Genomic DNA, 288,358 nt, shown 5'->3' on the forward strand with positions numbered 1-288,358 from the left:
CTTCCCCTCCTCTCTCCATTTCTCTCAGTCCTATCTAAAAAAAAATTAAAAAAAAAATTCCCAAACTCAAGAGTTATGGGAAACAGCATATAAAAGGGTTGAAGATCTGGGGAGTTGTCACTCATTCATTAATTTACCATGTAATGAAAGAAATAAATAATTGACAACAGGTAAAGAGAAGGAGCAGAAAGTGCTACAAGACAGAAGAATGAAGAATGAAGAAAGGAATGACAAAAAAAAAAAAAAAAAGCTGTATTGGGTAGGGAAGGCTTTTAGGGAAAGTCAATATTTAAACTCAAACTTGATGAATAAGGAACAGAGCAGCCAGCATGGTGAGAAGACAGATCCAAGCCATAGGACAGGACCACATATACACAGACTCTGAGAAGAGCACCACGCTGTAGATTGCAGGGCATGTGACAGGAATGCTCAACTAATAGGGAAGGAGTGATTGAAGTTACATAAATGGGTCTGTCACTGTTGTCTGATAATATTTTGTCTCATTGTTTATTCTGTCGCAGTCCAGTTATCACTAAGATTGCAATAAAGCTACTGCATTGTGCATCCAGAGTATGGAACAGTGAAGACAATAGATCCAGGAATCACCTGTTAAGACCAATAAAAGGTAGGGAGTGAGTCAGACCGCTCAGAGAAAAGCAAATTATATCCTTGTCACAAAGCAAAAATCTAACGCATGTGCTTTGGTGTATATATGTTGCAAGGAAGCATAGAGGGTAAACAGATAACTCAGGATGGAAAACTAGAGGCCCTTGTAATGGTTTGGCTAACCACTAGACAAAAATACCACAACAGCAACATGGAAGATAGAGCTCTGGAGAAAGTGACTAGAATAAAGCAGATGACGTGCATGAGTTGCTCTCTGCCATTTCCCAGTAAGGTGCTAGGATATAGTTGAAATGAGATAAGCACTAGCTAACAGTTTTGCCACAGGAGCTGTGTCTATGTCATACAGCCCAACTGCTTCTGTACTGCAAACAGCAGATTACTATGGAGTCTTTTCCAAGTGTCTCCATTTTCCAAGTGTCTGGCTAGACCATGGGTCAACTAAGATGGAGGAATCAGACAAGAGTGTTGGATTCTCATTTAAAATCACTGGTGCAGAAGCTTTAGACGGCTTCCACTTAATGGAAGGATGATGGTATGAACCAAGTGTAGAGACTTGTAAATTAGATGCTACTGGCTTATGAGATTTGAGTGCTCTGTGACTGGTGGTGGTGGTGGTGGTGGTAAAAGAAGTGGAGGAGGAGGAGGAAGAGGAAGGGGAGGAGATTATGGTGGAGGGTCAGCTGTTGAGATATTCCAGGCCACTGGCTCCCCACCTGCGGGGGCGGGGGAGAGCTTCACAGTCAGTGAAGCAGGTCCTCAGGTGTCTATCTATCTCCTACCCCCCCCCCCAATTTCTCTCTCTTATCCAAAAATTTGGAAAAAATGGCCACCAGGAGCAGTGCCGGCACCAAGCCCTAGTGACAACCCTGGAGGGGAAAAAAGAAAAGCTATCTTGGGGATATGTGGAACTATACCCCTATGACAACTAACTGAAAGCATCTGAAATCTAAGTTTTTGATGAAATTTTGTTACCATTATCACAGGCATCCTTTAGAGGGATTCCTTAAGCCAAAAATTTGTCTGAATGTACTGGTAAAAACACACAAGAGGGTATGACAAAATTTATTATTCAAAGAATGAGACTTCAACGAAAGCAGAGCTATTCCCAACAGATCCAAAGATGACTTGAGTGGTTTGGTTTTTATCGTTCTTAGGTTTGGGGGCTGGGAGAGGGTTCCTAATTAGGTCAGGGTTTATGTGGTTTGAACTTCCCACTGGGACAAATGATTAGGATTCCTAATCAAACTTGTCCAGACAAGGAACTTACAGGTTGTGGAGAGGCTGAAAGCTTACTAACAAATATAATAATGGAGTAGGACATTTTATAGCAGCCCAGTAAACGCTAATGTTTGATAAAAGCCTTGGTCCAGTTCCTCAGGCAATCAGGTCTGCAAATCTGCAGCAGCAGCCAGGGGCCTACAAAAGCTCTACAGGACCTCCAAAGTTTCAAATGTGGCTATGCCATCTGAAGAGCAAAAATTTCCTACAAGTCAAACTAGGGATCAACCATATGAGGTAATGAGGGAGTTTCTCCAGAGATAGGATTGAGGTTAAACAAGGGCCTTAAATGCTCCCAGAGAAAGGTGTCATCACCACGCCTGCCGCTGATTTTCACGATGCACATGCCTCAGATAGTTCTCCATCATTCTTGCTACTGTGGTTTCCATTCTCCCATTTTTTCCTTTAGTAATAGAATGCTAACTCTGACGCTTTGGCAGGACCTTTGCCCATCTAACTGAGGATATTATGTTCAAGTCTCTCTTGAAGCTAGGTGTAGCTATGGAGTCTGTCCTCACGAATGGACTTAGTAAGCAGCAGTGATGGGGGTAAGACTTGAGGAGAAACAGCTTGTTCCCAACTTCCTCTTTTCTTCCTTGCCCCTCCCCCCAGGATCCTGACACACACACACATTGCAAATGGTTGGGTTTCCTTGAAGTCACTTTGACCATAAAATAACAGCTTTGGTGATGAGAGAACTACAAGGCAAGTTCTAAATCATTTTACTAGTTGGTGAGCCAGAGCTGCTCTGTCTGTCCAAAAAATAATGTTTCTCTTACAGTACTCAACATACTTGAGGTCTCTGTTACAATAGCTTAGATCATTTCCCCAATTCTACAAAAATGAGAATTAAAATATTAAGAACTTGAGCTTATCTTCTATGATCTCAAAAAAATACCCTCCCATTCACTGAATGAGAGGATATTTTAATACCAAGTATGAATACAGAGCCTCAAATTTAACTAACTGTCAAAATCCTATAACTATATGAACTCAAGAATTCACTGTACTTCTTGTAAAAAAAAAAAAAAATCAGCCTATGGGGGGGGGGGAGAGGGCCAGACAGCATAATGGCTATGCAAAAGACTCTTTTTAAAATCTTTTAAATATTTATTTAATTTCCCTTTTGTTGCCCTTTTTTATTGTTGTAGTTATTATTGTTGTTACTGATGTCATCATTGTTAGGACAGAGAGAAATGAAGAGAGAAGGGGAAGACAGAGAGGGGGAGAGAAAGACACCTGCAGACCTGCTCCACCACCTATGAAGTGACTCCCCTGCAGGTGGGGAGCTGGTGACTCAAACCAGGATCCTTACGCTGGTCCTTGTGCTTTGTGCCATCTCTGCTTAACCCGCTGCACTACTGCCCGACTCTTATGCCTGAGGATTTGAAGCCCCAGGTTCAGTTCCCCTGTCACCCAACATCAGCCATCTGCTATATTCAAGGTAGTAAAATTTGTGAAATGAAGTGAGATATATATATTATATATATTTATACATATATAATATATGTATTTATCAACCTACAAAATATAGTCACATATACTATAAGGGAAGGTTATACTTAATATAAAGTCTGAGTATCAAATTGATTGATGGAAATTCAGATTAATAAATCAACTTCCCTTTTATTTCAACACACAGGTCCATACAGCATTTTTTAAACCTCCTTTCTGTAATCAGTCATAGATCTCTGGATTAAGATAAAGTGGAGTTCATGTTTCACAATGTGGTACAAAGATGATACTTTTTTCTGATTCCAAGTCACATAACTCTGTACTTCAGGATTGCTCACTGTTGCTAGGACAACCAGGATGCTATGAAAAACTGGCATTGAAGTCAAGGCACTGTAGCTGCCTCAAAAGGATGTCATGAACAGTGTTCAAGGCCCTTTTCACAGTGGAACCTGTAACACTTGAAACAGAAAAAGAATGACTGTCCTCATCTACCCTTTTACAGAAGACTACAACTCTCCCAATGATTTACATTCTAAAATAGAGAAAACAGTGGTTCATGGATTAAAAATTAGGAAATTGTTATTTTACTGGTGATGGACCTTTCTGGAGTCCTGAGGAAATAACTGAGGGAAGCTTGACCTTAAATCTCACTTTGCCTTTATTTTAACAGAGCATGTCTGAAAAATATTAGAAAAAAAAAACAAAAATAAATTGTTTTAGGGGCCAGGTGGTGGCATACCTTGTTAAATGCACACATGCTTTTCTCTGTGCACACATAGTGCACAAGGACCTGGGTTCATGCCCCTGGTGCTACCTACAGGAGAAAGCTTCAAGAGTGGTGAGGCAGGGCTGTGGGTGTCTCTCTGTCTCCTTCCCTATCTTTCCTCCCCTCCCAATTTCCCTCTGTCTCTATCCAATAATAATAAACCAATAAAAATATCTTAAAAATTAAAATAATCCTATATATTAAAATTATATTTTCACCTGTCCCTCCACTAAAGGTGTACATTTCATCTAAACAAAGGTCTGATTCTATATGAGAAGCAGAGGAAGTGTGATATTCACTAAGATCTATGAATGATATTTAAGTCTAGGAACAGGTGCAAAGGAGTATGGTTTCCTCAGTGAGCTTTGGATAAAGGCACAGAGAACTCAGCAGCAACAGCAGTATAACCTGAATTGCATTGCTAAGTCTGTCTGAACAAACTGAACAATGGCAGCAACACCCTTGTTTCAATGCTTCAGACATTAAGATCAAGACAAGGAAACCAAAAACAAAAATGATTGAACTGGTTTTGAATCTTTCTTGGGCCTAGAAAAATGAAAACATCATTTAACTCAGACAAAAACTGTCCTATACATCATGGATGTTCTACAGTTCAGAGATAAAGTCTATCAAAAGAAAAAAAGCTTCACATAGGTAAATGAGCAAAAAATGGAGCGCTCTTCACAACAAAGAGGAGCCTTATTCAGAGTCACTTCCCTCTCTGAAGATGTAATCTGGTGAAAAGTTATGGTTAGGCATAACAAGTGTTGGAGAATATGTTTTCTTTCCCCAATCTTCAAGGGTTCCTTGTTGAAGAATCATAGGAGATACCGGAGATGAGACAGTGAAGTCAAGCCTAGTGTAGGAATCCTTGTGACCAAAAAAAAAAAAAAAAAAATTGAATCTAGCAGGATCAAATGGAACCCAGAAGAGCCCCCCCCTTTTTTTGAAAACCCTGGTAGTTCTAAGTATAAAAAAGGAAATAGAAAAGAACACAGACCACTCTATTTAATATTTTAAGTAGCATAAATCATACTGGTTTGTATACTACACTGTACAATTATATATAATAACATTTTCAAGATAATGAACGTCATATAGAGTTCTCTGAAATGGTTACTCCACACAGCTAAGAACATGACCCTTCTGCCACTGCTATGACACACGGACTATAGTCCGAGGTTCCAAGTCTTCCAGTTGTGCCTGTTTCTGCTGCCATTGAGAGTGAGCCTCTTGGAGACCTCTCAAGAGCTCCTTCTAGCTCCTGAAGCAGGAAATGCATCCTGCAGGGAGGGGAGTACCCAAGATGGCAGCATCTGTGCTTTGCTTTCCACCAGTCCACTCCCCTTTATGAGAACTTGCGCTTCTTCATGGCTTCTGCCTTGACTGCCAGGCTCTTGGCACAGATGGTCAGGACCACAATGAGAACACCCACCACAAATGTCACCAGGGGCCAGAGGAAGCAGTGCAGGAGGACGATCTCATCATGCGTGCGTTGCAGGAGCACATCGTCTGGTCTGCAAGGTAGAGGAAAACAGGACAGAAAGAGTGGTCAACTGCCTTGACTATGGCACTGAAAACTCTGGACAACTTGGAGCCCAACTGGCTTTCTAACCCATGGGAAATGTTCACCACTGGAAGTGAAGATTTCACCTTGACTATGTACATTGGACTCTGGATTACAAATCCAACAAAGAATTTTGGGCCAACTTGCAGGGAAGACTCTTCACAAGTGGTGAAGCAGTGTTGCAGGTGTCTCTCTATCGATCTTTCTCTCCTGCCCCTCTCAGTTTCTCTCTGTCCTATCAAATAAAAGAAAAGGAAGAAAAAAAAACCCTGGGATTGAATTGAGAAACTTATGCACATTGTTTAAAATGTTATTTGCATAGTCAAAATATTTGCAAAATGTCAAAAGTATAATCATCTCTTGAGCTATTATTTCCCTCCATTCTAAACTGCTTGACATATTTCATTTTCTTTCTCATCTTTAGTACCTGCTGGCTAAGATAACTCAAATCAGTCTAAGAAATCATTTATGGACTAACATCATCAAATAAATCCAAATTAGACCATAGCAGTTAAATGAGGGTCCAAGTGGTATTTGCGCGCGCGTGCGCGCGCACACACACACACACACACACACACACTAGTTAAAGTCTCCATTTGACTTTAATCAGTAAGACCAATGGTGGGTATAATCTTCAGGTCAATTCAGCTTTTCTATTTTAAGGTTTTTATTAATGACATATGAATATTGAATTTAATGCATTTTCCTTGTGTCTGGGTGAGATTAGCTATCATTTTTAAAACTACTGACCATTTTCAGACAAAATTGGGAGTGTTTAGGGTGGTACAGCTATCGCTGACAACTCTTGATAATTTTTCTCTCAGCGTTATATTTCAGTCTTATCAGTGTGGGATTTTACTTTCAGTTTCAGCACTGGTCTTACATTCTAATAAGTTCCATTCCACAAACTAGGATCTCTCAGTGTTGGTCATTACAGAGAGATCCTAGAAACTGATCTTTTATATGAACAGTTTACATATTGCAAGGTATTGCCATTTCACATGCAGGACGGTGTCTTCTGTTACGATTAGTAGTGCTTCCTCCAAAAACGGGAAGAAAAGTAGGCAGCATAATTAGCCCAGTTGCCCTTAGGTGAAGGTGAGAGTGTTCCTGGTGCAACCTTATTATCCTTGCAAGATTTTCATTATCCTTTCAAGAAAGTTGAGGGTACAGATGGAGTCTTAAAATCATCAGGGTACAATACAGTTATGATGATATTTTACAGTCTTTGAATCCTGATCCTTAGAGCTGCCATGATTTTTTTCCTGGCTACGACCTGACTGCTCTCAGACATCTCAACCAAAGTGAGCAAAGCAATGCTATGTAAGAGGATGCTTCATGTTTGTTTTCCCTCCCTTTTTCTGTTCCTTTCCTTCTTTCTTGGATCATTCTAGTCCTGCAGAATATATTGGTGCAAAGATGAGTTTGATTTTTCCTCAAACAGGCACAACAATGTCTACTGTATTTAATACTATGGAACTGAACATTAATAAATGGCTATAGTAGTATTTTTCTAAAGGGGGAGGGAGTTTCAGGTAGGTGGGGGAATGACCTTGTAGTTTAAACACTATTTTAATGAATTTGCATGCAATTTCCATAAGTGCTGCTTTGGGTAGTTAATTTTCTAGTAAAATGTTTTAGTGAGTATCCTCTTTTATATTTATTTCGTTGTTTGCCATTACTGTTGCTGCTGAATCCTTTAGAAATAATACTGCACAACTGAGACAGGGAGACAGCCTCAGATGAAGGCAGTTAGAACCACTATGCATAATTTCTGAAACAGTTTGAAGAACACTTACTTTAAAAGGATGTTACTTAAAAGGAAAGGAACTGGGAGCCGGGGGGTAGTGCAGCGGGCAGGTGGCACAAAGCGCAAGGACAGGCGGAAAGGTCCGGTTCGAGCCCCCGGCTCCCCACCTGCAGGGGAGTCGCTTCACAAGCAGTGAAGCAGGTCTGCAGGTGTCTCTATCTTTCTCTCCTTCTCCCTGTCATCCTCTCCTCTCTCCATTTATCTCTGTTCTATCCAACAACGATGACATCAATAACAACAACAATAAGTACAACAATGAAAAAAACAACAAGGCAACAAAAAGTTTTTAAAATTTTTTTCAAATATTTATTTTTTAAAAATAAATATTTTTTTAAAAAAGGAAAGGAACTGGGGGTATGGATCAACCTGCCAATGTCCATGCTCAGCAGAGAAGCAATTACAGAAGCCAGACCTTCCACCTTTTGCACCCCATAAAGAATTTTGGTCCATAATCCCAGAGGGATAAAAAATAGGGAAACTTCCAATGAAGGGGATGGGATATGGAACTCTGGTGGTGGGAATTGTATGGAATTGTAACCCTCTTACCCTACAACCTCATCAATCATTATTAAATCAATACTAAAAAATGTAAAGAAAGAAAGAAAATAACTATGAAAGACCAACAAGACAGCCCACCCAAGAGGGTGTCTGCTTTGTCATATTTACAGTAAGGGTTCCAGCTCAACCCCCACCTACCATGCTGGGGGAAACATGGGTACTCCAGTGTTTTCCCCCTTCACCCGTCTCTCTACCTAGAAATGCTGACTTCGGGGTAGTGGGGCTTCATTTGCAACAACAAAATAATAGTAACTATAAACTGCTGGTGCCAAACTGAAGTAAAGAAAATTTAGTTTGCCCAAGGTTACATAATTTAAGATAAGGAAAAAATGATCTGAGGCCATCCCTGCACAATTTGTGAGCTTTTACTATGTTCCTTCTAGATTTTCACAAATTTGAGTAAACTCTGGTTTCTGTTAAAATGCATTTTCCTGGGCTTTAGCGCTTGATTTACTATCAATACATCAGAACATGAGGTGGGGGGGGGGTAGACATGTGCATTTTGGAATAGCCTTAGTTACTTCTAATATGTAATAAAATTCAAGAGGTCTGTATGATGCTAGAAACAAATATTACTTCAATGAAATCTTTAAGCAGTACTGTGTAAAGATCTCATAACAGAAAAGACTTTACTGTCAAATTTTACCCATATTTCTGACAAACAGTATGTGACATCATTACAGGATTTTGTACTTATGTAGTTTGATGAAGTCTGGCTGTCTATAAATACTTCCTAACATCACAATCATAAAATGATTCTGCCAGCCAACATGCCAGGCTGCTGAGATAGAAGTAACACCAGTGATAGAAAAGATGTGACTATTTCATTCTTTAATTCTTTGGATAATTGCTATCTATTCCTGTCTTAAATATTGTTTGTTGTTTATAACATGACCTTATTTGGGGTAACTAATTCTTTGTTCACTTGTGATTTAATAATGGTTTACAAGATTGTAAGATTACCGAAGTTCTGTGTCTAGTGCCCCATGTCCAGTCCCTGTGCCTCCTTCCCCCTCACCCCCCCCAATAACCTCTATAGTTCTTACAAAGTCTTAAAGACAGTTTCACTACTCCTTTTTTCCTTGAGCAAAAGTTCATGTATTTATATATTTTAATTATCTATATTCCATAAATGAGTCAATCCATCCAGTAGCTATCTTTTACTTCTAAGCTCCATTTTTCCCATTTCTCTTCCTTTTTTCTTTCCTTCCCTCATTTCTCTCTCTCTCTCTTTTTGAGTTCTAGGCCTGTTGTTGATAATCTATTTTTTTCCCACCACTTCTATCACCAAATGTTTGTGTCCCCATCCCCACCCTTGTAGATAACCAATATAGTTCTCCCACAGTCTTGGAACTAGGTTGAAATTTTCTTATTTTCACATTCACATACTCAATTGTCTATATTCCACATATGAGTAAAACCATTCTGTAGTCCTTCACTTCCTAACTTGCTTCACTAAGCATAATGGTATTTTTTTTTTTTTTTAGGTAGAGGGAGATAAAGACACACACACACACACACACACACACACACACACACACACACACACACACACACAGAAATCACAGTACTGATACTTCCTCCAATGCAGTGGATGCCGGGCTTTAACCTGGGTCACATCTCAGCAGTGATTGCACTAACCGGGTAGGCTACTTTGTTGGCCTTAAAGGAACTAACCCTTTTTTTAATTATTATTATCTTTACTTATTGAATATGGACAGTCAGAAATTGAGAAGGACAGGGGTGATAGAGAGGGAGATAGACAGAGTGACAACTGCAACACTGCTTCACCACTCGCAAAGCTTTCCCCCTACAGGTGGGGACCAGGGGCTCGAACCTAGATCCTTGCACACTGTAACGTGCACTCAGTCCGCCACCACCCAGCCTCAAGGAACTAATTCTTAACCATCAAAAGATATCTTCTGGGGGTTCCCGGAAGATGGCGGACTGAGAAGCTGCTAGTGGCTTGAGCTCTGACCACATGTTCTGGAAACGGTAGGATTTTCTGCCTTTAGTAGGCCAGTCAATAAGGGGTCCTAGTGGTGACACCAAGGAGGTGACTAATTTGGGTTAAGAAATAGAGTAGAAAAAAAGGGGGAAAAATATTTTTTTCCGTTTAATTATAAAGCACACCTCCTCCCCTTCCCCACCCCCCCATAACCAATCCCTGGGGACCAGCTCCTAGCAGGCTCCCCTGCTGAGCCTCTTTCTTTCTTTACCAAATTCCTGTCCCACCAGGGAGTATCATTCATTCTAAGTCTATACCCTTCTGAAACCTCTGGCCTTTTTTTTCTTTCTAAGTAGCCAACCCCCCCCCCAACCTCACCCCGCATAGCTAATTAAATAATTAAAAATAAGTTTAAAAAAATCTTTCCTTTCACTGCTCTTTTATGACTGTTCTTTTTCTTATCTTTTTCTTTTTTCTCTTTCTTTTTTTTTTTCTTTTTCTCATTCTTGTCATCCTTTCTTCCTTAATCCTACAGCTTCCAAAGCCACAGGCCCAGCCCCCACACCACCAAACAGTGTGCTTTTTTGAATTCATGATACACATTTGGGAATTATTTTGAGGAAGAATTCTGACTCAGTGTGGACTCTCACTGCAAGTGTCTCTGTTCAACTTCCCTTCCTCCTTTAGCCACCCCTAGGATATACAGTGGGTAGTAGATTTCCATAACTGTCTATTTCAGCCATCCTTGTCTAGTCCTGAGGGTTTTTTTGTTGTTGTTGTTTCACTGCTCTTTAATTACAGCTCTTTTTCTTATATTTCCCTTTTCTCTCACTTGTCTCTTTTTTCTTTTTCTTTCTTTTTTTTTTTTATCTTGTCATTCACTCCTTCCTTCCTTCTTCTTTGCCTTTCTGAATTTGTGAATTATTTTGGGGAAGAAATCTGACTCAGAGTGGACTCTCTATGTGTGTATCTCTGCTCTAGTCCCCTTTCCCCTCTTGTTACGCCTAGAATATACAGTGGATAGTAGATTTGCATAACTGTCTATTCTTGCTATCCCTTCTTTCTTTTCTCTTTCTTCTTCACTGGGATTTGGTTACTATTTTTTCACGGACTGTAGATATTGTTTGGCTAACTGATAGTGATTAAACTGCTTCAATACTTGCTTCAGTTTCTACTGTGATTCCTGAGGTTGGTGAGTGCAATCGTCATAAAGATATTTAGTACAGTGTTGCTTGTGTTCAAGACACAACAACTGAGGAACAACAGAGCATAAAAAAAGAAACACATAAATCAAAAAAATGGGTAGATCAAAAACAAATAAAACTGCTACCCCAATGAATGAAGACAAGAGCCCAGAAGAAACTACAAATCAGCCAGAAGTAACCATAGATAAGAAAAGTATGCAAGCAATAATAAACTTATTAATCACAGAAATGAAAACAACATTGGAGGAAAGGAATGGCAATATTAGGGAAACAACAGTTGAGACCCCCAAGGAAAATACTGATTATCTTGAGGCAATTAGAGAACTGAAAGCTGAAATAGCTGTAATGAAGAAAGAAGCTGAGGCAAGGGAAAGGAGACTAACAGAAGCAGAAAACAGAATTAGTCAGACAGAGGATGAGTTAGAGAAAACTAAGAAAGAGGTGAAAGAGCTCAAAAAGAGATTGAGAAACACTGAAAACAACAACAGAGACATATGGGATAATCTCAAAAGAAGTAACATTCGTATAATTGGCCTGCCAGAGGAAGAAAGAGAGGAAGGGAAAGCAAACATTCTAGAGGAAATAATAGAAGAAAACTTCCCAGACCTGAATAACAGAAAGGATATCAAGATTCAAGAGGCCCAGAGAGTACCAAACAGAATCAACCCAGACCTGAAGACACCAAGACACATCATAGTCACAATGAGAAGAAGTAAGAATAAAGAAAGGATCCTAAAGGCTGCAAGAGAGAAACAAAAAGTCACATACAAGGGAAAACCCATAAGATTATCTGCATATTTCTCCACTCAAACTCTAAAAGCTAGAAGAGAATGGCAAGATATCTATCGAGCCCTGAATGAAAATGGGTTTCAACCAAGGATAATATATCCTGCTAGACTTTCATTCAAACTAGATGGAGGGATCAAAACCTTCTTAGACAAACAACAGTTAAAGGAGGCAACCATCACCAAACTGGCCCTGAAAGAGGTTCTAAAAGACGTCTTATAAACAAGAACATCACTATAATACTGGAAATATATCAGAGCAAACAAAAAAAAATTTTTTTTTGAACAATGGCACTATAATACATGAAATCCATAATATTAATAAATGTCAATGGCTTAAACTCACCCATCAAAAGGCACAGAGTTGGGGGATGGATCAGAAAACATAATCCAACCATATGCTGCTTGCAAGAATCCCATCTGTCACAACAAGATAAACACAGACTTAAAGTGAAAGGATGGAAAACTATCATACAGGCTAACGGACCACAAAAAAGGGCAGGAACAGCCATTCTCATCTAAGACACGATAGATTTTAAATTAAATAAAGTAATAAAAGATAGGCAAGGACATTACATAATGATTAGAGGATCAATCAGCCAAGAAGACTTAACAATCATTAACATCTATGCACCCAATGAAGGACCATCCAAATACGTCAAGCACTTACTGAAAGAACTTCAAAAATACATCAATGGTAATACAATAATAGTGGGAGACTTCAATACCCCACTCTCACACTTAGACAGATTAACAAAGCAGAGAACCAACAAAGATACAAGAGAATTGAATGAAGAGACTGACAGACTAGACCTCTTGGACATTTTCAGAGTCCTTCACCCCAAAAAACTGGAATACACCTTCTTTTCAAATCCACATAACACATACTCAAGGATAGACCACATGTTAGGTCACAAAGACAACATCAATAAATTCAAGAACACTGAAATCATCCCAAGTATCTTCTCAGACCACAGTGGAGTAAAACTAACATTTAACAACAAACAGAAAATTATTAAAAGTCACAGAATTTGGAAACTAAACAACATACTCCTTAAGAACCACTGGGTCAGAGACTCACTCAAGCAGGAAATTCAAATGTTCCTGGAAACAAATGAAAATGAAGACACAACCTATCAAAATATTTGGGACACAGCTAAAGCAGTACTGAGAGGGAAACTTATAGCCATACAACCACATATTAAACACCAAGAAGAAGCTCAAATGAACGACCTTACTGCACACCTCAAGGACTTAGAGGAAGAGGAACAAAGGAACCCTAAAGCATCGAGAAGGACAGAAATCACTAAAGTTAGAGCAGAAATAAACAACATCGAAAATAAAAGAACCATACAAAAGATCAATGAAGCCAAATGTTGGTTCTTTGAAAGATTAAACAAAATTGACAAACCCCTAGCCAGACTTACCAAACAAAAAAGAGAGAAGACTCAAATTAATAGAATTGTAAACAATGGAGGAGATATCACAACTGACACCACAGAAATCCAGAGAATCCTGCAAAACTTCTATAAAGAACTATACGCCACCAAGCTAGAGAATCTGCAAGAAATGGAACAATTCCTAGAAGCATATGCCCTTCCAAAACTGAACCAAGAAGAACTACAAAATCTAAATTCACCAATCACAGACAACGAAATTGAAACCATTATTAAGAACTCCCCAACAACAAAAGTCCTGGACCAGATGGCTTCACAAATGAATTCTACAAAACTTTCAGGAAACAGTTAGTACCCATACTTATTAAGCTTTTCCATAAGATTGAAGAAACATGAATACTCCCTCCCACCTTCTATGAAGCCAACATCACCCTGATACCAAAAGCTGATAGGGACAGAACAAAAAAGGAAAACTACAGACCAATATCTCTGATGAACATAGATGCCAAAATATTAAACAAGATCTTGGACAACCGGATACAGCAACATATCAAAAAGATTGTTCATCACAACCAAGTGGGATTCATCCCAGGAATGCAAGGCTGGTTCAACATCCGTAAGTCAATCAATGTCATTCACCACATCAATAAAAGCAAAGCCAAAAACCACATGATTATCTCAATAGATGCAGAGAAAGCCTTTGACAAAATCCAACACCCATTCATGCTCAAAACTCTACAAAAAATGGGAATAGATGGGAAATTCCTCAAGATAGTGGAGTCTATATATAGCAAACCTACAGTCAACATCATACTCAATGGACAGAAGCTAAAGCATTCCCCCTCAGATCGGGGACTAGACAGGGCTGTCCACTGTCATCGTTACTCTTCAACATAGTATTGGAAGTTCTTGCCATAGAAATCAGGCAAGAGAAAGAAATCAAAGGAATACAGATTGGAAGGGAAGAAGTCAAGCTCTCACTATTTGCAGATGATATGATAGTATACATAGAAAAACCTAAAGAATCCAGCAGAAAACTACTGGAAGTTATTAGGCAATATAGCAAGGTATCAGGCTACAAAATCAATGTACAAAAGTCAGTGGCATTTCTTTATGCAAACACTAAATCTGAAGAAGAAGACATCCAGAAATCACTCCCATTTACTGTTTCAGCAAAATCAATCAAATACCTAGGAATAAAGTTGACCAAAGAAGTGAAAGACTTATATACTGAAAACTATGAGTCACTACTCAAGGAAATAGAAACTGATACCAAGAAATGGAAAGATATCCCATGCTCATGGATTGGAAGAATAAATATCATCAAAATGAATATTCTCCCCAGAGCCCAAATTTAATTATTCTCCCCAAATTTAATGCAACACCCAACAAAGTTCCACCAAGCTTCTTTAAGAGAATAGAACAAACACTACAATCATTTATCTAGAATATGAAAACACCAAGAATTGCCAAGACCATCTTAAGGAAAAGAAATAGAAATGAAGGCATCACACTCCCAGACCTTAAACTATATTATAAAGCCATCATCATCAAAACAGCATGGTACTGGAACAAAAATAGGCACACAGACCAGTGGAATAGAACTGAAAGCCCAGAAATAAATCCCCACACCTATGGACATCTAATCTTTGATAAGGGGGCCCAAAGTATTAAATGGAAAAAGGAGGCTCTCTTTAATAAATGGTGCTGGGAAAACTGGGTTGCAACATGCAGAAGAATGAAATTGAACCATTTTATCTCACCAGAAACAAAAATCAACTCCAAATGGATCAAAGACCTAGATGTCAGACCAGAAACAATCAAATACTTAGAGGAAAACATTGGTAAAACACTTTCCCACCTATACCTCAAGGACATCTTTGATGAATCAAACCCAATTGCAAAGAAGACTAAAGCAGAAACAAACCAATGGGACTACATCAAATTGAAAAGCTTCTGCACATCCAAAGAAACTATTAAACAAACAAAGAGACCCCTCACAGAATGGGAGAAGATCTTCACATGCCATACATCAGACAAGAAACTAATCACCAAAATATATAAAGATCTCAGCAAACTTAGCACCAAAAAAAGCAAATGACCCCATCGAAAAATGGGCAGAGGATATGAACAAAACATTCACCTTAGAGGAGATCCAAAAGGCTAACAAACATATGAAAAACTTCTCTAGGTCACTGATTGTCAGAGAAATGCAAATTAAGGCAATGTTGAGATACCACCTCACTCCTGTAAGAATGGCATACATCAAAAAGGACAGCAGCAACAAATGCTGGAGAGGTTGTGGTGTGTACTCCTATGTTCATAGCTGCACAATTCATAATAGCTAAAACCTGGAAGCAACCCAGGTGCCCAACAACAGATGAGTGGCTGAGAAACCTGTGGTATATATACACAATGGAATACTATGCAGCTATCAAGAACAATGAACCCACCTTCTCTGACCCATCTTGGACAGAGATAGAAGGAATTATGTTAAGTGAGCTAAGTCAGAAAGATAAAGATGAGTATGGGATGATCCCACTCATCAACAGAAGTTGAGTAAGAAGATCTGAAAGGGAAACTAAAAGCAGGACCTGACCAAATTGTAAGTAGGGCACCAAAGTAAAAACCCCGTGGTGAGGGGTAGACATGCAGCTTCCTGGGACAGTCGGGGGTGGGAGTGGGTGGGAGGGATGGGTCACAGTCTTTTGGTGGTGGGAATGGTGTTTATGTACACTCCTAGTAAAATATAAATCACTAGTTATATAAATCACTAGTTAATTAATACGAGAGGGGGAAAATTAATTGTATGTCTGGAAGTTTTTCAAAACACAAACAATCTTTTCAATATATAGGCTGTGTAATTGATATGCAGACTCTCTCAAAAGCCTAGACCAAGTAGATCAGAAGCAACCAATAGCACAGCTATATACAAGATACTGGGTACTGTACAGCAAACCCTAACAAAAGGACTTTTCAAAGTTAACCCAATTACCAAATAATGTGATGATAACACTAACTATTGATTGTCTTTTTGAACCCTAAGACAGCAGGAACCTCATATCTCCACTATGGAGCCTCAGTTCCCTCAGTTTGGAACCATTGGATAGGGCCCACTTTCCCGTATGCCTCTCCCAATCCATATCAAATAATATTGCATCTGCCGATCACAACCTAATCAACACAACGATTGCCACCTCAACATGCTTCACTTCAAACTGTGTCCAGAGACTTCACGTGTGGAATGACAACCCTTCAACTTCATTACTCGGGTGAGACCTTTCCTTTCATAGTATACTCTAATTTCATCTCAGGTGGTTCACTTTCTAACAAAGTCCCAAAACCTAGATATACACCAGTTTCTGTGAGAGAGAGCATATGTTCACACGTATCTGTAAACAACTGCAAAATATATGCCTGAAAGCAGAAGTGCACTAGAGTATGCATCACCAGGTTCCAGATATCATCAGGATGCCGGCCAGGCTTCCCTAGACTGAAGACCCCACCAATGTGTCCTGGAGCTCAGCTTCCCCAGAGACCCACCCTACTAGGGAAAGAGAGAGGCAGACTGGGAGTATGGACCGACCAGTCAACGCCCATGTTCAGCGGGGAAGCAATTACAGAAGCCAGACCTTCCACGTTCTGCAACCCACATCAACCCTGGGTCCATGCTCCCAGAGGGATAGAGAATGGGAAAGCTATCAGGGGAGGGGGTGGGAAATGGAGATTGGGTGGTGGGAATTGTGTGGAATTGTACCCCTCCTACCCTATGGTTTTGTTAATTAATCCTTTCTTAAATAAAAAAAAATGCAAAAAAAAGATATTTCAATGACTGTAATATGTAGGTATGAAACAATACTCCTAAAATCTTAATATAATAATATTGAAAATCAGTATTAAACCAATAAAAATATAATGATTGCAAAAAAAAAAGATATCTGCTGTTATCCTACATGTCTGAGAAGACAATCATGCAAAAAGGACTTCCTTAACAAGCCAGGAACTGGAAAGGACAACACTAATTATACCCAAGCTTTCTAGATGCTCTCCTCACTGATGAAGACAAAACAACGGGGCCCCTTATTTGCTTGGAAAAGTCAAAGACCAGTGTGGAAAGATGTCATCCTTATAGAAAAGACTGCAGGGGCCAGGTGGTGGTGCACCTATTTGAGCACACGTATTACAATGCGCAAAGACCCGAGTTTGAGTCCCCAGTCCCCACATGCAGGGGGAACGCTTTGCGAGTGGTGAAGCAGTGCTGCAGGTGTTTCTTTGTCTCTCTCTTCCTCTCTATCCCCCCCTTCCCTCTCAATTTCTGGATGTCTCTATCAAATAAATAAAGGTAATAAAAGAAAGAATTAAAAAAAAGAAAGAAAAGGCTGCAAATGCTGAGAAGATAGCCACAGAACAAAGTTGCTGTGTCTTTTCCTCAAGAACGTTAAGAAAAAAAAAAAAAGGCAGAGGCTGCCCTTTGAAATTCAGTAAGATGATTAGCAGGGGATTAAAATTTTCTTTATCTTTAGGTAAAAAACAGACAACCTCACCAATGTACCCTGGAACCCCACCTCCCCAGAGCCCTACCCCACTAAGGAAAGATAGAGACAGGCTGGGGGTATGGATCAACCTGCCAACGCCCATGTTCAGCAGGCAAGCAATTACAGAAGCCAGACCTCCCACCTTCTGCAGCCCATAATGATCCTAGGTCCAGACTCCCAGAGGGATAAAAAGGAGATGGGAAATGGAACTCTGGTGGTGGGAACTGTATAGAACTGTACCCTCTTATCCTAAAATCTTATTAATCATGTTTAAATTACTAGTAAAAAAAAATAATAAAATTAAGCTGATGGTGGTTTGGGAGGTGGCGCAATGGATAAAGAGCTGGACTCTCAAGCGTGAGACCCTGAGTTCGATCCCTGGCAGCACATGTGCCAGAGTGATGTCTGGTTCTCTCTCTCCTCCTATCTTTCTCATAAATAAATAAATAAATAAAAATAAGCTGGTGTCTTGACATCCTTCTATATGCACCTTAATCCTGAGATCCTACCGCTTCAGGTGAATGAATGAAGTTGCAGGTGGCCTTCAGCACAGTAATTGTACACATTAAAAAAAAAAAAGATTCCTGAAAGATGACTTTAACAACACTGTATATCAATTCCCTCAAGCTGAATCATGTTCTCAGGCTCCATTCCAGGCAAAGAGGACACTGAAAGCTAGCAGGAGAGGTAATCACAGATCACATACTTGCAATGTGGGTGTGAGAAACCGTTTCCAGGGAGATGACAAACATACCGAGGCACCTGAAATATGCATATGAGCAGGGATTCCATTGGGTGTTTGTAAAGCTGGCAAACACTTCAGAATCTGGTTCTCAAGGAAATGGGGCGGGTAAGGAATCCCCCCAAATGTCAACGTATCTTCATACCATCTGAACAAGACTGGGCATATTGAGTGTGCTTGAAATGTGGCATTTTATGAGGACTGAGGTCGAGACACATTTTCCCCATGATCCCCCCCACCCAGGGTATAATGTCTAGCCAGTAGAGTTGAAATGAGTGTAGGACTATGTGGACTCACTCACAACCCCCATGGGCTCAATCACAAAGGCTCCCACAGAGAACAGTGCTTTGTCTAGCTCCACAAAGGCCAGAATGGTTTTTTTAGTGGCTTCTACACCTAGAGGACCATCACACTGAACTAAGCTGGAAATGAAAGCTCAGTAAATGTCAGTGCAACCATGGACTGTCCATTTAAACAAACTGGGGGTGGGGGGCGGGGAGTGGGGAGCAGACTTAGCACTCATGGGAATTCTTTCAAAGGTGACATATATTTGCTTCAAATCATAAATACCAAGGCTGTATTTGTATAAACAGTCAAGTGTATTTGCTTGTGTTCTTGGAGACTGTGCCAACTACTTGCAGATAATTTCCAACAGAGACTGACTGATAATGTTTCCCATTCTGTCATCGTGACAAAATTTCTTTTCTTCCTGCTTGGCTATTTTAAAATCTCTCTCCAGTCTGTCTAACCAGCCTACATGCATGGACCTGTGATCAGTAGTGGCTTCAAATCCTTCAACTCACCTGCCTCACCTTGGCTTAGGTGTCTTACTCTCTTCAGGAAACCCTACTCCTGCTGCTCTATCCCACCCAGTACATGTAGCTGCTGCTGACCTGAGCCACCGAGGATTGCTGCCAAACGCCAGATGACCCCAAGCTGGTGAACAGACAATTTGTGCTTTCCATGTCTCTGAAAACGATCCTGAAGCTCACTCCTCACTAATCCACTCCTCTCGGTTTACTCTCAAGAAATCACTAGTCATGTCTGTGTAAGTTCAGTCCAAGTCCCCATACTTAGGTCCTCAATGAAGTGAAAGCAGCAGCCACCACAATTTATTGGTTTTTGGTTTTGGTTATCACTGGGGCTTGGTGGCAGCCCTACCTCTCCTGGTGGCCATTTACCCCCTCCCATTTTATTGGATAAGACAAGAGAGAAATTGAGAGAGGAGGGGGAGATAGGGAGAGAGACACCTGCAGACCTGTTTCGCCAATTATGAAACAACCCCCCTGCGGGTGTGGAGCTGGGGACTCCAACCTGGGTCCTTGTGCGTGTGCACTTAACTGGGTGCGCCATTGCCCTGCTCTGTTTTTGTATATTTCTCGCATCAATATGCCTCCATTATACTGGCAGCTCTGAAGGAAGGATTTGAAAAATATATCCGGGGGGGGGGGGGGGGCTCAGGAGGATGACTAGGTTTTTTAAAAAATATTATTATTAATGTTTAAAGCAAACTAGGGTCCTATTATAATTCTATCATTCTAGAAGTTTTCCAATTGTCAAAAAATTGCATTAAAAAGTATTATGCACCAGTTATTTTTAAAAGTTACTTTGACAGTTTTCTTTTTTTTTAAATCTTTTTATTTATTTATTTATTGTTGGATAGAGACAGTGAAAAATTCAAAGGGCAGAGGGAAATAGTGAGGAGAAAGAGGCAAAGAGAAATCTACAGCCCTGCTTCATCACTTGTGAAACTTTCTCCCTACAGTGGGGACCAGGGGCTTGACCCTGGGCCTTTACACACTGTAATGTGAGCACTTAACCAGGCACGTCACTGCTTGGCTCCACCAGTTATTTCTTAACGAAATAAATGAGAGTAGATCTATTTTGCTGCTGCATATAGGAAGATAGAAATAGGCTAGAATTTCTATCAAGGCTAGTAAATGAGTCATTCATCCTCACCCCTAAATTATATAGTAGAGAGTACATAAATAATTGCTTTATATCGTGTTGTTGTAATCTGCTAAGCACTGTTTCTCTTGGTGAGATGCACTGAGCAGACATTGAGGTACTTGTGCACAGTAAAATTAGCTAAATTAATGCACAAGTCCTTTTTCCTGACTGATTAAAATGCTAGTAAAAACATGGTAGGACAAACATTTTGTAGAGAAATATTAATAACAAAGTGATGACTTAGGGCAAAATAATATATAATTTTTCAACCTGAGTAATGAAAAAGACCCCAAAATTACTCAATCCTAAATCTCCTTAGATATGCCAGTAACATGTGATAGTAAAAAATCCGTTAAAATTCAAGAAAATCCATCGAATTATCCCTCAGATTGTTGGATCAAGCATGAAAAAGGGTTTGAAAACCACTAAAGGTCACAGGTCTGAGTATTCAATGAGATAGTTGGTTTTGTTTCTTTTGCCATGCGTCTAGTATTAATGCTCCAGGTAGAGCTGCCTCTTTCAGTTGAGATCCTGCAGTGACAATAATGGCATTGAACAAAGCTACACAGGATCCAAGATAGATATGAACTGTAAGCAGAAAGTGAGCTTTTAGAGTTTTCTGCTAGTGAGCACAATTTAGATGAAACGGACTGAAATACACAGTAAGCTAGGGCTCCAACAATTTCACTAAGTAAATTCCGGCATAACAGTCAAAATCAGTCATCTCTTATTCTAAAGGACAAATCAACTCACAGATATATGTTGGAGCTATTTTACAGGCCTTTCTTGGACCTCAGTTCTCTTTCATTCAATCATACAACAGCACCTAAAGAACATCTACCTGCACAGGGGCAGGAACTAATTCTGACCCCATTTTATCCGAGACAAAACTGAGGTAAATGTTCCTTAGACAGAAGGAAAAAAAGAACTCTTCACTATGTAGCCCAAGGTCATGCACCGAATCACAGGGAGAGCTATGCATAGAACCCGAGTCTCCTGACGCACAGCCTGCCCTGCATTCCACCCTCTGACGAGGCTGCTCTTTCTGACCTACTTGTTTTACGGTGCTTGGAGTTTTTCCTTCCAAATTCCCTGAGGGATTTTGTTTGATGGCTGCATAAACTACCTTAAATGAAGAGACTAAATAACATAAAAATCTTAACCTTATTGCAATAATAGTGATTTTTAAAAAAGCAATTAGAAGATGAATTTGCAAGCCTTAAAACACTGAATAACCATGAGAGGATAGACCCTCCTCCAGTTTATCTCATAAATAATGTATAGATGTTTGGAAGTCAGATTCTGAAAAACAAAAAAACAAAAAACAAAAAACAATGGGATGAAATATATATATTCCATAGCATCCTGGAGAAATCACAGCAAGTACTGCTTTTCTTTTAGAAAGTAGAGATTTTGAGACCCAACACTGCCTCAGCTCATCTCTCTTAATATGACATAATAGTAAATGTAAAAGACTTAATTTCAGTAAAATTCCAGATTTCCTGGTTTTTCTTTTTAATTAAAAACATCTCATTGGATCATTGTTGAAAGTAAAAGTCAATATATTTCTTTTAAAAAATAACAAGATCAGCCTCTTATTTAATAATAATTATAAATCTCAAGACAAATATGAAACAAAATCAACAAATGTTATTAAAAAAGAAAATATCAAATATCAAACCAGACATTTAGTAATTCATTCAAAACTTGATAAGGTCTCCTAGGGAATTTACTCAAAATTCTCAGTTTCATCTTAAATTCATGTCTTTCCCATTTTTATCCTAAAAGGTTTGCCATCAAAGATAAAAACTTTTTTCCTTTATTAATTTGTCTATTAAGAAACAAAATGAAAACATAGAAGCAAGTGAACCAATTAAATTCATTATATACACATATTAAAAGAAATGTGTGGGGCCAGGTGGTGGTGCACCTGGTTAAGTGCACATATTACAGTGCGCAAGGATCTGGGTTCAAGCCCCTGGTCCCCACCTGCAGGGGGAAAGCTTCACGAGCGGTGAAGCAGGTCTGCAGGTGTCTCTCTGTCTCTCCTTCGCACTATTTCCACCTCCCCATATAATTTCTCCCTGTCTCTATTCAAAATAAATAAATAAATAAAAGAAATGTGCTTTGGTAAAGTTAATTGTATTTATATGTTTTCTTCAAGTTTGGGAGCTACTCTCTGGCATAATCCAGCTTTCTAGCCATATTCTCAACTCTGACACTATCTTCCCAGGCCATATATATATATATATATATATATATATATATATATATTTAAATTATTTATTTATTCCCTTTTGTTGCCCTTGTTTTATTGTAATTATTGTTGTTGTTAATGATGTCGTCGTTGTTGGATAGGACAGAGAGAAATGGAGAGAGGAGGGGAAGACAGATAGGGGGAGAGAAAGATAGACACCTGCAGACCTGCCTCACTGCCTGTGATGTGACTCCCCTGTAGGTGGGGATTGGGGGGCTCTAACCAGGATCTTTATGTTAGTCCTTGTGCTTTGTGCCAGTTGTACTTAACCCACTGCGCTACTGCCCGACTCCCCCCAGGCCATATTTTTAATGCACCTGCATGTTAATTATCAAGCTCAAGCAAAAATTACCAAAGTCATGGACCAATAGAAACATGCTTAAAATAGACTTCCTGGCTTCTTTCCACTCTAAGATGCCTATTCTCATCTGCCCTATGCCTACCTTTTGGTTCCTGTTTAAGCATTTTGTCCTGTTTTATCTTTTACTGCCTTTTAGCCACCAAGATACTACTATGATTTCCAATCCTGACTTCCTTGGGCAGACGAATTCACCAATGTATCCTGGAATCTTGCCTCTCCAGAGACCTACCTCAGAGTAGGGAAAGATAGAAATAGGTTACAGGTATGGTTTAGTTTGCAATTACAGAAGCAAGAACTCCTACTTTCTGTACCTCAAAAAATTCTGGTCCATACTCCCAGAGGGAGAGAAGTGTTAGGAGAAGATGACTCTCTGAACTCTAATTTCATCAGGACTGAAAGAGAGAAAAGGAAAAAAAGAAGGACATTCAGAGGTAGCAATCGGTGTAGGTGTGACTTATAAAGGAAGAGAAGACAGAACCATAGGAAATATGGGCAAATATATAAAAATATAGATAGTTATAGAAATAATAGTCAACCCATATCTGTGATCTTGGGAGAACTACTGCGTTTTCCAATGGAGGGAATGGGGACACAAAATCTGGTGGTAGAAACAGTTTGGAATTATACCTCTGTTATCTCATAATTTTGTAAATCAATATTAAATCACTAATAAAATTAAAAAGAGATTGTATCCATATGTCAACAAGTGTCCTGTAATCACCATTAACCCCACAATAAAATAAAAGAGAAAGAAAAAATATATATCTGCTTTTTGAGTTTCATAAGTCAAAAATGAATGCAAAGACACTGTAAAAATCAGTTATAACTAATCAACCATTTCTCATCGTGTTGGTTATAATGGGTTCAAATACATAGTTGAGCATGTGAGTACTTTCTGTTTCACATAACAAGAAACCTAGAGGTGGTCATATCAGCTCCTCAACCATGGTGCCAGGGAGCTAGCTCTTTTTTGTTCTTTATCTTTACTTATAAAGTGGAAATATTGACAAGATCATAGGATGAGAGAGGTACAATTCCACACAATTCCCACTCCCAGAATTCCGTATCCAATCCCCTCCCTTGAAATCTTTTCTATTCTTTATCCCTCTGGGAGTATGGACCCAGGATCATTATGGAGTGCAGAAGGTGGAAGGTCTGGCTTCTTAATTGCTTCCCTGCTGAACTCGGGTGTTGGTAGGTCGATCCATACTCCCAAGATAGCTCTTCTTGTTCTACTTTACTTAATACACCAAAGTTGGAAAAGAAAAAAAAGAAAAACAAAGGATTCTGAACTCTTAGCAACAAGCCACATCTATCAACTTTTCTAGCAAAACAAAAATAGGAGATGACACTTAGATCAGGAAAGCAAATATTTTCCCAGAAACCTCCAGTTAATCAATCCTCCAAGGCCATTGCCTAGAACAGAATACTGTTCACTCAGCTCCATTCTCCTCTTAGCCAACCCACCCTGTGCATCTTCTCCACCCTGTGTATCTGTGGGTCCCACTCCCGTAAAGTCTCATGCCTATCCCCGCCTTTCCTCCCTCCACTAATTCTGTCTTTGCTCAATTTCTTTTCAGACTGATACAATAACCTCCGATTTGTGCAACCTTCCTCCAACTTTACTGTCTCCCCAGTCTATACTCCATGCAGACAGGTCTTTCAAAAATACAAATGTAAGTGTTACTCCTCCACTGCACAGAAAATAAAATCTAAAATCACAGCATGGAATGAAAATGCCGTGTTATCTTTATTTCCCATATTTTCCCCTAAGTGCACTCAAATAAATGAAGCTATTTATAGTTCTCTCAGTTGCTCCTGATATTTCAAATCTTAATGCCTTCAAAACATGCTATTATTTTTCCCCCTGAAATTCCTTTCCCTAACCTTCAATTATCTGAGAATTTTCTTCTTTAAAAAAATTCCACTCAGAGATTTTCTTCACAAAGACTTTCCTCTACTCCCTCATCTCCATCCAAGCTAGGCCAGCTAATAAATGATGATACACTTACTACTGTGCATGCCAATTACTTATTCATATATTTGTCTTCCCTCCTAGGTGGTGAGTTTCTTAAACAAAGTCTTACTCTCTGACTACTGCTGCCTAGTACATAGCAGGTGACTAATAAATAGACATAATGAAATTGTGATTATTTTTAGAGGTGAAATCTCAGGTTTTGAAAAGGCTAACATTATGATAGAAATGTGATTAGCACCCCCACACCTATGGACATCTAATCTTTGACAAAGGGGCCCAGATTATTAAATGGGGAAAGCAGAGTCTCTTCAACAAATGGTGTTGGAAACAACGGGTTGAAACATGCAGAAGAATGAAACTGAACCACTGTATTTCACCAAATACAAAAGTAAATTCCAAGTGGATCAAGGACTTGGATGTTAGACCACAAACTATCAGATACTTAGAAGAAAATATTGGCAGAACTCTTTTCTGCATACATTTTAAAGACATTTTCAACGAAACGAATCCAATTACAAGGAAGACCAAGGCAAGTATAAACCTATGGGACTACATCAGATTAAAAAGCTTCTTCACAGCAAAAGAAACCACTACCCAAACCAAGAGACCCCTCACAGAATGGGAGAAGATCTTTACATGCCATACATCAGACAAGAGTTTAATAACCAACATATATAAAGAGCTTGCCAAACTCAACAACAAGACAACAAATAACCCAATCCAAAAATGGGGGGGAGGACATGGACAGAATATTCACCACAGAAGAGATCCAAAAGGCTGAGAAACACACGAAAAAATGCTCCAAGTCTCTGATTGTAAGAGAAATGCAAATAAAGACAACAACGAGATACCACTTCACTCCTATGAGAATGTCATACATCAGAAAAGGTAACAGCAGCAAATGCTGGAGAGGGTGTGGGGTCAAAGGAACCCTCCTGCACTGCTGGTGGGAATGTCAATGGGTCCAACCTCTGTGGAGAGCAGTCTGTAGAACTCTCAGAAGGCTAGAAATGGACCTACCCTATGATCCTGCAATTCCTCTCCTGGGGATATATCCTAAAGAACCCAATACACCCATCCAAAAAGATCTGTGTGCACATATGTCTTAGCAGCACAATTTATAATCCCCAAAACCTGGAAGCAACCCAGGTGTCCAACAACAGATGAGTGGCTGAGCAAGTTGTGGTATATATACACAATGGAATATTACTCAGCTGTAAAAAAATAGTGACTTCACCGTTTTCAGCTGATCTTGGATGGACCTTGAAAAATTCATGTTATGTGAAATAAGTCATAAACAGAAGGATGAATATGGGATGATCTCACTCTCAGGCAGAAGCTGAAAAACAAGATCAGAAAAAAAACAAAAAAAACACAAGTGGAACCTGAAATGGAATTGGCGTATCGCACCAAAGTAAAAGACCCTGGGGTGGGTGGGTGGGGACAATACAGGTCCAAGAAGGATGACAGAGGACCTAGTGGGGGTTGTATTGTTATATGGGAAACTGGGGTGTGTTATGCATGTACAAACTATTGTATTTACTGTTGAATGTAAAACATTAATTCCCCAGTAAAGAAATCAATAAAAAAAAAAACCACTAGTATAGCTACAGGCCCGTTGAAATATAACTAACATATGCCTACTAGCAATTGAAAAAATGGAGGAGACCCCAACACTTCATCTGCACTATTCCAGCCTTTAGGTCCATGATTGTTCAACAATTTGTTTGGCTTTGTATATTAACTGTCTTTTCAGCCACCAGGCTCCAGATGCTAGCAGGATGTGACCAGACTTCCCTGGACAGACAACCACACCAATGTGCCTTTTTTTTTTTTTTGCCTCTAGGGTTATTGCTGAGGCTTGGTCCCTGCACCACAAATCCACTAATCCTGGAGGCCATTTCTCCCCCCCCCCTTTGTTGTCCTTTCTTTTTTTAATCATTGTTGTGGTTATTATTGTTGTTGCTGTTATTGTTGTTGGATAGGACAGAGAGAAAATGAGAGAGGAGGGGAGATGGAGAAGGAGAGAGAGAGAGCTACAGCAACTCCCCTACAGGTAGGGAGCCGGGGGCTCAAACTGGGATCCTTATGCCAGTCCTTATGCTTCATACCACATACACTTAACCCACTGCGCTACCACAGTGGCATAAACTTTTAATCTGAATAAAAGTGTAAACATAGTATTGGTTTAAAAAAAAGAAGAAGAAAAGAAAAAGAAAACCCAAACATGCACTACATATACCCCTGCCTTTTAAGGAGAGTATGTGGGACCAAATCTGACCTTTTTTGACAACGCAAGTGTCACTGTTATAAAACTCAATTACTATTAAGATAGTACTGTCTGTTTCTTCATTAAAGGGCTCCAGGTTGTTAACCATTTAGATATTTGTGAACTGTCTTTCTTTGTCTACAACTAGGATTCTAAAGCATTTTAAACTGCCATAATTCCATACACCTTCAGATTCAAGAATGACAAGACAGTAACATTTGAATGTTTAAAGGAATCGTAGAAATCATGTAATCTCTTAATTTATCAAATCCCAGATAGATAAAACTAAGCTCTAAGTAAATAAGCAGTCCTTTACTAATTGCTTTTAATCTTCTATCTTAATGGCTTTCAAACTGTGTTCTGCAGAGCAATTGACTCAACTGTAGCTCGGGACATTATGTTCATCTTTGAGAGGCCAGGGGTAAATTTAACTTAGAAGCATATACTACAGGACAAACACACTTTAAATAAACTGAAATATTAAGACCAATCTGTACAGTATCAGAGGTACAAAATATTAGTGGTATTTAACAATAGCATCTCTTTTTTAAATATTTATTTATTATTGCATAAAGACAGAGAAACTGAGAGAGGAAGAGGAGATAGAGAAAGAAAGTGGCAGAGAGACACCTATAGCCCTGCTTCACCACTTGTGAAGCTTTTCCTCTGTAGTGGAGGACCAGAGGCTTGAACCCAGGTCCTTGTGCACTGTAATGTGTGTGTTTAAACAGGTACACCACCGCCTAGCTCCTTGAATCTCTTCTTTTTAGTTATTTTTGTTTTCTATTGCTTTATTCATTGATAAAATCTCTATTGTAAACCAATGAGACACATTACTCAGTTGGACTTCATTCATTAAACACTCAGACTTTTCTCTACTAGTTGTTTATAAATTTACGGAACAAGAGAATGAGACCACACATGTTAACTAAGCACTCACTATTGTGCAGCTGTGAGTCTCACTTCAGAAACCTTAAGCTGGACAATATAAGTGGAAGCCAAGAGGAAGAAATTTCACAATTTACCCAGGGCCATAGAGTTAACGAGCGGTAGAGGAGAAATGGAACGCAGATGCCTGTTATCACATGGCTGCTGCTCTTAAGAAATTCATACTTCAGAGGATTCGACTTCCGGAGGCGGAGCTACTAGCAGCAGATCGCTTTCTCTCCTCTCCTCTCCTCTCCTCTCCTCTCCTCTCCTCTCCTCTCCTCTCCTCTCCTCTCCTCTCCTCTCCCGGATCAACTAGGAATACCAAAGGAGACCACCCGGACCGAAACAAGACAGGACTACAATGACCACAGGAACCCAGTAAATCACCCGTGAGTACAAACACGCGTGGCTGGTGACAGAGAGGAGAGAGGGGCCTAAGGAGAGATTAAGTGACTGCTAACAGTTCGACAGTTTGTCAGTGGAGACACCACCTCCAGTCTGCTCCACCAACAAGGGGACAGCTGAAGGGAGGAAAGGACTCCCCAGAGACTCACCAAGTACAACTCTGAGTCTCCATTGCTACTACCCTCAGAATCTGGAGCAGCAACAGGGAGGGACACCAGGGCACAGAGATCTAACCGGGAAACTCAGGAGAAGACCTATACCTCGGTGGCATAGCTGAAGGGCTGTGAAAGTCTCTTTGCATAACCACTGGATTATCTCTGCCACACCCTGCTTTATCTCTTGGTCAGGAGTCATTGATTAAGCCAAGAAGCCTATTGATAGTTTAAAAGCCCTCAGGCTACCATAGCCTACAGGGGAAAAAAAAAAAAGGCTTTTACACCACTGAACTCCAACTCAGGGATTGAAAAAACTGTTAACTTATATAAAATGGTTAAAACAACAAGAAAAAATAATGGAGACTCGAACCAGGACAAGAGTCCAGCTAAAAGTCCTCCAGAGGGCGAAGCACAAAACAACGAGTTCAACATCCAAACATTAGCTAAGGAAATAATAACAGGAGTGAGTAAAGAATTTGAAAAAATTGTAATCAGAACTGCAGGAACAACAAATGAGAATATGGAAGAAAATTCTAATAATCTCATGGTTATTAGAGAGCTGAAAGCTGAAATCTCTGAACTAAGAAGGCAACTAGCTGAACAAGCTAAAACAGTATCAGAGCAGGGCAACAAAATAGATGAACTCCAGAAAGCAGTAGAGGGCAGAGAGAATAGAATCTATGAGGCTGAAGACAGAATTAGCAAGATTGAGGATGAATTAGAGACAACTAAAAAAGAAGTAAGAGATCTCAAAAAGAGATTAAGAGATGCTGAAAACAACAACAGAGTCCTATGGGAAGACTTCAAAAGAAACAATATACGCATTATTGGCTTACCAGAGGAAGAAAGAGAAGGAGAGGAAGAAAGCATTCTCCAGGCCATAATAGCTGAAAATTTCTCTAGTCTAGACAACACCAAAGACATAAAGATTCAAGAAGCCCAGAGGGTCCCAAACAGAATTAACCCAGACCTAAAGACACCAAGACATGTCATACTTAGAATGGAAAGGAATAAGGATAAAGAAAGGATCCTCAAGGCTGCAAGAGAAAAACAAAGAGTCACCTACAAAGGAAAACCCATAAGATTAGCAGCAGACTTCTCCATACAAACACTACAGTTCAGAAGAGAATGGCAAGATATCTATCAAGTGCTCAATGAGAAAGGCTTTCAGCCAAGAATACTATATCCTGCTAGATTGTCATTCAGACTAGATGGAAGCATCAAAACCTTCTCAGACAAGCAACAGTTGAAGGAAGCAACCATCACCAAGCCTGTCCTGAAAGAAGTTCTGAAAGGTCTCCTATAAACAACCAGACCAACACAAATAGGACATATATCAAAACACTCTAAAACTCTACAAGAATGGCGTTAAAATATCTTCAATCGTTGATATCAATAAATGTCAATGGCCTGAATTCACCTATGAAGACACAGAGTAGGAAGATGGATCAGAAAACACAACCCAACAATATGTTGTCTACAGGAAACTCACCTAACGCAACAAGACAAACACAGACTTAAAGTGAAAGGATGGAAAACTATCATTCAAGCCAATGGCCCACAAAAAAGGGCAGGAACAGCTATTCTCATATCTGACATGATAGACTTTAAAATAGATAAGATTAAAAAAGATAGGAATGGACACTACTTAATGCTCAGAGGATCAGTCAATCAAGAGGACTTAACAATTATTAATATCTATGCACCCAATGAGAAGCCATCTAAATACATCAAACTTCTACTGAAAGAGCTACAGCAATATATTAACAGTAACACAATCATAGTAGGGGACTTCAACACTCCACTATCTCAACTTGACAGATCATCCAGGAAGAAAATCAGTAAAGACATAAGGGAGCTAAATGAAGAGATAGATAAACTAGAACTATTGGACATTTTCAGAGTCATTCATCCCAAAAAACTGGAATACACATTTTACTCAAATCCACATGGATCATTCTCAAGGATAGACCATATGTTAGGCCACAAAGACAGCATCCCAAGTATCTTCTCAGACCACAGTGGAATTAAACTAACACTTAACAATCAACAAAAGATTAGTAACAGTCCCAAAATGTGGAAGCTCAACAGTACACTTCTTAACAACTTCTGGGTCAAAGAAGAAATCAAGGAAGAAATCAAAATGTTTCGAGAGTTCAATGAAAATGAAGACACAAGCTATCAAAATATTTGGGACACAGCTAAAGCAGTCCTAAGAGGGAAGTTCATAGCTATACAAGCACACATTAGGAAACAAGAAAAGGCACAAATAAACAGCCTGATTGCACATCTCAAAGACCTAGAAGAAGAACAACAAAGGAATCCTAAAGCAACCAGAAGGACAGAAATTACTAAAGTTAGGGCAGAAATAAATAACATTGAGAATAAGAAAACCATACAAAAGATGAATGAAAGTAAATGTTGGTTCTTCAAAAGAGTAAACAAAATCGACAAACCTTTAGCCAGACTCACAAAACAAAAAAGGGAGAAGACCCAAATAAATCGGATAGTAAATGAAAGAGGAGAAATCACAACAGACACTGCAGAAATTCAACACATCATGCGAGGCTTCTATGAACAACTATATGCCACCAAGCTAGAGAACCTGGAAGAAATGAATGATTTCCTAGATACCTACCAACTTCCAAAACTAAGTAAAGAGGAAGTGGATAACATGAACAGGCCCATCACAGCTAATGAAACTGAAACAGTTATCAAAAATCTTCCCAAAAATAAAAGTCCTGGACCAGATGGTTTTACAAATGAATTCTACAAAACTCTCAAAGAAGAACTAATACCTCTACTTTTAAAAGTCTTCCAGAAGATTGAAGACACTGGAATACTCCCTGCCAGCTTCTATGAAGCCAACATCACCCTGATACCAAAAGCAGACAGGGACACAACCAAAAAAGAAAACTACAGACCAATATCTCTGATGAACATAGATGCGAAAATATTGAACAAAATTCTAGCCAACCAGATACAGCAGTATATCAAAAAGATTGTTCATCATGACCAAGTGGGGTTTATCCCAGGCATGCAAGGTTGGTTTAATATACGTAAATCAATCAATGTGATCCACCACATCAACAAAAGCAAGACCAAAAACCACATGGTCATATCAATAGATGCAGAGAAAGCCTTTGACAAAATACAACATCCCTTTATGATCAAAACACTACAAAAAAATGGGAATAGATGGAAAATTCCTGAAGATAGTGGAGTCTATATATAGCAAACCTACAGCCAACATCATACTCAATGGTGAAAAACTGGAAGTATTTCCCCTCAGATCAGGTACTAGACAGGGATGCCCACCATCACCATTACTATTCAACATAGTGTTGGAAGTTCTTGCCATAGCAATCAGGCAGGAGCAAGGAATTAAAGGCATACAGATTGGAAGAGAAGAAGTCAAACTCTCCTTATTTGCAGATGACATGATAGTATACATGGAAAAACCTAAGGAATCCAGCAAGAAGCTTTTGGAAATCATCAGGCAATACAGTAATGTGTCAGGCTATAAAATTAACATTCAAAAGTCAGTGGCATTCCTCTATGCAAACACTAAGTTAGAAGAAATTGAAATCCAGAAATCAGTTCCTTTTTCTATAGCAACAAAAACAATAAAATATCTAGGAGTAAACCTAACCAAAGAAGTGAAAGACTTGTGTACTGAAAATTATGAGTCACTACTCAAAGAAATTGAAAAAGACACAAAGAAGTGGAAAGATATTCCATGTTCATGGGTTGGAAGAATTAACATCATCAAAATGAATATATTACCCAGAGCCATCTACAAATTTAATGCTATACCCATCAAGATCCCAAGCACATTTTTTAGGAGAATAGAAAAAATGCTACAAATGTTTATCTGGAACCAGAAAAGACCTAGAATTGCCAAAACAATCTTGAGAAAAAAGAACAGAACCGGAGGCATCACACTGCCAGATCTCAAACTGTATTATAGGGCCATTGTCATCAAAACTGCTTGGTACTGGAACATGAACAGACACACTGACCAGTGGAATAGAATTGAGAGCCCAGAAATGAGGCCCCACACGTATGGACATCTAATCTTTGACAAAGGGGCCCAGACTATTACATGGGGAAAGCAGAGTCTCTTCAACAAATGGTGTTGGAAACAATGGGTTGAAACATGCAGAAGAATGAAACTGAATCACTGTATTTCACCAAATACAAAAGTAAATTCCAAGTGGATCAAGGACTTGGATGTTAGGCCAGAAACTATCAGATACTTAGAGGAAAATATTGGAAGAACTCTTTTCCGCATAAATTTTAAAGACATTTTCAATGAAACGAATCCAATTACAAGGAAGACTAAGGCAAGTATAAACCTATGGGACTACATCAAATTAAAAAGCTTCTTCACAGCAAAAGAAACCACTACCCAAATCAAGAGACCCCTCACAGAATGGGAGAAGATCTTTACATGCCATACATCAGACAAGAGTTTAATAACCAACATATATAAAGAGCTTGCCAGACTCAACAACAAGACAACAAATAACCCCATCCAAAAATGGGGGGAGGACTTGGACAGAATATTCACCACAGAAGAGATCCAAAAGGCTGAGAAACACATGAAAAAATGCTCCAAGTCTCTGATTGTAAGAGAAATGCAAATCAAGACAACAATGAGATATCACTTCACTCCTGTGAGAATGTCACACATCAGAAAAGGTAACAGCAGCAAATGCTGGAGAGGGTGTGGCGTCAAAGGAACCCTCCTGCACTGTTGGTGGGAATGTCAATTGGTCCAACCTCTGTGGAGAACAGTCTGGAGACCTCTCAGAAGGCTAGAAATGGACCTACCCTATGACCCTGCAATTCCCCTCCTGGGGATATATCCTAAGAAACCCAACACATCCATCCAAAAAGATCTGTGTACACATATGTTCTTGGCAGCACAATTTGTAATAGCCAAAACCTGGAAGCAACCCAGGTGTCCAACAACAGATGAGTGGCTGAGCAAGTTGTGGTATATATACACAATGGAATACTACTCAGCTGTTAAAAATGGTGACTTCACCGTTTTCAGCCGATCTTGGATGGACCTTGAAAAAAATCATGTTGAGTGAAATAAGTCAGAAACAGAAGGATGAATACGGGATGATCTCACTCTCAGGCCGAAGTTGAAAAACAAGATTAGAAAAGAAAACACAAGTCGAACCTGAAATGGAATTGGAGTATTACACCAAAGTAAAATACTCTGGGGTGGGTGGGTGGGGAGAATACAGGTCCATGAAAAATGATGAATGAAATAGTGGGGGTTGTATTGTTAAATGGGAATCTGGGGAATATAAGCATGTAAAAAAAAAAAAAGAAGTAGAAACGCAAAGCAGAAATTGACTGAGTTTGGAGTATGGCACCAAAGTAAGAAAGCAGAAGTACACTAGAGTTTGCAGTGAGTACCCTCCCTAACACTTCCTCTCCACTATTCCAAGCTTTGGGTCCATGATTGCTCAACAATTTGTTTGGCTTTGTATGTTAACTCTCTTTTCAGTCATCAGGTTCCAGATGCCACCAGGATGCCGGCCAGGCTTCCCTGGACTGAAGATCCCACCAATGTGTCCTGGAGCTCAGCTTCCCCAGAGACACACCCTACTAGGGAAAGAGAGAGGCAGACTGGGAGTATGGGCCGACCAGTCAACGCCCATGTTCAGCGGGGAAGCAATTACAGAAGCCAGACCTTCCACCTTCTGCAACCCACAATGACCCTGGGTCCATGCTCCCAGAGGGATAGAGAATGGGAAAGCTCCTGGGGAGGGGGGGGGTTATGGAGATTGGGCGGTGGGAATTGTGTGGAGTTGTACCCCTCCTACCCTATGGTTTTGTTAATTAATCCTTTCTTAAATAAAAAAAATAAAAATAAATAAATAAATAAAAAGAAAGAAATTCATACTTCATAAAAGAGAAAAGGTACCTAGTCAACTAGCTCTACAGCAGTGTGATAAAAGCATCCACAGTAGGGGCAGGAACATAGGAGAGGAGGTACTGAATTTTATTTGAAAAGATGAGAAAAGGCTGCCCTCTGACTTGAGAAGCAAATCTCACTGACAGCATAAAAATAACAGCAAACGGTTTTTACAGGAATTGCCATAGGTGACGTGCATGCCATTTCATTGACAGCGTGACAATAACCCACTTTATTAACATCCCCTTTGACAAAGGGAGTTGGGCACAGGCAGGTCAAAGTAACACACCTAAGACCCATGTACCAAAATGTAGCTACATTCTTCACAATACCCCCCAAAATGGAAGCAACTGAAATGTCCATCAATGGACAGAAGTTAGAGGCTATATGTATATAGTCTCTCTCTTCTATCTCTCTCTCTCTATGTGTGTGTGTATGTGTGTGTTTGTGTGTGTGTGTGTGTGTGTGTGTATCCTCTCTGTCTTTCCCTCCTCCCCCCCCCCCTCTCTCTATATATATAGTCAATAAATACTACTCTGTGATTAGGGAAGATGGTAGTTTATCCTTCAGGACACAATGAATGGAACCGGAGGTGATTACACTTAGTGAAGTAAGAGAGAAGATGAAAAGGGCCTGGGTGGTGGTGCACAGCCAGTTAAGTGCATCTATTAGCAGGCAGAAGGACTAGGGTTCAGGGTCCCACTCCCTACCTGCTAGGGTTCCACTTCATGAGCAGCGAAGCAGGTTTGCAGGTGTCTTTCTCTCCCTCCCTCAGTCTTCCGAACATCCTCTCTGAAATCTCTCTGTCCTATTTAATAATAATGATAATTTGAAAGGAAAAAAAAAAAAGAAAGAAGATGCAAGACAACTGCCAGATGGTTTCACTCCCTGGTGGTAGATTATAGAGATAAAACAAGGGGCTGGGTGGTGGCGCACCTGGTTGAGCGCACATGTTACAGTGTACAAGGACCAGGGTTCAAGCCCCAAATCCCCACCTGCAGGGGGAAAGTTTCACAAGTGGTGAAGCAGTGCTGCAGGTGTCTCTCTTTCTTTCTACCTTTCTATCTCCTCCTTCCTCTCAATTTTGGGCTGTCTCTAACCAATAAATAAATACAATAAAAAATTATTTAGAGAGAGAGATATGAAACTTGGAAAAAAATAGTATCCAAAGTGTTTTGAGGACATTGTGAGAACTTTGGTGGCTGTTGGGGTTTGGGGAGTGTATTGAGGAGGGAAGAGAACTTTGGTGGTGGATGAATTGTGGAGCTGTCCCGTAATTACATAATCTTGTATACCATTAGTAAATCACAAATAATCTGTTCTTTACAAAATCTTTTAAGTGCTTTATTTACATGTTTATTTATTGGATAGAGACACAGAGAAATCAAGAGAGAGGAGGGAGATAGAGGAGAGAGAAAGAGAGATACCTAAGGCGCTGCTTCACCACTTGTGAGGCTTTCTCCCCACAGGTGGGAACTGGGGAGGCTTGAACCCAGGTCTCCATGCATTGTAACATGTGTAGTCAACCAGGTGCACCACTTCTACTAATAATTTTTTTAAGTGTCTAGCTCTGGGGTTCTCTCACTTTTCTTTTACCTTTACATTAAGTAATGTTTTCCATTTTAATTTTATTTATTTTTATGACGAGGAGAAAGGGAGGGAGGGAGGGAAAGACAGAAACTAGAGTGTTGCTCAGCTCTGGTATATGGTGGAACTTAGAATTGTACCTGGGACCTCTGGGACCCTGATATGTAACTCCTATGAGCAACTGCTGAGCTATCATTCCAGCTCCCAGTTGTTTCTGTGATCCCTGTAGTTTATTGCAGTATTCTCAGGTAGGAGGGGAAAAGGCAGCTAGGGCAGAGGCATCAATGTGCTCAAGGAACAGTAAGTTGGGGTGCCTGCAAACTAGAGTAAAAGGTAAAGCACTTATATCAAAACATGTCACCAACTTGAACCTCACCAGGTGCCGTTCACTAAGTTTAGGAGAAATCTAAAACCTCTTTGCTTCTCTCTGCAGTGTCAACACTCACACACCCTTTCACTCACAGCCTTCCTGCTATTTAAGCCTTTCGTTGCCTTCAACTTACCAACCTCTTACTGTCATTAGAACCTTTCCATATGGTGGTGTCTGGTTCTGAAGTACTACTTCCCTCACTTTTACCTAGCTGACTCTTGAAAATCTGCACTGAATTATGATTTACTCAGGCCTTAAATATACCCCACCATGTTATAACTTATAGTTGCAGCTTCACCGTTTCCTTTGAATCTCTTACCTACCTCTCTTTGCCATTCTCTAACAGATGTGGCAAGAGACACATCTGTTCTATGAAGGTAAGGACTGTGTGGGTCTGCTTTGTTTTCCTGATGTTTTGTTTGTCCTGTTGGCATGTAATTGAACCACAGAAGCTGAAGTTATAATTGGAAGGGCATGGTTTTTATTCGGGAAGGCTGACTTTATTTTTAATATTTATTTATTTATTCCCTTTTGTTGCCCTTGTTGTATTGTAGTTATTATTGTTGTTGTTATTGATGTCATTGTTATTGGATAGGACAGAGAAAAATGTAGAGAGGAGGAGAAGGCAGAGAGGGGAAAGAAAGACAGACACCTGCAGACCTGCTTCACTGCTTGTGAGGTGACTCCCCTGCAGATGGGGAGCTGGGGGCTCAAACTGGGATCCTTATGCTGGTCCTTGTGCTTTGCACCACCTACACTTAACCCACTGCACTGCTGCCTGACTCCCAGGAAGGCTGACAAATTTAACTAAGGATTAGGTCAAAGTCAGAGTCTTAATAGGGCAAAGTAAAACCAAGTACAAAGTGGGGTGATGGGTAAATGAAAAGCCAGATGAATATCACTCCAGCCATCAAGATGAGCTATGTCCAGGGTCTGAACCCCCAAAATCCAAGACTTTACAGTCTGTGACTGGATTTGTTCTGTGTGTGTGTGTGTGTGTGTGTGTGTGTGTGTGTGTAAGCTTGCTCTGTTCACCTGTGCACACTGTGAACTACAATCCACTAAGGAGGACAAAAACATATTAAATTAAAATGGTAGCCTATAAAAACACCATGTGCCCTATAAGATGAAACATTTGAAAAATAAAGCCCACTCATTGCCTGGCCAGTAGAGTTACAGGGAAGTGAGGCGTGAGCAGCCATTTCCCAGCAACATGCCCTCTTCCAGGGCAAGCCAGTTAAGGCAACAATAAAGTTGGAGAAATGGATGCAAAGACTGAGCTAGCTGGGAGTGGGATGGGAATTTCGAAGCCTACACAGTAAGGGGGCATATCTTGTTTTTTTTTTTGTTTTTTTTCTGAGAGGGGTATGACACCACCTATGTAAAAGAGTATAAAACAAAAGTCTATATATTGCAAGAAGATAGTGAGTCCCAATACTGAGAGAGGTAAAAAGACAAGCTGAGTTGATATGAGAAGGTGGTAAAAGAGAGGGCCAGCCTCTGGTCCAGGATTTGAAGCTGCCACAGTGACACTCCCATACTGTCCACCCTCCATGGCAGATGTGGTTGCTGATGGTTGCTTTGAACACTGAAGACCCAATTCCTGGGTACAGCTCTCCTAAATTAGCTGTGTCTTATTTTTTTTAATGGAGGGCACATTGGGACTTCATCCCTAATGATTCCACTGTTCCTGGTAGATTCTTTGATTCTTTTTTCTCCTCCCAATCTAAGAGGAAGACACACACACACACACACACACACACACACACACACACACACACCATTGCACCTGCTGCATGTGGTCTTCCCATATGGTGCTGGGGTCTTGAACCCAGGTCTTTGTGCTGGGTACAATGTGTGCGTGAGCTTATTCCCAACCCCTCCCAAATTTAAAGTCACATATTTTTCTTGAAAATCGAAACTCCTTGGTAACAATTTTCTCTAATTTCCTGCATTTGAGTGAAATCTAAAGGTTACTTTGTAAGTAAAGTTCATCTCGTCAAGAGCATCTGGGAGTCTCTACAGTAAGTCTATTTTTATGTCCTATTTTTCAGTAGTAAAAGTCTCCTCAGAGTAGGTGACACCAGGGAGCTGCCATGTTTCACACCCCCAACCACTGCGCTGGTTTCCTTTCGCATATGTCATGGTAAAGAGCCAAACTGAAGCTGCCTCTTCCCCAGAGTTGCTTGCGATCGTGTCTGGCATGTTCCTGGGTTGTGAGAGACCACCCCCACTTGTATCTACACCCAAACAGATTGGGAGTGGGACAGCAAGATGATGGACAGGGAGTGCCCATATACATTCTGAGTAAAGTCTGATGGCCTAAGTTTACTGTTACAGTGCTTGTAACGCACTGCTATGTATAGTGAAACGCTAGCTCTTCAACCCTTTCTGGGTGTTGAAGATATTTAGTATTCATGTCTCCATAGGAGACAACCCTTCAGGATGGGGAAGCTAAACTTTGATGAACTTGGTGCCTAATGGGGTAGAGGAATGCAACGGGTCAAGTGTATATGTAATTTCACACTCCTGGACCTACTTGTTTTTCTTTTTTTTTAATATCTCTCTATATATCTACTTTGTTATGTACACGACCCAGGTTTGAACCCAGTCCATATTACATTGAAGAAGGAAGTTTTAGTTCATCTCTATCTGAAAAAAAAAAAAGTCAACCCAGAGTAGTGAAGTCCTGGAGATGACCAAAGCACAGGCAAAACAAAACAACATCAACAAAATCAAACTCCCTACTGTTGATGCAACTCAGACTTAATGTTCTGTCTGCCTGTAGTAAATGGCATCCTAACTGATAAGCAACTAAACCAAACTTGGTGCAGCCCAGAGAAGTTGATACCCAAGGACAGTCTGCAACCAAGCACTAAGGAAGAAGGAGAAGCAAAAAGGCATGGACAGGAAAACATAGATTAAAAAAAAAAAAAAAAAAAACAGGCATGGGTAGAAAGTACTGGAAAGGTGAAGGCAGGACCATTGGAAAAAAAAATGGGGAAAAATAGATATTTATAGAGGACCAGGAAGTCGTACACCTGGTTAAGCACACATATACAGTGTGCAAGGACCTGGGTTCAAGCTCCTGGTCCCCACCTGGAGAAGAAAAGCTTCATGAGTGGTGAAGCAGGGCTGCTCTTTCCCCTCTCTATCTCCCTTGCCTCTCTCCATTTCTCTCTGTCTCTATCCAATTACAAATAATAATATTTTTAAAGAGAGAAAGAAAAAAATATTTTTAAAAAGTTATAGAATTGTTGGGTAGGATGTCAGCTCCCCCGGCTTAAAGCTTCTGTCTCTAATCCTGCTTAACTAAGCACCGGCATGCCTGCAGGGCATTGGTTTGATCCCACTCAAAGCTGCGGTCTATTTACATAAACCACTGTTAACTAAGCACCACCCTCCCTCAGGGCATTGGTTTAATCCCCACTGGTTCACAAAGTCTTTTTTTCTCCGCCCCCTCTCCTAGTACACCCTGATCTCCACCAGTCTCTTTTTGCTCCACCCTCTTACGTCACACCCTGTTTCCACCCTACTTGGTGAGTATATATACAAGCTGCTTTTCTGAGTAAAAACACTTGGAATTGCTTTCCAGCTCAGGGAGTTTCAGAGTGTATCTCCTGCAAGGTTAGCTCGGCAGGAGTTCCTGATCCCTCTCCCACGCAGTAGCCTAGGTTGGCTCCAGTTGAGTTCTCTCCAACCAGAGAGCACTTGCTTGGGAAGAAGCACCCTCAGGCTATCCCGGCATAGAATCAGCCCATATTAGTGATCTTGGGAGCACTACTGCAGTCTCCAGTGGAGAAGATGGAGACACAGAACTCTGGTGGTGGGAACCGTATGGCCTTTATACCCCGATTATCTTACAATTTTATAAATCAATATTAAATCACCAAAAAATAATAAAACAATTAAAAAGAACAAAAGGAAAATACTGGAAAGTGCACAGAATTTAAGGTGGTTACTGTAAAGAATCTAAGACTAATGATGGGGCTGACAAAGAGGAAGCCTGGGACCAGAACTCAAGCAACCTTTGAGTGCTATGACAGACTGAACGTGGCCACAAAATATCTGAACCTTCTCCTGTTAAGAAGTGGAGTCAGGCACCCCTCCTATCCTCTGACAGCCAGTATAATTCTCACAAGTTTGAGACAGCTTAGTTACTTTTTCTGTGTGGGGGCTGGGGGATTGCAAGTCTGCATGCTTTATCTATATTCCACATGAGTTAAACCATCCAGTAGTTGTCTTTCATCTCTTATATATGTTGGGTGTTGTATGAAACTATACTCCTGGAATCTTAAAACTCTGCAAAAAGTCATTAAGTCACCAATAAACCTACGTTTAAAAAAAAGATGGAATTGGGAGTCAGGTGGCAGTGCAGCGGGTTTGCGCAAGGACTGGTTCAAGGATCCCAGTTTGAGCCCCGACTCCCCACCTGCAGAGGAGTTGCTTCACAGGTGGTGAAGCAGGTCTTCAGGTGTCTATCTTTCTCTCCCCCCTCTGTCTTCCCCTCCTCTCTCCATTTCTCTCTGTCCTATCCAACAATGATGATATCAATAACAACAACAATAATAACTACAACAATAAAACAACAAGGGCAACAAAAGGGAATAAATAAATAAATATTAAAAAAAAAAGGTGAAGTTGGGGAGGTGGTTCAGTGATAATACACATATGTGAGACCCTGGGTTCCATCTCTGCACTGAAGCAACAAAAGAGGGAGGGGGAGGAAACTAGCTTGCTCAAAGTTTGTGCTTTGCCATCATGAGGCTCTGGGTTTAGACGTTGGCACCACATGGTTATACCTCGGATGACATCCAGGGAGCTCCATGGATGGTGGAATAGTGCTGTGATGTCTTTCCTCATGTTCCCTCACTCTTGTTTCTCTTTCTAAGTATAAAAACGAAAGGAGACTGCTTGCAGTACTGCATGTGTGTGAGGTTCTGAGTTCACTCCTCAATACCACATTAACATAAAAAAAGTAGAGTCTACTTCAACACCCTGCCATTTTGAGACTTACTTTGATGAATAAAACACTCAGGATGTGATATTATTTAAGTTCCAGAGCCAAAGCCCGACTCTCATGAAATGATGTCTTGACACTGTTATACTGTAAGGAAGGTGATCTGAGTGGAGAATGAGAGACCGGGCAGAGGAGAAATGAGGAAACTCAGCTAGGGCAACATCATTGAGGATGGACGACATGCTATATCAGTAAGCTGTTCCAGCCACCATCTGCACAGGCACCCAGGAGAAAGCAGCCAACCCACAGAATCAATCATAAAGTATAACAAATCACGGATGCAGTCACTTGGGGTAATTGTTCCACAGCAATAAGTGTCCAATACAGAGACCATACCAAGATGTCTGAAATTTACTCTGAAAAATCTGAGGAGTTGCCTGATAAGACATGTGCTTTAGGGAGTCGGGCTGTAGCGCAGCAGGTTAAGCGCAGGTGGCGCAAAGCACAAGGACCGGCATAAGGATCCCAGTTCGAACCCCGGCTCCCCACTTGCAGGGGAGTCGCTTCACAGGCGGTGAAGCAGATCTGCAGGTGTCTATCTTTCTCTCCTCCTCTCTGTCTTCCCCTCCTCTCTCCATTTCTCTCTGTCCTATCCAACAATGACAACAACAATAATAACTACAACAATAAAACAACAAGGGCAACAAAAGGGAATAAATAAATAAAATAAATTAAAAAAAAAGACGTGCTTTAGAAAGATCACTTTGAGGGGTGGGGTGGTGGTGCACCTGGTTAGGTGCACGTTACAATGCGCAAGGACCTGGGTTTGAGCCCCAGTCTCCACCTGCTGGGGAAAAGCTTTGTGAGTGGTAAAGCAGTGCGGCAGGTTTCTCTTTTGTTGCCCCCTTTCTTTCTCCTCCTACCCTCTCGATTTCTGGCTGTCTCTATCCAATAAATAAAGATAATAAAAATGTGGTCCAGGAGATGGTGCAGTGATAAAGCTTTGGACTCTCAAGCATGAGGTCCCAAGTTCGATCCCTGGCAGCACATGTGCCAGAGTGATGTCTGGTTCTTTCTCTCTCATAAATAAATAAAATATTTTTTAAAAAAAAGTAATAAAAAATTAAAAAGAAAAGAAAAAGATCACTTTGACAGCAGCATGGAGGATGGCTTGGAGTGGAGACAGCAGGACTTATTAGAAGTCTATTGCACTAGTGAAGCTGAGAAATGCTGTGGATCTAAACTTAGGGATTATTGAAAAGAGTCATTACAGAGACAAGTCAAGAAGACAGTGAGATCAGTATAAAGGAGAAAAGTGAGTCAAGAATTACTTTAAGATTTTTGGTGTTACTTGGCTGAAAAAAAAAAAAAAGATTTTTGGTGGTCCAGGAGATGGTGTAGTGCCGTTTTCGCCGGGCTATGTTGTTTTCGCCGGGCTGGCTTCACGGGCAGGTAACAGATGACCAGGGACTCATGGTTGAGCTGTAGGCAGTATCTCTTTATTCATGCAGGACGCAGCACAATCTAAGACGAGCTAAATTAAACTCAAAGTACAGTACAGTACAACTCACAATGCTGTCTTTATATATACTTGCCAAGTAGGGTGGAAACAGGATGTGACATAGAGAGGGTGGAGAGAAAAGTGACTGGTGACAATCAGAGTGTGACAAGGAGAGGGGGTGGAACAAAAACATATCATGAAACAGTGGGGATTGAACCAATGCCCTGGAGGGAGGGTGGTGCTTGTTAACAGCGGTTATGTAAATAGAATGAAGTGGTTATGTAAATAGAATAGTGTTAAGCAGGGGGGATTTAAACCAAATGAAACAGAAGGGGTCTCATGCATACCAACAGTGTAGTGCATAAAGCTCTGGACTCTCAAGCATGAGGTCCTGAGTTCAATGCCCAGCAGCACATGCAGCAGAGTGATGACTGGTTCTCTCTCTCTCTCTCTCTCTCTCTACCTATCCTTCTCATTAATAAATAAAATCTTTTTTAAAAAAGTCTTTAAAAAAAGATTTTTGCATTAGGTAAATGAGTGAATGATGATACCATTCACTGATAAAAGGATGATAAAAGAAAAAAAAAAGGATAATGGAAGTTTCTCTTGCCGGAGAAGGGTTACAACATCTGTGGAACAATAGAGAGGTACAGTGAGGTGTTGTGAAATGTTGGATGAAAACACATCTGGGATTTTTCTAGCAGTTACTGAAGTGTTCTAGTCCAAGGAGTCCTTGATACATAGCAAGTCTGCGTGTCATTCATGCTTGGCTTATGTGTATTTGTCTATAATTCCTCAAGAGCAATACTAGTACACAATGTTTTGAGCATTTTTTGTTTGTTTGTTTAAAGCATACCTACAGGGTAAGCTCTATGATACAAGTTTTCTCCTTTTTTGCCATCAGGGTTATCACTGAGGCTCTCAGTGTCTACACAACTCCACTATTCCTGATGGCTATTTTATTTATAGGGGGTAAGAGACAGAGATAAAAAGGGAGAGAGAGGAGAGAGAGAAAGAGAAACCTGCAACACTGCTGCACCACTGACTAGCCAAGGTTCCGCCCTATAGTTGGGGAGCAGGAGCGTGGACCCTGGTCCCTGAGCACAGTACATGTGCACTCTATCAGGTGAGCCATGACTGAACACCTCTTTCTTTTCTTCTGCAGATTCCTTTCATTTCTCCCACCTTGCAGAGGAAGAGGGGGCTTCCCTAACTGAAAAGCTGAAACTCCTTCCATTTTGTTGTGCATTTTGTCAAGTGAGCACAATATATGATTTATTAGTGTAATAAAATTACGGTGGTTGCAAACAAGTTTAATATACATTGGCTTACCTTTGATGTTGATTAAAATAGCAAATAAACGGCTGGGAACCAATCTCATCTTTCCAGTACTGTTGCCAAGTCATGACATTTTCCAAGTTCTTCGAATTTTCTCTCTTGCAGGGAGGGATGTAGGAACACTAATAAAAATAAAACACAGAAAATAAGCCTATTTTCCTATTGTATACTGAAATACAGTCCATTTATTATAGAGATGACATTATGTAGACAGTAAATCTAATTTTGACCTACCTAATTTCAAATGCACTCAAATTGAAATTGATGAACTATATTTCAAGTTTCTCATTCAGAATGATGACACTAGCCAAAACCAAAATATTCCAATAACAAAAGTACAGAGGAAAATCACCTCTAGCCACTATGGTATAAAGAAAGATATATTATGAGCAGGTACAATCTGACAGTGAATTGACAGCATAGTATACTCTCTCTTTTGGGGCAATCAGCAGAGAAAGGTCAAAAGAAGCTAAAATTTTATCCCAAAGTTTCTATTCCTTTGTCTTGATATTGTTCTCTTTCACCCTTAACTAACAAATCAAGTACAGAAAAACTCCTGATGTTGCATTCAACTGTTGAAATTCCAGTTTTCTTTTATAGTGTGTCTTAAACAAACAAACAAAATCAGGAGAAAAGTTCCTAAAATCATAATCAATGGGTGGCCGGATCGTGGTGCACCCATCACCAAGCACAAGGACCTGGGTTTGAGCCTCCACTTCCCCAGCTGCAGGGGGGATGTTTCATGAGCAGTAAAGCAGGTCTGCAGGTATATATATTTCTCTCTATTTAAAGATTTATTTATTTATTTACTTTTGAAAAAGACAGGAGGAGAAAGAACCAGACATCACTCTGGCACATGTGCTGCCCGGGATTGAACTCGGGACCTCAGGCTTGTGAGTCTAATGCTTTATCCACTGCGACACCTCCTGGACCATGGTATCTATCTTTCTCTATCACTTTCTATATGCCCCTCCTCTCTCTCAATTTCTCTCTGTCCTAGCCAATAAAATAGAAGTAAAGAAAGAATTGTAAAGAGAGAGAGAGAGAGAGAGAGGAGAAATAGCCATCACTGGGAGCAGTGGATTCGTAATGCCAACACTGAGTCCCAGCAATAACTCTGGTGGCAATAAAAAAAGAACATAACCAATGCCATTTCCCTAACTGATGCCTTTTCCTGGCCATGCCTGTTACAGAGTAGTTCTCTCAAAGTGCCTATGCTACTCCTTACATTGATTCCATGGAATCACAAAAATCGTTCTTAAGTCTAGATGTTAGAAGGAACCCTTAGCATTTTAATTCATTTTCTCCATGGCAGTCTTCTACAATGATCATCACCAAGAAGTTGAGGTCAGCTTAGTTATTGCTTACAATATGCCAGATATTCCAATAAATACTGAACAAGCCTCAGCTCATGTTCTTCTTACAAAAACCCTGCTGAGCAGGAAACTGACTGATTAGCTCTACAACTGGAAATGGACTCCAGTGATTTTATCACATGTGACTCTTGGCTGTTTCACAAGGTGTCTGATAATAAAAAGCATAAAATAACCCATTAGTTTTGTAGTATGAGTCACAGGACTTTAGAACAGAATCTGTGACCACCTCCCCATTACTTTCTGGTAAAGCCCAAACTTCAGGAGTCAGGAGGGGACTCACTGGCAGAGTATATATGTGAGGCTCTCTCCTTTTGGAAAGTTTTGTTTATTATTATCTTTATTCATTGGATAAGACAGCCAGAAATTGATAGGGAAGGGGGAGATACAGAGGAAGAGAGACATCTGCAGCACTGCTTCACCACTCATAAAGCTTTCCCCCTGCAGGTGGAGACCAGGGGCTCGAACCTGGGTCCTTGTGCATTGTAACCTGTGCACTCAACCAAGTGTGCCAACACCTGGGCCCTTTTAGCAAATGGGTTGCCCTTTTACTTATAGAAATTTTCTTTTTAGCCCTTTCTTTCTTTCCCTCCCTCCCTTCTACTCTTTCTTTCTTTCATTCATTCTTTCCTTTTTTTCTGTTACCAGAGCACTGTTCAGCTTTGGACTTTGTAGCCCTAAGTATGAGAGTCTCTTTGCATAATCATTATTCTATTCACCTCCTCCTCCCACCCCCAGGCTCTCTCCTTCTAAAGTCCTCTTTACCTGAGCTCCCATCTTTGAAGATGCAGTTCTGGTGTTACCTGTTTTGTAAGAGCATTTCTTTCTTGCTTCACAGTTAAGTCCCCTTCTTTTGTGCTGCCCTAGACTTCACACCCTGCTCAGCAACAGCTGGAATCTCATCCTATCATTCTTCTATACTCATGTCAGCCTCCTGGCAAGATGGGATAAGGTTTACTCTTTTTTATTTTCTTCACACTTTAAGACTATGCTGGGTGTTGGTGAAACTTCAAAACTGTTGGTAGAACTAATTAATACAAATGCACTTAAATACACTTTTATTCAAGATGATGAAGCTATTTTCACAGTGGGTAAACACTGTGAAAACAAACAACAGGCACACATTTTAAAACTTCAATAAATTGGGTTATTTTCTGTTCCATCTAACAAACTTACAACATGCTATGCAAATATTATTTCAATGATTGAATCACCAGATGTTTATCTTCTACACGTTGTTATTAATAGCAATATACGGGTAAAGGTTCAGTGGCATGAAGAATTCTGTATTCTTTCAAAGCAGCAATTGGAGTTTGAAGCATTGGAGACCATTAGCCAGGATTCCAGGTCTATTATTTGTTGGAAGTTTGGGTTTGAGTTCATTGCTTCCATTTTGTGGTCTTTTCTTTTTTTCTTTCTATCTTTAAGGTTGCCACAATAATGTCTAGCTCTAGATGTCTACGATTCTTTTCTCGGAGGTATATGAAAAAGGGGCTCAGCAGAACACAACAAAGGGTTGCCATGCTGTTACAGTACTTTTCCCAGAGGAGAACCTGCCCACTGAGGAGCTGGCTGAGTGACTGATAGTCACTATTCCAACCAGCAGAAAAAAAAAAAAAAAAAAAAAAAAAGGGCAAGCCAGGTAGGTCCTTTCTGGGCAACTTGTATTTTGCATTACAAAATGTTCATAAAGGGACTCTAGGGCTGTGGTTGCTTATAATGTGTGAGCTATTTCTTCCCTTTTGTTAAAACAATTTTTTCATTTCACAGTTTGTAAAATGAGAGCAGATGCCAAATGAGGGTGCTTCTCTAGGAAGGAGAAATTTCTAGAACTTTGAGGCATGAAACTCTAAACATTAATCAGAGGTAGGTGTGTGTGTGTGTGTGTGTGTGTGTGTGTTTGCAATAGGTATGTTAACACCAGAGGTACACTAAACATTTTAGGAAGTAACAACTAAAAATCAAATGTATGTAAAACAGATTTTTAAGTTGTATAAAGTAACTATGTTTAAATCCTTTTCTATTCCATCTGGGGATGATAAGTCTAAATTACACATCTCTTCTGAATGACCACTCTGTGTTTGGACCAAGAGACTCATACCTACATGTTTCTGAAAATCAGACAAAAAATGTCACTGAATGTATGAAGCTTTGTATTAGGTAAATTGTGGCTTCCTGTAGGATTAAAGAAATGTTTCTTGCCTTTAGGAAACTTTGAATTCACGTAAATGGATTTTGAGAAGCAAAATCTGGTTTTACATTGGGGAGAATAAACAGATCAAAATTCAAGCACTTAGTTCATGTTTCACCTGAGTTTCATTAATCAAATAATGAGCTTATATTACTATGGGCAATATTGAAAGTTTACATTCCTTTGAAAGGAAAGTTTTTCAAAAAGCTGGACTTGGGGGGGGGGGGCGCTACTCCCCACAGCAGCAGTGCAGCCAAAGCTAGGGGACTGTGCATTCACATAGCAGGTGAGCTGCTGGCCCTGGACTCACCCAGCCAGTAGGAAAGTGCTGCATCCCTCAGCAGCTCCAGCAAATGGTCCCAACACATCTGGGGAGAGTGAGAGCTCCCAAAGCACATAGAGGAGTAAGATCATTTGAAATCTCAATGAAAGTAAATGAGCAAATACTACAGCCACTTCCATTTCAGGTGAGGAAACAGGAGCAGAGGCAAGAGAGAAAACTTTCTCTAGGTGATAATGGCAAATGGAGTAGCTCAGTGCTTCCTGGGACTGTTCTTTCCTGTTCCACGTCACTGCCTCCCTGGCCCTCACCTTCAGGTTATCCCCATTTACCTGATTTGGGGGTAAGTGAGGTGTCTTGACTTTTGCATCACTCTCAACTAGTTGTGATGTTTCTTTGAGTTAGAATTGGTCTAATCTTGAGACGTGACAGACTAAGGCAAGCTAGTGCAATTCTTTGCTTTCCTGGCATATATTATTTTTATTGTCTTTATTTGATAGAGACAGCCAGAAATTGAGAGGGGAGGGGGAGATAAAGAGGGAGAGAGACAGAGAGACACCTGCAGCTCTGCTTCACCATTCATGAAGCTTCCTCCCTACAGATGGGGACCAGGGCCTTGAACCTGGGTCCTTGCACACTGTAATGCATGTGCTCAACAGGTGTGCCACCACCCAGCCCCCTTTCCTGGCATATTCTCAGAGAAACTCATTGTATAAGTCTTTGCTTAACAGTAAGACTTGTTGAGAACTATGGTGGTGATCTTCGGGAGGTAGATGGGTGGGGATACAGAACTACTGTGGTGGGTGGGTGTGGAGCTATACATTGTAATCTCATAATCTTGTAATAAACTATTAGTAAATATATATATATATATATATCTTTGCTTGTTCCCTTCTGTCTCAATCTGACTCCAGGAGTGAATTTTGGCACCACGAATGTAATTTCACTTTAGTGAATTTATGGACACAATTATTTTAATCATGGAAGACAATGATCATTCTCTTGGAGTGACTGTTTCATATAGTTCTGACCTTTCCTTTCTTTCTTTCTTTTTTTATTTTTCCATTTGCAAAGGCACCATTTCCCAATTTCTAATATCATTATCACCCAAACAACTTTCACTAGAGTCTGTCTCACTTGCTGCCTGAACTTGCATGAATCCACTTGCTTTGCAAAAAGTCAGGGAAAAGAAAGTATGTGAAAAAATATATTTGCTTGATGTTTATTGTGTAGGGAAAAATTTGACTTTTGAACTCATGAACAAAGCTGCTAGGAAATAGACTGGGTTACACTAAGTAGATTCATGTAAAGACTCCCCATACATTTTATGGGAGAAAGCACTATCATTACTTGACATGGAACGCTTGATTACATACTTATTATCATTTATTTTACATGATCTTATTTTTAGGATTTATCAAGATTTACACTAGTATTCTCTGTCAGCCCACCCCACTGAAATCTCTATTTTAATAGAACCCATCTTGAGTGGGCTCTTTGTGATAAGTGTCTTGGGGATTGCATTTCAATCATATGGGCAGAGTAGGCAGAACTCATTGTCTTCCTATACTTAAGTCACTTAAAGAACAATTGTACAACAAAAAATTAAAAAATAAAAACATGGTCTATTCAGTTAAACACTGGGACTGGGTTCTATGTCAGGCATTATCTTAGGCACAGAAATGGAGCAACTTTTTCTCTACCCTCCAATTTCTTTCTCGACTTGGGGGAGGTAGTATAGAAAGACATTATATTAGAATGGTGTTTAGCTGATTAAATACTTTCTAAAGTGATTTTAGTTAGAAAATGAATTCTTAAAAATAATGAACTCTTTAAAAAATGAACTCTTAAATCATTATCTACAGGAATGCATGTTTCATTTTATATGACACCATAATTCCTTATTCTCTGAAGTTTTATGTCTGTGTCATATATGACTTACAGCTTTAATGATACCTTTGAGAACATAAATATATAGTTAGACAAGTACTGTGGGATAAAATATATAGTTGAGTCAGTTACAAGCTCCACAATGCTCCACAATGCTCCTAGACTTCATTCATTGTACACAAACACACTGCTTTAAAAAAAAAAAAAAGCAAAATGAACAAACACATCAAAAATTATATATCAACTTAAAAAAATCAAATTTTACGGGTAGGTTCCAAGACCTGTATACATATCTGAAAGCTAAATGGGGGGAAAATCTCATATGAGCATTTGAAGAATAAATCAGTAGCCAAGAAAATGAGAGCAAGGGTGGGAAAAGTTAAAATGAGCAGGGTGAGCAGGTATTCGGTAGTTCCAACCTAGAGAAGTGTACGTCAAAATATGGTTCAAACAACTCAGATTGCAGCTCAACAAGATCCACGTTTCTGAGACTCTGGTTCAGTTAAGACCAGGAATCAGCATTTAACAACTCTCCATCTGTCTTGGAAACACGGACTTTTACAACTGACAGTTGAGGTAACAAACCACCTGTTATGCTGAGTTCTGTACAGGATACAAAGAGGAGGTATTATTTAATATCTTCCCCCATCTCCTCCCTTCCTAGAAACATGCAGTAAAGTAATAAAGCCTGTTTACAAAATATTTGGTTCTTATAAGAAAGAAAGTGAAGATTTTGACTTCAGGGACATTTTCCTCTTATTTTTTTCTTTTTTATTAATGATTAGCAAGATTGTAAGACAACAAAATAGAATTCCATAGAGTTCCCACCACCAGAATTCAATGCCCATCCCCTCCACTGGAAGCTTCCCCATTCTTTTTCCCTCTGGGAGTATGGGCCAGAATTCATTATGGGGTACGAAAGGTGGAAGATCTGGCTTCTGTAACTGCTTCTCTGCTGGACATGGGCATTGGCAGGTTGATCTGTTTTTATCTTTCCCTGGTGGGGTAGGGCTCTGACATCATCTTCCCAGACAATACTTTTAATCCACCTGCATACTGACTATTGGGCTCAGGTAAAAATTACTACAGTCATGGGTCCCTTGGAACATACCTAAAATAGACTTCCTAGCTTCTTCCCACAAAAACCCCCCCTAATTTCATCAGCTCTCTTCCTACTTTTGGGTTCCTGTTTATTAAAAAATTTGTCCTGCTTTATATCCTATGACCTTTCAGCCACCAAACTGCTGATGCTACTATGATTCCATCCTAACTTCTCTGGGCAGATGACCTCACCAATGTGTCCCAGAACCTTACCTCTTCAGGGACATGTTTTAAAAAGAAGAATCCACAGTCTTTAATGTTGAACAGGAGTTTACTTCTCAGACAATGGGTTGAGAAGATGCCATTCCAAGGAGAAGAAAAGGGACATACAAGGACCTTTCCTAAAGATATTCCAGAAGGATTGAGTTATCTAATGTGCTTGGAGGATAGAGGGCATGTGATGCTGGAAAAGGACCAACTCATCTGAAATGCTCCTCTCAGAAGAATCACACCTTGCTTCTTAAATGCTCTTGGGGAAGTGCTGCTTATAATTCTTACAGACACCCTGCTCTCCCCCCCACTTGGTGCGCCTTGGTATTTATTTGCATGAGCTGATGTTGCACCTGCATTTCTGTAATTTAATAATATTCACTCAAATTCTGAACTTGAGCAGACTGTTAAGCTAGTGATGTTATCAAAACTGAGGGAGGGGGCTGGGTGGTAGCACAGTTGGTCAAGCGCACATGGCGCAAAGCGCAAGGATTCCAGTTCGAACCCCCTGCTCCCCACCTGCAGGGGGAGTCGCTTCACAAGCGGTGAAGCAGGTCTGCAGGTGTCTATCTTTCTCTCCCCCTCTCTGTCTTCCCCTCTCTCCATTTCTCTCTGTCCTATCCAACAACAATGACAACAGTTATAACAACAATAACAACAACCATAACCAGGGCAACAAAATGGGAAAAATAGCTTCCAGGACCAGTGGATTTGTAGTGCAGGCACTGAGCCCCAGTTATAACTCTGGAGGCAAAAAAAAAAAAAAACACTGAGGGAAGTTTGGAATGAGGTTTTAGTTTCAAGTGAAAAACAGTCCATGGGGAGGTGTTTGGGGGGGGTGGGCAGTGTCAGGTCCTGTAGAATGCACATAATGCCATGCCACCTGCAGAAAGAAAGCTTCACGAGTGGTGGAGCATTGCTGCAGACCTCTCTCTCTCTTTCTCTCCATATATATATATATATATATATATATATATATATATATATATATACTCCCTTCCCTCTCAAGTTTTCTCTGTATCTATAAAAAAAGAAGAAGGAGGAGGAGGAGGAGAAGAAGAAGAAATATGGAGAAAGAGGAAGAAGAGGAGGAAGAGAGGGACAAAAATAAAGAGAAACAAAAAAGAGAAATGGTTCATTCAACTTTAGAGTTAAGAAATAAATAAACACAGGGGCTGGGCAGTGGCTCACTGGATTAAGCGCACATGGTGCAAAGTGCAAGGACCAGTGTAAGGATCCTGGTTCAAGCCCCCCTCCCCCCTTCTCACCTTCAGGGGGTGGGGGTGTCACTTCACAAGAGGTAAAACAGGTCTACAGGTGTCTGTCTTTCCCCCTCTCTGTCATCCCCTTCTCTCTCCATTTCTCTCTGTCTTATCCAACAACAATGATGGCAATGACAAAAATAATAACAACAACGATAAACAGCAAGGACAATAAAAGGGAAAAAAAAGTCTCCAGGAGCAGTGGATGTGTAGTGCAGGAGCTCAGCTCCAGCTGAGCTCCAAAAACCCTGGAAGCAAGATACATACATACATACATACATACATACATACATACATACATACTAGTGGGGGTTGAATTGTTATGTGGAAAACTGGGCATTGTTATGCATGTATAAACTATTGTATTTTACTGTCAACTGTAAACCATTAAATCCCAATGAAGAAATTTAAATAAATAAATATGAAATGATAGCGACAACAAATGCTGGAGAGGTTGTGGGGGCAAAGGAACCCTCCTACACAGCTAGCTGGTGGGAGTGTCAATTGGTCCAATCCCTATGGAGAGGAATCTGAAGAACTCTCAAAAGGCTAGAAGTGGACCTTCCCTATGACCTTGCAATTCCTCTTCTGGGGCTTATGTCCTAGGGAAGCAAACACACCCATCCAAAAAGATTTGTGTACACCTATGTTCATAGCAGCACAATTTGTAATAGCCAAAACCTGGAAGCAACCCAGGTGTCCAACAGCAGATGAGTGGCTGAGTAAGTTATGACATATATATACACAATGGAGTACTACTCAGCTACTAAAAATAATGACTTCACCTTCTTCACATCATCTTGGATAGAGCTTGAAGGAATCATGTTAAGTGAGATACGCCAGAAAGAGAAGGATGAATGTGAGATGATCCCACTCATAGGCAAAAGTTCAGAAATAAGAGCAGAAAGAAAAACACTAAGCAGAACTTGGGCTGGATTTGGTTTATTGTACCAAAGTAAAGGACTCTGGAGTCAGAGGGGAGTATTCAGGTTGTGGAATATGATGGTGAAGGAGGACCTAGGTGAGGGGGTTAGAGGATTATGTGGAAAACTGAGAAATGTTACACATGTATCAACTACTGTATTTTACTGTCAGCTGTAAACTATCAATAGAGAAGAAAGGAAAAGAGATAGATAAATAAATAAAGACTTGGCCAAAATAGAGGTCAAATCTACATAGAGGAAACTGAACCAAAGCAAGAAGTCTTGGTCTACAAGAAACTCAATGGTTATTATTTTAAATGAAACATAAAACTGTGCTCGGTGGTTTTTGATGGTGAGTTACTGTTGGGTGGACACTATTGTGGCATTTACCCTAATTCCTTATACTTAGGGCAGGACCCTAAGTATAACTGTGCTTAGAAAGGGGGCTTGTGAAGCCAGGAGAAGATGGAGGTTTGGCCTGTTAGCGTCCCAATGAACCAGAGAGTTCACAAAATCTCTAGTGGTTGTTTCTACTGATCCTGAATGCATACATACTCAAACCCATGCTTACTGCCTGTCCTAACTCCCATCTTGGACCCACCCTCTCCATGAGGGCAAGGATAGCACAGTGGCTGACTCTGATATGGCCTATCCCTTTCCCTAGGAGTAGACCAATCAGCTAGTAATGCATCCCTGGGGAGGTCAGAGGCCACAGGTATAGGGATTCTTAGCACATTCTCACTGAACTTGGCTCCTGAAGAAGACAGACAAATCTTGTGGAATGATTGTATCACTGAATGAATCAGTGGTGACTCCACTCTCCGCTGCTATTTCAGATACAGCCTCTTAATTGGAGCAAATAAGCCACACTGCTGGAACTTCTTCTGAGGCAATTGATTTGGCAACGCTGTTTTTTCCATCTTTCTGGACTGAAAGCCCAGACCTGGCAGAGAAGATGTAGACTCAGGACCATCTCAGCACTCTCCTCTCTGGCTTCAGTGCTCTTGTCTGCAAGGACCTTGACCCACCTCGCTAATGCACAGAGGATGGCACCACCACTTTATTTTTGTATTCTCTTTATTTATTTATGGATAAAAAGTCAGAAATCAAGAGGGAAGGGGAGAGAGAGAGAGGAAGAGAGACAGAGAGACACCACAACATTGCTTCACCTCGCAAAGCTTTCCCCTGCAGGTGGGGACTGGGGTCTCAAACCTGGGTCCTTGCACATTATAACATGGGCGCTCAACCAGGTGCGTCATCACCCGGCCCTGGCACCACCCCTTTATTCAGGCTACCAACGATTGCACTGGGGAAGCAGAGAGTTCAGAGTGCCCTAGATCCCTTGGTAAAGCACAGGGGTGACGGGGGGAGGGGAGTTTGGGGTCCTGCCAGCTCAGTGATACTTTGAGAGGGTCTAGCATATTAAAACACTTTCCAGATGTCCCTGCAAAGTGAAAGACAGACTGTTGCACCTTTCACTCTTTAAAGTTAAGAGACACAGTGCATGTGGGCTTCTTCCTATTTTGGAGAAAGTATTTATCACGTTGGAAATGCAATTCTGGTGCCTTAACTGGACACTCCAAAACTCTTCCAGCTTGCTGTGGCAGCCAGATAAGGAGGACCTGCCCACACTGTTTCAGGAGACAGAAAGTTCTCTGGATTGACTTCCATCCCAGCATGGATCCATGGAAAGTCAGTAGCATAAGGCAAGCCAAGCTAGGTTATCTTTGGCAAATACTATTCTCCTTCTGAGACATTTACAACTTGTTACAGGGTGCCAGTAGGGTCCAGCCGTCAAGCTACTGTGCTGGCCATTGTATTCTGGGAAATCTGACCTACTAAGACAGAAAGGCAGGCTTGCAAGGCCTGAAACCAGTGTTGTAAGTAAGTGGCTCACACTCCAGGGCAACTTCTCTTGAGTACCACGCCCCTTCCCTAGCCTTCCCTAAAAGGCTGTTAGTCTAGTGCTGTTTTGCTCATACTAGAATCCAAACATCCTCGGAATACTCTGCAGGGCCTGCACAGAGGGTACTTACAGCTGATGATCAGTATGGGAAGATGGAAACCTGAGCTCGGTTGTCAGAACTTTTAACTTAGGACATTTTATTTATTTATTTTTAAATATTTATTTATTTATTCCTTTTTGTTGCCCTTGTTGTTTTACTGTTGTAGTTATTATTATTGTTATTGATGTCATTGTTGTTGGATAGGACAGAGAGAAATTGAGAGAGGAGGGGAAGACAGAGAGGAGGAGTGCAAGATAGACACCTGCAGACCTGCTTCACCGCCTGTGAAGCGACTCCCCTGCAGGTGGGGAGCCGGGGACTCAAACCGAGATCCTTATGCTGCTCCTTGTGCTTTGCACCATGTGCGCTTAAACTGCTGCGCTACCGCCCAACTCCCAACATTTTATTTATTATATGAGAAGGAGAGGGTGGAAGGGGAAAAGGGGGGGAAGAGAGAGAGAACCAGAGCACCTATCTAGTTTATGCTGTGCCAGGGATTGGACTGGGAACCTCAAGACACTCAAATCCAATGCTTTACCAGTTCAGCTATTTCCTACATCGCTATTTTTAAAGCCTTATTTATTCATGACAAAGCAGGGACAGGAACAAAAGAAAGAAATACTATCACTCTGGCACATGTGATGCAGGGGATTGAACTCAGGACCTCATGCTTGAGAAACCAATTTCTGATTCACTGTACCACTACCTGGGGTTCAAAAATAAGGTGCTTGCCTATCTCTTTCTTCCTGCCTGCCTTTTTTCTTTTTCTACCAGAGCACAGCCTTCTGACTTAAGGTGGTGTTAGGGATTGAACATGGCACGTTGGAGCCTCGGACATGAAAATCTTTTTGCGTAAGCTCTATGGTAATTTTCTGCCTGAGCATAGCTTTGGTGATTTATTTCTCTTGTAAAAAGTGGTGTTGAGGGGAGTTGAGCGGTAGTGCAGCGGGTTAAGCGCACGTGGCGCAAAGCACAAGGACTGGCTCAAGGATCCTGGTTCGAGCCCCCAGCTCCCCACCTTCAGGGGAGTCACTTCACAGGTGGTGAAGCAAATCTGCAGGTGTCTATCTTTCTCTCTCCCTCTCTGCTTTCCCCTCCTCTCTCCATTTCTCTCTGTCCTATCTAACAACGACGACAATAATAACAATAAAAACAACAACGGTAACAAAAAAAAGGGAAAATAAATAAATAAAATTTTAAAAAAAGAAAGAAAAAGTGGTGTTGAATTTGTTTGGCTTTCTATGTTAACTCTCTTTTCAACCACCAGGTTCCAGATGCATGATGCCAACCAGACTTCCCTGGACAGACAACCCCACCAATGTGTCCTGGAGCTCCACTTCCCTAGAACTCTTCCCCACTAGGGAAAGAGAGAGACTGGCTGGGAGTATGGATCGACCTGTCAATGCCCATGTTCAGCAGGGAAGCAATTACAGAAACCAGACCTTCAACCTTCTGCATCCCACAATGACCTTGGGTCCCTACTCCCAGAGGGTTAAAGAATAGGAAAGCTATCAGGGGAGGGGAGGGGATGCAGAGTTCTGGTGTCGGGAATTGTGTGGAGTTGTACCCCTCTTATCCTATGGTTTAGTCAGTTTCTTTTTTATAAATAAAAATATTTTTTAAAAATAGTGGTGTTGAAGGTGCAGACCTACTGTGCTTTGATTAAGTGGATTAAAATGTGTTAAACCCTCAGAAACAGAAATATAATCAATATATAAGATTTAAAAGTTGTATTTTCTAGTGACCCCTTCTCTGGGAAATACTTGAAGATATCGCCCACTAAAGCAAGGATATTGTCCAAGGAGGAAGATGATGTGGAGTCAAAGAAACAGAACTCAAAGCAAGAGAGGCACGGTGGGCCTAAAGTTCAACCAGTGCAGGGTAGAGCAGAAAAGGTATCCTGGGAAGTTTAAAGAAGAAAGTATAACCAGACCCTGACAGACAGTTCATTCAGTGAAGTATACATTTTGCCATGTGAGGGTACTCAGGCTTGAGGCCCAGGCTACCTCATAGGAAGACCATGCAGAAGGGAAGTTTCAAGCGTGGTAGAGGAGTGCTGTCTCTCCTTTTCTGTCTCTCCCCTTCTTAGTCACTCACCCTCTGTCTGAAACAAAGGAGAAAAAACACAACTTAATGCTGACCTATAGTGAACAGCCATTTAAGAACAGTAGCCAAAGAAAGTATATAATTCTGTGGGGGTCTTTTTTGAAAAGGTTTTTCAAAAAGAAATTTAGCAATATGCATCTTTTAAAAAAAAATTATCTTTGACAGGTCTGAGAAAAATTGAGAGGGGAGGGGAAGATAGACAGGGAGAGACAGAGAGACACCTGCAGCCCTGTTTCACCACTTGTGAAGCTTTCCCCCTACAGGTAGGGACCAGGGACTCAAACCTAGGTCCTTGTGTACTATAACATGGGTGCTTAGCCAGGCATGCTACCTTCTGGCCCCTCAAAAAATTCGAGAGGGAAATTATTGGTTCAAGAAAAATACAAAGCTATAAAAATGAACAATACTAATCATGAACTTAAAGGCTGGAATAGTGCAGATGGAGAGTTAGGGTGGTCTCCGTTTTGTAGATAGCAGGTAGGCATATTTTAGTTATATTCCAAAGGGTGCATGACTATACTAATTTTTTTTCCCTCTGAGCCTGAAATCTGATATGTAGGTGGATCCAAGTTATTATCTTAGGAGATGATGTCACAGCTGCAAAAGAACCAGAAAGCTGGATCAGGGAAGAGAGTAGTTCTCAAACATGGGAAAGGTGTATAAACATTGTTGACTGTAAACCCCATCGATTTGATCTGATCTGGGGCCTATATTCAGCTTAGGAGTCCATATGACCTCTGCATCCCTTTACATCTGAGCTCACATTCTGTGGTCATGAGTAGGAACATTCCAAGCTGCCCCAATTTCAGGACCCATCTTTCTCAGGTGGAGCATAGAGTATGTTGTCCATCCTCATTGTTTGGCTTTATATGTTAACTCTCTTTCCAGCCACCATGTTCCAGATGCTACCATGATGTTAACCAGACTTCCCTGGACAGACAACCCCACCAATGTGTTCTGGAGCCCTGCTTCCCCAAAGCCCCGAGCCACTAGGAAATGAGAGAGACAGGCTGGGAGTATGGATCGACCTGTCAATGGCCATGTTCAGCGGGAAAGCAATTACAGAAGCCAGACCTTCCACCTTCTGCATCCCACAATGACCTTGGGTCCATACTCCCAGAGGGATTAGGAATAGGAAAGCTATCAGGGGAGGGGGTGGGATATGGAGTTCTGATGACGGGAATTGTGTGGAGATGCACCCCTCTTATCTTATGGTTTTGTCAATGTTTCTTTTTTATAAACAAAAAAATTAAAAAAGGGAAAAAATGAGCAATACTTTCATATAGCTAAAAATGAGCTAAGAACTCATTATAAATATTATTCAATATTTATGTAGTTCAAAATTGTGACAGATGAAGGGATAGAGAGGAGGTGGAGTGGGAAGGGATAGTATTTAGCTATTATAAATCTCCATAGGACATCACAAGCCTTCAATGCTATCTACAATGTATACATAAGAGGGCCACCCCTTAGAAACATGGAGGCAAACACTTAGAGAGGGTGGGGCGGGGGACGACAACCTAGAGATAGGCAATTGCTTTTGTGTGGCACAAGAGGTTGGGGTAGACCAGAGGAAACCAAACAGGAGTTCTTCCTACATTACATTGTAAATACTATTTGATTTTTTTTAGAATTATGTTCCCAATAACAACAGAAAGCAGTCACCCTGGAGTTGGTGTATTGCAACTCTGGGGTGGAATTGGGGGGAAGGGTTCAGGTCCTGGAACACAATGGCAGAAGAGGACCCAGAGGGGGTTGAATTGTTATGTGGAAAACTGAGAAATATTACAGATGTATAAACTACTGTATTTTACTGTTGACTGTCAATCATTAATCCTCCTCAGAAATAAAAGAAAGAGGAGAGAAAAGAAAGCAGTCATCAATGTCTTTTTTTTTTTTTCTTTTTTACCAGAACACTGCTCAGCTCTGGCTTATGGTGGTGCAGGGGATTGAAACTGAGTCTTAGAAGTGTCAGGCATGAGAGTAGCTACCCCTGCCCCAGTCATTTTCCAGGTGTTTCACACATAAGGTTAGAACCTTCATGTACAGAGGAGAAAACTGAGGACATAGAAGTTAAGTAAAACGAGATGTCACTGCTATTCTGATTAAAAGTTATAAAATAGCAAGCCCAGGAGGTAGCACTGGTGAATAAAGTATTAGACCCCAAGCATTCTAAGTTCAACTGCCAGCAATGTAAGTACCAGATTGATGCTCTGGTTCTCTTTCTCATTATGAAATAAATTTAAAAATTGATAACATAAAACATACACAAGGTAAAAATGCAAACAGGAACAAGTTATAAGCTGAGATGTCTTTTTCTGATGCTCTATGCTTTCCACACTATCATATATATAATAGTAAGTAATTACTTACTATTGGATAGAGACAGAAATTGAGAGGAGAGGGGGGACCTGGAGGGAGAGAGACAGACACTTGCAATACTGCTTCACCACATGTGAAGCTTTCCCCCTGCAAGTGGGAACCAGGAGCTTGAACCTGGGTCCCTGTGCACTGTACAGTGAGCGCTTAACCAGATGCACTACCACCTGGCCTGTTTTTGTTTGTTTGACTGTTTTTTGGGGGTGAGGGGAAGTTAATGGTTTACAGTACAGTTGTTAGCACATGGATAAGATTAGTGTCTACATGGGGAATCAGGTGGTAGCGCAGTGGGTTAAGGGCACGTGGCGCTAAAGTGCAAGGACCAGCAGAAGGATCCCGGTTCAAGCCCCCCCACTCCCTACCTGCAGTCACTTTACAAGCAATAAAGCAGGTCTGCAGGTGTCTGTCTTTCTCTCCCCTTCTCTGTCTTCCCCTCCTCTCTCCATTCCTCTCTGTCCTATCCAACAATAATGACAGCAATAACAACAATAACTATAACAACAATAAAAGGGGGGGCAAGAAAAGAAGAGAAAAAAGATTAGTGTCTACGAAACATTCTCACTCTCAAGTTAGGTCCATCATCGTGAACCAAGATCTGAATGCCCCCATCCCCACCCCAACCCCCTTACTGCCCTCCTTCCCTAGAATTCTTTGCTTTGGTGCAATATACCACCAGTCCACATTTTACTTTGTGTTTCCCCTTTCTACTCTTGTTTCTTAGTTTTGTCCATGAGTGAGATCACCCTTCTCTTTCTGGCTTATCTTACTTAACATGATTACTTCAAGCTCCAAGATAAAATGACTTGATCATTCTTAATAGTGGAGCAGTATTCCATTTACACTGTATTTTCACACAAATGGGAGCATGGTCATCTCTAACTCTATTCCTGCGTTTTACAATGTATCTTGATGCTCTGATATCTACATAGAGAGAATGCGTTCTTTTTTTGAATTATATGGCACGGGAGCGCCAAAATTCATTAGCTGATGTTTCTCCACTGAAAAGGGTTAAAGATATTCCCAGACTTTTGCAGTTATAAGTGCAGGAGCAACAAACCTCCTTCCCAACATGTGTAAGAAAAAGAAAAGTAAAAGGCATATGTTCTTGATGCATGGTTAAGATGTTCCAAAGAACTTGAGTCAACTCACTGCACACCTGCCGGAAGTCTCTGGAAGCAACCCAGGTGTCCAACAACAGATGAGTGGCTGAGCAAGTTGTGGTATATATACACAATGGAATACTACTCAGTTGTAAAAAATGGTGATTTCACCGTTTTCAGCTGATCTTGGATGGGACTTGAAAAAATCATGTTGAGTGAAATAAGTCAGAAACAGAAGGATGAATATGGCATGATCTCACTCTCAGGCAGAAGTTGAAAAACAAGATCAGAAAAGAAAACAGAAGTAGAACCTGAAATGGAATTGGCGTATTGAACCAAAGTGAAGGACTCAAGAATACAGGTCCATGAAGGATGATAAATGACATAGTGGGGGTTGTATTGTTAAATGGGAAACTGGGGAATGTTATGAATGTTATGCATGTACAAACTATTGTATTTACTGTTGAATGTAAAACATTAATTCCCCAATAAATAAATAAATTATTAAAAAAATAAAATAAAAAATAAATGGTAACATTTCCTCAATAAAAATCGCTACAAATATCATTTAAAAAAAAAAAGAAAGAAAGAAAGCCTCTAGCACAGCCTTCACAGAGATTACTATTATTTCATTTAGGGTCTCATGTAAAGAGCCTAAAGTGAAACTAATTTTCATGTATCTATGTGTATATGTTACCATATGTTGCAATGTAATCCCAAAGCTATTTCAAAAAGTCTAGATAGTTCTCCTTGTGTCTGTGTGCTCTGGCATAGTTTAAAACAGGACTAAAGTTCTCTGTTGTCATAGAATTGACCTAGAAACATTTACAGTTGCAGTGCTTGGAGAACTTTCTCTGATTCCTCTATGGTAATTGGTCTATTTAAAATCTTCTCCTATTCAATTGGTTCAGTTTGAAGGGTTTTTGTTTGTTTGTTTGTTTTAACCAGAGCACTACTCTCAGCTCTGGTTTATGGTGGAATTGAACCTGGGACTCCGGAGCTTCAGGCAGGGGAGTCTGTTTGCATAACTATTATGCTATCTACCCCCACCCTCAGTTTGAAGGTTTATATTATCTTAGGGAATACCCATACCATCCTATGCTTTCAAATTTATTTTTATGATATAAGCCAAAGTATTTACTTGAAACTATTCTAACTTTTCCTGTGAAAACCTGTGTCTTCTTCTTCTTCTTCGTTTGCTTGGTTGTTTTTTTGTTTTGTTTTTTATTTTTTAACCAGAGCACTGTTCAGTTCTGGCTTATGGTGGTGTGGGGGATTGAACGTGGGACTTTGGAGCTGCAGGTATGAGAATCTGTTTGTATAACCATTATGCTATCTACCCTCTGCTTGAGTCTTCATTTTTTACTTCTGTGTTTTTTGAAGAGTATTTTTTGCTAATTAAACTTGCTGAGAATCCATCTTTGAAGTCTTTATTTATTTGTTTTTTTAGGGAAAAGGAAGATAATTTTGCATTCTTTTGAAAATGTCCAGTACAGCTTAGATGAAAATTTTGGAGCCCTGCAAAATTTTAATGTCATATATTTGTGTTGTTAATTCTCTACCCAGCTGCTCCGCAAAATCAAATAAGCATTAGCTGGAAAACAGTGAAGGGCAAGGTGTTTGACATGAGCCAGATGAAAAGAGACACTGAGAACATCCTGCTTGGGGGTGGGGGGGGCAAAGCTGGGTGAGGGAAAGCTCTAAGGGTGAGGGTTGTAGATTAAGCACCCCAGAGCTGGGAAATGGCTCAGTCATAGAGCACACACTTTAGATGATACCACTTCTAGCCTCGTACCACCACAGTGGAGCACTTGCATGGGGAAGCTTCAGAAGTGGTGGTACAATGCTGTGGTGTTTTTGTTTGTTTTGTTTTGTTTCCTTTGCGCCCGAGGGTTATTGCTGGGGCGTGGTGCCTGCACTAAGAATCCACTGCTCCTGGTGGCCACTTCCTTTTTTTTCCTCCTTTCTATTTTTATTTGACAGGACCAAGAGAAATCGAGAGGGGAGGGGAAGATAGAGAGGGAGAGAAAAAGACACCTGCAGACCTGCTTCACCACTCATGAAGCGTCGCCCCTTGCAGCTGAGGAGCAGGGGCTCCAACCCGGGTCCTTGAGCATGGTATGTGTGCTTAGCCAGGTGCACCACTGCCTGGTCCCTGTGGTGTCTCTTTGTCTGTCTCTCCCTCTTTGTCTCTCTCTCCTCCCATCTCTATCCATCAAAACAAACACAGTGAGTGCACTCCTCCAGTGAAGGGTATAGGCACTCCAATGACAGCGAGTCTGGCAGGGAAGAGATGTCTTTCACCACAGCATACCAGCACCTCGAACAGAACCTGTCACTGCACGGCATTTTAACTGTCAGCTTCACCACTCTGGGATGACATTTCAAACAGAAAGAGAGAGCAAGAGAGGCAGAGAGGAAAAGATAAAACACAGCACCAAAGCTCACCCCAGTACCGTGGGGGCCAGGTTTGAACCTGGGTCATATGCATGGCACAGCAGGCACCCTCCCCGGTAACCTAAAATTTCAAAAACAATGTAGGGCCAGGGAGATAGCTCAGCTTGTTAGGACATAGAACATGCACAGCTGAGGCTCACAGGTTCAATCCTTGGCATTGCCTTATATCAGCGTTCAATGGTGTTCTGAGCTGTCTCTTTCTCCCCCTAACCAAACAAATAAGCAAACAAGTACAGTAGCACGCAATGGCTTGTATAAGGAGATATCTTTCCACCAGCTATGAATAAGAGACAGAGACCAGAAACTAAGCTGCTGGCTCAATGAGCCACAAATTAGGTTTGTGACAGAATGCCTAGAATTTCAGAATTCATCTGAAATTTTATCTGCTTGACTCCAGGGGATACTCTTTCCTCAAGTATTTATCAATGCCATCTTCTGGGACCATGACATACTTTAGCTATAATCCTAAGGCTGACAAAAACTGTGGCTCAAGAATGACTAATCTTCAGATATGCAGCTAGATTCAAGTATAGGCACCAGGGTCCCGAAACTATAGACTTTTCTGTCTATACATTTGCTTCTCAAATACCTGCTATGTGCATAGCTGTGCCCTGGTTATGTACTAAACTAAGATGGCCACTGGCAATGTTCACTGTGCATAGTGATGGTTTGGGCGGAGTGAAAATACAAGAGTGACCCACCATGGTCTCCTCAAGAGGCTTCATCTTTCAACAGACTAAACCTCTGAGTAGCATCATTTATCTTTCCCCATGTATTGCACAGAGCATTTACTATGAAATAATGTGTTTGGCTTTTCTTTCACTACAAATGTCATCTTTACTGGAGAAATTTTAGAACTTGAGGTCAAAAATAAAACTTATTGGAGTGTGTGTGAGACAGCATGTATGTATGTGTGTGTGTGTACACAGTATATAAAAAACATAACACAGATCTCATTTTTTTACATAGGGAATCATGCTGTTTTCTAAACTTTCTTTTGTCAATAACATATCACAAACATCCTTTATATAAAATATATTTACAGGACCAGGCGGTGGTGCACCTGGGTAAGAGCACAAGGACACAGGTTCAAGCCCTTGGTCGCCACCTGTAGGAGGAAAGCTTTACAAGTGGTGAAGCAGGACTGCAGGTGTCTCTCTGTCTCTCTCTCTCCCCTCCTCTCAATTTCTGTCTCTATCCAGTAATAAATAAATAAATTTTTAAAAATAGGGGGCCGGGTGGTATGGTAGCGGGTTAAGTGCAGGTGGCGCAAAGCAAAAGGACTGGCGTAAGAATCCCAGTTCAAGCCCCTGGCTCCCCCACCTGCAGGGGGAGGTCGCTTCACAGGGGGTGAAGCAGGTCTGCAGATGTCTATCTTTCTCTCCCCCTCCTCTCCATTTCTCCCTATCCTATCCTATCCTATCCTATCCTATCCTATCCTATCCTATCCTATCCAATAACAAAATAATAATAACAACAACAACAATAAACAGCAAAGGCAACAAAAGGGAAAAAATAGCCTCCAGGAGCAGTGGATTCATAGTGCAGGCACAGAGCCCCAGCGATAACCCTGGAGGCAAAATATATCTATTATAAAATATATAATATAAAAATTATAAAAAATATATCTATTATAAAAATAAAATATATCTATAATTTTATGTATAATGTTTCATCTTATAAACATGTCTATTTTAATTCCCCCAGCCAGTGCTGAGACCTAGGTTTCTCATGTTTTACAATTTTATTTATTTTGTTTTGCTACTGAGGTTTCACACCTGCATGACTCCACCACTCCTAGTCGACTCTTTGTTTCTTTTCAATCTGAGATAGCAGAGGAGAGAGACAAAGAGAGAAGAAAAGACACCACAGCACCACTCCACCATACACGGTGTTCCACCTGTGCGCAGTGCTCCTAGGAAGTTTTGGGGACTTAAATCTTGGTCCTCCTGCGTGATGATAGAGCATGGCCAGGTGAGCTACTTCCCAGTCCCTATTTCCCATTTTAAATGATGCTGCAAGTAACATATTTATAGCCACATCCTGCAGCAGTTCCACAATTTTTTTTTTCCTTAGGATGTGTTACCAGAAATACCACTGAGAACGAGAATACACATATTGAACCAGGATGAATAGTATCTTCCTCCAATTTGTGTCCACCCAGGGCCTCAAAAATGACCTTATTTAAAAACAGGGTTACTTTTCTCCTCCTCCTCCTCCCCCTCCCCCCTCCTCCTTCTCTGCCAGGGCCTTGTGCATGTTTGTTCTACCATTCTCGGGCTGACTTTTTCATAAGAGAGAGAGACAGACAGACAGACAGACAAACAGACAGGCAGACAGACAGGGAGAACTGTCACAGCACTACTCCACCATCCATGGTGCTTCCCCTGAGGCTCACCTATGGTACCACAGCTTGAACCCAGGACCTTGAGCATAGTAAAGTGTGCATCCTACCAAGTGAGCTTATGTCCTGGCCCTGGGAAAACAGGGTCTTTGCTGTTAGAATCAGTAAATATGAAGTCCAATTTAGGTGGAACTTACATTCAATGACTGTGTGTAAGAGAAAAAGAGAGAGTGATGCAAAGACACACATAAAAGGAAGATAGTCGTAGGGAGTTGGAGGCAGAAATTCTAGAGGAGCAGCTGTAAGCCCAGAAGGCCAAGGATTGGAGGCAACTTCCATCAGCTAGAAGGATGTTTTTCTGGAATCTTCATAGCATGTATATATGGCCCTGCTGACACCTAGATTTCTGACTTGCTTACAGCATCTCCAGGAAATTAATACACACTTTTTTAATTTATAATTATTTTTTAGTATTTATTTACTATTTATTCCCTTTTATTGCACTTGTTTTATTGTTGTAGTTATGATTGATGTCGTTGTTGTTGGATAGGACAGAGAGAAATGGAGAGAGGAGGGGAAGGCAGAGAGAGGGAGAGAAAGATAGACACCTGCAGACCTGCTTCACCGCTTGTGAAGCGACTCCTGCAGATGGGGAGCCGGGGGCTCGAAGCGGGATCCTTATGCTGGTCCTTGCGCTTGGCGCCACCTGCGCTTAACCTGCTGCACTACCACCTGATTCCCTAATACACACTTCTTAAAGATTTATTTATTTATTGCATAGAGATAGAAATTGAGAGAAATGCAAGAGAGCAGGAGAGAGAGAGAGAGAGAGAGAGAGAGAGAGACCTGTAGCACAACTTCACCACCTGTGAAGTTTCCCCACTGCAGGACGGGAGTGGGGGCTTGAATTTGGGTCCTTGAGCACTGTAATGCATGCTGCTCAATCAAGTGCACCACCACCCACCCTCAATACACACTTTTTAAAACAAAGAAACATGATCTATGTTTACAGTTGCTCCTAGGTTATATGTTGCCCTAAGCAGTACACCAGACTGCTCAGCACAAACACCCCATTTTTCCTTCTTTCTCCAGGATTATCACTGGGGTTCAGTGCTTGCACTGCGAATCCACTGCTCCTGGAGGCCATTTTTCCCATTTTGTTGCCCTGTTGTACTTGTTATTGTTGTTATAGCTGTTGCTGTTGGTGGATAGGACAGAGAGAAATCGAGAGAGGAAGAGAAGACAGGGGGAGAGAAAGATAGACAACTACAGACCTGCTTCACTGCTTGTGAAGCAACCCCCCCCTTGCAGGTGAGGAGCTGGGGGCTCCAAAGGGGATCCTTGGGCTGGTCCTAGCGCTTTGCACCATGTGCGCTTAACCCGCTGCACTACTGCCCAGCCCTCCCCTCCCCTTTTCTGCACCCCAACAATACCTACCAACTTGAAAGGCAGGAGCAGTATCCCAACATTGCACTAGTTGGTGATTCCCTGAATAGTAGTGACATTGCACATACTGCATTTACTAGTTAGTTTCAAACATTGAACTGTCTGTTCATGTCTTGTCCAGCACATCAGCCAGGGGTCTCCAGTGGAACCGAACCAATTCCATCTGGAAAGTGATTTACTATGACTCACTCAGCAAGTCCTACCACTAGCCATCTACAAGATGGAAACTCACAAAAACTGAAAGTGCAATCAGTCCAAGTGTAAGAACCAGAGGAAATAATGAAAGTCCCAACTCAAGTCCATAGGTCCTAAAACCAGGACACTTAGAGAAGGATTTTATTTTCTTCCTTCCTTCTCTTTTCCTTCCTTCTCTTTCTTCCTCTTCTCCTTCCTTCTTTCCTCCCCCTCCCTCCCTCATTTCCTTCCTTTCCTCCCCACCTCTCCTTTCCCTCCCCCCCTTGCTTGTCATCACCAGGACTTCACCACTCCAGGGTGACTTTTTCAGACAGAGGCAGAGAGAGAGCGAAAAAGGAGCTGGGTGGTGACATACCTGATTGCGTGCATGTTATAATGTGCAAGGACCTGGGTTACGCCCCTGGTCCCTACCTGTACGGGGAAAGCTTTGCGAGTGGTGAAGCAGTCTTGCAGGTCTGTCTGTCTGTCTGTCTGTCTCTCTCTCCCCCCCTCTCTATCCCCCACCCCTCCCAACTTCTGGCTATCTCTGTCCAATAAATACAGATAACAAAGAAAAAAAAAACTTTAAAGTAATCTTCTAAAAAAGAAGAAAGTAGTCTTTAAAAAAAGAGAAAGAGAGAGAAGAGAGCAAAAGAGTGGTCAAAAGAGAAAGACAGCAAGCAAAAAAGACCACTGAAGTTTCCTACAATGTGGCAGTTCCAAGCTTACGCACATGGCAAAGCAGTGCACTATCCAAGTGAGCTATTTTGAAAAGCTACAATTTGACTTTCTTCCATCTTTCAGTTCTATTCAGGCCCTGGACGGGTTGGATGGCTTGGATGGTGTCCATCTTGGTGGGTGCACTGGTGAGGGCAGATCTGTTTTAGGCGTCTACTGACTCCAACGCCAGATGCTCCAAAAACAACTCCATGGGACCTCCCAGAAATAATGTTTTACCAGTAATCCAGGCATCCCTTAATGCAGACAAGTTGGCATGGAAAATTATCCACCAAACTTACTGTTCTGCTGAAGAGACGGTTCACTTATAGCTACAAGTTCTTCACATGCTGGGTTTGGGATAATTTCCCTGCTATGGTACACATATCTTCCTGAATTTGTCACCTTTCTTTCAATGTTTACATTTTAAAAATATGATGTAAGCCTTTTCTTGTTATGCCATTAAATAGATCAGTGTATTCCTGATTTCCACCTCTGGTGTCATGTTTGGATTAGGTTCACCTACCTCCTCCCACATGAATTATGTAAATATTGACCAATATCTTCTTTAGTACATTCATAGTGTATTTTATCCTTAAAATTTGTATTCTAGAATGGAGTTGAGCGGTAGCGCAGCGGGTTAAGCACACGTGGCATGAAGCTCAAGGACCGGCATAAGGATCCTGGTTCCAGCCCCCCAACTCCCCACCTGCAGGGGAGTCGCTTCACAGGCAGTGAAGCAGGTCTGCAGGTGTCTATCTTTCTCTCCCCCTCTCTGTCTTCCCCACCTCTCTCCATTTCTCTCTGTCTTATCCAACAATGAAGGAAGGCATCAATGACAACAATAATAATGATAACAATAAAACAAGGGCAACAAAAGGGAATAAATAAATAAATAAATAAATATTTTAAAAAACTGGTGATGGGAGATTTAAAGATTTAGGCATTTTGTCATTTGGTAAATGATGTTAAAACTCCCCTATTTTAAAAATACATATGGTATAAAATTATTTTTCAAAATAAAAATTACTTAGAAAATACACAATTATTTAGAAAGATATTTAGCATATTATAGACTTGATAGAATACAAATTTTTAAAAAATATTTATTTATTCCATTTTGTTGACCTTGTTGTTTTTTATTATTGTTGTAGTTATTGTTGTCATTGATGTCGTCATTGTTGGATAGGACAGAGAGAAATGGAGAGAGGAGGGGAAAACAGAGGGGGGAGAGAAAGACAGACACCTGCAGACCTGCTTCACCACTTGTGAAGCGACTCCCCTGCAGGTGGGGAGCTGGGGGCTCGAACCGGGATCGTTACGCTGGTCCTTTCGCTTTGCATCACCTGCGCTTAACCCGCTGCACTACCACCTGACTCCTCCATCACCAGTTTTTTTTATCACAGCTTTCTTGAAATATGGTTCGTAATCCATTTAATTCACCCATATAAAGTATAAACATCAATGGTTTTTAGTGGAGGTCTGCAAACACTAAGTCAAATTGAAAAAAAAAATTTTGCAGGGGTCAGCAGTGGCATACTTGGTTAAGCGCACATAGTACAAAGTGCAAGGGCCTGCCACACAAGGATCTGGGTTTGAACCCCTGATTCCCCACCTGCTAGTAGGACACTTCTCAAGTGGTGAAGTAGGTCTGGAGGTGTTTATCTTTCTCTCTCCCTATCTCCCACTGCCCTCTCAATTTCTCTCTGTTCTATGCAATAAAATGGGAAAAAATGGCCACCAGTAGTGGTGAATTTGTAGTGCTGGCACTGAGTCTCAGCGATAACCCTAGAGGCAAAAATAAATAAATAAATAAATAATAAAAAATAATTATTGCCCCGAGAAGACACTAGATAGTGTGTTATCCCTTTAGGTGTCATTCCCAATTCTTATTCTAGTCCCAGTAGTCCTTATTCTAGATTTTTCACTTAAATGAAATCCATATAATAGTTGGTCTTTTGGGCCTTACTTCAGACACAAACTTCTCCTTTTCTTTTTATGTTGTTGTTACTGGAGGTGGTCATTGGGTAGGGTTCCCGAGTCTGTGTAATCTCTGGCATCAACTTAGTGGATTCTATAGAAGAATCAGGTGCATGGACATTCCTTCAGGTATGTGTCTGTACACAGAGACCTAGTGATGAAACCCGGTGGTTTAAAGCAAGACATGAAATAAACTTACTTGAATAGACTTACAAGAAGGGGTCACCAAATTAGATTATTTTAATATATGCCTAGTTCCAGTTTATGACTGATAATCTTAAAATAAGAGGATATTATGGGAGTCAGGCGATAGCATAGCAGGTTAAGTGCAGGTGACGCAAAGTGCAAGGACCGGCGTAAGGATCCGGGTTCGAGCCCCCGGCTCCCCACCTGTAGGGGAGTCATTTCACAGGTGGTGAAGCAGGTCTGCAGGTGTCTGTCTTTCTCTCCTCCTCTCTGTCGTCCCCTCCCCTTTCTATTTCTCTCTGTCCTATCCAACAATGACATCAATAACGACAACAATAATAACTACAACAATAAAACAACAAGGGCAACAAAAGGGAATAAATAAATTTTTTTTAAAAAAATAAGAGGATATTACAACTCCAAAAGGCAAGTTTTAGCAAACTGATTCTTGTGTCCTAAAGAATATCTAAAGCATAGCATGAGGGATAGTTAGAAATATATGCAATATTAAAAGCCATTCTGTTCAGTAATTTACTGTGTGCAACTATAGTAATGGTAATAAAAACGTGCTGTTTCTCTAGAAACTCAATTGAATATGAACGATTAAAACATGAAAAGAGGGCTGGCAAAATAGCTGTCCTGGATGGTGTTTTTTAAATAGTTTATTATTATTTGGATAGGACAGACAAAAACTGAGAGCAGAGTAGGAGATAGGGAGAAAGAGAGAAACACGCAGTACTGATTCACTGCTTGTGAATCACCCCTTTAGGTGGGGACTGGGGGCTTGAACCCAGATCCTTGTACATGATAACATATATCCTCAACTGAAGGAGTCACTACCTGGGCTTTCTGAATAGTGTTTTTGCATGTGTGTGATCCAAGTTTGAGCCTGTCCCTCACCACACTGAAGGGTGCTTCAGTGCTGTGGTCCAGGAGAAAAACAAATGAGGAAAACCTGACTTCTTGGCTCATAAATGAATGTCCAGAGCATTTTGAATTAAAAAAAAAAAATGTGTCAACTCATAATAAGCATTCTAACTCCGAGGCAATTTTGTGATTAAAGGGGGGAGAGGCTGGGAGTGGGGTGGTAGTGCAGCGGGTTAAGCACAGGTAACGCAAAGTGCAAGGACAGGCATAAGGATCCCGGTTCAAGCCCCTAGCTCCCCACCTGCAGGGGGGTCACTTCACAGATGGTGAAGCAAGTCTAAAGGTGTCTTTCTCTCCCCCTCCCTGTCTTTCCCTCCTCTCTCCATTTCTCTCTATCCTATCCAACAACGACGACATCAATAACAACAATAATCATAACAATAAAAAAACAATGGCAATAGAAGGAAATAAATATTAAAAATATATTTTAAAAGGGGGGGCTAGGTGGTTAAGCACACATATTACTAGGTGCAGGTACCCCTTCAAGGATACAGGTTTGAGCCTGGCTCCCCACCTGTAGGGGGTATGCTTCACAAGCTGTGAAGCAGGTCTGCAGGTGTCTCTCTCTGTCCCTTTCTGTCTTCTCCTCCTCTCTCAATTTATCTTTGTCCTGTCCAATAAAATGGAAAAAATGGCCACTGCGAATGGTGGATCTGTAGTACCAGCACTGAGTGATAACCCTGGAGAAAAAAATAATAATAATAAATTTAATCCAGAAGCCTTATTCATAATCAAACTGCAGTTCTGGAGGTCAGAATTTAGAAATGGTCATTAATGAACTAAGATGAAAACACCAGATGGCTTCTCCACCTTTCCTTCTAAGAGAATAGTAATTTTCTCACTTTTGCCTATATCAAAACAAGGTGGCTGCCTGCATTCCTTGGCTTCTGGCCCCTCCCTTTGTCTATCCAAATCACAATATTCTTAAGTCTTTCTCAGACCACATCACTCTAGTCTTCTTCCCACATTTAAGTACCTCCCTATTTGAATGTTGACTGAGCAACAACTCGAAATTTACCTGCAACCTTATCTCATATATAATATAATATAATATAATATAATATAATATAATATAATATAATATAATATAATATATTTACATGTTCTAAAATTAGTGTGCATGGGTATGGAAGGACATTATCCTTCCTACTATGGTTTTCCATGGAATCCATCCTGGCTGTCAGAGAATTCTATGTGATTGGCCCCAACTTATTGTATCTTATCCCCAAACTTCTGCTCCTCTGTTCCAGCTGTATAATCTATCTGCTGAGTATGGGGAAAACACACCCCATATTCTCAGTTTCAGAGCTTTGCTCTGAGTCTCTGAGGGTTAGATCTGGACATAAGAATTTATTTACTTCTCCAAGTGGTTCAACTTATTCTATTTTCCTCCATGTTCTCTTCGTTTCTTATCACCAAGATGAAGATTCTGCTTATTTTCAAAATATCATGGCAAATGTTTCATTCTCATTCTCTCCCTCCTCTCTCTCCCTCTCCCTCCCTCTCCCTCCCAACTCCAGGGCTATTGTTAGGGCTCAGTAAGCCAGCACTACAAATCCACTGCTCCTGGTGGCCATCTTTTTTTCTGTTTTATTGGATAGGACAGAGAGAGATAGACACCTGCAGACCTGCTTTACCAATTGTGAGGCAACCCTCCTGCAGGTAGGCAGCTGGGGGCTCAACTCCTCTATCCTTCTCATCTAGTTGTGCTTTCCACAAACCTTGCCTTCATTCTCAACTCCCATTCCCTCAACTCCAATCTATCAGTGAACTTTCCCAAAGCTAGGGACCTTCTGACTGAGATGCCGTCCATACTGAATCCTGTTTCCTGTCTGTCTTCTGCATCTCTCCCCTTGCACAGATAATTAAGTGTGCACAGATAAATTCTACTCTCAACTTAGTGACTATAGGCATCATCACATTTTTAAGAAGTCTAAGTCTGATTATACATCAAACCTGTTGAAATGACAGTTTCTACTTCAGAGCAGAATCCAGTCATCATATTTGAGGAGACCCTAAACTCAATCTTCTTCACCTTGCTCACTGTGGTCCAAACTCATGTCATCCTCATATAGGCTGGCAACCTGGCATGGGGTCTCTGCACTTGCTGTTCCCTCAGCCTGTAGAACAGTTATCTTCAGAGCCCCATGACTCTTTCCTTTACGTTTTCCAGGTCTCTTCCCCTCTTAGCATGTCCTTTGAGTCTGTGCAAAAGTCACTACACCAGTACTGCTTCCCGATTTCTTCTATAGCCCAGCACTACTTGAATTCACTCAGCATCCCTATTGTTACGTGACATCACACTGAAAATACATGCCTAACCTGTCACCCTCTGTAAAAACTGGGACTTCATAATGGCAACTGTATTTCTGACCTCCAGTCAAGACTCAGAATCACAGAGCAGGTATTCGCATGTATTACCTGAATAAACTCTTTTGTGTAGCCTCCTATTTCTTGCTTAATTCTTTGGTCATAATAGATACTGAAGAAGTCTTTCTGGAACTGAATTTTATGTGTATACCAGAGGCCTTTAATATGAGCAACAGAAGAAAACCAAGTGAAATCAATCACTATTTCATGGAGAAATCAAGAGCACAGCAAAGCAATCACAATTCAGCTTAGGTTTTTTTTTTTTCTTTTTTAGCTTTGCTATGACATCTCTCCCTAGGGCACAAAGCACAATATACTCAACACTTATCCAGAATGAAGTTGAGAAATTAACCCCAGTGGACTGGACTACCTATACAGGGGCAGGTGTACATGTGGAGGGGAAGGGCAGGGAGGATGCCACTATTGATGAGAATTCATCAAGGCCATTCTATTCTACAATGTCCTATCATTAGTGTCAAGGGATATATATAAAGCCGCTTCCAGTTTCACCTGTTTTCCTTTTTTCAGTGCATTTTTCTCATTTTTACAGTTCTGACTTTATAGAAACAGATGTTCTTCCTTTAGTTTTTAGGTTTTTCCTATGAGAGATTTAAAAAGAAATAGCCTCAAAACCAAAAGAAACATATAGTCCCTAACCACCCACACTCTCATTCCACATACAAGAGGCCGGTTTAAAAAAAAAAAATGAAACAAAATCTCTTTTTTTGGCTAGCCAATGTTTTTATTGGTGCAAAATTAAATGTCTAGGACTGCGTAAGGCCATTTCATTTAAGCTAACCAATTTTATAGGATCATTCCACACTGATCTGAAATGAGTTCTTTTGCTTCAGCATCTTGAGTTCCTCCTATTACACAGGCTCTCTATAATCAGCACGGTTCGTAACACCTTTCAACCTAAAAATACAAACAACAAACCCAACGAATCCGTTTGCTTTTGATTTTGCTTTTCTTGCATAACAGATGAAAGCATATTTTTCCTTCCTTCCTTTTTATTTATTTATTTTTTATTGAGGGGGTTAATGCATTACAGTGCAGTCATTCACATATGCATTCAATTTATGTACCAGGTCCCTAAAGGATCTCCTATCTTTCTTTCTTTCTTTCTTTCTTTCTTTCTTTCTTTCTTTTCTTTTCTTTTCTTTTCTTTTCTTTCTTTCTTTCTTTCTTTCTTTCTTTCTTTCTTTCTTTCTTTCTTTCTTTCTTTCTTTCTCTTTACCAGAGCACTCACTGCTCAGCTCTGGCTTATGGTGGGGTGTGGTGGGGTGGGGAATTGAACCTGGGACTTAGGAGCCTTTCCGGTATGAAAGACTTTGCATAACCATTATGCTATCTACGCTCGCCCAGGAAAAAGCTTCTAAGCCAGTGATCTTTTGATTATTTGTATGCTAGAAGTACTTCGAGAACCTTAGAAAAAAATGTTCAAGGTCCACCCAAGTCCAAGTCTGAATCTTTGAAGATTGGGCCTCTAGCATCAGAACTTCTTTCCCTTTCTTTCTTTCTTTCTTTCTTTCCTTTCCTTTCTTTCTTTCCTTTCTTTCTTTCTTTCTTTCTTTCCCCAGGTGATTTATGTCTGCAGTCACACATAAAGAGCCAGAGCTCTTTAGTACATACAACTGTGACTGACAGTGACATAAAGCACCAATGGAAACAGAAGGGAGAGGAAGCGTGCCCCACATTTAGATTTTGTCATAGTTCATTCACAAAGCAGCACACTGCCCTGTGGATATAAAGTTGACTTGGACACTGTATTACATAACTGGAAACAGTGATTACTTCAGACAATAAGGACAAGACTTCAAAGCATAAGTAAGCTGAATAGGTCTTAGAGATGTCTGATTTGCTTATTCATTTGTATGCAGCAATGGGACCTCACACATGCATGACAATCACTACCAAGTGGCCTCCTCCAGTTAATTTTTTCATTCATTATTTTAGAGAGGGGAAGAAGAGAGAGGGAGAAACAGAAAGAGGGGGAACATCATGGCACCACTCCATCATCCATGAAGCTCTTTTTTTTTTTATTTATTTAATTATGATCGACAAGTCCATTGGATAAGAGGGATACAATTCCACACAATTCCCACCACCAGAGGTCCACATCCCATCCCCTCCATTGGAGGTTTTCTTATTCTTTGTCCCTCGGGAGTATGGACCCAGGATCACTACATCCATAGAGCTCTTTGTTATCTAAGATGCTCACGTGTAGCACTGGGACTCCATACCCAGGTCTTCTGCATGGTATGGCCTTACTCTCCTGAGTGAGATACCTGTTTGGCACTGAAGATATTTTAAAGTAATCATTAGTCCAAGGCAAAACTTATTCACACTAGTTTCTTTCCTAGTCCATGATTTAAGAAGTTACATAGTTGCAGTATTCCTTCTCCTTCTCTACCTTTTACTGTAGTTTATGCAACAAACTCAAGATAGGAGGGGGAAGTCCTGGCTCTCTTTTCCCAAGAGATGATTTCCTGGCTGTTTTTTACTTGTCTTTAACTTTAGAGAAAGTTAAAGGTGATTCCGAATGATGACAATATGAAGAATGTAACATCTGCAGGGAAACTCAACCTCAATTTGGCAGCCTCTGCAGAGTCCCAGGCAGGGCACTGTGGACACCTTCTGCTCTGAGCTGGACTCTGGCACAACATTTTGGTTATGACGAATTTTCCCACCACTGTTTACAAGAACTCCTGAATTGAGCATTCCCCCACCCCTGACCAAGTGACCGTGAAAGATCAAATTTATTTTCTAGAAATGCTACAATGCATATTTGGAAATATATTTGGAAAAAGATATAGTTTGGAAAGAGATATAGATTGATTGGTGAGAAAACTTTTATTAATTTGATTGGAATGCTGAGCATCATTTATTTTAAAGATTTATTTATTTCTGAGAAACAGAGATAGAGACTATGAAGCCAGAGTACCTCTCTAGCACATGTGGCACAGGGTTATTGAGCCTGAAAGCAGAGGCACAGAAGTTCTGTGTCACCTCCCTGAGTGCAATGTTCATTACATGTTTTATTTCTTAAATATTTTTAAGCCAGAGCACTGATCAGCTCTGGTTTATGGTGGTGCGGGGGATTGAACCTGGGACTTCAGAGCCTCAGGCATGACAGTCTGTTTGCAGAACCATTATGCTATCTACCCCCACCTAACAATGTTCATTACTTTCTATAACATAAATCTATCTTTACTCAGTCTTCTTCTGAATACTTCATTCTATAAGATTTTATTTCATTTGGGTACTTTTTCAAAACCAGTTTCCAGGATCAGATCTGACACTGGGAAAAGTTTATTTGAGTGAGGCAAAGAAAATAAACCTTAATATTATACAAAACATTGTGACTTCCTCCAAGTGATTTTTGAAAATCTACTTGTTTCTAGGGAAAAAGACTACTGCACAGGACTTGCACGCATGCCCTGGGTTTTAAGTCCTGCACACAACCAATAGTCAGAACTGAGCAGTGCTTTTTTCTTTTTAAAAGAAAAAAGGTCATGTCCTAATGATGCTGATTTAATTCTTCTGCCAGGCTCCAAAATTTTCAGGATATTGATAAGTAGCCTTTCTGCAATAAAGTCTAATTTCTTGATTGTGTATTTGTGATTTGTGGCTATATCTGCATGTAATTCATGAGTGCCTGGACTACTTTTTAAAACTAGTTAGCAATGTTTCATCAACATCTCCTAGTTGAGAAATTGAAAGTTTTTTTTTTACTGCATGTCCCCTTTCTTAAAAATTAGTGATTTCATCAAGAAAAAAAAGTGATTTTTTCTGAAATTTCGGGATTTCTTTTGACATTCCTGAACACTAAGCAAGTTAACTGACATTTGTGTTTGAGACATTATTGCTTCTTCAGAACTTCGGACATCATACCTATGTAAATTCTGTAGAACTAAGCTCTTTTTGTACATTAACTACATACAAATCTTCATTTTATAATAAATTAACTGAACGATATGTATATAAGGAAATTAATATTAATTTGTCAACAGAAGTATCTTGTTGAGAGAGGAGTCATGTTTATAAAGAGGAGCTTCATTTCCTTTTTTAAAATATATTTTTTAATTTCCCAAATACAACACTTAACTGTTGAGGAGACAAGATCACAAGGTTTACTGGGAATGGTTTGCTTGTTTTTAATGTTTTTAAAATATTAATACAGAAATGCTATTCTTTTGGCTTAATCGAATAATATTTCTTGTCACATTTAATAAAAAGTTTTTTAGGTACTCAAGAATTATTCCCTTTCAAACTGTTGTCTTCTTGATCTTCAAATGAACAAAAACAGTGACTTCAAGGAGGATACACACCTTTACTTTGATAGCTAAGCAATAAGGACAGTAAAAAAGATAAACACAAGACAGAAAAAAATGATCTTGCTAAACCAGGTGCACTACAAAGCTCAACTAGTTCACAGACTAAGGACACTGCTTTTTATAAGTTTCTCTCTTCTATTGGGACCAGTTTTCTGAGTCTTCCTCTCTCACACTATGTCCCCTGAGCCCTAACCAGGTTTTCCTTTCCTTTCCTTTCCTTTCCTTTCCTTTCCTTTCCTTTCCTTTCCTTTCCTTTCCTTTCCTTTCCTTTCCTTTGTCTTCCTTTTCTTTTCTTTCTTTTTTTTCTTTTCTCTTTTCCCTTACTGGCTTGTGAGAAGAAGGAAAAAAAAGTTGTTAGGGAAGGAATATTCGGTACATCTCTGAGGGGTTTTTCTATTTCCAGTGTTTTACCCTTCTCCAGATGGCTCCTGATTGTCCCCCGATGCACAGAGGGAGTCACTTAGCTCTCTGCAGACCCTTTTGAGAATCTGTGTCAGGAACACAGAGCTCTGGGCCTTACACAGATTTACGCATTTGATTCCGGGTCAGGGGTCGACCCCTCTGAAAGCTCATCTCTGGACCCTAGATATAAGAAAAAACTACCTAGAGTTAAAAGCAAAAGGGCTACCTGACCCTCGCTAAGGGACTAACAGACCGCCACCACCAACCCATCCTAAAATAAGTTACTGAAAGGGCAAGTGGGTGTTCGCGTCTACACCGTGGGAGGAAGCAGGGAATCCACGCTCTCCCCCCACCCCATTTGCTTTAATATGAAAAAAAAAAAGTTAACTTTTGGCTCCTCGCGCTTCTCCGACGCCCATCCTGCAGGCGCTGGACCAAGTCCTCGAGAGCTCAACCCAGAAACCAGCGAGTAAAGGAAAGCTCCGATCATCACAGGGCACCGCGCACAAGCCACTAGAAAGAAGGTCCCGAGCCGGGGGCTCCCCGAGGTCCTAACTCTGGATTGGACAACAGCTGCGGTGGCTTCTTTCCTCCTCGAAACTGAACCCTCCCCTAACCGGGATCCAGCAGACGCCCCGCAAACCTCAGGATCTCCACCCGGGCGCGGCGTCCCCAGCCGGGCGTGCTTACCTTGGGGTTGGTGAGCAGCTGGTGCTCGTCGCTGTGCAGCAGCGCCCTAGAGTTGGACTCGGAGTTGTTCACGTAGACCTGGACGCAGGGGTACTGCGAGGTGCCCCTGCAGTCGGCGCCACAGGTGAAGGTGCACTCGAACACCTCCCCGATCTGCTGCACCGACAGCACCGTGCAGTTGGCCTCCGTGGCTTGCAGATCCTGCATGGCGGGACTGAGCCAGCAGAAGCCGAAGATGAAGAGCGACACTACGCCGGAGATGATGAGAAACAAGCCGAGCCGGATGCTCTTGTCCTCGGCTTCCGTGTACTCGTAACTCACCCGAAGCTTCGCCATCGCCCCCCGCGCGCGGCGGCTGGCGCGTTCCCCCCGCCCCCTCCCGCCCCCGGCGCCGAGCCCGACAGCCCCGGGCGGGAGGAGCCGCCGCCGCCGCCGCCGCCGCGCGACAGCAGGGGAGTGGGCGGCGAGGGGGAGCGCGAGAACAAAGGCCCGAGGCCGGCGACGCCCCCCGGCGGCGGCAGCGCCCCCCCCCCGCCTCCCACCTCGTCCGCACCGCCGCCGCCCGGCCCGCGAGGCTCGCGGTGCGGCCGGGGCTTCAGAGCCGCCTGCACCCTCGGGCGCTCTGGGCGCGCGCGCGGCTCGGGCCTCGGGCGCCACCTGCCAGCCGCCGCCCCCGCGATCGCCTCGCCGCCCCCGCCCCGCCTCCTCTCGCCGGGTGTCTCCCGGTCTCCATCGCCCGCCAGCTTCCCGGAGCACCAGCGCGGTGGGGCTGCCGGAGCCCCGGGCTCCCCCTAGTGGGAGGGGGAGGTGGCGCCGCCTCGCCTCGCCCCGCCCCGGCCGGGGGCGCTCTCGTGGGCGACGGGGAAGGCGGCGTGCACTCGGTTCCCCGTCACGTCTGTGCGGAGAGGCCTCTCCGAGACGGAAGCGTCTAGGGTCAGTATAGCTTAACCAGAGCAAAAGTTAAAAAATAAATAACAATAAAGGAAAAAAAAAAAAAGAGGAGAGAGTGGGTGGGGTGCAAAGCGGCGGGAATCTTGAACTCCGAGACGGTGATTGGTCAGCGGGCGGGAGACGGAGCGCGCAGAGCGGAGCAGCAGGTGCTCCCGGGGCAGCGGCAGCGGTGCCAGCGCAGCCTCGCGAGGCGGACGGGGGAGGGAGGCGGCCCGGCAAGCGGCGAGCGCGCGGGGCCGGGATCGGAGGACGCGGAGGGGGGGATCCGCCGCAAGTTCCCACGCTCGGCCGCGCGGCCGGCCTAATCACAACCCCGCCCTCCCCGCCCCGGCGAGCGCTGTAACGGTCTGGCCGCAGGTCCTGGATGCTCCAACCGCCCGGGCTCCAGCAGGTGCAGGAGGGCAGCAAGAGGGGAGTGAAACGGGCGGAGTCCGGCGACGCGACTTTGCAGTGGAGACTTTGCAGTGCAAGGGTGCAGGAAGCTGCGACCTGCCAGACCCCGGGAATGGCTGCCTAGGTGAACCTCAGCTCCATGTGCCCCAAGCCAGAGACTGGCGGAGTAGAATCACAGGAAACCGCAGGAAATCAGGATGTTTGCAGCCTCGGAGCAGAGACTACTTGCCCCATCTGGACGGTCCCTTAGCTCCGGGCCTTGTTTGCCTCCAGTTGGCCGCTCTGGGATGAGCTTCCTGGAGCGCAGTGTGGGCGGCAGCGGCGCGCAGGCGGACCCATATGAGGGGCAGGTACTGTTTCTAAGAGCTTGGTCTGCTGTCTTCTTTGCTCTCTACACCTGTCTCGCCCTTGCATAATTTCAGACTCTATTCTTTTTCCTGACTTTTTATTTTTTTAGGTAAGGCTATCTTTCCCCCACACACAACCACATCAAACTTGCAGACCACTTACGACCTACATTTGGAAGAATCACAATGTTCACTCCTTTGCAAAATATATAAACATATATTTATTTTTCTTGTTTGCAAGTCCCAGGTAAATATGCGTTTAATTAAAAATTCAGTTATATTCCGAATTCAGTCATGGAATCTTGACGTCTTTGTTTTTTACTGCAAGTATTATTTAACTGCTTTTCAACAGCAGTAACTTGACTTACTACATTCCTTTATGTGATAGCTAGAGGTGTTTTCAAATAAGGAGCAAATCAAGTTTAATTGCAGGAAGATCCTAAGTGTTTTGTTTTTAATAACTTATGAGATGCAGGGTTTGGAATACTTCCAAATCTGGAAGACACTCATGCTTTCCATGTTTTGAGAGAGACTTCCTTCTTTATCTAGATAAACATTTTCTTTTGTTCCTCACCTGAAACAAAGGCAGTTATCAGTGATTGCCTGAAAGGGGGAAACATGAGTTTAATAGTTATTCACGCTAACTCTTTTTCCTATTGCAGGTTATAATACTCTTCCCAGTCAAGAAATGGTAACTGAGATCGGAGGCAGTGGTGAGGAAATAAGATCGAAATGATTCCACTAGTTATGCTGAGCAAATTAGCCATGAGCAAGAATTCTCTCCTATTAGAGTTCATAAAACACAGGGATGGAGCTGTGTAAATATAATTTAATGCATAGCTTTCTTTTGCTAACACCTCCAGAGCTCAGAGAGTTCTGTGAATGAATCTTCTGTCTCAAAACTGAAGTAAAGGGGCCGGAAGGTGGTGCATGCCATAGAGCACTTGTCAGCATGTGCAAGGAGTCTGGTTCAAGCCCCCACGGACCCATCTGCAGGGAGGGGGAGAAGACTCGTGTGAAGCAGTGCTGCAGATATCCTTTCTTTCCCTTTCTATTTCCCCTCCCCTCTCAATTTGTCTCCACAACAATATATAAAAACTTAAAAAAAAAAAAGTTAAAATGCCAAGTCCAGAGAATGTCAAAATATTCTACCTTAATTTAAGCTAAATATGTAAAGGCTTTTAATTTTTTCAATGTTTGCATGTAGTCACTTTTTTTGTTCTTAAAGTACTATCGTTTTTTAAATTTACCTTTATTTTTATACTAGCTGTCTGTCTTCTGAATCTTAATTTTCATGTCTATTTAAAATTAAACATTTGAAGACTAAGCAAGTTAGAGTTTTGCTTTCTCCTTAATGATACACTGTACTGGTCCCTAGTCCTATTTCCTTCAGGTGGGTTGCCTAGGCAATGCCAGCTAAGACTTCTATATGTCAAACCTTTGCTTTCTGAAAACAGACCACCTTTGTATTTAGAATAGTAGCAACAACGCTGGGATCTGAGTTGCCAGGCTTTGAGATCACTAAGCATCTTCTGTTTCCTATGAAGGACAGAGGCAGCACAAAGAAATAATCTTAGCCTTTCTTTGCAAAGTCTCCATCAAGATTAAAATGTACTATTACTGAGCCAGATTGATTTATCATGTACATTGTCTGCAGCAATATATTCAAGAATAATTGATGACTCTTGATGAAGTTCTATCTAAAAGGAAAATAAAACCCACCTAAACAAGAATATTAAAGTCATTGTTACTTATAGTTACTATCAATATTATTCAAGAAACCCTATGTCTGCTGATGTTAAAGCTGCAATCTACAGGGGGGAAAGCTTCACGAGTAGTGAAACAGTACTTTAGGTATCTCTCTGTCCCTCTCTTTCTCTACTTCCCCCTTCCCCTGTTTCTGACTGTCTCTATCCAATAAATAAATAGATAAAAAAATGAAAAAAAGCTGCAATATACTATGTCATGTGTATTCATACTTTATTAGAAGCTTCTAAAAAGAATTACCATAAGACTAAAAAAAAAAAATCCTCAGAATGGAAGGGGGGATTAGAGCATGTTTGGAATGTATTTATAAATGTCTAAAAAAAAATTCACATTGTTAAGTCTTTCAACAATAAACTGTGACTATAAACCCTGACTAACTATAATATGTGTTTCCCCATGGAAATGCATATTCTGATTAAGTATTTCAATTTAGAACTAGAAGAATAAGATAAGCATGAAAAGTATGTGATCCAACAAAAAGATAATCTTGCCTTTTTTTGGATACAGCTCACATAATCATAGATGTTTGTGATAGAAAATTGTTTTTTTTTTTATTTCTTTATTGGGGCATTAATGGTTTACAGTCAACAGTTAAATACAGTTACAGTCAACAGTTAGTACAATGTTATACATGTACTAGTTTGTACATGTATAACATTTCCACATAACAATACAACCCTACTAGGTCCTCCTCTGCCATCATGTTCTAGGACCTGAACCTTCTCCCTCCCCCCCCCCACCCCCTGACCCCAGTCTTTTACTTTGGTGCAATGCAATACACTAAAGAAAATTGTTTTCATTTGGTCGTAAATTACCATGTTTACAATTGTACTCTATCACCTCCAGCTTGCTGATAGGAAATTAGCTTTCTAACCTTGCTTCCTTATGAATACGTTAGTGTGAGATTTTGATATTTAAAGTAATTTTTTGTGGAGTCCAATTACTCTTATTTTCCCTTGTCTATTAACTTTATTATACTGAGCACACAGTTCTATTGAAAGTATTTCTTAAACTTCTAGGTATTCATAATTATTAGAATAGGAAGGATCTTAATATCACTTAGTTCAACATTAGCTTGAGAAACAATCTTTTGCATTTTGATAGCAAGGTCTGATTGTAAAAAAAAAATTCTGGTTTGTTTTCAAATTTTTATGTTTACAGTTGGAAGAGGAAAACACGAAGTATTTTATCACTACATATGTATTTAGTAAACTCACAAAACTGACTCTACTTTTCTGACTAGATGACCTAAATTCACATCACCTGACTTATATGTTAATATAATACATACACATTTGTAGTAAAAGGGAAAAATCACCTTTGGAATTAGAAAACAGGAAGCAAAGACGTGTTTGTCTCTGCAGTAAACAGTTTGACATAAGATAAACACGTATCAAAGGCTGGGACTGGAAGATAGTTTATAATTTTATGACTATTATTCTAGGTTGATTTTGTTCTAGCCATGTTCTCCTCTTCCCAGATCCTGATGGAATTAGAGATCAGAGTCCTCTGGTCATCTTCCCTTAACATTTACGCATCTGGAAGGATGGACTAGAATCCTTTTGGGGATGCAAGATATGGCTTCTCTAATTGCTTCTCTGCTACATAAGGGTGTTAACAGGTCGATCCATACCCCCAACTTGTTTTGTCTTTCCCTGGTGGAACTTTTATATTTTTTATAATTAATTTTTTTAAATTGAATTTATTTTGGATAGGGACATTGAAAAGGAGTGATAGAGAGGAAGAGACACCTGCAGCACGACTCACTGTTTAGAAAGCTTCCCCCAACCCTTACAGGTAGAGGAGACCTGGGACTTGGAGCTGGGCCCTAGAGTATGGACTTTATCAGGTGTAGCACTGTTTAGTCCAGTATGAACTTTTCTAAGGCTGCACACATACTAAAAATGACAGTACAAGATTATTTATCCCCCCCTTTTTTAATTGACAGAGAAGGCAGAGAGGCAGAGCAAGAGTGAAAGAGATGCCAGCACCAAAGTTTCCTTCAAAGTGGTGAGAGCTGGGCTCAAACCTAGGTCCTGCACATGGCAAAGCAGCACACTATCCAAGTGAGCTATTTCATCAGTCCTCTTTGCCCTATTCTTTTCCTACTATACTATGGCGCTTCAAATATTTTTAGTTTTAAAAAGAAACAGGTTACAAATGGACTGAAAATGTCTATGTACTTATGTTCAAGTATAGTTAGCTGGATCAAAGTCTGGATTGTGAAATGGAAGATTTAATCTGGTACTCCCATTTAACTCTACTCTGAAACACTTGTATTACAAGTAGCTCTTTTTCAGATGTACAGAGAGTATGTTTTAATTTTTGGAATTATAATTATTCATGAGAGGAGTAGGAGAGAGAACCGGAGCATCACTCAGACATACGTGAACTTGGGACCTCATGCTTCAGGACCCAACACTTAACCACTGCGCCACCTCCCAGAATGCAGTAATATTTTATGAAAGGGGCAAGGAGCTTAAGTATATAGTACTTAGGTTTCAGAGAGGCTTGTTAGAAAATCACTCTAAATTCATAGTAGAAGTAAATATAGGGAACAACTAGATGTTAATAAAACAAACCATTAAATAGAGCATGAAGAAAGCATTCCCTTCAAAACACAGGAACTTGCGCAATATTTTTACTGGTATTCCTGTTGTTCCTTGAATACTTCTAATGATAGAAAAAAAAAACCCATTAAGTCCTAATGCTATACTTACTTGATTTGAAAACCTTAAAAAAAAATGACTAATATGTTCTTAAAATTGCAGTCTGCTTTGTTTAACATCCTTGTTAAAGGTCTTTATTTAGCCATCTTGTGTTCTGGAGAATAAATTTAATCAGCCTTACAGTTGATTCCACCTCAGATGTAGAATCAAAGTGGGGGGGAGGAGTTGGTGCTGCACTTGGTTAAGTGCACACATTACAGTATGCAAGGACCCAGGTTCAAATCTCTGGTCCCCACTTGCAGGGGGAAAGCTTCACAAGTGAAACTAAGCTGCAGGTTATCTGTTTCTCTCCCTTTCTATCTTCCCCTCCCCTCTCAATTTGTCTTTATCCAGTAATAAACAACCACATCAGGATCCCAGTTCAAGCCCCCAGCTCCCCACCTGCAGGGGGATCATTTCATAAGCAGTGAAGCAAGTTTGCAGGTATCTATCTTTCTCTCCCCATCTCTCTTGATTTTTCTGTCTTAGCCAACAATAGCAGCAGCAATAATGATAAACAACAAGGGCAACAAAAGGGAAAAAAATAGCCTCTAGGAGCAGTGGATTTGTAGTGCAGGCACTGAGACCCAGCAATAGCCCTGGAGGCGCACACACACACACACACACACTAATAATAATAATATGTATTTTTGTAATCTCTCCAACCTACAAAACACTTCTGAGATGGAGTCTGTTGCTCATTAACTAGCAGTATCATTGCAGAGACAAAGTGAAGCTGGTGAAATTACTTTGGTACATGTTCTCAGAATTTGGTTTCCAACAGTGCCACACTAGTAAACTACTATCTGAATAGTGTACCAGTTAAACTTCATTAAAGCTTCAAGTCCCCCCAAAATATCTACTTTTCATCCAGGAAAAAGACATAACTTGTTTTACATTAGGAGACTAGAAGCCTTCAAACATTTTAAGAGAAATTACTTAAGACATGCAGATTGAAAACCAATCTGGCTGTAGTTCAGTGAGAAGAGCACAGGAACTACATGACAGAGGTGCCTGGTTTAATGCCTGGCACTGCATATGCTACAGTGGTGCATGCCTGGCCTGTCTCACAAACATCAGTAATATTCTAGCATGTCTGAGAGTTAATAGAAGCTTAAATTTTAAGACTTTTTCATGCAACTGTTACATATGGTAATTGAATCTACAGTCTTAAAATAAATGTTCAGTATGTAACAGACTTAAAGGTAGCTTCCAAGCATTACTGCTGCCTCAAATTCTTATTCTATACACAGAAGCAACTTGCCATTCCCACATGTAATTTCTTCTCATTGAGCCGTAAGTTTTATACCACCCTTGAAACTTGATGCACTTCTCTCAGAATGTTCAAGTTTCCTGTGCTAAAATTATCTTCACTATATATAGTCACCTGCGAATAAACTGCCCTGGAAGAAAAACATGACTTGCTATAAATTTTTAAGATTAGATTATGTGGTCAAAATGTCACCGAGGCTAATTAGATATTACTAGAACACTTTCACATTTACAAATATTAAGAGACCAGCTCCAATTCAGCTAGTTTTTCTCAACTAGTGTTTTCAATTACTGTTTATTCAATACTTAAAGGAATTACAATGTTTGACATAAAGAGGACCGTATCATTCCACCCTAATAATGCCAAACATGTTTATGGTGTGGTAGGTACCTATCAAGTCTTGGAAATGCAAACTAACACATTATCTCATGAAGTTTGAAATTAGTTCCCATTGATGGAAAAAATGTTACTAGTGAACACTGTTGGCACCTGTCAATTGGTAAGGATAAGCTATTAGATTCTGCAAAAATAAAGGCTTTCAACTAAGGTAAGAAATTATGAATTATCATTGCAAACATTTTTTTTTTAATTGCCACCAGGGTTCTCACTGGGTCTCAGTGACTACTACACTACAAGCCCATTGCTCCCAACAGTCACTTTTTCTCCCCTTCTATTTTATTTGACAAGACAGAAACTGAGAGGGGAGGGGAGGGGGAGAGAGAGGCCTGCTTCAACGCTTGTGAAGTATACCCTTTGCAGGTGAGAAGCAGGGCCTTGAACCAGGGTCCCTACGCATGGTATATGCACTTAACTAGGAGTGCTACTGCCTGGCCCCCATTGCAAATGCTTTAACACCTTCAAGAACTGATTAAAATGTCTGAGGGAAACTGTATGACAAAATATATGGAAAAGATTATTCTTTCAAACTGGATATTGGGTTATTATAAAAACATGCTATTAAAAATCTTACCCACTAATGTGTCTATCAGAGGGTGACTGAATTAGAAATTTTCAGTTGATATACACAGAATTGGTAATGCACTTAATTACTCTAACACATATATACAAACTGAAATGGAAATATAAGTCACTTGCTAAAAGTATTACAGCCGTTCCTTACGAATGTGAAAAATCAGAATCGTCTGTTAAGCCTAAGACTGGCATTTTAATCATACTCCCAACATGGTTCGTGTGCACATTAAGTATATCTAACTAAGGGATAACACTGTTCAGCTCCAGCAGCTACCTTAATAATTTAAATCCAACTTTTCATAGATAAAATTTTATCAGCTTTCTTTTAAAATAATCTAATTTCTGTCATCACTACTTAGCAGAAAACAAGATTACACAGAAGCACAATGTATAGATTCTGGTTTCTCTTACAACTATCAATCTTTCATCACTGAATTCAATGTACAGCTTTAGACTAAACGTCTACCTTGAGACTCACCTCAAAATTGTTTTGTGTCATCTCTGAATCTACGCCTAACACATACACAAGTATCTGGGACATAATATAGATATGCCTTAAGCTCTGTTGTGTCTTAAAATTTGCTACTCATTCCAATTCCTAAAGTAAACAAGGGCTGAATACAGTTGTCTACTGTAACTTTTAATTATTTAAAAATGTTTCTTTGCAAAGATGTAACAGTGACTTTAAGTAAACTGTAACTGACTCAAAAACAGCACATTTAAAGTTTACCTAAGTTTTTATCAACTTTTAAATTCTGATGACATCATGTTCTTTGGTGCCAGGTCAATGAAAAGGTAATATTTCATAGTAGCAGAAAAGCCATTTAAATGATCCAACTGTTTACTCGGAAAAGCAATCTTCTCAATAGAAAACAGGAAATTCTTGGAATATTCACTTCAATAGTATTATTGGACTATAGCATCTTGATAAAAACAAAATTTTTCTCGTTCAATTTCAACAGTTGGTTTGAGACTCGCCCTCTTCCCAAGTTCTTCTGCTCTCCTGTATCTTTTCATGAAGCCCTTCTTCCTTTGAAGACTGTTCTCACTTCAGTTGCTTCTTCTCCAAGATCTGATTTTCATCAGCCATCAATTCTAAAGTATACTCTTTCCATGCAGAACTTCTCTGAAATCGGGAAGCATTTTGTAAATGGTGCCCTGTCAGTTTAACCATTTCTCTCTTAGGCAGTACATAAACAGTGGTGTGCTTTACAAATACCTGTAGTAGGTTTGATGAAATAGCAGTGATTACCTCACTACCTTTCACTCACAGTCAAGGGAAACATTCAAGACAATTTTAACTCCTTACCTTATATGTACAACTCTGTCCATTCAGTCTCTTCAGTATTCTAAGGCTTAATCTAATGCCTCACAAAACACACTTCAAAGTCTAGTATTAACTGTTTATTATTACACTGAATCTTCTAAGAGTCCAAATGCTGCTGTTGAGTCACACAAATGTCATTTGCTTTGTTGGACAGGTAACTCTAAAAGGTAGTAATTTTGATAGATAACATTTCCAAGTTTTATTCTCTAGTGATAAATATTTCTGTTTCCTGGGGGATTTCCGCATGGTATTTAAAATGTAGTGTAGAATGTGTCATTAAAACTTACTTCATGATATTCTGCTAAAGACAGGATACAGTATTAGTACAGTTTAGCAGGCTAGAATTCTCCCACAGCCTATTCCTCTGCTTTCTCACATCATGGAAGCTCTTAAAATACACAGCTGTTCCTATCTTGTTCTGATGTTAATATACTTTGGGCCTTACAGCAGCCAAAGAGGAGAACTAATTTCCTTGATTCAATGTATTGTTTGAAGTCACGTAATAGATAAAATTAAGCAAACCTAAGTATAAAGTATTTCTTTGCAGTATGCTCAGATGCTGTGGACTGAACGGAATGGAAAAATCTGCATTTTGAAGGAAGGATGATTCTGAGGAAAATTCAGCTAGAATGGGTAAAAATGGGAAAAACTGAAAATATTTAAAGATTCCTTTGAATATGACATTACAGCAAAAGCATTAAATTATTTCAGAGTTCAATGCTGTAATTTGTATTTTTGGGCTGAAATGTCAACTTATATCATTAAATCAACATGTATCTATAAAGCAGTTGTGACCCAGTTAAGTGATTGGCTTTACATACTGGTAATAAACTTTCATTTCATAAGACTTGTTCCAAGTTGTAAACTGTGCAATGAAGTAATTGATGGGGGTTTATCCTTTATAGAAGCTAGCACAGTATTTATCTGAAATTAAATAACTTAAAGAGTCTCTGTTACATTAGACTGTTTCCAGATAGCCAATTTTAACAATTAAATAAAATAGTGTACACATACATGCCACTCATCTTATAGGGAGAAAATGAACAGAATTAAACTTAATATGTGAAATATGGGGTAGGTCAACTTCAGTACCTGTGTTAACTATGAAATAAAAAAAAAATCTGTTGTTATAAAAGCAACTGACTTTTATGATTTGACTTGTGCCTAATATAGTGTGTACTCTGAAGTTCTTTTTTGCACTAAAAGTACAATTTTTTTTCTCATTTATTCATTCCCTTTTGTTGCCCTTGTTGTAGTTATTATTGTTGTCGTCCTTGTTGGATAGGACAGAGAGGGGGAGAGAAAGACAAGACACCTGCAGACCTGTTTCACTGCTTGTGAAGCCGGGGGCTCAAACTGGGATCCTTATGCCGGTCCTTGAGCTTTGTGCCACGTGTGCTTAACCCCCTGCACTACCACCTGATTCCCAAAGTATAATTTTCTATAGCAACTATTTGATTTAAATCCAAAATATTTGTGAAATCCTGCCATTTCGTTGTTTTTCATATTTCAAAATATAAACAGACACATTTTAAGGCATCCTCCTGATGCACAAAACATAGTTTCATAAATGTTTCATAGAAAACTAAAGTAAAAGAAATAAAAAGAATCAAAACTCACTGCTTTTAAAAAAAAACTACCTGATTGTTTTTGTAGCCACAGTCTTCAGGCATTTTTAAATACCACTTTTTGTCTCTAGATGGAGAAGAATCCATCGACATCTAAATGTGAACCATTTAGGTGATGGTAAAGTATATCCCACCCCCAACTTATGGCTTACCTTAACTTACAATTATTAAGTCTCAAAGGTCTATCATAAAATTTCTGACAAAAGTACTTCAATTAGGTCCTAAAAATGTTCCACCGTTTATGTTCTAATGCTGCTATAATTCACTAGGAGTTTTCTGTTTTGAACTTGGTGAGGAATGTCTACATTTTAAATGGTTTATTCATAATATTCAGTTGATTATTTGTTAAACTCAAGTTTCTTTCTCTATTTTACACACTGTTGAAGAAATAACTCCACAAAGTCAAATCAAATCAAAGGCAACACTGCAGTGAGGAGAGCTTTTCTACTTTATTACAAAGAGAAGAAGCCTTTATGTGGTCAGAAAATACAAGATTGATCTTTTTTTTTTTTGTTTTTTTTTTCTCTTCCTATGAAACGCTGCTGTTCAAACAGCCAGAGTGAATTGTCTCAGTTCACTTCTTTTAAGTCCCATCACATTCACTTGGGTATGGATGTCCTTGGCTGCTGAAAATCTGGCCCTTTAATACACAGGGCGACAAAGTCCCCTGACCAGCAGTTCCAGAATGTCCCATTTTCATATATTGCATCCATGCACACCTCCTAAAAATGAGGTACAGCAGGGCAAACATTTTCCAAAATAGATGTCATATATATAATATATACACATTCGTACATACATACCTTTATTCATGTGATGTCCAAAAATTTTAAAAAAATGTACACATTTATTACAAAATCGTAACAAAGACTGGACAGTGTTTTGCTCATTCTGGAAAGATGAAGCTCAGTAATAACACAACCCTGGAAACCATCCAGAGATTGTGGCAATATCTTTCTTCTAAACAGTCAGATATTCTTGCGTTAAGCTTGGCGAAACTGCCTTTCAAAAACAGAAGGGGAAGTAAAATGAAGGAAGCAGACCTTGCTCATCTTTCCAAATGAAATACGAGAAGGATCTTCACATAAAAATGCACAAACATTTGTTATTTTATTACCAATAGTGCTACAATGAACAATGCAAATTTTGTGGTCTAATTTTGTTGAGTCTTGTGGGTTGTTTTTTTTACATTTTAGAAACTAAATGGAAAACTTCTGTCAGTGTACTTGTTTGTCTTTATAGACCCAAGTCTGTCTGCTGGCAAAAATGAAAATAAATGAAGATATTCAGACCCTGCTCAAACTAGAGAAAAACAAATTATAAATTTAGTTGTTGGGCAGCACATAATTAGTAAGGCAGGACCTCAAATGGTGACCCTTTGCATAAGCCAATTGCCAGATCCTCAAGGAATTAAAACCAGGGTGCCTGAGCCACATCAGTTCTGCAGTTATGTTGAGTATTGTGCTGAGACAGCCATACCCCAAGAAAAGGGAAGTCTTTTGTTTTAGAAGGCTTGCTGAGCAGGGTTGTAGTTGAAGGTGGATGGCAGGTGAGGCCGTTCTTCTAATTTGTCATATTCCAGATGGAACTCCTATAAAATCAAATTTAAGAATTTAGATGATTTCCTTTCCCTTTTGATCTATTTTTTTTTTGCCAAAATATTCGTACTATAAGAGCAACAACAACAACAAAATACAAAAGAATGAAGCTACAGACATAGCAAACTTTTCTTTCTTAAGAAAAATGCATCTTAAAGAAAATTGTGTAATTTCTATCTGTAAAGTATAAAAATATGCTTTCTGGTAAAAAACAAACAAAAAACCCCCAAGAACATCTAGTTTAGGAGTGGCACTACTTATTATTTGCTCAAAGAGAAATGTTTGAAGTGGGGAATCACTAAATAACTCCTTTAATAAAATCTAAAGATTTATATTTTTATGAAAAGGTTTGGAAATAAAAAAATGTCCCAGTTTGTCTTATCACATGTCTATTCTAACTTCCCTTAAACCTACATGTCATATTGCTGTCCTTTTCTTTACAAACCAGATCTCAGGCTTATGTCGGTGCAGTTGACTGAAATTGGGACTTTGGAGTCTCCGGCCCAAGAATCTCTTTTGCATAACCATTATTGCTATCTACCTTACCCTGGAGTTTCAATTAAAGTAATACTAATCTCATTTAAATCTAAGTAAAATCATGAATTGAAAACTTGCATTCTTTCCATTTCATAAACCCAATACTCTGAGACTTACATATGATGTAGCTGCCACCCAAAACTAAATACTTTTATTCCAAGAACATTTAAGATTGTTTACATAACTTATGTAACCAAACTTTCTAAATACTCTATTAATGCCATAACTTTTAAGAGAGATGCAGATAAATAACTTTATTAATAAATGAAAAAAATATCCCTTCATAAATTCAAAGAGAATTTAAAACCAGTTCTATAACCTGAATTCAGCTAGCACAAACTATTTCAGTAACTTCTATGTAAAGAACTATTAACCTCAATATTATGCATGAAAGAAAGTTAACACCTAACATCAGAACCATGTGTCAACATGTCTTACCATATCTGATACTCTTGTATGCTTCCATTACTAAATTAAGCAAAAACTGTTATCAAATTATAATAAAGTTAATTTATAGTGAATTAAAATTTGACATTAAGTCACGTATTGAAAATTTAAGGAACAACTACAGAAATAGGTCCATTTTGTTAAAATCCTAATATAAGTCAAAACTAGAAAAAAAAGGGAACTTCATGATAATCTGTCATGTGGAAAGTATCATACAGTAAGTGGAGGATCTAGGATGAAGATCTAGCCTGTGTCTTTTCTAAAACAGCATTTTATTTTTATTATTCTTGTTCAAGATGTAAAATATAAATACTTTATCATTCCCCTACCCAGAGATGTTTAAAAAACAAAACAACCAAAAACCAGTTCAGTCCACTTTCAAGTGTTTATAAAGAAGGCACACTGTGAGCTTAGTTGATCACTTTATAGGACTCACAGAGTAAGATACAGAGAATATTTGCTTATCAGAAATGTTAGTAAACACTATAATCACCATTCCAGTTACTATATTCCCTCTAGTGTACCCTGCAGACACCTTAGAAGAATTTTGCTTGGCTGAAGATTATTAAAGGAAAAAAAAATCTATACCACTCACTAGAAAACTAAAGTTGCTATTTTTGGTGCCAAAATGTTAAGAATAAAACATCTATTTGAAAACACAAGCCATATACCCTATCCCTTTAAATTATGAAACTTCAAATTTTATTCAATTATCCTTGTTACTTGTTTGAATTTAAACTACAGTAATGTTGTAATTTTCCCCTAAATCTTTTTTTTTTTTTAAAGATCAGTCTAAACATGTGGGCACATTTTAAAGTCTTAAATATTGGGTTGTCACAGACCATTATTTATGTAAGTAAAATTTGTCTTCTATTTTAAAAGTCGGTATTCTGGTCATATCTCTGTACACTTATACTTTTCCAAATGCATGGAACCTGATTGATTCCCCTAAACTCATCTGATTGTTAACATTCTTCTCTCTCCCTCTCCCTCTCTCCTGTTGACATACTTTGCAAATAACACCCATACTCTTCCCTTTCTGTATAATATATAGGGGTAATGAGTATGCAGTGTATCTGTTTTATATTCCAGTAGCCATTAATTAGAAAAGTGCCACAAGCCTAGCAGTGTATAAATAATGACTGATGAATTAATAAATACAAGTTTCTCCCTTTGTTTTAGGGAGAAAATACTTAACTTTTTTAAAAAGATGTTTTTACCTTATACCTGAATAAAAACAAGATAGTGCTTTTTTTTTATTTAAACAATTTTCTAATGCCTTAGTTTTGAATATGGGATGATCTAACTTACAGGCAGAAGTTGAAAAACAAGATCAGAAGAGAAAGCACTAAGCAGAACTTGGACTGGAGTTGGTGTATTGCACCAAAGTAAAAGACTCTAGGGTGGGTAGGAGGGAAAATTCAGGTCCTGGAGCAGGATGGCAGAGGACCTACTGGGGGTTGTATTGTTGTGCGGAAAACTGAGAAATCTTATGCATGTACAAACTAATTTATTTACTGTCAACTGTGAAACATTAAACCTTTATTAACATTAATAAAGAAAAATAACTAAAAGAAAACTAGGCTATGTAGTCTTCGAAGACTACTGTGAAGTAGAACTGCTATGTATATGCACTGGCTTCAGATAATCAAATTTAAGAAAAGCAATAATGTCACAACATCTAACTGTATACAAACATACAGTGAACATGTTCTAAATTTATCAAAATGACTGTTTCCTATCCTGAGTCCTCACTAAACTTTAGGACGAAAACAGCAAACTAAAATAATACCCCACCCCACCCCCCAAAATGCTGTTGTTGAGAAAAGCACTGCTAATTAAAGTACAAAGATGTACTAATGTGTACCACCAGAGTTCATGAAAATGGTCATATTTCTGTTAGGTTGTGATACATTTAAAAATTCTGTTCAGTGTTAGGTCACACAAGGTGAAGTAAAGTTGAAAAAAAAATCTTAAAATTTTAATTCTATAGCTGGATAAAAGCTATTAATAAACACAATTGTCTCTCATTACCTGAAATCATCTGGAGATGAAATTACTTTTACTGCAAATTTTTAATTAGGTGGAATACAAACATTTCTAACTAAATTTCATAAAATATTTACAAGATTATTTGAAAGGGGACACAGTGTGTGTATACATTATTGGTACATAGAAAATAAACAGTGGGTTGGATCCTAAAACTCAGAATTACATAATTTTTAGAAAGTAAACACTTCTGGGGGCAGAAATTCAGTAAGTCACAAAACTGGTGCTGAGGCCCTGGGTTTGAACGCTGGGACTACAGAAAAGTACTCGGGGAAGCACCATCTCCCCCTCATCACAATGCAAGGAGTGAAAAATCTGCCCCGTTGAAACTACTCAGCAGTGGATATATCACACTTATGGGAAGTCCTGGCTTTATTCTCTGGAACCATATAAAAATTATTAAAAGTGATTTTAATTATCTAATTTCTTAAGATAATTCACCACTTAAAACATTAACTGATTTTGCAAGAGAAAGATTCTCACAGATTTGAATGGAATCCTGATTATGGTCTAGATCAGTTCAATAATTTATTTATTTTTAATCTTTATTTACTTATTGGATAGAAAAAGTCAGAAATCGAGAGGAAGGGGGAGGAAGAGAGGGAAGGAGACAGAAAGACACCTGCAACTCTGACTCACACTCGTAAAGCTTTCCCCCTGCAGGTGGGGACCAGGGGCTCGAACCTGGCTGGGTTCTTGCACATTGCAATATGTGCGCTTAGCCAGGTGTACCACCACCTGGCCCCAGTTCAATAATTTCTAAATGCCATAATAAAAGCTATCATAATACTAATTCATACAGCAGGCTTTCTACTGTGAGTTGAAGATATTTAAGACATGATGTTTAGTAACAGCAAAGCACACCCACTTTACAGTTGGAGACTCAATTTGGGCCATGACATTTTAATGACTTTTCTTGTAGTGTGATGTTAATATCTATGAATAAAAAAATCTGGATTTCTAATCCATTTTCTGGGAAAATACTGATAACGCCCCTAAAAACAAAGGGAAAATAAGTTAAAATTTTATTCTGTGACTGGTACAACCTAAAAGTTTTAAGTTTATGAATTTGTATTTCAACATAGTCAAAAGAACTAACTTACACTGTTAATAACTGATAGAAACCAGAAATTTGCTTGTTGTCATCACTAAGAAATAACTGGGGGGGCCAGGTGGTGGCACATCGAGTTAAGCTTATACAATACCATGTGCAAGGACCCAGGTTTGAGCCCACACTTCATGAGCGCTGGAGCAGGTCTGCAGGTGTCTGTCTTTCTGTCTCCCTCTTTCTCTCTCCCATCCCTTCCTCTCAACGTCTCTCTATCCTATATAAAACAAAAAAGAAAGGAGGAAAAAAGGAAGGGGGGGTAGGGGAGTAGCTGCTGGGAGCAGTGAATTCGTAGTGCTGGCACTGGGCCCCAGAGATAACCCCAGTGGCAATAAAAATTAGTTGAATATCAATGTGAGAGGCTAGGAAATTATCTCAGAAGAGGTGTTTTTTTTTTAAGAACAGTTTAATGGTATTTTTCACATTTTAGTTTCAAACAGCACAGCTAAAAATTTAAAGGTCAAAGTTAAAGCACAAGTTCAGTTGTACAGGAAAGATAAAACTGGGTACAATATTTATTAAAACATACCACTATTTTCTTTAAAATACCATTTATCTTGCGGGCAAATAGTTTATGTAGGATATATATATATATATATATATATATATATAAAATTATATTATTTAAAAAAATTTATCTAAGTGATTTCTTCAGGTACATGAAACTTCTAAAATAAAAACAGAATTACACACATTGACCTGTTCCCTTTTGCACTTGTAAGTTTAGGATAACTTACAGAATGCTTTAAATGGAGAAAACCAGTTATTTCCTGCAAAAAAGTATTTCCACCTTCAAAAATGCTATATTGTGCCTGGGGAAGTGGCTTAGTAGTAGAACACAGGACCTGCACATGTGAGGTTCTGAATTCATACAAGCCAGAGTGATATTGTGATTCTAACCCCAACCCTAGACACATACACACATTTAATAAAATACACAGATCTTTAAAAAGAAAAGAAAAAAGAAAAGAAACTTTCCCCCACTCTCCTGCAGAATCAACTAACTTGAGAGGCTCTCAGAGGATGACTCCAAAGAGGAACATTATCACTTGCATCACTTGGGAGGATGTTAGCAATGCAAATCATTAAGTACCACGCAGAAAAACAAGACAGGGCTCATAATTTGGGTTTCAACAAGTTCTCTAGTAATTCTGGTGCAAGCTAAAGTTTGAAAAGTATCAGCCCAACCTAGTAACAATGAACTCTTTTGAATTTTTGGAAAAATATTAACAAATTATAATAATGATTAAAAATAACAGAGCAGTAAATTATCACAACTACTCCCAATTAGCAATACCCACACTATATTCAATGTGTATATGCAATTTAATTTAATCTTTTTGACAATCTAGAGGCAATATTTCAACCTAACAGAGAAGCAAGGATGAGAAGACTTGAACAACACCAAAGCATTAAATTCAAAACCATGACACAAACTATGACTTTCTATTACACTATTCTTAAAGATGGCTAATATACACATTCTCTCATTTATTATATATCATTCATGTATTTCTTTTTAAGTGGCTGTCACAGCTTTAGTCTTTGAAATCAAGACATACTCATCACAATGGTTAAAATAACTCAGATATAGTGTTTATAGCACGTGGACTTGGCCTAAGAAGTAGTGATATTTGCTATCGAGAAGCATCCGTCACCCCCCCATCAATAATAAAAGATTTTACCTCTTGAGCAGTAGTTCTTGTATTGTATTGGTGATTTCATTATTTTTGTATGAAATCTTTATTTAAGTCTTGTGATATGTAGGAACTAATTTACAGTCTTAAAACATTTGAACTGTTTATCAGTTTACTTAAACTGGTTCAAAAAGAAATCCAAACTAGCAAACTGTCCAATGAAATGTCAAATATATTTATGTTTATAAATTTATTTAAAGCAACTGAAAGTAAAATACCCTGGAGTTATGATATCATATAATGTGGGTTATGTTTTCCCTTACTAGATAAATTTAGTAAATACATACGCTACTAAGCACAAATGTGGATTATGCATTGACACTGATAAAAACTGGTGCCCATGGGACAATTAGAAAGGTTTTTTAAAAATATATATGTTTATTTATTTATTATTGGATAGAGACAGAGAGAAACTGACAGGAAAGAGGAGGAAGTAACAAGGAGAGAAACAGAGAGACATCTACAGTCCTGCTTCACCACTTGTGAAGCTTTCCCCATGCAGGTAAGAACCAGAGGCTTGAAACTGGGTCCTTGCGTACTGTAACATGTGCACTTAACCAGGTGTGCCACCACCTGGCCCCTAGAAAAGGGTTTTTAACCAGGAAATATAACATATGAAACCTAATTAACTGTACTGTTTCCAGAGCTCTTATCCCTTCCACCATATTCAACACACTAGTCATAAGAGCAATTATGCTTAATGCTTGCAATGCTCTTTCATTATATAACTTATAAATAAAACTTCAGGCAGCTTTCCTGTAATGACTGGTGTTTCAAAAAGTTTGTAAAAGGTCTGTATATGTTTACTAGTTTTGGGAATATCTCATACTAGCTTATTTTGAAGTAACAATAACGTAAGATACATGACTGGGATTGCAAGAGGGTATCTTTATTTTATAACTGAAGACACAAAAATAGTTCAAATGTTACCAAGGTTTTGTGAAAAATTACAAAATCTCTTATTACCAAGTTCAATTATTTTCCTAACTACTGGTAAAATAAACTTTCTGAATATTCTCCTGAAGGTTGAATTAAGACAAAAGTGGAGACAAAAGACTTAGCAAGTATATGGCACATTATTGAAATGGACGTATTGATACATATAAACAGATAAAAGAGGACACTTCTTTTGAAAAACTAGATTTATACATTGACACATGGAAAAAAATATACCTTAGCTACTTTCCTCCAGTTAAGACAGTCAAAGAAGTAATATGTTCCCCTCTCATAGGTATTGGTTTTCATTGTTGGCTCCATGCCTGGTGCCCTGGTAATCCATACTCGCTCTTCTTTGTGGTATCTCCAATCACGGTTAAAACTTCAATTTTTAAAAGAAAAAGTCAATTAATCTTTTTCCTGTGGCTAACATAAAACATTTTCTACATTTTGAAAAATATAATTACATATAAGATTCATAAAAAATGTAAATGCTTTTTTAACCTGACTTAGTAAGTATAGCCATGCTGATATAAAAATAGGAAAATAGTGTTTTAATTTTCCCAAAACATACACTTTTATCAATATGCATCTTTATTTAATGGAAGAAATTTTGGACACACGCAAAATAAGAATAGTAGAAGGTCTATGAGCATTGTGATGAAACATGTAGGCAAGAATTTTACTCTTGTTCTCAATATTCAATCAAAATTGAGATATCTATTAAAACAACCTCCCTATTAATATAATATTCTGTAAGAAACTAAAAACCTTCTTTTTTTAAAAATTTATTTTATTTATTTATTCCCTTTTGTTGGCCTTGTTGTTGTAGTTATTATTGTTGTCGTTGTTGGATAGGACAGAGAGAAATGGAGAGAGGAGGGGAAGACAGAGAGGAGGAGAGAAAGATAGACACCTGCAGACCTGCTTCACCACCTGTGAAGCGACTGCCCTGCAGGCGGGGAGCCAGGGTTCGAACCGGGATCCTTATGCCGGTCCTTGTGCTTTGCGCCACCTGCGCTTAACCCGCTGTGCTACAGCCCGACTCCCTAAAAACCTTCTTTTAAATTAATGATATTCACAAGATTTTGTAACCATTTTGAATAACAGAAAATCCAACTTGAAAATACTTAATGAACTACTTCCATTTTAAATTTAAATCTCAAATTCTCAGAAACTTGGGTAGCCATTAGTATCAATGCAAAAAATCTCTGAGGGCTTGGACAAACCATTACATAAAACAAATAACTTCTTATCAGTACAATGGGGGTAATTTTTTAGAAATGTGGTATCAGAACTTCCAGTGATGAGTGGATGGATGAATTTATTTCTTTTGAATTAAAATGAGTAAATAAAAACTGCTATCTTACATGAAAAAAAAAAAAACGCAAATTTTACCAAATCAAAAACAATTCATTAGAAATATAAGATTTCCATTTTAAATTACCTGACACCAGGTAGAAGTATTAGCATAAAATTCTTAAAAATGTAGAAAAGTCTCCAAGTCATAATTTCGTAAAACAATTCACATTATAGTAAACATCACTGGCAAAACAGTATACTGGTAACACAATTATATTATCCCTATGTAAAACTTTACTTTTTTTTTAGATTTTATTTATTCATGAAGATAGAAAGGGGAGGGAGGGAAAGAGAGAGAGAGAGAGATATGGAGAGAGAATCAGACATCACTCTGGTGCTGCCAGGCATTGAACTCAGGAGCTCATGCTTGAGAATCCAACGCTTTATCCACTGTGCCACCTCCTGGACTTAAGAGTATAAATAAAACTAAGCTAGAAAGATAACTAAGCAGTAACACATAAGGCTCTTATGCCTAATAGCTCAAGTTCTATTCCTGATACTACACAGTCTAGAACTGAGCAGTACTACATCCAATCTGTCTCTCTCTCTCTTCCCCCCTCATTTCACAAAAATGTCTTAAAAAAAAAAAGTGAAAAACTATAGCCATCATCACTTAAAAAAAGCTTTCAGAATAAAAAAATCTCCTATATTACCAAAGCATTTGAAAATATTTAGAACATAGGGGGCAGGGTGGTAGCACACCTGGTTAAGCGCACACATTAAATTGTGCAAGGGCTTGGGTTCAAACCCCTGGGCTCCAGCTGCAGAGGGAAAGCTTCACAAGTGGTGAAGCAGTGCTGCAGGTGTCTGTCTCTCTCCTCTTATCACCCCATTCCCTCTCAATTTCTGGTTGCTGTGTCTATCCAGTCAATAAATATAATAAAAGAAATATTTTGAACATACAGCTCTACTGCAGCTAATAGTTGTAATACGTCTCCTCCATTCATGTAGTAGAGATAGAAAAGTAGGTCTTCTCCATATCGGCCAAGTTTTATTGCAGCCAGCTGGAAAAGAGAAATAAATTATTCTGAAATATAAAACAAGTTGAAAAATCTTAACATTTAACTGCTACCACTAGAATAAAAATGCACAGATGAATAGAAACTCTTTGCAGCAGATAATTGTTATTACATGATTACACAGGTATAATTCCAAAGTGAGTTCATTTACTTGACCAAGGCTATTTTACATTTATGACACATCTATTTACTAACAGAAAAATAAGCTAAATAAAAACTTCTAAGCAAGAGTAATTTTTTAATGACTTGAGGAATTTACTAATATCCAGCATAAAACTGTATGCTCAGAGATGCTCAAGTCCTAGTTGTAGTATCATGAGCATGTTCAAGTTATTTAATTTTTGCATAATAAAAATGTGAGCAATGACACCTTTAAGGAGTTCAAATAATATAAACATATATTTGTGTGATATAATTATAAATAAGTGACTATATGAATGCACTTTGCAAAAAACGTCTGAAACATACAAAGCTTATAAACTAAGGTTAACTGGTGGAGAGAGGAGTAGTGTGGGCAGTGGTGCCCTTGGTTAGGTACACACATTACCATGCATAAAGATCTGGGTTCGAGCTCCCCACCTGCAGTGGTGAAGCAGGTCTGCAAGTGTTTCTCTCCATGTCTATCTCCCCCTCTTCTCTCAATTTCTATCTGTCCTATCAAATAAAAAAAAAAGGTAAAATAAAAATAAAAGAATTAAAAAGAAAAAGCAAAAATTATCCACTAGGAGTGGTGGATCTGTCATGCAGGTACCAAGCTCTAATGATAACTCTGGTAGCTATTAAAAAAAAAAAACTTAACCCCCAACCCCCACCTTCTGGGGGAAAGCTTTTCAAGTGTTGAAGCAAGTCTTCAGGTGTCTCTCTTTCTCCATCGCTATCTCCCCACCCACTTTCTCGGTTTCTGGCTGTCTCTATCCAATAATAATAAAAAATATTTAAAAATAAGAAAGTCATATATAGATAGCTCTTTATGGATGACTACAAGATGAACGATTTATATTCACCTCATGAAACAGAAACATTGTTGCCTATCAAACTAGAAAAACATGTCCAATAGTTGCAAATTCTCATTTTATGGTCTTTATTAAAAGCTCACCAAATGAAAATACTTACCTTTCTTTAATCAATGTATGGTTACTTAACTGCTATACATTCTGAATGTAGTTTTTCTCTACATACTATCCCTAATTCAGGCAATAGTTCTGACTGCAGCAAATTCTCCTTGATTAATATTTCTCAAATTGGCACAAGAAACAATTCTGACATATTTAGGTAACTGAAGCAAAAGAGCTCTACAGTGGAGGTGACAGGAAATCACATAATAAAGAAGAAAAACATGCCTTTCCTATCTCATAATTTTCATTTGTCATCTACTCAAAAATGTTTTTCTTCCCCACTGGGTTTCTTTTTTAAAAGCCAAGGCTTCCTAAGCCTGTGTAATTCCATCACACCTAGTAGGTGATTTCCCCCCCCCCCCTTTAAGACAGAGGTTAAGGGGAGAGAGAGAGAGAGAGAGAGAGAGAGAGAGGAGAGAGCAACTATCCCACTGCTCATGAAACCTCCCCTGTGCTCAAACCCAGGTCCTTATGTAAAGCAGTGTCTACTCTGCCAAGTTACCTCCAGGCCTTATTCTCAAAAACTGAGAGACATATAGAGAAATACTAGTGCATTTGCTTGCTTATAAGATCAATATTCATTTGACTATAGAATTGCATAGTATACAAGTAGAACAACTATTAGCATATACATATTTATGGCATGTATAACATAAATACATATTTTTATTAAATTATAATCTATGTCAAGCCTAAAATCTAGATACCATTTCTAATAAAAATTAACTCTGTTTTTCACCTAATGTAAACTTGTTTCTCTTAGCCTTAAAAAAATAAGGCAAGATATTAAGATTGCATTGTTAATTTATGCTAGATATTTAGGTAATTAAAAGTAGACACCCCCCCCCGACCAAAAGAAAAAAGCTATGAGTATTAAACAGTTCTCAACTGATCAATTAGAAACACAGAATCTGTAACATAAAGGAAAGTCAGTCCTTTCTTTCTTCTACAGAACAGATGCCTGCAGCATTTGCTGCACTGCTCCTGGTTACCTTCCTGCAGGAGTTCAAACCCTGGTCCCAGGAAAATCTTTTTTTTTCTTAATTTTTTAAAAAATATTTATTCATTTTCCCTTTTTGTTGCCCTTGTTGTTTTCATTGTTGTAGTTATTATTGATGTTGTTGTTGTTGGATAGGACAGAAAGAAATGGAGAGAGGAGGGGGAGACAGAGAGGGAGAGAAAGATAGACACCTGCAGACCTGCTTCACCGCCTGTGAAGTGACTCCCCTGCAGGTGGGGAGCCGGGGGCTTGAACCGGGATCCTTACGCTGGTCCTTGTGCTTTATGCCAGCTGCGCTTAACCACTACGCTACTGCCCGACACCCCCAGGATCTTTCTTATTGATAAGGGGACGAGAAAAACTAATCAAATTTTCCAAGTTAGTGAAGTGATACCAACTGTGGTTTTAACTGTACCGTTACTAATAACTGAGATGTACTTTACCAGCCTTAATATTGTAAAATAATTTTTAAAATTACAACTTAGAATATCATTAAAACATTAAAATTACAAGTAAACATAGAAATAAAGTTGTTGTATATATGTAAGCATACCCCTCAGACCACTGATAATATTTTCAAAAACTTACTAAGCTGAAAAATAGCACCTGAAAAATACACACTAAGTAAAATAACAAAGTATACTCACCTTATCCCTAATGTGAATGTTCGTTAAGTATTCAGATGGAACATGGAAGTCTGGATAATAAAATGGGGGGAAAGGCCTTATTAACTGATTCTTAGTTGCAAATATCTTTTTTAAAGGTCTGAACATAAACAGATTCTCCTACCTATGTCTTGTGGTCGACAAGGTGAAGATGCCCAGGGTGATGCAAATTTGGGGTAGAGATTTCTGAATAAGGGGAAAAAAACACTCTGAAGTCCATAATAGAAAAAAAAAATCTAATTTTATTTCAAGAAATCAGATTTAAAACAATGATTTCAAATGCAAAATGAGCATCTTCTAATTTCCTTCTTGTGCTTCTATGACTACACAGAAGGAAACTAAAACAAGTTATTATGTATTACTTCAACTGAAAATACATTGCCATAAATTCACTTTTCCATTCATTTGGCAAAAAAAAAAAAAACCAAAAAACAAAAACAGTATTCCTTATATGTAGAAGTTCAAATTCACCAAAGATTGCAAGTGCCCACTGTTCTATGTGTATGGAGTACATCAATGAACAAAACAAACAAACCACTGATAAGAAATTTATACCTGGTTGAGGTTAGTAGGTTGGAGGGAGACAGATAAAAACAATTTGAATAATAAATAATATTCTGTATGTTAGTGGAAAAGTAGGAGAGATTAGCTACATAATTAAGACAGTCAAAATTCATAACATTGAAAAGATGAGACCTGCACTGTGAAGATGACTCTGTGGGTAGGGCATACTGTTTATGCACGAGGCTCTAGGTTCAAACCCCAACAACTGCATATAATATAGTGATGCTCTCTTCTACTTCTGTCTGTCTGTCTCTCTCCCCTCCCGTGGAAGTGAGGGGACAGGAGGTAGGGAGAGAGGGAAGGAAAGAAAATTTGAAATATGAACAAAGATTTGAAGGATATAAAGGGGATAATTATTTTAATCATCTGATAGGAAAGTTTTCTAATGAGCAGGAACTGCTAGACTGACTAAGGCAGGGGGACAGGCTATGACTGGCATGTTTGAAGATTAATGAAGCTGGAACAGCGTGGACAGTGGCATCAACAGGTGAAGCAGAAGCAGCTGAAAGACACAAATCATTACAGATCATGTAAGCCTATAAAGATTTTTGGAGCTGTAATCATAACGAAACCTCACACACTACTGGCCTTTGAGCAGTGTCAAATACTTACAGAGTAACTTAGAAAAGTTTGATTAAAAGGAGATATTTGAAAGATGGAAGAAGTAGAAAATAGCTGTATGCTAATTCTTGGAAAAGACATACCCAAAGACTGCAAATAGAGCAACAGTGGGAAGTTTTCTTCCTTCCTTCCTTTCTTTCCCTTTTATTTATTTTATTTTTTTCCCTTTTTTAGAGAGATTTTTAAATACAAAGAATGGATCAATATGGTAAAGACAAGGTGGCTACAAATGATGTTAGGTTTAGGTCTACAGGACTATGTTGACACAGTTCTGAGCTCTTCAATCTTTCTTAGTGAAAGAGAATTTAAAAAGAGCAAGGTCATCACATAAAGGTATGGATTAGGTAAAAGGCATTAGGGATTTAAAGAGGCACATGTAAAATATCTGTAAAGGAGAACAAAAGAGCAAAAAGACCAGGTATGTCCCAGGTATGCTTATAATTGGAAGAATTATAAGGGCCCAATTTAGGCTCCTGGTTATGAATGTTAAGTGAGATCAGGTAGTTAACCTGTATATTTTTCCTCTAGTTAGATTCAGCTACTAATAGCACAGATCAAGAAGAGAAGATATAGACAGGATTGGGAATCATAGTAAAATTAGCAAATAATCAAGGAGAAAGAAAAAATATTTGCAGGCTATTAGGGAAAGAAAGAAACTAGCATACAAAGGTAGAGCTATCAGGCTTTCCTCAGATTTCTCATCTGATGAGGCAAGGAGGGAATGGAAAGATAATATTCAAAATACTGAAAGATCAGGGGCCAGGCAGTAGTGTGGTGGGTTAAGTGCACATGCAGCAAAGCGCAAGGACCCCGATTTGAGTCTTCAGCTCCCGACCTGTTGGGCGGGGGGGGGGGGGGGGGGGTCACTTCAAAAGCGGTGAAACAGGTCTGCAGGTGTCTTTCTCTCCCCATCTTCTCAATTTCTCTCTGTCCTATCTATCAATGACAGCAATAGCAACAGTAATAAACAACAAGGGCAACAAAAGGGAAAAAATAGCCCCCAGGAGTAGTGGATTCCTAGTGCAGGCACCAAGCCCCAGCAATAACCCTGGAGGCAAAAAACAAAACAAAACAAAACAAAACAAAAACCTGAAAGATCTGCTCTTCCAATTATCCTTCAACTATAAGAGAAAAATAAAGCTCTGCTCAAACATACAGAAGCTAAAGGAATTTGCCACCACCAATCCTGCCTTGCAAGAATACTGAAAGGAGTCTCACATAAAAAGCAGCAACAAAAGAATCCAAACTCTAAGTGAAGTGACCAGTGGTAGAATAGAATCAGAAACACAAATAACTGCAACAGTTATTAACAAAGAGATAGGAAAGATGAGGACAAAATGGAGTGGTAAAATCAAATATTGATGAATCAAAGTCAACTTAAAAAAGGATGGTTGCAGATACTATAAGTTAATATATAACACTCATGATAGCCACAAAACAAAATATAGAACAGAGACCCATAGGAAGCATAAGTGTAATAAAGGGGACAATTATAGAAGATCAATCACAGAAAATGACACATAGAAGCAAACAGGAGAGGTGGGGGGTAGATAGCACAATGGTTATGCAAAGAGACACTCTGGCCTGAGGCTCCAAAGTCCCAGGTTCAATTCCCTTCATTACACTAAGCTAGAGCTGAGCAGTGTTCTGGTTAAAAAAAGGAGGTGGAGGGGAGAGGGGGAGAGGGAGAGAGAGAGAAAAAACAGGAAGGAAAAGAACCAAGAACAAAAAACCTCAAAACAGAATCAGAATGACTACAACTATATATGTCAATCTTCACCCTATATGTAAATGGTTTAAATGAAAACGTTCATTATTCTATGTGTCCAGGAAACACACATCTAAAGGGAAGGCAAAAAAAAAAAAAGTTGAAAGTGACAAGTTGGAGCAAAGTGTTCCAAGTCAATGACAGAAAAAAGATGCAGAAGAGCTATTTTGCTATCAAACAAAATAGACTTTCAAGCAAAGAAGAGAGACAGAAGTGGATATTAGATATTGGTCAGATGATCAATCCAACAAGAAGACGTGACTATCTTATATACACATATTTCAGATACGGGTGCACCCAAATATTGGATTGTTGGGAAAATCATGACACATTTTGGCACAGAAAAACATGCCATGACTTTTCCAATAACCCAATATGTAAAACAAGCACTGACTGACTTCAATGGAGGTATCAACAGTAAAACAGTAATATAGAGCTGAACACATTGATAGATAGATCATCTGAACAAAAATATCAACAAGGAAACAGAGGTCTTTAAATGAAGTCATAGATGAGATAAACTTAACAGATACATACAGAACATTTCATTCCAAAAGTAATGAATACACATTCTTCTCAAGCACACATGGAACATTCACAAGGACTGACCATATGTTGGAACACAAAGATATCAATAATTAGTATGTAAATATTGAAATCATAAAAGTACCTTTTTTTGACTATGGGATATAAAGTTAGAAATCAATCATAAAAGAACCAGGGTAGGGGTAGATAGCATAATGGTTATGCAAACAGACTCTTATGCCTGAGGCTCCAAAGCCCCAGGTTCAATTCCCTGCACCACTATGGTGCTGAGCAGTGCTCTGGTAAAAAGAGAGAGAGACAGAGACAGAGAGAGACAGGCAGACTAAATACTATGCTTTTGAATAATACCTGGGTCACTCAATAGATAAAGAGAACTTAAAAATTACTTGGAGAACAGTAATGAAGACACCACCTACCAGGCACTATGAGACATAGCAAAAGCAGTTAGTTATAAGAGAGAAAAGTTCATACATAGCAATATAGGTCCACATTAACAAGGGGGAAAGGTCTCAAGTAAAGTAGCTAATGTCACAACTGAACCAACTATAAAAGAGCAACAAAGAGACCCAGAAGTTGGTAGGAGAAGGGAAACTGTTAAAATGAGGGTAGAAAATGATGGAATAGAAACCAGAAAGATGGGGCCAAGTGGTGGCACACCTGATTGAGCACATGTGCGCAAGGACCCGGGTTCAAGCCCCTGGTCCCTACCTGCAGGGGGAAAGCTTCACGAGTGGTGAAGTAGGGCTGCAGGTATCTCTCTTTTCTCTCTCCCTCTCTATCTCCCTTTCTCGATTTCTGGCTGTTTCTATCCAAAAAAACTAAATAAAGATTTTAAAAAATCAAAAAAAAAAAAAAAAAAAAAGATACCAGAGAGACCATTCAAAAGATTAAAGAAACCAAGAGCTGGTTCTTCAAAGGATAGCTAAAGTAGATAAACCACTATCTACATACACAGGGGAGTTAGGGTTGGAAGCAAAAGATAAAAAAAAGATCAGGAATGAGAGAGATGAAATTATAATTGATACAGGGGAGATACAAAGAATCATGCAAGAACATTATGAATATATCTATGAAAATAAATAGAACAACACAGATGAAATGGATATATTCTTAGAATCATACTTCCTGCCAAGTTTGACCCAAGAGGAAATAGACAGACTAAACAGGTTAATCACTACTGCAGAAACTGAAAAGAGTAACTGATAATTTCCCCAAGAATAAAAGCCAAGGTCCAATGACTTTTCTAATGAATTTTAAAAACTTTCAAAGGAGAACTAACACCAATATTCCCTAACTTCTTTCTGAAAACTGAAGAGGAGGAATCATTCCCAAACATATTCTAACATCACTCTGATCCCTAAAGCAGGAAAGGACTCTACCAAGACAGGACAATATAATTCTGTATCTCCCATCAACACTGATGCAAAGATCCTAAACAAAATCTTGACTAACTGAATACAACAAACTATTAAAAGAATCATTCACCAAGACCAAGTAGGATTCATCCCAGAGTAGTAGCAATGGTTCACAAATCAGTAAATGTAAGCCATAACACACTGATTAATGCTCAGATGGCATTTAACAAGATCCCATATGCAATTATGATAAAGACTTTATGAAACAGGTAATAGGAAAAAAATTCCACCCTGTAGTAAAGGTCATATATGACAAACTCAGAGCTAACACAATACTCAATGGGGGGAAACTGAAAGCTTTATTCTCGTCACCACTATTATGGAACATAGTCCTAGATGTCCCTCATTGGTGTAATCAAGAAAGAAGGAGACATCAAAGGAATACACGTAAGAAAGGGAGGAATTATCACTATTTCCTCATGACTTGATAATATACTTAGAGAACCCCAGACTCCACAAAAAACTGTTGGAAATAATAAATTCAGTAAAGAAGTAGGATACAAAAGCAACATACATAAATATGTGGCATTTCTATAAAAAATGATGACCCAGAAGGAACTGAAGAAATTAATCTCATTTATAATTGAATCCAAAAGCATAAAATGCCTTCAAGTGAATCTAACAAAGCATCCTACAATGAATACTATTTTTACTCCTATGTTATTCACTATTAAAAGAAACAGACATAAGGAAATTGAAGAACATTCCTTGTTCCTGGACAGGAAGAATAATCATTATTAAAATGGCCATCTTACCAAAAGCAATCTACAGATTTAAAGCCACCTCTATCAGAACACCCAAGTAAATTCATCAAAGAAATTTTGGATTTCCAAAAATTTCCATCCAGAAATTTCTGTGGAACCACTAAATATCATGAATAGCCAAGGTCTTCCTCAGGGGGGAAAAAAAAATGGAGGTATCACACTCCCCAACTTCAGCTTGTACAAGCAATAGTAATTAAAATAAAAACTAGAATCAAAATGAACACTTAGACCGATCAAATAATCAAGAGCCCAGAAATAAATGCACAGATATATACAGCTATCTATTATATGCCAAAGAGGGTAAAACCATTCAATGGAGAAAAGGAAGTCTCTTCAACAAGTAGTGCTGGGGAAACTGGACATGAAGTCATATGCAGAAAAGTGAAATGAGACCACTACAAGCATCAAAATTAGTTCAAAAGGGATCAAGGACCTGGGGATTAGACATGAAATTGTAAAATACATAGACAAAAATATGGGTAAAAACAATACAGGACTTTAATATCAGAGATGTATTTGGAGACTGAACACCATAGACATGTGAAATGAAAATAAGATTAAATAAATGGAACTACATCAAGCTAAAAAAGCTTCTACAAATTGAAATCACAAGGAACAATATGCAACCTAATAACTGGAAGATATTTGCCTATCACTCATCTGACAAGAGATTGAAATCAAACATCTGTAAAGAACTCATATAGCTCAACAAAAGAAAAATAACCCAACAAAAAAGGGGGCTAAAAACAGTTTTCTACAGAGATGCACATTGCCCACAGACATATGGAAAAATGTTCCACTTATGATTAGAGAAATGCAAATTAAAACTATATTGTGGTTTCTCCTCACATCTGTGAGAATGGCCCACATCAACAAAACAGGAAATGACAGATGTTGACAAGGTTGTGGAGAAAAGGGGACTCTGTTACTTCACTGGTGGAAATGTAAGCTGGAATGGTTGGTCCCTTTGGGAAACTGTAAGGATATTTTAAACAAATAAAATGTAAATACCTTAAGATCCAGCAATATCACTCTTAGGCCTATATTCAATGGACATGAAAATACTGGCTCAGTGGGACATAAGCATCCCTATGTTCATAGCTGCATTATTCACAATAGCCAAAGAGTGGAAACAGCCTAAATACCAACAGACAGATAACTGGATAAAGAAGTTGTGGGACATATACTCCATGGAATACTACTCTGCAATTATATTGTATCCTTTGTGACAAGACAAATGGAACTAGATGTTCAGTGAGATAAGAGCTAGGAGACAACTACCAGGATGGTTTCATTCATATGTAGAATCTAGAAAATTGACAAACATGAGCTTGCAAAAAACAAAAGAAAAAAAGAAGTCTCAAACTTTGTGAGAATTATGGTGATTATCATTGGGAGGATGGGGTCACAAAAGTTTGGTAGTAGGTGAAATGTGAAACTATACTCTGTAATCTTACAATTTTGTAAACCATTATTAGCCACAATTTTAAAAAATGGCTTGGGGGTGTGGGGGGGAGAGAAGAGCAAAGTAATCAAAGGCATATGTAAAAAAACTAGTTTGAGTGATCACATCATTTAAATGTCTGAGAAGAAACTGAATCTATTTCAGGGAAAAAAGAGGGATGTTAAGAACAGTGAAAAAGAAGAAGAATCAATAGACATAATAACTCCATGGAATAAAACAGTAAGAATCAGTAAAAAGAGAAGGAGAGAAAGCAGAAAGTGGCATGGAACAAAAACAAACAAACAAACAAAAAAACCTTTCAAATTATGGAGAAACTTAAATTACTAGTAATGACAAGATCAATGTGATGACTAAAGAAGTGAGTAGTTTGGGTATTGTGTAAGCAAAGAAAGTAAAAATGCTGAGATTCCAAGATTTTTAAATGTATATATTAAAACTTCCAAATTACAAGAGAAAAAATATTACAAAGAGCAGTGACCCAGACCTAATGAGAAAAAAATGATCAAAAGAATCAACTGGAATGGGAAAGCTATCAGGGGAGGGGGTGGGATATGGAGATTGGGTGGTGGGAATTGTGTGGCGTTGTACCCCTCCTACCCTATGGATTTGTTAATTTATCCTTTCTTAAATAAAAAATAAATTTTAAAAAAATCAACTAGTAGCAACAATGAGTGGCAGTAGGTGATACAATCTGACAACATGAAATTTTAAACTGTAAGTCTGCAGGGAGGTAGGAGAAATGTGGAAGAAAAGAAAAATACTTACTCAGGAGAGTTCAAGTTGAGGCCTAATGTTGTTAAGTCACTGCCTAATGCAAGATGTACCATTCCTGGGTCTGTCTCTGCTGCCCTGATAAATGTTAATAAGCCAATCATTCCAAATTGGTCCGTCACCATTCCTTGAGGAATGTTAGTAACCCGACCTGGGTAGAATAAGAGTCATTTTTACCTTTGAGGAAAAAGTAAAGAAAATGCATTCTGTAATATATTTGATATATATATATAGAGAGAGAGAGAGAGAGAGAAAGAGAGAGAGTCCCACCATCAGGTAACACCTGGATCCCTTTTTTCTGCTGGTTATTATTTTGTGTTGTTGAACTTTTATCCCCAGGAAATTTGGGACCATCTGTACTTGTAGTTGTCTTGCCGGATGTATTCAAATTCTAGCACGAAAGAGAAAAATTAAATGGGACATTAAAATTTAGTAACTGTAAAAAAAGCCAAGGTTATACAGTGGCGTCTTTCTACTCATTATTATATGCAAATTGGTAGTTTTATTACCTGTTTTCAAGTTATACAAAAAAATACTTTGCTTCCACAACTGTCCCAGGGAGTATAAATAGATTCTGTATTGCCCACACCAAGTATTTAAAAGACAATATATATGGAAGATAATTTTATTTATCTCAGATCTTCAGTCACAGAAAAACCACCAGTCTATCTCAGAAGTTTATGCTTTGGGATACACCTGAAATTGTACTTCTTTACGATTTTCACTTAAAAATATATAGCATTACCTAAAACAGCACCATTAAAAAAAACCCTCTAAGATATGTTAGAATATAAAGACTTAAAACTTTTTAATGTCATTTAATTCTTACTCCAATTATCTTCTTTGTCAATTACAAACTCACATCGCACATTAAAAAAAGCTATTTTCAATGAAATGTGGAAGAAATAAACACATTTGTTAAGTCAGAAAGAGGAAGCTGAGTTGGCTGAATCAACACAGGAATAAAAATGTGTATAAAGATTCTTCAAGGAGAAAACTTACTCAAGAAAAACACAGCTCCTTAGAAGGCTATAATATCAAACTTCATGGGATCCAGCTGACAGGGACTACAATAAAAGTCTAAATTAACTCTGAGAAGTTCAACAGAAATTTGCAAACCTATATGAAATAGGAAAAAAATAGGCTATCTTCTAAGTTATAAAGATTTTCCATATTCTTCAGAAGTTATATTATTATAGGTATTCAAGATAAACAAGCTTGTAATTTAGTAAGTCCTTAAAAAAAAAAATTCTACAAAACTGTTAATAAAGAGAAGGGAAAAACTACATCACTCACAATACAAAATTTTCAGTTACTTACAGATTTACTGTCATCATTACTTGATGTTGGGTCTTTATAGTTGGAGCCAGGTAATGCTGGAAAGTCTTCATTGTGGATTGAGAAGTCCTGGGATTGCTCATTTGCTGGTTTTGTTACCATTCCAACTAGGTAATGAAAATAATTAGGAGAATTGCAATTGATATTTGTGATATCTTGCTACAAATTATAAAAAGTTAACTCTCCTCAAAAGACATCAAAAGGTTTCTTGTATTACATTATGAAAGCACATTTCAAAAAATTGGTAATCAGTGTTAACACTGAAGAGCTAAATTTTCATATACTGATTAACAGTGCATGCAACATACAGAATAATACGAGGGAAGTGGTAACCCTGTACTTCTAGTCTAGTGTCATATACAGGTGCGTAAAGTATACTGTTGTATGGGTTAAAATTTACTTGTTTTGTTTAATAACTTGTATTTAAATATTTGACCATTATAAACACCAGTTAATTGCCAAATACAAATGAACAGAATAAATTTTAAAAGAATATGTCAGTATTCCACTTGAAAGTGACTTACAGAGTGAGCAAATTGCAATCAATTACAAAACAACTCCATATTATTTCAGATTTTCTTGGACTCCATGTAATAGATGTTTAACATGCAAGAACTGGGAAGTAATCCTCCCACTATACTTGGCATTAGTCGGGCCCTTATTGGAGAACAATATCCAGTTTGGGGCTCCACAATTCAAGAACGATATGGAGAAACTAGAGATGTTCCAAGGAGAGCAACGGGAATGATTAAAGGGATGAAAAAATGGACCTATGAGGAAAGGTTAAAAACATTAGAGTCTGAACTGAGAATCAAGTAGCTAGGCACTCAACTTCCAGGGCAGATCATTTTTCTGTTACTTTTGGAAGATTGATATGGAAACTTTGGAATATGAACAATAGGGTTTTTACCTTCTGCACATGCTGTCAATTAGATTCATATTTCTAAAGTCATAGAAATCTTTGAAAGAAAATGGAAAGTGGAGAGAAACCCTGTTCTCAGAAAAGTGATGAGCTGATTTTTGTATAAATTCGATGTTTTTATTATTGGTCTGTATCAGATTCTCCCCAAAAGAAAATAATTAAGTGCAAAGGATTAAATAAAGATGACTACACTGCTGTTACATAATTTTCATGTATAAGTTGTTAATCCATGTCTTACATTCCACCTTTCTTTGGTTTAAGCTCTTCAGTCAAATTTATCATTTATTACAAAGTAACCAAGGGCATTAATGGTGACCAAGAGTCTACATAAGCAGTACATGACCCAAGAGCAGTAGGAGAAGCTTTTTTTTTTTTTCTTTGTGGAAAATTTATCAATGTCTACACACATTTGTTTATTACAATGGAAGATGAGGGGCCAGATACTGCAAAACATTCTGTGACACACAGGACAGTCTCCTATTCACAAGGAACGATCTGGCCCAATGCTAGCAGTGTGGGAGCTGAAAACTGGCCTAGAAAAAAATTTCCAGTGCATGGTCAGTTATTAATTACTAGAAATGTGTATTTTAAAAAAAGACACTGTTACGAAGAGAAATGGTAGACCACAAAATAATGATTTAAGGTGTATTAAGGCAGAGATGCCAAAAAAAATTATGTATACATATCAATATGGGCTTCTTTTGGGGGATTCTGTACAAAATAAGTTTTTCGATTAAACACTGTTATGTGATATACTGAGAGGGGGAAAAAAACTAGCATAAGTTAAAGCTGAACCAAAAAAAAAAAATCACACTAATATGATTAGAGAGCACACAAAAATATGTTTATTCGTATACTAGACAATTTCCATTGGTCATAATTAAAAAGCTTAATTACCATAAGGAGCTCTTCCAGCCAAGGGATTTATTAATGGAGTTGGATTACCACTTCCTTCCCTTCTGTTCCGGTCTGCTAATGCTGGAAAGTCTGAAAGGTCCAATCCCGTCACATTTTCACTTCCATCTAAATCATAAGAAAGAATACCAGTTATTGATTCTACAAATATTTCAACATAATTATAAAGACTAGTGCTCGCTTCGGCAGCACATATGATATATACTATAAAGACTAGTCATAATATAATTTGAAAGGAATGTGCCTTCTTCCTAAATAATTCAAGGCACTGTACTAGGTATTTATAGATCTCAGTAAGTATCTGTGGACTGATTTCACATTAAAAAAAACAAACTGTTGTGCTCACTTTGGCAGCACATATACATAAAAAAAACAAACCTGTAATGAATAATTTAGCAACAATAATATGTAATAGCATAATAACATAGACAAAAGAGTAAGATGGTACATTTTCCCCATGAAACACAGTAATCTAAAGTTATAATTTGTTAATTAGCTGGTCTTTCATATCCAAGCAAAAGTTGTATCTGGAATGCTTGGAGAACTTCAATTATATATAGATTGGATAGACAGTGTCTGTGTCTACTGAACATGGTCATAAACACATGTGATGCATACACTGCACAAGCCCTCAGACTCTTGCACTGTGGTTCTTTGGCTCCCATACAAGTCTGTCAATGTATACATGTATGTTTTGAAAAAAGGAGTTTAAGTATGCTTCAGAATATGTAAGGTTCCCATATCTAGCAAGAGGTTATAAGTATAGAAATACGATGCCAACTGCAAATGTTTACATTACCTATTACACAGTAGGCGCTCAATAAATACCTGCTAATGACTAACATTTATTTGAGTTCATCTAAAAATTAAGGCATGTTTGCTCTATTTTAAAAATTAAAATTTAACCCAACTTTCTTCTCATCTGCTTATTTTAAATATCCTCGTGATTTTGTCTTCTTTTAATCTCATAACCTTTGTTAACTTTTGAGAAATTTAATTTTCTTCATTAATTTTAGCCTGCACTGCAGCATGTTTGTTTCATCCAGTGTTTAACAATTATTTTTTAATTTTATTTTGCCCTTTCCCCAGTTAATTTTTCTTTTTCTGATCATAGGAGAATCTCAGGGAGGAAAAACTATTATATCAAGATTACTTTGTTGATAGAAAAATGTATCATAGTAATTTTCCATTTCAGGTGACAATTTTAAGATAACAATCACATAACCAATCACATAAGTTCATAATGCAGTTTATGAATTTTTGTGGTATGCATCCTGGCTTCAGAAAATAATAAAACAAGGGGGAAAATAGTACCTTTAAAAACAATGGAGAATAGTATTACTTCATAACATGTTAACATCCAGAAAGTAAAGCTGTCATTTCACATGCTGAGATTGGGAATTATAAAGTTTTGTGTGTTCAATATCAAATATTCACACATACATAAGCATTTAAAAATGAAAAGCTCATAACCACAAATCACACCTGTAGACTGAATCTTCTCTGTGTGCCGTTTCACTGTGCTTTCTTTCACGCTCCACTTAATTTGCTATTATTTCTCAATCATAGTAATTTTTGTTCCTATACTTATAGGTATGTTGATTTCCTTTCTTAGAAAAGAACTGAACACAAAGGTGGAGAGGGTGACACTTAAAGCAGAACAGCAAAAAAAAGCCTGTTCTGTCTTGTCTGAAGCTGTTGATAAAGGAAACAAAGCGATAGTTTCCAGGAATTCTTTACTGATAAAAGGAGAATTGGCTTTCCATGTAACTGAATTTTGAATTTTACATGTAAACTGGATTAAAAAAGAATCAAAAGGTTAAACGTCAAAATTAGTATTATTAAAACTATTAATAAAAAATGCAAGTGCTTCGTAGAACAGTTTCTTCAATTTAGTCTTTATAGCCAGCATGCCACACCAAACAACCTAGTTTAGAATGTAGTTCTCATAGTGACAAGACTGAGGAAGCAAAGCTTTGAAGCAAAAAGATTCTGAGGCATAAATGCAGACTGAAGGTGATACGTTTAGGCATTCTCAAGGTGTTAAGGAAATAACCTTGATGTTATGTAAACACCATGTCATTATTATACCAAGGAAAAATAACATTTAAGTATCTCTTAACTGTTCCATGAATTAAGTTCTATTTCCGTCAATTTCTCACTGAATAAAATTCTAACATTTATCACAAAAATGTTCTTTCAGATCAGTATGTTGCAATTCAACAATCTGTAATTGTTTCAGTAGGGTGCTAGCTCCAGAATAAGCTTACCTGTTCCATTAAAAATGTTACTTGATAAGGAGTTATTCATTCCAAATGCCTGATTCCTGTTCATTCCAAATCCAGACATACTGGGTACATAAAAAATAATTTTAGATATATGGTAAGAACACTAACTTTCAGATGAAGAAAGACAAAAGTGTACACTTTTTTGAACTTCTCATATAAAACAACATGTTTAAAATAAATACTGACTTAACTTTTTTGAGGTTAATCTTTATTTATTTTTTAAAAAACATTTCTCCCTAAAGTATTCCTATGAGCAAATGAGAGCCAAACATGTTAAGCAGATTGATTTAAAAAAAAAAAAGTGTGTGTGTGTGTGTGTGTGTGTGTGTGTGTGTGTGTGTGTGTGTCTGTGTGTGTCTGTGTGTGTGTGTCTTGAAGAAAACAGAGATTATGGGAACTGTTGTAAACTAGGAGAACCATCTGATTGGATAAAGCAATTAACCTAAAAAAATGGAGTTTAAGAATAGTTGTCAAACAACATCAACAATGGAAATAATAATAACCACAACGAGGCTACAACAACAAGGGCAACAAAAGGGGAAAAAAATGGCCTCCAGGTGCGGTGGATTCATGGTACAGGCCCCGAGCCCAGCAATAATCCTGGAGGAAAAAATAAATAAATAAATAAATAAAAATAAAAAATAAAATAAAAAGAGAATACTTGTTTAAATTTCATTTTCTGGTAAAAGTGTGATAGTATTATATTTCAATAAAAATCTTTTATATCGCTCTCTTTTTCAACCAGAATATAAACTCCCTGAGCATGAAGTCCATGTGATAATCATTTATGCATACTCTAACTTTAGTGGTGAACAGGATATAATAGGTACTAGATAAATATCTAGTTGACCTGAATTAAATGACATTTTTCTTTAACTGAAGTCAGTGTTCTGAAACATCATTCTCATCTAAATATAGCTTGTATTTCAGTAACTTAAAAAGAAAAAATTCCTTTAGAGCCCTCAATTCCAAATTATGTATAACTGATACTTGATAAAGTTACAATGACTGCCTTTTAGCAGAAGCTTAACCATAGGGAAATAATTTTTAAAAAAAATTAAATTTAAAGCAAGGTCAGAAGTAATTAAGAATGTCAAAAAGAACTGTTAATACAAATTCTACAACCAAAGTACATCAATAATTTCGTAAGAGTGTATCAGTGTTATAAGTAGGGTTAAACTTTTTAAGATAACATTTTTTGTATAAATCTGTAAAACATGATCAAACAATAGTTTCACAAAATATGCAGCTTGTGAAACAATACCCAAAGAAGATTAGAAAGCCAACAGAGATGGTTAGTAGCATGTCAGAACTTTTGGTGATATAAGTATTCTCAAATATCGAATATCAAAAGATAAAAGCATTTTACAATAAATATGACTTATTAGAGTAATATGTAGGGTTTTAGACCCATGTTTCATTGATAATTTACAATCAAAATATTTTTCCAAGAACAATTACAATGAGAAAACACATGTAAAGGCAAAATTTTAAATATGCATTCAATGAGCAAGTCTATAAAAATGTAGAAAGATGTAATAAAGCCTAAGATATGCTACTGTATATATTTAGAAAATTCTCAAAGAAGTGAGTTTTAATAACTCTGAGTAAAGTAACAGGAGTTCATGGGATGAAGTTTTGACCATGTTTTACTAGTATTAGATAAAAGAAAATGACTTTAATGGATATGGTGGCTGTAATCAGGTCAAGGTTTCTCCCTGCCCCCATGTTTCTCATTTAAAAAAAAAAAAGCAATCAAACACATTTGGGGGGGGGCAAAAAATGAAAGCCTTATATTGTAGGCATAATTCACATGTAAGCTAAAATCTGAACAGATAAAATGATGATATTCACACTGTCATTTTGATTTGCATGTGCAATGGACAACAACATAAAAGGAATAAAAAAGCACAATTTATCTTTTAAATTCCAGGACACACTATTCTCCATGAGCTAGGTGTAGTATTTAAATGTCTCCCGTCAAGGAGCTGGAAAGCTCAGAGTATGGTGTGTGCCATGCTATGTGCATGGCTCAGGTTTGAGCCCCAGTGTCACCTAGAAGTGTCACAGTGCCAAGAGATGCTCCGGTACAGTATTCTATCTCATTTTGTCTCTGAATTTGAATTAAAAAAGTTGGTGTGGGAACAGTGAAATTGAGGCCCTGCTACTTACACACACACACACACACACACACACACACACAGTTGAGGTCAAATAAGCCTCTAAAGTACTTGAAAACTTAAGCAAAGTACTAGTGAAGCAAGGCAGGGCAGGAATAGTTAATAAACATGTCTCCAGTTATAATTAACAAGACTGGAACTTTTACTGTACGGGTACCCAATGTCACTGAATAGAGGAAAGGCATATTAACAAAAATATGCCTCCTGGAAAACTAAGAACAATCCTTTCTAACTACTGGAAAGCTTTAATGTACTTCTAAATCAAACTGATTTTCCAAAGAACTATTTTGGAATGTAAAGTTATGTGTTATAGAAAGAAAACCTCTGGTCAAAATTATATGATGAAGTACACTTATGAGACAGAGGAGTCAAGAACAGAGTGCTGAATATAAAGGGCAAATTTGAAAACACCCCCAACTAGAGTAAGACATAGTATCAATAAATATCTTACCTGTTCACAGTAAAAGGCTGTCGAGAAGGCTGCTGCTTTGGCATACAAATTATGCTTGGCGAGCTTCTGTTGGGGCTACCTAACCCTGAACTGCTCATGCTATTTGTCCTGCTAGGAATTCCAATGCCCTGACCAACCTGGGAGTGGTTCATCATATTCCTAGGATTCATAGGCAAAATACCCCTGAAAAAGAAGTCCGTTATACTAGATGAGCCCTTTACAATCAGTCATTAAAATTCTCTATAATTAATTGGTCTACCTTTACAACCTACTCAAGAATATTTTCAAATTGCACCACTACTTTTTATTGTTATTTGGTCTCATCATTTTAGCTCTTTGAAATGGGAAAGTAAGCAAAACAACCAGGGTAAATTATATGGAGATAATATAAAGTGATATCTAAGCTGAAAGCACTATTGATGTGACTGTCACATAAAATATATTTTCATACATATATTTAGAATAATTTCATTCTAAATATATGGCATTCTTCACACTAACATGCAGCATTTATGTCATCTGTTTTAGTCTCACTAGAGCAATGGATGTGTGGTTAAGTGAGCAGTAATTAACACTATTTTAAATTGCACACCTTCCTTTGAGGAAGTGAGCTGGCTTTTGAAAAAGCTACCTAGGTGGTAATTAACCCTTGCTACCCACTCAGTTGACTACAAGTGTGCTAGCTACAGGATAAACACATCTTACTCTATACTTATCAATTTGCAATGAAATAAGCTGAGCATAGGGTATCCACTTTTCTCTTCCTCATTGAAAAGCACTGAGGCAGAAAAAGCAACTAATTATCCTATTATAAGACTAAGACTTCTCCTGACTCTACAAAGACACATTCTGAGAAATAGTCTGGTTCATCAATAAATACCTGCTTGGAGATGGAGGCGTGTGAAGTGACATTGTTGGTACCCCTGTTGTTGGCGTGACGTGGCTCGGTAACTGAGTGCCTTGTGATAAGCTGCGATTTAACTGAGGGGTATTGTTGCTCATTCCCCTCATTGGAAGGCCTAGTGCACCTATTAAAAAAATTCAGAAGAAGGAAATTCATTGCCATCAGGAATGACACCGGGATCCATCTTCTGAAGTTGGCAACTTCAAACATTTGAAAATGAACTAATTTGTAATATAATCCACAAATTTTAAATAGAATAATCAATTCACTCCATAGGGACTTTGGCTTTAAGAAAAATATACTATAGTCTGATATTTAACATTATGAGTATTAAACTGCTTTTATTTCTAGCTTCTGCTCATACTTTTATTTTTTTAAAAAAGAAAAAAGCTAACTACCAGTGACTGTAACAAATCAGATGGTTTTTGACAAAAATATTTTGTACAAATATGAATATGCTTTTAAGAAATTTGCAATCTTATGTGTTATTTCAAACTATGAAGTTTACAGACATTTCATTCTGTTTTGCTGATCTAATTTCACTTATTTATTTTTGGTGCTGGACATTGAACCAAAGACTTCATACAGGTGACGGATGTATTCTACCAGTTAAGCAGTATTGCTGGTGCCTAATCTAGTTTATTATTAATTTTTTTTTTTTTTTGGATAGAGACAGAAAAATCAAGAGGGAAGGGACAGGTAGATGATAGGTAGATAGATAGACAGGGGAAAACCTGCAGCACTGCTTCAACACTTATGAAACATTCCCTCTGCAGGTGGGGGCTGGGGGCTTGAACCTGGGTCCTTGCGCATAAACGCCGTGTGCTTTACCAGGTACACCACTACCTAGCCCCAGTGTCTCTAATTCTTGTATGTCTTTTTATGTATTTGAAAGGTCTCTCTACTACTATTTGTACAAATAATCCTCAACATTACAATTTTTACAAACTTAACATTAAAGGTCAGCATCTATCAAACAACCTGACTATAGCTGTAAGAAACCATTTTTTAAAGTCAAATGTTACCCTATCTGCCTGCAAATGCCTGCCCCTCTCCTTTTAATCTGCTTTTTTAGTGCACTTGGTTTACAATCTGCCTTGAAATGGCACACCAGCCAACCAAGTGTATTCTAGATTGGAAATTTAGTAAAAGTGTTAAGACAAAGTGAGAGCCAATGAATAAATAGGTGACCTTAGTGTTAGGGATTTACAGTGATATCCCAGCCCACCATCCCAATTTTTGGGTCCAATAATTTCAAAGACCTAAAGACTTTGAAATTATAACCTTCAAAAATTAGAATATTATATAAGCCATAGTATAAATGCTGTCCTATATCCCTCCACATATATATCTGCAGCATTTATTTTGGCATAACAATGGTACACTTTCCAACCTAGAGATTGTCGGTGAATTACAAATATTTCATTAAAGTTAACTGAAATCTAACAGCCTCAGTATTATGTCTATATTCTCAACTGCATAAAGTCAACATAGATATTATGTCCTATGTACTACCTTCACGTACCATGGAAACCTGAGTCTGACCTTGCTTTCCTTTAAGTTACATAGTCATTTGGTCCAGATATATGTTGTTTGTCTAAGTCACTACTACAGTTTCTGTGACCATGAGAATGCTCTAGCTGCAGTTACTTTCCCTCAATCTGGGACAAAATAAGGAACAGCAAGAGATTAAAAATCAGCCTTATTATGTAAGATTTCTTAGGCAGAAATCATTTCCTACTCTCAAACACCTTAGTTTTCTTCTAGATTTTAGGTGCACCCACAATGAATATTTTTTCACATCATTCATTCAACAAACATTTATTGAGTGCCTACTATGTGTTTAGCACTGTACTAGCTGCAGTGGATACAGCTCTCTGGGGTCAGGGAGACAGAGCATCATTAGTAGTGCAGCAGACTTGTATACCTGAGGCACAAGAGGTCCCAGGTTCAATTTCTGGCACCACCATAAACCACAGCTGAGCAGTAGTCTGCTTAAAAAAGAAAGAAGAAAGGGCTTGGTGGGGGGAGTGGAGGTGGGGTCTGGAGGAGAAACTTGAGTGGTATGTTATTTTTCCTCCTGCAGTCTATTTGCCTCTGTCACTTTCCTACTTTCTAAAGAAGTCTGCCTGGAGCACTAATGAGCAACAATGAAAGAAGAATTCTACCCTCAGGGAGCTTATGTCCTTCTCTCAAATACGCTGTCCTAAATCTTCTACATACAGCTATAAATTCCTGCCAACAGGAATTGTTTCTCACTGTTGCTAGGCACCAAAAAAGGAAAAGAAAAAAAAAATCATACATTTTTTAGAGTCAGAAGGGACCTTTTTAAAGATCATCTTGTCCAATGTTCACATTTAACAGATGAGGAGTCTGAACCTCAGATAGTTAACTGACTTCGCCCAGGTGACACAAAGAACTGAAACTAGAATTTAGATCTCTTAACTCCTAGTGTTCCTAATAGCAACCCAGCCCAATACAGTACTAGATGAAGATCTCTATGAATGCCTATGAAACTGCAGCATCTCTTCTCTTCCCTCCATTTCCTTTCTCTATACCTGTCAAGTTTTCTTTCCTCTAGTTTTCCTTTTCATTCTTTCTATAGCTTCCCACCACTATACACATTTTACAAAACTTCAGTGCCCTCTGGCTGTTTTCTAATATTTGGTAAGTGCTGCCAAGACTCATTGAGATGTTTACTTTATATGCATTATATAAACAATAACACTGTTGTATTACAGGGTTTTACAGCTTCAATAATATTTTAGATATTAGAGATTCTCTGAATAGTAACAAAAGCTTTGGGAGAAGGATATAAGAATAAATATGAAGGGAGTTGGGCAGTAGTGCAGCAGGTTAAGCGCAGGTGGTGCAAAGCGCCAGGACCAGCGTAAGGATCCTGGTTCGAGCCACCGGCTCCCCACCTTCAGGGGAGTCACTTTACAAGTGGTGAAGCAGGTCTGCAGGTGTCTATCTTTCTCTCCTCCTCCGTCTCCCCATCTCTCTCAATTTCTCTCTATCCTATCCAATAACGATGACATCAATAACAACAACAACCACAACAACAAAAACAACAAGGGCAACAAAAGGGAATAAATAAATAAATGTTTAAAAAAGAATACGATTATAAGAGTTAATTGAAAGTACTGAGGGTGAAAGAAGAAAGTAACAAAGAATCATTTTTTCCCCTTCACTCTTGATTTTGTAAACAGCTAATAAATTCAAAAGATCTGAGTTGCATTTTGTTAGTAGGTGTGAATATATAAAGGTGGGGGAGAGGAATACAGCAAATTCAGATGTGATCTGAATGCTTAATAACTGAGTAGTTTTCAAATGAACTTCTTTTAGGACAAAAAGAATGAATACTACTAAATATGAACATAAAAATATTTTTATTAAAACACAGTGGTCATTAAATCTGAATTACTTGGGACAAACTACAACAACTGAACAGTGTCAGCTGAGGAGGAAACATACTCTTTTACTAGTACTGGAAACAACCACAGAAGGCACAGGCAGTGGTGCACCTGATAGTGTACATACTCTTCAAGACCCCAGCACCCACCTGCAGAGAAGCTTCACAAGGGTGAAACAGTGCTGCAGGTAGGTTGGTCCATCTCTTTCTCCTCCCCCCTTCCTCTCACTTCCCCTCTCTATTTCTATCTGTTTCTATCCAAAATAAATAGATAAAACTTTTAAAAAGAAACACAGAATCATGTCTCTAAAATAACAAATGCAAAAAAAAAAAAATAACATGTTAGCTAAAAGGAAGACGAAGACTCATAACAATGTTTTGGCATAGAAATTTCATATAAAAGATTAGTATTCCCCTTTGCAGAGCAATGCATGTCTTGAACCTTAGAAATAATCCTTGACAACTCTCTTTCACATTTCACATCACCAAAACTTATTAGCTTTATTTCTAAGCAATTCAAATCTGTTTCTCAGCGTGTATTAGACCAAGTCACTTTACCTTGTCTATTATAGCAGTAGTAGCTTTATTCCTCTTTCCCTATCATTCTTCCTTCCCTTCCCCATTCCATTCAACACAGTAAAGTCATCTTTTAAATATGAAATCATAAGATTCCATGATTTGATACCTGCTACTTCATTAACCTTCTACTCTTTGTTCATCACACATTTCTTTTAACGCATTAAGCACTTATAACATTCTTGTATGGACTTTTCTATTTGCTCGTCTGTATCTGAAAAGCTCTTCCCCAGGATTTCTCAACATTCAGGTTTCCATTCAAGTATCACCTCTTCAAAGATAATCTTTTTACACGTTCCATGCAAAAGAGTAAATCAGAACTATGTTACTTAGTAGAATGCATGCTCATTCTGTCATTTACCACTAAAATACAAGATCCCAAAGCAGAAACAATTATCTACTATTCTGTTAGATGTTAATAGTATTTCATTCATGATACGCACTCAATAACACGTTAAGTGAATAGATCCTACCACATGCTTTACTTGAAACCTGTAGATCTATCATCTATAGTTTATACCATGGTTTCTAGGGCTATGCCATTCAGGAGGTAGTATTTACTGAATTATTTAAAGAAGGTAGTTCTCTTGATTTGTGATCACACTGTTATGCTTACAAAGTAATATAATCCTATCTCTACTACTGATACTTAATATCTATATTAACTTAGGCAAATCTTTTAACCTCTCATAGGACTATTAAAATTAATTCAGGACTGAGGAGATAACATAATGGTTATGCAAAAGGCTTTCACACCTGATAAACTCTAAGGTGCCAGGTTCAATCCCCAGTACCACTGTAAGCCAGAGCTGAGCAGTGCCCTCGTCTCTTTCTTTGTATCTTTCTCTTTCATGAAAAGTAAATATGTATTTTTTTTAAAGAGCAAAGTCTCAAATTTAAAAAAATAATTCACAAGAAATACTTAAAACAACACTCGGTACACGACAGTCAATAAATATTTGGTATTGGAGGAGAGTGGTACTTGAGGGACAGCATGGAAGGAACAGGTGAAAATAAAGTGTGAACTCTAGTGAACTAATGATTTTTTTTAAAAAGTTGTTTTCTTGGGGGTGGGGGTGTCTGGTATGTTGCATACCATAGCTGTATCTTTGAACTTGAAAACAAACATCTTGTAGCCTCGAAGACAGTACAGTGGCTAAAGAACTGGACTGACTGAAAAGCATGATGTCTGAGTTCAATTTCTGGCATCACAGTTGTCAGAATGATGCTCTGGTTCTTTCTCTCCTTTCTTGCATTGAATAAATTTATAAGTCTTTTTTTTTTTTTTTTCTGATACGGGTGGATAAAGCACTGGATTTATAAGCATGGGGTCCCAAATGCAATTCTGGTTCTTTCTGCTATCATTAGTGAAAAAATCCTTTTCTTCTAAAACAAACAAACAAAAAGACCAAAAAACTTTCTTTAAAATTACAAAGAGTATTCTTAGCTGTACCAATGATAGCTCAGTATGTTTTTTGTTTTTTGTTTTTAATAAGGTGGTCCATGCTAAATCCACTCCATGCAGAAGATGTCCCCACTACTAAAAAGCTTATCTATAGTCTCTTCAATAATCTCATTTAAACTCTTTCTTGGTCATTTCCCAAGACATGCTTTTAATTTTTCTAAAACTTCAGTATTTTCCCCCATAACTTTATTATTTTTTTTAAAAAGCCTCTTTTTAGATTATATGTAAGCACCTTATCTTGCTTGTCATACACACAGTTAACATATACTCATCATGTTCACAAAATAATAGGAATACTAATGCAATGAAATATGTAATGAATTACCACAGTAGTCAAGCACCTTGTACAGAGATATCCTAAAGGAGAATAACTTCTACACATACCTGTGATACCTAGCATGCAATGTTCATGTGACTATATATGTATGTATTTGCCAAATTCAAGTTCTACCCCTTACAGCTTTTATGTACTACTGCAACTTACTATGTTCTCTACAAACTGTGTGTTTTCCAGAGCACCTGGTATTAATTTGAATAATTATAAAATGGCTCTACAAGTCCTTAACACTAACATGTTATTTACTTAAATATGTCAATAACATCACTCCTAAACCACCCCATTTATGCTCCAGTTCTCCACGAGCCAACTAGCCCTCACAAAGGTGTCTTAAAATGGGGGGGGGGGGGGAAAGAGGCCGCAAAGAGATGTTGTTGAAAGCATGTGACTCTCAGCCAGATTCAAGAAGTTTCTTTCCTATTTAGAGGCCCAAATTCTCAGAGACTTCAAATATAAACATGTAGATTTCTTCTACAGCTAATCCTTGTGCCTGGAAAATTCATAGGTGTATAGGAATCACTAAGAAAGCACTCAGTAAGCTGTAATTTCCATTTTCTCCAACCCTCCGAAGCTCTACTAAATTTTGCTGATTTATTAATAAGTTAATTTATTAATTCCTGACTTCTATTTGTAGGAAGCTTCAGGAGTTATGGGTCTTTGAATTTGTAAGCTTTACGTAAACTTTTCTACACACAAGGAAGACAAGTTGACTATTATCATCACTTGAACGCAGGATTCCATTCTCTGGCCTCTATAATTTTTGGCACACAGTATTCACATAAGCTCTTGGGTGAAAATTTGCCTATATATTTGAATAGAATTATTTACTCTGTACTAGATCTGTGATCACATAAAACCATCAACTAAGCATTTTCTGGTTACCTTCATCTATTATAAAATCACTTCCAACCAAATCTGGCAGAATGTGGGTTTAAGAAACTCTGTAAGTACTCTAAAAACAAGCCTCTCCATTATTTGACCTCACTGAATCTCCAGCTTTTGTTTTTCGGGGAGAAGTACTCTTCTTTCTCTACCTCCACCGCTAACCTTTCCAATTATTAAAAATGCAAAGCAGATAGCAGCGAGTCTAAACCTTAATAGTACAAACCTCTACTGAATTTCAGTAATTTTAATAGGGAATGGCACTCTACTTGGGAGGCAAAGTGGTTTTCAGTTTTTTAAAAAATATTTATTTTATTTATTTATTCCCTTTTGTTGCCCGTTTTTTGTTGTTGTCATCGTCATTGTTGGATAGAACAGAGAGAAATGGAGAGAGGAGAGGAAGACAGAGAGGGGGAGAGAAAGACAGACACCTGCAGACCTACTTCACCACCTGTGAAGTGACTCCCCTGCAGGTGGGGAGCCAGAGGCTCAAACCAGAATCCTTCCTTAGGTCCTTGCGCTTTGCGCCACCTGCGCTTAACCCGCTGCACTACAGCCCGACTCCCGGTTTTCAGTTTTATCAATTCCATTTCATAATTACAATTAGATCCCACAAGGATAATATTACTTAATTCCATCAGTCTACTTATTTCTTCTATCTCCCAACTGTTTATTAAGCTTAGTTTCTCAAGATTTACCATCTTGACTTACACCACTGAAACCTTGAACCTCACATTCAATGAGATAGCGTTCTCTCTGACAAGGTGTGTCTTCAGATTACTCACCAGCTAAATAACCTATCTGGCTCCCTCAGGTCTATTCTCCTACATAATTACTAGGATTCCAGGCTCTTGTTTTCTCACTAGTTGTAGCTTCTAGATCCGTGCCATTGAGAGGAATAACTGGAAATGCCTTGAGACATTTCAATTCTAGTTGGCTACGGTTCAAATCTTCCATAGGCTAGTATCTATAGTGTCAAATTAAAAAGTGAAAACAGTTGTTCACCAGTGCAACATGAAAATAGTCATTTAATATGTTAAACTGAAAGAGGAAGTATTTGTCATGTGACTTTTTGAAGTACCTTAAAACAACTTTCTAATAAAAGCAATGCTAACTTATAAATCTTTATAACTAGGTATAATATTTATATAAATTAAGGTCAATAAATGTCTATCATATAAATGAAATAGCACAAATCTAGCCTATTAGCCCATTACATTTCCATACTCTGAAATTTTAAAAAAACGGATCCTATTTTAAAAGTTCATGCAGCTACTTTATTATAAAATATCTGTCACTCTTTTTTCTAGTTATGCTATTTAAGTTGTGGGTTTCAAAAAAAATTAAGTTTTGGTACTCTATGTAAATAAAGGATAGCTTTAAAATGATACATGGTAAAGGGTAACAGAAAGGTAAAAACAATAGGTTTCAAACTAAAACTTAAGCAAAACAAATTAACTAGTAACATTTCTTTAATAAGTAAGATGAACATTTGGGAATGGGGAATTATGTACTTATCGAGTAAGTATTTTGATGTTTTTCACATTACTAGCAGAAAATTGCTAACATCTATGTAACTAATTTTATTTACTAATTCTGTACCAACAACTGTGTATTCTACAACAAAAGAGGAAGGCCACAAAAGACAGAGAGAAAAAGATAGATGGAAACTATATTTATATAAGTTGTTTCCACCAATTAAATTTCAAATGAGAAGACAAACTATTCTGATAACTTATAACAGCTGCCTTTTTAATATGTAAAGAGTTTCAAATCAAATAACTCATTTTTATATGAACTTGGTCACCTGATTATTTTGTAATCTTTGATGTGAAGTTATACTCCTTTTAACACCTCCCACTTATCAAGAGAGATGAGAGGCCAGCAGTGTCTTAAGTAACAACGGGGAACATTAATTAAAAAATTATAACAAGTTTTACAGTAATTTTATGTGATAATAGTTAACATTTATTGAGCGCTCACTATGCGCCAGGCACTGTGCTAAGTGTTATAAAGGAGTTACAATATTTAAAAAGAAATAAAATCTTGTGTATGAAAAAAAAAAAAAAACTGAGCAAAAACACAGGCTCTAGACCCAGACCGAACTAACCAAGGAAACATTTGCTAAACAAAGAGGTAAACAGAAAGGATATATAGCATTAATTTGTTTAGCAAATTGCTCTTCAAAAAATACAAGCACATGGATATAAAAGATGAAAAAAATAAATTTCTATCTACTCTATATACCCAAACAACATTCTGATTTTGAAAAGATGGATTATTTTGAAGTGAGGTGTTGCTATAAAAGACAGGGGAAACTAAAAGTATCTTTCCTTTTAAATCCTAGAATAAACCCACAAGGGCAGCACTAGTTGTTCTTTATTTGGTAGTTATGTTTTTACTTTATATAAAGTATCCCAGAATAAGTACAAAATTCTTACTTTGTTGCCCGTATAAACTTGCCCCAAATTGAGACAGCTGACCTGATGTAGATGGTGATGCCAGCATCTAGAAACAAATTAATTATATTAGGGCATAAAGAAAGTACACAGAGCATTACATTTACACAAGTCTGCACATTATGTCAGTCAAACCTACATATCTTACTTTTCAGAAAACAGAACAATAGACAATAAATTCCAAGTTTCTGAAGAAATAACAAAACTGGATGGAATCAGAATGTGCTAATAGGATACATTTTAACTGCTATACTTTTTTCTAGTTACTCTGAAACTAAAGCAGCACTACCTGACTCTAAAATTTTTTTTTTCTTAAAATTCGTAGATGAAATAACGGGATTGAAAATGAAAGTTTTGTATTTTGTGAAAACAATCTAACTTTCACATACAAATAACTGACTGGATAAAATGGATAGAGAAAACTCACAAACACAACCATATAACAGAGATGACACATTATCAAGGACATATTACAAGTATTTATAAAAAATATATATCTGTATATAATGTATACTGTAAATGAGTGACTGAACTTGTATGGCAAATAACTACAAAGTCTTTCAAAGTACTATATAAACATCTATTCCCCTCAATACTACTCAGCTGTTAAAAATGGTTACTTCACCGTTTTCAGCCGATCTTGGATGGACCTTGAAAAAATCATGTTGAGTGAAATAAGTCAGAAACAGAAGGATGAATATGGGATGATCTCACTCTCAGGCAGAAGTGGAAAAACAAGATCAGAAAAGAAAACAGAAGTAGAACCTGAAATGGAATTGGTGTATTGCACCAAAGTAAAAGACTATGGGGTGGGTGGGTGGGTGGGCAGAATACAGGTCCAAGAAGGATGACAGAGGACCTAGTGGGGGTTGTATTGTTATATGGGAATCTGAGGAATGTTATACATGTACAAACTATTGTACTTACCATTGAATGTAAAACATTAATTCATAAATTTTTATCAAACATAAATTTTTCAAACAAATTTTTTTTTGAAGGACATATTCACAGAATGTACTGTGCTCATTTTTCTATTTCTCCATGAAGTATAGAATGGAATGTAGCAGAATACACACAAAGTAGATGTGCTAGCTGAGCCAATGAAGATATGTAAGTGTATATTTGTTTATTTCCTGTCGTCAATTTAAGCAATCACCAAAATACCTTAATTAAGATGTGGGTCATACAATCAAAAAAGGTTGTAATCAAGAGAAGTGAGTGACTTGTACAACGGCACAACTTAGCAGTGTTCTAAAGGGATTATGAAACATCACCAGAGGAAGATACATCTAAGCAAGAGTGGAGTACCAGTAGTAGTTTGCAAAGTAGTAGTAATGTGGATACAGATGAAGTGTATGCCAGGTTGAGGATATGCAGTGGGTGCTAAGTATGCTCAAAGTTCGTTAGACATGATCAGAATGCAAATAAATAATATCGTATAGACAAGAAAGGAGATGGAGTTTACTTCTGTGCACATTGGGGTGTAGAACAGAATACTAGGGGTGGATTATAACATATTTCCATAAGTGTCATACAAAGCTGGTAACCAACTACGGCAGTAAAAAAGAAAGAGAAATATATATGAAGTGATGTGATCATACTCTCTTGGGAAAATAATTCCAGTAACAGGAAGAGAGAAATTTTGAGATACCAAACTAGAACTGCAGAAATGGGATTATAATAGTCTTACTGGTGACAGAAGCAACAATATTTGATACCCTGAAAAACAGCCAAGGTAGAGAAAAGAAGGTAGGTGAAGAATCATTGGTAAGGGAACTATTATCAGAAGTCACTTGGATTTCTAGTTAAGAACTATGTTGACACGACATTAAAATCTGAGAAGATATATTTAAACAATAGAGATTTTATAATATATATATTTATGCTATTTTCATGTAAAACCTCTAAATTGTTTTAATTCTAAAATTCAAAAAGCATTTATATAAGAGCAATATTAAACAAATGATAAACACTATCAGGCTCATTCACATGATTAGAACAAGTTACATCTTATCTAAGAAGAGTAGTTAAATACACTACCATTTCCTTAAAAAGCACTAACCTTTATAAATATTACTTCTCAAATCCAGAATATGTGACTTAAATGAATTAAAAGAATATGCATTTTTATGGCTGAACAATTTTTTATGAGGTCAGTTCATCATAGCTGCTACCACAAGACTGGAACTATTTAAGACCCATTTCCAAATTGAAGAACAAAAGGCAAAGGAAAACATATAATCAGCTCCAGTTGGTAACAGAAGGTAAAATGTTTCCATAAAATTCCTGAGAGTCATGTCTCTGTGTTGTCACATAAGCTATAAATAAAAGCAAGAGTATACATAGTAGCTTTCCAAATATAAGATAGTGGCCAACATCATTTCGAATGATCCATAATGTGAACATTTTGAAAAGGGTCAATTAAAACCTTACTTTTCCAAGAAATGTATATGTACTGACTATTTAACTGCCATATCAGACCTTTCAGTCTTTCTCATAAAGATTATTTCAGTGTGCCAAGCCAAGCTATAAACACTTTCAACATTTGGGAGGGTTAGTATGGAGGGGAGGCAGAGCATGAAAGTAGCATATACTTAGAGTATAACTCTGGGTCAAACAAATGAGGTCTAGGGCAGTTGGGTGCTCCATTTGCCAGTATGATATATCAACTACTATAACGTTCTTGATGTATGAATACCTGAGGAAAACTAGTAAACAGTTTTATAGAAATATGAGTTAATGGATAGTTGGTGGCGCACCTAGTTGAGTGCACACAACACAGTGTGCTAGGACCCGGGTTTCTTAATTGCTTTTGTAGACAAATGCAGATATGTAAAAATAAAAAATTTCAGGTAAAGTGGTTTTTTAAAAAAAATACACCTATTTATTTTTTTTTAATTAATTTTTACCAGAGTACCACTCAGTTCTGGCTTATAGTGCTGGGCTGGGGCTTCAGCACTGGATGGAACTAGACCTGAGACCTTGGAGACTCAGGCACATGAATCTCTTCACATAACTATTATGCAATATCCCATGCTCAAGTAATAAGCTTTGACTGATAAAATATTTATTCATTTATTTATTTATTTATTTATTTTTGCAGGGGGCCGGGCAGTAGAACAGCAGGTTAAGCACACATAGCATGAAGCCCGAGGATAGGCACAAGGATGTTGGTTCGAGTTGGGGGGTGGGGGGGGGGGTCCTGCTTCACAAACGGTGGAGCAGGCCTGCAGGTGTCTAGCTTTTCTCTCCCTCTCTATTTTCTCCTCCTTTCTATATTTCTCTCTGTCCAACAACAACAGCAGCAGCAGCAAAATGGAAAAAATGGGCTCTAGGAGCAGTGGATTTGTAGTGCAGGCAAGGAACCCCAGTGATTACTAGAGGATATATACACCTGCAGGGCTGCAGGTGTCTCTCTGTCTCTCTCCCTCTCTGTGCTCCCATTCCTCTCAATTTCTGGCTGCTTCTATCCAGCAAATAAATAAAGATAATATGTATATATATATGGCTCCAGGCTGCCATTTTCCCCCTATTTTACTGGCTAGGACAGAAAAATAGGGGGAGAGGAGGGGAAGATGGAGATGGAGAAAAACAGACACCTGCAGACCTGCTTCACCACCCAGGAAGCAGACCCCCTTAAAAGTAGAAAGGGGGGGTGGCAGGTGGTAGCGCAGCAGGTTAAACCACAAGGTGCAAAGCGCAAAGACCAGCATAGGGATCCTGGTTGGAGCCTGTGGCTCCCCACCTGCAGGGGAGTAGCTTCACAGGTGGTGAAGCAGGTTTGCAGGTGTCTTTCTCTCCCCCTCTGTCTTCTCCTCCCTCAATTTCTCTGTCCTATCTAACAACGACAACAGCAATAATAGTAAATACAACACTGATAAACAAGGGCAACAAAGGGGAAAAAATGGCCTCCTAGAGCAGTGGATTCCTGGTGCAGGCACCGAGCCCCAGCAATAACCCTGGGGGCAAAAAAAAAAAAAAAAAAAGTAGAGTGTGGGAACTTGAACCTGCATCCTTGTGCTTCACCAGGTACACTACCACCCGGCCCCTGGTTCAAAAAAAAATTTTAAGACTATCGTGCTAGTAGTATAGTAATATATTCAGGGCTATTTAGGTAGGCGAAGGCACTCAGGGAAGTCATTACTGTAGATACCTGGATGTACTGAAAGACCATGTAAAAATCTGACAACAAAAGTAGCTAGGTTCTGAGATATAAGAAAAAAAATACATCAGTGAGCTGGAGAGCTAGAATGATGTGAAATATTACTCAACATGATGATAACAGTGACAGAAGGCATCTTTATGTTATACTAGATTTTTGTGAAGTATCATTAATTTGCCCAAGAGAATTATTAATTGTAATAACTGCTACAGTTTAACAAAAATATGACAATGGTAAACTACAAAATATTACTATTAAAAATAATGAAAAAACAGCAGGAATGAGAGACATACCTGCTTTTAAAAGACAAACCAGTATAAATGTGTAGATAAAAAGGATGTGACTTACCTGGGTTAAAATTACTACCCACAAATTCAAATTCATCATACTGTTCCTATATGTAGAGTGTACAGACGAAGAGTGTTTTCTGTTTTAGTTATATAGAATTCTACATAATGTCCCTGACTTTACCTATTGGTTCACGTGGCCTAAAATACTTATTTATGTGGTCCTTTATAGAAGTTGTATAACTGTGGGGAGAAGGATGAGAGGACCTGGGGGGGGGGGGGGGCTGTATTGTTATATGGGAAACTGGGGAATGTTATGCATGTACAAACTATTGTATTTACTGTTGAATGTAAAACATTAATTCCCCAATAAAGAAATTTAAAAAAATTTTTTAAAAAGTTGTATGACTGTGATATAAAATTATAACTGCTATTGAGACAACTGGTTGATTTTTTTTTCCCCCTCCTTGGGCTTGAGGGATGCGGGCTGGGCCTATGGGAGTGTATGGTAAGGGTGAGTGAGGGACAAAATCATACCTTATACCCAAAATATATATCCAGTGGACATAAGTTATGTGTGAAGAATGAAGCATGAAAGTGCTAAAAGAAAACATTAGTAGGAGGTCTAAGTATGAGCTCAAATAGAAACATATTAAGTCAAATTAAATAAAAATGGTACTTTGGTCACCTGTGCAGTGGCTCAGTGAGAAGAGTGTCTGACCCATAAGCATTAGGTCCTGAGTTCAATCCTCAGTGTAAAGTGTGCCAATGTGATGCTCTGGTTTGTTCTTGTTCTCTCCCTTTTAGTCCTTTATAAATGTGGAGGGGAGGGGGGGAGAGGAAACTAACAGAGCTGAAGAAGGAAAGGAGGGAGCTGATGGAGGACAAGAAGCTGGGCTGAGGATAAAAGTGCTTTGCAGATAGATACCTCCTCATGGGGAAATGAGAAATTGTACCCATGCGCCAACAACTGTACTCCACAAAAAATCACATGGAGAAAAATTCATTTTAAATATACCTTTATATTAAAAATATTTAACTGCAGGATAAAAACCAAAATATTTGTAACAAATAACAAGTTGTTAATCATAACATGTAAAACTATAAGGTATTTATTTATCTTCTCAACAAAAGTCAAAACTATACAAACGTAGGTAACCCACAAAGAAACACTAATGGCCAATTATTTTTTTTGCATGAGTTAATTTAGCAAAGCTTTAATGTACATTGATAACAACAAGCTTGTTTATCAGCAAAATCTTTATAATCACTGATCTTCATGAAACTACAAACAGCACTGCGGAAAGCAAAAATTGGTTTAAAAAAAACCTTTCTAATAAAAATTTATTTTATTTTTTTGGATTAAAGCACTGCTCAACTCTGACTTATGGTGGTACTAGAGACTGAACCCAGGACCTCATAGCCTCAGGCATGAAAGGCTCTTTGCATTAACCATTATGCTATCTCCCTAGTCCTAGAAACACCTCTTTAAAATAAAAATGTAAACAATAAATCAATCATGTCTTTTTTCCTTCTCTTATGTATGTTTTCTAAAATCTCTATTATACCCCAAGAACAATTTTATAATAAAAATGTATTAAGGGGGTTGGGCGGTAGCGCAGCAGGTTAAACGCAGGTGGTTCAAAGCTCAAGGACCGGTGTAAGGAAATGGGTTGAAGCCTGGGCTCCCCAGCTGCAGGGGGATTGCTTTACAAGCAGTGAAGCAGGTCCGTAGGTATCTATCTTTTTCTCCCCCGCTCTGTCTTCCCCCTCCTCCCTCCATTTTTCTGTCCTATCCAACAACGACATCACGATAAAACAACCAGGGTAACAAAAGGGGGGAAAATAGCCTCCAGGAGCAGTGCATTTGACCGAGCCCCAGTAATAACCCTGGAGGGGAAAAAAAAAAAAAAAAAAGCATTAACAGCAAAATTACGAGTAAGCTATTGCATATTTTTTCCTATCCTAGTTCCCACCTATGGATGGGAATATTGAGGCTTAAAGAACTTTTTGTTAACATACAAAATCAAGGTCCAATTACATAGTAGTATTGCTTTAGAGTCCAATTCTTAATCCATGAGAATTATTGCTTAATTAAAAAAAAATTGTGAAGCAAACCATTTGTATTGTCTCTATGACAAACAACTAAACTGGGATGATGACCAATGTAAGTGAGCTTATTGGGCTTGTAATAATTTTGGCTAAAAACCAGGTACAACAGTATTTCTGCTAGACAGGCATCTGTCATTCCTTCTCTACATTATTCCAGATCTTAGTTTGAAAGCTTTGTATCTTTCTAATCAGAACAAGTCTTTTTCACCAATAAGGAATATTTGACTATCATCTTGTTTTAAATGTATTTTTATTTATTATTGGATAGAGACAGAGAGAAATTGAGGGGAAAGAGATAGAGAGAGAGAAAGAGCGACACCTGCAGCACTGCTTCACCACTCACGAAATTATCCCCCTGCAAGTAGGAACCAGGGGCTTGAACCTAGGTCCTTGTGCACTACAATGTATGCACTTAACCAGTGTGCCACCACCTGGTACCTTGATTATCATCTTCCACCAAACTTGCATTAGCTACACTTGTGATGCTGTCCAAATGTAGCTTAGTTTTATACTACTAGGAAGCCACCTCCAATACTTTAATTATGAAATCAACACTTAATTATTTTAGCCAGAGAATTGCTCCACTCTGGCTTATGCCAGAGACTGAATCAGGGACCTTGGAGCCTTAGGCATAAAAGTCTGTTTACATCACCATTATGCTATCTCCCCCCACCCCACTCTTAATACTTAAAATTAATGAAATGACATTATTCCATGATCGAATAAACTGGATGCTAATTATAAAAACAAACAAACAAACAAAAACAACCACACAGCTCATTTAAAGTGACTTCTAATAATAGAACTGATAGGACTAGAAGGTGGTGGATCCGGTAGAGCACACATGACAAAGGACCTGGGTTTAAGTCCTCAGACGCCACCTGCAGGAGAAAGCTTCACAAGTGGTTAGGCACTGTTGCAGATGTCACACTTTCTCTCTCCTTCCTCTCAATTTCTGTCTCTTTCCAAAAAAAAAAAGTAAGAAAAAGTAAGTGTGTGTGTGTGTGTGTGTGTGTGTGTGTGTGTGTGTGTGTGTGTGTATGTGTGTAAGTAATTGTCAAACAGGCACTGAGCCACAAGCGATAACCCAGATGGCAATAGAAACACTACTAATAATACTACCATTGATATTCTGTTCCAAAGTAAAAGGGTGAAAGAAGTGAGGTGGGGAGGGAAAAAAAGTAACCCAGAAACATTGACTTATGGGACTGAGCTCACCAAGTAGAACATACACCTTGGACACATTCCCCAGAGCCCCACCCTACTAGGGAAAGAGGGAGGGGCAGGCTGGGAGTATGGATCGACCAGTCAACACCCATGTTCAGCAGGGAAGCAATTACAGAAGCCAGACCTTCCACCTTCTGCATCCCACAATGACCTTGGGTAAATACTCCCAGAGGGATAAAGAATAGGAAAGCTATCAGGGGAGGGGATGGGATATGGAGTTCTGGTGGTGGGAATTGTGTGGAGTTGTATCCCTCTTATCCTACGGTTTTGTTAATGTCTCCTTTTTAAAATAAATTTAAAAATTAAAAAAAAATAGCAATACGCCTTAACCAGATACAAGGCCCTGGTTCTACATACGAGCAGCAATGATAGCAGAGGTGAACTCCACGGATGCTGGAACAGTGTCTATCTCTCTCTTTGTCTCTCTCAAAAATAAAAGAAAAAATATCTAGCCCAGGGTCAGAAAGATAGTGTGCCTTTAGATTCAAGTGTCAGTACTATGTTGGCACTGGGGGAAGGGAGGTGGTGTCTGGTGCTGTTCTATCTCTTATCCTCTCTCTCTGAATGGAAAAAAGTGAGATGGTGCCCATGTACATGGCCTCAACTTCACCCACCCCCCAAAATAAGGTCAGGTCAGTGAAATAGCTCACTTGGATAGTGCACTGCTTTGTCATGCACAGCTTAGGTTCAAACCTGGGCCCTACTGCACTGGAGGACGCTTTTGTGCTATGGCATCTCTCGAGAAAAAAAAAAAGGAGAAGGAGAAGGAGAAGAAGGACAAAGGGAGAAAGGGAGGAAAGGAAGGGGGAGGTTATTAAATAATAGCAATGACCCTAACTTAAGGCAATTGTAATATACTAAAGAGACCCTGGAAGTGATTTACTAATGATTGACTTTAAAGGCGCATTTGTTGCATACACTGGACTTTTAAAGTGTTTTGAAATATCAGTAAGAACCTCATTTGGTTAAGAGCTTGGCTGTTATATAGGTAGAGAAACTAGGAATGTAATTTTATAAAGATTTGAAAGGGGGAAACATCAGGTAAGTACCAAATATAAGGATGCAATAGTGCATTAACTGAATAACTGAAAGTAACTTAGTAGAATTGGGGGAGGTAGGAAATTCCAGAATTTATTTTAAATTATTTCATCTGTTAACTATGTAATTCACTGTGTCCTAAAACCTTTCATTCCAAATTATGTTATTGAACTACTAGATCTCCAAAGAACTAACTAATCACACCTCTATATCATCTTCCATATTGTGAATTGTTTTCAGAAAGTTTCCTATTGTATCCCTAGTTAACTAGAGAGGTGTTTGTTCTCTCTAGCAGAAGTCCAAGATTATAGTCAGAAGATCACAGGGTTTCATTTTGGCTTGACACTATATCTTTAAATCTTTACACACCTACACTCTATTCTACATGCGCATTTTATTTTAAAATAAAACCGAGTGACTTTTCCAGTTAAACAATGCCGTGTTTATCTATGCCTCCGAGTACTCTTCTACAGCAGGATTATATCTCAACTTGAGAAACACAAGTTTCTTTGTTTCTCACTAACTGGAAGTTCATCATCTTTGTATCCCTGGGGCCTAGCATTAATGCCTAACAAATAGACACTCAACTAAAGACAGCACTCCATAGTTCATACATTGCTTTTCAGGACCACCTCCACCAAGAGAGAAAGAGAGAAAGGGGGGCGCTGCTAAGTAAGCACAACACAAAAGAACAACTTACATCTTTTTCTGACCGATGTGGAAACATAGAAGACTGACTGTAGTACATGTTTTCATCATGGTAGTCACTGTCGACCCCCTCTACAAACTTCTTTCTTGAAGCACCAAACATGCTGTTTGTCACCTAAGCAAAAATATAATTTTTTATCAAGAGTAATAATTCAGAAAATGTCAAACTTTACTCACTCCCACGTGAAATACAGAAAATGAAGGGTGCATTGTCAAGATAAAGAAACAGATGAACTACAGGTTGATACGGCACCTGAGAAAACCATAAATCTGATTACAACAATATAGTACCCAACACTAATTTCCAGATAGAAAAAGTCAGAGAAACTTAAAACATGCCCTATGAAACAATTCTGCCAAAGAACAAAATATTACAAAGTCTAGATAAAGAACAATATCAAATGTAATTTCCCCCAAGATATTTTAAATTTTTTATTTATTAACTGGATAGCGATAAAAAGGAAATCAAGCGGAAAAGGAGAGATAGAGAAGGAAGTTTCCCCCCTGGAGGTGGGAACCTGGGGCTTGAACCTGAATCTTTGCATGTTGTGACATGTGCATCACAGATCCTTCCTTTTAAAAAAATATTTTCCCCAAAGATGTTTTTAAATATAGGTTTGGGTTTACATGCATCTCTAAAATTAATGCCTTTGTCACCACTATACCTACTTTAAAATTATGTTTTCCACAGCACAATGTTCTAAATCTACAGAAGTAAAGTTTTAGTAAGTGTACAATGCTGTATTGAAATTTTTTCTCAAGACACATGTACCCATTCACAGCAACAGGATATTTTCATTCACAGTTTAAGTATTTTTTCTTTTATGTCTCATTTCAAAATGCACCACCACTGTTTCTTAGTAGACAGGTAAATTGATAAGCTTGAGACTTTAAAGGTCTAATGTGATATGCAAAACTAATAATGCTATTGAGTAGCCGCTTTTTGCCCTAAGACGTGTAAGACACTCAAATATTTAGGTATTCTCTCTACTGAGGTCTGCTTATAAACTATTCAGGTAAAGATGAACAGTAGTTTGGGGAATTTTTAAAAAGAATGAAAAACAAAAAGGAAAAAAAAGGTCCAAGAGTTGTGGTGAAGTGGTACATATGTGAGAACCTGGAGTCACAAAAGGAAAAAAAAAGAAAAGAAAGAAGGTTTAGGAGTAATTTCAGAGAAACATTGTTTGGCATATATGTATTTTAAAATGTTCCTGTAAGGGAGTGGATAAAATGAAATAGATAAAAAGTTAACAGGTTGATGAAAGATGGTAATGACTATTAACATGGGAGAGGTAGAAGGGTATATTGTGAAGAAGAGTTGACATGAATGGAAAGAAGTGTAGATGGATGAGCAAAATATGAAACCTAGATTTAATTTTTTAAACCAGTGTCAAAGAGGATACAGACAGTATAGTATGTTAATACATTTTGACATTACTCATTATAGCAAAACAATTTGGCAAGTGAAAATCTAAAAAACTAATTTAAAAAGTCATACTTCATTATACGTCACATATAAAATTTGCTAGTTTTTTTTTTATCATGTATACACTGCCAGCAACTTTTTTCAAATAAACATATATAGGATTTGCATCTACTTTGTTAACTAAGCACTTTCTCTTTGAACTCATGCCAGATGTTATAATAGAATAAGTAAAAATTGAAATAATAAAAATTTGACATGTGTCAGAAGCATGTTTTAAACAGATGCAAAATATGTAATCGTTTTCTTTCCTTTGATGTCACAGCTAAGTAGCTAGTATGTGTACACAGAGACCCACAGCATGACCTCACTTTACTTACTCCATGATGCTGTTACCTGAGTGTTAGTCAACATTAACTAACAAATGTAGTGCTTATAGAACATGCAAAAACATCACAAGCATAACGATTATTTTAAAGACTACTAGAAACATTCAGTGATTAACATGTCATCATATGAGAAGTGCCTGAGAATAATCTGGACATGCCAAAGTATTTTTCTCAAAGGTAATTTAGAATTACTTTTCAAAGTTGTTTCTAGTACACTTTGAACCTATAGTTTAATGATGATACAACACTATGTCCCTTTTTTTAAAAATCATGAAATTCCACTATGAATTATACTCATCAGAGCCACTGGGTTGCAGTGCAGACCATAGGAATACAGACTCCTCAGTGTTAGCTGAACAGTGCAGCAAAAGAACCTGGTACAAACAAGCAGTAGTATGTGTTGAATGTTACCCAAATGATATGTACCACCTAGTCTTTTCTATTTATCACATCACTGAATTATAACAAAATTTGTCCCCAAAAGTATTACCTATATCTCACACTGGCACAGAAAACTAGTATGCCAAGAAGCTAAATCAAAGGTGATTCCTTTACACAGTCATCATGGAAACAATCCAGCCCCTGAAGCCTCAACTCAACCCCAACTCGAAACAGTGTGTGTGTGTATGTTGTGTGTGTGTGTGTGTGTGTGTGTGTGTGTGTGCCTGTGCGTGTTGGTGTGCCTAGTTGAGCACGTCTTGCAGGGGGAAAGCTTTGGAAGTGGTAAAGTAGTATTGCAGGTGTGTCTCTCTCTCTCTCTCCCTCTCTGTCTCCCCTACCCTCTCAATTTCTGGCTGTCTCTATCCAATAAATAAAGATAAAAACAACAACAAAAACAACGCACTCAAAATAAAGTCTACTCAACAGCAGCAGCAGCAAGGAAAAAAAACTAAATAAATAAACAAGCTAACAAATGTTAACAGGTTCTGTCTGCCAATAAAACATTATTAATAGTTTTCTGAACTCTTTTGAAAGTTCCAATTTACACGTTGCAACAATACTACAGAATTTTTACAAACCCTGCCTACCATTATATTTTTTATAAATGTAGTAAAAGTATCAAAACTAAGAAACTGGATTAAATAATTTTATATAGATTTCACCAGGTTTTTTTCCCCCCTTTTCTGTTTTGCTATCTATGTTACACTTAGTTTTGTTTTGCCTTTGTTTTCCTTGGTCTTCTCCAACTTTGAACTTAACCTCAGTCTTCTTTTGGTTTCTACAACACTGATGTCATGTCCTATAATTTGGGTATGTCTGAGGTTCTCTCATGACCAGGCTGAGATTAAAGATTTTTAAAGCCACATCAACACCAAGATGATCTGTCCTCCAGTACATCATCCAGATGGATACATTCCAACCTATGACTGCACTGATGTTACTGCATTATGACAGGCGCTATTAACCTTGGTCTTGGTGGTCTGTCTGCTACTGTGCTCCACCATAAATTACTGTTTTCCCCCCCTTTAAATCATGTTTTGAAAGAAAAAATTTCAAGAGCATGCAAATACTTGTTCATCTTTGCATTTTTGCCCACTAATTATACAAGCCATCTACATGTATTGGTTGCAGTATGACAGTGATTTCTTTTTTTCTTCATTTCATATTCACTATATTTCCTAGGGAATTAGTTCTATAAACAAAACAACAATTCTTAAGATACCTCAATTTAAATATGAGTAGAAAGACAAAGACTTTACCTTACTGGTCTAAAGTGAGAGGTAGGAAATGAAAAAATAGGTTTAGGGAGTTGGGCGGTAGTGCAGCGGGTTAAGCGCACATGGCACAAAGCTCAAGGACTGGCATAAGGATGCCGTCGCCCCGGCTCCCCACCTGCAGGGGAGTGGCTTCACAGGCGGTGAAGCAGGTCTGCAGGTGTCTATCTTTCTCTCCCCCTCTGTCTTCCCTTCCTCTCTCCATTTCTCTCTGTCCTATCTAACAACGATGACATCTATAACAACAACAATAACTACAACAACAACAAAAGACAACAAGAGCAACAAAAGGGAAAATAGGGGTCGGGCAGTGGCGCAGTGGGTTAAGCGCAGGTGGCGCAAAGCGCAGGGACCGGCGTAAGGATCCCGGTTCGAGCCCCAGCTCCCCACCTGCAGGGGAGTCGCTTCACAGGCGGTGAAACAGGTCTGCTGGTGTCTTTCTCTTCCCCCTCTCCAACAACGAACAACATCAACAATGGCAATAATAATAACCACAACTACAACAACAAGGGCAACAAAGGGGGGGGAAATGGCCTCCAGGAGCGGTGGATTCATGGTGCAGGCACCGAGCCCAGCAATAACCCTGGGGGGAAAAAGGGAGGGATAAAGAAAATTTTTTAAAAATAGGTTTAAAATTTCATATGCTGTGAGTAGTCTCTTACCATTTAAAACCCTAAATAAGACTTTTACTTTTACTTTGGAAAAAAAGATTCTCATTACAACATGTACAACTTTAATTTACTGAGGCAGATTAAATAATATGTAAATAAAAGGTATCTTTCTATGACTATAGAACACAGATTTTTTTTTAAATAAGAAATAACAATCAGTAAAATTATTACTCCAGTTGAGAAGATTAATGGCCTCTATCTTTATGGGTCTATTAGAGTTCATAGAATGTGAAAGAAGGGATTCAAAGGACTAATTCAATGCCTTTTTTTTTTTTTAATTTTGCTTTAAGTAAAATATAAGCAGCTAAATCGAGCCTATCTATAAACTGGAACTTATGTACTGATTTGTACAACTTTATATTATTCTGAGAGCAGGTCTCTAAAGAAGAGAGTCATGTGCAGAAATGCTCCAGTTCACTCCAATTCACTCGTCATTAGAGAAATGCAAATTAAAACCACACTGAGATTCCACCTCACATTTATGAGAATGGGCTACATCAATAAAACAAGAGATGGTGAGTGCTGAAGAGGATATGGAGATAGAGGAACTCTACTACACTGCTGATGGGAGTGTAAATTGGTGCAGTCATGAGGGATAACAGTATGGAGAATACTTAAAAACAAATGACAATACCTATGATCCAACAATCCCACCCAAAAGATATAAACTGATTTGAAGGGACATGTGCACCCCCATGTTCACAGTGGTTTTATTCACAATAGCAAAAACTTGAAAACAACCAAAATGTTCCTCGAGAGATGACTGAATAAAAAAGTTATGGGACACATACTAAAAAAAAAAAAAAGATGATACTGGGGCCGGGTGGTGGCGTACCCGGTTGCACCTGGTTGTTACAGTGCTCAAGGACCCAGGTTTGAGACCCCGGTTCCCACCTGCAGGGGGAAAGCTTTGCAAGTGGTGAAGTAGTGCTGCAGGTGTCTCTCTCCCTCTATCATTCCCTTCTCTCTCAATTTCTGGCTGTTTCTATCCAATAAATCAATAAAGATAATGCAAAAAAAAAAAAAAAAAAAGAGGGAGAGAGAGAGATGATATTGTGTCCTTTAGGATAAAGTAGATGAAATTGGAGATTATGCTTAGTGAATCAAGTAGGAAGTTAAAGGACAACAGAATGGTTTCACTTATATCTGTGAAAAAAATGTCAATCTGTATCTGTGGGAAAACTATAGAGGTTATCAAGGGGGGTGGGCACACAGACTTTGGTGACAGAAGTGGTAAGGAAAAAAAGGAAATACAGTGATATTATCCACAATATTCTTCAGTATTAATTTTATTTTAGCAGTGATTTTTGAAATATAAAAACTATAAGTAAAAGATACACTTGGAATAATGCTAAGTAAATAAAGGTGGCACTTTTCTTTTTTTAACAATTTTATTTATTTATTAATGAGAAACATAGGAGGAGAGAGAAAGAGCCAGATAACACTCTGATACATGTGCTGCCGGGGACTGAACTCAGGACCTCATGCTTGAGAGTCTGATGCTTTATCTACTGCACCATCTCCCAAACCACAAGGTGGCACTTTTCAATAGAAGAAGAAGAAAAAAAAAAAATCAGCATATGCGTGTACAAAACCACAAGAGGGTGGGAAAAAGACAGACAGTAGGAACAATCCCCAGAGGGCACACAAAGTGTTCCTATGAGCCAGAATAGAAAAACACTATTTTACAGCATGGAGTCGTTGGGAAAAATCAGCCTTAGCCTAAAGGCTACTGTGGGTCTATGAAATAAAACTCACTAGTTCACCTAGTGAAGTTCATGCTTCACCATAGGTGAAGTCCAGGTTTCAAGTTCCACTCCCACAGAGGAGCACCATGGTACTGAGTGCTGTGGTATCTCTCCCACTATCTCTGTCTCTTATTTTCTGTTTTTTGTTTTTGTGGTGATGTGGTAATGAACTTGGGAGTATTCAGTAGCTTTGGGAAAACTTCAAGTGATGTAGCATATGTGTATGAGTAGTCCCCCAAAGAGAACGGACACAGAGCAAACATTTTAAACATTAATGCAAACTGTGGCCTGGCAAGAGGCACAGTAGATAAAGCAGCTGACTCTCAAGCATGAAATACTAAGTTCAATCTTTGCCATCACATATGCTAGAGTGATGCTCTGATTCTCTCACTAATAAATAATAAAAATAAATTGAATTAAATTCATGGAGAGGCTGAGAAGGAGATCAGCAGATAAAACTCAAGGCTTACTGGGCCTGAAGCCCTAAGTTGAGTCCTTAGCATCACATGGGAAAACCATGAAAGGTTAGAGCAGTGATTTGTTTTTCCCTTTATCCTCTGTCTTTCCCACTATCAAATCCTTTTCTCTAAGTACATATATTTTTTATGTTAAATGAGGGCATAGTAGAGGCCTCTTAGCAGTACTGACCATGTGTTAGGCTCTCAACCCATTACCTGGCACCACACATTAAATAGAGAAAGAAAGGATGGGGGGGGTGGGTGCACAAATTTAACAAAACAAACATAAATGCAAAATATCCTACAAATCTCTAGTCTCAAGCACAGAAATCATTACAATTATACCAAGATACATCATAATCAAAGTGTGTAAAATGAGCGACAGTGACAAAAATAAAATCTTAATAGCCAGTAAAAATTGCAAACAAAAAACCAGCAACAACAAAAATTCCTGCACTGTGCCCTGGGAGATAGCATAGTTAATTAAAAGAATCAGACTTCTAAGCATGAAGTCCTGAGTTCAACCCCCTGCATCACATGTGTCAGAGTGATGCTCTGGCTCTGGCTTCTCCCCTTCCTCCCATTTATTTACTAAATAAAGCTTCAGAAAAATAATAACCCTTCATTAAATACATTATAATTAATAGTGACAGCTTAGTTCATGAGATAAAGAACTTTTACTAGTGACACTTCTATCTAAAATTAATTGTACATAGGTACTGATGAATTCAGAAAGGAGTTTGTTATGAACATTACACATTATAAAAACTGTAATTTCCAGAGGTTTATTTACATGAAAACTCCTAAAGAACCTACAAATAAACGAAGAATAGGTTTAGAAGCAATAATGGATGCAGACTTTAATTTTGTAAAATATTGTATTCATCTCTATATTGGATAAAGAAATTGTGAGGGGAGGAGATAGAGAGGGAGAAAGACACCTGTGACATGCTTCACCTCTTGTAAAGTTTTTCCCATGCAGATAGGGACTGGTGGGCTTGAACCTGGGTCCTTTTCGATTATAATGTGTATACTATACCAGGTGCACAACGCCTGGTCCCACAAATCCAATTTTAATTCAATTGTCCCAGCTAAGGAAACCAGTCAGCCGACAGAACACAGGGCTTGCATGCCTGAAGATCCCAGTCTGATCCCCAGTGCCACAAGTGCCACAAGTGCCACAGAAACTTCTCTCTCAGGCAGACTGGGAGTATGGACCAACCAGTCAACACCCATGTTCAGCGGGGAAGCAATTACAGAAGCCAGACCTTCTACCTTCTGCAACCCTCAATGACCCTGGGTCCATGCTCCCAGAGAGATAGAGAATGAGAAAGCTATCAGGGGAGGGGGTGGGTTATGGAGATTGGGTGGTGGGAATTGTGTGGAGTTGTACCCCTCCTACCCTATGGTTTTATTAATTAATCCTTTCTTAAATTAAAAAAAAAGAAAGAAAAACTTCTCTCTCAATCTCATGAAATAAAATACATCTCTAAACAACAACAAACTAAGGGCCTGGGTTCAGGTCCTCGCTCCCCACCAACAGGGAAAAGCTTCATAAGCAGTGAATCAAATACTCTGTCTCATTCCTTCTCTATCTCCCTTCCCCTCTCAAATTCTATCTTTCCTATCAAATAAATAAAAGGAAAAAAACGGCCTCTAGGAACACTGGATTTTATCGTTCAGGAACTGAGCTCCAGCAATAACTCTAGCAGCAATTACGAAAAGAAGAGCTGGGGGTGCGGGGGAGAGACAAACTAGGGGGCTAGGCTGCAGCACACCTGGTTGGGTGCACACACTGCCATGTGCAAGGACCTGAGCAGGTGCTCCACTGCCCACCTGCAGGGGGCTTGTTTCACAAATGGTGAAGCAGGGCTGCAGGTGTCTCTCTTTTCTCTTGTTCTTTATCTCCCCTTTCCATCTCAGTTTGTCTACCGAACAACAACTAAATAAATAAAATATCTTTAAAAACGACAAACTAAAAAGACTATCTCAATATTTTAACCCCTATAAAAGATAATATCAAAAGAGATCAGGGTGGATATAGACATTAAGATTTGATGCAAAGATATTTGTACAGGCACAGACAAATACATCACATCAAAGGAAAAAAATATACAAAAGTCAATTTTAAATTAATTGAGTTTAGAAAATAGAATAAAAATACTTTCAAAGTTAGCAGGGGGAGGGCTGGCAAAAAACAGCTCACTGGGTATGCTTCTTTTTCAGGTTTGAGGCAGGCCCCCGCCACCTTAGAGGAAGATCTGGCGCTTTGGTCTCTTTTTATTCTCTTTCTCTGCCTCTTGGCCATTGTTTCTATCTGAAAAAGTCATCCCAGAGTGGTGACGTTCTGGTGCTGACAGGAAAAATAAAAACAGAAAACTATCTTTGTTGACTTAATTTCAATGTGGAAATGTGTCTTAAACAGGACCACAATAAATTTAAGTTAAAAATGTGACATATCAATGCAAACACTCCAATGGAACCCAAACATTGACATAAACTATTCTAAAATAAAACATTCCTGGTTGTGTGGAATTATTTTTGTACCCCTTAGTCTATGGTCTTGTCAATATTTCCATTTTATAAATAAAAAATTTAAACAAACATTCCTGGGAGACCTCTGGTAATTTAATTTTCCTTATTTTTTAGAATGTAGCTTGGTTCAGAAAAATGTTTATAACTTCATAAATCTTCCTCTTGTACTTTCATATAGTGTTTAACAATACAATAGCTATGGGCAGGGGAGATAGCATACTGGTTATACAAACAGACTCTTGTGCCTGAGGCTCTGAGGTCCCAGGTTCAATCCCCTGCACCACCATAAACCAGAGCTGAGCAGTGCTCTGGTAAAGACAAACAAGAGCTTCTGAGTACTTCTTTTCTTCTTACTGTTGCCCCAGTCCCACCCCTTTACTCTGGACCTCCCCTTTCCAGTCTCTATGGTCTCTTACTCTGGTCAAGTTTTATTTTACTCAAGTTTTTTTGGCAGGGTTCTGTAAAGAAACCCTGTGTGGGGTCAGCCTTAAAAGCTCTGAGTTAGTAGTCATTTTAGGATTCACTAAATCCTTTATATTAATCTAGTATGTGGGCAAAAGATTCTTCTCAATTTCAAACTGGATTATAATTCTTAATTTCAAATTGGCTGTTCAACACTTTTGGATGCTTCTAGTCTAAGACCCAGCCAAGCATAATATTACTCTCTATTTTCTTATGCACAAAACCTATAAATCTTTTTGTTTGCATCTTCATACTTATATTTGTGTGGGAAATGAAAAAGATCAGGCAGAAAAACCTATGCTGACACCATCAGTGTAATTAGCACCCGAATCTAAGGTCTAAGATTACATACATATTTACATGTTTGCCACAGTGGTTATGGCTGAGGGCTTTGCACCTGCATGATTCCACCACTCCCAGCAGACTATTTTAAACATAAAGGATGAGAGACAGAGAGGGAAAGATAGAGAAACAGAGAGGGGGTCTGGGTAGTAGTGCACCTGGTTAAGTGCATACAGTATTATGTGCAAGGATCCAGATTCAAGCTCCCCACCTGCAGGGTAGACATCTCACAAGTGGCGAAACTTCTCTTTCAGGAGTTCCTCTGCAGCTATCTTTCTCTCTCCCTCTCAGTTTCTCCATCCTATCCAATAAAGGGGGTGTGTGTGAATGATTTCAGGTGAGGAAATAAGGTATTGGGAAAATTAATAATTCAGTGTCGAGGCGCACGCTGTACAGCACACATGTAACCATACTCATGCACCTGGCCCCCTCCCACCTGCAGCAGGGGGAGGCTTCTCTAGTAGTGGAGCTGTGCTTCAGGAGTTTCTCTTTCTCCCTGTCAAGTCTTGTATCAAATAAATACATACATAAATAAGAAAAATGTCTGCTATGTGCATGGATTTGTTTGCTGGTACCAAACCACAGCAATAACCCTGGTGGCAAAAATAACAGTACTTGTAATTGAATAGAGACAGAGCTATCTGCAGCACTGCTTCACCACTTGTAAAGCTTTTCCCCTGCAGGTGGGGGGGCTTGAACTTGGGTCCTTGTGCATTGTAATGTGTGTAGTTAACCAGGTGTGACACCACCTGGCCCCAAAACTAAATTTTTTAACTTCAATGAATTTAAAGTCACTTACAATACAGCATAGCTCTATAGTAAGACAAGGACAAATAAACAGATAATTATAATCTATTATAGGTCTTATTAAATGAAAGGCAAAGTTACTGGTGAGTTACATTGGTAATAATCACAGTAACAAGTTAGATTTGAGCATGCTCTCATCTACAATAAATTAAGGAGACCGTGTGGTGGAGCATCTATTACAATTCACAAGGTTCAAGCTCCCACTCTCTACCTTAGGGGGGGAGCTTCAAAAGTGGTGATGCAGTGCTGTAGATGTCATCCTCTCTCCTCCTCTATATCCCCCATTCCCTCTCAATCTCTCTGTCCCTAAAATAAATAAATAAAACATACAGCAAATTACAGGAAAACTAAGCAGAGAAACTAAGAGTTACAAATTCATTGGGAAAAGCTTGATAATAACAAAACAGCAGTAAACTACAAACTATTTCAAAGATTTACTAAGCTAATAATACCGGTATACCTATACCTAAACTATGTAAACTCCAAAAACTTACCTGCTTTTTTAAAGAAACTTTATTTTTTATTTATTTTTCTCTTTTGTTGCCCTTGCTGATCATCATTGTTGTTATTGTTGTTGTTGCTGCTGTCATTGGATAGGACAGAGAGAAATGGAGAAAGGAAGGGAAGACAAGAGAGACCTGCTTTACTGCCTGTGAAGAGAGGCCCCCTCCCCGCAGGTGAACCAGGGGCTCGAACTGAGATCCTAAATGCCCAATGTTGTTCCTTGTGCTTTGCGCCATGTGCATTTAACACACTGCACCACTGCCTGGCTCCCTGTAACTTAACTAGTTTTAAGTTAATATATTTCAGAGGCAGAGGGTAGATAGCATACTGGTTATGCAAACAGACTCTCTTGCCTGAGGCTCCAAAGCCCCAGATTCAAACCCTCCCCCCTGCCACACACACCACCATAAACCAGAGCTGAAGTGTGCTCTGGAGGGGGGAAAAAAAAAACACTATCTCTTACTATTTAACAAAGTAGGCAACAGGATAAAAATGAGTACTTAAACCAACACCCATCTGAAAGTCACTTACTTTTAGTACAGAGCTGAGATAATGCAACTTACTAAATGCCCATGGCTGTATAAGGAGAATAGAATTAAAGAAATTATTTATTAAATTCTGGAACATATTAGTAGATCTAACAAGACGCTTAAGTATCAACAAAAGATATTAAGTGTCCTCCAAAAACAAAAGTCCTCAAAGATAAATTAAAATGAATATAAACATAGACACAAATCCTACTTTATCCATGAGAAACAACAAATAGAATTCCTCCAAAATTAAATTTTCAAATCAAACTATATTCATTCTGGCATACACAAACTCTGAACTATACCAATACAAATATGAGACTAAATCCTTTCAGTTAGTCAAAACAGTATCAAGAACACTGCATTTCTATGTGGGTACTTTTCAGATGAAGTTTCAGAACTAAAACTATTTTATAATGAAGTTTCAAGCAACTGTTTACAAAGATATTTCAACATGCATTAAGTGCCATTTAAATAAGCACAAAATAGAAAAAGTAAACAATTTCCAGTCAGAAAACCCCTAATAAAAAAATTTACGCTCAAAAACTTGGATTATGTGAAAATAAAGTGACTGGGAGTACTTGTAGAGCAGAATAAGCTGGACTTAGAAACTCTCTTCATATGTAATGCATAATCTCATTTTAGTCCTTTCTTATGTGTAAATGCTGAAATTCTGCATTACTATGACTGCATGAGGTAAATTAACTATGCTGTGTAGTCATAAAAATATGTGCTATGCTAAAAATCTTACAGACTCATCTATGAGCAAAGGCCACCTAGCACACAGTACTCTTAAAATAATTTAGCAGAATTTCACAATGTGCAACAGTCCAAATTAAATGATTAATTAACTATGCTGTGACTCAAGGTAGTTGGATGTGGTTGTGAGGGAGGAGTATATTGCAAAAATAATGGCCACACTGGTCAGATGTACTAGAACTAAGAAGAGTTACCTGAAGAAGTGATCAGCATGACCATAGCTTACTTACTCTGGCTTACTAAAGTCATAACTATATAACAAGAAGATTCAGATATCAAATTAGGTTAAATGTTATAATGGTAAAAGTTTAGTTTTTTAAATTAGAGACTATCCAGAACCCTGAACCTAAGTCTTATAATCAAAGCCTTTTCCCTATTATAAACCAGAAAAGCCATCTATACTTCTTCCCATTGTTTACTTTTCCAGTGCAAAGGGGAAGAAAAGATTAGCTGAACTAAAAAAGTAAAGGAAAAAAAAAAGATTAGCAGATGGTTAATTAACTAAAGGTGCTGTTATCATATCAGTGGTCTTCATAGCCTAGGAGAAATGGAACAACTGAGTGACGGGTAGAGGGTTAGACATAAATCTGTGCAAGAAGCCTACAGCTTATTCCTCCTGAACGTTAGCCTATTCTGTATTAGGAGTCATTACATAATTTGTGAGTGTAAATTTATATAAATACACAAATAGTTAAAAAAATTAAACTCAGGGTATGGAATATAACATAATGGTTAAGCAAAGAGACTCATGCCTGAGGTTCCCAGGTTCATCTTCCCTACTACCATAAACCAGAGCTGAGCAGTACACTAGTTTAAAAAAAAAAAAAACACTAGTTTAAAAAAAAAAAAAAGTAAATTCAAATTTATACATACTCATGCATACTTAACTGCTATTTAATGATAATATCTTCTTAAAATTCTTTTGTTTTGCTTTTATGTGTTTTAATGAGAGAGGTACAGAGAGCAAGATAGGTGGGTAGAGGAAGAGATCAGAGAGAGCACTGCTCAGCTCTTGTGCTGGGAACTGAATTTGGGACTTTTGAGCCTACAGCATGAAATGCATTAACTATTATGCTATCTCCCCAACAACTATGGCACTATCTTGAATAATCACCTATTTTAACAGCTCAGGGAAAAAATAAAAAGCAGGAAAGAATATCAGATTTTTACCTTCCTTTCCAATCCCAAACACACTACATAGCTAACAGATACTGTTAGCCAAATTAATGAGAAGATTCTAGCATTATAATGACACCAAGCTAATAGTAAGTTCAGAGAAACTCGGTGTCAGGGATTTCCATTTTATTTCTTTCAGTTCTGTCTAAGATGCTCCATTACTCCAAATATAGCCTAAGATTTCAGATTCTGTCTTAAGGAGTAATGTGTATTAAAGAAATGGACAAAGTAATCTTTGTTTTATGGAATACTGACTGACTCTGAATCCAGGCGTGATAACTCAACATGTAAGTATAAAATAGAAAATTTATGCTTTGGCATTATAAATTTATTGTAAACATAAATGTTTAATTATGAAAATGTTCCTATTGCAAATGCTAAGTACAATACATGTATTTTAAAATACAAACCAAAATTTTCAAATTGGTGTGTAGTCAATCTGCTAGTTCCAATTAAATAAGCACATTAAACAGGTGAGTGAAAATATATTACCAACAGAAAAAACGGAAAATAAATGGATCTTACCTGGTAGTTTCTTTTCTCAGATAATGTATGTCCATCAGTCCTCACCATAGAGTCGTGTCCTTTCCTCACAGTACTGGAGGCAATCAAATAGAACTGTCACTCAAGGGTCGTGTCACAGGAAGGACCGCCCACCAGTTCTCCCTCTAGAGTAGAATTATCCAAAAGCCGTCAAAATTATTAACATGTAAAGAAATATGGACAGTAGCAAAAATATCCAGTAACACACAGAAAACAGCTTTGTAAATCACAACTGACCTTCTTAACCATCTAGCCAGGACTACTCTGGCAGACATTTATTGAGACAGATATTAAATATGAAAACTCTTTCCTCCCACTCCTCCTTTCTCCAATTAAAACTGTCCACCACACCTCATACAAGACATTTACAGTGAATAAAAATGGAATGAGCAAAAATGTTCAACCCTCAACTGACATATTTTTTTCTTTTAATATATATTATCCTGTTAATTTAAGGGAAAACATTCAGACTCAGTGATTTAATTTCAAATCCCTCCCCTCCAAATGATTCTTTATATAACTGCAATTCATTCAGATTGAGGTTTCTTCTATGACATTAAGATGAAAATACACCACACATTTTTAGCAAGCCTAACTAAATAGTCTATTAAAATTTATTCCAATGAAGAGTAGCAACAAATGTCAACTTTGATGCTTTCTTTTGTTCTTCAATCCTCCCAATTTCATGCATACATTAATACAAATCACGTTTTTACATTAGGACAGAAAAAATAATAGGGCTTATTTTTAATCCAGGCAGAGATAAATCCAAAGTGACTAGGTACTATGTATCTTAGGTACAAAACACACAATAGTCAAAGGTAACAGTCATCGGATATGTTGAGCCCAAAAATGTAAGGTAAGGGTCTCCAGCAGCACACATGGTTGAGGGAACACATCACAATGCACAAGGGTTCAAACACCCAGTGCACCACTGCAGGGGGGAAGCTTCACAAGTGCCCCCCCATCTCTTCTCTGTCTCCATCCTCTAAAATAAATTTTAAACGTAAGATAAAACAATAGTGCAAGAGGCTGGGAGATGGTTCAGTATGCATAGCAAATGAAGAGCACTGTACACGTCACTAGGCCCAGGGCACATTGCAGTACCTTCTGCAGGGCCTGGGGAGCTCCATGGATGGAGGAGTACCCCCTCCCCTGACCCACACACCTTAGTCTATCTTCTGTCTCCCACCATCCCTGAAATCAAATTTGTCTGGAGAGGCAGATCAGAGGTATCAGACATGGGCAAAGCCCTGTGTTCATTCCACACTAACATTTTAAAAATAATGAGAGCTCAGAAACTCATAAATGGTATCTACAAAGAATTTGGAATATATGTTTTAAAGATAAATGTCTTTAATCAAAATTTTAGCAAAGTCTCAGGAATTAGTAAGTTTACCAAAATAACAGTAGTTATCCATTAGAAATTATACTCAAATTTAATGCAATTATTAAATACCATATGACATTGGCTTTGATAGAGGATAATAATTCAAAGGCATAAGTTGTATAAATCGATCTACTGAAACAAGCACATAAGTATGTATACTGAATCATCTCTAAAAGCAACCAAATATGAAGGGCAGAAAACATTTTCAAAGACAACAAATCATTAAAAATTATTGGGCAGGCAAAATAGCTCACTTAGATAGTGTGCTGCTTTGTCATACTGTGTGAACCAAGGTTCAAGACCAGCACTCAAGGCACTGAAGGCAGTGCTGTGGTCTCTTTCATTCTTTCTGACTGTCTCTGTCAAACACAAACACACACACACACACACATACATATTATTAAATTTTTAAGAGATTTTATACAATGGGAGTCTATATTGACTCCTGTTTTGTGTCTGATAACAAAGGAGGTATACTATCTGACCATTTTACACTGTATAATTGTGGATGAAACAATACAAGATGCTTGCTTGTACAGCAAAATGCAATTAATCAATACCAAATGTATATGCACCATTGGAAACAAGTATGTCTCTCAGAAATAACAAAGGAAAGGAATCTTAAGAATTTTATGTGTGGGCTGGGAGATGGTATACCTAGTTGAGCACAAAAACCTGGGTTCAAGCCCCTGTCTCCAACTACAAAGAGCTTCTCAAGCAGTGAAGCAGGGGGGCAAGTGTCTCTCTTTTCCTTTTCCTCTCTATTTCCCTCGATCTTCCCAATTTCTGTCTCTACCCAATATATAAAATATTATAAATTTAAATAGGGCCAGCTAGTGGCACACCTGGCTGAGCACACGTTATAATGTGCAAGGACCCGGGTTTGAACTCCTGGGGGGAAAGCAAGGGGAAAGTCTCTCTGTCTCTCTCCCTAACACCCCCTTCCTTCTCGATTTCTAACTGTCTCTATCCAATAAATAGAAAAGATAAAAATGTAAACCACAGGAGGGCCGGGCAGCAGTGCAGCGGGTTAAGTGCACATGACGCGAAGCGCAAGGACCAGGGCAAGGATCCCGGTTCAAGCTCCCCGCTCCCCACCTGCAGGAGGGTGGCTTCACAAGCAGTGAAGCAGGTCTGCAGTGTCTGTCTTTCTCTCCCCTTCTCTGTCTTACCCCCTCAATTTCTCTGTCCTATCCAATAACAAAAATAGCAGCAACAACGATAAACAACATGGGTAAAAAAGGGGGGTGGGATGTCCTCCAGGAGCAGTGGATTCCTGGCACTGAGCCCCAGCGACAACCCTGGAGGCAAAAAAAGGAAACTATAGGAAGTGTGGTAAAACTATATTTACTGCTATAAATGTAGTCCTTTCCATCTAATAAGAAATTAGGTTATTCAAAAGGAAATATTATCAAGAGAATTAGATGTCCAAAAATAATTTAAGTGACACATATTCATCTCCAACTTAAATTCATGACTGTCACAAGATTAAAGGCTTTCTCCCTCCAAATAAACAAATAACTTAAACTGGCAGTCAAATTCTTGCCTGTGGTGGTAGTTATGATACTATGATATTATGTGATAAAATATGACAATAAGCCCCAAGTCCCCACATGCAGAGGGAAAGCTTCACATGTGGTGAAGCTGTGCTGCAAGTGTCTCTGTCTCTCTCCCTATCCCCCCCTTTCTCTCAATTTCTAGTTATCTCTATCCAATAAATAAATAAACATAATTTAAAATAAAAATATGACAAAAATAAAGACATCCAAAAAGGAGTAAATGAATCAAAAACTGATGTCAGATTTATAGTCTATGAACTGTAAGACAATGTCTAGTCAGGCTCATAGGAAAGCATCCAACAGTCTAACATTATTTTAACTACTATTTCACCAAGAGTGGAAGAGAGAAAGTATTGGCCAAAGATTTTCCACTTTAATAAACAATATGAACTCAAGGATCAGAGAACTCCAACAACTTGTAAGAACTACTAGGTTAAAAGAAAAAAAATTGCTTCAGAGTACCTTATGAAAAACAAAAGTGATGAAGAAATCATAAAAGAGAGGACTGGGCCAATCTCCTTTCAGAAAGACTCCCAATACAAGAAATTAATCATGAAAAAAAAATCTCGAATGAATATATATATATGACTGTAAACCATTAATCCCCCCCAATAAAAAAAAGGTTTGTACTGTGGGGGGAAAAATATATATATATATACATATATACATATATGTATATATATATATATATCCAATTGGAGAGGGGAAATATCATTAACTTTATTTTCCTAATCCAGTTAAATTTTGGATGTCATGTCATCACACAGAAAATATACCCTTAATGGAACAAGAACCAGAAAACCTGAATTCTACTGTTTACTTAATAAACTTCTCTCCCTCTGACTTCAGCTTGCTAAGCTAAAATAAACTGACTGATTCAAATACATCTGTCAAATGTGTGTGGCTTTAAATTGCTATATTTTAGATACTCTTATGTCAGGTGATCCATTCAGGAAACTGAACAATTACAACAGCTTTTTACCCACTGTTTTTTCTCTTCCTCCCAGTTTGTTGCTTTAAAAGGTGTACAATTCTACCTAGGTATTTCAGAGTTCAAGGATGGTATCTAAAATATTTATAATCTGATAGTCATGTGAACTTTCAGTTTTAAGCTAAAATGTGAATTTGGCTAGAATAAGACACTTAAGTCAATTGAACAGGTTTCATCTTCAATATGGAGTACTAACACCCAAGTTATCTAGTTTAAACAGACTATTAGATATAACCAATTTTTCTGGTTATAAAATAGCCATTATCTTAAAAAAAAAAAAAAAAAAAAACTTAGAATTTCTCATTCCAAAACTATGCCAAAAATTTTTTTTTCCTAATTAGGTAAATTGTCATTTCAAAAATGCTACTGACACATTTTATGAACTAACTTTTGATTTGATAGCATAGAAAAATGTTTTCAAAATTCTAAGTGGATGACTTACATACAGAAAAAAGGGAAAGTCAAACTCATGAATTCCATTCTTATACCAGGCTGCAACACTAAAAATAATTTTTCTGAAATAATTTTAAAATACAGGTGGGGGACATGGTGGTGCACTGGGTTAAGCACATATAGTGAGAAGCACAAGAACACAGGTTCAAGCCCCAGTTCCCCACCTGCAGGAGGGTTGCTTCATGAGCAGTAAAACAGGCCTGCAGGTGTCTGAGAATCTCAGTTCAGGAGGGGGCACCACAACAATGCAGTTTAGGGCTTTAAGTATGAAGTTAGATTTCTGGCATTGCAATGCCAGGAAAAAAATATTGTCATTCATGTAAAGAAGATAACATAACAGTAAACACAAAATACACATACATTTTCATCCCTCAAAGTTTAGTTCTTCTAGAAAACAAAAGGTGAAACTGGTACACTCTCTTCTGAGATGTGTAAGTGAACAGTCAAAGGTAATCTGCACAGGCCTGCTCATGGCATTCTGGAGTGCTGACAGAGTAGTAAGTATATTTATACAGAAAAAGGCTTAAAAGAAAAAAAACTTTACATCATTCTCATCACCGGATGCACATAAGAATTACCTGGAATTTAAAAAAAACAATGCTTCTTTACCTCTAATTAGTCAAGGGTAAAAGTTGGTCATCAAATTATTTTAATGTACAATCATGTCAACTGTAAACCATTAATCCCCCAATAAAGTAATTTTTAAGAAAGTACAATCAACGTGAAGACTTCAGAGTTAAGACTGTACAGGAAAGTGAAATTTCAAGATATTTTCATTTCAGCATAAATACTGAACACATTTTTTTTTCATAAAAACTATTCTAAGAAATTCCCCCCACACCTATGGACATCTCATCTATGACAAAGGTGCTAGAATACCGAATGGGGAAAGGAGAGTCTCTTCAGCAAATGGTGTTGGGAAAATTGGGTTGAAACATGCAGAAGAATGAAACTGAACCACTGTATTTCACTAAACACAAGAGTAAACGCCAAATGGATCAAGGACTTGGATGTTAGATCAGAAATTATCAAATATTTAGAGGAAAGTACTGGCAGAACTCTTTTCTGTCTAAATTTTAAAGACATCTTCAATGAAATGAATCTAATTATAAAGAAAACTAAAACAAAAATAAACCAATGGGACTACATCAAATTTAAAAACTTATGCACAGCAAAAGAAACCACCACCCAAACAAAGAGACCTCCCACAGAATGGGAGATATTTACATGCCATACATCAGATAAGAGGCTAATAACCACAATTCATAAAGAGCTCACCAAACTCAGCAACAACAACAAAATGACCCCATGTTCCATGGGAGAGGATATGAACAGAATATTCTCCATAGAAGAGATCCAAAAGGCCAATAAATATATGAAAAAAATGCCCTAAGTCATTGATTGTAAGAAATGCAAATAAAGACAATAATGAGATACCACTGCACTCCTGTGAGAATGTCATACATCAGAAAAGATAGCAGCAACAAATGTTGGAGGGGTTGTGGAGTCCCTCTGGCACTGCTGGTGGGAATGTAAATTGATCCAACCCCTATGGAGAGCAGTCTGGAGAACTCTCAGAAGACTAGAAGTGGACCTACTCTATGACCCTGCAATTCCTCTCTGGAGATATATCCTAAGGAACTAAACATACCCACCCAAAAAAAGATTTATGTATACCTATGTTCATAGTAAAACAATTTGTAATAGCCAAAACCTGGATGCAACCCAGATGTCCCACAACAGATGAGTGGCTGAGAAAGCTGTGGCCATATATACACAACGGGACACTATTCTAGAATTTTTATCAGTATGAGAGCTCTCTCATCTGGTTTCTTTTTACCTTCTCAGTAAAACAAGAAATGAAGTCATCAGGTGAGCAGAGGGTACAAAAAGGTATTCTTAAAATAAATATGAAGATGAGGGAAAGGTCTAAAACAGCCTTCTAAGAAGGTGGGAAAAGGGGCCAGGCAGTGGTGCACCCAGTTGAGCATACAACATCACCATGCACAAGGACTGGAATTTGAGCTCCCACTCCCCACCTACAGGGAAGAAGTTCCATGAGCTATGAAGCAGGTCTACAAGTGTTTTATTTTTCTCCCTCTCTCAATTTCTCTCTGTCCTATCTAATAAATAATAAAAAGGAACAGTGGCTACCTGTGCAATGGATTCATTATGCAGGTACCAAGTGATAACTCTGGTGGCAATAAAAAATTAATTTGGCAAGTATAAACGTATGGGACTACATCAAATTAAAAAGCTTCTCTGCACAGCAAAAGAAACCACCACCCAAACAAAGAGACCTCCCATAGGATGGGAGAAGATCTTTACATGTCATACATCAGACAAGAGTTTAATAACTAAAATATATAAAGACCTTGCCAAACTCAACAACAAGAAAACAAATAACCCCGTCCAAAAATGGCAAGAGGACATGGACAGAATATTCATCACAGAAGAGATTCAAAAGGCCGAGAAACATATGAAAAAATGCTCCAAGCCTTTGATTGTCAGAGAAATGCAAATAAAGACAACAATGACATACAACTTCACTCCTGTCAGAATGCCATACATCAGAAAAGGTAGCAGCAACAAATGCTGGAGAGGTTGTGGGGACAAAGGAACCCTCCTGAACTTCTGGTAGGAATGTAAATGAGTCCAACCTCTGTGGAGAGCAGTCTGGAGAACTCTCAGAAGGCTAGAAATGGACCTACCCTATGATCCTGCAATTCCTCTCCAGGGATATATCCTAAGGAACCGAACACACCCATCCAAAAAGGTCTGTGTATACCTATGTTCATAGCAGCACAATTTGTAATAGCCAAAACCTGGAAAGCAACCCAGGTGTCTAACAACAGATGAACGGCTGAACAAGTTGTGGTATATATGCACAGTTGTGGTATATATACTAGGTCCTGCCCCCAAAAGCAGAAGATGCCCCCAGATGCAGGAGATGCCCCAGAGACAGGAAACGCCCCCTTGCCCAACAGCCTTCCCTTGGCATCACACTGGCTCTTACTCCCCTACTTGTCCCTTCCTGTTTTATCATTCAGGTTTATGCCCAAAAGGTTTCTGCTGACCCCTACACTACTATTCCTCTGTCACAGATGGAATCTTTTACAGACATTGACCCATCTTAATGCGACGACTAGATACAAAGATAGGAAAGATGTAGAAATATTGTGAGGAGATGGTGGAGCCTGGCAGAGCTTAACCTATGAGATGAGTCCCTCCAGGTAAGTCTCTCTCTCTACAGAGGGGTTGAGCACAGGGGGGACACACAAATCTCACAAGGTTGGCGGCCATGTAAGTCTTCCCTCCCCCACAAAAACATCCTACATCTTCCCACCTAGCATGGCATTCCTTAAAAACATTTAAGCCTGCTCCACTCTAAATTTCCTATGTGGCCATTAGATATAAGGAAAGGGGGAGATGCTGCGAAATTGTGCAGATGCAGTCACATCTGCCATGTTGTCCCCTCAGGCTATTGCTAGTTCACGTGAGAGTTGGGAGCGCCTGTTCCGCCATGTTGTCCCCTTGGACTATTGCCAGTTCCTGTGAGAGTTGGGACATTCTCGGAGCACCTGTTCTGCCATGTTGTCCCCTCAGGATATTGCCAGTTCCCACGAGAGTTGGGGCATTCTCAGAGTGCCTTTCCCAATCAATCCTGTCCCGCCTCGTCACTCCGGGTTTTTGCCCTATAAAGTCCTCCTTCTTCCACATCTCGCTCTTTTCACCTCGGTGAAGGAAGGGTGCGGTGCGTAGCGGGAGGCGGCCATTTTGGCTAGCTCCACATGGCCCGAACCACTGTGCTCTCACCCAACTCTGAGGTGTCCCTGTGAATAAAGAATTGTGTTCCCTCTCCGCTCCGGATCTCCTCTCTCTCTCCTCCGCGTCCAGCCCAACACTACTCGGCTATTTAAAAATGGTGATTTCACCATTTTCAGCCCATCTTGAATGAAGCTTGAAGAAATAATGTTAAGTCAAATAAGTCAGAAACAGAAGGGTGACTGTGGGATGATCTCACTCTCAGGCAGAAGTTGAAAAACAAGATCAGAAGAGAAAACACAAGTAGAACCTAAACTGGAGTTGGTATATTGCACCAAAGTAAAAGACTCTGGGGTGGGTGGCGGGGAGAGTACAGGTCCTGGACCAGGATGGCAGAGGACCTAGTGGGGACCTAGTGGGGGTTGTATTGTTATGTGGAAAATTGAGAAGTGTTATCCATGTACAAAGTATTGTATTTACTGTCAACATTAATTAAAACATTAATCCCTAATAAAGAAAATATAAAAAAATAAAGGACACAAGTTTACACTGAAAAAAGTAATTAATTTTAAAGGTGGGGGAGGACTGGGGGACAGCATAATGACTTGTGCAAAACAACTTCCATGCTTGAGGTCCCAAAGGCCCCAGGTTCAATCCCTAGCACCAGCGTAAGCCAGAGCTGACCAGTGCTCTTTCTCTCTGTTCCTCTCTTATGGAAATAAATTTTTTAAAAAAAGCAACTGTAGTTAGCCTTAAAAAAATAGGTGGGAAATTATAACAGGAGAAATATAGTAAAACTGCCAAGTAGGTCTAAGAATCCATTAGAGTAAAAGCTTGTCACTGCTCTTCTCCAGTCATGCAGCTGCAGAGATGAAGGAACAGTGTCGAAGACAGAGATGGATTTGAATGAAAGTGGTGAGAATCATGAGGTATGAGAAAGGTAAGAGTTCTGTTTTTAGAAATAAAAAATTTTTTTAAAAGTTCTGGGTATAGGAAAAGCAGTGATTATGATATAATGTCAAAGAAGTGAATGAAGGTACATCTTACACTGGATTACTAACGTCTAACTACACTGTATTGGCTTTTTGTGTGTGATTTCCCTAACTATCAAGTCAGTTTTCAATTTAGAGTCTTTATATTATTTTATTTACAATGATCTTTACCCTAATCTTCAAATGCCAGGCAATTTCTTGACAATGGCCTCTGTCCTTAAATTAACTATCTCTTTTCAGAAGCCTTCCCTGAGTACTCACTCCCTTGTTCCCAATTGTTTACACTATTTTCTATGGAGACCTTCCTTTAGGATGTTTGCTCCTCAAGCAGAGGAATCTTATCTATTCTGCTTACCACCATTTCTTCAATACCGAAGTAGCACATCATAGATATATGCTTTATTGAACAAATGCACTGCAAAATGTAAATTATTTATTTACTTTTCTTTGAGAGGTCAGTAGGAGAAGCATCATGTTTGATAACTTTACAAGCTGGCAATTACAAATATCACTCAAAAAATACACACTGTGAAAACACAAAAGTACATTTGTTCCCCCCGCCCTTGGTATTGTGGTACAGGCCAAACTCTAAGTTTAGGTCTACTGACTAACTGGGTTTTCAGACGACCTTTTAGTATAAACCACATCTATAATCCATCGAGATTTCCCCTCTTAATTTGGTTTAAATCTGATCAAGGGCTCTAAAACTTCACAGGAATTTAGATGATTTACCAGTTGTCTCTATCAGACACTCCTGGTTAACTCCTTAATAGTCTTTCTCCATTAACATAATCATAGTCTTAAGCTTTTACATACAGTTCAAGAGAAATGTTGATCAGTTGAATAATGCTTCCTCTCTTTTCAGTAAGTTATAAAAAATCACCTGAATCACTTCTGGTCAGTGAGACAAAGAAATATGATGGCAAGGGCAGGGGTAGATAGCGTGATGGTTATGCAAAGAGACTCTCATGCCCAAGGCTTCGAAGTCCCAGGTTCATCATCCGCCCCCCCCACACACACACACACCACTACCACTATATGCCAGAGCTGAGCAGTCTATTTCTCTCTCTGCAAAACTAAATGTATATAATACATTTAGTTATTATATAAACTAAAATAAATATAATACTTTAAAAAAAACTAAAATAAATATAATACTTTAAAAAAAATCTGATGGCAAAATCATAGGAAAGGAATAAAAATGCAGCTCCTCTACCCACTCCATGTTGTTATAATCAAGGCTACCTAAGAAAACCTCAGAGACCCACCCTACTAGGGAAAGAGAGAGGCAGACTGGGAGTATGGACCGACCAGTCAACGCCCATGTTCAGCGGGGAAGCAATTACAGAAGCCAGACCTTCTACCTTCTGCAACCCACAATGACCCTGGGTCCATGCTCCCAGAGGGATAGAGAATGGGAAAGCTATCGGGGGAGGGGGTGGGATATGGAGATTGGGCGGTGGGAATTGTGTGGAGTTGTACCCCTCCTACCCTATGGTTTTGTTAATTAATCCTTTCTTAAATAAAAAAAAAAAAAAGAAAAAATATATATACATAAAAAAAAGAAAAAATAATAAAAAAAAAGAAAACCTCACACTCTGATCATTAAGTTGTAGCATTAACAACACAAAAAACAGTCATTCCTATAAGCATGTGAGTTAACTTCTTTCAGTGTTAAGTGAAATGTTTCTTAAACTTCTGGGCTTATAAAAAAAAATCCCTTAATAATGTGTTATACTATTTACTTAGTCCAGCGCTCTGTTCTTCTGTTACCTCTCAAATATTTTTCAAATATTTATTTACTTATCTATTCTAGAAAGAGAGAGTGTTAAAACCAGACCATCACTCCAGCACTTACAACGCTGGGGATAAAGCTCAGGGTCTTAGGCCTGAAAGTCCCATACTCTATCACTAAGCCTGTACCCCAGCATCCAATCCTATCTTACCTTTGTCTTTTTTTCTTTTAAAAAAACATGTATTTCTTAATTTTTTTATATGTTAACAAGAGAGAACCCGAGCATCACTGGCTTAAGCAGAGGCCAAAATAGAACTCAGGATCATACATATGCCAAGTCATGGGCTCTACCATCAAATCACCTTCCCAAAATTTCCATCAGACGTTGCCATTATGATGCATTTTTTTTTTGGCCATCAGGGTTATCACTGGGGTTTGGTGCCAACACTACAAATTCGCAGTACCTGGTGGCAAATTTTCCTTTTTTATTTTTTCTATTTTACTTGATAGGACAGAGAGAAATTGAGAGGGGGGGGAGGGACAGCAGGAGAGATACCTGTAAACCAGCTTCACTGTGAGACAGACCCTCTGTAGGTGGGGAGCAGGGGCTTGAACTTGGCTCCTTGTGCTTGGTGGTTATGTATGCTTAGCAGGGTGTGCCATCACCCTGACAGTGTTGTTTTTTTTAAAGCATCTATTTATCTATTTTATATGAGAAACACCAAAGTGCTGTTTTATATATGTGAACCATAGATCAAACCTGGGTCCTCATGCATGGTCTGTACTATACTTGCTAAGCTACCTCCCTAGTAATCTTTTAAAGCATTTATGTTGTTTTACCAAAGCATCCATCTTGATTTTTCATTAGTGTAGACTATACATAATCTAAAAATTGCATAAACAATGGCATGGGCATAACTGACTCTTATTAGGCTTATCACTAACCCAATGGGGAGAAAGGTAGAAGGGTTAAACTCTCAGCAAATCACTAGCTATATATACTCAGAATATCTTGACTACAGTCATTGAAAGCAGTGGTTTAAAAAGAGCATGTCAGTTAAATACAGAGTTAAGGACATAGGTTATAAAATTCATTTATTTATATAGAAGAGATTGTACACAACAAATATTTCCCTATGGAAAGTTAGAGTGAAGATAAGGAGTGAACAGGAAAATTATAGAAAAACTTAGGACATACTGGTAGAAGGGAAATTAAAACTAGAGTAAACTAGAATCAAAGCAGTAGGAATAGAACCTGTTTAGCCCAATTCCAATCACAGTGGTTATAAGGAGCCTTTCTTTACCTTAAAGTGTGTTGTTTCCTACTAATGAATTCAAAACACTGACAAAACTTCACAATTCAAAATTTCCAGACAACAGAAACAAATATTACTATTTACTCTTCTTGAGTAACTGCCAATTTCCATTTTATCAAATGCCAGCCAAACAAGAATAATTGCCGTTATCGCTTTAGTTACTTCACATCTCAAATTCTGAGTGGCAAAACAGCACAGTGGTAGTACATGGGACTTGCATACAAAAATCCCCAGGTTTGGTTGAAGCAGGGCTACAAGTGTCTCTCTGCTTCTCTCCCTCTCTATCTTCCACTCCCGTCTCAATTTCTGTCTATCCAATAATTAAAAAAAAAAAAAAAAGTCCCGAGGTTTAATGTCATCCCCAATGTATGCCAGAGCTGAGTTAAGTTATGGTTAAAAACATCTTAGTCTCTGTCAAAGTTCAAATTGTAATTTATGCTCAATAGTGGGTTAACACCACTAGACTTTGTGACAGGCACATTACTGACTTTATCTGATCTTTTAAATATTGTATCCCAAACACACAGGTGTCCTTATAAAATACACGTATTTAACTTGCACAATTAAAAATATTATATCAAGGAAGGATCCACATACATCACCTGAGAATCAAAGGAGTTCATGGTGCAAAAGGGGGATAAGATCCGCTGCATTAGTATAGGAAAGCATGAATTAGGTTGTTTGCTGAGGGTAATGGCACAGTATTTTGAGGAATGGAAAAAGTCTAAGATTGTGTTTAGGTAAAACTTCTTATTTGAGATAAATGGTGACCTGAAGGAATATATATGCCTTGTTCATGGCTTAGGGTGGTGTGGGTGATTGAACCTGGGACTTTGGAGCCTCAGGCATGAAAGTCTCTTTGCATAACTGTTATGCTATCTACCCCTGCCTGCATTTGTATTTTTTATTTTAGGAGCTGAGGAAGTTAATTTGCGTTTTCAGTAGCTTTATTTAAGGTGTGCTTGTGAGCAGATTTTTAATTTTCCTAAGTCACTGAAATGTTAATTAATCTATATCTCAACCACAACACTGATTTGGTTGGACTAGGGAGATGGCTCAGTAGGACTTGCATGTGGATTTTATATATCCTCAGTTTTATCCTTAGTACACATGTGATAGAACAGTGGTCTGGTCAGTCTATTTCTCATTAAATGAATAAATCTTTAGAAAGTACTGATATGTTTTGATTGACTGTTTATTCTTTTATCAATCTAGACTTAATTTTTTGAGAGAAAAAAACATTTAATGTGGGGGGGGCTGGGTGTTGCTGCCTTTGTATAGAAAAATTTAGAATACTACGTTTTGAACTTCTTTTTCTCTATAAATATTTACTTTGCAAGTATGTTACAATTCTTCCTAAGTTATATAGAGCAGGTCTACTTGTGACAATGGGTTAAATCTAATATAATGTCATTAGACAGTAGAGAAAGTTGCTAGAACAGATTAAGATTCTGTTTCTCCCACAGTGCATGGTATTTGTTTACATACTGCATTTGATTGCTATAACACTAGAGTGACAGTATTGAATAGTTGGGATATAAACTGACTTGCAAACCCTAAACTATTTAGTATCAGTTCCTTTACTAAATAAAATCAGCATTCAAGTCTAGACTATAGGAATTATAACTCTTACTCAACAAATAATCTAGAAAGAAACAAAATTTAAAGTTGATTCATGTATGCAAGTCAAGTACTCTACCTCTGAGCCACTTCCTAATCTCATTGTTTTATGTGGATGGAAGAGATTTTTTTTTTTTTAACCAGGGCTTTCAAGTAGGGGCTTTGCCTACACAATTCCATTGCTTAGTGGACACCCCCACACATACACACACATACTCACTTTCTCTCTCTCTCTCTGTCTCTGTCTCTCACTTCCCTCCAGATTAACAGAAGACATATACCACAGCATTGCTTCACCACTAGTGAGGCTTCTTTGCATGGTATACCCATGTGGTGGGTGGGGGCTCAGACCTGGTCCTAAAGCATGGTCAAGTGCTTGCTCTACCAGATGAGCTATCTCCTGGTCCCGTTTCTGAGATGGTGAGAATCGGTCATCCATGTGGAGTACTGGTATGTTAATCTGAGGTTTGGCATCTGTGTTACTTAACTTGTTCTCGTAAAAATGATTTAGGTCATAATCCCTCAGGTTCTGTTTTTGCCATTGTTTCTTTTAAGGCTATGTAAAATTCAGTGGTGAAACTCTGCACCTGGAGATTTCTATTTGAATTCATATTTTTCAGTAGCTATAACTGTTTCTTAGTTTTGAAAGAAAGTCTGTAGTCAAGGTATGAGAAGGATTATACACTTTACGAAGACTGGCAAAGTTTTTTTTTTAACTCAAATTTCTGCCTTTCCTCTGCACTCTGTCCTCTTTTTTTCTTAGAAAGTTAATCGTCAGCCATCGTCACATTTAGGACTCACCCAAATCCAGTGTGTCTTTTCTTAATATGATTGCCTCTGCAAGTACTTTATTTCCAATTACAGTGGCATTTAGTGTTACCAGTGTTTACTTGGGACTTGAATATATCATTTTCAGGTACACAGCTCAGTCTACTACTTACATAATTTACTTTTTACCATTTTAAAAATATATAGTTCTCTTTCCTAGCCTTCATGGTTCAGTATCCATTGAGTGAGGCAGACCTTGCTTTAAATTGTGCATGTTTTTAAATAAAATTTTATTTATTTAGTGAGAGAAATTGATAAACAGATGATGTACACACACATGCACGCTCTGGTTTATGGTGGTGTAGGGGATTGAACCTGGGACTTGGAAACCTCAGGCATGAAAGTGTTTTTGCATAATTGTTATAACTCCTCCACCCAAATTATGTATGTTTTAAAGAGTTTAAGGAAAAAAGAAGTCTCTCACAGTATTGTCAGATTACAACTGCAGGCCATATCCAGCTTGTTACTAGTTTCTGTAACTAATGTTTGTTTGTCTCTTTATATATATTACACACACAAATGCATTCGACAAACACACACCTATCTATCTACCTAGTAAGTAGCCAGCACTACACTAGTTTTTTTTTTCTTTACTTATAATCTCAAAAACCCACAAACAGTGACACCTGTCCTAGAAGAGGATCTGGCTGACATGGGCATTAAATTGAGATCTACTGAATGGATATGTAGTTATGTGGAAAGAACCTTCTACAGAACCTGACTAAAATAAATGTTAGTTTTCTGGTTACTTTCTCTCGACTAGCATCTTACTCTCCGAAATAACTACCCACCAAGACAGAACTGAGATCACTGCTGTTTTTCTTTTTTATCTTCTTTATATATAAGAGGTCTTTGAAGGTTTTATAAGAATTAATGAAATACTATGTTAATTATAATTTATTTAGCTGAAACCTATTATTTTGTGTCCTTAGAATAAAACTAATCAGGACAGAAAAGTAATCATAAACATGCATATTTTCAAACCACTAATAAAAATATAAAACTCTGGCTCTATGGGTAAGCACAATTTTGTTAGATTAATATATATATATGTGTACACATACACGATGCAAAGGTGTCAACAAACTATATAAAGATGTTTGGGCAAACCCACTACCACTACTGTAGTTTATGCCTGAAACACCAGTAAGAGATGGCTCCTCGTTTATTGAAAAATTCACTTCTAAGTATGATTATTATCATATGCCTACATAGGCATACATCAGTATGCAGGATAAGACACTAAAGCTTAAAAAGTATTATAACTTGAGAAAGCTGGTCAGTGGCATACCAGTTGAGCACAAGTTACCATAAGGGGCAGGGTACCAGTCCCAGGTGCCCACTTGCAGGAGAAAAGCTTCAGGAGAGGTAAAGCAGGTGTCTCTTTTCTCTCTTTCTGTCTCCTCTTCCCTTCTCAACTTCTCTGTTCTATCTAATAATAAAGAGAAGGGGGGGGGGAGGAAAATTAGCCAGTTGTTATAAGTCCGTAGTGCAGACACTGAGCCCCAGAAATAATCCTGATGACAAAGTAATAGTAATAATAATAGCAATATAATTTGGCACAGCCCAGGAAGTCATTCAGTGAATAAAGTGTTAAGACTCTCAAGCATGAGGTCCCAATTCAATCCCTGGTGTGCCAGAGTGATGTTCTAATTTGTTTTCTCCCTTTCAAAAATAAATAAATAATCTTTATAAAAAATTTTTTTGAGGGGTCAGGAAGTGGTGCACCTGGTTGAGTGCCATGTTACAATGTGCAAGGACCAGGGTTTGAGCCCCCAGCCCTCACCTGCAGGGGGAAAGTTTGGCAAGTGGTGAAGCAGGGCTGCAGGTGTCTCTCTGTCTATCTCCCCCTTCGGCCTTGATTTCTGGCTGTCTTTATCCAGTAAATAAATAAAGATAATTTTAAAAAATTCGAGGGTCTGGGAGATAGCGTAATGGTTACGCAAAAAAACTTTTATGCCTGAGGCTCTGAGGTCCCAGGTTCAATCCCCAGCAGCTCCACAAATGAGGAGTGCTCTCTGGTCTTTCTATATCTCTTCATCATTCAAAAATAAAAAATAAGTAATAATACTAATAATTTGACCATGGACACAGCAATTAGGCATGGGAGTTCACTGTTGTGGAACTGAGTGGAGTGCCTGCCTTGCCATGTGCACAGTTCAGGTTCAAGTCCTGACAGAAGCAGAACAGCACCGGGCAGCTCTGGTGCTGTGGTGTCTCACTCCTGTCTGAAAGGGAAAGCAGAGCAGCAGCAGTGAAACTGCTCATGTGGGAGGCCCCAGCTTACTAAAAGAAAAAAGAATAAGGGGGCCAGGTGGTAGGGCACCCAGTTAAGCACAGATTACCAAGCAGAAGGCCCCAGGCTCCTGCAAGGGGGGGGGCACACTTCATGAGTGGTGAAACAGGTCTGCCTCCAGGTGTCTATCTCCCTCCCCTCTTTTTATTTATTTATTTTCCCTTTTGTTGCCCTTGTCATTTTATTGTTGTTGTAGTTATTGATGTCGTTGTCAGGACAGAGAAAAATGGAGAGAGGAGAGGAAGACAGAGAGGGGGAGAAAGATAGACACCTGCAGACCTGCTTCACCGCCTGTGAAGCAACTCCCCTGCAGGTGGGGAGCCTGGGGCTTGAACCGGGATCCTTACACCGGTCCTTGCGCTTTGTGCCACCCGACTCCCATTTCCCCCTTTTTATCTTCTCTCCCTTCTTAATTTCTCTGTCCTATCCAATAAAAACAAACAAACAAACAAAACAAAAGAATAATGCTTTGGGGTAATACTAACTGCCAGGGGAAAGTATTATGATGTAAATGTTTTTTTAAAAAGAAAGCTGCCCAGGAGGTGGCACGGTGAGTACAGTGTTCAATCGTCAACATAGCACATGCCAGAGAGATGCTCCAGGGTTCTGTTGTTCTCTCTCTGTTACTGTAAGTGGATCTTTAAAAATAAATGCAGGTTGGCACCAGGGAGGTAGTGCAACCGCTAAAGTGTTGAACTTACAAGTATGAAGTTTCAAGCTCAGTCTTGGGCCTCATATGTGACAGAACTATGCTGTGGTTCTCTCTCCATCATTAACAAACATAATCTTTAAAAACAGTAAGTGCAGGTCACAAACAGTAAGTAAAACCCCATTTCTCTATTACAGAAAAGGGAACAGTGATAAGCTCAGAATGTTTTCCCTCCTTTTCTATACTTTCTGGTATTTTCTAAATTTTCCACGTCACACTTGTGTCACTTTTAATAATCAGAAAAAAAACAACAACCACATAATAGTAAAAGAAACCTTTCAATCACATATACAGAGAAGATGACAATGTCTGCCAAAGAAGAGTTCCCTAGTTTTTCAGGATTATAAGTGCCTTCCATTTTATTTTCGACTTTTCCTATAATGTTTCTATTATCTGTATTACTTTCTATTATATATTCTTGACTTTACATATGCTTCATATAAGCATTTAAAAGCCATAAACAATATTATCTCCTTACGAAACTACAACAAAACATGTCCACATTCAAGAACCTCAAATTAATTAGGACATTAGAAATTAAGTTAACTACTTTCTGGGCCAATAATAATTCCAGAGTATTTCTGAAAGTGCTTTAAAAAATACTGGGCGTATAACTGAGCAATAAAAGACCTCTTTCCCATGTCTTCAGATTTTAGCAAGTATTTTAAAATTTTAGCATGTATGTTTGCCCAAGGCTAACATATAAAACTAAAAGCATAGGGCACCAAAGTAAAAACCCTGTGGTGAGGGGTAGACATGTGGCTTCCTGGGCTGATGGGAGGTGGGGGTGGGTGGGTGGGATGGGACACAGTCTTTTGGTGGTGGGAATGGTGTTTATATATACTCCTAGTAAAGTGTAGTCATATTAATCACTAGTTAATTAATATGAGGGGGAAAATTAACTGTATGTCTCAAAGTTTTAAAAACACAGACTGACATACCATTCATGATCAAGCAGTTGATTTTTTTTTTTCCCCTTTTTCCCAGAGTCCTGCTCAGCTCTGGTTTATGGTGGTGCAGGGGATTGAACCTGAGACTTTGAAGCCTCAGGCATGAGAGTCTCTTTGCATAACCATCATGCTGTTTCTTCCAGTCTCAAGTAGCTGAGTTTCTATGAGGTTTCAAAGGTCTCATTAATTTTAGTCATCTTCTGACCTTCTGATCTGTCTGAACTGTGATTGCATTACTTAACTTTGTAAAATATCTTGTTTATTTGCTAATCGGATAAAGAGAGAGAAATCAAGAAGGAAGGGGAAGGGGGAGTCAGACGTTAGCGCAACAGGTTAAGTGCATGTGGCGCTAAGCACAAGGACCAGCATAAGGATCCCAGTTCGAGTCCCAGGCTCCATAGGCGGTGAAGCAGGTCTGCAGGTGTCTGTCTTTCTTTCCCCTCTGTCTTCCCCTCCTCTCTCCATTTCTCTCTGTCCTATCCAACAATGATGACATCAATTACAACAATAATAACTACAACAAGGACAACAAAAGGGAATAAATAAATATTTAAAATAAAAAAAGGAAGGGGAAGGTAGAAAGTGGGAGATAAAAAGACACCTGCAGCACTGCTTCTCCGTTTGTGAAGCTTCCCCCATGCAGGAGGGGACTGTGGGCTTGAACCCCAGAGTCTGTGCACTATGACATACGTGCTCAGCCAGGTGACCACCACCCAAGCCCCATTCCTGGATTTTTTTTTGTTTTTTTGCCTCCAGGGTTATCGCTGGGGCTTGGTGCCTGCACCACAAATCCACTGCTCCTGGAGGCTACTTTTTTCCCTTTTTGTTGCCCTGGTTGTTTTATCATTGTGTGGTTATTGTTGTTATTGATGTCATTGTTGTTGGGTAGGACAGAGAGAAATGGAGAGAGGAGGGGAAGACAAGGAGGGGAGAGAAAGATAGACACCTGCAGACCTGCTTCACCACCTGTGGAGTGACCCCCCTGCAGGTGGGGAGCCAGGGGCTCAAACCGGGATCATTACGCCAGTCCTTGAGCTTCGTGCCATGTGCACTTAGCCCACTGTGCTATCGCCTGGCCCCCTTGGGTTTTAAATAAATAACATACTGAAAGAAAAAAAAAAAAGCAGACTGAGTCTTTAATATATAGGCTGTGTATTTGATATGCGGACTCTCTCAAAAGCCTAGACCAAGTAGATCAGAAGCAACCAACAGCTATATACAAGATACTGGGTACTGTACAGCAAACCCTAACAAAAGGACTTTTCAAAGTTAACCCAATTACCAAATAATGTGATGACAACAATAACTATCCATTGTCTTTTTGAACCCTAAGACAGCAGGAACCTCACATCTCCACTATAGAGCCTATATTTCCCCCAGTCCTGGGACCTTAGGATAGGGCCCACTTTCCCGCATGCCTCTCCCAATCCATATCAAATAATATTGCATCTGCCGATCGCAACCTAATCAACACAACAATTGCCACCTCAACATGCTTCAGCTCAGACTGTGTCCAGAGACTTCAGGTGTGGAATGACAGCCCTTCAGCTTCATTACTGGGGTGAGCCCTTTCCTTTCATAGCATTCTCGAATTCCAACCCAAGTGGTTCACTTTCTAACAAAGTCCCAAAACCTAGATATACACCAGGTTCTGTGAGAGAGAGCATATGTTCACAGGTATCCATAAACTAGTGCAAAATATATACCTGAAAGCAGAAGTACACTAGAGTATGCAGTGAGTACCCCCCCCCCCAACACTTCCTCTCCATTATTCCAACCTTTGGGTCCATGATTCTTTAACAATTTGTTTGGCTTTGTATGTTAACTCTCTTTTCAGCCACCAGGTTCCAGATGCCATCAGGATGCTGGCCAGGCTTCCCTGGACTGAAGACCCCACCAATGTGTCCTGGAGCTCCGCTTCCCCAGAGACCCACCCTATTAAGGAAAGAGAGAGGCAGACTGGGAATATGGACCAACCAGTCAACATCCATGTTCAGCGGGGAAGCAATTACAGAAGCCAGACCTTCCACCTTCTGAAACCCACAATGACCCTGGGTCCATGCTCCCAGAGGGATAGAGAATGGGAAAGCTATCAGGGATGGGGATGGGCTATGGAGATTGGGTAGTGGGAATTGTGTGGAGTTGTACCCCCTCCTATCCTATGGTTTTGTTAATTTATCCTTTCTTAAATAAAAATAAATTAAATAAATAAAACTAAAAGCAGGGGTTAGGAGCCTGGCGGTGGCACACCTGGTTGAGCAGGGTGCAAGGACCCAGGTTCAAGCCCCTGGTCCCCACCTACAGGGGGAAAGCTTCACAAGTAGTGAAGCAGTGATGCAGGTGTATCTCTGTCTCTCTCCCTCTCTATCATCCCCTTCCCTCTTGATTTCTGTCTCTAACCAATAAATAAATAAAGGTAATTAAAAAAAAAGTAGGGGCTGGGCGGTGGTGCACCAGGTTAAGAGTACACAGTGCAAAGTGCAAAGATGAGTGTAAGGATCTGGGTTTGAGGCCCGATTCCCACCTGCAGAGGAGGAGGTCACTTCACAAACAGTGAAGCAGGTCTGCAGGTGTCTGTCTTTCTCTCCTGTCTTCCCCTCCATCAATTTCTCTCTGTCCTATCCAACAACAACTACAATACCATCAACAATGACAAGTGGAAAAAATGGCCTTCAGGAGCAGTGGATTCATAGTGCAGGCACTGATAACCCTAGAGGAAAAAAAAAAAAAAAAAAAAGCCTAAAACTAAAGTTGTTTAGCCATACAATTTAAGGCATAACTACTTCAGAGTGGAATAGCTACTTCTAGTAATTTCCACAAATTTAAAAGTCTATGGCATTGACTTTTCTAAAAGGTGGTAATAAATTGTTTTTCTGAGAATATTCATAAACACAACGAACATAAGTATTTGACACCTGATCATACAGCTGTGCCTAACAATCATTAATAAAACCATCAAAAAACATAAGGGATCATCCAAGTTTTATATTATAAAGATAGGCTTTATAAATAAGTTCTAGATATGTATAAGTTGTCATTTAAATTATCTGTCTCAGGTTAATATATAAGTGGGAGTAGCTCCAATGTCTAGAAATTTAGTGTTTGTCACATGTATGTAGTATGTATTTTTCAAAAGAAAAAAATATACTGGACCAGGGAATAATGCAACAGTAGTGCACAGGACTTGTGTGAGCTAAGTCCAGGTTCAATCCCAGAGCTAATAGCCAGAGCTGAGCAGGGGCCTAGAGTCCAACAAAAAGTATTTTACTTGAGAGCAGCCTTTCCTAATTACATGAGATTAAATAATTAGCAGACCTCACAAGTACTTAATTATCATTACATCCATTTTAGAAGGATGACAGTAAAATTAATGCCCTTTCCTTCAATGTACAACAATCATTTCAAAAGCCAATACTCTGATTCACTTTCCTTATTCTGCTACTGCAGTCACTTAGTACTTATCCTACATGGTATTTACATTAATGCTTCCAAAGGCTCAGTACCCAAGAGATCTTACAAATTTAGAGGAAGGAAAAATAAAACCATTAAGTTATTTGCATTATATACACAAAGAACAATCAACAATTTAAACTACTGTGCTGACATCCTCAATGCTCTAAATATAAACTACAAACTTCCCTATGTAGGAAAAAACAGGCATGATCACTAAATATGTCTGGCTAACAGAAATCAAGAGAAAGCGCAAAGGGAAGGGGAGACAGTTTGGCCTGTTAAGAGCACTGGATTTGCACGCCTGAGGTCCCAGAAGTCTTGGGTTTAATCCTTAAAACCACCTATGCCTGAACTGAGAGGTGCCCTTCCCCTCCCTGCCCTCCCATAGTAAATAAATATAAGGAGAAAAGGACACAAGTATAGTTAAAAAAGAAAAACAAAGGCGCCAGGTGGTGACGCACCTGGTTAAGCACTTACATTAGAGTGCACAAGGACCCAGGTTCAAGCCCCTGGTCCCCACCTGCAGGGGGAAAGCTTCACGAATGGTGAAGCAGGTCTGCAGGTGTCTCTGTCTCTCTCCCTTTGTCTCCTCCCTCCCCTCTCAATTTCTCTGTCTCTATCTAATAAATAGAGTATTAAAAAAAAAAGAAAGAAAGGAAGAAAGAAAGAATGAATCAAAAAATATTCCCAACCTTCAACCTTTAATGAAGAGGGAAGGTAGATTTTTCTGCTACCCTGCCCGGGACACACACATACATATCCAACTTATTAACTGGTCTCTTTTAATGAACATAGCAGAATCATATTTTTTCCAGCTCTCCAAACTTCAACCTCCCCAAAGTCCAATTAAACTAGATATTTATTTAAGTAGCAAATCACATGAAATGCTGCAGTACAAAGAAAAATACCTGTTAGACAACTGAGCTTAATGTTTTCATTATAATCACCAATAATTGTCATCAGAAATCATCACCATAGTACTTTTCACAAGCTTTATAGCTAAACAAATACTTTTACTCTGTTACCTCAATTCTCATCAGCAACATTAGGAAGTGTAAGTAGCCAAAAGTGAGTTCTTCAATATGAATTAATTTGCCAAGGCATACAGCTAATAAATATACAGAGCCCGGGTTTGATGTCATCTTCTGAATACAAGTGCAGCCGTCTTTCAAAGTAATGTATTATTTCTGTCAAAGATGAGCAGTACTCAAAGGTAAATAAATGACTCAGCTTTACCAACTTTTAAAATTTAAGTGACAGGTGATATGCTAAGTATATTCTTTGAACTTCCTCCAGGATTTTGGAATATTTGCTTTGCATAATGAAAAAAGGGATAGTAACCAACTTGCCTGTATTTTCCATAGTTGTACTTAGCTTTCTAAATATACCTAGAAGATTATGTTATTAATTGTAAGTAAATGGAAATAGAAGTATAGGAAAGAAAGCTTTCTTAGGGTAGCATACCTCAGTCTAAGAAGCAGACACAAGTCTCTGAAAGTCCATGATTTTCCTATTAATAAAGATATTTTCAAATGTCTACTGTGTGGTAAGGACTGTGTCAAGTGCTAGGATGTATTTGTTACTCTAAATACTACACATATATAAGCAATATCACTTAAATAAAATTGCCAGCAAGAGAAACTTCAGGGAGTCAGGTGGGGTAGCGCAGCAGGTTAATCGTACGTGGTGTGAAGCGCAAAAACCAGTGTAAAGGACCCCGGCTCCCCACCTGCAAGGGAGTCACTTCACAGGCAGTGAAGCAGGTCTGCAAGTGGCTGTCTTTCTCTCCCCGTCTTCCCCTCCTCTCCATTTCTCTCTGTCCTATCCAACAACGATGACATCAATAAATACAACAATGAAAAACAACAAAAGGGAAAACAAATAAATAGCATTTATTTTTTTTAGAAAGTTCAGACTCCAATAACAAAACTGTATCTTTTACAAATCTGATACAAGAGCACAGTGCAGTCTATGGAATAAATTGTGGCTAATTCTCATTTGCCTGAAGCTTACCCTTAACAGCATGCAGGAACGCACCTTTATTACTTTAGTCAACTTGGAGGTAAGAATTGTTGGCCCTCAATTTTAGAATAAGAAAACTGAGTTTAGGAAGCACTCACACAGCTAGTCACAAGTCTAACTGGTGATTCCAATCCAGGTGGCCAATACCTGAAACCTAGTGACATGCAAAATTCTGGCACATTTTCCATTTTAATTAGAAAATGGTGACTTTACTCAGCCAAAAACAAATATAAGAGAAAATTAAGCAATTTGGGCAGATCCATGTCATCATAGAAGGAACAATTCTGCCACAAAAAAAAAAAAAAAAAGAAACTATCAAAGTAGTAATTTCGTCAAACTGCTTTCTCAAAGAATCAATTATTTTTATTTTAAAACATACACTTGGATTTTCCTTTGGAAGTCGGAATTAACAAGCACTATAACCAACATAAATGTAAATATTTTGGGTTTGTTTCAATCTTTTTTAAAATTTTTTATTTTTAATATTTTTAAATATTTTTATTTTATTTTACTTATTTAATCAAGAGGGTAGGGAAATAGAGAGAGAGAGAGAGACACCTGCAGACCTGCTTCACCGCTTGTGAAGTTTTCCCCCTGCAGGTGGGGACTGGGGACTCGAACCTGGGTCCTTGAGCACTGTAACATGTCCGCTCAGCCAGGTGCGCCACCATCCTGCCCCTAAATCTTTTAAAATATTTATTTACTTATTCCCTTTTGTTGTCCTTGTTGTTTTATTGTTGTTGTTATTATTGTCGTCGTTGGACAGGAAAGAGAGCAATGGAGAAAAGAGGGGAGGGTAGAGAGGGGTAGAGAAAGACACCTGCAGACCTGCTTCACCGCTTGTGAAGTGACTCTCCTGCAGGTAGGGAGCCAGGGGCTCGAACTGGGATCCTTACGCTTGTCCTTGCACTTTGCGCCATGTGCGCTTAACCCACTGCGCTACCGCCTGACTCACAAATGTAAATATTTTGAATAGCACACACAGTATATGATCATTAGAAACTAATCTAACATAGGCATCTGCTACTATGAACATTATTACCAATTTAAATTTTCTTTATGTAATTCTAATGTATTCAGGTAGTATTCGCTCTCACACCTGCAAATATCAAATAAAAAAGGTTCCAGTTTTGTCTCTTTTAGACTAATGTAACAGGGCCACTGAACTAGCTCACTTGGATAGTATGCTACACCATATTCGCAACCCAGGTTCACATTGAAGGAAGCGTTGGTGCTTTGGTTTCTTTCACTCTCTACCTCTCTGTCTTCACTTTAAAAAACAAAATTGGGAGTCAGGCAGTAGCATAGCTGGTTAAGTGCATGCGGCGCGAAGTGCAAGGACTGGGCATAAGGATCCCGGTTCGAGCCCCTGGCTCCCCACCTGCACGGGAGTCGCTTCACAAGCAGTGAAACAGGTTTGCAGGTGTATATCTTTCTCTCTGTCCTATGCAACAACTACAACATCAATAACAACAATAACTATAACAGTAAAACAAGGGCAACAAAAGGGAATAAATATTTTTAAAAAAACACAAAAACAAGCAAAAGAGCCTTATATAACAAGTAATTTCCACAAATGTAAAACTTTTAACTACCAACATTAGTTTATATGTATACAAATTTTCTACAAGCTATAAGCCACAGTCTCCAAGTCAGAAAGTTCTTAATAAATGAAAAACTCTGGGTCTAGGGAGGTAAGCGACTCTGTAGAGAGCTGCACCTCCTAAGTATGATGGAACCTCATATAGAAAGTAAGGAAAAAATAACAAGTGCCATGGATGGCGGAGTGGTACTCTGGCTATCAGCCTGTCTGTCTCCTCTATTTCCCTCTTTCTCATAAATTAAGTTTAAAAAAAAATGGATAGGCAATTAGTTCAGTTGTAGAGTAGATGACAAAGAAAGTTCAATTGCAGTCCAAGAAAGGAAGGAAGAAAGAAAGAAAGAGAGAGAGAGAGAGAGAAAGGAAGAAAGAGGGGAAGAAAGGGAAAACATACTCAACGTGCATTTTTAAAAGCCAAACCCGGGGCCAGGTGGTGGCATACCTGGTTGAGCACACTCATTACAGTGCACAAGGACCCAGGTTCAAGTCCCTGGTCCCCACCTGCAGGAGAAAAGCTTTGCTAGTGGTGAAATATCACTCCACCCCCTTCCTTCTTGATTTCTAGTTGCTTCTATCAAACAAAATAAAGATAATAAAAAAATAATTAAAAAAACCTTCAAAGTTTTCATACATGTACTGTACCATCAAACTTAGGATTTTAATTACAAATCAATTGTGGAATCTAAAACATTCCTGTGAAGCACAATCAGATCATCACTGACACATCTTTTTTTGAATCATTTAAAAGTTCAATACTTTAGCCAACTTCCATTAATGACCCAGAACTCCATCAAGAATGAGAGATTACTTTTATCATACTCCAAATCTGGCATACTCTTCTCAGACTTGTGTATTTGGATTGCTGATTCTCTGTGTTCCTTCCACCCCTTAGTGAATTTTACATCACCCTTAAAAATATAACCAAAATATTGCCTCCCTGAAACTAACTTCCTCAAAGTTGCTGTATTCTGCCTGCACTGTATGCAGAGCATGAGCCACAAAAACTAAGCTTAAGGAAATTATTCAGTGCACCTCTACAACAGCTCATGGCACAAAGTACTACTGAACTGTACAAGGAAATCTGATTAAATATGAAAAATCACTACTAATTAATTTATTTTAAAAAATTATCATTGAAAACTCTTCTAGAAGCAAACAGGAGCAGATACAACTCTGCACTCTGGGACATACAGAGCTCCAAACCACCTGAATCTCCAGCAGGACACTGAAAGTTCCTAATCCTTGCAGAACGTGGGTCAAGACCATGTGATGATGGTCAACTCAAGAACCAAAAAGGTGAAAGTGAGCCTGGAAAGGAAAGCCCTATTGCAAGAACTCTGAGGAAACCACCAAGGTAGAAATGTCCTCAGGAATGGGAATCAATGCACATAAAGAGGAAACAGGAGACCATCATGTATGATGGCTCACAGACTAAAAACCAGGGGCCTAGTCAAGTGCACAGTGAGTGCTTCCTGCTCTCTGAGTCTGCAAGATTTGTATCGCACAATTCAGGAAGCCAAGCAGAAGCCCAGGAGCCAGCCCTGCACAGGATCCTGCAAGACAGAAAGGAGCCTGACCTCTGGCTAGATGGGTACTGTCTGCCCCCTTCCTTGAAGCCCTTGGACACAACTATGATCACTGTCATCCCTGAAAGCCTGGAACAGCAGCCCTGTGCACCCTGACAACTGAAGGACCCTCAGCTACAAGAATGGCAACCATGGTCTAGTCTATTCACCCTTCCCAGCTCCCTCCTGGGAGACCAGAGGCAGATTCTGATTCTGATCCCAGAAGACCAGGAAAACCAGGATCCAGTTCTAATGGCCTCACTATGGAACTGTGCAATGAGGCTCTCAGTGTTATTCGAGTCAGTCATGTCAACAGGCCAGTATCATAGGAGTAAATGTACAATTAAGTAGGAGAAAAACAAAAAACAAAAAACTGGGAGTCAGGCAGTAGCGCAGTGGGTTAATCGCAGGTGGCGCAAAGTGCAAGGACCGGTGTAAGGATCCCAGTTCGAGCCCCCCGCTCACCACCTGCAGGGGGGTCGCTTCACAGGTGGTGAAGCAGGTCTGCAGGTGTGTCTATCTTTCTCTCCTCTCTGTCTTCCCCTCCTCTCTCCATTTCTCTCTGTCCTATCCAACAACTACATCAATAACAACAACAATAATAACTACAACAATAAAACAAGGGCAACAAAAAGGGAATAAATAATAAAATAATATATAACACATTAAAAAAAAACTACCATCTAAAACTGCAAATTAAAACCTTTGAAGGTTATACTTATTCTATGTAGACACAGCTCTCCTTTCTAATCTATAATCTACTCAGAGAAACAGGTCCCACTTCCATCTGATTCAGAAAATAACATCATAGTCCCTCCTCTATAGTTCCTTATAGGATTATAAATTACTGAATTCACCATACTTTCAGCAACTGAAGATATGAATAAAGCCTTCACCATTTTTTTCTTTTTAATTATTTTATTTAATTTAAATAATCTGCCAGAGCACTGCTCAGCTCTGGTGTAAGGTGGTGCTAGGGAATGAACCTGGCACCTCAGAGCCTCAGGCATGAAAGTCATTTGCATAACCATTATGCTGTTCCCCCCCCAGACCTCATCACCTTTTTCACCCCTTCTTTAAAGGCTGCCTTTATGAAGAAAGCACAAAATTATCATTTATGAAACTTCTTGTCATCATCAAACATGCAAAGTGTGACCTCAAGGGTTTTCTTTCTGCCTGCAAAACCACCCACCCAAATTTTTTTTGCATGGCTTTTTTGTTGTTTCCTGCTCAAATTCTTATTTACAGAAAGAGCTATATTCTCTTATCTCCTTATTCTTTATCAACTGCTATACTTTCATCTTTTATTTTCATCAATTATAAATTGCAACTGATTTACAGAAGTATCACTATCTAAAATCATGCTTATTTGTTGTTTATTTTATCTCCCCTCTAGCTTAGCACCAACAAAGTAGAAACTTATTTAACACATCATATAAACCCACAGTCTACAACAATGCATGGAAGAGAATATTCAAATCACACCTAGAATACTAATATGCAATGACTAGAGCTTTGATTTTTTTTATTTAGATAATTCTAGCCAGACACTACTCAAAAATAAGTGGATCCTATGAATCTTGTCTCTGCAGATATAAGTCCCGACTTCTTATTTAGGTACTTGATAGAGACAGAGTGAAATCTAGAGAGGAGATGGGGGAAGAGAGACATCTGCAGCACTGCTTTGCTATTCAGGAAGCCCCCCCCAAGTGGGGGTCACGGGCTTGAACCCCCCCCGATCCTTGGACACTATAGTATGTGGGCTCAATTAGTTATGCCACCACCTGGCCACTTGAGATTTTAAAAGCAAGTATTTTTTTGTTGGATGTAACATTAGAAATTAAGTCTAATGATTTCCAAACTATATTCTTCTTCTTCTTCTAGCGTTTGCCCTTCTTCCGTAGCCAGTCAACAGCGTCAGGTTGAAACACATTAACAGCAGTCACCGGCCAAATTCCCTGACACACTGGACTGTAGTTGTTTTACATATATGTCTATTTAAAACAGGATTCACACATATACAGCACATAAGAGTTTTCATATCAGATTTAAATACTTTAAAGACCACCATCTCTGTTGCTATAAACAGCAAATAGCATGTTTATATACAACTTCTCATGAGTATGAATAGATCAAAATAGTATAAATTCTAATTTTTTTCTAGCTAAAGCCATACATGCTCACTCACATAATTATCAAAAGAAAAAAAAAGTCACAACCTAAACAACCATTTTGTTCCTTACTAAATCAAGGCAAAGCTCCAGGTCTATCTATTCAGCACAAGATCTCCTCCCAAAATTGTATAGTAGTAAATTTGTCAAATGGGGCATCAGTGTGCTGCTACAATATTATTATTTATACTCATTATAACTCAAATATTTGTGTTTATATGTTTACAATTTTAAAAAGATACAAGCAGCCATATTTTACATTACCAGAAAATAAAGCTCAGAACAAAAATTTTCAACTACATCTCTTTCAAATGTCTATTTAATTATCAAGAATCTGCAACTTGATCAGTTGAAAAGAAAACCAAGCAGCCCAGAAGGTGGCACAGCAGCTAAAGCTTTGGGCTTAAAGGCAGGAGGTTTTAAGTTCAATCCCCAGCATTACATGTGCCAGAGCGATGCTCTATTTCTGGTTATCTCTCTTCTATTTAATAAAAAAATCTTTAAGGGCAGGGGTAGATGCAAAAAGATTCTCATGCCTGAGACTCCAAGTCCCAGGGGTTCAATCCCTGTGCCATCATAAACCAAAGCTGAGGAGATCTTTGGCTTAAAAAAAGAAGAAGAGGGGGTCGGGCGGTGGCGCAGTGGGTTAAGCGCAGGTGGCGCAAAGCGCAGGGACTGGCATAAGGATCCCGGTTCGAGCCCCCGGCTCCCCACCTGCAGGGGAGTCGCTTCACAGGCGGTGAAGCAGGTCTGCAGGTGTCTATCTTTCTCTCCCCCTCTCTGTCTTCCCCTCCTCTCTCCATTTCTCTCTGTCCTATCCAACAATGAACAACATCAACAATGGCAATAATAATAACCACAACGAGGCTACAACAAGGGCAACAAAAGGGGGAAAAAATGGCCCCCAGTAGCGGTAGATTCATGGTGTAGGCACCGAGCCCAGCAATAACCCTGGAGAAAAAAAAGAAGAAGAAGAAGAAGAAGAAGAAGAAGAAGAAGAAGAAGAAGAAGAAGAAGAAGAAGAAGAAGAAGAAGAAGAAGAAGAAGGAAGGAAGGAAGAAGAAGAAGAAGAGGAGGAGGAAGAGGAAGAAGAAAAGGAGAAGAGGGAGAAAAGAAAAAAAACTTTAAAAAAGAGAAGACAAAGGAGAGAAAAGAAAAAGAAATCTTTAAAAAGAAGGAGGAGAAGAAAAAGAAGAAAAGGAAATCTTTAAAAAAGAGAGAAAGCCCTTCCACTGCCATCTCAGCAATCTAGTAAATGAGCACTTTCTCTATAGGGTAGCAATAAAGGCAGGAAGATACTAGATGCTAATCCAAGTTAAAGGATAAAACAGGTCTAACTGCCAATCACTAAACTTTCACAGTAATCAAGTGCGTAGACTTTGTTAATACAAAAATTTAACTCACTTAATATCAAGAGCCGGTGAGACAGTTCATCTGGAGTTAGGGGGTGCCTGCTTTAATCACACACCAACCCAGGCTCAAGTCTCCAGTAAGCCATAAAGGAGGGCCATTGAACCTTCAGGGCTGTGGCTTATCTCTCTAATCTGAAAAACTCAGCCCAGAGTGAATCTCAGGGGATGACATGAATGAATAAAGTCAGCATCAAAGTAACAAACATACAAAATCAAAACAGTACATATAAAATGTTTTGAACTTTGTAAAGCATTTAAAAAATTAAGCAGTAAAATAAGGCCAAAAAGAATTAAGACTTTGAATGGCATGGTCAACCGACTGAGTATTAGTACCATTTTACCAATCCCCAAAAGACTCCTTTACAAACAGAAAATTAAATGCAAATTTGTATGAGGCACTTAATATAAAATGTAAAAAGTAACACAAAAATGCATTCCTGCCAAACACAAACCCAAATGTTCCTCTCCCAAACACATCAAATTACATAATCAGTCACTGCACTTCATCCAGATGCTGACACAAAAAGGGGGAGTTATGACAATATACAAACACAAATAGAAAAATGGTATATCAGTATGCTGGGGGAGGAAGCAAGCCTACTTCTCACTGTTTGTTACCCTAAACTGCCAGGACACCTAATTCTTTTTTTTTTTTTAAGTAAAAATTTACTGTGTGCATCCTCATCTACTTTTACAGATGTCCCATTCTTATGCTGTAAAAGTAAAGAAAGGAGTGACACAGGTTGAGGTGGTGGCACACCCAGCATGAGCAGGGACCAGAGTTCAAGCCCCCAGTCCCCACCTGCAATGGAGGAAGTTTCACTAGTGGAGAAGTAAATGTTGTAGGTGTCCCTCTTTCTCTCTGCCTGTCTCCCCTTTCCCTCTCAATTTCTCTGTCCTATCAAATAGATATATACTAAATTTTAAAAAATAAATAAAGGTGGGAAGGAGTGATGCTCTGAGAAGGAACAAAAATCTCGTTTAGGGCCAGTGAAATAACACACTTGGAGAGTGCGCTGCTTTGTCATGTGCACAGTCCAGGTCTGAGCCTGGACCCCATCACACTGAAGTACACTCTCTTCCTCTCTCTAAAAACAAAAATTAAAATAATTGAAATAAAAATGTACCCCACCTGTATCCTTTAGTTGTTTCTAGTTTTAAAAAGTTTCTGGGAAATATGTATGCACAAACTAGTTAAGATTTCTAAAATTTCAAGTCAACTGTTACTAGCTAGCTTTTGTACCATGACTACTTCTACTACTAGGCACAATCCCAGGAATCATCCTTTCTTGATTTCTAGTTCTCTGAAACACTGATTAAAAAACGAGTGCACAATCTTATTCAAACCCTTAAAGGTCAGATTCTTCTTTCAACTGAAATGCTTCAGATTTTTAAAAAGTGTAATAGTGCATGTATCACTTGTGACTTAACATCTTCCAGAGTGGCCTAGACAACAGGAGTAATCAAACACATTAATATTCTATCAAAATGTTGAAAATTAGTTTATGAGATAAAGACTGAGGCTACCAACTTTAGTTGAAAGTTGCCACCAAGCTGGATAAGGGAAAAAAAAAAGTTTTTTTTGGGTTGTGGGCTGTCAATACACATTAAATCACCTCACGTAATTCTCATAATCATCAGATTCCTATGATAATCATCATAGGAACCTCATATTTAGTTTGAATTAGAAACTTGGCCAGGCTTTAGGAGTTAGCTAAGATAGCTCAACTTGAAGGACACCTGCCTTACCACACACACCAGAAAGGTTCAAGCCCCACCACCACCATCACCACCACATACACACACACACACACACACACACACACACACACACACACACACACTACATGGGACTACCATGGCACTGGGGGAAGCCTCTGTGCTGTGGCGTCTACCTCGTTCTATATCTGAAAAGGTCAGCCCTGAAGAGTGAAGTCCCAGCTATCACCAAAAAGCATGCTCCTTCAACCAGTGGATTTAGTCTCACAAAATAGAGAAACAAGAGACCTATTCCTCTGTAAGAACTTTATGACTTAGATCTTTCTCCCTTACTCCTGAACTCACACTACACACATTTCTCAAGGAAGCTGGCTCTCTAGTTTCCCACAAATAAGCAAAATGCTAAGAAAGGATTCAAAGTGAAGGGATATAAAATGATGCCCTTCTCCCATTCCCTTTTCCAACCTGCTGTTTGTGATTTGTAGATTAGGAAACAGTACTCTAACAGCATTGTGTCCAAAGACTTTCTGGCACCAGCTCAACTGACTGCATACTTACTGATAATCTACTATAGAAGATGCTAAAAATGTAAATGTAAGTAACACAAAATCCCACTTGAATTTTTTTTTTTAAATTATCTTTATTTATTATATAGAGACAGCCAGAAATCAAGAGGAAAGGAGAAACAGAGAGGGAGACAAAGAGAAACCTGCAGCACTGCTTTCGCCCTGCAGATGGGGGCCAGGGGCTTGATCCTGGGTCCTTGAGCACTGTAATAAGTGCGTTCAACCAGGTGCACCACCATCTGGCCCCCAAAATCCTACTTCTCTGGTGATCACAGATCAAGGGAGGTTATAAATGGATGGTGAGGATGAACAGTAAACTAGAGCACAACTGGACACATTTAACAATAAAAGTTTGAAGGATACAAAAGGTTTCATTATGAAAATGACAATAGAGGTTGGAGTGACAGTTCAACAGGTAGGGCACCTGCATTATTACCATGTGCCCCAACCCAGATTTCAGTCCCAAAACCAAATGACAGGTGCTAAGGCAATGGAGGAAGGTTGGTTCAGAGTTGTAGTGTGCCTAACTCCCCCACCCCACCCCACCCCAATCTGAATGAAAACAAAAAAAAAGTGGCCCAGAGTGGCAAAACCTAATGTGAGAGGCACAGGTTCCACCAAAAATGAAAATATGACACCAGAGTTTTTAGTAAAGAAATTTTTCAAGTAGCAGAGAAGCAATAATAAAAATAAACTCTTACATACATGCACAAACTTTTGGGGTAAGTGGCAAATGAGTCCAAAATGTTTAGCTGTATCTAAATAGACAAGATTCCAAAACACTACAGTGAATCTAAAAAAGGTAAATGTTCTGTTTTTGCCTTACATAGCTTATTCTGCAATTCCACACTATATAAGGTATTTGGTAAGCCAAAAAAATAAATATCCTAAACCATTTTATTACTTCATAATGCTTCATACTCCCAAGAGATTTGCATCTATTCCATATATTTATTTCAAAGAATAAGCTGCCAGAAAAACAGGAGTGTTTTTCCAGGTCATCTCTTATAGACAAAGTAAATAAATGAACAAACCATATCTGCGTGATTTGTCATAAAGTAGTACTTAACAACTTTAAGAAATGATTAAAAAAAAAAACTAAAGTAACAGGAAACAAAAATATTACTTATAATTGTTAATTTGAAGGAAAGGGGTTAAAGAACAAAGCCAAGATATATTTTTTAAACCTTAAAACCCTAATTTCCATTCTTTTTCAAAGGCAGAATCTGCAAGGTAGCCACAATTTTAGGATAGTTCTTCTCGAATTATTTAGTAAAATGTCACAATGAAGGTCAACTCCTTTAAATATCACAGACAGAAATCATCCTTAGTAACTGCAGTAACCTGTAAGATCAAGTAGAATGACTCCTATCATAGATCTTTTGACAGACTCCTATGATAGAACTAGGTATCAACATTGCATATAATTTTATTCTAATAATACAACTCATTAATTCAGCCTCTATTTTTATTTATTCCATTTTTAGGTAGAGGCAGAGAAAGTGAGAGTCGACAACACCTAAACTTCATTGCAGGGGGACTCAGTTCAAACTTGGGTTGCACACATGACAAAGCAGCACATCACCCAATGACTGCCTCTAAAACTGTCCTACCTGGTACCTTGACTTCTTTTGCCTGTTACAAAATCCACTACAGGTTCAAGTAACAAAATTTTACTTAGTAGTATCTTTTCTATCACTGCATCATTGTTTGTGTAAGTTGTTCTCAAAAGCCTATTTAAGCAAGCACGTGGGAAGTCTGCTTTTAAATATGCAATGAGAATGTTAAATTCTAAGGGAATTAAAGCATAATATTGGGGCTGAGTTGTGGCTGCACCTAGCTCAGTATATATGTTACTTAAGGACCAGGGTTCAAGCCCCAGGTCACTACCACTTGCAGGGGGTAAAGAGTGGTGAAGCTGTGCTGCAAGTCAGCCTCTCTCTATAGTCCACAGTCATACTACCCTGAACACATTTCATCCCTTGCACTCCTTTCTATCTTCCTCTTTCTCAATGTTTCTCTCTATCCATTAAATACATACAGTATTTAAAAAAAAAAAAAAAACAAGACTGCTTCTAACGAGCAAAAAAATAAATAAACTGTTAACTAAATTACTTTTACTAGCTTTCTAGTTTACTTATTATTTCACATACAGTCATGGAGACTACCTTTTCTTTTTCAAAATTATCAGAAAACTGTATGAAGTAAATCTGCCACTAAAAGAAAATTCGAATAGGTTAGGGAAAATGTTGTGAGTGTCAAAATAAACATACTTTCAATTTTAATATCTACTCAAAAGAAGAAAACTGTGAAGCACTTCTACTAAAATCTACTCATAAATGATTTATTTACTACTGGACAAAAATAATTTTTAGGTTGTAAGTGTAAAGCATCTCTACAAACTCAAAATCTAAGTCTAATATCCAGGGTTACTGAGTAAAAACAGAAATAACAGTTCTACTGGAGAAGACTACTACTGAATTTTATTTTACTTTCAAGTAATTCTCAAAGAAATGGGTATAATAATCACTTTAGTATGTTGTCATTTTCCCACCATAAAAAAAAAAAAAAAAAAGTCTTTCTTTGTTGCTTGGTTAAAGAGACATTCAGGCAAGAATGTCCAAGATCAGACTAGGTTACAGATTTCCCTATACATTTTGGAGTAAAAGAGTTCTGCCAACAAATGGTTCTTAATTAATTCTTAATGTAGTAATAAAGATGAAAATAGGGAGGCGGGCGGTAACGCAGCGGGTTAAGCGCAGGTATTGCAAAGTGCAAGGACCAGTGTAAGGATACTGGTTCTTAAGGATACTGGTTCGAGCCCTGCCTCCCCACCTGCAGGGGAGTAGCTTCACAGGAGGTGAAGCAGGTCTGAAGGTGTCTTTCTCTCCCCCTCTCTGCCTTCCCTCCTCTCTCCATTTCTCTCTGCTATCCAACAACTACTACAACAATAAAACAAGTGCATCAAACGGGAATAAATATTTTTTAAAAGATGAAAATATGTGCAAATGTTTCTCTTTTCTGTCTCTAAAGTATTACAAGTACCACTGCTATTCAAGTTCTCAGGAAAAAATGAGAAAAGCCCATTTTGTAAACTCAAATGAGAATCTTACAAAAATCAAGAAAAAGGTGGAATATTTTTTACTATTATTTTTCTTTTGCATGTACTATTACAAACAAACTGAAAATTAAAGAGGAGTTCAAGCATAAAAAGCTAACTAACGAAAGTACAGTTTCCATGAAAACAGATGTGACTACAGACACCTGACCATTTGAATGGAGATACTAGGATTCTTAATCAACCCTTTAAATCCGAAATAAAATGTTCCAAAATATCTTCCAAAATTAAAAGATATATAGTCATTGCTGTTTTGGGTAATAACTGCTGTCAAATACAGTAAGCATTCCCAGACAGTCCAGCATAACTGTTCCAAATGTAAACATACCTACCCTTCTCACTTTACTATTTTCATGTAGGTTGTTTAATAAGGCAAGTCAAAAGCAGGACATCTGATTCTCGAGCTTGAGAAAGTTCTATTATCAATGATAGGAAAAGTGCTAACTAAACTTTGAAGTCTAAATTCAAGGATGGGCATACTTGTGGACAGATCTCGCTCAGTGCTTTTTTAAATCACTTCATCGAGAATTTAAGGGTGGGTGGCCAATGTGTTTAATTGTTAGAAACCTTCCAGATATTTGACCAAGAGTTTAATGAAGATGTGTCCCACTTGGTCCCACTGGATGTTAAAAAGTGAAAGCATCCTTAGGATTGGAAGTTGATGTCTACTTCCATTCTGAGAGAGTGGTACCTGTGTACAAGACTTTAAAGAGTAATAATAGCACTATACTCATAGGACCTAGAATAAATGCAAATCCTAAACTCTTGGAAATGTCTTTATTTAAAAAAGAAAAAAAAAACTACAACTCTCATTAGCTAAGAATCAGTTCGCAAGAGTTGGGAGTTGCTTTTCTGGAAGGACCACAGAGTCTCACCTAAAGAACCAGGACCCTCTCTTCATTTATTTATCCATTCATTTATTTATGAGAGAGAGAGAGAGAGAGAGAGAACAGAACATCACCATCCTAGGCACTTAAGATGCCCGGAATCGAACTCAGACCTCACATTTTGTGAGTCCAATGCCTTTTCCACTGCGCCAGCTCTCCTGCTGAGGGCCCTCTCTGAACATCACTCATTGCTTCCGTGAAACTTTTCAGATAGAACCAAGGCAGCAAAAGGTAGAGAGGCCCGGGCGGAAGTAGAAACCAAAGGCTCGTAACTTCACAGACAGAAGCGTATCGGGTTCCTCCGCCGCCCCAAGATTATCCGGACTGAGTGTCTACACCACACTACGGAAGCTTCACCTCCGGGTGCGGTGGTGGAGAAAGCATCACAGCTGCCCTCCTTCCACTACCCATCCGCAAGCCCTCGCTATCCCAGGACCTGGAGGCTCCTGAGGCCCGTTAGGCAGTCGAGCCACTCATTTTTTTATTTGTACATAAACACAGACATCCGTACACACATACACACACACAAAAGTTGCAGGGGATGCTCCTGTCTTAAGAGAATGGGAACAGGCAAAGGCCGCGGCAGCGCCGTCTAAAGCGGGCCTGGGCTCCCTGGCCACCGCCGCTGCCGCCTTCTCGCCTTCCCCAGGAAGCAGCGCGGCGGTGGCTCCTCCGCGCTGGCGGGAGCCCGGGGAAGCGGAGTCCGGGGGAAGCCCCGTCGCCAGCCCAAGGGTCCAGGCCTCCGATCCAGAGCTGCAGCTGCAGCGACCCGAGTACAGCGACGCTTTACGTCCCCGTCTACCACCCTCCTCATACACACCCCCTCCCTCCCTCCCTCCCTCCACCGCCGCCACCCCCCCTCCCCGCCCGCTCCGCTCTCCCTCTCGATTGGAGCCCAGACAAAAGCAACGGGAAGCGGAGAGCCGGGACGCTGCCCTCGGACCCCGGGCGCGACCGGCCCGGCCCCGAGGCATTCCCCCGCCTTGCGGGGACCCCGAATCCGCCGCCCCCGCCGCGCGCCCCGCTGCCAGACTTCCGAAAATTTGCCAAAAACTCACCGCATGAATTTTCTTGTCCCGCGGATCCAAGATGGCGACGTATCTACCGCGGAGGCTGCTGGGAGCAGGACCTTTACCCTCTGACCCCCGCCGTGACCTCTGCCGTTCCGGCTTCCCTCCAGGCGGCGGCGGCGGAAGGTGGGAGCGGCGATCGCCGGCGAGACTGAATTGAGGGGGTGGGCAGACCGCTTCCCGCGCGTCCCCCGAGGCGGTGGGGAGAGGCGCCTCGCTGCGCTCTCGGCGGCTTCCACAGTGTCTCCTACCGACTCAAGGAAGAAGGCTCGTTGCGTCTCCGCGACCGTTAGAGCGAGCGGGTCTCTGCGGCCGCTACCGTCTCCCCGGGACCGGGTTGCTTTGCTGTGGGCACGGGCCCTTGGGTGCGACGGGGGGCCGCGGGGTCCAGGGGCGGGGATTGGTGAGGTGGCGTGGGTCCGCCCTCCCCGGGGACGCGGAGCGTGTTTGTGTTTGTGTCCGACACCCCGCCTCCCTACGTCCGCCTCGATCGAACGCCACCCTCTCCCTGCCCCGGACGGGGACACACGCACACACCTCCCGCGACAGATCTGACGGCTCGCTGCGGGCGCTGCTCCTCCAGCCCCCGCCCCCGCCCCCGCCCCCGCCCCCGAAACCTCCGAAACCTCCGCCGCCCGCCGTGCGCGCACTTCCCGGGGACCCGCTGCGCGTCACCAGCGCCTCCTGAGAAGTGAGTCCCCCCTACCCAGACAGTTGGCATTTCCTACTCACCAACCTACCCACCGCCCCCTCTTTTTTTTTTTTGTCATTAATTAAGCTTGGTGGGAAGGAAGCATCTTGGGGAGCAAGTTGGGGAGTTTGTTGTTGTTTGCTTGCTTTTTTTTTTTCTTTTGCTTGTTTGGTTTGGGTTTTTAACGCAGTTGGGGAAGCTGGCTCAGGCTGGATTAGATATCTGATGCCTGCATCCCAGTCCCGTCCCATCCATCCCACCGTCCCCCCCCACCCCCACCCCCCACACACATATAAAACTTGAATGACAGCCGTGCTGTCAGCTCGCTGGCTGCTTTAGCAGTTAAGGTGACTTCGATGGAAACTCCAGGAAAGTGCAATCTCTGCTTTCCAGAAAGAAAAAAAAATACATTGTCACTCAAAGTGAAATCCAATGTGTTTTCTTTGAAGTAGTCTCTGTGTCCCTTCCTATTTCGATAAGCTCTTCCGTCTGTGTTATTACTGCACTTTTTTTTTACTTTATTTATTTATTTATTTTGGAACTGGGTGTTTTGAAACTAGTTTCATGAAGTGCCAATTGTGATTTCCTTTCTATTTGAGCGAGAGGATTTATCAGTGTAAAAATGTAACTCATTTGGAGTCAATAAAATGTCTACCTGTTTTGTTTTTATCTGATTGATTTATTTTACCAGAGCACTACTCAGCTCTGGTTTATGGTGATGCGGGTGAGATTGAACCTGGGACTATGGAACCTGGGAAGGAGAGTCTGTTTTCATAACCTTTATGCTATCTACCCCCACCCCTACCTGTTTGTTTGTTTTTTAAAGTGCCTTTTCATCCAATGGCACATCAGTCATAAATAGTAAAAAAAAAAAAAAAAAGTGTGCTACTAAATGAAAGCTGCCATGTCTTCAGAATGTAAAGTATTTTGACACCTTAGTAGATACTGTGTCCATTTATTTAAATGGGAGTGATGCTGATGTAGCCAGTGAAAATGGTTTGCCTGTTTATCCCCCTCAATATCCTTGCTTCACTTTATCCTTGCTTCCTTCCCTGTGTTATTTCAAGAAAATGCAAGAAGGAACAGCACTGCAAGCAGTCTTTTACTTAACAATATTTCTTTTACCTTCTCCCCTCCCTCCCTACTCCCCTTTCCTGGACAGTTCCTTCTTCCTCACCACATTATCTAAGGTAGTATGTTAAAAGATTGATTATGGCCCAAAGTATATGCAGTTGATACAGGTATGTGAATACATCTGCCTATTATGTATTACTGATCACTTTAATATATTGATAATGAGGAAATTAACAATAACGATATACAACCTTATTCTTACAATCACTGTATTTACTGGTGTTTTTGCAATATTGGGAAAAGTGGAGAAATCACTTCCAAAAGGGTATGGGTCTAGTGTGAGAACCTTGTTGCCTTGGATAAAGTATTTTACTGCAAAAGATGAGATAGACATTTTTATGAGGAATATGTAGTGCATGAATGTTGAAGGAAGACACTTCTTTCCTGAGAATACTGTTTAGGATAATTTTACTTCCTCAAGCATTGCTAAGGAATAATACTTTTTCTAATAATAAGTTAAAAAGTACTTGAGAGGGGAGTCGGGCTGTAGCGCAGCGGGTTAAGCACAGGTGGCGCAAAGCACAAGGACCGGCATAAGGTCCCGGTTCGAACCCCGGCTCCCCACCTGCAGGGGAGTCTCTTCACAGGCGGTGAAGCAGGTCTGCAGGTGTCTATCTTTCTCTCCTCCTCTCTGTCTTCCCCTCCTCTCTCCATTTCTCTCTGTCCTATCCAACAGCGATGACAATAATAATAAAAAATAAAAATAAAATAAAAAGTACTTGAGAGAGAGAGACACACCAAAGCACAGCTTAGCTTTGGCATACAGTGGTGCCAAGAATTGAACCTTTGACTTCTAGGGTCTCAGGCAGACAGATTTGTTCTATAACAGGTTGGTCTGTTTCCCCTGACTCTAGGAGTGAATTTTCAGTTATCCTACTACTGATAACTTTGTAAAAATAAATAAATAAGTAATAACAATTGGGACTAGGAGGTGGTGTACCAGATTAAGCCCACATATCACCATGTGCAAAGAACTGGGTTTGAGCCCCTGGTTCCCCATCTGCAGGAGAAATGCTTCATGAGCAGTGAAACAGGTCCGCAGGTATCTTTCTTTCTCTCTATCTCCCCTCCCTTCTTAATTTCTCTCTGTCTTGTCAAAGAAAAGTGGGGGAAGGCAGTAATGGCCACCAGGAAAGGTAGATTCAACATGCAGGAACCAAGCCCCAGCGATAATCCTGGTGGCAAAAAAAAAAAAAAAGGAAGGAAAAAGAAAAAAAATAGTAATAATACCTATCTCAGATGTTGATTCTAAGTATTAAGTGGATTGGCACATATTTGGGGCTTATATTTATACCTTTAGTAAGCAGTTAGTGTGGAACTTCTTAAAAGACTAATATTGCATAGAGAAGTGCAAGGAAATTTCTTGTGTGCCTCTAAAAACTTTTTTTTTTTTAATCATGAAAGAGAGCAAAATAGAAAGCATGAGATCAAAGCAGTGTTTAGCCCTGACATGGAGGTGCTAGGAGCTGAACCTGCAACCTCTAGGATCCTAGTCATCAAAGCATAAATGTCCAACAACAGATGAGTAGCTGAAAAGGTTGCAATATATATATATACAATGGAATACTGCTCAACTATTATGAATGATGGCTTCACCTTCTTTACTTCATCTTGGACAGAGCTTGAAGGAATGTTAAATGAGATAAACCAGAAAAAATAATAAATATAGGATGATCTCACTGATGGACAGAAGTTGAGAAATTAGAACAGAAAGGAGGGACACAAAGCAAAACTTGGACTGAGTTTGGTGTATGGCACTGAAGTAAAGGACTAGGGTGGAGGGTGGAGAGGGGTACTTTCAGGTCCTGAAAGCATGATGTTGGAGGAGTACCTAGGGTGGGGATGAGAGTGTTTCACAGAAAACAGAAATTTTACATATGTATCAGCGAAAGTCTGGTGTGATACGCTCTCTCACCAGCCCTCTTGTGTACCTTTCAGTAAAATTGCTGTCTTAGACTGAGGAAAAAGTCTTTATTGAAGGAAAAGTTAATTTGTACATAACCAGTTTTAGACAAGAGAGTCCTGTTTTGTATTTTTTTTAAGGTATAAATACAGATAATTTTTTTTTTTTTTTTTAACCAGAGCACTGTTCAGCTCTGGTTTATGGTGGTGCAGGGGATTGAACCTGGGACTTTGGAGCCTCAGGCATGAGAGTCTGTTTGCATAACCATTATGCTAGCTAACCTCCGCCCACAATACAGATAATCTTATTGTAGCATGGATTAAAGGGACAGACAACTCAAATGTAATTTACTCAAATTGAATGTTTGAATGCAAACTATCTCTGTAATCTTCCTGATGTCTATAAATAGTACTATAATCTTGGATTCTTCTAGGATTCCTTACATCCTAGGTCCAGTACCATCCACTCCAACCTCTGTATTGTGTAGTCAGCCACTTCTTATCACCTGTCATTTCCACCCTGTCCAAGTCAGTATCATCTCACACATAACCATATCCACAATGCCTCTGATTTCAGTTTTCTGCACCCTTACAAACTATTCTCTACATTCCAACTAGAGTGGTGAAACTTTAAGATGCCATTAGTTTATGTCACTCACTTGTTTAAAAGGCTCCTATGGCTTCTCTTGAAAGAGAGTAGAATACAGTTTTCTTACCAAAACCTTTAAAGCTGCATAATCCGGCTACTGCCTACCTCTTCAGCATTTTTCTCATCCTTATTAATTGTCTCCATAATTTCCTGCAGCAATTAGTAATTCTAGTTAGTGGGATATAAACAGATATGTCATGTGACCCTTACAGAATTGCCCTTAAAAGATAACTAAGTGTGGGGCCCCGTGGTGGCGCACCTGTTTAAGTGCACATGTTGCAATGCTCAAAGACCTGGGTTCAAGCCCCCCGTCCCCACCTGCATGGGGAAAGGTTTTTGAGTGGTGAAGCAGGCCTGCAGGTGTCTCTCTGTCTCTCGTCCCCTCCCTCTCAATTTCTGGCTGTCTCAATCTAATAAATATTTTTTAAAAAGATAACTAGTGCATACTTTCAGTCTTTACTCTGTTTATAACCTATAATCTAGAATAAAGCAGTGATGGTTTGGAATACTAGCTGCTGTTTGGGGCCTGATAAAGGTTCCTAGGAATAGCAAAACACTAAATTGGAAAGAAAACAAACACACACACACACACACACACACACACACACACACACACACACACCTCTGGATTCTTGAGACTTTTGTAGAACACCATATCACTCCTTTACCTTATTAAAGTTACTACTTAGGGTCTCTTGTCAACTAAACTTAATCTGAACTGGTACACCATCTTGGAACTTTTGCCCTTTTTTTCTTTTTCCTTGCCCGGGTTCTTTTGCTGTACCTTACGTATGACTGACTAATTCCCATCCTTGAGGTCCAGATGTCATCTGACAGTCTTTTCCTGGCAATAACTATCCTTTTCTCATTTATTCTCTCACATGACCCTGTATTTTCTTAATAGTGTTTGTAATTTATCAGTTTTATTTATTATGTATTGTTTCTTTCCCTTCCCCCTATTAAGAATGTCATGTCCATAACAGAGACTACATCTGTTTGTTACTGCTCTATCCCCCACACATACATAGTAGACATAAGTCCTGTTGAGATGTGCCAGTGGACGGATATAAATGAGCTATTGAGTGAATGAAATGTTTATCCAAGAGTAGATTTTGTTTTGTAAGCTAGTATCTTGAATGCTTTTCTTAACAACATATAAAATGCAAATTTAAACAATGGGGAAGATACTGATAATAAAGATGTATACCACTTTCTAGGAAATGGGAGGAAAAGTCTAATTGATAAATCAGAAAAAGCACAGTAGTACAGTAGCCACACAGAAATTCCCACTAAATAGACACCTGCTTCATGATTTTTGAGGCCTCAGATTATTAATTGAAAATGTAATAACCAAAAATAAATAAAATGTAGTAACCTCAAAATATGTGGAGGTTTTTTTTGTATGGTAGTGGGGATCAAATCTAGGCCTGCAGACACATGAAATATGTTCTCACTGAGCTGCATCCCAAGCCCAGAAGCTTAAACTTTGAAAGATAATATTAGAAACATTTTTAAGTCTGACTTAATAGTGATGCAACAAGTATTACACATTAATTTTGCATTCAGGTGTTAACAAGTGATTTTTTTATGATAATACTGGCAAAAGTTGAGAAAAGAAGGCATAATACTTCAAGCACATTTCCAGTGTGCTCACATCAAGTGCAATATATATGTATATATATATATATATATTTACATATAAACTGATAAATATATAAATATGATATATATATGGTGGGGGTAGATAGAATAATGGTTATCCAAATAAACTGTCATGCCTGAAGCTCTGAAGTCCCAGGTTCAATCTCCCACACCTCCATAAGCCAGGGCTCTGGTAAAAAATATATATATATATAAAATATATTTATAAAATATATAAAGTTTATATCATAAACTTTGAAAGAATAGATTTGGCCTAGCAATTCCTCTTCTAGTATAATGTATATTATGATATATAATGTGTATGATTTTGTTGCAAGAATGTTTCTTACTGCATTTTATTAGGATATTGGTTAAAGCTATACCCATACAATAAAAGTGTTCACTTTAAAAATGAGTAGAGGAAATTTTATTGACATGATATACCAAGCTTGAAGAGAAAGTTTTAAAATTGCACCAAAGCAAAGGACCCAAGGGAAGGAGGAAGGGGGGGAAGGAGGCTGGAGAAGCTTGGAGCCCTGTTACATGATGCTGGAAAAAGACCTAAAGATTCATTTATTAATGAGAAAGAGAACAGCATCATTCTGGCATATGTAGTGCTGGAGATCAAACACAAGAACCTGTGCTTGCAAGTCCCATGTTCTGCTGCAGTAAAGTTTTTTGTCAGATGTCTTTGTAAAGAGACTATCATGCCTGAGGCTCCAAAATCCCAGGTTCAATCCCCGGCACCACCATAAGCCAGAGCTGAACTGTGTTCTGGTTAAATATAAATATAAATAGATAAAATTTAAAAATAAAATGTGCACAAGGTATTGATTCAGCATTGAAAAGTAACAATTACAGTTTTATTGTACCATTTTTATTTCATAGTTTTTCTCATTTTTTTTTATTGTATAGTGCTAAAATTACCATTACCTTAAAGGAATAAATAGATAACTTTGGGAAATTGTATCACTTACTCAGATATCAAAAGTGATAAACTGGGGGTCGGGTGGTGGCGCAGTGGGTTAAGCGCATGTGGCGGGCGCAAAGCACAAGGACCGGCATAAGGATCCCGGTTCGACCCCCTAGCTCCCCACCTGCAGGGGAGTCGCTTCACTGGCAGTGAAGCAGGTCTGCATGTGTCTTATCTTTCTCTCCCCCTCTCTGTCTTCCCCTCCTCTCTCCATTTCTCTCTGTCCTTTCCAACAGCGAACAACATTAACAATGGGAATAATAATAACCACAATGAGGCTACAACAACAAGGGCAACAAAAAGGGGGGGGGGGGAAATGGCCTCCAGGAGTGGTGGATTCGTGGTGCAGGCACCGAGCCCAGCAATAACCCTGGAGGGAAAAAATAAATAAATAAATGAATAAATAAATAAATAAAAATTTTAAAAAATTTAAAAAGTGATAAACTTTTATCTTTTCTTCTTTCCCACATCTATAAGCGATCACTAATTCTTGTATACTTTACCTTCAGTATGTCCAGGATTCATCCTTGTCTCTCAGTCAATCATTCCCTAGATCTGAACTTTTGAAATGATATTTTCTTAGGGACATTTCTGCATGAAAATTTCATAATGGGGCCTCGTCACCTACAAGGAGAAAAGTGCCAAATATCTTCCTATGAGGTATCAAGTTCCTCATAACACCTTCTTCTGTTTGCCTCAATACTGGTACTGCCAGTTATATAACCAGTTATATGGTTATATACCTAATACTCTACTGCTGCATACTTAATGCCCAGTGAGATTAGTTTCTTCCAGGGCCTCCTATGCTTGTCTTATAGATGGATGTTATTTGTTCACTTAGTTTTCTCTTTATATCAAGATTGTATTCAAGTCTTCCCCCCTCCACTTTATTATAAGATGCCGGTCATGTTGGATTAGAAGATATCTGTGTGACCTCACTTAACCTTAATTACCACGTTAGAGAGCCTATCTCCAAATACAATCACATTCTGAGGTACTGGGATTAGTGCCTCATAAATTTTGGAGCACATAATTCAAGCCAGCTAAGAAACAGTAATGGGAGGCAGCTGGTGGTACACCTGGTTAAGCCCACACATTACAGTGCTCAAGGACCTGGGTTCAAGACCCCACTTGCAGAGAGAAAGCTTCACAAGTGGTGAGGCAGGTGTCTCTCCTCCCCACCCCCATTTCTCTCCTATCCAATAAATTTTTTTTTTGAAAAAGAAAGAAATGAACATGGATTGTTGACTACTAGTCTAACCTAAACCTAAGGTTTAGAAAGTGGGATTTACATAAAATAAAGTAATAGGTCTTAAGAGTGTTTTAAATGGCAGGCAAAATTAACAGTCAACAATAAGTCACTGTTAATCCAAAATTAACATAGTCAACAATAAGTCACTGTTAATCCAAAATTAACATAGTCAACATAAGTCACTGTTAATCCATCTGCAAGGTTTGGCCAGTACCCCCCCAAAATTAAGTAAAATAGTTTGTAGTATGCTTATTTTTTAAATTTTCTTATCTTTATTTATTTATTGGATAGAGACAGCCAGAAATCAAGAGAGAATGGAGTGATAGGGGCCTGGGCGGTAGTGCAGCACATTAAGAAGTGCTAGTCCGAGCCCCCCGGATCCCCACCTGGTGGGGAATTGCTTCACAAGCAGTGAAGCAGGTCTGCAGGTGTCTTTCTCTCCCCCTTTCTCTCTCCCAGAACTTTTTTAATTATATATTATTTATTTATTTATTATTGGGTAGAGACAGAAATTGTAAGGGGAGGAAATAGAGAAAGAGACACCTACATCCGTGCTTCACTACTTGTGAAGCTTTCCCCCTTCAGACCAGGAGCTTGAACCTAGACCTTGTACACTGTAATGTGAGTGCTTAACCAGGTGTGCCACCACCTGGGCCCAACCAATACTGAAGAGGTAAATAAGAACAGCCGTTGACCCGAAACCAACTGTTCCTTGTTCCGTGTAAATATTTCCACGTGTACCCACCCTGTGATAACTATAAAAAGGTGGGATGAAAAATGATCGTGGTTGAAGACTCTCCCCTTGCGTAGAGGGGTGTCGGGGGCCCAAGCTTAAGCTTGCTAAAAAAGGTTCTTGCTATTGCATGTGATTCTGTTCTTCTTTGCATGAGATCGGGACTCGAACTTCTGGGCATAACATTTGGGGGCTCGCCCGAGATCCCTATTTCACTGAAGGAACGCCAGCTTCACTGAGCCAGAAGGACTGGTCAGTATTACCTTTTCTGTAGGTTTCTGATCTGTTGTGGGAGACCCGTTGGAGTCGAAGGCGGACGTGCTGGGCGGCTCCTGGTCCAGGGTCCTGGGAGACGTCCCAGGCCCTGCTGTAGGGGATTGGATCCCCCTCGCAAATTTTGAAGAGAAAAGTGGGTTGCACTCACAAAATGGCGAAAGGCTGTCCTTCCACCTATTGGTTTTATTCAGAGTGTCAGCGGCCGGGCTGCTGGAGTTTTCTTTGAGTGTGTTGTCTCTATTCATTATCAGTCTTGTCTTTTTTGAGTCCAAAATCATGGGTCAGTCTACTTAGACTCCTCTGACTATGGTCCTGGATCATTTCAAATAATTCGAATATAGGGCTCATAATTTGAGTCTAGGGGTAAAACAGGACCGGATGATGACTTACTGTCGAAGCGTGTGGTCAGCCTTCTCTACCAATTGGCCCCCAGAAGGAACCTGGGACCTGCCTACTATCTATGCCACCAAAGACGTCATCTTTGGACACCGGACCAGATCCCCTATATCCTCACATGGCAGGATCTGGTAGAGAACCCCCCCACTTGGCTAAACCTTTTCTTCCTCCACAGGGTTCGCAACCCACCGTTCTTGCTTTAAAGGATTCTTGTCAACCTACTACCCCCTCCTACCCTATTTACCTTCCTCCCTACCAACCTCAACCTCCCCCAGTCCCAGAGGAATCCCCGGCAGCAGGCCAGGACTTATGGAGCCCTCCCCATACAAGAGCCCTTACAGCCCAGAGGACACCCAATTCGGTTGCCCTACCCCTCTGGGCCCCAGGACTCCCGAACGAGAATGGCAAAAAATTGATGCAGTATTGGCCATTTTCCACAGAACCCTAAGTTTTCAGAAAAACCAGCAGCACTCATTGACCTATTAGATTCTGTTATTTTTACTCATTAGCCAACCTGGGACGACTGCCAGCAGCTTTTACAGATTCTTTTTACCATGGAAGAAAGAGAAAGGATCCTTTCGGAAGCCCGAAAACTCATGCCCGGGGTGGACAGGAACCCCACCTTAAACCCAGCCCTGATAGATGCCGGTTTCCCTCTGATAAGACCCACCTGGGATTTTAACTCACCTGAAGGTAAGGAGAGGCTCTGGATCTATCTCCAGACTCTAATGAGAGGTCTCCGGGCGGCAGCACGCTGACCCACCAATTTGGCCAAGATTAGTAGTGTGCAACAGGAAAAGGCAGAAACCCCAGCTGCCTTCTTAGAAAGAATCATGGAGTCGTATCGAATATTCACTCCCCTAGATCCAGAAGCTCCAGAGAATTAAGTCAGCAGTAATTGTGGCCTTTGTAAGTAAACCAGGCTGCCCCTGATATCCAGAAGAAACTCCAGAAAATAGATTAGCAGGTAATCTTTACAGGAACTGCTAACAGCTGAAGGTAAAGCTATCAACAACCAACAAGAAATATTAGACCTGTTAGAAGCCATCTGGATGCCAGATGAGGTGGCCATAATACACTGCCCTAGTCACCAAAAGGAAGAAAGTCCTGTGGTGTGGGACAACCGCCTAGCAGATACCACAGCCAGACAAGTGGCATTGGAAAGAACTGACGAATTGGCTCTTTGTCTGCCAGACCCTGGAGAGCCCGCCCTGCCTGATAAACTGGAATATACACCAGATGATGAGCTCCAGATAAAAAAGTTACTTCCCACCGACAAGCGTGGTAACTGGTGGGTGACAGCTGATTGTGAACTCATCTTACCCCAAGCCATGGCCAAACACCTGCATATACACAGGACCACCCACCTGGGGTGGAGAAAAATGTCCGAACTTTTGCAAGAAGCCAGCCTGAGAATCCACAACAAGAGCCAACTGATTGAGGAAATAGTTGCAGAATGCAAAGCCTGCAGACTTATAAATGCTAGCAACCAGTCTAGAACTCCCGGGGTGTGTGAGAAAGGAACCAGACCAGGCGCCTACTGGGAGATAGAGTTCACTGAGGTAAAACCAGGAAAATATGGGTATAAATATCTTAGTGTTTGTAGATACCTTTTCAGGATGGACTGAAGCATTCCCGACCAAGACGGAGATGGCCCAGAAGGTGAAACTGCTCGAAGAGATTTTTCCTAGGTTTGGTATGCCCATTCAATTAATTAATTAATGGTCAAATAATGGTCCAGCCTTCACTTCCCAGGTAACCCAGAACTTGGTAGGTGTCCTTGGGGCAAAATGGAAATTACATTGCGCCTATAGGCCCCAAAGCTCAGGACAGGTAGAAAGGATGAATAGAACTCTAAAAGAGACCTTCCCTTTGCCCTCTATAGAGTTAATACCCCCTATACTGCAAAGCTGATAATGTTAGGTTGTCCCCCTCCCATAATCTCAGCCTTGAGATCAGACTTGCTCGCTGATATTAATGATCAGGACCTACTTGCCTCTTTACAGACAATAGCTCGAGCCCAAAAGCGTGTGTGGCCTAGACTGAGAGCAGTATATGAAGCTGCACCCCCTCCAGACCCTCTTCCCTTCCAGCCCGGAGACTCGATCCTGGTGAGACGCCACCAAAAAGAGACACTCGAGCCACAGTGGAAAGGACCTTATTCTGTCAACCTAGCCACCCCCATGGCCCTGAAGGTGGACAGTATTGGCTGATGGATCCACCACTCCCATGTCCGTGCAGCAGAGGCGGGAGAGTTCAAGACCAGATGCCGACTCAAGTCTGTCCCCAAACACCCGTTCAAGCTCCAGTTGCTCCACTTGTGACTCTGCAGACTCTTTCTCTCTTGGTGACCAGCCCCTGGCAGAAACAGAGATTGGCCTATGACTGGGCCCTAGAAGTTGCAAAAGACAAGGGGGAAGAAGAGGTAAATAAGAACAACCGTTGACCCGAAACCAACTGTTCTTGTTCCGCGTAAATATTTCCACCTGTACCCACCCTGTGATAACTATAAAAAGGTGGGATGAAAAATTATCGTGGTTGCAGACTTGCCTCTCTCCTTGAGGGGTGTCAGTGGCCCAAGCATAAGCTTGCTAATAAAGGCTCTTGCTATTGCATGTGATTCTGGTCTTCTTTGAGATTGGTACTCGAACTTCTGGGCATAACAAATACATTTTTACTGACATTGAAAAACCTGAAATCTGTTTAAAAAGAAAAATCAGTTAGTAAATTCACAACAGGAATGAAAAACTTTGCACAGCAGCTCTTTGAAAGAATATGCTCAGTTTAAATTCACTATGAAGCTGAAGGGCAATGCTTTTCCTTGCTCAAGTCAAGATTGGGCAGGCTTATAAGACTTCTACTCAGCGTCTCCTCTCCCAGGTCAACTAGGAATGCCAAAGGAGACCACCTGGGACCACAAAAAGACAGGACTAGAATGGCTTCAGGAACCCACCAAATCACCGATGAGTGCAAACGCATGTGGTTCATGGACAGAGAGAAGCCTAGGGAGAGATTAAGTGGCTGGTAATAGTCCAGCAGTTTACCAGTTGAGACACCACCTCCAGTCTCACCAACAAAAAGATGGCTGAAGAAGGGAAAGGACTCCCCTAAGACTCACCAAATGCAACTGTGAGTCTCCATTGCTACTGCCCTCAGAATCTGGAGCAGCTGGGGAGAGGCCCTGTGCTGACACCAGGGGATAGAGAACTAACGAGGAAACTCAGGAGAAGATCTATATCCTGGTGGTCTAGCAGTGGGGCTGTAAAAGTCTCTTTACATAGTCACAGGATTATTTCTGCCCCACCCTGCTTTATCTCTTGGTCAGGAGTCAGTGATTAAGCTAAGAAACCTACTTATAGTTTAAAAGCTCTCAGGCTCACATAGCCTACAGGGAATAAAAATAAGAAAAGAGGCTTTTAAGCCACTGTGCTCCAACTCAGGGATTAAAATACTATTGAAACAACTGTTAACTTCCACAACTGTGAACCCTTTAATTTCCTTACTTAAACACAAGTCAATCCAGGCAAGAGTGATCAGTAATTTGAAAAGTACTGAGAAGGAACTCATAGCATAATATATAAAAAGGTTAAACCAACAAGAAGAAATATTGGAGAAATGAAACAGGACAAGACTCCAGCTAAAAGCCCCCAAAGGATGGAGCACAAAATAATGAGGTCAACATCCAAACACTAGTTAAGGAAATAATCACAGGAGTGAGTAAAGAGTTTGAAAGAATTGTCATCAGAAATGCAGAAACCACAAATGAGACTCTGGAAGAAAACACTATCTCAAGGTTATTAGAGAGCTGAAAGCTGAAATAGCTGAGCTAAGAACACAACTAGCTGAACAACCTAAAACAGTATCAGAACAGGGTAACAAAATAGATGAACTCCAGAAAACTACTGTAGAGGGGATAGAGAATAGAATCAGGCTGAAGACAGAATTAGCAAGATCGAGGACGAATTAGAGATAACAAAAAAAGAAGAGGTCTCAAAGAGAGTAAGAGATAACTGAAAACAAGAGACTTGTGGGATGACTTCAAAAGAAATAATATACACATTATTGGCTTACCAGAGGAAGAGAGGGAGGGAAGAAAGCATTCTTCAGGACATAATAACTGAGAACTTCTCTAGTCCAGACAACATCAAAGACATAAAGATTCAAGAAGCCCAGAGGGTCCCAAACAGAATTAACCCAGACTTAAAGACACCAAGATACATCATATTGAGAAGGGAAAGGAATAAGGATAAAGAAACGATCCTGAAGGCTACAAGAGCAAAACAAAGAGTCACCTACAGAGGAAAACCCATAAGATTAGCAGCAGACTTCTCCACACAAACACTACAGGCCAGAAGAGAATGGCAAGATATCTATCGAGTGCTCAATGAGAAGGGCTTTCAACCAAGACTACTGTATCCTGCTAGATTGTCATTCATACTAGATGGAGGCATTAAAACCTTAGACAAGCAACAGTTGAAAAAATCCACTATCACCAAGTCTGCCCTGAAAGAAGTTCTGAAAGGTCTCCTATAAATAGACCACCATAAAAAGGCCATTATCAGAACACTCAAACTCTACAAGAATGATATTAAAATATTTTCAGTCCTTGATATCAGTAAATGTCAATGGCCTGAATTCACCTATTAAAAGGTACAGAGTAGGAAGATGGGTCAGAAAACACAACCCAACAATATGCTGTCTACAGGAAACCCACCTAACTCAACAAGACAAACACAGACTCAAAGTCAAAGGATATAAAACTATCATACAAGCCAATGGCCCACAAAAAAGGGCAGGAACAGCTATTCTCATATCTGACACAATAGACTTTAAAATAAATAAAATTTAAAAAGTTAGGCATGGACACAACTTAATTTTCAGAGGATCAATCAAGAGGACTTAACAATTATTATTAACATCTATGCACCCAGTGAGAAGCCATCTAATACATCAAACATCTACTGAAAGTATCTACAGCAATATATTAACAGCAACACAGTAATAGGAGGGAACTTCAACACCCCACTCTCTCAACTTGACAGATCATCCAGGCAGAAAATCAATAAAGACATGAGGGAGCTAAATGAGGAGATATATAAACTAGAACTATTAAGGGAGCTGAATGAGGAGATAGGTAAACTAGAACTATTAGACATTTTTCGTCATTCAACCCAAGAAACTGGAATACACATTTTTCTCAAGTCCACAAAGGTCATTCTCAAGGATAGACCATATGTTAGGCCACAAAGAAAGCATCAGCAAATTCAAGAGCATTGAAATCATCCCAAGCATCTTCTCAGACCACAGTGGAATTAAACTAACACTTAACAATCAACAAAAGATTAGTAATATTCCTAAAATGTGGAAGCTCAACAGTACACTACTTAACAACTACTGGGTCAAAGAGGAAATCAAGGAAGAAATCAAAGTGTTTTGAGAGTTCAATGAAAATGAAGATACAAGCTATCAAAATATTTGGGACACAGCTAAGGCAGTACTGAGAGGAAGTTCATATCCAGGCAAGCACACATTAGGAAATAAGAAAAAGTACAAATAAACAGCCTGATTGCACATCTTAAAGACGTAGATGAAGAACAAAGAAACCCTAAAGCAACCAGAAGAACAGAAATCACCAAAGTTAGGGCAGTAAAATCAATAACATTGAAAATAAGAAAACCATACAAAAGACCAATGAGAGTAAATGTTGGTTCTTCGAAAGAGTGAACAAAATCAACAAACCTTTAGTAAGACTCACGAAACAAAAAAGGGAGAAGACCCAAATAAATCAGATCATAAATGAAAGAGGAGATATCACAACAGACACTGCAGAAATTCAACATATCATGCGAGGCTTCTATGAACAGCTCTGTGCCATCAAGCTAGAGAACCTGGAAGAAATGGACGATTTCCTAGATACCTACCAACTTCCAAAACTAAAGAGGAGCTAGATAACATGAACAGGCCCTCATAGCTAGTGAAATTGAAACAGTTATCAAAAACCTTCCCAAAAATAAAAGTCCTGAACCAGATGATTTTACAAATGAATTCTACAAAACCTTCAAAGGAGAACTAATACCTCTACTTTTAAAAGTCTTCCAGAAGATTGAAGACACTGGAATACTCCCTGCCAGCTTCTATGAAGCCAACATCACTCTGATACCAAAAGCAGACAGGGACACAAGCGAAAAAGAAAGCTACAAAATCAATATCTCTGATGAACATAGATGCTAAAATATTGAACAAAATTCTAGCCAACTGGATACAGCAGTGTATTAAAAGATTGTTCATCATAACCAAGTAGGGTTTATCCCAGGTATGCAAGGTTGGTTTAATACTCATAAATCAATCAACGTGATCCACATTAATAAAAGCTAAACCAAAAACCACATGGACATATCAATAGATGCAGAGAAAGCCTTTGACAAAATACAACATCCCTTCATGATCAAAACACTACAAAAAATGGGAATAGATGGAAAATTCCTGAAGATAATGGAGTGGATAGCAAACCTACAGCCAACATCATACTCAGTGGTGAAAAACTGGAAGCATTTCCCCTCAGATCAGGTACTAGACAGGGATGCCCACTATCACCATTACTATTCAACATAGTGTTAGAAGTTCTTGCCATAGCAATCAGAGAGGAGCAAGGAACTAAAGGCACACAGACTGGAAGAGAAGAAGTCAAACTCTCCCTATTTGCAGATGACATGATAGTATACATAGAAAAACCTAAGGAATCCAGCAAGAAGCTTTTGGAAATCATCACATAATACAGTAAGGTTTCAGGCTACAAAATTAACATTCAGAAGTCAGTGGCATTCCTCTCTGAAAAAGAAGTTGAAATCCAGAAATCAATTCCTTTTTACTATAGCAACAAAAACAATAAAATAGCTAGGAATAAGCCTACCCATAGAAGTAAAAGACTTGGATACTGAAAATTATGAGTCACTACTCAAGGCAATTGAAAAAGACACAAAGAAGTGGAAAGATATTCCATGCTCATGTGTTGGAAGAATTAACATAATTAAAATGAATATACTACCCAGAGCCATCTATAAATTTAATGCTAGCTCTATCAAGATCCCAAGCACATTTTTTTAGGAGAATAGAAAAAATGCTACAAATGTTTAACTGGAACCAGAAAAGACCTAGAATTGCCAAAACAATTTTGAGAAGAAAGAACAGAACTGGAGGCATCACACTCCCTGATCTCAAATTGTATTATAGGGCCATTGTCATCAAAACTGCTTGGTACTAGAACATGAATAGACACACTGACCAGTGGAATAGAGTTGAGAACCCAGAAGTAAGCCCCCACACCTATGGACATCTAACCTTTGACAAAGGTGCCCAGACTATTAAATGGGGACAGCAGAGTCTCTTCAACAAATGGTGTTGGAAACAATGGGTTGAAACATGCAGAAGAATGAAACTGAACCACTGTATTTCACCAAATACAAAAGTAAATTCCAAGTGGATAAAGGACCTGGATGTTAAACCAAAAACTGTCAGATACTTAGAGGAAAATACTGGCAGAACTCTTTTCCGCATAAATTTAAAAGACATCTTCAATGGAACAAATCCAATTATAAAGAAGACTAAGGCAAACATAAACCTATGGGAGACTACATCAAATTAAAGAGCTTCTGCATATGGTCCGGGAGGTGGCGCAGTGGTAAAGCTTTGGCCTATCAATCATGAGGTCTCGAGTTTGGTCCCTGGCAGCACATGTGCCAGAGTAATGTCTGGTTCTTTCTCCTGACCCCTCACAGAATGGGAGAAGATCTTTACATGCCATACATCAGGCAAGAGGCTAATAACCAGAATATATAAAGAGCTTGCCAAACTCAACAAGAAAACAAATAACCCCATCCAAAAATGAGAGGAGAACATGGACAGAATATTCACCACAGAAGAGATCCAAAAGGCAGAGAAACACATGAAAAAATGCTCCAAGTCTTTGATTGTCAGAGAAATGCAAATCAAGACAACAATGAGATATCACTTCACTCCTGTGAGAATGTCATACATCAGAAAAGGTAACAGCAGCAAATGCTGAAGAGGGTGTGGGGTCAAAGGAACCCTCCTGCACTGCTAGTGGGAATGTAAATTGGTCCAACCTCTGTGGAGAACAGTCTGGAGAACTCTCAGAAGGCTAGAAATAGACCTATGCCATGATCCTGCAATTCCTCTCCTGGGGATTTATCCTAAGGAACCCAACACACCCATGCAAAAAGATCTGTGTACACATACGTTCTTAGCAGCACAATTTGTAATAGTGAAAACCTGGAAGCAACCCAGGTGTCCAACAACAGATGAGTGGCTGAGCAAGTTGTGGTATATATACACAATGGAATACTACTCAGCTGTAAAAAATGGTGACTTCAACTTTTTTTTTTTTTTTTTTTTTTTACCAGAGCACTGCTCAGCAGAGTATTGAACCTGGGACCTCAGCCTCAGGCATCAGAATCTCTTTGCATAACCAGTATGGTGTCTGCCCCACCCTGTTGACCTATTTTTAAACTGAGTTATCTATACATAAAGTGAAAATACATTCAATATAAAATGAACAGTACAAAGCCAGTGAAACAGTAAAGATTACGAAGTGTATAGGTTGGAAGAATATCCAAGACTTAGGTAAAAAATGTCACAATGTGGAGGAGATAGCTTGATGGTTATGCAAAAAGACTCTTATGCCTTAGGCTCTTAGGTTTTAGTTCAAGCCATTATACACCAGAACTGGGCAGTACTCTCATAAAAATAATAATAAATAAATAAATAAATCTCAATTTGTTTATTTCAAATTGATTTCATCCTATTACTAATTCTTGCTCTTGGGAAATACTTAGAGTTGGTGAGATAAACAGAAGTAGAGCACAGGACTTTTATGTGGCAGTCCCAGATTCAACCTGATACCACATAATACTACAGCAGTGGTAGTCTGTTCCCTCATAAGTATTTGTAAAATGTTTACGTATCTCACCTAAAACATTTACCTTTTTTTGTTATTATTTATTCCTTCAAACCTCCTATATTGCGGATTCTTCATAGCTGAATTAGAGAAATGAGATTTTTCTTTATTACAATAATGTTATAAACTTGCTAATAGACTTTTTAAAAATTATATATATATTCACAACTTTATTTACTTATTCCCTTTTGTTGCCCTTGTTTTATTGTTGTAGTTATTATTGTTGGTGTTGTCGTTGTTGGATAGGACAGAGAGAAATGGAGAGAGGAGGGGAAGACAGAGAGGGATAGAGAAAGATCTGTGAAGCAACTCTGCAGGTGGGGAGCCGGGGGTGTGAGCCGGGATCCTTATGCTGGCCCTTGGCTTTGGCGCCACATGCGCTTAACCCGCTGTGCAACCCCGGACTCCCGCTAATAGACATTTTAATGTACAGCTTATTTTTAAAAGAAAGTCCTTTAAGGACTCAATGTGTGCAGCATGCTGCCACATATAGGAAATAAACTTAGAATGAGCATACAGACTTATCATCCACTCAGTCTTGAAAATGTTAAACAGAAATCTTATTATTATTTCACACTATCCATCTAACATTACACTCCTTAAAAACAGCTAGGTCTGGCACTAAGAAATCCCACACACTATTCAGTTTGCAGTAGAAACAGCAGCTTTTGAATGTAACTGGGTTAATAATTGAAATTTCTTTTCAAAAGGAACCCCCATCGATCATCTGCATAAATATGAATGGTTAACTTAATTCTCAAAACTGCATTGGAAATTTTTTGTGAAGACATTTGATAACCAGTGTCATTTAAATAAATGACAGTTATGATCACAAGTAAGTCTGTATACCAAAAAATGGCAAACAGCTCACTAATTAGTGCATGTACCAAATTACCTTACTTGACTAAGGCTTAAGAAAAATCAGCAACAGTGGGTACTATCAAGTATACTAGTGCTCAACTCTAAAATAGTTCAAAATATAAGAGGAATAAAGCCCTTTACCTTGCCTTTTCAGTCCTTGACAAATTCAGTAGAACTAATAAAAACTATTAGATCAGAAGCTGAGCATTTATGCATATTTTAAGAAACTACATAGGAACATAAGAGCAGAAAATTTTTAAAGATTTTATTTATTTATTAATGAGAAAGATAGGAGAAGAGAGAGAAAGAACCAGACATCACTCTGGTACATGTGCTGCTGGGGATTGAACTCAGGACCTCCTGCTTGAGAACCCAGTGCTTTATCCACTGTGCCACCTCCCGGACCACGAGAGCAGAAATTTTAACAACAACAACAACAAAAAACAACTTTGAAAGTAAAATCAGAACATACTGTACTTTAAATGAAGAAGCCACTTCTACAATGAAAGTCACTCATTGTGAGTGTAAATGAGCTGGATATCTAATAATGCCATCAGCTGAGGGAGGGGACATGTTTCACTATACATAACCTTTAGCTTTTTAAGATGCTTTTTAAAATATCCTGTACAACCCAGGGTTATGGGGAGCTGCACCCATCTGCCAAATAGCTGTTTTATAAATCACTACTTCCTCAAGGAAATTTTTTTTTTCAGAAAAGCCATACTAACTGGGATTACTATTATAAAACATTTTGTAATATTATCTATTAATTCATTTTTACTAGTGATTTTATAATGGTTTACAAGATCATAAGATTACAGGGATAATTCCACATCACACCTACAACCAAAGTTTTGTGTCTCCTCCACAGTTCTCCCCCCTAGCCCCAAGGATTTATTTATTTACTTTGAGAGATTGGGAAATAGAACACCACTCTGGCACATACTGAGTTGTCAGAAAAATCATGCTTCATTTTTGAATAGAAAAACAGAAAAATACATCTTGACTTCCAACAAACCAATGCAGTGCTAGGTGACAAACTCAGGTACCTCCTGCTAGCAGTCAGGCACTATATTGCCTGTACCACCTCCTACACCACCACCTGTAGTACATTTCATGAAATATTTGATACTTGGAATAACTAAATGACATTGGAAATAAAAGTAGAAAATTTGTATGGTTTCAGAGTTTGTTTTACACAGATTTCTTCTACAGTTGTAAGTTCCCAAAGCTTCATATTCTTTTTAGGGCATTCTCACTGAAATCTTCTCTATATATTTTCAATTGTTTTCTATTGTGAACATAAAGTCTGTTTTTATATAATAATTTAAGAATAATAGAATCAATGCTTTTTTTTCCTTGCTACCAGAGTGATTGCTAGGGTTTATTCCCAGTAATACAAATCCATTGCTCCCAGTAGCCATTTTTTTCTTTTTCTTTTTCTTTTTCTTTTTCTTTTTCTTTTTCTTTTTCTTTTTCTTCTCTTCTCCCCTCCCCACCCCTCCCCTCCCCTCCCCTCCCCTCCCCTCCCTTCCCCTCCCCTCCCCTCCCCTCCCCTTCCCTTCCCTTCTCTCTCTCTCTCTCTCTCTCTCTCTCTCTCTCTCTCTCAACTAGATGAGACAGAAGTTGAAAGAGATGAGGAAGACAGAGAGGGAGAGGCAGAGACACCTACAGACCTGCTTCACCACTTGTGAAGCATCCCCCTACAGGTAGGAAGCAGATGGGGACTCAAAACTGGATCTTTGCACATGTGCTCAACCAGGTGCATCATTGCCCAGCCCCAATGCTTCTTTATCTTTTAAAGATTTCTTCATTTATTTATTGTGGGTTTGATAGACCAGAGGATTTTTCCTTCATTTGGTGCCAGGGATCAATCATGCCAAGGAATGTGTTCTTACTCCTAAGCCACTTCTCTGACCACAGCTTCCTCATCTTAATACAGAGTTCTATTTTTGACTTGATATCCATGTGTCATTCATTGTTCAAATATGATTGACTCTCAGTTATATGCCAGATACTACATTTTATTGTCATTTCTCAAGAAATCAAGAAAATGGATTCCCTCACCTACTTAACCTCCTTGCAGACCATTTACAATGTAAACTTGTAAGCCATGTTTTGCTCTTCATATGTCCTTATACTTTTTGAATGTCTCCATTTACTACTCATCACCTTTGGAATGATTACAGCAATACTGAAGTCATCTATTCTTTTTTGCCTCCAGGGTAATTACTGGGGCTTGGTGATTGCAGTACGAACCCTCTGCTCCTGGAGGCTTATTTTTTTCCCTTTTGTTGCCTTTGTTGTTTATTGTTATTGTTATTATTGCTGTCATTGTTGTTGGATAGGACAGAGAGAAATAGAGAACGGGAAGACAGGGGGAGAGAAAGACACTTGAAGACCTGCTTCACCATTTGTGAAGAGACCTCTCTGCAGGTGGGGAGCCAAGGGCTTGAACCAGGATCCTTTTACACCGGTCCATGGCTTTGCTCCATGTGCACTTAACCCGCTGCGCCACTGCCTGGCCTTCAAAGCCATTTATTTTAAACTGGACATGAAAGATATCACCACTCTTAGATGATTTCTTGGGTCACTATCATCAATAAAAATAGTTACACTAGGAAGTGGGGCGGTAGCGCAGCAGGTTAAGCTCATGTGGCGCGAAGAGCAAGGGCTGGCTTAAGGATCCCAGTTGAAGCCCCCGGCTCCCCACCTGCAGGGGAGTCGCTTCACAGGCGGTGAAGCAGGTCTACAGGTGTCTATCTTTCTTTCCCCCCTCTCTGTCTTCCCCTCCTCTCTCCATTTCTTTCTGTCCTATCCAACAACAACATCAATAACCATAACAATGTAAATAGATAAATATAAAACAATTTTTTTTTAAAAAAATAGTTACACTAAAAAACCAGTACGAAGCCAGAAAAGGGCTTACAACAAACCAGTTAGCACAAGAAAACCTCAAACAACAGTGCTTAGAGATAAAATAGAAAATCAACATTTGTCTGGTATTTATGATAGCTGCCACTTTATTTGGCATCAGCTAGGATGCAAGCACCATAACTACACACTTGCACTCAGTCTAACTAACATGAGATAGGTGGCACTCACAATTTGACAGAGGAGAAGATGGCAACTTTGAGAGGTTGTCTTAGATTACACATATATCTAACTTCAGAATCTGGTTTTTTTTTTTTTAAGTTTTCTGTTATATATTATAACATATAATTCATTATATGTAATCTTTTTGTATAGTCATTTATCTGGAAAGGGGGTCCATAGTAAGATTCTCTAAGGAGTCCCTAGTGGCATGGGGGAGGGAGGGTACTCTTAGAACCACTAAAGCACCTCATTGTGAATTTAGTGCATTTATTATGTGAAAGTAACTTTCAAAATATTTGGCTGAATTAATCAAAGGAATATATGTATGGAGAACCTACAAGTAACTATAATTCTTAACAAACTAGCATTTTTCAATTTCCTACTGTACAAGCCATACAAATTACAAGAGACTGTTTCACAGTCTTGAATAATAAACACCTTGTGAAAACTATATCCAATGTGATACATTATTTCTGTTATAAAGGTAACCCTGTGTGAAAATAGAAAACAGTATAAAATATGTCTTTTGAGCTATTAAACTGGAAAAAGATAGATAGAAAGCTAAAATATTTTATTAACAACTTAAATGTAACAAACAGTATTGTTTTCTCAAACTTAAATTATCATTGCAAATTAATGCCACACAGACTTATTTGAATTTGGGCTACCTATTTGCTGTGTAATTTAATTTTCTTATGGGTTTTCAGTTATAACATCTGTAAAACTGTCATTCCAGGGGCCAGGTGGGTGGCACACCTAGTTAAACGCACACATTACAGTGCACAAGGTTCAAGGCTGCAGGTGTTTCTCTGTCTCTCTACCTTTACCCCATCCCTCTCAATTTCTCTCAGTCTCTATCCAATAATAAAATAAATAAAAGTATTTTACAAAGAAAGTAAAACCAGGTGGGGGTAGATAGCATAGTGGTTATGCAAAGAGACTCATGCCTGAAGCTCCATCGTCATGCCTCAAGTTCCAGGTTCAATCCCCCACACCACCATAAGCCAGAGCTGAGCAGTGCTCTGGTCAAAAAAATAATAATAAAATTTAAAAGAAAAGAAAGGAAACATTAAAAAAAAAAGTAAAAACCATTGTTCCAGAAGCAGGCAATCACAATATTTGACTTTTACCTGATACATACATCACTCATCTGTTGCCATTCTTCACTGTCGACCCAAGTAGCTTTAAGTTTTATAAAAATGACTTCAACTCAAGTTATAAACACAAGCAAAAACATGAACAGTGTCTTACCAAACAAGTGTCTTACCAAATCAAGTGGTTTTACCTGTCACCCAGTCTACGATTACATTGATTATAGTATTTGTGAAATGAAATTTCAAACCTAAATTTTTTTTTATAAGAAATCACTTGTTAAAGAGCATGTTGGTGAATCACCAGGAATTTGAGAATCAAAGGCTAAGAACTTGGGATTTTAAAATAGCTCAGACCTGGAATTTTATCCAGCTGAGATGCATGCAAGATGACCTTTGAGCAAGATGCTTATCCTTCCTAGCTTCAGTTTTGTTGCCTGAAAATTATCTCTAAAAATAATACCATTGCCTCTCAGCATTGTTAAAATATTATGAGTTTACCTATTTATTTATGATACTTAGCATAATGTATGGAATGAACCAAACACTGAAAAAATTGTAGATGCTATGCTATTAATTGATAATTTTTATGTTGAGTGCTGCATATAAGGTTTTTATTTAGAGATTCATTATTATTTTTTAATCTTTATTTGTTGGATAGAGACAGTCAGAAACTGAGAGGTGATAGAGAGAGAGAGACACACTGATAGCACTGCTTCACCACTTGTGAAACTTTCCCCCTACAGGTGGGGACCAGGGGCTGGAACCGGGGTCCTTGTGCACTGTAACATGTGCGCTTAACCAGGTGTGCCACCACCTGGCCCCAAGGTTCATTATTATTAAGGGAGCATCTGAAAGAAAAATGATTGCTGTGTATATTATTAGCATTAAGAAATAATACAAGCACTGCACCGAAGTTCTAGCCTTGCCCCCACTGCTCTGGAGGAAGCTCTGGTACTGACTTATCTATTTATCTATCTACCTCTATCTCCCCCACACCCCCACCTTACTGTCTCTCTGAAGAAAAAGAAACTCAGCCTGGAGCTATGAAACCCTGGTGACAACACATGTATGTGCACATAGACACACGAACACACACGTAACAATACACACATAAATGTGCTGTCTGGCTATTATATAAAGAAGCAACATAAAATATACCAGAGAAACTTTTAAAAAAAATTCTGCACCAAAGTAAAAGACTTCGGTGGAGGGGAGGGTTCAGGTCCTGGAACATGATGGCAGAGGAGGACCTAGAGGGGGTTGAATTGTTATGTGGAAAACTGAGCAATGCTACACATGTACAAACTACTGTATTTTACTGTAAGCCGTTAATGATGCCCCAATAAAGAAAAAAATTGAAATTAAAAGTTCCAAGAGTCCCAATTAAAAAAAAAATCCTGATTATGTTTCATAGCATCACCAAGTAATTATTTTATTTTGCTATTCTGAAAGTAATTTTTAAAATATTTAATCTTTTTCATTTTCTGCGATGGCATTCTTTCTACAACTACTAGTAAGATATTACTATGTTCATCATTTTAAAGACATTATTTACAAGAAGACAGTTACTAAAAACAGTTTCCAAAGAACTTCATTCTTTAATGTTTCCAACACCATATGAAGAAGCTAGAACCTATAATCACAATTTAAGTGTCTTGAAAATAAAAACTACCTAGAATAGAGATAAAAACTCCTGTATTTGGGAGTCGGGCTGTAGCACAGCGGGTTAAGCGCAGGTGGCGCAAAGCACAAGGATCGGCATAAGGTTCGAACCCCGGCTCCCCACCTGCAGGGGAGTCGCTTCACAGGCGGTGAAGCAGGTCTGCAGGTGTCTATCTTTCTCTCCTCCTTTCTGTCTTCCCCTCCTCTCTCCATTTCTCTCTGTCCTATCCAACAACGACAACAACAATAATAACTACAACAATAAAAAACAACAAGGGCAACAAAAGGGAATAAGTAAATAAAATAAATATTAAAAAAAAAGAAAAAAGAAAGAAGTATTTCCTGTATGAGCTTTAAAAAAAAAAACTCCTGTATTTAATCAGTATGACTGAAGTTAGTTTTTACTGGCTTTTCAGATTTTGAAAGTTGCTACATCTCTTCTACCTCTACTACTTGGTAAAGGTGGTCCTAGGAAGAATATTCCCTTGAACTATTATCATTATCATTATTATTATTATTTTGCCTTTACGGTTATTGCTGGGACTCTATGCCTGCACTAGGAATCCACTTCTGTTGGGGGCTATTTTTTCCCTTTTGTTGTCCTTGTTTATCGTTGTTGTTATTATTGTTCTTTTTATCGTTGTTATTATTATTGTTCTTGTTATTGCTGTTATTGTTATTGGATAGGACCGAGAGAAATTGAGAGAGGACAGGAAGACAGACGAGGGGGAGAAAGACACTTGTAGACCTGCTTCACCGCTTGTGAAGTGACTCAGTCCCCCTGCGGATGGGGAGTCGGAGGCTCAAACTGGGATCTTTACGATGGTCCTTGTGCTTTGCATAATGTGCACTTAACCCACTGCACTATCGCCTGCCCTTCCCCACCCTTAAATTTACTTATTTATTTATCTGTCACCACGGTTATCCTTGGAGCTCTGTGCCAGTACTATGAATCCACTGCTCCGGCAGCTATTCCCCCCCCCCCTTTATTTTCTTCTAATTTTTATTTGACAGGACAGAGAGAAACTGAGGGCTGGGGGAGATAAAGATAAACACCTGTAGACGTTCGCCACTCATGAAGCGCCCTTTGCAAGTGGGGAGCATGGCCTCGAGCTGGGTCCTTCAGCCTGGTGATATGTGCGCTTAATCAGGTGCACTACTCCTGGGCCCCTTCCCCCTAAACTTTTTATAATATATTGTAATGCAGAAGCCTACAATTAGGAAATAACTGTTTTGGGGGCTGAGTTGTGGTACATCTGGTTGAGTGCACATGTTACAACACATAAGGACCTGGGTTCAAGCCCCCCGTCCCCACCTGCAGGGGGAAAGCTTCACAAGTGGTGCAGGAAGGCTGCAGCTATCTCTCTCTCTCTCCCTCTCTCTCTCTTTCTCAGTTTCTTCCTCTCCTCTCTCCATTTCTGACTATCTCTATCCAATAAATAAAAAAGTAATCATTAAAAAAAAAAAGGAAATAACTCTTCTTAAGTATAATCCACATAGGTGGACATAGAACAGTTGAGTGGCAAAACCCAGAGAAACAGCACTTAAAAACTCAGCAGCTGCCACTGAGGACATTTGATAGTGTAAAGAGAAAATATAAGTCTTCCAAACAATAGGGAAAATCCTTTTCTTTTTTCTTTTCTTTTTCTTTTCTCTTTTTAGATTTTATTTATTTATTCACGAGAAACATAGGAAGAGAGAGAAAGAGCTAGACATCACTCTGGTACATGTGCTGCTGGGGATTGAATTCAGGACTTCATGCTTGAGAGTTCACTACTTTATCCACTGCACCACCTCCCGGACCACTCTTTTAAATTTTTTTTATTGTTTTTTTGTTTTTTTGGTTTTGTTTTGTTGTTGTTGTTATTGGATAAAGACAGAGAGAAATTGAGAGAGAAGAGGGAGATAGAGAGGAAGTGAGACAGAGAGACACCTGCAGACCTGCTTCACTGCCTGTGAAGCAACTCCCCTGCAGGTGGGGAGCTGGGGGCTTAAGCCGGGATCCTAGGGAAAATCCTTTTCTAGTAAGTTTATCCCACAACCTATTTTTCCACCTAAAAGTCAGAGGATATTATTGTTAAAGATTAATACTCTTACCACAGTAGCTGAGGGAGAAGAAGGTCTCTAATCGGAATGTAGACATATCAACACCTCTTTAAGCTGAAAAACTTGCATTAGTTGGTGTAGTTCACTATGGAAGCAAATTTTACATAATTAAAAAATAAAAAGAAGTTTGGAAAGAGAAAAGGGGAGCCTAAACTGGGTTGTTTAGATTAGTCCAACAAGAAATTGGTACATATTCTGTCAGAAAAGATACCACTGATTTTAAAATAAGCACAAGAAATGCTGATTAATCTAGAAGTTTTATTATTGCAATATTTCCTGGAATTTTTAGTATACTATTGTGTGTCAATATGTGCCCTTTTTTTTAACTGAAGGTTTCAGTTAATAAAATGCATTTTAAGTTTAACTCTGAAGTACTGCATAATATTGAGAAGTGTTACAACCAAGCCTACTACCACCATCACCCTGAGTTATTGTTTTTTTTTTAAAGAATTTGTTTGTTTATTCATGAGAAAGATAGGCAGAGAAAGACCCAGACGCCACTCTGGCACATGTGCTGCCAGGGATTGAACTCAGGACCTCATGGTTGAGAATCCAATGCTTTATCCACTGTGCCACCTCCTGGACCACTGAATTATTATTTTTTTGTAATGTATACAACTTTTTTTATATATATATAGAGAGAGACAGAGAAATTGAGAGGGAAGGGGGAAATAGAGAAGAGACACCTGCAGCACTACTTCACTACTTAGGAAGTTCTCCCCCTGCAGGTGGTAGGGCCTGGGGTCTTGAAACTGGGTGCTTGTGCACTATAATGTGTGCTCTCAAACAAGTCCACCACCACCTGGCCCCCACTCTGAGTTTAGAAAGACATTCTTGGGAATAGCAGTGTTTGTGGACAGGGGCTGTTCCCAATATGTGCTTAGGATGGAAGATACTCAAAAGAATCACTTCTAAAGGCAGATTTTAACACGAAGACATACTTCTTTTTTCTAGTGAATGTTTGACAGCATGGATGGGAATTGCTTCTCTTGGAACTAAATAGGGGAAAAGAGAATTTGAATGAAAATAGATGAAAAGTAGGCAGGACTGCAAGGAAGTAGCTCCACTGAAGTAACTCCTCATTTAGTATGGCAAGAATATTGGAGTTTCCCATGGGTGGTATGGATATCAAAGTGGCCTTCAGCAATTTTCTCCGAATGAAAGCCAACCTTAGCAAAAGGAAGCTGCTACAGCAAGGGCGACGAGAGCAGCCCCACTAACCTGGAGCAAGGTAACCCTGCAATCTCAGTTTTCTAAATTAAAAGTGACAGAGCAGAAACACCACAGCACTGCTTCACCACTCGTGCAGCTTCCCCTTTGTGTGGTGATCCTCTGTGGTAGCCTAAGGCAGTAACGTGTATCATACCAGGTGAGTCACCTCCCAGGTCCCTTGCAGACTATCTGAAAGAAGTCTCACTGGAGATCCAACCTGGAATTGTTATGTAGAGATTATCAATGTCAGTGAAGATTATATATCTTCACCCAATCAAGTAAGGAAACATTGACACTTTGCTTATTCAGCAACAAAGAATTTATTTTTTTCTACCTTCCTTCTCTCTGCTAGAACCCAAAGACAGTCTGGAAGAGGAGGAAGAAGTTGGGTGTCCAAGAGCCAGATTTACCCCCTACACACTACCTCTGAGACCCTAGACCTTTACTTCTGTGGTGATGGATAGGTTGGTGCAGAAGGGGAGAAAAAGCTTGGAATTGAGCTAGGGTTTGAAGCGCTCAAATTAATAAGACTTTTTTTTTAATTGGGTAGTTAATAGAATAACTCTTTAATCTTTGTGATTGTCTTAATAACAAAGTTGTCAGAAGAAAAAAAAAAACATAGAATATATGTACAGTATCACTACAGAAACCATCACTGAGATTAGGAAAGTTGTACCCGGTATTGGAGGGGGGGTAATTTTGGGGGAAAAAAAGGGAGGGACATTTGTTATAGTCTCAACAGTTGCAAACATTTGAGTAAAACAGATGGAAATATGTAAAGCCATTTATACTTAAGTTATATAGTGCATTTCAAACTGATTTCTATAATTGTTTATCAATTTCTCTTGTGAATTTTATAAAATTCTCAAGTTTAAAGCATCCTTTTGTGGGGTGGGGCAAAGGGACACCAAATTAAGTGTACATAGTGCAAAGCGCAAGACCTGCACAAGGATCCTGGTTCCCCACTTGCGGGGGTTGAGGGGGAGGTCACTTCACAAGCAGTGAGGCAGGTCTGCAGGTGTCTTATCTTTCTCCCTGTTTATCTTCCCCTCCCCTCTCAATTTCTCTCGGTTCTATCCAGTGGAAAAACTGGCCTCCAGGAGCATTGGATTCATAGTGCAGACACCAAGCCCCAGTGATAACCTTTTCTGTAATAATAATAAAAAAAACAAACATCCTTTTATATGGTTCAACTTCAAACCCTGGTGCCACATGGTTCGTTCTATTACACTGGAGGAAACTCCAGAGCTGTGGCCTCTCTGTCTATCTCAATGAAAAAGTGGCCCAGAGTAGTAACATCACACATGTGCAAGGCCATGACTCCACAAAATAATAATAATAACAAATAATAATAATAAATCTAGCATTGTAGATATAACAATAGATAGATTTTCTTGATGAAGACTTAGATGATTTTTTAAAGTCCTTATTTTTGCATTTGCCATCATTACACACAGACAGGCAGCTCTGCCATTCAATCCTGACATTGTTACTTAAAAGCAGCAACATCTCTAATTCTGAGTGTCCAGATTTTTAAACCTAAAAGTAGGATTAAAGAAATGGAATTTTACAGAATTTTAGATAAACATTTTTACTTCAAATTCATTAATATAGCTTCATCTAGAAATAAGCAATACAAAAATCTAAAACTTAATTAATATGATTTTAAAATGTAGTTCTTCCAAGTCATTGTATTTCACTGGTCTTTAGTGGAATAACTAGCATATGTCTATTCAAATACTTTAACTATTTTCACTTGATGTGGTATGAAGCATGAAGGACATTTTTGTTCTTTTATTAGTAAGACAATAATACAATACAAGCGATTTCTTAGTAACTTCAGATCTACAGACAAGCAATTATATCAGTCTCATATGAAGAGCAACATAAGTGCTTGCAAATTCCCAGTGCATTCATACTGACAAATGATTACTAAATGTCAGGCACTGATCCAAATACTAGGATATAGAACAGTGAAGGAAGGGAAAGATCAGGTCCCTGCTTTCCTGGAGAATATAGAGAATAAACTCTCCCAATCCATATCAAATAATATTGCATCTGCCGATCACAACCTAACCAACACAACGATTGCCACCTCAACATGCTTCACTTCTGACTGTGTCCAGAGACTTCACGTGTGGAATGACAACCCTTCAGCTTCATTACTCGGGTGAGACCTTTCCTTTCATAGTATACTCTAATTTCATCTCAGGTGGTTCACTTTCTAACAAAGTCCCAAAACCTAGATATACACCAGTTTCTGTGAGAGAGAGCATATGTTCACATGTATCCGTAAACTACTGCAAAATATATACCTGAAAGCAGAAGTACACTAGAGTTTGCAGTGAGTACCTCCCTAACACTTCCTCTCCACTATTCCAAGCTTTGGGTCCATGATTGCTCAACAATTTGTTTGGCTTCATATGTTAACTCTCTTCTCAGTCACCAGGTTCCAGATGCCATCAGGATGCTGGCCAGGCTTCCCTGGACTGAAGTCCCCACCAATGTGTCCTGGAGCTCAGCTTCCCCAGAGACCCACCCTACTAGGGAAAGAGAGAGGCAGACTGGGAGTATGGACCGAGCAGTCAACGCCCATGTTCAGCGGGGAAGCAATTACAGAAGCCAGACCTTCTACAATGTACCTTGTACAATTCTACAATGACCCTGGGTCCATGCTCCCAGAGGGATAGAGAATGGGAAAGCTATCAGGGGAGGGGGTGGGATATGGAGATTGGGTGGTGGGAATTGTGTGGAGTTGTACCCCTCCTACCCTATGGTTTTGTTAATTAATAATTTCTTAAATAAAAAAATAAATAAATAAAATTATGCAAAAACAGAAAAAAAAAAGAAAAGAAAAAAAAAAGAAAAAAGAACATAAACTAAAATTTAACATAATATTGGAATGAAGTAAAATAAGCCTAGAGTGACAAGGGGATGGGTGCTCATTTAAATAAGGTGATCAGTGAATTCTTTCAAGGAGTGTCATTTGATACAAGATCTGCAGGAAATGAGATTGCATCAAGTGTTCAACATACATGTGATTTGAATGTGAGACTACTAATGAAATATCCTTTAAAGACACTATTATCACATTAACAGTGGCCCAAGAAACAGGGCTAATTTGTCTTAAGAAAAGGTAACATATTGCTATGTATAATTATATTCTCATAGAAGCTGATTTTTGTTGCTTTTGATTTTATTCACGTTGCTACATTTTAATTCAGTGGATCTTTATTGAGTGCCTGGTACACTCCAGGCTTTATTCCAGGTATCTTGCCAGATGCCAGTGAATAAAATAAAGATCTCTGACTATGAGAAGATCACATTCAAACAGAAAAGACAGACACTAAATAACAGACATAGCAAGTAAGTTATATGCTGGGTGAGAAAGTGATGTGCTATGAGAGAAAAAGTATGCCAGAAAAAGGAAGATTAAACAGTAAATCAAAGGAGAATAGATTTCACTATTAAATAGACTGGGGTGGGTCAGGGGGTGGCATCAATGAAGTAATAATAAACATCTGGAGAGCTGAGGGAGTTAGTCAGAGACCTAAGGGAACAGCTGTCCTTGACATATATACCCAACACAGAAGCATATGCCTCCCACTAATCTACTTCTTTTTCTTCAAGTCTTTTTTTTTTTATCATCTTACAAAAACTTACAATGTACATGGTATACCATTACTATCTATAACTACTTGAAGATAGGAATCAAATAGGACTAGGAGACAACTCAACAGGTTGAGAAAAGGCTTTCCTATGTGTGCCCTGCTTTCAATTTTGAGCACCACAGAGAGTACTGAGGAAGTTCTAAGCAAAGTGTAAAGTGATGCACATTCTTACATATTAGCATATGCAGATCATACAGAAACTACTATATATATATTTGTAACTTGGTTTTTATTCTTGTATCTTATCTGTTTACAGGCTAAGAGTTCTACAGTGCTACAGTTCATACCCTGGACGTCACTCATACACATCCTTTGCTTTACCACTCAGAGATTTCCCTGACATTTTTTCTTGCTCAAAGGTAATAGTGTCCTCAAAGTTATGTTAGGAATACAAGATAATTTAAGTTAAATCGCTTATTTCATTCTATAACTGAGAGGAAGACTGACAAGCATGATGATTTCTTTGGTGTGGGTTGTGAGGAAAATTAGGTTTTTATGCGTTAATTCCTTCAAATTGGAATAATTTAAAATGTTTCCATTGCTCTGAGGTAGAGGGAGATTGCACTTTGATGTTGGATGAGGTTTGCTGGCACATATTTTGGGTAGATGTAAAATTGGACCCCTGTGACAATAGTCTTATAAAATAGTTCCTCAATACAAAAGAGAAAAATTGCTTCATTTGTTTTCCATATTTTGCTAAATTGGGACAGGGGAGCTAGCATAATAGTAATGCAAAGAGACTCATGCCTGAGGCTCTGAAGTCCCAGGTACAATCCCCCACACTACCATAAACCAGAGCTGAGCAGTGCTCTGGTATAAAAAATAGATAAATAAATAAACAAACAAACTATGTTGTTCTGCATAGTAAATAACATCTATCGTTATGTTTCTAAGATGCCACATTTTTAAGACAGGACAATTACAAGTTACTATAGAGATTAAGTGACTTTTTTTCTTATTTATTTACTTGGGAATAAGAGAAACTTTAGTGTTCCAGCATACATAATGCTGGAGATTGAACCAGTGCCCCCATGCAAGTCCTATGCTCTACTCTCTGAGATACCTTTTGGGCACTATAGAATTCTTCCTTTCAAGTCCATTCTACAATTTCTTATCCTTCTTCTGGACTTATTTTCTAAACCACATTTTTTTTTTTTTTTTTTTTTTACCAGAGCACTGCTCTGGTTTATGGTGGTGCAGGGGTTTGAACCTGGGTGGGGCTTTGGAGCCTCAGGCACGAGAGTCTGCTTGTATAACCATTATGTTATCTACTCCTGCCCTCTAAACCATTTTTTAAAATTTTTATTTATTTATTTATTTTCCCATTTGTTGCCCTTATTTTTCATTGTTGTTGTAGTTACTATTGATGTTGTCATTATTGGATAGGACAGAGAGAAATGGAGAGAGGATGGGGAAGACAGATGCCTGTGAAGCGACTCCCCTACAGGTGGGGGAGCTGGAACCGGGATCCTTATGCAGTTCCTTGCACTTTGCTCCACGTGCGCGTAAGCCGCTGCGCTACCACCCGACTCCCCTCTAAACCATTAAAAAAATATATATATATTTATTCCTTTTTGTTTTATTGTTGTAGTGATTATTGTTGTCATTGTTGGATAATTGTTGTAGTTATTATTGTTGTCATCGTTGTTGGATAGGAGGGAGAGAAATGGAGAGAGGAGGGGAAGACAGAGTGGGAGAGAAAGACACCTGCAGACCTGCTTCACCACTTGTGAACCGACTCCCTTGCAGGTGGGGAGCCAGGGGCTTGAACCGGGATCCTTACACCCGTCCTTGCGCTTTGTGCCACTTGTGCTTAATCCGCTGCGCTACTGCCTGACTCCCTCTAAACCATTTTTAACAGTATGTGTTGTCTTGTTTTTAGTTTCTAAAACTAGATAGTACATTTACCAAGCACTAAGATTAAGACAGTATGAATTAGCATAATTCCACAACATAACTGTTTCCACAACATAACTCTTCCACAACATAACTCTTCCACAACATAACTGTTCCACTAACATTTTTTGCTTGATAAACATAACTCAAAGTTACCCTATATTATTGTGACATACTATGTTTAGTAAGACATTTGATATTATATCCTCATTCCTAGCACATAGCTTCTAAATCCTCTGAATTTCCTAAACTACACGTGGTTAAGAAAGTTGTGGGTGGAAGAGAATGGGATACTATTCAGCAATAAGAAATGATGAAATCTCCTGGATGGAATTTGAAGGGATCATCTTAAGCCAGAAAGAGAGGGTAAATACGAGGTGATCTCATTTATAGGTGGAACTCAAAAAAAAAAAAAAAAAAAAAAAGGCAAGAAAAAGAAACCACAGAGCAAACCTTGGACTGGCTGAGATGTGTAATAACAAAACAAAGGACTCTGGAAAAGGAGAGAGGGCACCAGGACACAGTGAGAGAGATGAGTTGGTGGTCGGAGTCGTGTGCAAAAACCTATCCTTGGGAGGTAAGAAACTTGGACTCATGTATCAACTATTGCCCTGTAAACCATTATTTCCTTAAAAAAAAGTTGTTTGGGAGGAATAAAAGAGGTATAAAGTGTTTTCTTCTTCTTAACATGTCCCTCTCAAACACACCCAAGTTTATAATTCTCTTTTAGAAAAAGGTACCTAAGGAGGAGGAGGAGGGTGTGGGGGCTGGAACACCGGGTTAAGCCCACACATCACCATGGGTAAGGACGCATAGACCCGGATGTGAGCCCTCGCTCTTCATCTGCAAGAACGCTTCCTGAGCGGTAAAACAGGTCCGTAGGTGTCTATGTTTCTCTCCTTCCCTCTATCTCCCCTCTCTTCTCAGTTTCTATCTGTCTTGCCAAGTGAAAATAGGAAAAAAAAAAAAAAAAAAAAAAGGGCTGCCGGGAGTGGTAGATTCGTAGTACAGGCAGCAAACCCCAGCGATAACCCTGGTGGGGAAAAAAAAAAAAAAAAAGATTTAGTCTATGCTTACTCTAATGAAGAAGCCATCATAAAAATTCAGAAGTACTGAGTTCAGAGAGCTTTTGGATTGCTGAAAATGTGGAGGCACTGGGAGGTTGGTGTAGCTGGAAAGCACATGGAAGCTCTGTGTCCGTTCTCCAGTACTTTGTTCTATGCAATGGCTTCCATCTGGCTGCGCCTTCGCTGTGTATCTCTTCATGATGAACTGGTAATTTATTAAGGAAACTATTTTCCTAAATTCTGTGGGTCATTCTAGCAAATAATCGAGCTAAGGGAGAGGGCTGTAGGAACCATCAGTTTACAACCAACAGGTTAGAAACCCAGTACTTGCAATTGACATCTAAAACTTTGGAAAATCTTGAGGCAATAACCTGTGGAATCTTTTTTGTGCAATGTAATGTGTGCATTTAACCATGTGCATCATCACCTGGCCCCTAACCTGTGGAATCTTATGCTATCTCAGATAGGTAGGTTTTTTGTTTGTTTGTTTTTTAAACTGAATTAAATTGTAAAATATAAGTAGAGAATTGGAAGATTTCTTGGAGTGGGGAAAAGCATACATTTGGTAACTAGAAGTAAGTAAAGTGTGAGTGTTATGTGTAGTGAAATATAATTTTATATACATATGGCATATTACAGTATGTAAAGTTATTCGTTAGATGCTCAACCTAGAGCCTCTGAGTTTGAAAATGTTTTTCTAGTATACCTTTTTTAAGCAGAGGAGTCTGTCTTCCTATCATTCCTCCTTTCTCTGTGGAAGCTGGGATTCTCTTACCTGAAAAGTTGTATAGCCAAACTGTCAGTCACCAACTTCTAGATACAAAATACTCGTTGCGCTAAGGGCTAGGTAGAAATAAAAATCTAGTTTCCAAATATTTTGTTGTTGTTGTTTTATATTGATATTAAGATTTTTTTAATGTTAGTCTTAAGAATTAACATAGCCTTTAGAATTCACAAGATTCATTTTCCTTCAAAAACAATTGAAAGGGCAGCATTCTATTTGTCTTCCTTTAATCTTTGCAAATTTGGCAATAGGGTCATTAGAATATTAGCATTATATTTTAAAATCAGCCCATAGAAGCCCTGCTTTTTGTCTGTCTTTTTATCTAAGATATTATTTTATCTAACTGAGATAACATGTTCACACTGGTTCTACTCTACTCCGCGTCCTCAGCTACTGATGTTAGCCTAGATCATGTGCCAGAACAAGGTGTGTCTAAATGTTCTAAGGGAAACAAATGAACCTCTTACACATACCCCTTATTTACTTCAGGTCCTCATTCCCAGTGAATACATTCTTCCAGGAATAAACCAATTCCAGAGGAGGTTGGAGACAGGAAGACAGATTTCAACCTTAGTAAAATAGGATATTGCACACATTTCCCAAGTTTAAGGGACCCAGCTGCTGTGACCAAAAATATTTAAAAATTGGATTTACCAGTTAAATTTATGAAGAGTAGCATGAGCATCAGATATCATGTTAATCTTTAAACTAAAAGCCTTGGATACAACAGTCATTTCAAACAAAACTATTTTTCTTTCTTTTTTTTTTAATTTTGTTTCATATTTTTAAATTTTATGTAAGTTTTCATTTAGATCTAAAACAAAACAACAACAACAAAACACTCCCTAGCAAATGCATTTCATTAACACTTAACAAGACCATAAATGTTTCTTAATATGGAGGATTAGATCAGGGCTTGCAATTCATAGCATGAAAATGATTCTTAAATATCTTTCCAAAATAAAATTATACCCTGGTAACTAGGACCAGGCTTCCTGATGTAGTTCTTCATTTTCCTACATTCTCTGCCATCATCAATGTACTCTAGTGGCATATATATACTCCCCCCACCCCTTTCTACTTATGAAAGATCATGGAATTTTCCAGGCAGGTGGTACGTGTCTCATTTTGTAAGTGAAGAAGCTGAATGAGACTCCGTGGCAGAGCAATTTTTCTTTCTGTTTTCTTTTTTGAGACTGAAAGGTATAGAAGGAAAGAAACCACAGCACTTAATCCCCCTTCAATACTGTGGGGGCCAGGCTTTAACTTGGATTGCACGCATGGCAAAGGCAAACGTTTATGTTCACAACTATAAGTACTACAGAAATTGAACAGGCTATACTCACTTCCATTTTCCAGAGATTGTTTGCTGCCATATTTCTCCTCATCTACCTTTCCTCTGCCTATACACAACCTCCATGGACACGTTTTGTTTCTACATGTGATCTAACTAAAGTCAAATGAGCCATTGCTCCTGCACAGGTTGCAAATTCACAAAGCTGGGTTTGTATAAAGTGTCTTTTTAATTCTGATGAAATGATGAAGTTTTAATAAGCATTTCACAGTTTTCAAACAAGCTCATGACTTTAGAACCTAAATAGCACAACAGTTAAGTTGCAGTGAGTTTAATCAAGCTTGTTGAGTATACATATTTCTATTAATGTGGAAAGTAAAATTTGAACAAGAGCCTCTCCACCTGATATATTGGTATCACAGCAGATTTAGTCATCCTACTCTCCTTAAAATATTAACAATGATTAGGAAAACCAAACTAACTTTTTTTTTTTTTTTTTTGTAAAAGCTCCTAGTTTGGATTTCTAGGCTTGAGCCCTAGTTAATGGATAAAAGTAATAAATAGATATTGTAATGCTACTGTGACAGTTCTTTATAAAATAAGTTAATGGTTATATAATATAGGACTTGCATTCTAAACCCTCCTAAATTGCTCTCTTGGATTTTACGACTTAATCTTAATCTTGAGAATTTGATCACTGAATGAAATCTATTCTTTTTTTTTTTTTTTTTTTTTGCCTCCAGGGTTATTGCTGGGTCTCAGTACCTGCACCATGAATCCACTGCTCCTGGAGGCCATCCCCCCCCCTTTGTTGCCCTTGTTGTTGTGGGCTTGTTATTTTGTTGCCCTTGTTGTTGTGTGGTTATTATTGTTATTGTTGATGTCATTCATTGTTGGATAGGACAGAGAGAAATGGAGAGAGGAGGGGAAGACGAGAGGGGGAGAGAAAGAGACCTGTTTCGCTGCCTGTGAAGCAACTCCCCGGAAGGTGGGGAGCCCGGGTCTAGAACCAGGATCCTTATGCTGGTCTTTGTGCTTGGTGCCGCGTGCTGAAATCTATTCTTATACTATCCTCTGTCTAGAAATTTACTCTATGCCAGATGGAAGTATTTCAATTATAAAAGAGGCCAAAATTCCTACTTCATAGTGCTTAGATTCTAGAGATTGAGGCAGGCAATAGACAAATACACATAAGTAAAATTTTGTTATATTAGTTACTATTGAAGGGAAAAGTCAACAGAAGGAATATGGGGTTTAGGAAAGTAGGTGGGGTTGGATAGAATAGCGATACTGAAATAGGATGAAAGGAATATTCCTCTAAAAGGTTTCTAAATGGAAAGACAGTAAAATAAAGAGTGTGAGCCACTGACTATCTGGGGAAGAGGAAAATGCAATGTAAAGACTATATTCAAGGCCTAACGACATTATTTACAAACCTCCGCCTGTTTGATTTTTAGGAATAAACCCTGCATTTGAAATAGAAAGTTGGAAACGAGGGAGTGAGGTGGTAGCGCAGTGGGTTAAAACGTGGCAAGAAGCGCAAGGATGGGTGTAAGGATCCTGGTTCAAGCCCCCGGCTTCCCACCTGCAGAGGAGTCGCTTCACAGGCAGTGAAGCAGGTCTGCAGGTGTCTGTCTTTCTCTCCCCCCGTCTTCCCCTCCTCTCTCCATTGCTCTCTGTCCTATCCAACAAAGACAACATCAACAACAACAATAATAACCACAACAACAATAAAAAATCAAGGGCAACAAAAGGGAAAGTAATTTTTTTTAAAAAAAGAAAGTTGGAAACAAGAAAAGCAGAACTGTTACTCTAAACTGACAACTTAAATTTTTTTCCCAGCTATAACTGTAGAAAGAAGATTATCTATATCAGCTGCACATTGATAGAGTTTAAGGAATGCCATAAATATTTGAATGTGTAGTATTTATAGGGAGAAGTGAGGATTTGCGAGGGTTTGTTGTCACATGTGTACAATCACTTATCTCCATGTGACAGGTGTCAGTACACCACACCCTCCACTATACACCTGTCATCTTCCACCCTAGGACACTGGGTTATCATTTCCCTCCATAAATTCATTTTGTAAGAATTAATACTTAAATATATTTATCAGCTGAGAAGATGCTTGTGGTCCATTGTTGAATTGTCTCCACAGTAGCACCTTAGATAATAGTGTGTTTTGTATAGAAGGATGCACAGTATCAAAATGTTAATAGTATATCTATGTATCTAAAAAAATATTTAGGGTAGAGGGTAGATAGCATAATGGTCATGTAAAGAGATTTTCATTGCCTGAGGCTCCAAAGACCCAGGTTCAATCTTCTGCAGCCCCAATAAGCCAGACCTGAGCAGTGCTTTGGTTAAAAAGAAAGAAAGAAAGAAAAGAACAAGGAAAAGAAGTATTTACAGATTCCTGCTCAAAATTGAGTTAGCAACCATGCTTTTTTACTTACTTTTTAAAAAATATTTTATTTATTTATTGATGAGAAAGATAGGAGGAGAGAGAGAAAGAACCAGACATCATTCTGGTACATATGCTGCCAGGGCTTGAACTCAGGACTTCACGCTTGAGAGTCATGCACTTTATCCACTGCGCCACCTCCCGGACCACTGCTTTTATATTTACTTTTAATTTCTTGTAGACTTAGTTATTACTAGAAGCAGATGATTATGAGAACCATTACCATTTTAAGGTTCTACATAAACTGTGGTCATCATGGACTTCTGGTACTTGATCTTTACCTCCATCTGTTTATGGGGCATTGTGTCTAGTCAGGGCATTTATGCCAATTTCAGAGAGTTATGTATAAATCGAGATAGGCAATAACTGGTATAATCTTGCTTCAAAAGTCTAAGTTTATCAGATTTTACTGCCTCTATGTCTCATGCTTCAGCTACCATGCTTTCTTTTAGCCTGTTCACAGGCTTCCAAGGTTGCCCTTTGATGATATTCCACTTAATCTACTCTTTTAAAAAAATTAAAAAACATATTTATTCCCTTTTGTTACCCTTGTTTTTTTATTGTTGTAGTAGTAGTTGTTGTTGTTGATGTTGGATAGGATAGAGAGAAATGGAGAGAGGAGGGGAAGACAGGGGGAGAGAAAGATAGACACCTGCAGACCTATAATTGTATTATAGGGCCATTGCCATCAAAACTGCTTGGTACTGGAACATGAATAGACATACTGACCAGTGGAATACAATTGAGAGCCCAGAATTGAGCCCCCACACCTATGGACATCTAATCTTTGACAAAGGTGCCCAGACTATTAAATGGGGAAAGCAGAGTCTCTTCAGCAAATGGTGTTGGAAACAAATGGGTTGAAACATGCAGAAGAATGCAACTGAACCACTGTATTTCACCAAATACAAAAGTAAAGGATCAAGGACTTGGATGTTAGACCACAAACTATCAGATACTTAAAGGAAAATATTGGCAGAACTCTTTTCCGCATAAATTTAAAAGATATCTCCCCATACTCAACAACAAGACAACAAATAACCCCATCCAAAAATGGGGGGAGGACATGGACAGAATATTCACCACAGAAGAGATCCAAAAGGCAGAGAAACACATGAAAAAATGCTCCAAGTCTCTGATTGTCAGAGAAATGCAAATCAAGACAACAATGAGATACCACTTCACTCCTGTGAGAATGTCATACATCAGAAAAGGTAACAGCAGCAAATGCTGGAGAGGGTGTGGGGTCAAAGGAACCCTCCTACACTGCTGGTGGGAATGTCAATTGGTCCAACCTCTGTGGAGAACAGTCTGGAGAACTCTGAGAAGGCTAGACATGGACCTACCCTATGACCCTGCAATTCCTCTCCTGGGGATATATCCTAAGGAACCCAACACATCCATCCAAAAAGATCTGTGTACACATATGTTCTTGGCAGCACAATTTGTAATAGCCAAAACCTGGAAGCAACCCAGGTGTCCAACAACAGATGAGTGGCTGAGCAAGCTGTGGTCTATATACACAATGGAATACTACTCAGATGTAAAAAATGGTGACTTCACCGTTTTTCAGCTCATCTTGGATGGACCTTGAAAAATTCATGTTAAGTGAAATAAGTCATAAACAGAAGGATGAATATGGGATGGTCTCACTCTCAGGCAGAAGTTGAAAAAAATGAGATCAGAAAAGAAAACACAAGTAGAACCTGAACTGGAACTGGCATATTGTACCAAAGTAAAAGACTCTGGGAGTGGGTGGGTGGGGAGAATACAGGTCCAAGAAGGATGACAGAGGACCTAGTGGGGGTTGTATTGTTATATGGGAAACTGGGGAATGTTATGCATGTACACACTATTGTACTTACTGTTCAATGTAAAACATTAATTCCCCAATAAAAAAAAAAAGAAAAAAAAAGACATCTTCAATGAAACGAATCCAATTACAAAGAATACTAAGGCAAGAATAAACCTATGGGACTACATCAAATTAAAAAGCTTCTGCACAGCTAAAGAAATTACTACCCAAACCAAGAGACTCCTCAAAGAATGGGAGAAGATCTTTACATGCCATACATCAGACAAGAGGCTAATAACCAGAATATATAAAGAACTTGCAAATCTCAACAACAAGACAACAAATAACCCCATCCAAAAATGGGGGGAGGACATGGACAGAATATTCACTACAGAAGAAATCCAAAAGGCAGAGAAACACATGAAAAAATGCTCCAAGTCTCTGATTGTCAGAGAAATGCAAATCAAGACAACAATGAGATATCACTTCACTCCTGTGGGGATGTCATACATCAGAAAAGGTAACAGCAGCAAATGCTGGAGAGGGTGTGGGGTCAAAGGAACCCTCCTGCACTGCTGGTGGGAATGTCAATTGGTCCAACCTCTGTGGAGAACAGTCTGGAGAACTCTAGAAGGCTAGACATGGACCTACCCTATGATCCTGCAATTCCTCTCCTGGGGATATATCCTAAGGAACCCAACACATCCATCCAAAAAGATCTGTGTACACGTATGTTCTTGGGAGCACAATTTGTAATAGCCAAAACCTGGAAGCAACCCAGGTGTCCAACAACAGATGAGTGGCTGAGCAAGTTGTGGTCTATATACACAATGGAATACTACTCAGCTGTAAAAAATGGTGACTTCACCGTTTTCAGCCGATCTTGGATGGACCTTGAAAAAATGTTGAATGAAATAAGTCATGAACAGAAGGATGAATATGGGATGGTCTCACTCTCAGGCAGAAGTTGAAAAAACGAGATCAGAAAAGAAAACACAAGTAGAACCTGAACTGGAATTGGCATATTGCACCAAAGTAAAAGACTCGGCGGGGGGGTGGGGGGATACATATCCAAGGATGACAGAGGACCTAGTGGGGGTTGTATTGTTATATGGAAAACTGGGAAATGTTATGCATGTACAAACTATTGTATTTACTGTTGAATGTAAAACATTAATTCCTCAATAAAAAAAATTTTAAAAATGTGTCATGAGGGGCCAGGCAGTGGCGCACCTGGTTACTTGCACAAGGACCCAGGTTCAAGCCTCTGATCCCTACCTGCAGGGGGAAAGCTTCATGAGTGCTGAAGCAGGGCTGAAGGTGTCTCTCTGTATCTCTCTATCACCACCCTTCCCTCTCGATTTCTGCCTGTCTCTCTCCAATAAATAAATAAAGATAATTTAAAAAATGTGTCATGAGTTTTTCAACAACCCAATAACTGGCTAAGAGCAAAATGCAAACTTACATGCAGTAATTATTCTCTAGCTTATAAACATGTTAAGAATGTAATGAGGAAGAAGAGAAATATCTGACTTCCATTTACAATATTTAATAAGCCTACCTATCATACACATCTTTTTTATTTTCACACAGAAATATATACATGTAAAACACCTACAAATTTTGATCCCAGGTTTCAGCACACACACACACACACAAAAAAAAAAAAAAAAAAACCCCAAAAAACCAAAACTACAAATATAGTCTATAAGTACTAATAAATCTCCTTCTTCAATAGGAGAACCTTGAATTTTAGTTGAGAATATTGTTGTCCAATTAAAATACTATTTTTCCTGGCCTACAGTTATGCTAAGAATGACTGTAAGGAATTCTTGCTAGTGAAATTTACCAGGAAGTACTGTGTGTGGTATTTCTACAGAATCTTGAAGAAGTATGTACCTGTTCTTTCCCTTTTTCCTTCATGCCAGTTGGAATATAGTTGCGGTGTGAGGTGCTCCAAAATTTATATTGGACCAGGAGGGCAATGGCCCATGCCAAAAAAAAAAAAAAACGGAACAGAAATCTGGAAGAATCTTGGTGTGATGTAGAGTCACTATACAAGCCCTGAACTGACTTTCTCTTGGTTTATTTTTTCATATGGTGATGTGTCAGGACCTAAGGCCCTTGTAGACTACATACTTCACCATGCACTAGGGCCCAGGTTCTAATCCCCACCACTAAATGGGAACATCTGCATGAAAGCTGCTTACAAATGGTGAAGCAGTGTGTGGCCTCTCTTTTTCTCTCCTAGATTTCTCTTCTCTGTTTATCTCACCCTCTGTTTTAAAAGGGGGGAAAGAGAGCCCTCAAGGAATGGTGGAATTACATAGGTGTGGGGCCCCAACAATGTGGTGAGGGGAAAAAAAAAATACACTCTTTTATCTAGTCAGACTGTTTATTTTTACCTTCACATCTCACTTTCCAATTCCAAAGATTTGTGTTAGGAACTGAAGAAATGAATACTCAATAAAGAGACATGGTAAATGGACCATACCAGGTATGCATTCTATGCAAATACTATGTACTAATTAATCCTGGCCTTCTAGAGACTGTGCCCCATCATCCTTGGCTGTCACACATGCTGAATTTTCTCTTTTTTCTTTTTTTTTTTTTTAATAGAGCACTGCTCAGCTCTGGGTAATGGTGTGGGGAATTGAACCTGGGACTATGGAGCCTCAGGCATGAGAGTCTGTTTGCATAACCATTATGCTATTTACCCCCACCCCTGAAATTTCTTTAATATTCAATTTAAAGCCATATGAGAGATAGGCGTGGAAACTCTGTATTAGTCCTTTCAAGTTATTTTGGCAGCCTCTGATGAGTCTACCCATAGGGCCAGTCCAAAATAAGAGTTTCTTAAAAACACACATATAAGACTAGAGGTTTGGAATACATGGAAGTATAATGAATCCAGAATTAACAATTTCATTGTACAGATATAAAAACCGAGGCCAGGTGACAATGCACTTGGTTGAGCACACATGTTACAGTGCACGAGGACCCAGGTTCAAGCCCCTGGTCCTCAGCTGCAAGGGGAAATAAAGCTTCATGAGTGGTGAGGCAGTGTTGCAGATGTCACTCTGTCTCCCTCTATTTCGCTCCCATCCAGCTCAATTTCTGGCTGTCTCCAATAAATAAATAAAGATAATTAAAATTAAAAAAAATATAAAAACCTATATCTTGACAACCTGGCTCACTTAACCAAGATTATATGTATTTACTAACAAAGTCAGGATTAGAATCCAGATCTCTCAGTGGCTAATCTAATGGGTTTTCTACAGTATCAAAATTGCCTCAAAGATCTTCAAAGCCCATAAAAGCAATGGACATAAGAGGGCAGCAATCCCAGAATAAGATCCTGCAAGTCTGACATCAAATGCTGAGAAAAAATATACAGACATTAGGTGGAATAGACTCTTAAGGTATACTGTCTTTTATAAAAACTGGACTACATTAACTGTACTAAATAATTTTCCTCCTAAATCTGATAAAGAGATATAGGTTAATAGTGTATAGGTTCTGAATTTTCTTTTTTTTTTTTTTTTGAATTTTCTTTTAGATAAGTAGCTATGCATCGTTTCAAAATCTGACTTCATCTGATTTTTAACTACAGATGAAGGGTCAGAATGTTGTCAAGACCTGACTGCTATAGGAGTCAAAGGAAAGTCATATTTATCTTATTGGTCACTTGAAATCTTATCTGGACTCTACAAAGCCAATGAACATGGTAATGAAGTCCAGTGATCATCTAAAGTGGGGAGATGTTGTCAATGTAAATTAGGACAGAGCTGTAAAATCTCATAAATACAAGTTTAGATGTGTTTGCTAGAGAAGATGCAGTGGGACTTCCTTTCAAAATAAGTTAGCTTAAAATAGAAATGGGTTCCAAAAGCTCTAGGGATAACAAAGTTATAGAGGGAACTAGGTCATGGCACACCTAGTTGAGTGCACACATTACAGTGTGAAATGGCCCTGGTTTAAGCCCCCAGTCCCCACCTACAGGGGGAAAGCTTTTGCGAGTGGTGAAGCAGGGCTGCGGGTGTCTGTCTGTCTTCCTCTCTATCACCCCCTACCCTCTCAATTTCTGGTTTTCTCCATTCAATAAACAAAGATTAAAAATAAAAAAATACATTTATATAAAAAAGGCTATAAAAAATCATCCGCAAAGAGCAACTAGAAATACAAGAATATAGGTGAAGGTTTGGAGCCATGGAAACTTCAGCAATTACATACATACCAACTTCAAAAGCTTGTCAGCTCAAACCTTAAATACAGGGTGTTATTTAAAAAGAACACATTATTAGGTCTATTTCAGTGATGATTTTGGATCTACATTAAGTTTATATCTTTCCTTACTTAGACTTATAATGAACTATATCAAATCTCTTAGCAGGTGTTCTCCATGCCCTTGACAACTAAATTACCAGAATTTTAATATATATATATATTTTATACTTCAAGGTGTTTTCCTTCTTTTACAAGCTCTTTGAAAACAGAGTGATTCAACAGCAAAGCGACTGTTGGATTCAAACCTATGATTTTGTAGATTGCTAGTAGCGGTTCTAAAATTTCTGCAGAGGAAGGGTATGAGGAGGCATTCTGGTTGGAAGAAGGTGCTAAGGCAAAGTTTATATAGAAAAGGTTTTTGAATTAAGACTGGATAATCCTACTCCAGCCTAACCATGTGTAAGATTGGATATACCTTTGGGGACAGGGGACTGACAGAAAAGTATGTATCAGGTGAAGGGAGCTGAGTTGAATATAGAGCCTCTACTTGATCCTATGACTCCAGGGTTATTGCTGGGGTTTGGTGACAATGAGGAATCCACTGCTCCTGTGGCTATTTATTTGTTAATTTTATTTATTTATTTGTTGTTATTATTTTGGATAGGATAGAAAGAAATTGAGAGGGGATGGGAAGATAGGGGGAAAGAAAGACACCTGCTTCACCACTTGTGAATCAACCCCCCCCTGCAGGTGTGTGGGGGGCTGGAAACATCAGGGAGCAGGGGTGGGGGGGTGAGGGGGCTGGAAACATCTGGGAGCAGGGGTGGGGGGGTGAGGGGGCTGGAACCTAGATGGGTCCTGGCACGGGTCCTGGCACGGGTCCTGGCACTTCGTACTATGTGTGCTTAACCCGGTGCACCACCAGCCGCCCCCCCCATGACTATTCTTTTACCTAATTATATATGTAGTAATTAAATATTTTCTTTATTTTTTTATCTTTTTTATTTAAGAAAGGATTAATTAACAAAACCATAGGGTAGGAGGGGTACAACTCCACACAATTACCACCACCCAATCTCCATATCCCACCCCCTCCCCTGATAGCTTTCCCATTCTCTATCCCTCTGGGAGCATGGACCCAGGGTCATTGTGGGTTGCAGAAGGTAGAAGGTCTGGCTTCTGTAATTGCTTCCCCGCTGAACATGGGCGTTGACTGGTCGGTCCATACTCCCAGTCTGCCTCTCTCTTTCCCTAGTAGGGTGGGTCTCTGGGGAAGCTGAGCTCCAGGACACATTGGTGGGGTCTTCAATCCAGGGAAGCCTGGCCAGCATCCTGATGGCATCTGGAACCTGGTGACTGAGAAGAGAGTTAACATACGAAGCCAAACAAATTGTTGAGCAATCATGGACCCAAAGCTTGGAATAGTGGAGAGGAAGTGTTAGGGGGGTACTCACTGCAAACTCTAGTGTACTTCTGCTTTCAGGTATATATTTTGCAGTAGTTTATGGATACGTGTGAACATATGCTCTCTCTCATAGAAACTGGTGTATATCTAGGTTTTGGGACTTTGTTAGAAAGTGAACCACCTGAGATGAAATCAGAGTATACTATGAAAGGAAAGGTCTCACCCGAGTAATGAAGCTGAAGGGTTGTCATTCCACACGTGAAGTCTCTGGACACAGTCTGAAGTGAAGCATGTTGAGGTGGCAATTGTTGTGTTGGTTACGTTGTGATTGGCAGATGCAATATTATTTGGTTTTTTTTTTAATTTATTTCTTTATTGGGGAATTAATGTTTTACATTCAACAGTAAATACAATAGTTTGAACATGCATAACATTCCCCAGATTCCCATTTAACAATACAACCCCCACTATGTCATTCATCATCTTTCATGAACCTGTATTCTCCCCACCAACAGTCTTCTACTTTGGTGTAATACTCCAATTCCATTTCAGGTTCGACTTGTGTTTTCTTTTCTAATCTTGTTTTTCAACTTCGGCCTGAGAGTCAGATCATCCCATATTCATCTTTCTGTTTCTGACTTATTTCACTCAACATGATTTTTTCAAGGTCCATCCAAGATCGACTGAAAATGGTGAAGTCACCATTTTTTACAGCTGAGTAGTATTCCATTGTGTATATATACCACAACTTGCTCAGCCACTCATCTGTTGTTGGACACCTGGGTTGCTTCCAGGTTTTGGCTATTACAAATTGTGCTCCCAAGAACATATGTGTACACAGATCTTTTTGGATGGATGTGTTGGGTTCCTTAGGATATATCCCCAGGAGGGGAATTGCAGGGTCATAGGGTAGGTCCATGTCTAGCCTTCTGAGAGGTCTCCAGACTGTTCTCCACAGAGGTTAGACCAATTGACATTCCCACCAGCAGTGCAGGAGGGTTCCTTTGACCCCACACCCTCTCCAGCATTTGCTGCTGTTACCTTTTCTGATGTATGACATTCTCACAGGAGTGAAGTGATATCTCATTGTTGTCTTGATTTGCATTTCTCTGACAATCAGAGACTTGGAGCATTTTTTCATGTGTTTCTCTGCCTTTTGGATCTCTTCTGTGGTGAATATTCTGTCCATGTCCTCCCCCCATTTTTGGATGGGGTTATTTGTTGTCTTGTTGTTGAGTCTGGCAAGCTCTTTATATATGTTGGTTATTAAACTCTTATCTGATGTGTGGCATGTAAAGATCTTCTCCCATTCTGTGAGGGGTCTCTTGGTTTGGGTAGTGGTTTCTTTTGCTGTGAAGAAGCTTTTTAATTTGATGTAGTCCCATAGGTTTATACTTGCCTTAGTCTTCCTTGTAATTGGATTCTTTTCATTGAAAATATCTTTAAAATGTATGCGGAAAAGAGTTCTGCCAATATTTTCCTCTAAGTATCTGATAGTTTCTGGTCTAACATCCAAGTCCTTGATCCACTTGGAATTTACTTTTGTATTTGGTGAGATACAGTGATTCAGTTTCATTCTTCTGCATGTTTCAACCCATTGTTTCCAATACCATTTGTTGAAGAGACTCTGCTTTCCCCATGTAATAGTCTGGGCCCCTTTGTCAAAGATTAGATGTCCATACGTGTGGGGCCTCATTTCTGGGCTCTCAATTCTATTCCACTGGTCAGTGTGTCTGTTCATGTTCCAGTACCAAGCAGTTTTGATGACAATGGCCCTATAATACAGTTTGAGATCTGGGAGTGTGATGCCTCCGGTTCTGTTCTTTTTTCTCAGGATTGTTTTGGCAATTCTAGGTCTTTTCTGGTTCCAGATAAACATTTGTAGCATTTTTTCTATTCTCCTAAAAAATGTGCTTGGGATCTTGATGGGGATAGCATTAAATTTGTAGATGGCTCTGGGTAATATATTCATTTTGATGATGTTAATTCTTCCAACCCATGAACATGGAATATCTTTCCACTTCTTTGTGTCTTTTTCAATTTCTTTGAGTAGTGACTCATAATTTTCAGTATACAAGTCTTTCACTTCTTTGGTTAGGTTTACTCCTAGATATTTTATTGTTTTTGTTGCTATAGAAAAAGGAACTGATATCTGGATTTCAATTTCTTCTAACTTAGTGTTTGCATAAAGGAATACCACTGACTTTTGAATGTTAATTTTATAGCCTGACACATTACTGTATTGCCTTTTGATTTCCAAAAGCTTCTTGCTGGATTCCTTAGGTTTTTCCATGTATACTATCATGTCATCTGCAAATAAGGAGAGTTTGACTTCTTCTCTTCCAATCTGTATTCCTTTAATTCCTTGCTCCCGCCTGATTGCTATGGCAAGAACTTCCAACACTATGTTGAATAGTAATGGTGATAGTGGGCAGCCCTGTCTAGTACCTGATCTGAGGGGAAATGCTTCCAGTTTTTCACCATTGAGTATGATGTTGGCTGTAGGTTTGCTATATATAGACTCCACTATCTTCAGGAATTTTCCATCTATTCCTATTTTTTGTAGTGTTTTGATCATAAAGGGATGTTGTATTTTGTCAAAGGCTTTCTCTGCATCTATTGATATGACCATGTGGTTTTTGGTCTTGCTTTTGTTGATGTGGTGGATCACATTGATTGATTTACGTATATTAAACCAACCTTGCATGCCTGGGATAAACCCCACTTGGTCATGATGAACAATCTTTTTGATATACTGCTGTATCCGGTTGGCTAGAATTTTGTTCAATATTTTCGCATCTATGTTCATCAGAGATATTGGTCTGTAGTTTTCTTTTTTGGTTGTGTCCCTGTCTGCTTTTGGTATCAGGGTGATGTTGGCTTCATAGAAGCTGGCAGGGAGTATTCCAGTGTCTTCAATCTTCTGGAAGACTTTTAAAAGTAGAGGTATTAGTTCTTCTTTGAAAGTTTTGTAGAATTCATTTGTAAAACCATCTGGTCCAGGCCTTTTATTTTTGGGAAGATTTTTGATAACTGTTTCAATTTCATTAGCTGTGATGGGCCTGTTCATGTTATCCACTTCTTCTTTACTTAGTTTTGGAAGTTGGTAGGTATCTAGGAAATCATTAATTTCTTCCAGGTTCTCTAGCTTGGTGGCATATAGTTGTTCATAGAAGCCTCGCATGATATGTTGAATTTCTGCAGTGTCTGTTGTGATATCTCCTCTTTCATTTACTATCCGATTTATTTGGGTCTTCTCCCTTTTTTGTTTTGTGAGTCTGGCTAAAGGTTTGTCGATTTTGTTTACTCTTTCGAAGAAACCACATTTACTTTCATTGATCTTTTGTATGGTATTCCTATTTTCAATGTTATTTATTTCTGTGCTAACTTTAGTGATTTGTGTCCTTCTGGTTGCTTTAGGATTCCTTTGTTGTTCTTCTTCTAGGTCTTTAAGATGTGCAATCAGGCTGTTTATTTGTGCCTTTTTTTGTTTCCTAATGTGTGCTTGTATAGCTATGAACTTCCCTCTTAGGACTGCTTTAGCTGTGTCCCAAATATTTTGATAGCTTGTGTCTTCATTTTCATTGAACTCTCGAAACATTTTGATTTCTTCCTTGATTTCCTCTTTGACCCAGAAGTTGTTAAGAAGTGTACTGTTGAGCTTCCACATTTTGGTACTGTTACTAATCTTTTGTTGATTGTTAAGTGTTAGTTTAATTCCACTGTGGTCTGAGAAGATGCTTGGGATGATTTCAGTGCTCTTGAATTGGCTGATGCTGTCTTTGTGGCCTAACATATGGTCTATCCTTGAGAATGATCCATGTGGATTTGAGTAAAATGTGTATTCCAGTTTCTTGTGATGAATGACTCTGAAAATGTCCAATAGTTCTAGTTTATCTATCTCTTTATTTAGCTCCCTTATGTCTTTACTGATTTTCTTCCTGGATGATCTGTCAAGTTGAGATAGTGGGGTGTTGAAGTCCCCTACTATGATTGTGTTACTGTTAATATATTGCTGTAGCTCTTTCAGTAGACGTTTGATGTATTTAGATGGCTTCTCATTGGGTGCATAGATATTAATAATTCTTAAGTCCTCTTGATTGACTGATCCTCTGATCATTAAGTAGTGTCCATTCCTATCTTTTTTAATCTTATCTATTTTAAAGTCTATCATGTCAGATATGAGAATAGCTGTTCCTGCCCTTTTTTCTGGGCCATTGGCTTGTATGTTAGTTTTCCATCCTTTCACTTTAAGTCTGTGTTTGTCTTGTTGAGTTAGGTGAGTTTCCTGTAGACAACATATTGTTGGGTTGTGTTTTCTGATCCATCTTCCTACTCTGTGTCTTTTAATAGATGAATTCAGGCCATTGATATTTATTGATACCAAAGACTGAAGATATTTTAACGCCATTCTTGTAGATTTTTAGAGTGTTTTGATATATGTCCTATTTGTGGTGGTCTGGTTGTTTATAGGAGACCTTTCAGAACTTCTTTCAGGGCAGGCTTGGTGATGGTTGCTTCCTTCAACTGTTGCTTGTCTGAGAAGGTTTTGATGCTTCCATCTAGTCTGAATGACAGTCTAGCAGGATATAGTATTCTTGGCTGAAAGCCTTTCTCATTGAGCACTCGATAGATATCTTGCCATTCTCTTCTGGCCTGTAGTGTTTGTATGGAGAAGTCTGCTGCTAATCTTATGGGTTTTCCTTTGTAGGTGACTCTTTGTTTTTCTCTTGCAGCCTTGAGGATCCTTTCTTTATCCTTATTCCTTTCCATTCTAAGTATGACATGTCTTGGTGTCTTTAGGTCTGGGTTAATTCTGTTTGGGACCCTCTGGGCTTCTTGAATCTTTATGTCTTTGATGTTGTCTAGACTAGAGAAATTTTCAGCTATTATGGCCTGGAGAATGCTTTCTTCCTCCCCTTCTCTTTCTTCCTCTGGTAAGCCAATAATGCGGATATTGTTTCTTTTGAAGTCATCCCATAGGACTCTGTTGTTGTTTTCAGCATCTCTTAATCTCTTTTTGAGATCTCTTACTTCTTTTTTAGTTGTCTCTAATTCATCTTCAATCTTGCTAATTCTGTCTTCAGCCTCATAGATTCTATTTTCTCTTCCCTCTACTGCTTTCTGGAGTTCATCTATTTTGTTGCCCTACTCTGATACTGTTTTAGCTTGTTCAGCTAGTTGCCTTCTTAGCTCAGCGATTTCAGCTTTCAGCTCTCTAATAACCATGAGATAATTAGAATTTTCTTCCATATTCTCATTTGTTGTTCCTGCAGTTCTGATTACAAGTTTTTCAAATTCTTTACTCACTCCTGTGATTATTTCCTTAGCTAATGTTTGGATGTTGAACTCGTTGTTTTGTGCTTCACCCTCTGGAGGACTTTTAGCTGGACTCTTGTCCTGGTTTGAGTCTCCAATATTTTTTCTTGTTGTTTTAACCATTTTATATATTATGTTATGAGTTCCCTTTATCAGTACTTTTCAAATTATTGATCACTATTGCCTGGATTGACTTGTGTCTAAGTAATTTAATTAAAGGGTTTACCGTGGTGGAAGTTAACAGTTTTTTCAACCCCTGAGTTGGAGTTCAGTGGTGTAAAAGCCTCTTTTTTTTTCTTCCCTGTAGGCTATGGGAGCCTGAGGGCTTTTAAACTGTCAATAGGCTTCTTAGCTTAATCACTGACTCCTGACCAAGAGATAAAGCAGGGTGTGGCAGAGATAATCCAGTGGTTATGCAAAGAGACTTTCACAACCCCTCAGCTATGCCACGGAGGTATAGGTCTTCTCCTGAGTTTCCCGGTTAGATCTCTGTCCCCTGGTGTCCCTCCCTGTCGCTGCTCCAGATTCTGAGGGTAGTAGCAATGGAGACTCAGAGTTGCACTTGGTGAGTCTCTGGGGAGTCCTTTCCTCCCTTCAACTGTCCCCTTGTTGGTGGAGCAGACTGGAGGTGGTGTCTCCACTGATAAACTGTTGAACTGTTAGCAGTCACTTAATCTCTCCTTAGGCCCCTCTCTCCTCTCTGTCACCAGCCACGTGTGTTTGTACTCACGGGTGATTTACTGGGTTCCTGTGGTCATTCTAGTCCTGTCTTGTTTCGGTCCGGGTGGTCTCCTTTGGTATTCCTAGTTGATCCGGGAGAGGAGAGGAGAGGAGAGAAAGCGATCTGCTGCTCGTCGATGCAATATTATTTGATATGGATTGGGAGAGGCATACGGGAAAGTGGGCCCTATCCAAGGGTTCCAGGACTGGGGGAAATATATATTCTCTATAGTGGAGATGTGAGGTTCCTGCTGTCTTAGGGTTCAAAAAGACAATAGTTAATGTTATCATCACATTATTTGGTAATTGGGTTAACTTTGAAAAGTCCTTTTGTTAGGGTTTGCTGTACAGTACCCAGTATCTTGTATATAGCTGTGCTATTGGATGCTTCTGATCTACTTGGTCTAGGCTTTTGAGAGAGTCCGCATATCAAATACACAGCCTATATATTAAAAAGATTCAGTTTGTGTTTTGAAAAACTTTGAGACATACAATTGATTTTCTCCCTCTCATATTAATTAACTAGTGATTGATATGTCTACATTTTGCTAGGAGTGTACATAAACACCATTCCCACCACCAAAAGACTGTGACTCATCCCTCCCACCCACTCCCACCCCCCACTGGCCCAGGAAGCTGCATGTCTACCCCCCACCACAGGGTTTTTACTTTGGTGCCCTACTTACAATTTGATCAGGTCCTGCTTTTAGTTTCCCTTTCAGGTCTTCTTAGTCAACTTCTGTTGATGAGTGGGATCATCCCATACTCATCTTTATCTTTCTGACTTAGCTCACTTAACATAATTCCTTCTAGCTCTGTCCAAGATGGGTCAGAGAAGGTGGGTTCATTGTTCTTGATAGCTGCATAGGTAATTAAACATTTTCAATTGACATTAAGACTTATTCTGTAAACAGCTAACAATGCTGTAAACATTGTTGATTAAATAGCCTAGAAGCATTCTGTAATACATTGTCATTGCTGCTTATTTATTTATTCCCTTTTGTTTTCCTTGTTGTTTTATTGTTGTAGTTATTATTGTTGTTGTTATTGCTGTTGTTGTTGTTGTTGGATAGGACAGAGAGAAATGGAGTGAGGAGGGGAAGACAGAGGGGGGAGAGAAAGATAAGATACCTGCAGACCTGCTTCACCGCCTGTGAAGCGACTCCCCTGCAGGTGGGGAGCTGGGAGCTCCAACTGGGATCCTTACACCGGTCCTTGCGCTTTGCACCACCTGTGCTTAACCCACTGCACTACCACTGGACTCCCGACTTTGCTGTTTTTAAGTAATGTGATAGAATTTTGAAATATAATCACCCATGGCAAAATGTGGTCTTTTTGCTCAGTATCTACCATTGCTGTTTCTTATTCTCTATATTGTAGACATTAAGAGATTTACATAACCCCCTAAAATCTTTGTAAAGTCAGAATGTAAATTAAAAATTTGGAGGGCATGGTCTGTGAGATGGCTCAGTGGATAAAGCACTGAACTCTCAAACATGAGGTCCTGAGTTCAAGCCCCAGCTGCACATGTACCAGGGTGATATCTGGTTCTTTCTCTGTCCTCCTACCTTTCTCATTAATAAACAAAATCATATATATGATTAAACAAAATCATATATATATGATTATATATATGATAAACAAAATCATATATATATATATATATATATATATAGAGAGAGAGAGAGAGAGAGTGAGACGGGTAGATAGCATAATAGTTATGCAAAAATACTCTCATGCCTGAGTCTCCAAAGTCCCAGGTTCCAGTACCACCATAAGCCAGAACTGAGCAGTGCTCTGGTAAAAAAAAAAAAAAAAAAAAAAGAAAAAATACAAATTCATTCTTCTGTTATAAATGGCATACTTTGGTGTTTATGATGAAAGTTTAATGTTATATGAATATGAATAAGTATAAGTCATGGAATTTAAGAATAAAATAATAAAATATGCTCTGTGTGCATAAATTGATAGTAATTTAAGGGAATATACCCCAGTGATTTGAATAATTGAACCAATTAGCTCTTTGGCAGTCTTCTTCCCAGGGTCATTTAGGTGTTTAAAGGATCTAGAGTGTTGTGGAGTTATTATTGAATTAGAAAAAACAGAGGCAGTATCTCTGGCGAACGTACCTGCTCCTAATTTAGCTTTGCAGAATGCAGGATTACCTATACTTGCAGTTGACACAACTAATTGGGAGTTTAATGAGATCAAGGTGGCTTTCCACATCGAGTTTTTAAACTGAAATAGTATTTATTGTGATGTTCTGAAAATGGCCTTTTTCTGGAGCAATAGGGGAAGAAAAACGTTCATTAAAATTATTAAGGCAATGTCAGTGACTGCTTTTTCCAAAGACAGTCAGAGAAAGACAATATGTAGAAGTAGTCTGCAGGAGGCCGGGCGGTAGCGCAGCAGGTTAAGCGCACAAGGCAAGCCCAAGGACCCGGCATAAGGATCCCGGTTAGAGCCCCCCCCCTTCAAAAGCGGTGAAGCAGCTGTGTAGGTGTCTTTCTCTCCCCCTCTGTGTCTTCCCCTCTTCTCTCAATTTCTCTCTGTCCTATCCAACAACAGCTATAACAACAAGGGCAACAAAAAATGGGGGGGAAATGGTCTCCAGGAGCAGTGGATTTATAGTGCTGGCACCAAGCTCCAGTGATAACCCTGGAGGCAAAGAAAAAAGAAATAGTCTGCAATTTTAATGATCAGGCTTTTAAAATTTGTTATTTGATGGAACTATACTCTTGTGACATCAAAAATCCTGTAAACCAGCATTGGAATTGGAATTAATTATAAAGAAAGTAAATTTTATTATATGAGCACCAAAAAAGAATTTATTATTTATGAGAAATAAAGACATATAACAGTAAAGTAAGAATAGGGGATACTGGCTTTGAAGCAAATTTATTTCCTGTCTTTTTTTTTTTCTCTCTGTCACAGAAATTAGAATTAAAGCACTCAAGCTGAGATTTGAGTTACTGGGATACATGGATATTTTTGTTGGTATTTCTTAGGAAATATAGCTGGTGTTTCTTAGGAATTATCTGGGAAACCCTCACATAGTTTGCTGTTACAGATGCATAATGCGATGTTTATGAGGACCTGTCTCCCCTACAGAGCAATGGCAAGCCTTTCTTTGGTTTGATTTCTCTGGTTTCAAATTCAAAAGGAACCTCATAAATCTGGGGCTTAAGTAAGACTTAAAAGGAAAAGTCAGAGTAGAAAGGTTCAAGAGGATTTGGAGACCCTGAGGTGTTAAAAGATAGCATTTCTGCTACCCCTTCTCCATTTCCAGAATATAAACAACTTAAAAAAATAAGGGAAGGCACTTAAGAAATATCAATCTGATTATGTGCAATGATTTTCTTACAAGTCTTAATGTATCAGTGAAATAGGTTTCATTTATGTCATCTTGTGGAACCAGACCACATCCATGACCAAGAAAACCAGGTAGATGTTTGTGAAACAATCCTGAGAGATTTTCTGTGTTTGAATATGTCCTTTCACCTAGCCTACTTTCTAGTAAAACTTAATTATTTTTCAGTAAATTATTGGTATAGTTAGTATTGGTTGACTTTTAATATACCCATGCTACCTATAGCACTATTTTCAGTTTTAAGTAATGACTACTTTGGGTCATATGTGATTTACTTTTTTTTTCTTCAGTTGGTTTATTTACTTATTTTCATAGTAGGTTATAAAATTGTAGGATTACAGGGTACAGTTCCAAACAACACCTACCACCAAAATTTTGTGTACCCCCTTCTTTCTCCCATAAATAACCACCATAGTTTTTACAAGTCTTAGAAATGCTTTGCCTACTTCTGTTTTCTTGTTTGTTTTGCTTTTCCTTGCAAGTTCATGTGTATCAGTTCTCTAGATTCATCATCCAGTAGTAGTCTTTCATCTCTATCTCTCTCTTTTTAAGATTTTATTTATTTATTCGTGAAGATAGAAGGACAGAGAGAGAAAGAACCAGATATCACTCCGGTACATGTACTTCTTCTTCTAGCGTTTGCCGGTACATGTACTGCCAGGGATTGAATTCAGGACCTCATGCTTGAGAATCCAATGCTTTATCCGCTGCGCCACCTCCCAGACCACTTTAATCTCTATTTATTTTGCTAAGCATAGTAATCTCCATCAAATTCCATCCATTTTTTTCCCCCAAAGGACACAATATCGTCTTTTTTGATTGCTGAGTAGTATCCCACAACTTCTTTCAGCCAGTCGTCTTGTCAGTGGGCAGTTAGGCTGCTTCCACTCTTTGGCAAGAGTGACACACAGAAGGTATGAGAAAACTGCCCATGTTTCTATTTAATTTGTTTCCTTAATCCTCTTAAAATGTTAGCCTTTGCATATATTATGACATAGATGATATGTTCATAATTCTGATAACCTAATAGAACATATGTATGCTAATATAATGGTATATCCTGCTAGTAATGTAATGGCACCAAAGTTAAGAAATCAGAAGTGTAAAGATCAGGAACACGGGAGTCGGGCAGTAGTGCAGCAGGTTAAGCGCACATGGCGCAAGGACCGGCTCAAGGATCCCGGTTGGAGCCCCTGGCTCCCCACCTGCAGGGGAGCCGCTTCACAGGTGGTGAAGCAGGTCTGCTGGTGTCTGTCTTTCTCTCCCCATCTCTGTCTTCCCCTCCTCTCTCCATCCATATCTCTCTGTCCTATCCAACAGTGATGACATCAATAACAACAGCAATAACTACAACAATGAAAACAACAAGGGCAACAAAAAAGAAATAAATATGTTTTTTAAAAAAGATCAGGAACATTAGGTTAAAGATTCTGTAGATTTGATTCTTACCTCTAATAGTAGCTGTGTAATCTTAGACAAATTACATAATCTCCCTATGCTGGGGGCTGATTGGTGGTGCACCTGGTTGAATGCATATGTTATAAAGCACAGGGACCCTGGTTTGAGCCCCTGTGGTGAAACAGCACTGCAGGTGTCTCTCTTTCTTTCTACCTTTCTATCTCCCCTACCCTCTTGATAGCTGGCTGTCTCTATTCAATAAATAAAGAAAAATTTTTAAATTTAAAAAAGATACTTAAAAAAAGCATAATCTCCCTATGTCTCAGTGTCCTCATATATAGAATTGTAGCAGTCCTTTAGTACCTATCTTATAGGGCCACTCAAAAAGTAAACTAAATGTTGGCTATACAGTGCTTAGTACACAGTATACACTAAGTGTAAAATAATTTTATGACTGAAAAGTGTGATGTGGAAAACTTTGGCATAATAGGCTTAAACTCAAGTTTATGTTATTTTTGCTAACTCCCCTCTAACACCTTAGAGGACAGGAGAGCTATTTCACCAGGAAGTGTGCCTGCATTGTCCTGTACATGACCCAGGTTGGAGTCCCAGCACCACAAAGGACAAATATATAGATTTAAAAAAAAAGCACTAGAGTTATACTCTGGGTTGAGGAGTTTCAATTACCATGTTATTGGGACACATCTTTTCATATTTTAAAGAATACAAACCATCAAATCACTTTTCTTTTTTTTCATTTTTATTTTTGAGAGAGATGTGGAGAGAGAGAGAGAGAGAGAAACACGAGAGCACTGCTCAGCTCTGGCTTATGGTGGTGCAGGGGATTGAACCTGGGACTTAGGAGCCTCAGGCATGAGAGTCTGTTTTCATAACCATTATGCTACCTCCCCCCCCCATAAAATCATTTTCCTAGAACTAGTAAACTAGCACTTGGTGGCCTGAGTTGTATGTAGGGTTCAATTTAGTTCCATTTTTAAAATATTCACTCAATACAGAAAAATGAGTATCTAAATATATATTCTAGGAAACTAGTGACACTAGGGCTGTTTTTGTTTTTCAGTCTTTGTGGTTTGTAGGTTTTCAAAGTTATTGCAAAACTTATCCCCTTGGGAAGAGTTTTAATAAAGAGATAAAATAAAGTAATTTATAATAAATTTATTTTATTATTATTATTTTTTTTTTTTAAATAGCCACCAGATTTATTGCTGGGGCTTGGTGCCAGCACTACGAATTCACTTCACCCAGTGACCATTTTTTCCCCTTTTAAAATTTTATTTTATTAGGACAGAAAGAAATTAAAGGAGGGAGATAGAGAGGGAGAGAGAAAGAGAGACACCTGCAGACCTGCATCACTGCTCTTGAAGCTTGCCCCTGCAGATGGGGAGTGGGGGCTGGAACCTAAGTCCTTGCTCCTGGTAACACGTGCTCAACTGGACGTGCCCCCGCTCACCCCCAAAACCACTTCTCCTTACCAAAAAAATATTGTTCATTAAATGTTTGAGGATAGATATACACGTATACATAATGAGTAAAATTAATTTATAATAGTGGAATCCTGAAAAATTATAAAATAAATGATATACTGATAAACACAAATTTTAAAAAATCAGTGAGAAAGGAAGCTCTTATTTTTAGGAACATTATAGTTTTAGCTTACTGGAATTTGGTTCTTTCATAATGGAGCAGGGATTTTTTTTTCTCCTTCTTGAACTTTAAAGAAGGTCAAATAAATGTTTAAAAGTCTAGTTTGTTTTGTGTTGTCTTTAGTTTAGACTGTGTTGACCCAATGCTCAAGTCACTTCACTCAGAAAAAAACTCAGGAGGGAGACACAGCTGTACAAGGTAAACAGAGAGAATATAAAAATGCTGTGTGTGGGAAGTTGGGCGGTCACGCAGCAGGTTAAGCGCACGTGGCATGAAGTGCAAGGACTGGCTCAAGGATCCTGGTTCGAGCCCCTGGTTCCCCAACTGCAGGGGAGTCGCTTCACAGGCAGTGAAGCAGGTCTGCAGATGTCTGTCGTTCTTTCCCCCTCTGTCTTCCCCTCCTCTCTCCATTTCTCTATGTCCTATCCAACAACGACAACATTAGTAACAACAACAATAATAACTACAACAATAAAGGGCAACAAAAGGGAATAAATAAATATTTTTCTTAAAAATGCTGCGTGTGTTGGGGGTGGGGGTGCTGGTAAAAGTTAGTACTTAGATTTAGATTCCGAGTAAGGTATTTTTACCAATTGGTCGAGAGTATATTACCACATCATATCCAATTAAATTCAAATTTTAAGTAAACAGTTTTAATTAGATATACCAATACATGGGACATACTTACAGTAAAAATTGCCTTAAGAAAACATGAAATTCAGAGTTACCAGGATAGAGTACATTTTTATTTGCTGCACCTGACTGCCCTATTTTAGGCAAAGGTGCGTGGTTATTTCTAGTTGCCAGATCCATCCACTCGCTTGCCCTACTCAGTGTCCCAGCTGGAGGTTGATGCCTCTGTTCTTTATTTCCCATGTTCATTTACTAGTGGCTTCTTGTTGAATTCAGCCTTTTGGAAGGACTATGAGGAGAACAGACAGTCAGAGGAGAGAAAGGCTATGCCTTTTCCATGGTTTGATGAAGCCTGTCTGGTAGTATTTCTCCAGAACTACAGTTTACACCAGCAGGGTCTCTGCTGTGGCTTCAGCTCTATTGGGACTCTGGTCACACTTTGTCCTCCCCTCATTCCTTCAGCTTTGTGAGTAGCAGCAACAGTGCCCCTTTGTGTATCTCAGCACCCCTTATAGGTTCCTTATCTCTACCTATATCTGTAAATAGTCCATTATAATCTTATTTGAACCATCTGAATTACTTTTTTTGTCATTGCCTCAGTTTTACCACATCAGGGCAACTTCTCAGATATATATGGAGAGAGAGAGAGAGAGAGAGAGAGAGAGAGAGAGAGAGAGAAGGAGAGGGAGGGAGGGAGAGAGAGACAGAGAGAGACAGGAAGATAACAGCACTCAAGCTTCCCCTAGTGCAGTAGGGCTTGAACCTGGGCCATGTATACGGCAAAACAGTCAAAATAGCTCCCTAGGTGAGCTATCACACTAGCCCTCTGAATTTTACTTCCTTTCTGGATTATTATTTTAATCTTTATTTATATATTATTGGATAGAGACAGAGAGAAATTGAGAGGGGAGGGAGTGGTAAAGAGGGAAAGAGACAGAGAGACACCTGCTGCCCTGCTTCACCATTCACTAAGCTTTCCCCCTGCAGGTGGGGATCAGGGGTTTGAACCTGGGTCCTTGGACACTGTAATTTGTGTGCTTAACCAGGTGCACCACTGCCTGCTCCACCCTTTCTGGATTTTGATTATAGTAAGTCCTTAGTAAATCAAATCTTTTTTTTTCTTTTTAATTTAAGTCTCATTTATTGGCTTGTAACATAATATCTCTCACATAGACTCTTTGCAAATAAATTATACATGTCCATATCACAGTGAGGGAAGAGCTCTAACATTTGAATTGCTATTTAGCACACTATGTTAATACCTATTTTCAGCTTTGCTGTGGCTAATCAATGCCTATTGAATCAAATCTGGCATAGACAACAGCTATAAGCTGGTAAAATAGTAATATAACCCTTGTGAAGGAATTGCCTGACAACGCAAAGGAGCAGACACTGGAGGAGAGAGAAACAGATAAAGGGAACATCACTAGAGAATCAGTCTGTCTCCTGCACATTCTCTCTTTCTCTCTCTCTCTCTCTCTCTCTCTCTCTCTCTGACTTTTGGAATGAGGGAAGAGCCTACTCTGTACAGACCTGGAGGCTAAAACTGTAGAAAGCCTGCAGTCTTGCTGCCAGAAGCAGCAGAGGTTGTGTTATTAGAGCAGCTAGAGCCAATAGAAATAGAGGGAAACCCAAGAAATGAAAAGTGTCCGAAAGTGGGACCCTCAAGTCCTATGGATGAATTCTTCCCAAATTTATGGCCAATTCCCAAATTACACACAAACGAGCCAACTAAAAATAAACACAGTACTGAAATTGAAGCTACTACCTATTACTGAGCAGAGAATTTGGAGTTTGAGTACAGTCTAGCATCTATTAAAGAACTTCTAGGGAGTCCAGCAGTAGCACAGTGGGTTAAGCACATGTGGCGCAAAGCCCAAGGACCGACCTAAGGATCCCGGTTCGAGCCCCCGGCTCCCCACCTGCAGGGGAGTCACTTCACAGGCGGTGAAGCAGGTCTGCAGGTGTCTGTCTTTCTCTCCCCCTCTTTGTCTTCCCCTCCTTTCTCCATTTCTCTCTGTCCTATCCAACAACAATGACATCAATAATAACAACAATAATAACGACAAAACAAGGGCAACAAAAAGGAATAAATAAAGAATGTCTTAGAGAACTATAACAGAATCTAGAGTCCTTACAACACATCTTTCACAATGTCCAAAAATACAACCCAGAATTACATTATGAGGAAAGAAGAAACACAGACAGTTTGAAAGACATAAAAATAATGATCAGCACCTTGACCTCCAAGAAAACATAAAAGTTAAAAATAGCAGACATGATAACTATGCTCAAGGATCTGAAGAAAATTTTTGTTTCTCAGGCTGGAGGTATGGATCCACCTGTCAATGCCCATGTCCAGCGGAGAAGCAATTACAGAAGCTTGACCTCCCACCTTCTATATACCCACAGAGATCTTTGGTCCATAGTTTCAGAGGGATAAAGAATAGGGAAGCATCCAATGGAGGGGATAGGATATGGCACTCTGATAGGGGGGACTGTATGGAATTAAACCTCTTTTGTCCCACAATCTTGTCAATCATTATTAAATAACTAATAAAAATTAAAAAAAAGAAGTGGGAAGAGTAAGACAGCTTCAGTCTGGTGGTAGTGCACTTGATTGAGCACACATATTAAGAGAAAAAATTGTTTCTTTTAAAAAAATTTTTTTTGCCTCTAGGGTTATTGCTGGGGCTCGGTGCCTGCACCATGAATCCACTGCTCCTGGAAGCTATTTTTACCCCTTTTGTTGCCCTGATTGTTTTATTGTTGTTGTAGTTATTAATACTGTTTTTATTGCTGTCGTTGTTCTTGGATAGGACAGAGAGAGGAGGGGAAGGCAGAGGGGGGAGAGAAAAACAGACACCTGCAGACCTGCTTCACCATCTGTGAAGCGACTCCCCTTTGGGTGGAAATCCTGGGGCTCGAACTGGGATCCTTACGCTGGTCCTTGCATTGTTTCTTTTTTTTTTTTTAAGTTTCTTTATTGGGGGATGAATAGTTTACAGTAGACAATAAAATGCAATAGTTTATACATGCATAACACTTCCCAGTTTTCCACATAACAATACACTCCCCACAAGATCCTCCCGTCATCCTGTTCCAGGACCCCACCCCCCACCCCCAAGTCTTTTACTCTGGTGCAATAAAAAATTTTGTTTCTAATGAATGAAAAGATAAAAACTGTAAAAAGGAAAATATAAGCTATAAAGAATTAAAATTCTCAGGAACAAAGTAAAAGTTATAAGCAAACAGAACTACATCAGACTAAAAACCCTTTACAAGGCAAAAGAAACAAATGACAAAATGAAAAGGCTACCAACAGAACAGGAGAGAGAATCTGCGAATCATTCACCTGGTAAGGAGTTAAGATTCAAAGCACACAGAAGAACTCACACATCTTAAGAGCAAAACAAACAAAAACTCCAATTTTAAAATGGGCAAAGAGTCTTTATGGACATTTTTCCAAGGGAGATATTCAGATAGTCACCAGGTATGTGAAAAGCACATTTCACCAGGGAAGTGCAAATCAAAACCACAATGAAACATAGCTCACTCCTGTTAGAATGGTTATCACCGGAGAGAAGGAGAGGGAAAGAGAGATAACATGAAGGTGATGATGAGCAGGAATGAAACCACTGTTCACTGCTGCTGGGATTAGAAATTGTGATGATAGAAAACAGCATATAAGTTCTTATAAAATTTAAAAAACTATCACATGATTCAATAATTCCATTTCTGGATATATTAGCCAAAGGGGGAAAAAAGTCATATCAAATAGCTATTTGTGCCCCCCCCCCCCACTTCATTGCAGCATTATTATTACATTTTTTCTTTCTCTCTCTCTCTCTTTTTTTTTTTTTTATCAGAGTAAAGACTTGGAAACAACACAAATGTCCATCAGTGGATGAATGGATAAAGAAAGTCACATACCTCCTCACCTACTTCCCATTACAGTTCTCTCACTCACTCCAAAGCTAACCTCATCAAAGCAAGGACTGCAAAAGTTGAATAAGGGCAAGAGACTGGCATACTTTAACGATGACTCTTTAGTCACTATCAGGCCACTCCATCAGCTGGGGCCCTATTCGGGGAGTACTGAGATTCTCAGACATGATGGGCCTAGACCTCAAATAAATCCCTCTCTCCATTGTTACCAGTCATTACTATCAGGGACAAAACAACAGACCCCTTTGTGGGCCCCCATAGGACCTTGCCCTCAACTTGGATCAACAATGGTAGAGAATCTCCCATCCTCCAAAGGGAGGATGGACAACATATTGTATGATACACCTGAGGAAGATGGGTCCTGATATTGGGGCAGCTTGGAACGTTCCTACTTATGACCACAGAATGTGAGCTCAGATTTACAGGGATGCAGCCGCCAGCTATAGACCAATTTCTCTCCTCTCCGTGTGTTACAAACTCCTTGAGAGGCTGCTTCTGTCACGTATTTCTCCTCTTACAGAGAAATTCCTATCACCCACCCAAGCTGGTTTCCGCCCAGGAAGATCTACCTGCGAACAAGTCCTGGCCCTCTCAACTTACATTGAAAATGGATTCCAGAAGAATTTTAAGACGGGTGCTGTCTTTGTTGATCTCACAGCAGCCTATGACACGGTCTGGCACCGAGGTCTCCTACTCAAGATCTCAAGATGCCTGCCTCCATGGGTGGCCAACACTATATCGTTTCTTCTCCAAAACAGAAGATTCCGGGTGCATCTGGGTGACAAGTCTAGCAGATGGAGACTTGTCTCAAGTGGCCTCCCCCAGGGCTCTGTTCTGGCTCCTACACTATTTAATATTTACATCAATGACCTTCCAGAAACTTCTTCAAGGAAGTTCATCTACGCTGATGACATCTGCTGTGCAACTCAGGCATCCAAGTTTGACATCCTTGAGGAAACACTCACGAAAGACATGTCTCTGATATCTGATTACTGTAAAAAATGGCGACTAATCCCTAGCACTGCAAAAACGGTATCATCTGTTTTCCATCTACACCATGCCTCGGCCTTGCGTGAGCTTAATGTGCAGCTTGACAATACAAGAATCCGGCATGAAGCCCAGCCAGTCTATCTTGGTGTTATTCTTGATCGCACCCTGTCATTTCACGAACATCTCATAAAAACTGCAGCAAAGGTGGGCGCAAGGAATAACATCATTGCAAGACTGGCCAGCTCCTCATGGGGCACGAGTGCTTCCACACTACAATGATCATCTCTGGCATTATGCTATTCCACTGCAGAATACTGTGCCCCAGTATGGTTCTGTAGCCTCCATGTCCACTTGGTCGATTCCAAATTATATTCCTCCATGAGGATAATTTCTGGAACCATCTGTTCCACCCCGGTTCCATGGCTGCCAGTTCTTAGCAACATCGCCCCGCCAGATATTCGTCGGGATGCGGCATCATCTAAGTTCATTTCCCACGTCTACGCTCGACCGGACCTGCCAATATACGCGGATATCTTCGCCCACCCTGTCCAATGCTTGACGTCTCGTCACCCAATCTGGTCCCCTATGCCTACACTGAACTTCTCTGTTCCAGACTCTTGGAAACAGAGTTGGCAGTCAGCTGAGGTAAAGAACAAACACCTCATCACAGACCCCTGCAAGCGTCAACCCGGCTTTGACCTAGCACGTTATGATTGGGCCCTCCTCAATCGCTATGGAACAGGCCATGGCTGGTGCACCGCTATGTTCCATCGCTGGGGAGCCAGAGACGACCCGAACTGCCCCTGCGGCTACAGACAGACTATGTCAACGACTGCCACCTCTCCAGATTCAAAGGAGGTCTCGAAACTTTACATCAGGCTCAACCTGACGCTGTTGACTGGCTACGGAAGAAGGGCAAACACTAGAAGAAGAAGAAGAGGTCACATAGGCTCCTAAGCTGAGTATGGCCCTAGATCACATCAAATCGATGGAGTTTACAGTCAACAATATTTATACCCCTTTCCCATATTAGGGAGCTACTCTCTTCCCTGATCCAGCTTTCTGGTCCTTCTGCCAGCCATGACATCATCTCCCCAGACAGTAACTTGGATCCACCTGCATATCAGATTTCAGGCTCAGGCAAAAAACAAAACAAAACAAAACAAAACAAAAAAACCAAACACTAGTATAGCTACAGGAATATAACTAAAATATGCCTTTGGAATATAGCTAAAATATGCCTACTAGCTACCTACAAAATGGAGGACCCCAACCCCAACTCTTCATCTGCACTATTCCAGCCTTTAGGTCCATGATTGGTCAACAATTTGTTTGGCTTTGTATGTTAACTCTCGTCAACCACCACGTTCCAGATGCTAGCATGATGCCAACCAGACTTTCCTGGACAGACAACCCACCAATGTGTCCTGGAGCTCTGCTTCCCCAGAGCCCTTCCCCACTAGGGAAAGAGAGAGACAGGCTGGGAGTATGGATCGACTTGCCAACACCCACATTCCGTGGGGAAGCAATTACAGAAGCCAGACCTTCAATCTTCTGTATCCCACAATGACTTTGGATCCATACTCGCAGAGGGTTAAAGAATAGGAAAGCTATCAGGGGAGGGGAGGGAATACAGAGTTCTGGTGGTGGGAACTGTGTGAAGTTGTACCCATCTTATCCTATGGTTTAGTCAATGTTTCCTTTTTATAAATAATTTTTTTTTTAAAAAGTCACACACATATATGAATATTATTCAACTATGAGAAAAGAAATCCTGTGATTTGCAGCAACATGGATGGACCCTGAGGGTATCATGCTAAATAAAATAAGTCAGACAGTAGAAAATATTTTATGGGCTCAATTAAATGTAAAATATAAAAAATAAATTGTTTTGAGCTGAGTGGTGGTGCAGTGTGTTAAGTGCATATGGCACAAAGCACAAGGACCGGTGTTAGGTTCCTGGTAAGAGCCCGTGGCTCCCCACCTCAGGGAGCTTGCTTCACAGGTAGTGAAGCAGGTCTGCAGGTGTCTCTCTTTCTCTCCCCTCTTTGTCTTCCCTTCCTCTCTAGATTCCTCTCTGTCCTATCCAACAACAATAACAATAACAACGACAGCAATAACAACGACGACGATAAACAACAAGGGCAACAAAAGGGGAAAAATAAAATATAAAGTTTCTTTAAAAAAATAAAAAGAAAGAATAGGGAGGCGGGTGGTAGCGCAGCGGGCTAAGCGCACACCGGTGTAAGGATTCCGGTTTGAGCCCCCGGAATCGCTTCGCCAGCGGTGAAGCAGGTCTGCAGGTGTCTATCTTTCTCTCCCCCTCTTTGTCTTCCCCTCCTCTCTCCATTTCTCTCTGTCCTATCCAACAAAGACATCAATAACAACAATAATAATAACTACAACAATAAAACAACAAGGGCAACAAAAGGGAATACATAAGTATTTTTAAAAGAATAATTTAAATACATAAATAATTATTAATAATTATTGATAATTATTAATAAATAATTGAAGTGCTTGAAGTCCTGGGTTTGAATCTCAGCACCACCATGGAAACCATGCACAAGGACCCAGGTTCAAGCTCCCAGTTTCACCTTTGAGGGAAGCTTCTTGAGTGATGAAGCAGTGATGCAGGTCTCTCTCTTTTCATCTGTCTCCCCTTTTCTCAACTTCTTTCTGTCCAATAAAATTGAAAAATAATAAATATTAAAAAAATAAATATACAGTTTTGTATGTTAATCGTATTTCAATAAAATTGACAGAAAACAGCTTTTCAGACTAATATACTTATCTGAAATAAAAATACCTACAGAATGTGACTAGCATAGAGTAAATATGATAAAAGGAATTGATGAACTCAGAGGTAGTCAATGGAAATATTACAATTGGAGAAACAGAAAGACAAGATTGGGAGGGGTATGAACAGTGGCAAGGGCCTGGTGAACAAATCAAGAGGTCTGCTATTGTGTAGTTGGAATCCCACCAGGAAGGACTTCTCATTTGTTTTTAGGGATGGACTTGTTCTATTCACCAACTGATGAATTTTTTTTGTTGTTCCTGGTGTTTGGCAATTATGAGTAAAGCTGTTTTAAACATTCCCAAAGAGATACTTAAGCAAACCCATCTTCATTTCTTTCACGCTAGGGGTGGAGTTTCTGGGGAGATATTTGAAGTGTATGATTTATGCTTTGACTACTGATTGATTCTAGGAAGTGTGTGCAAACAGAATGGCAGGGGGCCTATCTACTCTCCCAGAGTCTATTGAGATGAGGAATACACAAGTGCTTACTATAGGTGACATAAACTTTCTTATCAGTCACTTATTACTGCTAACAATAAACAAGCTTTCCCCAAATATAAGCGATTGAAGTTGAAGCAATTATTTGCTTACAGTTTAGCATATGTCAGGCTTCAGGACTGCAGGCTTGGAGGCTGTGTGCTGGAGACCTAAGCTGCCTTCCCTCCACCTGGAGTCTGGCTAAGCCTCTCTCCTCAGCAGAGCAATTGGTCTAATTGACAGAATGACTCAGACACCCCAAAAGGTGAAGAAAGAAGCCGCAAGACCTCATCAGTAGAGACCAGAAGTCAGAGTATCACCTTGGCCACATTTCCCTGGGACCATCTCTACTTCAGAAGGAAAAGAAGTAAACATTTCTTCCTGGCAGGTGAGGGAAAGACATTGAAGAAGGACAATGAGAGGAGCACAGATTGTCAAACATTGCCTGTAAGGATGATCTGACTTAGCCTTGTGTTTGTGCTAAGCATTTATTCACTATTTCTGCTTGACAGGGTGTTGGAATCTCTCTCAGAAGAGAAAGAGAAGTATGCAGTGAGCTTATAGAAGACAGAATAATTAATTGCCAGAATAAAACCTATTCACACAGACCAGGCAAGTAAAGCTGAATAGCACTTAAAAGGATTGGGGATTTCAAAGAGCCTGTATTTTTATTCGCTAAAGCTGGTAACTCTATTTTAGGCAAATGTGCTGGTTATTTATAATTTGCCAGATCTAGCCACCCTACACTGCCCTACTCTGTGTCCCTCTAGAATTTGACTTCTGTGATCTCTATTTTCTAGATTCCCATACTAGTTTCTTAATTGAGTTTCTTTTTCCTTCCTTCTTTTCTCCTTCTCCTCCTCCTCCCTCTTCCTCTCCCTCTCCCCCTCCCCCTCCTCCCCCTCCTCCTCCTTCTTCTTCCTCTTTTGCCTTCAGGGTTATCACTAGGGCTCAATACCAGCACTATGAATCCACTGCTGCTGGTGGCCATTTTTTCCCATTTCACTGGATAGGACAGAAAAATTGAGAGAGGAGGGGGAGAGATAGGGAGAGAGAAAGATAGACACCTGCAGCTCTGTTTCACTGCTTGTGAAGCATCCCTCCCCCCTGCAGGTGGGGAGCTGGGAGCTTGAACTTGAATCCTTGTACTTTGTATTATATGTGTTTAACTGGGTGCACCACCACCCAGTCCCCTCTTATTGAGTTTCTTATTGAGTTCAGTTAGTGAGAGGGACTAGAATAAAATGGTGCATGAGGAAAAAAAAAAAGGCAAAGTAACACAGTATCCAGCCCCAGAGAATACAAAGGCAGTTTTAAAAAAGTAACAGTCAATTAAGAGTTTTCTCATTCCTTTCATACCATTTTCCCCTTCCTTTCCCCACTTTGAATCTGGATGTAAAAGAAAATTAGAAGACAAAGTTTAATAAACTAAGGGACAATGATCAGGAACAGAAAGGAAGATTGTACTCACTTCCAACTTGTGTGTGTCCAGTTTTGAGACTTCTTGGGAGAGGTGGGGGGATTTGATTGTTAAGACAGTGTTATGCTGGCGGGAATAGCATAATGGCTATGCAAAAGGCATGAGGTTCTGAGGTTGGTCCAGGTCTAGTCCCCAGTACCACCATAAGCCAGAGTTGAGCAGTGGTTTGGAGTCTCTCTTTCCTATTCTTTCTTACTGAAAAAATAATAAAAGTTAAAAAAACTACAAAAGATAGTGTTAGCTTTTTTAAAAATATATATATGTATATATACATATATATACATATATATACATATATATATATATATATATATATATATATATATATATATATATGGTTACTGAATAGTTATAAAAACTTCTCAGGCTGGATTAGTGTCCTAATAGGACTTCACCAAAGGGAGGTGAGAAAAAATATAATATAGATCTTGTCTGAGTTTGAATCCAAGAGAAGGAAAGAAACTGCTTACTTTGAAAAACTTAAAAAGAATAGAAAGAAATGCAAATTGCTTAATATGTGTGTGTCTACAATAGGTGAATTTTCATAATAATTAAAGAATAATTATGGATGAAAAATTTAGGGTAACAAATTTTGTGTATGTGTGGGGAGGTAGATAGCATAATAGTTATGCAAAGAGACTCTCATGCCTGAAGCTCCGAAGTCTCAGATTTCAATTACCCCTGCACCACCATAAAGCCAGAGCAGAGCAGTACTCTGGTAAAAAACAAAACAAACAAACAAAAACTTTTGTGTCACATGGCATATACTACAATATTTCTTCACTTTCAGCTGTGTGAATTTAGGATAGTCACTTAAACTCTCAGTACCTCATATTTTTATGTTTGAATGAGACAAATAATATCTGCCTTTGTGATACGTGTATAGCAGTGTATAGCAGATAATAACCTTTCTTTCTTTCTTTTCCTTTTTTTACCAGAGCACTGCTCAACTTTGGTTTATGGTGGTACAGGAGAATTAAACCTGGGACTTTAGAGTCTCAGGCATGAGAATCTGTTTGCCTGGATAGATGGTTGAATGAATAAAGAGTATGGGTTATAGAGCGGAGATAAATATCATAATGGTTATGCAAAGAGACTCTCATTCTTGAGGCTCTAAAGTCCCAGGTTCAATTCCCCTGTACTACCATAAACCAGAGCTGAGCAGTGCTCTGGTAAAAGAAAAGAAGAGAAAAGAAAAGAAAAGAAAGAAAGAAAGAAAGAAAGAAAGAAAGGTTATTATCTGCTATATACTGTGCTACGTACCCCTGCACCACCATAAAGCCAGAGCTGAGCAGTACTCTGGTAAAAAAAAAAAAAAAAAAAAACAACTTTTGTGTCACATGGTATATACTACAATATATCTTCACATTCAGTTGTGTGAATGGCATAACCATTATGCTGTCTACCCTCACCCAGATAATAAACTTTCACCAGCATCACCTGTCCTAAATTATTTTGCTGAAGTAATTTTTTGCAACTTTATTTTTATCTCCCTATTGTTAGTAGGTATGCTTCTGTAGACTCTAAGCAATAGTACTTTAGTAATGCCATAATATCCTTATAAATATATATTTTTAAACTTTGATAGGACAGCGAGAAATATAGAGGGAAGGGGTATAGAGAGTAAAAGACAAACACCTGAAACACTGCTTCACTTGTGAAACATCCCCCTCCCGCAGATGTGTTCACTTAACCATGTGCACCACCACCCAGCCCCTCCTTACAAATATTTAACATAAGGTTAAAGGTGGGGACCAGGGGCTTGAACCTGGGTCTTTGTGCACTGTAAATGTGTGTGCTCAACCAGGTGTGCCACCACCAGGCCCCTCAAATAATTTTTAATGTATTTATTTCTCTCTCAGGTTTTAAGGATTTTTTTTTTTTTTAAATGAGAGAAAGAGATGAGAGAGCTAGGAAGAAAGACCAGAGAAACACTTAGCTCTGGTGTATGTGGTAACAGCAAACAAACCTGCCACTTGACACATATAAGTTTTCAAATGATTTTGGATAACACTCAGTATTATTCTATAAGAAAACAGACTCTGTGCACATAGAAACTTTACTTTCTAAAGGTACGTGTGTGTTTCAGCCTTTATCTATAAATGCTGTGACTGCAGAGCCGTTGCAAGATTCTAGTTCTTCTCCTTGTTGCTAAGCTGTGCTACCTTACCTTAATCTGAAATTTCTCAGTTAGCATGTCTGTAGGATAGACAAGAAGCGTCTCTAACATCTGATACCACCTCCATATTTTACCTGCTAAGGTTGAGTAAACTTAGGGGTTGGGAGAGAGAGAGAGAGAGCTATCTCCTACAACTTCTCAGTTGGCACAGAATAATTGATTTAGGTTAATTCAGAGTTAGCTAAGAGCATCTACACGAAAAGTGGGGCATGATAAAATGGCCACATTTTGGTGAAGGAGCAAAACATGATAACAAAGCCCTTCAAGAATAAATGATCTAGCAAGCTATCACTCTATTTATGTCCAACAGAAGGTGGCTGCTTCCCTAAGATTCCTCCCACCAGATGGTGACTTCTCAGTCCATTTTTAACTACCTGCAATATTATGTCACATGACTCTGACCTGGTTTCATTTTAGAATTTACCTTCTGTTTCAGCACTAGATTACTATGGCTTCTGATTTTCATCTGGGCAAAAAGATCCTTAAACAGCAGGAGACCAAAGTCATGGGCAAACACATGTACACATTCATGTATTTACTTTAAAATTTTTAAAAAAATATTTATTCCCTTTTGTTGCCCTTTTTTATTGTTATAGTTATTGATGTCGTTGTTGTCGGATAGGACAGAGAGAAATGGAGAGAGGAGGGGGAGACAGAGAGGGGGAGAGAAAGATAGACACCTGCAGACCTGCTTCACCGTCTGTGAAGTGACTCCCCTGCAGGTGGAGAGCCTGGGGCTCCAACCGGGATCCTTAGGCCAGTCCTTGTGCTTTGCGCCACCTGCGTTTAACCCACTGAGCTACATCCCGACTCCCTCATGTATTTACTTTTATGAATAGGTTGCTCTTCATGATCCACCTGAATGTGTGGACAACTAATAATGTGCTTCAGACCAAAGTCCCTCTCTGTTTTTTCTTCTTTCATTCTTTCTCTCCTTTGTAACTTCTTTTTAAAAATTTTAAATTAACTTATTGATTCATTCATTCATTTATTTATTATTGGGTAGAGACAGAGAAAAATTGAAAGGGGAGGGGGAGATAGAGAGGGAGAGAGAGACAGGGGCTGGGTGGTGGCACACCTGGTTGAGTGCACATGTTACAGTGCTCAAGGACCTAGGTGGGAGCCCCCAGTCCCCCTCTGCAAGAGAAAGCTTTGCAAGTGGTGTATCAGTGTTGCAGGTGTCTGTCTTTCTCTCTATCACTCCCTTTCCTCTCTATTTCTGACAGTCTCTATCCAATAAATAAAGAGAATACCAAAAATTTTTTTCTTCCAGGGTTATTGCTGGGGCTCTGTGCCTGTACTATGAATCCATTGCTCCTAGAGGCTTTTGTTGTTGTTGTTCCTTTTATTGGATAGGACAGAGAGAAACTGAGAGGGGCGGTAAGACAGAGAAAGCTAGACACCTGAAGACTTGCATCACCACTTGTGAAATGACTCCCCCAACAAGTGGGGAGCTGGGGGCTCGAACCAGGATCCTTGTGCTGGTCCTTGTACTTCATACTATGTGTGTTAATCCAGTGTGCCACCACCGGATCCCCACACACAATTTTTTTTTTCTTAAACTTAAAAAAGAGAGAGGGAAAGAAACACCTGCAGCTCTACTTCCCCACTCATGAAGCTTTCCCTCAGCAGGTGATGACCAGTAGGTTCTTGTGCACTGTAGTGTATGCTTAACCAGGAGCACCACTGCCTGCCACCCCCCCACTCCCCACCCCGCACCCCAAGGTCCCTTTCTACATACATAATAGCAGTTATCGCTATTGAGTCAAGAAATACAAGTTGGTTTTACACTGTTTTTAAAAGAAAACATAGTTGTAAAAGCATTAGGAGTTATTTCTATAGAGCATTCTAAAGTCAACACAAAAACTCTTGGATTAGCTATCTCCATCCTCATTCCCCAAGTCTCCCTTTGTTAGTATTCATGACGGAAAATTGACAGCACAATTATACCAAGCCTTTAAGATAATCAGGGTAAGACCTTGCAGTAATGGAGAGTCACTAGGGAGCTTAACCACCACTTTATAATCAATTACTTTGTTTTGCCTGAATTTATGATCATGTGCTACTCCTTTAAAATTGTCTGTGGGCAGGCATTTTTCCAAGTAGGTGCTGCATGTAGAATGCTTGGGACCAGCAGAAAGATCAGGATCTTACCATCATTATTGGAAAAATAATTCACAATCACCCAAGGGTGGAAAATGTCAGTCTCTTGCATGCAATTTAGCAGATGTTATTTTGGAGACATGACAGTGATGGACTGCTCTGCCATCATGTATAAGTGCCTCTCAGCTGTTTTCATCACTATTTCCCAGGGTGATTGGTTATTGTGCCAAGTATAATAAATAGGGAAAAGTAGTATTTAAAAAAAATGTAATGACAATATTAGTCTAGAGAGATTAGGTAGGTTTCCTCAAGATGAGGAGCTGGCTCATGGCAGAGGCTACATATAGTATCTATCCATCTATGTATCTATGTATCTGTCTATGTATCTATCTATCTATCTATCTATCTACCTTTCTAGATATATTACTATACCCACCACCAAAAGTTCATGTGCCATTGCACCAAATGAACCCCTCCACCTATCCTACCCTTTCCCTCTGATAACCACTATCATATTCAAAGTTCAATTACTACTATTATTATATTAAAGTATGCTTATGTGGTTATCTGTAGTCTACAAGTGATTGAAACCATCCAGTAGCTGTCTTTCACATCTTTACTTATTTCATAAAGTATTGTGTTCCTATCATGGGGAGATAAGAAACTTCACACATGTGACAAAAACAGTCTTGTAGAGCATCATTTACCTCCAATAAAGTGATTAAAAAAATTATGTATTTATTTATTTATTTTCCCCTTTGTTGCCCTTGTTGTTTCATTGTTATAGTTATTATTGTTATTGTTATTGATGTCATCATTGTTGGACAGGACAGAGAGAAATGGAGAGAGGAGGGGAAGACAGAGACGGGGAGAGAAAGACACCTGCAGACCTTCATCGCCTGTGAAGTGACAACCCTGCAGGTGGGAAGCCGGGTGCTCGAACCAGGATCCTTAAGCTAGTCTTTGCACTTTGTGCCACATGTGCTTAATCCGCTGCACTACAGCCTGACTCCTAATAAAGTGATTTTTAAAATGAATGCACCAATAAGTGCTGTGTTTATGCTAAAGTTAATATTAGTTTGAAAAGAAAAGAGTGAACATATTTATGGTATAGTTCTTGAAATACAGTCACTCTCAACAGAATATGGAGAAATTTTTGTTGTTATATAGTGTTTAAAATTTCTGAGTTTATAGTATAAAGCATTATAACAGTGATCCCATATATGTGAAGTTGTAAAAAAATATATTTGAGACTAATCTATAGACTAGTAAACCTAATTTTATCTTAAAAAAATTTTTTTTATCTTTATTGGGTAGAGACAGCCAGAAATGGAGAAGGAAGAGGGAGATAGAGAGGAGGAGAGACATCTGCAGCCCTGCTTCACCACTCACAAAGCTTTCCTCCTGTAGGGGGCTTGAACCTAGGGGGCTTGAACCTAGGTCCTTGAGCACTGTGATATGTGCACTCAACCAGGTGTGCCACTGCTCAGCCCCTTAATTTTATCTTTTAAAATGTTTATTAGTGATTTAATAGTGGTTTGCAAAATTGTAAGATTGTAGTGGATAGTTCTGCACTATAAGCTCCACCAAAGTTCTGTGCCCCTGCCATCTAGTGATAATTACCATAGTTCTCACAGTAAAACTAATTTTATATACAAGGACTCTAAGGCCCATAGAGATGAGGCAGATTTCTTTAAGATGAAGAGCCCAGAAAAATGGGAATTTTCCTTATGCTAAAAATCTAAGAATTACCTTATAAAAAGAATCTGAGAATCTATATTCTATTGGCTCCCATTTTCATCTATTTTTAGTGAGTTCTCCTCTGTGATTATGTTTATAATTCTGTTTCTTGATTTGACAATTTTATGTCAATGAGTGACACTTTATGACAATAATTAAATATTATTTGGCAATTTAATTTAACCATCATTAGATTATCTATTATTTTGCTGTTATGTGACATTAAAATTTTAGTTCTGGGGGTCGGGCGGTAGCGCAGCAGGTTAAGCGCACATGGTGCAAAGCGCAAGGACCAGCGTAAGGGTCTGGGTTCGAGCCTCCAGCTCCTCACCTGCAGGGAGGTCGCTTCACGGGAGGTGAAGCAGGTCTGCAGGTGTCTGTCTTTCTCTTCCCTTCTCTGTCTCCTCTCCTCTCTCGATTTCTCTCCGTCCTATCCAGCAGTGACAACAATAATAATAACGACAACAAGGGAAACAACAAGGGCAACAAAATGGGAAAAATGGCCTCCAGGAGCAGTGGATTCGTAGTGCAGGCAATGAACCCCAGCAATAACCCTGGAGGCAAAAAAAAAAAAAAAAAAAGGTTTTTTGTGGTTTGTCCTCTACTCTCATTTTTCCAGTAGAGTTTTATCACAATTTCTTGATAAATGAATCAACCTGTGTACATATCAATACCATGAAAATATTATTTACTACAAAATTAAAACAAATCTATTACCACATAACTCTTTGTACATACTTATTATTGCTTTTTACGATTGTCTGGTTTATTGACGAACAAATATAAAAAATTTTTTTTATATTTATTTATTTATTAACCTAGGACTTTGAAACCTCAGGCATGAGGATCTGTTTGCATAACCATTATACTATCTAACCCTGCCCAGTACCTGCAAATGTATCTTGAGTTTGCTCCCCCTTCTCAGCCTTCTCTTGGTTCTACTCTTTTACAAATCTTACCTGAATGACTAAATTTGTCTCTATTTATCTACTCACTCCCACTGCCCCATCTATATATTACTTGCTGTAGCCTTTAAAAATACAACACAGGCTGGTGATTGGAGCGCAGTGGTGTACCAGAGCATATTCTCTGTGTTTGAGGCCCTGAGCTTAACCCTCCAACACCAAACAAGCAAACCAACCATAGCTCAGCTCATGTTTCATGAGTTGAGGATTAGGGGGTAAATAAGCAATCTATATGTTATCTGAGAAATATTCCTTTACATGTGGATGGGTGTATAGATTGTGGGTGTGAGGATTCCATATGTCTTCTCCCCCGTTGCTCTGCAATTTATTAAAATTATGAGAAACAAACAAAAAGTGTATAAACCTTTATGTAATGAACTGTGTACTGTGAAGATTTAGCAGTAAAACGTGTGATTCCAGCCTTACAGGTTTTCAGATTATAGGAGATAAAACATTTACATACAGGAGCCGGGTGATGGCACACCTGGTTAATCGCACACATTACAACGTGCAAGGATCTGGGTTCAAGCCCCTGGTCCCCATCTGCAGGGAGAAAGCTTCACAGGTGGTGAAGCAGAGCTGCAGATGTCTCTCTGTCTCTCTCCTTCTCTATCTCCCTCTCCCCTCTCAAATTCTTTCTCTATCCAATAAGAAAATAAATAAATAAGTAAATAAAAGTTAAAAAACATGTACATACAATAAGCTAAAAGGAAAAAGCAAGGTTTGACTGTATGTGGAAACTAGTGTGATAGGCGTCTTGGAAATTCAGGAAGAATGTATTGTTTTAGCTAATCGACGAGGTGTATTCTATACAGAAGACAGAATTTGAAAAAATGCTTTATTATATGGATAACATAGAACATTTTCACTTGCAAAACTGAATGAAGAAATTTTGACTGTGTAACAGACCCAGAAAAGTATGGAGAGGGGAAACATAAGGCTAATTTAAAAACAATATGGAGAACAGTGCTCTGGGGAGAAAAATAAAAGAAAGAAAAATAGGGTCTGGGCTCAGGCACACCTGGTTGAGTATGTTGCCATGTGCAAGGAGCTGGGTTCAAGCCCCACTCCCCACTTTTGGGGGGGGGCTTCATGAGCAGTGAAGTAGTGCTACAGGTCTCTCTCTCTCTCTCTCTCCATCTCTTGCTCCCCTTTCCATCTCAATTTCTCTATCTTATCAAATAAAACATGAAAAAGAAAAGACTAGCTTTTGTGACTACTTCACATGTGGCTAGTCAGACATAAGATTTGCTGTGAGTTTCAAACAGACCCTGGGTTTTGGAGTCTCAGTCTCATGAGAAAAGAATGAAAAGCATGGGATTCCTAAAGGTGAATAAAGCCTTGGACTTTGAAGCTTAAGGTCAAGTCCCAGATACCATGTACCAGAGCGGCACTCCGGTTCTTTCTCTCTCTTACTAACAAATAATAACTATTACTTAAAAAAAAAAAAAATAGAGGGCTAGACAGTGGCACACCTGCTTGAGTCCACATATTACCATGTGTAAGGTCCCCACTTCCCACCGGCAGGAAGGAAGCAGGTCAGCAGGTCTCTCTTTCTTGCTCCCTCTCTGTTTCCCTCTGCCCCTCTCGATTTCTCTTTGTCCTAGCCAATTAAAAATATAAATAGAATATGGACTGAAATACTTTAACTGACATATTGGAAACGTGCCAAGAAATAGCCAAAAGTCCCCCACACCTATGGACATCTAATTTTTGACAAAGGGGCTCAGACTATTAAATGGGGAAAGCAGAGTCTCTTCAACAAATGGTGTTGGAAACAATGGGTTGAAACATGCAGAAGAATGAAACTGAACCACTGTAATTCACCAAATACAAAAGTAAATTCCAAGTGGATCAAGGACTTGGATGTTAGACCACAAACTATCAGATACTTAGAAGAAAATATTGGCAGAACTCTTTTCTGCATACATTTTAAAGACATCTTCAATGAAATGAATCCAATTACAAAGAAGACTAAGGCAAATATAAACCTATGGGACTACATCAAATTAAAAAGCTTCTTCACAGCAAAAGAAACCACTACCCAAACCAAGAGACCCCTCACAGAATGGGAGAAAATCTTTACATGCCATACATCAGACAAGAGTTTAATAACCAACATATATAAAGAGCTTGCCAGACTCAACAACAAGACAACAAATAACCCCATCCAGAAATGGGGGGAGGACATGGACAGAATATTCACCACAGAAGAGATCCAAAAGGCAGAGAAACATATGAAAAAATGCTCCAAGTCTCTGTTTGTCAGAGAAATGCAAATCAAGACAACAACGAGATACCACTTTACTCCTGTGAGAATGTCATACATCAGAAAAGGTAACAGCAGCAAATGCTGGAGAGGGTGTGGGGTCAAAGGAACCCTCCTGGTGGGAATGTCAGTTGGTCCAACCTCTGTGGAGAACAGTCTGGAGAACTCTCAGAAGGCTAGAAATGGACCTACCCTATGACCCTGCAATTCCTCTCCTGGGGATATATCCTAAGGAACCCAACACATCCATCCAAAAAGATCTGTGTACACATATATTCTTGGGAGCACAATTTGTAATAGCCAAAACCTGGAAGCAACCCAGGTGTCCAACAACAGATGAGTGGCTGAGCAAGTTGTGGTATATATACACAATGTAATACTACTCAGCTATCAAAAATGGTGACTTCACCGTTTTCAGCCGATCTTGGATGGACCTTGAAAAATTCATGTTGAGTGAAAAGTCAGAAACAGAAGGATGAATATGGGATGATCTCACTCTCAGGCAGAAGTTGAAAAAAAGATCAGAAAAGAAAACACAAGTAGAACCTGAACTGGAATTGGCGTATTGCACCAAAGTAAAAGACTCTGGGGTGGGTGGGTGGGGAGAATACAGGTCCAAGAAGGATTCAGAGGACCTAGTGGGGGTTGTATTGTTATATGGGAAACTGGGGAATGTTATGCATGTACAAACTATTGTACTTACTGTTGAATGTAAAACATTAATTCCTCAATAAAAAAAATAGTAGCTCAAAAAAAAATAGCCAAAAGCAGATGAATAGGTCAGTGTTTTTATTAATACCAAGCATCTGCTAGATTGTCTTTTTTATTGAATTAATTAAAATTGATTTGTTTTATTTTTATTAAAGTAACTTGCATTCCAACATTATGTAAACTTCATGTGTTTATCACTGAAACTCAACAAGTATATATATTTCACTAAGTGTAGCACTAAGAACTGGCAAAATATCACACCTGGATAGTGAACTTGTTTTGTCATGTGCTTGAACCAGGTTCAATCCTGGGTTCCCCACTACACTGGGGAGGGGGGAGCTTTGGTGCTTTGGTATCTCTCCCTCTCTCCCTCTATCTCTCTTTCCTATCTGGAAATGCCAGCTCAGTGAGGATGCAGTGACTCATTTGAATAGTGTACTGTTTTGCTACACATGCAACTTGTGTGCAATATCTGTGTAGGATCTAAAAGGAAGAAATAACCAGAGTGTAGGGGGTCGAGTGGTAGTGCACCAGGTTAAGCATACATAGTACAAAGTGCAAGGATCTTCGCAAGGATCCTGCTTTGAGCCCCCAGCTCCCCTGCAAAAGAGGGCAGTTCACTTTTAATTTAGAACATAGATGGAATAAACTATTACCCTCTCCACAATTTTGCCTTTGATAGGCAAAATTCAAACATTTTCATGATGATTACTGAAAGACATCCATCTGACACCAATTGATGTAATGAGGACAAAAAAGGGAAAAAAAGAAAGAAAGAAAGAAATAACACCCTTTTTTTTTAAGTAAGAAAAATCCAGAGAACCAGAGCTGTTTTCCAGCTTTAGACCAATGTAAAAAATCAAACAGGAGGCCAGGCGGTAGTGCAGCAGGTTAAGCACACATGGTACAAAGCACAAGGACTGGCGCAAAGATCCCAGTTCAAGCTCCCAGCTCCCCACCTGCAGAGGGGTCACTTCACAAGTGGTGAAGCAGGTCTTTAGATGTCTATCTTTCTCTCCTCTTCTCTGTCTTCCCCTCCTCTCCTGATTTCTCTCTGCCCTATCCAACAACAGTGACAACAATAAGAACAACAATAACAATAACACAGCAGTGATAAACAACAAGGGCAACAAAAGGGAAAAAATAACCTCTAGGAGCAGTAGATTTGTGGTGCAGGCACCAAGCCTCAGCAATAACCCTGGAGGCAAAAAAAAAAAAAAATACCCAGAGGGGAGTCAGGTGATAGCGCAGCTGTTTAAGCGCAGGTGGCGCAAAGTGCAAGGACCAGCATAAAGATCCCAGTTCGAACCCCCGGCTCCCCACCTGCAGGTGTGTCGCTTCACAAGTGGTGAAGCTGGTCTGCAGGTGTCTGTCTTTCTCTCCCCTTCTCGGTCTTCCCCTCCTCTCTCCATTTCTCTCTGTCCTATCCAAACAACGACAACAATAATAACTACAACAATAAAACAACAAGGGCAGCAAAAGCAAATATAAAAAAAAATACCCAGAAGAACAAATAGTCCAATGAAGATTCTTTCTCTGGAAATGTGGAACTAGAGAGGTTTCTTAGTTTCTTTCATTTCCTCTAAGACTTCATGCAAGTCTTAGTAGACTTTCTGTATAAAGTATCAGGAAATCCATATGCAAATATTAAATAATCTACCCCAATTCATGACGTGCATGCTCTGAACAATTAACGTCTGTCCTCACTTGCCTTCACAATGGTTCAGTGTGATCGAACACAGATCCAACCATCTGTCTGTGTTTTCTTCCACTCACAACATTTGTTCTTCCTGCTGATCTGACTGCTGCTTTTCTCTGCTTTTTGATTCAGATAGAGCAAGCTGCTCCAGAAAGCACTTGTCAGCCAAAAGCAGGTCCCTTAGACTGCAGAAATATAAAATTCACCCATGAGTAAAATTTAAGAAAATCATTATTTAAAAAAAAGTGTAGAAATCATGCAAAGATCATGTTGACAGGTGTTTAATAACCTACTGGAAAAATCAAAGATATGGAAACTAAAACCATACTTGGAAGAAATAAAGATTTCCTTGTACATGGCCCTGAAGACCTCTACTACTCTGCTTCAGTAAAATTCCAACATTCTGGACCAGGGAGATAGTATAGTGGTTATGCAAATGAGTCTCATGCCTGTGGCTCTGAGCTCCCAGGTTTAATCCCTAGCACCACCATAAATCACAGCTGAACAGTGGTTTAAGGACCAGGGAAATAGCATAATGGTTATGCAGAAGACTCATGCCTGAGGTTCTGAGGCCCCAGGTCCAACCCCCAGTTCCACCATTAGCCAGATCTGAGCAGTGCCCTGGTGTCTATCTCTCTCTGTCTTTCTCTTTCTAATAAAATAAATAAATAAAATAAATTCCAAGATTTCTTCTTGAGAAATACATCTCAATATGCTTGAAGGAATCATTTACTTTCTGCTTGGGGTACATTAGTTTTGTTGTTGTTTGTTTTGTTTTTTAAATTTTTATTTATAAAATGGAAATGTTGACAAGTACATAGGATAAGAGGGATACAATTCCACACAATTCCCACCACCAGGACTCAGTAAATCCCCTCCCTTGATAGCTTTCCTATTCTTTATGACTCTGGGAGTATGGACACAGGAACATTATGGGGTGCAGAAGGTGGGAGTTCTGGCTTCTGTGATTGCTTCCCCACTGAACATGGGTGTTAGCAGGTTGATCCATACTCCCAGCCTGTCTCTCTCTTTCCCTAGTGGGGTAGGGATCTGGCGAGATGGGGCTCCAGGACACATTGGTGGGGTCGTCTGCCCAGAGAAGTCAGGTTATCAGCATGATAGCATCTGGAACTTGGTAGCTGAAAATGCTTGTTTTTAATCAGAGCACTGCTCAGCGCTGGCTTGTGGTGTTGCCAGGTACTGAACCTGGGACCTCAGAACCTCAGAACCTCAGGCATATATATCTTTTGCATAACCATCATGCTATCCCTTCCCTAAAGGCATTGTTCCCTCAGTGAGGATCTTTGCTGGTAAATCTTTTCAGGTTTTTTTTTTTTTTTTTTTGCCTCCAGAGTTATCATTGAGGCTCAGTGCCTGAACTACGAATCCACTGATCCAGGAGGCCATTTGTCCTACTTGTTGCCTTTGTCATTGTTATAGTTGCCATTACTGTTGTTGTGGGACAGGACAGGAAAAAAAAAATGAGAGAGAAGGGGAAGACAGAGAGGGGAAGAGAAAGATAGACAGCTGCAGACCTGACCTGCTTCACTTCCTGTGAAGCAGCGCCCTCCCTCCTATAGGTGGGGAGCTGGGGGCTGGAACCCGGATCCTTACTCTGATTCCTGCCCTTCGCACCATGTGTGCAATTAATCGCTGCGCTACAGCTACAGCTTGGCCCAGTATTTTTGTATCTTTATTGTGTGTTTCACTTCCATTCTCAGAAAAGCATTTCAATTGTGCATCACTACTTTCAGGCTCCCATTATTGTTTTTAAGAAGCTGTCAGTTTAATAATATATCTTTAGTGACTATCTTTTCTTCCTGGTTGCTTCTTAAGACCTTCCTGTCTTTGTTGTTCTGTATTTTTCACTCTGTGTGTTCAAGTGTGGACTTGTTTTCATCGAAACTGCCTGGGACTTACTACACTTCCAAAATGTGATAACTGATGGATTTTATCAATTTGACTTATTTACTATTTATTTTATAGAATAGAGAGAGTTTGAGAGGGTGTGGGGATATAGAGAGGGACAAAAAAGGAGAGACACCTATAGACCTGCTTCAGTACTTGAGAAGCTTCCCTCCTGCAGGTGGTGACAGAAGGACTTGAACCTGAGAACTTATGCATGATAACGTGTGCACTCAACCAGGTGTGCCACCACCCAGGCACTGATTTTGCCTATTTTGGAAAAAATATATATTAGTCATTATTTCTTCATATATTTCTTCTCAAGAATGACAACAATAGTTCTTTTTTTCTTTTTCTTTTTTTTTTTTTTATACTAGAGCAATGCTCAGCTCTGGCTTATAGTGGTGCAGGGGATTGAACCTGGGACCTTGGAGCCTCACAATGAGAGTTTCTTTGCATAACCATTATGCTATCTAACCCCACCCACAATAACTCTTTCTTCTTTCTCCCTTTCTTTCTCTCTTTCTCTCCCTTCCTCCCTTCCATCCATCCATCCTTCCTTCCTTCCTTCCTTCCTTTCTTTCTTTCTTCCTTTCTTTCTTTTCTTTCTCCTTTCTTTTTTTTTTTATACCAGAGCACTGCTCAGCTCTGGCTTATAGTGGTGCAGGGGATTGAACCTGGGACCTTGGAGCCTCATAATAAAGGTCTCTTTGCACAACTATTATTCTAGCTACCCCCACCCACAATAACTCTTTCTTCTTTCTCCCTTTCTTTCTCTTTCTCTCTCTTCCTTCCTTCCTTCCTTCCTTCCTTCCTTCCTTCCTTCCTTCCTTCTTCCCTCCCTCTCTCCCTCTTTCTTTCTTTCTTTCTTTCTTTCTTTCTTTCTTTCTTTCTTTCTTTCTTTCTTTCTTTCTTTCTATCATTTTCAGACAGAGGGAAGAAGAGTGGGAAAGAGATCACAGCACCAAAACTTCCTTCAGCGTGGTGAGGGCTGGGCTTAAACCTGAGTTCTGCACGTGGCAAAGCATCACACTATCCAAGTGAGCTATATTGCCAACACCAGCTGTTCTAATCAGCTGTTTTCACTCTATACTTTTGTTTGAAAGACTCCCTAGTGATTATTTATACCTTGAAGACTGTAACTTTCTACTTGAGTTCCACATTCTGGGAATTTCCCCCAGGAAAAACAAAAACAAAAACCATATAAATGAAATATATTTATGTACCCCTTATTTCAAGGGTCAACTTTTTATTTTATTTTATTTTTTTACGAGAGCACTGCTCAGCTCTGGCTTATGGTGGTATGGGGTACTGAACTTGAGACTTTGGAGCCTTAGACATGAAAGTCTCTTTGCATAATCATTTTGCTATCTACCCCTATCCTGCTGTTTTTTTGTTTGTTTATTTGTTTTAATGGCAGGGTGATGCACTGGATCGACCTTCTCGTGGTGCATCCCGTGAGTACCCATTCATTGGGGAAACTGACGATCCTTCCTAGCCGACTGAATCCACATGGATCCCAGTCACTTTCAAAGCCAGCAACAAGCAACTCCTGACAGCTTTCAACCTGACCTGTTGACTGGCTACGGAAGAAGGGCAAACGCTAGAAGAAGAAGGCAGGGTGATTTAACTCTCTATTCCACCTACTGCCAAACTCAGCTTGAGATACATTTTGGTGGGGCCGGGTGGTGGCATACCTGGTTGAATGCACATGTTACAATGCATAGAGACCTGGGTTTGAGCCCCCAGTCCCCACCTACAGGAGGAAAGCTTTCCAAGTGGTTGAAGCAGGGCTGCAGGCATCTTTCTGTCTCTTTACCTATCTATCTCCCCCTTCCCTCTTGAGTTCTGACTGTATCTAACTAATAAAGATAATTAAAAATCGAGATACATCTTGGCTTTTCAAGTGGGTTTTCTTTAGAAATATATTTTGTGTTCCTAATATAATTCTCTTAACTAATTTCTCTTTTCTTTATTTATTTCTCAGGATTTATCATAAAAATGTTGTTGGGGGGGGCAGGCAGTGGTTCACCTGATTATAAACATACGTTGTGTGCAAGGACCCCGGTTCAAGCCCCCAGTCCCTAACTGCAAAAGGAAACCTTCACAAGTGGTAAAGTAGTGTTTCAGGTCTCTCTCCCTCTCCCTCCCCTTCCCCCTCCCTCTTCTTTTCCCTCTACCTCTCATCCTCTCCCTCTCCACTTTTCCTCTTAATTTTGCTCTGCCTCTATTCAATAAATAATATTAAAAAGTCTTTTAAAATATTGTTTTCTCTTGAATACAATGGGATTGTTAGACTACTGCATACACACCCCAAAAAGGCCTATACCCAAATTAAAAGGAAATCAAGAGGAGGAGAAGGAGCTAGAGAGGGAGAGAGAAAGAGAGACACCTGTAGCACTCCTTCACTGCTTGTGAAGCTTCCCCTCTGCAGGTGAGGACCAGGGGCTTGAATACTGATCCTTGTGTATGGTAACATGTACTCTCAATTGGGTACATCATTGCTTAGCCTTGTTAGACTTGCATTTAAAAAGCATAATTTTGTGAGATGATGAATGTTAGCCTAATCTATTGTACTAAACATTATATATGTGAATCAAACCATCATGCTGTATGCCTTAAAATTTATACAGTAATGTATGACAATTATTTCTCAATAAAATTGGTGGAGAAGGCTTAATTTGGTGCCAGGCTAGCATGGGGGTGCCTCTTCCTGGGCTCATACTCTCTGGGTTAGAAAGAATGTGACCAGAGCCAACCTGGGCTGCTACTCACTTAGTGACACAAGGGAAATGACTCAGGAACCAAACATGTGGCACAAAGCAATGCAAAAAAAAAAAAAAAAACCTTTATTGATCAGAGAACCAAAGATCTTAAAAGGCCAACCTGGAAGTGGCAAGTCGGAAATGGAATTGGCTAGGAAAGGGGTGGAGAAAGGCTGGAAAGGTAGGAATTTCCTTAGCAACTGTTGCGAGGGTTTTAACTGGTGGGATTAATATTACCTGCATGCATGGAGGGTCTCGAGGGTAGAAAGAAGATAGATCAAAGGAATGGAATGGGTGGGGTTCTTTCAGGCAAAACAATGATTATGTAGATAGGCCATAGTATCAGGAATGCAGGGTGCTTTGTGAGGCTCCTCACAATTTCCTGACAATTTGGAGATGATGTGAGGGTTGGATTTTCTTATATTATATTAATAGTTTGTTTTATTAGTGATTTAATATTGATTTATAAAATTATAAGATAATAGGGGTATAATTCCACACCTTTCCCACCACCAGAGTTCTGTGTCCCCATTCCCTCAACTGGAAATTGCATTAGTTCTCCCAAGGTCACAGATAACGGCTTGACTGTTATTTCTATAACTATCTATATGTGTATATATATATATTCTTAGAAATGTATATATATATATATATATATATATATATTTGCCCATTTTTTCTTTCTTTTAATTTTTTATATTTATTTATTTTCCCTTTTGTTGCCCTTGTTGTTTTTTATTGTTGTTGTAGTTATTATTGTTGTTGTTATTTATGTTGTTGTTAGATAGGATAGAGAGAAATGGAGAGAGGAGGGGAAGACAGAGAGAGGGAGAGAAAGATAGACACCTGCAGACCTGCTTCACCACCTGTGAAGTGACTCCCCTGCAGATGGGGAGCCGGGGGCTTGAACTGGGATCCTTACTCTGGTCCTTGTGCTTTGCACCACCTGTGCTTAACCCGCTGCACTACCACCTGACTCCCTTGCCCATTTTTTCCTGTGGTCCTGCCTTTGCTTCCTTTCTTCTTCTTTTAAAAATCTTTTTAAATAAATTTTTTATTATCTTTATTTATTATTGGATAGAGACAACCGGAAATTGAGAGGAAGAGGGGAGATAGAAGAGAGATGGAGAGACATCTGCAAACCTGTTTAACCACTCATAAAGCTTTCCCCCTACAGGTGGGGACCGGGGGCTCGAACTCGGGTCCTTGTGCACTCTAATATGTGCGCTCAACCAGGTGTGCCACCACCCGGCTCCCTTTTGCTTCCTTTCTAAGTCACACCTACTACTTCTGAGTGTCCCTTCTACCCCCCTTCTCTCTCAGTTGTGATGGAATTGGAGTTCAGAGCCCTCTGGTCATCTTCCCCTAACATTTATCCCACTGGAGGTATGGACCAAAATTCTTTATGGGGTGCAGAAGGTGGGAGGTCTAGCTTCTGTAATTCCTTCTCTGCTGGACATGGCCATACCCCCAGCCTGTTTCTGTCTTTCCTTAGTGGGGTAGGGCTCTGGAGAGATGAGGTTCTGGGACACATTGGTGAGATTATCTGCCCAGGGAGTTCAGGATGAAATCATAGCAGCATCTGCAATTTAGTGGCTGTGGCTTAATGAGTTTCTGGAGAGATCCTGGTTGTATTTTGTTGAGTTTTCAGGTGATTTTGTTGTTGATGTTTTCTAGTTTACCAGTACCACAGTCTGAAACAGCTCCTATTCCATAGCCACGCCTCCTATGAATGGACATTTAAAAATAGTTTATTTACTTATGAGAGATACATGAGCACTGCTCAGTTCTGGTTCATGGTGGTGCTGAGAATTAAACCTGAGACCTCAGAACCTCAGGCATAAGAGTCTTTTTGCATAACCATCATACTATCTCCCCAGCCCAGAGAGTGGATTTCAAGGGGGAAGGATAAAGGAGGCTGCTGGAATTCCCAGGCCAGAGAACAAGGAGTCTGGGATTGAGGAGTAATAATAGAATGAATGGAGAAATTCTTAGGATTTAAAATTACCAGGACTTTAATTTTTTTAAGGTCCATTGGTTGAACCTAGAGGATATAAAATAAGTAAGTAAATAAATAAATAACTCTGGTCTCTCTCTCACTCATTAAAAATAAATAAATAACGAGAATAAAATATATTTTAAAATGACTTCTAGACTTTTAATTTGCACATCTTGGGGAGTTTTAGTCTGCTGTTAGAAATTAACAATGGGCAGAGAAGGAAAGGAGAGTAAGTTTGAATTTTTTTTTAAGGGAGTATTCGGGAGACCTTTAGCAGGTAGTGTGAGTCTAGAGTTGGGGGGTGCAGTTCCTGGGTTAGAATTATAGATTAAGGTTATGAGGTGCAGTCACATCTGAAAGGCTCCACTGTCCTAATTTTTGCCCATTTCTGTGGGATAAGTACTCCCACCACTGACATTTCCCAGCAGTCACTGTGAGAATGGAATTGTAAATAAAGGAGTATAACCAGCTGCTGGGAGATGGGTCTCACACATTATGGATCATTAATATATTTTGAGTCTAGGTACTTCATTCCAACAAATCTAGCTCTCAAAAAATAAGTAGTATCTGGAGTTGGGCGTAGCTCAGTGGGTTAAGCCCAGGTGGCACAAAGCGCAAGGACTGGCTCAAGGATCCCGGTTTGAGCCCCTGGCTCCCTACCTGCAGGGGCGTCACTTCACAAGAAGTGATGCAGATCTGCAGGTGCCTATCTTTCTCTCCCCCTCTCTGTCTTCCCCTCCTCTCTCCATTTCTCTCTGTCCTATTCAACAACAATGACATCATCAACAACAACAATAATAGCTACAACAATAAAACAAGGGCAACAAAAGGGAATAAATAAATATTTAAAAAAATAAGTAGTATCATTCCCTTTTTCTAGTGGCCTAGTGAATTCGAATTCCACTCAGTTTAACTCAAAGATCTCGATTCAGAGTTAGCTCATGAATTTTTGTTAGTAATTTCAGCTTATTTTCCTAAGGGTCTCTGTCTCTCTCTCTCTCTCTCTCTCTCTCTCTCTCTCTTCCTGGCTCAATATGTTACACAAATTCTATAATTGCACTTTACATTGAAATACTCTTGTGGACAAAGTCCATACTATATTGAAAACAAAGATCAAACTCTGTGAGCTGAATGTCTATTTCTGGATCATGCTCTGACCCCTTGCATCAAGCATTTATGTTAGAAATGTTAAATGCACATTACTCTTTGCACTTTGGGTTCTCCCTTCAAACAGTCTGAGACAACGATTTTTATCTCAGTTTTTTATGGAGGAAGTTTTATCCCCCTTGAAAGAATGGAGCTGTGGGGAGAGAGGGAGACAGGAATGAGAGAAGGAAAAGCTAAACAAAAAGATGGGCTATGCTTTAAGTCTGACTCCACAAGATGTTCTCTCTCTCTCTCTCTCTCTCTCTCTGTCTCTCTCTCTCTCTCTCTCACACACACACACACACACACACTTCATAGCACAGAATGCTAAGCAGACAGACTTCTGGATATTTGCACATCAGTCAGTTAGTAGCCACAGGATGTTCTGGAAAGGCTTGTAGGGAGGCTTCTTGTGTGGGGAGGGGACCAATCTCACAGGCTAGATAGTTCTTGTCAGCTGAAAGCCATTCTCTGGAGGAAGGGGCTGCTGAATTGGCACCTGGTGAGGAGAATCTGGCTATGGTGTCAACAGCATCTGCTGAAAAAGTGATTCTCAAACTATGTTCCCACTGATAGTGACAGTTTGGGTAGCATACAGCAATAATAAAACACCTTCTAAAATGCCATCACAAAAGATTAGAGTTTGCTCTTTTTTTTTGGTGTCAGTTAACAAACTGATTAAACAAGAAGCTATAGAGTAGGAATCAATATAGTATTTTAAATTGTCCGTGAAATAATGAACTAATTGTAGCACTCACCAATTTCCTGTCAACCAGAATTTATTGAGTTCAATAACGCAAACTATCGAGTTACTGTGTGGTGGGTCTCAGAAGTAACACTAGTGATGGGGAAAACTAAATGTATGTTTTTGCCTTCTCCCAGCAAGGAAGATGGCTCATTGTCAAAACAGTTCAGTAATTCCTGGTTCCGAGACCTTGGTGTTTATCCTTTCAGATCTTGGCCCTCCTGGTTTTGTTTTATGTCTTTATCTCCATTATCTTCTACCATAGCACTTGTTTTTAGGTGGACTCAAGGTATCAGGATACATGGTGGCTCACTGTGAAATGCTTTTCTCCTCTGGTTTTATTGTTTTTATGTGTGAAAGGTAGATGTTCAGACTATGTGGATTCTAAGTTCTCTGAGTTTAAAAGGAAATAAGTATACAAGGCAATCCTCCTTTAGAAGTCTTCAATAATTCTGAACACATGCTTGTCCTAGATGAATAGGTTATGGGTTAATGCATCTCCCCATTAACTGTGGCTTCTCATTCAGTCTCTTTAGCATGCCTTCAGCCTCTAGGCCCTAAAGTCGTTTTAAGGTCACTTAAGCAGAGACCACATCTGTGGTGTCTGAATTATCCGGCATAGCATCCTAGACTACTCACTGGGATATTTGCCAACCACATGCTAGATCAGGGCTTGTCAGAATGATCTCATTTTTGAAAGGCTATTCAAATGGCAAGAAAAATCACATTTGAGAGAAAGGAAACATGGGTAAAGAGCTCATGCAATTGGCACAGCTGGGTATCATTAGCCATAATCAAACCTTATCCAGCAGGAAAGCAACAGGAAGAGTGTGTGCATGCATGCATACATGTGTGCATGCGTGTTTCTTCATGTCTTTATGTGTATGTTTACAGATGTATTTGTCTGTATAAGAAAGTGTATGTGTAAACATTTCTTAGAAATCTTGTTTCCTCTGCCAGCTACCCGCCTCACTCCTAGCTTGACTCTTTCAACTGTGTTCCAGTGGGAGTGTTTGATGTGCGGAATCATCTTTGAATGCCTCGGTCTTTGAGGCAGTGACTTTGATGTTGTCAACTCAGAAGGTTTAAATAACTACATCATTAATGGGGGAGGAAAACTCAAATACTAAGTGGCTATAGGAGAATCTAAGAAGTGTGAGAAACAGATCTATGAATGAGCCATATCTTTTTTTTCCCCTCCAGTTTTACATATTTTTATAATGGCTTAATCTTCTGACAATAAAATAAATCTTACTTTAGAAGAATGACTTGAGAAATATGTAACATGTATGAAAACAAAGATTATCTGTGCTCTTTTTTTAAAGGTTTATTTATTTGCAAGAGGAGGAGGAGAGAGAACCAGACTGTCATTCTGGCATATGCAATGCCAAGGACTGAATTCAGAACCTCATCTTTTAAGAGTTCAAATGTTTTGGGCTGGGTGGTGGTGCACTTGGTTGAGCACACATGTTACAATGCACAAGGACTCAGGTTCAAGCCCACCTGCAGCGGGAAAGCTTCACAAGTGGTGAAGCAGGGCTGCAGGTGTCTCTCTGCCTCTCACCCTCTCTCACCCCATCCCTCTCAATTTCTGGCTGTCTCTATCCAATAAATAAATAAAGATAATAATAAAAGTTAAATAAATAGAATTTTCATAAAAAAGAGTTCAAATGTTTTAGCCACTGTGCTATCTCTTGGGCTACTATTATGTATTATCTTACCAAGTATGAAGATCCCCTATTAATGTTTTTGTGTGTTTGTAGAAGATGATTTTAATAAAGCAATTCAAAGTTAGGACTTATCAAGGCAAATTAAGGACTTCTTCTAATGCTGAATATTCATTTGGTCACCCACTAGTTAGCCAAATAGGAATAAGATGAGTTTTTCAGCAGCTCCTAATTTACTTTATAAAATCACACATGTATGAGGACCCAGCTCTGGGAAAAAAAAAAAAAGTGTCTCAAACATGATGGGCCTCAACCTCGAATAAATCCCTCTCTCCATTGTTACTCGCCATTTCTATCAGGAGCAACACAATAGACCCTTTGTGGGCCCCCATAGGACCTTGCCCTCAACTTGGATCAATAATGGTAAAGAATGTTCCATCCTCTGAAGGGGAGGCTGGGCAATATACTCTATGCTACACCCGAGGAAGATGGGTCCTGATATTGGGGCAGCTTGGAATGTTCCTACTTATGACCACAGAATGTGAGCTCAGATTTTTTTTTTTTAATTTTTTATTTAAGAAAGGATTAATTAACAAAACCATAGGGTAGGAGGGGTACAACTCCACACAATTCCCACCGCCCAATCTCCATATCCCACCCCCTCCCCCGATAGCTTTCCCATTCTCTATCCCTCTGGGAGCATGGACCCAGGGTCATTGAGGGTTGCTTGAGCTCAGATTTAAAGGGATGCAGAGGTCACATAGGCTCCTAAGCTGAGTATGGGCCTCAGATCACATCAAATCGATGGGGTTCGCAGTCAACAATATTAATACCCCTTTCCCTTATTTGGGAGCTACTCTCTTTCCTGATCCAGCTTTCTGGTCCTTCTGCCAGCCATGACATAACCTCCCCAGACAATAATTAGGATCCACCTGCATATCAGATTTCAGGCTCAGGCAAAACAAAACAAAACAAGACAAAAAAAAAAAAAAAAAACACTGGTATAGCCACAGGCCTTTTGGAATATAACTAAAATACCCACTAGCTATCTACAAAATGGAGACCCCCAGCCCCAGCTCTTCATCTGCACTATTCCAGCCTTTAGGTCCATGATTGGTTAACAATTTGTTTGGCTTTGTATGTTAACTCTCTTTTTAACCTCCAGGTTCCAGATGCCGACCAGACTTCCCTGGACAGACAACCCCACCAATGTGTCCTGGAGCTCTGCTTCCCCAGAGCCCTTCCCCACTAGAGAAAGAGAGAGACAGGCTGGGAGTATGGATCGATCTGTCAATGCCCATGTTCAGTGGGGAAGCAATTACAGAAGCCAGACCTTCAATCTTCTGTATCCCACAATGACCTTGGATCCATACTGCCAGAGGGTTAAAGAATAGGAAAGCTATCAGGGGAGGGGATGGGATACAGAGTTCTGGTGGTGGGAACTGTGTGAAGTTGTACCCATCTTATCCTATGGTTTAGTCAATGTTTCCTTTTTATAAATAAAAAAAAAATTTAAAAAAGAGGCTGAAGTTTATACTAAAAAAAAAGTGTCACAAATATACTTTATTTTTTATTTAAAATTTTTTATTATTTATTTTTCTTTTATTTCCCTTGTTTTATTGTTGTTGCAGTTATTATTGTTGTCGTTGTTGGATAGGACAGAGAGAAATGGAGAGAGGAAGGGAAGACAGAGAGAGGGAGAGAAAGACATCTGCAGACCTGCTTCACCGCTTGTGAAGGGATTCCCCTGCAGGTGGGGAGCTGGGGGCTCCAGCCTGGATCTTTAAGCCTGTCCTTGCACCTGGCGCCATGTCCACTTAATCATTTAACCCACTGCGCTACTACCTGACCCCCATACACTTTATTTTAATTTTTTAAAAAATATTTATTTATTTCCTTTTTGTTGCCCTTGTTGTTTTTATTGTTGTTGTAGCTATTGCTGTTGATATCATTGTTGTTGCATAGGACAGAGAGAAATGGAGAGAGGAGGGGAAGACAGAGAGGAGGAGAGAAAGATAGACACCTGCAGACCTGCTTCACCGCCTGTGAAGTGAACCCCCTGCAGGTGGGAACACTTTATTTTTTAATGATTTTTTTAAAACTGTAATTTAATAATACAAAGAGAAACTGAGAGTGACGGGGTATATAGGGAGAGATGGGGAGGGAGAGAGAGAGAGAACGAGAGAGAGAGTGAGATCTGCAGCACTGCTTCACAGCTTGGGGACTGGAGGCTTGAACCCTCCTTGTGCATTATGCATTTTGCCAGGTGCACCACCACCAGCCTCCAAATATACTTTTAAGAGGACTGGGTGGTAGCACAACGGATTAAGCACACACCTTGCGAAGCACAGGGATGGGAATATGGATCCCAGTTGGAGCCCCTGGCTTTCCACCTGTGGGGGTGGTGGGGGGTAGCTTCATAGGCGCTGAAGCAGGTCTGCAGGTGTCTTTCTCTCCTCCTCTCTGTCTTCCCCTCCTCCATTTCTCTCTGTCCTATCTAATAACAACAACAGCAGCAATGACAACAATAACAACAAGGGCAAGAAAATGGGAAAAATGGCCTCCAGGAGCAGCCAATTGGTAGTGTAGGCACCCAGCCCCAGCGATAACCCTGGAGACAAACAAACAAACAACAAAAAACAATACACTTTCAAAATCCCTGTTGGGGTACAGATAACATAATGATTTTACAGAGAGACTCTCATTCATGAGGTTCCAAAGTCCTAGGTTCAATCTCCCTTACCACCATAAGCCAGAGCCAAGAAAGTGCTCCGGTAAAAAAAATCAATCAGGGAGTCAATGAGTTAAGCACACATAGCACAAAGCACAAGGACTGGCATAAGGATCCTGGTTCGAGCCTCCGGCTCCCCACCTACAGGGGAGTCGCTTCACAGGCGGTAAAGCAGATCTGCAGGTGTCTATCTTTCTCTCCCCCTCTCTGTCTTCCCCTCCTCTCTCCATTTCTCTCTGTCCTATCCAACAATGATGACATTAACAATGATAATAACTACAACAATAGAACAAGTGCAACAAAAGGGAATAAATTGAAAAAAATCAATCAATAGCTATCAATCACTGTTGGGGCCAGGTAGTGGTCCATCTGGTAAAGCTCATACATTTCAGTGCACAAGGAACCAAGTTCAAGTCCATGGTCCCCATCTGCCGGGGGTGGGGGGGAGCCTCACAAGTGGTGAAAGTGCTGTAGGTCTGTTTATTTATCTCCCTCTCTTCCACCCCTCCCCCTTTCAATTTAACATGAATAAATAAATAAACAAATAATTTTTTTTTAAAAAAAGCACTGTTGTTCTGATTTTCTTTTTGAAGCTTGAATTTGATATTCTCTTTTCTCCGACCTATTCACTTTAACTCACTCAACTGTACCACTCTCTGTTCACCTTCAAATGTAAGCCAAAAGCTCCTACAGCCATACAGAGCCTTAGCACTTGCCAAAAATAGGAAGAAGACAGTTAGTAAACATAAATAAAATGATAAAAATACATATAGTGTGGGAGTGGTGACACACCTGGTTGAGCTCATACATTACAGTAAGGACTCAGGTTCAAGCTCCCACCCCACTCGCAGGGGAAAAGCTTCAGAAGCAGTGAAACAGTACTACAAATCTCTCTCTCTTTCCTCCTCCTCTCTCAATTTCTTTCTGTCTCTATCATAAATAAATAAATAAAATACATACGGCAGGTATCACACCAAAGTGTCACCTCATAAATCAACACAAAACCTTAGGATACAGACAATATGTCTATTGCACAAATTAAGATACTAAGTGTCAGAGAAGCCAAGTGACTTGCAAAAGATGTCCCTAAGCTGTTACCGACAAAGCAGACACATTAACTCAGGTCAACCTGATCAGAAAGCTGCTACACTACTGTGACATTTACTACTGTGCTATTGCCTGGGCCCCGCTACTGTGACAAATCAAAGGCATATCTGGAAAAACCTGTGAAGACAAAAGTCTGTCTCTAACATTCTCAATTTCTAGATAGAGCAATTTTGTTTGAAAACAGGGCTTGATGAGAAAAAAACCAAACAACTGAGGATTTTTTGTACTTAGGTGGGTTGCATGATCATGTTCATAGGAAAAGTTGACTTCTAGAACTTTGGAGCTGGCACCTGGAACTATTTTGTACCGAATATATAT

General features: G+C 39.2%; 2 protein-coding genes and 1 long non-coding RNA gene across 8 annotated transcripts; 1 reads left to right on the forward strand and 2 right to left on the reverse strand.

The window, feature by feature from the left end:
* Nucleotides 1–5,116: 5,116 nt before the first annotated feature.
* KCNMB4 (potassium calcium-activated channel subfamily M regulatory beta subunit 4) lies at nucleotides 5,117–80,323 on the reverse strand. The gene is made up of 3 exons (XM_007530113.2): nucleotides 79,524–80,323; nucleotides 44,667–44,794; nucleotides 5,117–5,643 (listed from the first exon to the last, which is right to left on the reverse strand). The coding sequence occupies exons 1-3, from the start codon at nucleotides 79,857–79,859 to the stop codon at nucleotides 5,475–5,477; spliced, it is 633 nt and encodes a 210-aa protein (XP_007530175.2). The 5' UTR covers nucleotides 79,860–80,323; the 3' UTR covers nucleotides 5,117–5,474.
* Nucleotides 80,324–91,319: 10,996 nt separating this feature from the next.
* CNOT2 (CCR4-NOT transcription complex subunit 2) lies at nucleotides 91,320–192,710 on the reverse strand. Of its 5 annotated transcripts, none has more exons than XM_060194944.1 (17): nucleotides 192,240–192,355; nucleotides 170,005–170,145; nucleotides 154,047–154,119; nucleotides 139,995–140,117; nucleotides 130,451–130,517; nucleotides 121,311–121,458; nucleotides 120,431–120,613; nucleotides 117,782–117,861; nucleotides 115,494–115,619; nucleotides 113,657–113,781; nucleotides 112,607–112,727; nucleotides 112,331–112,487; nucleotides 104,547–104,608; nucleotides 104,405–104,454; nucleotides 101,527–101,627; nucleotides 99,499–99,643; nucleotides 91,320–92,480 (listed from the first exon to the last, which is right to left on the reverse strand). In XM_060194944.1, exons 3-17 carry the CDS (start codon nucleotides 154,092–154,094, stop codon nucleotides 92,394–92,396), a joined length of 1,623 nt encoding a protein of 540 aa, XP_060050927.1. In that variant the 5' UTR covers nucleotides 154,095–154,119; nucleotides 170,005–170,145; nucleotides 192,240–192,355; the 3' UTR covers nucleotides 91,320–92,393. The 5 variants fall into 5 exon arrangements, with proteins under 5 accessions (XP_060050927.1, XP_060050926.1, XP_016046782.1 ...); XM_060194943.1 differs by having other exon boundaries at nucleotides 154,047–154,189; XM_016191296.2 differs by lacking the exon at nucleotides 170,005–170,145 and having other exon boundaries at nucleotides 192,240–192,710.
* Nucleotides 192,711–224,677: 31,967 nt separating this feature from the next.
* On the forward strand, nucleotides 224,678–228,410 carry LOC132539470 (uncharacterized). Of its 2 annotated transcripts, XR_009550783.1 has the most exons (3): nucleotides 224,686–224,933; nucleotides 226,864–227,047; nucleotides 227,201–228,410. It is a non-coding gene; the product is annotated as an uncharacterized LOC132539470 (long non-coding RNA). The 2 variants fall into 2 exon arrangements; XR_009550784.1 differs by having other exon boundaries at nucleotides 224,678–224,933; nucleotides 226,864–228,410.
* Nucleotides 228,411–288,358: the final 59,948 nt, after the last annotated feature.

The sequence above is a fragment of the Erinaceus europaeus genome, chromosome 7 (assembly GCF_950295315.1).
Source record: "Erinaceus europaeus chromosome 7, mEriEur2.1, whole genome shotgun sequence".
Taxonomy (NCBI): Eukaryota; Metazoa; Chordata; class Mammalia; order Eulipotyphla; family Erinaceidae; genus Erinaceus; species Erinaceus europaeus.

Excerpts from the sequence above, each read along its gene's own strand:
- KCNMB4 (XM_007530113.2), bottom strand. The coding sequence starts at position 79,859 with ATGGCGAAGCTTCGGGTGAGTTACGAGTACACGGAAGCCGAGGACAAG. Across the intron at positions 44,795-79,523 it reads AGCTGCTCACCAACCCCAAG|TGTTCCTACATCCCTCCCTG; the intron begins GTAAGCACGCCC and ends TATTTTTATTAG. Across the intron at positions 5,644-44,666 it reads TATTTTAATCAACATCAAAG|ACCAGACGATGTGCTCCTGC; the intron begins GTAAGCCAATGT and ends TCTACCTTGCAG.
- CNOT2 (XM_016191296.2), bottom strand. Across the intron at positions 112,728-113,656 it reads GTAATGATGACAGTAAATCT|AATTTGAATACATCCGGCAA; the intron begins GTAAGTAACTGA and ends CTTTCGTGCTAG. Across the intron at positions 101,628-104,404 it reads ACATTCACATTAGGGATAAG|CTGGCTGCAATAAAACTTGG; the intron begins GTGAGTATACTT and ends TCTCTTTTCCAG.